Source organism: Taudactylus pleione, unplaced genomic scaffold (genome assembly GCF_031769625.1).
Source record: "Taudactylus pleione unplaced genomic scaffold, aTauple2 ptg000373l, whole genome shotgun sequence".
Classification (NCBI taxonomy): domain Eukaryota; kingdom Metazoa; phylum Chordata; class Amphibia; order Anura; family Myobatrachidae; genus Taudactylus; species Taudactylus pleione.
In genome coordinates, this window is record NW_028284774.1 from 2,917,757 (window position 1) to 3,206,114 (window position 288,358).

Here is a 288,358-nt window from a genome sequence, read left to right on the forward strand (position 1 = left end):
CTACGAGTGGCTCTGGCATGGGAGAGCAAATTTTTACAAACCATGAGCCCGATGCAAACGTGAACCCAAATCGGGGGTATGTGCTGTCTTTGGTAATGCCCCGCACCTTGATTTGCACTTGCACTAGTGCCTCTTCATATTCACTAAAGTGTTTTGGTTTACAGTGGAGCAGATATATGCCCTGGTTTATGGGTGAAGTTGTGTGGACTGGAGGTGTCCCTTGCTAAGGAAAAATTAGGTGCATCAGTGGGCATAGTTGTGATGAGCCATGCAAAAATTACATTTTATTTTTCTAAGCCAAATACCTAAAATGGCTTAAAAAAGTGGAGGGAGATAATTTTTAGGGGCGGTGTTCAGGTTTCTGTACTTTTATCGGGATGTATTTTCATTTTCCACTTGTAGCTTATAGGTGCACTTTGCCAATGTAACAAAAATGTTAACCAGAAAAAAAGAGTGCCTCGTTTATTAAAGCTGGTTCTAATATCCCTTCACTCATGATTAATGTAATAATAATAATAAATGGTGCTAAACTGAGCAGTATATAGGGAGAAAAATGGAAACGTTTTATTTCATGATAGACGTGGCTCTAAAGTGGTAGAAGGTTGGACCTTAGTGTAGGTTTTACACTTCTACACAGATCGCTCCTCAGATTTTTCCACCACACTGGCACCTTGACACGTGCTGAGCACATCTAGGTGTGCGGTATAAAAGCGAAGTGATATGCAATGCACAACCAACATGGTCCGTAACGGAGGTGTACATTGTTTTGTTGCTGTACTGGAATACTCACTTAACAAAATGGCAGTTTGGTCTTGAGTTCTAAAAGATGGTATATAGCAAGTTCAATCATACTGTGAATACTGTTGTAAAGCTAGGAAATCAGCTAAATGCCATGACACCTATACACAGAACAAAGGGTGTATATACAGAGGTGTCCACATACTGTACATCCATCCTCCGTTCGATACAAGTCACAATACACATAACACGTGAGCACCGTGCGACTCGGTAGGGCAGAGCGTCTTTTTCTGCTTGCATGTCCTATTCACAAAGCGATGCGAATAGGACATGCAAGCAGCTTCTGCTGATTAAAATGATATGCAGCATGCCTATATTCTGTGTGTGACAGCGGGTACATCTGCATGCAAAATGCTACGTTACAGTGTCAGCGGCTGTGACACTGTAACGTAGCATTTTGCATGCAGATATAACGGCAATCACACACAGGATATAGGCATGCTGCATACAATTTAATCAGCAGAAGCTCCTTGTTCATCCAATTCACATCATTTTGCGAATATGATGCACTGTAAGGGAACGAGTTGCACAAAAAGATGCTCAGCGCTGCCATGTTGCCCACGGCATGGCGCAACTAGAAGGGCTGTTTAACGCGCAAGGAGACTAGATGTGAGTTGGTTGGGTTTCTCTTTGTTAGGTACATTTAAGGAGAGATACACAGTAAATGCCAATAAACAAAAAGTGACTTTTCATATATATATATATTTTAGATAAAATATGCATGGCTTTTAGTCTGTAAATATATAAATTTGTAGTTATATATATATATATTATAATTAAAGTAAATTGCTGATAGTACAAATACTTTTCTCAAAAATATACATTTTAAAGTGTTTACAAATGTTGGTTGTCCAGCCCATGCCTGAACTATTAGCTTTGGATATTTACTAAGAGTCCAACAAATGAGATGGAAAGTGTTTATGGGGAAAAGGGATTTACATTGGGTGACATTAGAATTCACAGTCATTGAAATGATAACACACACACACAAATCTTATAGTACATTTGTCATAAAACATTTAAATATATATTCTCTCTATATAATGTAGTAAAATATAGCTATAGGATGATACTCTTGTCTTCTTTTAAACACATTTAAGATTTTTTTTGTCGGTTTTTTTTTTCTTTGTACATAGATGTTTTTAAAATACATTCAGGTTAAGGTTTGGCAAAAGCGCTTGATTGTCCAATACACAGGTAGCTTATAAGAAATGGTTTTGCTGCCTCTTTAGGTGGCAACAAGGTTTTTTTTTCCTTTTTTATTTCACCATTTGAGAATAATAAATCTTTACAGCAGTTGTTTTTTCTACAATGACCAAATATGAATTAAAGGACATTATGGGGTTTATTTTTTATCAAACAGTGATTTATCAAAGTCAGGGATATGGCTGGTGTAACTTAAAAGCAGCAATTTTATTAAAGGCAAAACCTGGCATATTTTGTCTACAATAAAATTTCAGCTTTGAAATCCTCCGGCAAAGATCACCATAAATCTGCTATTTTGAAACATGTAGCTTGATACATAACCCCATAAGTCATAGTAACAACCACAAAGGATGAAATCTGTCTTGTACTCTAATTCCTGAACACCCCAAGGTTTCTTGAAGAAACACTTGTCAGTCTCTGCAGCAATTCCGCACTGTCAGTGTCTCTATTGTTGCTATGTTGTAAAGCAAGCTTATACAAAATGTGGTTCTCTTTTACAAGGTCTAGCAAGCTGCCAAAGCAGGAGATGGGAAAAGGATGCTGGGAGTTATAGTTACCTACAGTACCTTGCTATATAGTCATATCCTTGCTGTATAACAAAGTCATGGATCTATTGAAATGGAAAAACTTTATGCAACAAAAAAGTTTGATTCAAAGTATCTTTCTATTCCTTCCAGTCCATTCCTGATCACCTACTTGCATTACAAGACAGCCTGAGGATTTCCCACTGCTGAGGAGCTACAGGTCAAAGCATGACTGGCAGTCCCTGCAGAGAGTTGCAGTTTCACTACAGTGGAGTATCTTCGGAGTTCCCTCTCCCTCCAGATATAATATACAGTGGCAGTATTCCTTGTATATGGTGCAGCATAATGCTATACTTGAAGTCATGCTATTGGCACTGATCATTTTCAAAATAAATTTTTAGCAAAATATGTTGAGAGCCAGTAAACAATTAAAACTATGTATATATTACATTTATGTGTGGCAGTGTAATGCACTCGTATTCCTATCGGGAACATTAAAAGTCTTAGGGCCTGATTCAGAGCCACTCGTAAGCGGCCGCTCGTTCGCTCTGAGCGATGTTTTCTCACATCTGCGCATGGGTCGTAATGCGCATGCGCAACCAGTTAGTGCGGTCGGAAATCGTGTGTTCGCAAAATAGCGAGTGCCTGCTAATTTGAGTGACAGGATGAGGCGTTTGTGGGTGGTAACAGGGGAAGGTGCTTGAAAACGGGGAGTGGAGATCCGAACGCAGGCGTGCCAAACGGTCAAAACGGGCGTGTAATGGGTGTGCATACTTAACAAAGCAGCGTCATCGACCACGTCACTTGGTTGTCTCTTAGCCTGAACTGTTCGCATGATTGCGGTAGGAAAATCCAACCACAAGCACTACGAGCAGTTCAGACGCCTTTCGATGTACTCGATTAATCTAATAAATAGCAGAGATGACGTATGATGCGAACGGCCAGGGGGCGTCTTTACAAAATAGCGAGCGCATATTTCGTTCGCTCGCTCAGACATAGAGGCATCAACAGACCGCAAAGAGCGAGCGCTCTATTAAAATGCCTAACCCTAACCTCCCCCCCAAGTGCCTAACCCCCCTGTAAGTGCCTAAACCTAAAACCCCCTTCCCCGCAGCCTAAACCTAAGTCTCCCGAGGGGGTGTCTAACCCTAACCTCCCCCCAGGGGTGCCTAACCCTAACCCCCCCTTTCCCTAGCCTAACCCTAGCCATAACCCTCCCTGGCGGGATACCTAACCCTAAGTCCCTCCCGGGAGCCTCCAATCTAAAGCGGTTCGCCGCGCCCAGCGATCCCGCTTACCTTCGATTGGTATGCCGGGTGTCGGGCTCCCGGCGTAAGTAAATTGACAGGCGTCGGGATCTCGACACCTGTCATTAGACCCCTGCCGGGATTAGACAGTCGGGAAGCTGGCGGTCGGCATTTTGACCGTTGGCTTCCTGACTGCATGCCATCTGGAGGAAGTGGTCTTTTAGCCATGTTATTTAGCAAATACAATCTGAAGTAAATAATAGCTAAACTCATTATACCTTATTATGTTACCATTGATAGGATGCCAAGGTAAATCATTGGCTCTATTTACTGATGCTAACATTGTACATTGTACATGCTAAGTTTATTATATGTTGGGTAGCACATATAATGCTGAACAGTGACAAGCATTTCTGCTCCTTTAGGCGATACTGCACTAGCTCTGCCCTTGTTTTAACCAATATAGACCTGTATTCAGTTTGAGGGAAAAGTCCAGACTTTTCGCCTACTGGACTTTTCGCCTCCTTCGCCTGTTTTCCAGGCGGAAAAGTATCGCACGCGTGCTTGCTATTCCCCGTATTCAATTCCAAAGTAGTCGAAATCAGGAACAGGCGAAACTTGGATCGTCGAAAAAATACGGGAATTTTTGGGAAATAATTGTAGGACCCCCCTAAAGATGTCCAGACCTAGGGGATCACTATGGGTACCCCCGTTTTTGCCTGCAGAAGAAAGTCGGCTTTTTAAATAGATGCGGCAGGTGGTTATTTTTCCCGACATTGAAGAAGTGATGCAGAAGAGCACTTAGGTTATTTTTTCGTTTTAAAAGTCGTCCCATCAAATTTGGGGTACATGAAAATGGGGGTAAGCATATTTTTAAGTCCCTAAAGGTAATTTTAAAATTTTTTCAAAAATACAGCAGCCGCTACTCTGCGCAATGTAAAAAACACCTGGGGACCCCATCAGAATTAATTTAGTTAAGTTGGTATTTTGTTTCCCTATTTTTTTTTTCAGCCCAAAATTTTGAAATATTTTTTTGGGGTGTCCTGTTTTTTTTTTTTTTTTGCACATTTCGTTTTATTTTTTTTAAGGCAACACCCCTAAACCCCACACCTGCACTTTTTTTCACCTGCTATAGGTAATTGAAAAATTATCCCTGTTTTTTTAAAATGACCCTTCACCCCATTTACGGAAAAAAGCGGGAATTTTTGGGAAATATGCCTGGGAACCCCCTAAAGATGTCCAGACATGGGGGATCACTATGGGTACCCCTATTTTTGCCTGCTGAAGGAAGTTGGGGTTTGTATCAGCCGCAGTAGGTGTTTTTTCCCGACACTGAAGAAGTGATGCAGAAGAGCACGTTGTTTTTTTTTTTCGTTTTTAAAAATGGTCCCATCAAATTTGGGGTACATGAAAATGGGTGCAAGCATATTTTTAAGTCCCTAAAATGATTTTTTTAAATTCTGCAAAAATGCACCTGCCACTGTCACCCGCATTGAAGATAACACTTGACGCATACTTCCGACCCCCTCTGGAATCTATTTAACTATTTTAGAAGTGGTTTTTCTTATTTTTTTTTATCACCTCATATTGTAAAAAAAAATTTGGGGGTGTCCCGATTTTTAAATTTTTTGACACAGATCATTTTAAGGGGTCATACCCAAGGGTGCAGGCTAATTTTTTTAAGCCTGCACCCCTAAACCCCAATTCAGCATTTTTTTTCGCCAGCTAAAGGCAGGCGAATATTTATCCCCGTTTTTATACATTAACTTTTCGCCCCGGCAAAAAGTCAATGTAATTGAATACTGGGATAAGGAAAATAGGCGAAAATGACATCATTGGCTATAAAATTTTCGCCGATTCCGACATTTCGCCTCAAATTGAATACGCGCCTTAGTATATTTCTGGTTCTACAATAGGACATTATGTTGAAATGGAGCCATCTCTATATCTAAGTATAGAAAAGTACAACTGAAAAAAAATAAACCTTCTGTTTACTCTCACCAGCTGCTGAGGTCTCCTATAGAGCAGGTCACATGACTGGTATTTCCCTATCTCAGGTAATACACTTATACACCTTTTCTAGCAAAAACACGGCTCCAGCTAAGGACACTGAGCACGAAGTGAATACGGATCGGAGTTGGGTTTTACCCCTTTTACACTGGTGGCTGGACCCATGATATTTCCCAAGTCCAGCTGTTCACACCAGTCCCAGGTCTTCAATGATTGTGGTCTTCCGGCATTACAGTGGACACTTGGAGATGATGTCATCTCCAAGTGCTACTGAAGCCAGCCAATCCGCTGGTATGAGGCGTGACCCGGGTCATGCCGTTTACAACAAACCATTAACCGGGTCATTCCCGTGTTCAACCGTACTTCCGCGTAGGATTAGTTTTGTCACTTGACATAGGTTATTTGTTTTGGGACCCTTTTCCATTGACCCGGCAATAACCCTGGATTATTGCGGCAGTGGAAAAGGGGTATTAGTGTTGTATCATGACAGAGCTTGATGAATCTCCCCACTATGAATGATGCTTGTTCTGTTAATTTCTTGAAAAGTCAAAAACAGACCCTATAAATGTTTCAATCAAAAAGAAAGGTCTCACTATTTCACAGAGGACTTGGTGATCAGGTTGGAAACACGGTAGATGAAAAAGATACTTTGAAGTAGAAAATAAAGTGGATACATAATAACCTGCCTACATGCCAAGAGGACCAGGGGCACACAGTATGGAAAGGCCATACGTCTCTTGTGTACATGTCAGTAAACCAGAAGTGGATAATGAAGACTGTAGGGAATACTACATAGCTCAGCAAGTCAACTATATCCCGGTTAAATGTGGCATCCACATCTTGCTCCAAACTGGAGATACACAACCTTCTAAAATCCAGCTGTTAGAAAACAACATGATGCCCATCCTGCCAGCCAGCAAAAGCTGTTATTCATCAGCGAGAACACTGAAGATGTCCCATCATTTCTCCAGACATTCCAAAGTCATATGACCAGTCTGCACATGGAGACTGAATAATATAATATAATATCCCATACCAGAATTGTCTCACCTAACCTATTCTTTCAGTGGATATTTTATTCTTTATCCATAGTAGAGTCTAATGTTTGTTTACATTTCCTTCTAGATTTATAGACTGTTTTTCAGACAATCACTTATTGCATATATGATCACTTATAATCAACTACCCTTTTTTGTATGTCAACCACAGTTACCGAGTAAGCAGATTATGGTCTAGTTAGTGGGGAAAATAAGTATTGTGAACTTAGCATACAATTTGCAAAAAAAGTTAATTGACATATACCACTTGGTTTCATAAAAAGTATGAAAACAGTGTTATTTATTGGGATTATTATTTCACTAGCGTTCCAGGATATTTAATATTTACATACATTCAACTGCATCCTTCCTACAGGCAGGTTTAATACCTATGATCATTTAACGTCTGTTTATTGCAAATGCGGACTGCTTGAAATTGCTCTGCAACTTACTACAATCACCCTAAAACAATAAAAGACAAAAAGTGCCCAAAATCAAATAGTAACAAAAAAAAAAACTATAAAAAAACAAACAAAAACCAAAAGACGAAAGCAACAACAGCAACAACAACAAAACAGACATAAACTCTTCTCTCTATTGACTGTTCTCTACAATATAAGAGACAATTGGACAGCATTCCTCAACAACAGACACTTGGAGTGTATTTCCAAGTGCAGCAGGCACACTTGTTGGACAAAGTCACATCTTTGCAGTCCTGTCTTTATGCTGGGATTAAGACGCAACGTGTTGTTTATATTAAAAGTAATATAGAAGTTGAGAGGCAGGGTGATATTGGTCTGTGGCACAGAGAAGGATGATCAAACTCTATACAACACTACTAAACACAAAACACACTGCAGCTGCACATCGCATTTCAGAACAGCAAACACTAACATTCAACACACAGCTGCTTTATAGTGGCTAAATATTTTACACTGCATTAGAGCGCTCACGGTACCTCAATCAATGTTAAAATATACATACAGTGCATGTATACATAAAGTTTTTTTTGTTTGTATAGACAAAACCGTGGCACCTTAATACAGGTTAAATGGGATATAAGCAGCATTTCAAAACTGGCACACATTTCACATTGACAGCCAAGGAAACTCATGTTGCAGGATTGCACACTGCATAATTAGTAGTATTACCACTTCTTTTTGGCATGACGTTCTCTGGGCTGACCCAAAGACTGCATTCATCCAGTAAAAAAAATAAAAAAAAGAGGCAGATTTAACACTGAGATCCCTTTTTCCTTTCAGAAAGAACTCGTATGATTCCTTCCAACCTTGGAGCGTTTATGTCAACAGTGACTTTGAACCTCTGCCCCTGGAGCTGATCTTCAGTCTTCCTGTGCTGTTTCTTGGGTTAGGCATTGCTGTTGCTAGAACAGGGGGTGCTTTGTGTACTGCCAATGCTGTGAGCTGCGCTGTTGTTTTCTGAGGCCGGTGGGGATGTGGGGACCTGCTGTCTTCCTGCTGTATCACCTGAAATGTGAAAATAAAAATTTAGTCTGATTAGTCTTCGCCTGCTGTTTTCCAGATGAATAAATCCAGGATGAATCCAACAACAGCCCATTTAGAACAAGCTGAGGAAAGCAAACCGCTGGGCATGTAACAGTTCCATTAAATATGTGCGAAGGAAGAAATCTAACAAGCAAGTTCCTTATTCCCGTCTGTATGTGTAGTTAAATATTTGGCTGGGTTAGGATTTATCAAATATTTGCTATATTTTCTCTTCGCCTAGCAAAAACTCACACCTGGTCTCCACCGCCTTTCTTCTCAGTAAGAGAGAACATGAAGAGTCATTAATACAAAAGAAACAACTGTTTATCAACAGTCACAATCTGTGGCTCCCCGAATGTTACTCATCTGCAACTACCAGATGAGTAGTGTGCACAGCACACACCTTGAGCTATATTTACTAAACAGCTGAATTTAAAACGGCAATAGCAACAATTGCTAACTTGTTTTGCATTTAATGTTATTGCTGTTTTAAATCCAGCAGTCAAAAATGTCATGAATTAGCAGCTTTCAAAAATTGCTGTTTACTAAGTATACCTCATTGTGGGACCTATTCATCATAACTAAACTTTCTCTGGAGGTAATTAGGTTTACAACTCGCATGGAGTTCTACCTAATTACTGGAGGAATTCATCATTCCTCCTCTCCATAACTATCTATTCCGAAAAGCTGTCATTTTTGCGATGACAGCTTTTCAGGAAATAGATAGTTATCCCTCTCTACACTAACTTATCGCATCTGTAGGCAGTGCTGAGCATGCGCTGTTACATCTGTAAAACCAGCGCATGCGCAGCACTGCCTACAGATGGGGTAAGTTTAAGTCCCCCCGTCAGCTCACCGCCCCCGTGTCCAGCACTTACCTGCCCGCGCAACAGCCTCTGTCTCCATCTGCTATGCTGTCATGTGGTCTCCCAACAGCACACAGTACTGTTTAGAAAAAAAAAAATATATATTTTTTCTAAACTTTATTGTGTTCTACTGGGAGAACACATGACAGCATAGCAGACGGAGACAGAGGAGAGACCAGAGCGCCGGAGGGAAACGCCAGGGGACCTGTCCAGCTGGAAGCAGCTAAGTATTACCTACTATACACCACCTCAGAGTGATGAATAGTAACTCCATCAAATTCCAAAAATACATAATTTTCGGAATTTGATGAATACCATAATTTCCATATCCCCATACTAATGTATGGGGAGTATGGAAATTAATGCAGGGGGACTTAGCAAGGAGATATCAGTGATATCTCCTGTGTTACGTCTCTTCATGAATACTAAAATAATGTTATTTAAGGAAAATGTCCTTAAAAACGTTATTTTAGTGTTGATGAATAGGTCCCTGTGTTTCACTGTGGGCCTGCTTCAGAGGTGGACATAGTGTCAATGTTTGCGCAGATTAGTAATTATTTGCTTCTGCGCAGGCTTAGTGCAGCGCTAATAGCCTCGCCATCGGCGCTTTGGTCAGAGAATGCCGGTTCTCGCGACTAAATACCCAAGTTAAGTCGCGAGAACCAGCATTCTCCGACTTAACATCTTGCTGAATTGAATAGCTCCAGGAGCTCCCTCCCGGGGCTATTTAGTATTTGAATTTTAATTGAATTGTGGCTAATATGTGATGTCTTTGTTTCATTTATAACTATGTGCTACATTTAGTTAAAATGTTATCAATTTATAAATGTTGAATGACAATAATAATAATATAATTATATTAAAAAGTGGATGAACTGTCTGGCAGGCAGTTTTAATCACTACTACAGTATGCCAGAATAATCCAAATTTGCTGTTGAGTGTTTTTTATACAAACAATCGAGGAATAGTACAGAATTTTTCTTTATACAACTTGGACATGAAATTACAAATATTCATTCTGGAATATTGCCCATTGAATGACTGATATACTGTAATGTATATTTGATGTATTGTATATAAGACTGTTGATATGTTGTCTTTTTGTTTTTTATGTTTACACTTTTATGTTGTATTGAATAGTTTGCTATCACTTATTTAAATAATTAAACATTATTTAACTGTGCAATTTTGGCTGCAAAAATAACATGGGACAATGGGGTCTATTTACTAAGCAGTGTTAGGAGACAGAGTGAAAAGTGATAAGGTGCCAGCCAATCAGCTCCCAACTGTCATCTCACAGGCTGTGCTTGAAAAATGGCAGTTAGGAGCTGATTGGCTGGCACCTTATCACTTTTCACTCTGTCTCCTAACACTGCTTAGTAAACAGAGCCCAGAGTTTCTTGATAATTTAGCCACAAGGGGTAATGGCCTATTGAGGTTTAGGCCTTGGTTGTAATATTATCTTGGTAGGTAAAGCAATATTTCATTAACCATTCATTAACAAATTTGACTCATATAGTAACAAAGCCCTTTACTGAACTTTAGTGAACCTTAAAAAGTTAATAAACAAATAGAATACAATCTGACTACTTTTAAATGGGGTAAATTTTACCTTTAAAATAACCATTACAGTAGAGAGGACAAACCCCCCATTACTGTGCAGCTAACTGGAACACTAGAAACAGAAAACCCCAAAACCACACTTTCTAAGGGAGTATACAGTGTTAGATAGACACATATGCTCCCCATTAAGAACTGTATGTACTTGCATTTAGAATTCCAAGTAAAACATAGGATGTTGTAAATGTCTTAAACTCCTTTAACAGATAAATGTAGCTACAATGTTTTCCCCTATATCATTTTAGAAACACTCCAGTTTTCTGTGACATACTGTATGAGTTCACATTTTAGTCCTATAAAGTGACAGTGCTATGATAAGAGGCCTCGTCTGCTGGTGGTTATGAGAGTTTCTTGAAGTGCTGGAAGACATTTGGATAACTAATAACAATAGGAGTCCTTCTCCGTTAGACATGTCAGTGGAGGAATGACCGACGGAACATTGCTCAAGGATTAACTACATAGGAGGACATTATAAACAGCTAAATGCAGGAACTTGTGCAAGTTTCATTCCCCTTTTTAAAGCCCCTGAAGCATCTGCGCCAAGAAAACAGAATGTAGAACTGTCTGAGTCTTCTGCGGGGAGGTATTATTACAGCATTGCTGTTATCCATTATACAAACCAGAATATAACACTAAACCTGCTGTATACGCTGTTTTTTTTTTTTTTTAGCAAAATATCATTATATAGTAATAATATTGTATATAACAGTAAATGCATTTTTACCAACTTAGGGGCATATTCAATTAGGTGCGAAAAGTCCCGGACTTTTTGCATGCCGGACTTTTCGCCAACATTGCTGGTTTTCAGTGCGAAAAAGTTTTGCACTCGTCCCCGTTTATCCCCGAAAATGGGACCTGGCGGAACTGTAACATGCGAAAAGTACTGTCAGATTTGGGGAAATCTGCCTCACACCACCCAAAAGAGGCACTGACATTGGGGATCACTATAGATACCCCCGAATAGCCCTGCTGAAGGTATTTGGGGTGCTTAAATGATCTCAATAGCTGCTATTTAGTGCCTTTGCATAAGTGGTGAAGAATAGCGTTTTGCAGCTTTTGCAGCTTTTTTTGGTGATATTAAGTAGTCCCAGCAAATTTGGGGTACATGAAAATGGGTGCTAGCATATGTTAAAGTTGCTAAAGTGTAGTTTTAAAAAACGTTAAAAATCCACCTGCCGCAACCACCTGCAAACTTAAAAACACCTGGGGCATAATTGGGGGGTCCCCATGATTTTGCTAGGTTTTAAGATTTTCCCCCAGCTTTGGACTTTTTCGCCCCCAAAATGAAAGTACTTTTTTGGGGTGATTGAACGTATTTTTTAAACTTTTTTTTGACAGTTTACCTTTGAGGGACTGTCCCAAGGCTGCAGGTGTGTTTTCCGAGGTTTGCACCCCAAAACCCCAATTCTGCACTTTTTTTCAACACCTATTCATAGGCGAAACTTTTTTGCAGGTTCCATTACATTGAGTTTCCGCACCGGCGAAAAGTCTCCGGAATTGAATACAGAGGAAGGTTTTCGCATGGCGAAATGAAGTCACTCACGATACTTTATCGCAGAAAACCGCTTTTCGCACCTAATTGAATACGGCCCTTAGAGGGAAACTCAATTCAGTGCAGTGTTTGGCTTTGCACACACGGCTAATTTTCCTGCACACCACTATATTGGAGGTGAAGTGCTTTCGCCCGAACATACTTGAGTCCCCCTTTGTCTGATTATGAAAACAATGACGGTAAATAAAGCTGCAGTAACATATAGAATAACACACTAATTACAGTATCCTTAATCAACAATGGGCAATTGTTGCAGTAAGCAATGCCCATTGCACGGACAGTTGCATAAAAGTTACTGCTTAGTAATCACGTCATGCTAATCTGGACATTAAGGGGTAAATTTACTAATGTGAGAGTTTTTAAATGTTACGTAGAATCAGATTGGTGGTTATGGGCAACATCTCCAACTTCTAAAAACTCTCACTTTAGTAAATATGCCCAATATACCACTTTTATAACAAAGTTCCGGGGGCAGGAACAGGGTTCCAATCCAGACTAGACCCGGAATTTACCCCTTTAGACTGGGGCTCCGACCCAGGACATTCCCGAGTCGGCGCCATTCACACTGGAGCCGGGTCTGCAGTGACCTGGCTCTTCTGCCATTGCAGTGGACGCTTGGAGATTATGTCATCTTCAAGCGCCACTGAAGCCGGCCAATCGGACGCACGCAGCTCGATCCGGGCCATTGTGACCCAGATAGTCCCGTTTATACTGCAAGGTGGCACAGGAACGACCCGTGGCCAACCCTGCAAAGTGCCGGAGTTGGATCCCCAGGTGATGCGCATCAACCCAGGATTTTTAGTCGGTGTAAAAGGGGTATTAGTGGCAATGTGCTAACTGGGTCTCTAAATAGTATTTTATATAACATATTAAATTAATATTAGCAGATAAGGCCGCTGAACTGCAATATTGAATGTTAAACCCTCTCCCACCCAGCTAGCTGAACAGCACCAGTCAAATGTATGGGATTCCTGCCATTCAGAAGAACACTGGTCTAAAGTGACCTGTTGGAAGTAGATGAGAATAAGGGTTGAAAAAGTCTGAATCAGAAGGACTTATCAGTGATCTGCTTGCACAAAGAATGTCAATGGAAATAAACCTGTATTATTCCTACAACCAAGCAGTCAGATGCAGTACATCCTATAACCTTATTTTGTTAATTTATTTTGTTTTTAAAAATAGTACTTTCTACAAATACACGGTCAATACCATATAGAACTTTCTACAAATACTCGATCAATACCATATAGAACTTTCTACAAATACACGGTCAATACCATATAGAACTTTCTACAAATACTCGATCAATACCATATAGAACTTTCTACAAATACAGGGTTGATACCATATAGAATTTTCTACAAATACAGGGTCGATACCATATAGAACTTTCTACAAATACACGGTCAATACCATATAGAACTTTCTACAAATACACGGTCAATACCATATAGAACTTTCTACAAATACTCGATCAATACCATATAGAACTTTCTACAAATACAGGGTTGATACCATATAGAATTTTCTACAAATACAGGGTCGATACCATATAGAACTTTCTACAAATACAGGGTCGATACCATATAGAACTTTCTACAAATACAGGGTTGATACCATGTAGAACTTTCTACAAATACAGGGTCGATACCATATAGAACTTTCTACAAATACAGGGTCGATACCATATAGAACTTTCTACAAATACAGGGTTGATACCATGTAGAACTTTGCTTGCTTTTACAGACCTTAGCGAGTCTCTCTATCCTAGCATAAACCCCTACCACTGTCTCTGCTTTTGTAATTGTGTTAGTGGATTTTCTATGTATTTTTTGTAGTATTTAAGTAATTTTGTTACCATTATATAGTGCTGCAGACTCTTTGCATGGCACCCTATAAATAATAGTTAACAGTAATAATTATAATAAAATGCTTATGCCACTTCCCAGTAACATTTCACAAGCTGGGTGCTTCAGCAATAAGGACTCTAACCAGTACTTATGATGGCAGATAAGTAAGACTTTGTAGTCTGTCATTTTACCATTGTAACTTTTACTTGATAAGAAAAGGCAAGTGTTAGCTCTTACTTGCTCCACATGCCCCAGTCTGTGGGTGTTGCAATAATCTCCACCAGTAGGTGGCGCATGAGACTCTCCAGGCTTTATGCAGGTTTCTGGCAGACAATATACACAAGTCTTCCCAAAGTATCAGTTATATGGGGGTTCTTGTCCAAATGATTACTTTTATATTTAAAATAGTTGTACTGTACACTCCGATACATCTGCTTATTTGCATATTCTGCTTTAAGCATCTTTTTTAATTGTGATGTTAAAGGGGAAATGTAAAGATATTACAGATGCAGCAAAACAGTACATAAGTATTCTGCTGAATACTGAACTGAGGGCCGGATTCATAGGTGGGCAGTAAGGCAGAAGCAGCTGCGACAAAGTTGCAGCCACTACTGAGTCTTTATGTTGTGCCGCAGCCGATGGGCATCCTATTGAGGGGCACACTGGCTGCAGCGCAAGTCGGATCGGACATTGGTTGCATCATCAAACATTGGAACAACCCTATGGATGCTCAGAATGTCCATTGGTATATGGCCACCAGTGCCAGTCACTGACCCTGACACACCTGCCACCGTTTGCCACCCTCCCAGTTATGGATCTCCATGCAATTCCCATATGCGTCCATTTGGACGCATACACGAAGGAAAAACATCAGGCACTTGCACCCAATGTTTCTCCTTCGCCAAGTATGAATCAGCCCCTGAATGTGAGCCCTAATTTGCATAGTAAAAATAAACAAGAGAAATGTGAATAATCAACTTGTATCCTAATTTGTAGCACTGGAAAACTTTTTGTACTGTGCACTAAAATCACTGGGCTATAAGTATTTAGGTGGCTGGATCCTAGGGATTTTGCCGAATGTAAATCTTACTAAAAACTCTTAGGTCAAATGCAAACTTTTAACAAACTATTATATCCTCCTTCAAGATGAGCGTGTCCCTTATACGGTCAGTAAACAAGCTGGATGCTGCACTCTGTACTTTATTAATCAACACTTTGGCACATAGTGGATGTTCCTCCCCGTACAGGAAGTCTGAAAGTTTGTTTTTCTACCATTCTGCCAAATTCAGCTTGTTGCCATGTCTGTTTATTTTAATTGACTTTTATAAAAGTTTCTGGGTAATGTCAGACTTCTGGAAAATGTCAATTATTAGGTACTGGCACATTGCGCCAATATGCCCAATAAAGATAATATTTAATTTACAGATTTAGAAGCCCCCTGGACCAAAGCTTAGACATTTGACAAGTTTAGCAGTTTAATATGTGTATGACTTTAATCTAACTTTACATAAAAACTGCTCTCACTGAGCAACATAACATGGGTGGTAGAAAATAATAAAGGCAGACAATTCTAAATGGTTGTAAGAACCACAAGGCAAGTCGTCATCAACGGCCATCAAATTACATTTTTGGCTTCTAATTGTTTAAAAAGTCATTAAAGAAGTATGTTCCAATAGTTTGTTTTATTATATGTAAAACAGACATTTTACTGTATCAGGACTGTCAGTCCTCAGTAACATGGGCTGTCAAAAAACATAAACACAAACTTTTATCCATCAGTTATAAGAAAAAAAAAACGTTGTAAAAATGAGATGCCGCCTAATACTATAGTCATACACATAGAAGGATCACACTAGTAATTGTGAAATAGCTTATAATTGTGACCTATAACTGGGATATCTTGTCTAGATGAAGTTATAATTTGTAGATATAGATTACATTTTTAGTACAACATAGTAATTTGTCAGTAATAAACTGCTGCTTTCAAAAAAACTTAATAGTGTTGGCTGTCTGATGCAGCAGCCAAAGATACACTTTATTGTAATGTGATTATGTAACCTAAAAACATTGTAAGTAAATAGCTGTGGGCGACACGCCCTCACACCGAAGTGCCCTTCCAAGATGTGTTGTATGGCAATTTATGCATTAATATACTCCACCTTTTAGTCTATGTAACTAGTGTATAATACCAGCTGAGATAGATCCAGAACACCAGAGTTGTGAGCTAGAATAGCTACAATACTAGGCTGTAATATACATTTGCAGTAACACTACTAGAGACATTAACGTGTTCATGATTTTGTAAACATTCATGTAATAAGCCAGCAATGTTCTATTACACATATACATAGTATTTTAATTTTGATGTATTTTATAAATGTAATTTTTTTCCCTAAAAGCTGTGTCAGCTACAACTAGTAATGTGTAGTAAACCTCAATGCCATAAATCACTTGTTAGCATAATAACATAGAAGAAGCTAACAAAGTTATCTGGTTAGTCACAAGAAATGTTGCATTAACATTTGTATATCAGTGCTTAATAACGCACATCTGGACATGAACAGTGGTAACCTAAAATGCACATTTTCCAACTGGGAATTCTGATGTACTTCTTGTAATTTGCCCCAACTCCTCCACATAACATCTTGTTTCTACATTAGACTCCCTTCCTAGGAGAACGCCCCTCGTAGTGGTCAATGAATGACAGAAAGCACAATGTACGGGTCAATGTTTGCCTTAGGCCTTTCAAATACTGATCACAACATACTTTTTGCCTATTTTTGAACTTTGTAAACCACACTCCCTGTGATATGAATCATAATCACTTTATTTTTTTCTTCATTAAAATACTACATGATCTTCTAATCTATATCACATCTAATGTTTGCTCAATGCCTTTGGTGCATGTTCTCAACAGGTTTTCTCTAATTATATTCACAGATGGCTGAGTTTGTGACTTACAATTTCCTCCAGAAATGATCAATTTGTAGGTAACAATAACATGCATTACCCCTTAGGTACTGTGTTTCATCACTTCCTTTCAGAAAGAAATACTACTGTACACTGATGTCCCAAATATGGAAAAATGCCTAAAATATCTCTAACAAGCAGCTATGTGGCCCCCCTAACTCATATTCATAAATGGAAACACAGGTAAGGGTTATATTTTCTCTTTAGACATTTTTTTAAATGTCAAAACTTAGAAGTAGTCTATCATCTACTAAATGTGTTTAAATCTCTGTATGGCTGATATGGACAAACTTTAAATAGCAGGAATGTTATACTGTACTCTAAATACATAATAATCTGCAATATAACTATTTATTTTTCATGGTTTTGTGATGAAAATGATTCATTCCATGTCACACAACCGATGCACTGTAGAGGCTCCTGTAGGCTTGGCTTGGCAGTCGCTGGAGACTCAGTGTAAAAGTTAATGATCAGTCTGTGTTTCCGGTACTTGGGGTGGACACCATAAATCATTTGTATGTTTATTAAAAATAATATTAATGCATGTGGTTGATCATTTGTCAATTATACTTACAATTCAGTAGCTCCTAATTATCTTTTTACAATAATCTTAAAATGTTATGTCAAGGCATGTGTAAACCTGGCAAACATTTTGCGGTCTGAAGACTTTGCTGAGTACAGTAAATATGATGCATGCTCTTTGCTTGGCTATTGATTGCCACCAAATCTGTCTCTGCCCTCTTCTCCTTATTGTGTCCATCCATACCTCCTATAGGTGGTATCTTCATATAAACAGAGTCTCTCCCCTTTCTCTTCTCTTCAGAATTATTTGATATACTCACTTTAATTATGCATCTATGTGACTGTATAGACTTGTGTATTAGTCAACACTTATGTTTCTTGCTGTCACTTTTATCCCCTTGTATGGTGCCGCAGAACCCTTGTGGTGCTTATAAATAAAATATATTGACAATAATAAGAATATATTGGCCGACAGTCGTCACAGTGCTGTCCTGCATCCTACGTGGGAAGCAAAAACAGACACTGAGAACATTTGCACACTAAAACTTACTGTGCTTTTATATCTGAGCAAACATGACATTCTACTGCTTGCCGATTTGAAAATATCCATTGGCAATGCAAAGCAAATTAGGTAATTTGTTTTGGCTATCTGATGGACCTTAAGCTACTTGGACACAGTCCACATGTTGATCTTTCTCTTAGGGGATATCATCCAATTCATTTGCACTTCAGACACTATGAAATACTTTATATTTACACTCAGGGTCATAGTTAGTGTCTGGATAACAAAGATGAAATAAACTATGGAAACGTCCTATGCTCCTTTCTCGAAGTCTTGCGGACATTATCTCTTTTAACATTGGTAGGGAGCCCATTAACGACACTGCTCATCGGCCTGGCTGGAAGTCTGGTCACTTGGCCAAGCTTTGAAGATACAGAGGTACAGATGTAATCCACGTCATTGCAATGTGTCTGTGAGGGGTTGAAGATTGTGTTGATTCATCTGTATGTAAGATGACCTTACTAAGTGTATTAGGTACTTCAGCAAAGCTTTGCGTAGGAGTCCAAAATAATTAGTACTGGTAGAACTTGTTCCTAGGTTAAGAACAGATAATTGGCTCATTTGGCAATAGAGTAGTCAAACATGTTATGCCTTTTGCTTTTTACGGATATGGCCTCAAGTCTAGCTCAGCCATTGATTGGTTGGCGATGAAAGGCAAGAACAGTACTAGCTCAGCCACTGATTGGTTGGAGGTGAAAGGCTAGAACAGTACTAGCTCAGCCACTGATTGGTTGGCAGGGAAAGGCAAAAACAGTACTAGCTCAGCCACTGATTGGTTGGCGGTGAAAGGCAAGAACAGTACTAGCTCAGCCACTGAGTGGTTGGAGGTGAAAGGCAAGAACAGCAATTTGTTACTTTTAAGACTGCTAAGTCCAGGCCAGATGCAGAGCTGTATGCTACTAGCATCGCTGCTGTGTCCTTGGACGTAGCTGCAATGTTACAGAAAAATAGGCTAATGCCGCAGAAGGAATCTTGTGCAAATAGACACCTCCTGATAGCGTCTGTGATCCACTGCTGCATCGGATCACTCTGCATGAACATCGGTCATCTCAATAACCTTCAGGTTACTCAGGATGGCCGGTGTTTTTGTACAGCTAAAGTCAGTGAAGCTGTGTGCAAGGAGGAAGTCACTTGGTTCTGCAAGCCCAGAAAGTTGGACTGACACCCCCCCCCACACACACTCCCCACAGCATATCACTCAGGCTGTGGCATCCGGGCACTGTGAGCGAGCTTGCAAGAGGAGATCTGCACATTCGCAGTACAGATCCTACACATACGCAGATCTTCTAACATCGGAGTTGTACATAAACTATTGCATAAAACTGTAAATCAGCCCCTCCATTTGTAAATACTGTAACACAGTATGTGTATGGAAGGTTGATAATTGTCTACTGACAACATATTACATAAAAGGAGAGAGTCTCTATATCTTCCTTTTAAAGATATTTCTAATACACACTAGAAAATAAATGCACTATGGGCCTGATTCAGAGCTGGACGGTAATGCATACGAAATTGCATACTCTCAGGGATCGCAGGAACCACAATATGCTAATGCAGCAGATTTTGTATTGAGACGCCCAACGGAGTCATTGTAGCTGCCCGCAACTGCGTACACAAACGCAGCATTGTACGCAGATCTTTAAAACATCAACAGCTGGAGTGAGTCAATGGTCACTCAGAATAGCCGTGGTAACTGAGACACTGGAGGTTCGTTCTCTGCGATCGCACGCACTGGCTAGTACACACCCAGGAAACTCCCACGACACGCCTGCGTATTGGCCGTAACTCCCCGTAACCACCCACATAACGGTCTCTTCCTGTCAATCAATTGCGAATGAATCCTCACAGTGAGAGTGATCGCAATTCATTTGCAGCACGTGCGCAATGCGTCTGGGTCACATGTGAAGGCCAACGATAATTGCTCAACTGCGTGAGTAGTGTTCAGCTCTGAATAAGGCCTATATATTCACAGTGTATGTTTCTATACCAGAACAAATGGATAAATAGGAAAAAAAATACTACACTTCTAGGTAATATTATTCTTGGGTGGATAACGTGTATGATTGGGCAGGTCTGAGACTGCAGTCTTTATCCCTGAGTGGGATTATATCTAGTAAGTGAGTCAGAGTACAGCATCTCTGCATGAACAAAGAACCACCACCCATTAGAGAGTTCCAACACCATCCACTGCTGATTCATTTTCCATCTGCTAATTATAATCTTTAGTTCCAAAATACTAATGAATATAAAATAGCATCATCTTACTAATATAATTTTTTTAACTTATCTACAGATAACATTCATATGTGATTACGTAGTAAACATGATATAACCAGAATCTGAAAGCTCCTCAGCAGCAGGGGTGCGCAGACCCTCGTGACTTGTAATCTATTTTTTGTAAAGCTTGGGAATGATGATCTACTGTAACAAATTATTTACTGGGTCAATACCTCCATACTAGGAAACTCCTGGTGTATTTGATTGGAGGACATAGATCCTGGTGCCCTTGCACCCCACCAATCAAAATCTCCTGCACATTCTACTTACATTGTCTTACCCAACAAATAGTTAAACATCACCAGATATATATTGCAGGGAAATACCATATTGTCTAAGGATAAATAATTATCAGCAGCCATATAATGGAAATATTTCCCATTGTTTATCACGTAATGCAGAGGAATATCCTCACCAAATTGCTAACTGCATATTGCAGGTATATCTCCAACTGACTTGCTGCACAGAAAGACTATACCATTACTGCCAGCTACAGGTAGCGCAGAGCCACTCCAACTGCCAGTGATCTGCTGCACAGAGACACCACCTAAGCCAACTGTAGCACCTATTGTGCAGAGACCCCAACTAAGTCTGCTTATTGCATAAAGACCCCACCTCAACACCTGTTGCACTGAGATCCAAAATACAGTCTTGCAACTTATCTTGCAATCTACCCCCGCACTCTCTTTTTGCTCTAATTTTCGGGGACTATTCAAGATTGAACGAGCGCTCCTTGGTCCTAACTCCAGGAGCATTGTGAAGGCACTATGTGGCCATTGCCCAGATCACACAGGTCTGTAAGGGGATGATGGAAAGATGAGAACAAGTCCATTTTGGTACTTATCTGCCATGTTTTCGCACTGTGCACGCTCTTGGAGCCAAGCCAACGCAACATACAGTCGTACCCAACTTAGTGACATCTCCACTCGCAGCTGAAAGGCCATCACTGGGGGTTATGGGGCGCTCACATGAAGGGAAACAGTGAGGGTGGAGTTATGCATTGATGTAAATATGTCTGTTTTTAGGATGATATTTAAACCAAGCGCACGGAGAGGGGAGGTTCGGACACAGAGATACATACATCACTGCAGAATATACACATTGAGTCCTGTGTATGCAATGAGTGAGCAATTACAGCCAACTTCATTTGACTGTGCATCAGCCCCTAAATGTGCTGGGTACACCAACTGATGGAGAAAGACGGAACGTGATCATTGTGCCATATGTAATCCAAGCATTTCATAATTTACTGTAACAGAAATGTTCTGCAAATGTTGTGAGCTGCATTCTGACCATCAACAGATGCCCACCCAAAGCCTAACCGGGTGAATTAGGAAGTGTCCATTGCCAAAGGATCCTACCCTGGGAGGAATAACCAGATGTGCACATAAACACGCAAGTCTAGCAATGTGTTGGCACAAATGTAGAAAATTACAACAGGCAATTATAAAGTGAAACATTTGGACTGCTTCAAAATTAATAAGTAATTCTACACTCAGTAATAAATCATGTGGCTTGCATCATTACAAACGATACCATGGGAGCTATTACAAAAGTCTTAAGGGCACAAAACGAATGCGTCCAAAAAAGCCACATCTCATGGAAGGCATAAAAACAAGCTTACATGTCCTCGCTGTATAAGTCGCTGGTCCTTCAGAACGCTGAAGACTGTTTTGCATCATTGTTTTCACAATTTGTTTCTGGACACCGGTCAATCATTTCAATATGGAAAATGTTAACTAAAAGTCTGTGTTTTAAAAAAACATAATCACATCTTGTTTACGTTCCTACGTCTTCAACCAGCATTGGTATTGTTGCTTAGGAGCGTGTGAGCTCAATGAATGGGGCAGCTAACCGAGACAATCTGGCAGAACTCTGATTTTCCCCATCCAGACACGAGTAGGGACGAGGAGCATATTGATTAAAACATATTTCAAATAAGAGTTTATGTCCTAATGCCTTAATGGTAGAGGACTGACTGCAATGAAATATGCCCAAATTCCATCATAGCTAAATGTACTTTAAAAGTTAATTTGTTTTCTTATTACTCAATGATTTGTTTTAACCCCTTCACTGGGCTTAGGCAATCTATAGCTCTACAGGTGTTTGACTGCTATATCTAGCATGTAACCTCAAGGCTTAAAAATTAACAAAGTATTGTAATGCAACTCTAGTTCTGTTATGGATAAATTATGTGCACTAGTTATAGGGACAATGCTACTCAGACCATAAAGGCACACTAACATTTCAGGTTTTGAGGATATCCATGCTCGCGCAGAAATGGTTAAATGAGAATGACTGAAGTACTAATTAAATCAGCTATGCTAAAACATGGATATACTTGGAACTTGGATATGTCTTAAGGACCGAGTTTGGGAAGCCCTGATCTAGAAGACTGAAGAAATCAAACTTTTGTTTTACTACAGTCTGCATGAAATATGATATGGCATTTTCAACAAATGCACATAAATATAAATTTAAAGATTTTGGGGTCTATATAGGAACAAATGCAAATGTGCCTCTATTTACAATGCTGGGTATTTTTGCCCTATACCTTAGGCTTAAGGTGCCTACACACTTGGCGATTTTTTATACGATTTTCCCGATTCCGACGAATTGTGACGACAAATTGTGTAAAATATGGCCAAATCGTGTGTTTCCACTCACGATCACAATGCCAATGCGCGTACCCGCTGGTCGTACATAACATCTTCAGATCTGCCGTGCTGTAGGGCAGATATGCCAATCAGGGACACAATGCACTGTAATAGTTAGGAGGCACGATAGATCATTTGTCACATTGGACAGTTTTTAACAGCAAATCGTGCCCACGACTGCCGGGGAGCTGCTGGGAGAGTTCAAGGGGAAATCGGACACATCGTCGGATCGTGAGCACATCGCCAAGTGTGTAGGCACCTTTAGACTCTTGACCGCAGCTTCTCAACAAGAATTTGCAAACCACATGTATTTCAGCTGGAGAACGTACAAAGGTGCGAGGAGCTTGTGTATTAAAGAGAACAGCACCGGATTGGATGGCTAATCTAACAAGCATTCTGCCTCTTTTCACGAGTTCTGTAGACAGTGACATCTGCATAACAGGAAACTATGGTGCAAGTCCGTCATTATGGGCCGTATTCAATTAGGTGCGAAAAGTATCACCGGTGACGTCATTTCGCCCGGCAAAATCTTATCCCCGTATTCAATTCCAGAGACCTTTCGCCGGAGTGGAAAGTCAATGCATTGGAATAGGCGAAAAAGACTTGCCTATGAAAGCTGTCGAAAAAAAGTGCAGAACTGGGGTTTTGGGGTACAAACTTGCGGGAACCACCCTGCACCCTTAGGACAGGTCCCCAAAGGTAAACTGTGTAAAAAAAAAGTTGTAAAAATCTTAAGAACACCCCAAAAAATTACTTTGAAAAAGGGGGGCGAAAAAATACAAAGTTGGGGGACAAACTTAAAAACTAGCGAAATAGACTTCAGGGGGGCCCCCAAGTATGCCCCAGGTGTTTTTAAGTTTGCAGGTTGTTGCGACAGGTGGATTTTTAAAGATTTTTAAAAGTTCACTTTAGTAACTATAAAATATGCTAGCACCCATTTTCATGTACCCCAAATTTGCTGGGACTACTTATTTTCATCAAAAAAACCTGCAAAATGCTATTCTTCACCACTTGTGCTAATTAGCAGCTATTGAGAGCATTTAAGTACCCAAAATACCTTCAGCAGGCCTATTCGGGGGTAACTATAGTGATCCCCAATGTCAGTGCATCTTTTGGGGGTGTCAGGCAGATTTCCCCAAATCTGACAGCACTTTTCACCAGGCCTGAATTCGCCGGGTCCCGTTTTTGCCGTTTCTAATTGAATACGGGGATAAGCGGGGACGAGAGCGATACTTTCCCGCATGGAAAACCAGCGATGTCGGCAAAAAGTCCTAATTGAATATACCCCTATATCTTGGTTATAGTGGAGTTGCCAAGAGAGGGATCCCAGCCACACGGTCACAAAGGGTAAAGACAGCTTTGGGGTACAGATGTATGTACTGTATGTATGGGATGCAGTCAGAGGTCGACATTCACAATGTTGACAATAATTATGCCAACAGTCATGAAGTCGACAGTGTTGAAGTGCCGACAGGCAACATGGTGACATCCTCAACATTTTTAAATGTTCATAATGTCGACATCTGAATTATCATCATGTGAAATCCTGACATTCCAAGAATGCTGGCATTAGGGTTAGGCTGCGGGACGAGAGGGCTATGATTAGATATTACTGAGAGATTAGGGTTAGACTGCAGTGGGGTTAGGGTTAGGCACTAGGGTTAGAGGTAGGGATTAGGGTTAGGCTGCAGGATGAGAGGGCTAGGGTTAGACATTACAGAGAGATTAGGGTTAGACTGCGGTGGGGTTAGGCACTAGGGTTAGAGGTAGGTATTAGGGTTAGGCTGTGGGACGAGAGGGCTATGGTTAGACATTACTATAAAGATTAGGGTTAGATTGCGCTGGGGTTAGGCACTAGGGTTAGATGTAGCGATTAGGGTTAGGCTGCAGGATGAGAGGGCTAGGTTTAGACATTACTGAGAGATTAGGATTAGACTGCGGTGGGGTTAGGCAGTAAGGTTAAAGGTACGGATTAGGGTTAGGCTGCGGGAGGAGAGGGCTAGGGTTAGACATTACTGAGAGAGTAGAGTTAGACTGCGGTGGGGTTAGGCACCAGGGTTAGAGGTAGGGATTAGGGTTAGGCTGCGGGAGGAGAGGGCTAGGGTTAGACATTACTGAGAGAGTAGGCTTAGACTGCGGTGGGGTTAGGCACTAGGGTTAGAAGTAGGGATTAGGGTTAGGCTGCGGGACGAGAGGGCTAGGGTTAGACATTACTGAGAGATTAGGGTTAGACTGCGCTGGGGTTAGGCACTAGGGTTAGAGGTAGGGATTAGGGTTAGGCTGTGGGACGAGAGGGCTAGGGTTAGACATTATTCAGAGATTAGGGTTAGATTGTGGTGGGGTTAGGCACTGGGGTTAGAGGTAGGGATTAGAGTTAGGCTGTGGGATGAGAGGGCTAGGGTTAGACATTACTGAGAGGGTAGGGTTAGACTGCGGTGGGGTTAGGCACCAGGGTTAGAGGTAGGGATTAGGGTTAGGCTGCAGGAGGAGAGGGCTAGGGTTAGACATTACTGAGAGAGTAGGGTTAGACTGCGGTGGGGTTAGGTACTATGGTTAGAAGTAGGGATTAGGGTTAGGCTGCGGGACAAGAGGGCTAGGGTTAGACATTACTGAGAGATTAGGGTTAGACTGCAGTGGGGTTAGGCACTAGGGTTAGAGGTAGGGATTAGGGTTAGGCTGTGGGACGAGAGGGCTAGGGTTAGACATTATTCAGAGATTAGGGATAGATTGTGGTGGGGTTAGGCACTGGGGTTAGAGGTAGGGATTAGAGTTAGGCTGCGGGATGAGAGGGCTAGGGTTAGACATTACTGAGAGATTAGGGTTAGACTGCGATGGGTTAGGGTTAGGCACTAGCATTAGAGGTAAGGATTAGGGTTAGGCGAAGACTACCTACCGGAATCACCGCTCCATCAGAGGTCTACACCAGAACTGCTCCACACGTGACTGCCAGAACCCAGAAGACACCACTGAAGACGCAGCTGCTGCCGGTAGCGGTAAATCACCGCTAGACCACCATGGATGGCTTGTCGACATTCAATCATGTTGACATTTCAGCAGTGTCCACTTAATGAATGTCAACAAAGTTAATGTCAACATGCTAAGTATGTTGACCTTCCGACCATGATGAAATTTTTATGTTGACATGTTGACATTATATACCACACCAGTATCTTTGTATGCCTTGATAGCCACCTGGGATGCAGTTGCGCTATGGAAACATTTAATAAGTATTATTCTCCTTTATGAAAAAGACTGTGGGCGGTAGCCAATTAGCAGCGCTAAAGTAACGCTGCTAACTGATCGCGGCAGGGCTATCCTATTAGCCCCGAAGTGCCGCCAGACACCAGCACGTATCGTTGATATTTTTTGGGACCTGATGTGTCCCCAAAAATAATCCACGATAAGTGCCAATTTTTCAGCCCAAAAAAGGTGAAAACACATAGCTGTGAGCTTTTCGCGGATCCTATATGTTTTCGTGAGATATATCCTATTATTTCATTCTAAATAATAGGACAGGGTAAAACAAACATCAGCGAAAAACGAGGATAATCTGCAAAAAATCCCTGTTTATCGATGATCGCACAGATCCATTAATGTCGATACCGACCTGTATTTTATTCTTACTAGGCAGAATGATACATACATATTTTACTGGAAGGAAATATGAAGTACAAGACATAAGCATCAAAGAGTTAAGACTAAAAAGGAAACATTTTCTTAGAAAATCTGGTGATTTCCTCTCAGAAACAGATGGCTACAACTTATCAAAAACATATTTTGTATTGACCATATGTTCATATCGTAACAACTGATCTGCATGGATTAAACTGTGTGTTTGTATTTCTGGTTGGTTCAACAAAATATCACTTGGCAACTTGCTGCTAACATTTTAGCCCATAATGTAATATACATTCTTAATTTTTCTACATTGCTCTCCAGTACCCACAATAAATACATGTTAGTCACAAGAATGGACATTCACTGTGTTCATTACTTCTCACATCCTAATGCATTCCTATAAAGGGGGAAACGTGAGCGTGCACAGCCTCACTAAAGGCCTGATTCAGCAGCGTACACAATGGCGATTACACGCGCAGATTTTTTGCTATCGCAAATACGTTAAAGCCATGCGCAGTGATTGCATTGCGATTACGGACGCACAGAAGAACTCATTGCAAAGTGAGTGATAGGCTGTCAGCGTTTGGAGGTGGTAACTGGGGGTGGTCGGAAGAACGCAGGCGTGTCTGTCTGTTTCAACGCCGTTTCATGGGCGTGCATAGATTAGCCACTGCGACTGCATACGCAGCATGAGAGCTGTCTGCATGCGGGGAAACTTGCAGTATTTGCAACTGGTCAAAATTGTTGTAAATGCGTGACTGACCGATGTGCATCGATGGTACCGATGTTTACGCAGAAGAGCGACATTGGATGGATATGAGAGAGCAGCAGTGGGCGTCTTTATGCCGGCTGCGCTTTGTCACATTCACATTCATCCACTGCTGAATCAGGCCCTAAAACCCTATCACTTTGCAAACGTTTCAGTCATTTCTCCAAGCACAGATGTGATTCCATTTTAGATGGTGGCAGAGGTGACGCAAAAGTTAATTTCAGTTGAGAAGATTTCCAGGTCTTGTTCTTTGGCTTTATTTTATCCCTGTCTTCTCAATAATCCCTACAGTGACACTGACACTCTCTATGAACTTGTACTTTGACAAGACTTGTATCCCTGATAGAGATCAAACCATTCTCTATGTAAGCACAATTTATGTTGGCAGAGTGCAGCTCTCAGGCCGTTGGGTTCTATTCTGACCAGAGCTCTGTTTGTATGTTTCCCCGTGTTTACATGAATGTGCTCTGATTTCCTCCTACAGTATACTGCAAAAAACAGACTGGTAGGTTCACGTTACTCTGTGTGGTCGAGAATTGAGACTGGAAGCTCCCCAGGGGCAGAGACTGATGCAAATGATTAATCATTCTCTATAATGAGCTGTGTTAAAATGTTGGTGGTATATAAATAAAGGTTAATTATTTATTTATATAAGATAAATTGTTTCTCTATCAGTAGTGAATTTATTATTAAGTAAGCAAGTAAGCTTGCGGCAAAGGCTCCTGGGTTGCACAGCTTTAAATGTCAAACTTTTGTTGACCTTGTAAAGAAAACTTGGGAATAAGAAAAATCAGCGACTGCAACTGCGGAAAGGTAAATGTTAAATTAATTGACCGTATTGAGCTTTACCTGTGTTGATCTGTACAGAATATTGGCCCTCATTCAGAGCCGCTCGTTAGCGGCAGTACGCTCGTTCCGAGCGATGTTTGCACATCTGCGCATGCGTACGGTTTTTAGTACGCATGCGCGAACCAGTCAGTGCGGCCAAAAATCGTTTGTACGCTATATAGCGAGTGCCTGCTATTTTGAGTGACAGAATGAGGCGTATGTGGGTGGTAACAGGGGAAGGTGCTTGAAAATGGTGAGTGGAGATCCGAACGCAGGCGTGCTTAAAGGTCAAAACGGGCGTATTATGGGAGTGCATAATTAATACAGCAGCGTCATTGACCACGTCACTGGGTTATTTTATAGCCAGAACTGCTCGCAAATTTGTGGTAGCAAACACCAACCACAAGAATAGCGAGCAGTTCATACGCTGGTCGATGTACTCGATTAATCTAATAAATAGCGGACATGACGTATGGTGCGAGCGGCCAGGGGGCGTTTTTAACAAATAAACGAGCGTATGTTTTGCTCGCTCGTTCAGACTTAGAGGTGTGAACAGACTGCAATTTGCGAACGGATCATTTGAATAGCCACCCCTTGTTTTTGAACGAACGACCGCAAATAGCGAACGGCTCTGAATGAGGGCCCTTGTCACCATATCCTGATCCATGACAGTACACTCAATATCACATAAGGGCTGATTCTGAGTTGGGAGAGCAGCATAAAGGAGTAACTGTGCACCTGGGTAAAACCATGCTGCACTGCAGGTGGGGCAGATTTAAAATGTGCAGTGTAAACATAAAGCTGACCAGCATTTCTGGGCTACATGTAAAATCAGCCAGTATATACCCTGCAAGCAAAAACAAGAAATGTATTTGCACCCCTTGTACTGCAACACGGTTTGTTCCAGATACAGTTACTTGCTTTTTTTGCTTTGCTCCCATGTCAGAATCAACCCCACAATGTGCTTTGTTAAAGAATTCAGGGGCTAAATCAGTAGCGTGCAATGCTGAACGCAGATTCCCGATTATCCAGAATCTGCGCATGTGCAGGACCCATTCCGTGCCTTTGCAGAATGGGTCCTCTGTGATCACACACAGCCCCTGCTATGCTTCTGTCCGATTGACAGGCTGAGGCATTTAAGGGGCAGTGCAGGGACAGCCGGTGTTCCCAGAAACAGGGGGCGCGTCTGCCCCATTTTTCAGGAGTGGAAAGGCCAGGAAGGGGCTGAAGCCGGCCAGCCTGAGTAAGCTGAGGCTTATCAGCTGACCAACACTGTCCACCATCGCGGCCAATGGTTGCAATGGTTATCCTAGGCTGCCACCTCAGTCACAGTGCTGGGATCACAAATGCAGCAGGGGGTGTCAGACACCTCCTGCTGAATTTGCATATTTGCAAGGACAGAATTGCAAAGCTGCTTTTGGGCAGCGTTGCAATTCTGTCCTGTGCCGAATCACCCCCTTAGACTATTGGATGGATAGGGCCTATTGTTCCAAATGTTTAAGCCAATATGCTCAAATGTTGTAAATCTAGCTCTGTGTTATACCAAACATCATTCCAACACAGTCCCTTGTTCCTCTTGTCTTCCACTTGTTATACCACCCTCCAAATTTAGTTTTCCTGGTGTATCATATGTGAAAGCATTTGACACAAAAGCTGGCAGCATTGCCAACCGCCAATGACCAATCTACACTTATGTAATCTCTTTCAGCTTCCAAGTTCCCTTTTCCTGAAGAATTTGTGAAAATCCAGCTTACATTCTACATTACATTGTACATTCTAGAATTTCCAACTTGCAGTGATATCATAAACCACAAATATACGGTTTTGCTATTGTTTCTTGTGTGGGGCTCAGAGTGGTTTGAGGGAAAACAAAATTTGCTATGGTTATTTGCCAATGCTGTAATATTGTTTGATAGAGTCATACTATGCTAATTTTCATGATGTGGTAAAGAGGCTTAAGGACAATAGTGTAATAATACACACAGCACTCAGATGGAGCCTATTACTTTCTTAAATTACATCAGAGACCCTGTCAGCTCAAAGGATGAGGTCCCAACGGAGGTTACTTACAACTAAGGTATGGGGGCCAAGTGGACAGAAGGTTAAAAATGTTGATTAAAAACTGGAATAGTTCTTTACATCAACTTTTATCCATCAGCAATAAAAAATAGTGCATACTTTAGTACATCACGATTTAGAGATTGTGTACATTTCAGAATATTTCATGTGGAAACTCGAATCCCCTTTTATGCTGTTTCACTACTGGAGAAATAGGGGCAGATGAAGAATTGAACGCAAGTCAGTTTTGTGGACATACATTGTGTGCTTTCAGTGCTTCATTAAGAACAGGGCAGGTGGGGCGGTTGCCCAGGGCCCACATACATAGTTGTGAACAGGGCAGGTGGGGCGGTTGCCCAGGGCCCACATACATACATCACCAGTGTGGGTGCACATTTGTGTTGCTGGGAGTAATTACACATTATACTTTTTAATAACACCACAATTATATCATTTTGACAATTTTATTCCACAAGTTAGTTGCCCTGGGACCCACACAAGCCTTAATTGTCCTGTGTGACGAATTTGCACTGCGCATGCTCCCGAGTCTATGCAGAGCTGAACGCAACTTAGTAGCATCTTCTCTTACGACTGAAGGGGCGTAAATGAGTGGTAAAGGGGGATTTGCACGTAGAGGCAGAAATGCAGGCTATGCAGCGGTGTGACCACCCATAAATATACCTGTTTTCAGACGGATCTATTGCACCAAGTATGAGAGTAGTTCACTAAGTAAGGTAACAAGACCTCTCACGTGTGTAATGTTCTCTATTTCATTTTAATTTCCTGCCAGACCAGAGCAGGTAAACCACTGCTTCCCCTCACAGCCATTAGACTGAGCCTCATATCAGTCATACTGTCCCAACATCAGTTGTAAGAAGGCGGGGCTGGCGGGAACATTGAGGTGCATAGTGTGATCAGATTTCTGCGTCTAAAGGGCGATCTGCAGCTGGAATTCATCGCCCACTTGTGGAGGTGTACGGTGATAACGTTATGTCACGGAAACAGGTTTGGGGCACTGCCTATGATAACGGCAGGACAGACATTAAGGATGAGCAGCGATCCGGCTGGCCAAGCACGTCCACCACAGATGACAATTTGTACCGCACTGTGGTCTGATTCAGAGCCGGACGCTATTTGCGGACGGTCGTTCCAAAAAAGGGGCCGGCTATTTAAATTAAGCGCTCGCTCTTTGCGGTTTGTTGACGCCTCTATGTCTGAGCGAGCGAGCGAACGAAAAATGCGATTGCTATTTTGAAAAGACGCCCCTTTGCCGTCCGCAACACACGTCATCTCCGGTATTTATTAGATTAATCGGGTACATCGAAAGGCATCTGAACTGCTCGCTGTGCTTGTGGTAGGTTTTTCCTACCGCAATCACTGCGAGCAGTTCAGGCTAAAAGACAACCAAGTAACGTGGTCGATGACGCTCCTTTACTAATTATGCACTCCCATTAAACGCCCTTTTGACCGTTTGGCACGCCTGCGTTCGGATCTCCACTCCCCCGTTTTCAAGCACCTTCCCCAGTTACCACCCACAAACGGTACATTCTGTCAATCAAATTAGCAGCCCCTCGCTGTTTTGCGAGCACACGATTTCCGACCGCAATGACTGCGCATTACGACCCATACGCATGCGCAGTTGCGTGAACATCGCTCAGAGTGAACGAGCGGCCGCATACGAATGGCTCTGAATCAGGCCTTGTGCTCATATATGGCTGGTGCAAGTGTGCACTAACATTGGCGACATTTCAAACCAAGCGTATGGCTAGGGGAGGTCTGCCCGCAGAGATTCGTACAATTCCACCTACGCACAAATATACACATTTTCTGTGCACAAAATACAGGACTGTATATTTAATAATGGAAATAAGAAACTGTTTAAGTAGACCTTAAAAGTAGCGCTCCTTGCAGAGAAAGCAATGTGAAAGCTCCAAGTCATATTAATTCAGTTACGGATATGATTGGCTGCTTACACTCTCCCGGACCTAAGGTCATCCATAATAGCAGGGGTGGCCAAACTTGATTCTCAGGGACCCGTAACAGATCATGTTTTCCATATTTCCTGGGAGAATTGTGTACATGTGCAGCAACGGAAATGTGCAGAATGTAAGTAAGCAGTGCTGTGTGTGCTATTAGCATATTGCAGTACACCGACCATTAGCTAGGGGGCTCAGTTGGTACATAAAGAGATGTGAGATTTCTGATCAGACATCATTATTCTTTATCTGCAATACCTGAACATGGTATAAAAAGCAATGCAGTATCTATATGGCATCTACCATCAGTAACAAATAAAAATAAAGCAGACATGTAAATGTGGTATGAGTAAATATCACAGGTCTGTGGTATAATGCCACATTATGGACAGAGAAGGGTGACGTTTCTATAGGTTTCGGTCTGTACTTTACATGGGTAACTAATGTATTACTCTAAGGCAAGGGTGGACAATAAGTGGCCCTTCAGCTGTTGTTGAACTACAAATCCCAGCATATCTTGCAACAGTTTTAGCATGGCCAAATAGCAAAACTGTGGCAAGGCATGCTGGCATGTGTAGTTCTACAACAGCTGGGGGGGGCGCTTATTGCCCACCAATACTCTAACGGGTACTCCTAATGCTGAGAGTCTTCCAACTACTACTAGGGGCTGGTAAGTCTCATTAGATACAAGTGTAAATAATAAGAATATGTAAGTTTAGCAAATAATGGGGTCTATTTAACAAAAAAGTGTCAATAGAAGAGATTTACTATCGCTGAATATGGCAGCAATGGAAAATCTTCTATTGATGCTATTTCTCATTAAGGGGCATATTTATTAAACTAGATTTGCAGCCAACCCCTTGAAAGCTGACATCTTTGGGGGGTGTGCTGCACTGTGCATGTAGCGTGGCTATTTATTATAAGGGTACTGCATCGTTCCAAAAAGCAGTCCTCACAGCTGTCTATGTGAACTGTGAAAATTGCAAATTCACCAAGATTGATTGATTCACAGTATTGACCCAGCAGTGGCAAGTATAGAATTACCTCTGCACTGCTCTAGAAGGCCTGGCGCGGGCTTCTTCCAGTGCAGAGTCTTCAATAATTAAAGACAAAAGAAAAATGTTAAAGGTAAATAAATAAATGTAACATAAGTTTAAATGGAAAAGAAATGTTTTTTTTTATTCCCAATTTTTTTATTTTAATAAAATAAAAATGTTTTTCCTCTTTCAACCTCCTGAGATATCAATTCCTTTTTAAATAGACTATAGTTTGATAAATAGGGAGAACTCGTATCTCTGGTGGAAACAACAGCAGTCTACGGAAGACTCTCCTGCTCTGCAAGTACACTATCTTATGGGGTTGGGTATGAAATACCGGCGACTGAAGAGCCGCCGGTCCAAATCCCAAACTCTGGAAGCTCGACTCTTCAGAATCCCGATGCCGGCTGGTTAGTAGGCTAACCCTCCCCTCTCCCCCCCCTAACCCTCCCCTGGTGGAGCCTAACCCTAAAACTCCCAGGGTGATGCCTAACCCTAACCTCCCCCCAGTGGTGCCTAACCTAAACCCCCTTCCCCAACCCTCCCTGGGGGTGCCTAACCCTAAGTCCCCTTAGGGGGTGCCGAAACCTAATCCCTCCCGGCTAACACTTACCTGCCTCCGGTGTCTTACGTTCGGGATGCTAGCTGGCAGGATTCCGACGCCAGTATCCTGATCAAAAGGGGGATAGCGGCGTCTGCATTTTGCCCGGCAGCGGAATATCGACGGCCAGCATCTCGTCCGCCAGGATATACACTACATCCCATTTTATGTTATTAGACTTTCTACCCCCATAAAATTGAATTGTCCTGTGACTGCATGGATGACACAAAGTAAACAACAACAACAACAATAGAAACAACAACTGTGTTTTGTAGCACTCCTTGCATGTTGAAATGTCATTATTTTAACCAAATATTTGAAAATCCACTTAAATGCTTTAAAAGACGTACACTCCCTTATTAAAGTGCATTGTTTCCATCTTACATTAATCAATCATTGGAAGTGTAGCAACATAATAATAGGTTCCAGTTTATGCTTTATAGAATGTGAGCTTGAAAACCTTTTTTCTCCAGTTTGGGGAGACAAAGTATTTGTGGTGTAAAATATCGCAGCTGTTCTATGAGGGATGAATCCCAAAACCACAGGGTGGGGAAGGCTTCATTTGTTGAAATATGAAATATATAAGGGACATGTTTTAAATAAATGTGTTTGCTCTGGTTGTCATTGTGCCTGTGCACTTTTCCTGGCTGTAAGAATTGCTAACTGATCAAGAACAATTTCTAGGCAGAAGGTAGCACTATAGATCACTCACATATTCCCACTGTGGTTTTTAGATTATTCTAGGTCAGGATTTATATCTAAAATACTGTATTTGCAATTGACTAGAAAAGAACAATTTAAAGAAACAAAAGAAAATATTGACAACAACATTTATGGAGGTTAGGGAAAACAAAGAATAAGTTGTACTATTTGTTAAATACAGCAGTCTCCAAGGCTTATTTTTTAGCTCACACCATCCAGAATGAAGTATGGTACCCAGTGATATTTATAACAATGAAATTAGACTTTATATTCATGCATCCCAGGGAAAATAATATTTACGTAATGAAAATTAGATTTTATATTTAATTTAATCAATTATAGACTAATATGGAATGTGTAGTTTACAGAACAAAACTTTACATGTCTTTATCAAGTATATAAGTATAGCCTTGAAAACAATAAAACATTTAAGGTACATCGAAGTCTCTATTTTGCAACCGTAAAAATTAATCAGTTGCTAAATCTACCGTAACAACTTCAATCATCAATAACACCAGCAGCTGCTCCAACCTGTATCTCCTGGGGGGTCTGCTCGCTGGTCTGCTCTCTGCCCATCTGTGCAGTGGTGCCGGCTTGTGCACATGCGGGGGATCACAATCCCGCACATGTGCACAAATTGACAAGCAGCCCAGGCTTCTAGGAACTGCATCGACTGCAGCACCTAGAAGCTGGATAGGGCTGCAAGCGCTCTCTCTACTAATTGCAGTCTGGACTGGCAGTCCCAGGGGGAGGAAACACCTGTGATTAGCAAGGAGCGCGTCCAATGGGAAGTCACTGCCTCAACTAGGCAATCCCTGTTGGTGGTGGATTTTACTGGGGGCCTGCAGTCCTGCAGCCCCTAGGTACAATCCGCCACTTTCACAATAGCCCATGCCTCCATCTACCTAGCTGCTGTCCTAGCACCCACTCAGGAAAAGTGTCCATTACAGCTGTAGCGGGTTTCTCAATGATTTTACTAGTTCTGCAGTGTGGGGAATTGTGCATATTGTGGTGGACTATTCTCAAAAATTGCATTTGCATATAGCAACGTACAATAGGCTTTAAGTTTAAGGGTCTATTTACTAAGCAGTGTTAGGAGACAGGGTGAAAAGTGATAAGGTGCCAGCCCATCAGCTCCTAACTGCCATCTCACAGGCTGTGTTTGAAAAATGACAGTTGGGAGCTGATTGGCTGGCACCTTATCACTTTTCACTCTGTCTCCTAACATTGCTTAGTAAATAAAATGAATGACCATGTTTGCTTTATGTCAGTTTTAATAAATGGTGCACTTCATTTACCTGCACTTAATAATTTAGATAATCTTCCCCAATATTAATGTAACCGTGTTACTGAGATACTTCTACCCTGAGTTACCTTATATTTAAAGTGATTTTCTTAAGTGGAATATAGAGACTTGGCATATATGAATCCCACTCACCTCTGAACACCATACACATGTCCCGTTATTAAATGTTTTATACTAGAACAGCTAATCACATAAACACAAAAACAAATAATGAAAAATATATGGCGTTAAGACATACCTGTGTGAGAATAGATGTACCACAATGCTGCTGTTAACAGTGCACCAATTATGAAGGCTGCAAATGCAATTCCGACCACCGTCGGTGTGTCCAGGCCATAGAAAACCGCTAGATTAACAAAAATTCAGCTCAGTTATTCCGTCACTGACATATAATCTGTACATTTCCGAAATGTCATTTTGGCACCACATCAACAAGTTTGGGGAAAAAAAAGTCTTTCATACATCTAAAGTTCACATTTAGGGTAATAAATCAGTTTCTATACCAGCATGGGTCTGTGTTTTTTTCCTTTGGAGATCAACAGATCTGGGGTAGAAATGACCTTCCACATAACTGTGAGAAATCAGGCCCTTCGGAACATGTCTAAATTCACCAGTGTGAAAAATGGATTTTCGCAGAAGCACTTAACTGCAATGGCCTTTAAATGCTGCACTGACAGTATTACTAAGATTTAAGGAAATATCACTTATTCCTACATGTGTACTGCCATTTCAGCCAACTTTATTTTGTAACCTATGAAACCTTTTTGGCCTTGTTCCCATTTGTAGGTGGAGAGCGGAACCGCTTGTGAAATAAGTGATGTCAGGCAAAGGACACAGAATCACAGAAATAGATTCTATTGTTCTCAATATTTGGCAATGCTGTATAGGTTTGAAATTAATTCCAGACAAAAAAAATATACTTCCTTTAGTTGAAAAAGTCACAGAGACACCCTCTATTGATATCCAAGTGTGCTTCTATTTTCTTTCATATCCTTGAGGCAATCATTCTTTTTATTTTATTTATTTATATACTTTTTATTATTGGCATATGGATAACTTTTAATCTAATAATAAAGTGAGAGTCAAAGGAACAATATTAATATCAGCCGTTTGTGTGAAAAATAAGAACAATAAGATCAATGCTGAGACAAAAACACCAGGTTTTAAAGCAGTGGTGGCAAATTAAATTTGTATTTGTATGAATTGAGTGTAAAGTGGATGCATCATTTACACATGGATGTGGCGGCCATTTTGTGGAAGAACCAATGTGTATGAGAAATTGAGACTACAGTACATTAGTTCTCTAGAACTAGTTACTTCCCAGTTACATGAGGCATCAAAGTGTCTCACAGTGCCTTTAAGCAATCTGTGAATGACTAGTTGTCGTTGAGTATGCTTTGCTAGCAACCAACGGGGATTATTGACCCCCCCCCCCCCCCCCCGATATATGACCAAACATAATTTACACTCAGGCAAAAATTGAGAAATCATATATTGTGTCAGATTCACCATAATGTACAATTATTAGCCAATACATGCTGACATTCAGTTTGATCTTTTTTTAAAACACAGATAATGTTTTTGCATTCTGTATGGGATATTGGCAGATGACACCATCTTGGATCCATGTGCAGGCCCAATCCACACGTAGGTATGAGTTTCAATCAAAATTACCATCCCTTGCGCATGTATGATGGGGATTGTATAAAAAGAGAGAATCATTGAAAGAAAGGACGTGAAAACCATCTTAAAATTACCACAGAGAAGATGTGGCAAACTGTTTATATTGTTTCATGGCCATGGTTAATTATATTTTAGACATGCATGCACATTATACTAACGAAAACTAGAGATTCATTGTTATTGATTTTTTGGAGCAATTTTGTTTTTAAGCTAGAGTGCTACTGTGGGACTTTATTGTGGAGACTTATTCCAGAACTGTGTTCTGATTGAATGTGGAGAGCTGTGCAGATAACTTGCTGCTATACCGCTGTTGGAATCAGCTGGGGAACTTTGGGCCTGATTCAGAGCTGCTCGTAAGCGGCCGCTCGTTCGTTCCGAGCGATGTTTGCACAACTGCGCATGCGTACGGATTGTAATACGCATGCGCGAACCAGTCAGTGCGGCCGAAAATCGTTTGTTCGCTAAATAGCGAATGCCTGCTATTTTGAGTGACAGGAGGAGGCGTATGTGGGTGGTAACAGGGGAAGGTGCTTGAAAACGGGGAGTGGAGATCAGAACGCAGGCGTGCTTAAAGGTCAAAACGGGCGTTTTATGGGTGTGCATAATTAATACAGCAGCGTCATTAACCACGTCACTGGGTTATTTTATAGTCAGAACTGCTCGCAAGATTGCGGTAGGAAAAACCAACCACAAGAATAGCGAGCAGTTCATACGCTGGTCGATGTACTCGATTAATCTAATAAATAGCGGACATGACGTAGGATGCGAGTGGCCAGGGGGCGTAGCTTTCCAAAAAACGACCGCATGTTTGGTTCGCTCGTTCAGACCTAGAGGCGTGAACAGACCGCAAAGAGCGAACGGTTCATTTGAATAGCCACCCCTTTTTTCTGAACGAGCGAGCGCAAATAGCGTCCGGCTCTGAATCAGGCCCTTTGTGCTGTTGGAATATAAGCTGCTGCATAACAACCTAATGCTTTATAATTTGGATCCAATTAAATACAAACAGCTGTACAATAGCACTGTCAAAATCAGCTGTGGAACTCTATGTTGTCGGAACATAAGCTGCTACATAATAACTTGCTGTAAAAACACAAATCACTGTGAAACAAGGTTGCAAATTGCAATTTTTGTTACTAAGGCCCGTATTCAATTACAAACGAAAAGCCGTTTTCACGTGTTTTTTTGCGATAATTTTTTTTACACCGTATTCAATTCCATTCCATTTTTGTCTATGTGGAAAGTCAAGGCACTGAAATAGGTGATACTTTTCCTCCACAGAATAGCAGGTGAAAAAAAGTGTAAAATCTATATTTAGGGGTGCAGATGTTGGGAAAACACTCAGAACCCTTGGTACACCCCCACAAAGGACAAGTCACCCAAAAAAAGAATGAAAAAATTCAGGATTCCCCAAACAAACTCCTTTAAAAAATGGGGACGAAAATGACACATGTGGGGGACAACTTCAAAAACTAGCGAAATAAGCTTCTAAGAAGGGGAAAAGTGTTTTTGTGATGCAGGTGCTTGTATGACGGAGGCATTTCACTATTCAAAAACTTCACATTAGAGACATTAAAATATGCTAGTACCCATTTTCATGCACCCCAAATTTGATGGCTCTACTTATTTTCACCCAAAAAAACTGCTTAATGCCATTCTTCACCACTTTTGCAAGGACGCTAATAACAAGGATTTTAAACAATTTCAGTACCCCAAATAGTTTTATTAGGGCTATTGGAACACTTCTCCATTGATCCTCAATGTTAGTGCATCTTTTTTTGTGGGTGTAAGGCTGTTTTGTTTTCCCCAAGGCTGACAGTACTTTCCGCCTGTTCTGCATTCGCTGCTTGCCGTTTTCGCCAGTTTGGAATTGAATACGGTGGAAAGCGGGACGCGCACGATAAGTTTCTGCGTCCAAAACACACGATGTCGGCGAAAAGTCCGGCAGACGAAACTTTTCGTGGGTGTGAAACTAATTAGATAATAGGGCCCTATGTCTTACTAATAAGATTAAAACACAGCTGATAGTACTAACTGTTAGTGATATAACTTAGGAGACTGATATTAATTAATTAATTAATGTTTAGACTTGTACTAATTAATGTTTATGTATGCTTGTCTGAAATCATTTCGGCTTAATAGTTTCTAATATTTAACCAGTATTACCCTTTTATTAAGAATATAAATCAATAAATTATTTTTATATATATAAGAACTGTTTGCTAACGCTTTCTATTCTTTTTCTAAAAAGAGCTGTGCCTACCATTGATGCTATATAAGGCAAGTCCATAATCTGTCGCACCCTAAGGAAATTAGCTCTAAAGGTAAACTTGGATTTATTTATTAGAATTCTAAATTAATGCTTATAGTTTGTTAGAGTTCTGTCATTTCTTTTGTATAACTTAACTTGTTATGTAACTTTCACTAACATTTACTGCATTATTTGAACAAAAAGAATATTACAGTAAGATGACATTTCTAAAAACTGAATATGACAAATATAAGCAAATATATTAACAATATCACTTACGTTGGGGTACACTTGGACTGTTCAGATTTTTTGAGTTATCTGTTTCAAAAGAAAAAATCCAGATGAAATTATAACAAAATGTATAAATAAAAATTAAATTATTATGACATATATGCAACAATACAAACAGCCTAGTGAGAATTTTAATACTGTCTGCAAAAAATGAAAGAAAAAAAATTGAATATCATATCCAGCATCTATAACTAGCTGCCAGATATTTGACATTGATATATGTGAAATTAGGCAGGGTACAAAAATGATTGGTCAGGACTCTCTGGATAAAATGGTGCACTGTCTATGAATAGTGTCTAATAACAGTGATATCCACTGTGAACGAGAAATATTGACTGAAGTAAATATAAGACCTGCGCATAGGAAATTCACATAAACAGAAGTGTCTCATAAATATAGAAATTTAATAAACAGAATAAAAGTTATCAAATAAATAACATACAATCTAAAATAAAATGATATAGACATCTCAAGAAGTTATAAAATAAATAAAAAAAGAAAAAATACCAGCAGTCTGCTAAACCAGGGATATCCTGAAAGTCACGTGAACGTGACGAAACGCGTTAAGAGCTCCACCACCTGATTACTACACATACTGGAGGACGGAACTATCCTTTCATCTCTTGCCCGATCCCGTTAACTGCACTACAGCCGCCGGTGGAGGTATTGCCCAGCACAGTCTCCGAGGACGCTCGGACAGACTTGCTTCACATCTGTGCTCACATTAACGGGCTCTCCCTTCCCGCTAAAACAAGCGCTGGATTGCTAAATTCCATGAGCGGGACTCCGGAGACAGACGGAGGGGATAAAAACTGTGAGTCTCTAATTACTTGTTTTAAAAAGTCTGCCTATTAACATTGGAGCCTTAGATCTTTACAGAGGAATTATACACCTATTGCCATTTGCTGCTAATAGAGAGACTTTCTTACTCATACCCACAGTTTTAATCCATGTATACCTCAGTCAAGATACATTGGAATATATTTATATCAATGCCGCTGATGGGGGCCATGACACCCTGCTTATTTTTTGACTCATGAGCACTTGAACTTTTTTTTTTTTTTTTCAGGATATTCCTGCTTTAGCAGACTGCTGGTATTTTTAATTTTTTTATTTATTTTTATTTTTTCATACCTTCTTGAGATGTTCATATAATTTTATTTTAGATTGTATGTTATTTATTTGATAACTTTTCTTTTTTCTGTTTATTAAATGAATATATTTATGAGACACTTCTGTTTATGTGAATTTCCTGCGCAGGTCTTATATTTTCTTCTGTTGCTTTCAATTGCCTTGCAGTGAATGGGAATTCTCTTTATTATATTTATTTCTTTTCTACATATTGGTACCTCCTATAGTAATTCGCAAGCGCCCTGTTAATTACAGTATTTGTGTTTTTTAAGAAATATTGACTGCATACTTTTTATAAAATGTTTACATTTTGCTACAATTAAATTGACTTCTATTTGTCCATTATGTGAAGATCTTACTCTTCCACACGTTACAATTTAGAAAACAAACTCAGTTTCCACTAAAGATAGTAAACACAAAACTCTATAACATAACTGAACAAAACATAAGGCCTGCACCAGATGTAAAAATGTACAACCTCCTGTTGTATGGGGTTTGTACATTTTTAATTTCGGGGACAGATATAGGGGGAAAACTTGTCAAAAATCAGTTTTAGGGGTATATTTACTAAAATACAGGGTTTTAAATGTGGACATGTTGCCCATAGCAACCAATCAGATTCTACTTAACATTTATCTAGAATCTTTTAGAAGTTAAAAGCTAGAATCTGGTTGCTATGGGCAACATCTCCACTTCTAAAAATCCACACTTTAGTAAATATACCCCTTAGAGGCTGATTCTGAACTTAGCATCTGGAACAAACCATGTTGCAATACAAGGAGTACAAATACTGTGCATTTATTTTGTTTGCATGCAGGGTAAATACTGGCTGCTTTTGCATGTAGCCCACAATATTGGACAGTTTTATTTGTACACTGCAATTTAGATTTCAGTTTGGATATGTCACTCTCACATCTAATCTCTCTGCACATTTTACATCTGCCCTACCTGCAGTGCAACATGATTTTACCAAATTGCTTGGACCTTTTTGCATTGTTGCCCTTCGGGGCCTATTCAGTGAGCTATTTTTTCATAACATTATGTGGAAACTGCAGTTTCTGCATAACTTTATGAATTGTTGCTATGTACTAATAGAACAATGCAGGAAATTTCACAGAAATCTCCATCCGAGTGCTAATTAGCTCTGCAGATCAGAGTCAATGGGGACTACGATCTCAGTGCTATGTACCAAACTCCAAAAAAAAGCAAGGTTTTTCGGAGTTTGGCCTTGTTAGTTTACACCATCTTCAGATGGTGTAAATTGCTTTAAGCCTATGGAGGCTTACAAGCAGGAGAGAGATCTTCCGACCTCTCTCCAGCAGCCACTGGCTAGTGGCTGAAGCTGACATAGTGCGTATGTACAGTGCCAGATTCCCCCGGAGGAGTCTTTCACAACGGCGATTATTAATACATTGGCCCCTTAATCTTTTTAGAGCCACAGACCCTCCAGTATTGCCCCTTCCACCAGATACTCAATGCATCACTCCTGGACTACCAACTTAGGGCCGTATTCAATTAGAAGCGAAAAGTCGTTATCCGCGGAAAAGTATCGCCGATCTTGGCTTTTCACGTGGTCGGAACTTATCTCCAAATTCAATTCCAGGCAGTTTTCGCCTACACGGAAAGTCAATGCAGTGTAATAGGTGAAAAAGATTCGCCTAAGAATAGCAGGAGAAAAGAAGTGCAACATTTTTTATTTTGAGGTGCAAATGTGGGGAAACCACTCAGAACCCTTGGGACAGACCCACAAAGGATAACTGCGTCAAGAAATCCAGGGAAAAAACTTAAGAACCCCCCCAAAAAATGACTTTCATTTTGGGGGTGAAAAAGTAAAAAGTGGGGGGACAAGCATAAAAACTAGCAAAATAGACTTATTAGGGGTCTGCAAGGATGGGTCAGGTGTTTTTAGGATTGCAGGTGCATGCAACAAGTGCGTTTTTCACGTTTTTCTAAAATTCACTTTAGAGACATTAAAATATGCTAGCACCCATTTTCATGTACCCCAAATATGACCAGACAACTTTTTTTCACCAATAAATACTGCTTAATGCCATTATTCGCCACTTTTACAATAAGCGCCGCTAATAACAAGGATTTAAAACAACTTTAGTACCCCAAATACTTTTATTCGGGCTACTGGAACACTTCTACATTGATCCTCCATGTTAGTGCATCTTTTTGGGGGGTTCAGACTGATTTCCCCTATTCTGACATTAATTTTCACCTGCTTTACATTCGTCGCTTGCCGTTTTCACCTGGCTAGTAATTGAACAGGGTTATAAGCGGGTACACGCACACGATAATTTTACGCGACCAAAACATGCGATGTAGGCGAAAACTCGGGTAGGCAGCCCTTAGTTTATGACTGCATACACCTGTATTGAAACACAGTTCTCATCAATTAACTAGTTCAACACAGATGCCTTCAATCATACAGATGTGTCCTTACACATTTTTGCTACAGTCGTGCCAAAAAGTCCATCTCGACGTTCCAGGTCCCATGAGACTGCTAGCGTTGGGTATATTTTTTGTGTCTTTTTTTGCCGAAAATGCGTTTAAGTCGCAATTCGATGCAACTAGGATGCACCAGCAGACTGTGCTGATTAATTTGATATGCAAGACTTGTACTAAGACCCAGAATCTGTACATGTACTGCTACATTGTAGCTGCCGCAGCTATTTTCATTCCAAGTACCGTTGTGCTTCATATACAGATTCAGGTGCACACAGATATACAAGTGTCACATATCACATTAATCAGCACAGTCTGCTTAGACGCATCTTCAGCAAAAAAAAGACACTCTACGCTAGCAGAGTAGCACGGGATCTGGCGCTCACTCAAGCTAGGTATGTCATGCTACATGGTGTATTGAGACTAGGGGGTCTATTTACTAAGCAGTGTTAGGAGACAGAATGAAGAGTGATAAGAAAGTAATAAGGTGCCAGCCAATCAGCTCCCAACTGTCATCTCACAGGCTGTGTTTGAAAATTGACAGTTGGGAGCTGATTGGCTGGCACCTTATCACTTTCTTATCACTTTTCACTCTGTCTCCTAACACTGCTTAGTAAATAGACCCCTGTATGTATGAGGACACATCTGTAAATGAAGGGGTAAGTCCAGGAGAAGAGCATTTTGCACCTGATGGAAGGGGTCATGTTGGATGGTCTGGAACCACAATAAATATATAAAACTATTTTCCCTTCAAAGACATGGGGAAGAATGAATTACACGCACGCAGCAAAGATAAACACAATTATGGTAGCCTGACTTTTGACTAGGGATGTGCAGGCTCGGATAGGTTCGAGTTTGCACGTGGAGTTCGGATTTTTCCCTCCAAAAAAACGGAACTCAGAACGAGGCAAAACGTCATCTTACATGGACGAACATCATCATTCCTGGTCTTTTGTCCAGGAATGATGATGTTCGTCCATGTAAGATGACGTTTTGCCTCGTTCTGAGTTCCGTTTTTTTGGAGGGAAAAATCCGAACTCCACGTGCAAACTCGAACCTATCCGAGCCTGCACATCCCTACTTTTGACCATACCTCCATAGGCTCCAAGCAGAAATCAGCTTAAGAGACACATCCCCCAACCCGTTTGAAGCTGTACCCACACTGTGCGAGTTATTGAACCAGCCCATGTTTTCTAAACCTTTGTCAACCCAGATTACATGTTGTATTAGACTCATTACTAAATGTTAAATTAATTTATGTCTTTGTTTTATCATTATATTTATAGTAATTTTTCCAGAACACATTAACAGAAACCTGAAGTGTCCAACTTTCATGTTGGGAAACAAGAGAGTCTTATCCATAAAGAAATGCTGGAGTCTGGATATCATAATATTCCTATCTTATACTGTTACATTCTTTCCTGTCCATTGTTATCACTAAATGTCACTGTGATCAGTAACACCACTAATCTCATCCCACTAGTGGAGAGATACATGTGTGCGCCATTGTAGACTGTACATATTTTTCCGGGAGATATAATGCCCAGTGACATTTTGTATATCTAGAAAGTACTATTTTATTATTGCAGCTAGAGCACATCATATTTTAAAATAATATGTGCTGCAGTATAACTGTAATATGCACTCTACAAATCATATAGATGAGCTCTTTATCTCTTTTGTTTCTGTGTCCTGTCAATGTTGTTTTGTGGGTCTGGATAAAGTTTTCTTTTTTGAATTGCACAGTACTGAGTGATGATCATGTAGCCATGGTAACTCAATGTTAGTCAAAACAATTAAATTTCGTATGAGCAGTTTGCTGCAAATTGGGAGCAATTAAAGTGGTTGCTATAAATCTCTCTGTTCCCTGTAGCAAACCTTTTTTGGCACTGTGAATTGGTATATAAAATACCGCAACCAAATCTTATAACTAAACTATAGATATCTCTTTTTGCAGATCATTGATTACCACTGTATACAGCAAGTAAACTACACTGCCCTTGCAGACTGTTCTATGCAAAAATCATTTACATCCCCATTTAAGGATATCTTTGGTACTGAAATGTTTACATCAAGCTAAATCCTATGGACCAAATATTTTAAGCATGTTATACCATCCTATAACGTCTGCACAGACCGCTGCTGTATACATTTGCCTTCAGCACCTCGCTCGGGTGAGAAAACTATTGTATCCAGTAAAAATCTATTTTATTAAGAAAAAGGTTTATGAGGAAATAAATATATATTTTACACAAAGTGTTTCACATAAAAGTGCTGCGTTACCTGGAGGTTTCTCTAACGTGATCACTGCCAATGGCCTTGTGACTGTCTTCTTGTTCTGCATCATAGAAAGTATCATGCTGGTGGTGAGGGAAGTGCAGGCTTCATCAAGCTCAATGCACTGTAACAAAGAAATGCAAGGTCAGGAAGGGATTCAGTGTACAGTTCAGTATCATAAAAACCGTCAACAACTGTCATCCTGACCTGGAACAGCATGCAGGGAAGGAACAGGTTGTAGTGTTTTAAAACAGACAGGAAAAAAAACAGATTAAATGCACAGGTCACCTTATCAGACCTTAAAAAAAGAAGTCTTAACCTGTAAATAGGCAACCTGTGGCTCGTCTGCTTTTGTTGAACTACAAGTCCCATCATGTGAACTGCGTATGTAAGTGCATGTGTATTCTCTAATTATTTAGTCCAATTGTGGGATTGCTACTTACAACCACTTTCTAAACAAAGAGATTGATTCTGAGATGTACTCATACCCGATTGTTTGCGCACAACTCCGATGTTTGAAGATCTGTACTGCGCATGTGCAGATCTCTTTGTGCGAGCTCGCTTGCAGTGCCAGGAAGCGACAGCCTGATTGCACGGCTGCAGCTGCTAGGGGGCGGAGCGTGGGTGGCCTCAGGCAGCGTCCATGAAAACGGGGATGTGTCAGCCCCGTTTTCTGGGCATGCTGAATCCAGTGGCTGCATCCTTGTACTCAGCTTCACTGGCTTCAGCTGCGTGAAAACACTAGCCATCGATGTCCTCGCAGAGTGATCCGATGCTGAGTCCTTGGATGCAGCAGCGGATCACAGAAGCCGACAGGAGGCGTGTATTAATACAAGATGCCTCCTGCGGCATTAGCATATTTTAGCACAGCAGCTGCGTCCAAAGATGCAACTTATGTGCTAATAACCCAGGCCCAAAGTCCCTTTTGGTTATTTTTGTACGGTCATCACACTATGTACTGGAACGCCAAATTAATTGTTATTTAAGTATGGAGTATTCCTACACTTCATTGTTCACTTATTAAAAAAAAGCATGTACTCAGTAAATGTAAGGACCAATCACAAACCTCTTGGTCCTCATTTTCACAACCCCCTGGTTTTCATCAGGGACAGATGGGAAACAGTGAAGTCTAAAACAGGCTGCATATTGCAGCTCCAGTGGCTCCAAATAGGCTTGAAAGTAGTAACGTGCAGTGAGGTCAATGGCTGGGGAGGCACACATGGAGATGGTTCTGAGTGCTGGGAGCCTGTTTCACCCCTTACTCACTTTAACTCTCCCCTCACTACACTAAGCTTCAGTGTCCATTGATTCTAGTAACCTGCATCACTTTGTCTTCTTTTGCTGCTGCTGACTTGAGGTCTGATCTCTAAACACTGCAGTGCACTTCCTAGTCACATGACACATCCAAGGTGTTCATCAGTGCTCAATGCACATCCCCATACTCAGAAGCATGCCTCTAATAGCTCTCTTTCTGTGCGGCTTACTTCCCCTGGTGTGGCCCTGCCCCCAGCTCTGCAAGCAGTGTTTGACTATAAAGAAGCGAGGCTGAGCTGTTCCTGCCTCATCTCTCTTCTTCCTGCAGTCCCAGAGAGCTCCACAAAGCTGGCGAGTGTCAGGGTCGTACTTATAATAGGTGCACACCCTCTTGTGGGTCCAGTGGGGCCCACACTGCACCCATACTTTTTAATACTTACCTCTCCAACGGCTGGAGCAGTGCTACATGAAACACCTGGAAAATGGCCATGCGCAGTAGGTAAACCCCCGGGAAAATGGTGCAGCAGCCAGTAGACTCCAGACACTGACTAGTGCCCAGAGTCAACTGCTGCTGACAGTGCGCTGACAGCCGCCAGGGAGAGAGGAGGGTGTCCTGGACGGGGAATGCACATAGGCCCCATCCTCTCTTAAAACGCCCCTGGTGCGTGTTAACCATAAAAATGATTACAATAAACAAAGAAATTGTTTATAAGTTATAAATATCTTCTTTGTATTAATCTAATCATTTTTACATCAAATCTCAGGAGTATGACAGGGAAAGCTCTGCCTCCCCTGCCTACCCTGACTGCATGGTCCTACTTGAAAGGGCACAGTGGTAAAATATTTTCTTACAGATGCTTCCTCATACACCTATCCTTTTTACGCCATATGGTGCGAGATGTACGACGCAACTGAGATGCTCTGCCGTGGGTAGCGATTTCCGTGCTTTTTAAATGTTGCATCTTCATTTGAAAATAGTGTATCAAGTAGCTAATAGTGTACTAAGGGCCTGATTCAGACCCGCTCGCGAGCCACGGAGCGGACGAGAAATCACTCGCTCCGGGCCGCGCTACAAGACGGGGCAGCTGTCGATGTTATTCGACAGCTTGCCCCATTTTGTAGGCGGGTCAGGGGAGTGGCTGCACAAATGGAGACGTTTGTGGGCGGCCCTACTGACATCACGTGATGTCAGTAGTTAACTTCCTGCTCTATTAGAGAGCAGGATGTTCACCGGGTGTTTGTGATGGACGAGACCCTACCACAAGGGTCTCGTCGCAAGCCTGATGGTTGCGATAATCGCGACCATCGCCAGGCTGCCTGCTAAAGCTGTGGGTGGTCACCCACAGCTTAGCAAGCGGCCTGGAAGCCGGGGTTAAAAAAAAAACGGCCCGCCCTGATTCAGAGCGATCGCTCGCAAATAGCGAGCGGCTCTGAATCAGTTCTTAGAATTTCTTTTGTTGCAAAGGAATTTGTATAAAGTAGCACATTAAGGGGCATATTGTCGCGCTGGATGGTATTCAATTAGCGGGGATTCCACGCGCGGGTGTCCCTGAGACCCCGCGCGCGAGTCCCCGCTGTTTGACTTTACCTCGCACCTCATGTAGGTGCGAGGTAAAATCAGCGTGAGGCCGCCCTATTCGGCCTCGCGTGAGAGGTTATTACACACTGATTCCGCAGTTCTCGCAGAATAAGTGTGTTCTCGCGCGAGAGTCCCGGTCTAATGACGCGGGGAAACAGCTATTTAATTGAATACCTAAACCCCGCGTCGCGGGACTTTAGCCTGTCAATTAGCCACGGGTGAAAACCCGCGGCTAATTGAATATGTCCCTAAGACGCATATTTTAAGAAAAAAGTCACATGGTCTGTGATGCACCAACCAGAGCTATTTGGTGCGATTTCGATATAGGTGTATATGCACACATCTGTAGGTGGTACTGTGACTTTAAGCCATATAATAGGAGGACCACTATAATCTAGATGCAGGACATGCATTAATTTTATGTTATTTGGGTTAATTTGTATATTGTGCATGCAAAGGTACACGCTTTATATCCATAAGGTATAATGTTACCATTCACAACAGTTGGTGATACTAGATTCTATGGAAAGGGTCTCACTAAACACAGTTTAGCTGTTGAAAAATGATACAACAAAGTTATAAACTCCTACTATCGTAGGTACACACTTAACGACGTGTGTACCCAGCGATGTGGCACATGACCCGGCTGGCGACAGCCCGACATATCGAGTGGTCCATACACACTGGGCGATCCGGTGCTCGACCGCTCAACATGCCACTCCCCCCGCGCATAGTGCTGCATAGGATCGTCAGCCGTATCACCTGATCTTACCGCATGTACGAAAGATCAGTTGAAGAGGCTGACGACCCCATGGGGAGGCGCTCTACACGATGTAGTACATACACACTACGCATTTTTAACGATTTGTTGTTCCGATGTGACAGAATCAACCAAATTGTTAAAAATATTGTGTAGTGTGTAGGGGCCTTAAGCCTAGAATATTAAATCTTGATTGAGTGCGTGGGTCCAATAATACATTTGGCCTGCAGTAGATACTGAACTTGCTGACTCTTGAAATAGACTGGAAAGAAATTAAGCAACATTTGCAAAATAAACATGTTGAAGGGTAGTGAACGTCCATGATAGAAGCCAGTCACGTCTTGCGTTCTAGAATCCAGGTCCCTGGAGTCCGGGCATGCTGTGAAATATAATCCCCTCTTGTGTTCCTCGTTACACAAATGAGGCAAAACACACTTCTTCACACAAGTAACCTGACACAAATAACTGTCAATGTACCTACTTGACTCTAGTAGCATGTAAAAGCACTTAAGATAAGTCAATTCAGACTATGGGGGCGATCTGTATTTCCCTCATGAAACACAAACTCATTTTCCTGCTGATCACTATATTGTAGTAAGGAAAATAAAATCAGCGCTAAGTCAAGTTCCTTTCCGTGCCAGTAATTATCCATTATAAAGTACTTTGGGAAAGAGCAAATATGTACTTATCACAATGCACATGTAATCTGCTGCTCAGCTATTATGCACAACTTTTACACATGATAAGGGGCAGTCTCTCTGGGATGAGGGGTGTGTGTGCAAATTTAGCATCTTCTCACTGTATCATCCCTGAGTGCGCTCAGTCAGGTATCTTGGTGAAGATGTGTACAGCCATGGCCAAAAGTTTTGAGAATAATACAAGTATTGGTTTTCACAAAGTTTGCTGCTTCAGTGTTTTTAGACCATTTTGTCAGATGTTACTATGGTATACTGACGTAACATTACAAGCACTTCATAAGTGTCAAAGACTTTTATTGACAATTACATTAAGTTTATGCAAATATTTGCAGTGTTGACCTTTCTTTTTCAAGACCTCTGCAATTCGCCCTGACATGCTGTGAATCAACTTCTGGGCCACATAATGACTGATGGCCGCCCATTCTTGCCTAATCAATGCTTGGAGTTTGTCAGAATTTGTGGGTTTTTGTTTGTCCACCCGCCTCTGGAGGATTGACCACAAGTTCTCAATTGGATTAAGGTCTGGGGAGTTTCCTGGCCATGTACCCAAAATTTTGATGTTTTATTCCTGTGCCACTTAGTTATCACTTTTGCCTTATGGCAAGGTGCTCCATCATGCTGGAAAAGGCATTGTTCATCACCAAACTGTTCTTGGAGAAGTTGCCTTTGGAGGATGTTTTGGTACCATTCTTTATTCATGGCTGTGTTCTTAGGAAAAATTGTGAGTGAGCCCAATCCCTTGGCTGAGAAACAACCCCACACATGTATGGTCTCAGGATGCTTTACTGATACGAATCACAGCTGATGTGCATCAATACTTTGGGTCCACATCATTGAAAATGTGCGGTCATTCATTTGAACTCCTGAGTTGGACACAAACACTTTCAAAATGGTATCCTGCAATAATCACAACACAACTATACTATGGAATGGTAACTGCATTGTTCAACTGGCACCAGTTCACTTAAAGGTGGATAAAACCCTTTAAATATGCAAGAATACAAAGTATCACTAAGATTATAGTTGAGCGGTTAAATTCTCGGCGCCGTGGGTGAATGTGCCCATTGCCCAGAATTACGGTAGAGCAACACTGCAGATTTTCATGCACACCTCGCTGATCCGTGAAGGAAAATCTGCGATGTTTGCAGCCACAAGCTTCCGGGAAAAAGGTTCAAATGCTGGAAACTTGTGGCCATTGTGAACAGTGGAATTGCTACCTAATAATACAACTGCTCATTATATAGTAGAGTACATGCAGTCTTACGTGTCCCACACAAAACTGAGGTAAGCAGAATGTCACAGCACTCAGAATTTACTATCTGGCACTTAAAAGAAATGATCCTGTCTGACCTTTGCACTGCTAAATCCTGGATGGCGCTTTGTTTTCCATTCATTAGAAGGAGGTTCATGTATGGACATGAATTAATCTCTACAGTTATGCAAAGTCAGGGCAAATAACTTAACAAAAATAATGTCAGATAAAGGTGAAGGCAACTGATTTGATGCTCCCTTTCATTCATCAAAGTCACACACCAAACTAATAAGAAATACTGTAGAAGTTTAATTGGTTGCTATGATTTTGTTTTCACAAGATATGTATGGCTAATGGCTCCGCTACATGTGGAAACTTATTTTGCCAACAATTCTGCATTATGTGTATTTTTATTTGTTGGTTATATACTACATATTCCTGTCTTGTTAGTTTTGGGTGTGGTAGACATGCAGAATGTCGACACCAGAATGTCAACGCCGACACTTTGTGACAACCAATATGTCGAGCTTTAAGTGCTGCGCTCCCAAAAACGAGTTTATCTTTGAGTTTGACTGCTGGGTTTCGGAGATCATTATACTGGCATATTTTCTCATACTTATTGGTATTTGACCCATTGGGCTCGATTCAATTCAATGCGAATTGAATAGTGCCGGGAATGAGCTCCCGAAACTATTCAATTCAGCGCACTGCTGAGCCCGACTAAGGATTTCTTCTCGCGTCCCTCCTGGGATGCGAGCAGAAATCCGACAAAAGTACAGGCGCAATGCTGTTTTCTGCCCTTAGCGCGGCGGAAACAGCATCGCGACTAAACACCCTGTTTAAGGCGCGAGGGGCGGGAGAACGGGCATTCCCCGACCTAACAGCACGCAGAATTGAATAACTCCAGGAGCTCATTCAAGGCGCTATTCAATTCGCGTTAACTTGAATCGAGCCTATTATGTCTCCATAAGAAGAATGGCTGTTCATTATACAATGACCCTCATGTCGCTAAAGAAAAATGAAGACGGAGATAAAACAGCCGGAGCTCACCTTAGGCAGGTTCTCCAGTCCTTCCTCCTTATTTGTGCACAGAGTCAACTCGCAGTGCAGGAAAAGTAACGACGTGTTAAACATGGACTTAAACATGAAGCTGAACCTCTTTTTCTCCGTCTGTTCCTGCAGTTCATTCATTCTTTTCACGTTGTAAAATCTGACAGATTCATCTTTCGGACAGATGTTCTCTATGATTGTGTACTGGGTTAGGATATCGGGATTGGACGAATGAGAAACGAAACAGGTTTGGATGGCAAAGCTTAATTCCTTCACTGCCTTGGTTAGAGAGACCTGCAAATACAAAGATGGAATTATTCGTATACGGATTTTTATACACTGACAGTTGTAAAGATGTGTGAAACATAATCTGCAACGTTATTCGCACCTTATTCATATGCATGCTTGTGAAAACCTTTAATGAAACTATATTATTATACACATCACTAACACATGTTTAAAGGTATTCAAAGTATTAAGCTCTCCTGTAATATAACACATTACCTCCACATAGACCTGCCCATTTTCAGCCACGGAGAAGAGGTTCTGAGAAAGGGTATTGAACAGATCTGTTTTATGCAGTTCCATGTTAAACGTGACATTGTCTATTGTGGCATAGGGATGAAGGCCATAGGCGGGCACAGCATCTTGTGGCACTGTGCAGTTAAACTAAGGAGACAATGAAAAAATACAGTATTTATGACAGGGAATATAACCAAAGAAGGTGGTAAATAGTAAACAACAGTCCAACCACTAAATATTATTATATTATTATAACACCCCCCAAAGCTGTGAGTGCGGTTTATTGAAGGGATAATATCAGCATAAGCACAATACAGAATCGTCTAGGGGTAGGAGTTGTCCATACCTTATTCCCAGGGGAACACTATTGTCAAGATGGAAAATCTTAAAGAGTTATTTGAAATAGGTATTTCCCACCCCCAACATCAGGAAACCACCTATGTAACTCTTTAGTGAGAAAGATGCCCATTGTGTCCTATGCCCTGTAAAGATGCCCATTGTATCCTACGCCTTGTAAAGATGCCCATTGTGTCCTACGCTCATCTCCTGGTCAGCTGCGTTCTCCTGTAATAGTGGTCACTGATCCTCCATTGGCAATTTGAAAAAAAAAACATTTTTAAATTCAGTGGCAGTTGAGTCCCATATTATCTTATCTGTATTTAGTAAGAACAGGGTAGCGAGCTGCTGAGAAGTACATCTATGCCAAGGGGCGCACCTAATTATAGCATTCTCTGCCATGTATGGAAAGTCACTAATATGGCACGTAAGTGGACTGAATACTGGTCTTATTCATTAAGATGCCAAATTAGGTACATGCCATTGGCTAGGCAGCAATGCTCCCAATCCTGGCACCAGCTGCTGGAAATTGTAAGTTGCGGATATTACCTAGGGCTATCAAAATCCGCCACCTGCAGGGACTGCCTGGCAGTGTGGCAGTGACTTCCCATTGGAAACACTCCCTGCTAATCCCGGCTGGACAGGCATTCCATGGGTGAGGTGCTTTCTCCCCCTGGGATGCCAGTCTGAACTGCAATTAGCAGAGAGAGCGCTTCTAATGGGAAGCCATTCCCCTGCTATAACGGTAGCTCTATCTGGTTTCTAGGGGCTGCAGCCGATGCAGTCTCTAGAAGCCCGAATGTTGATTTGTGCGCACATGTGGGATTGTGATCCCACGTATGCGCACATTTCAGACCGGCAGAACCCCTGGGACTTATGGGTAGGAGCCGCCGCTAGCAGGAGCATGTGGAGGTTAGGTGCTGGGTCACTAGTGGTAGGACTACTATTAACTAAAAGGGGCTGTGCAAAACTTGAAGAGCCCTCTTCAGCTATCTGCTGAGCTGTACTGACAGCACTATTGTTAGTACAGCTGAATCTGCAGTTCCTTACAGGTAATGTGTGAATAATGGGGATACAGCCAATAATACAGGCTTTTCTGAATGTTTTCGTTACATCAATGTGGTAGAAATGCAAGCTGAACCTTCTAGAGCTGACGACTGGACTTGGACTGATGTTCTAGACAAGTGACTTGAAATAAATATTATTAGTCACATTAACTTTTGTATTGTCACTGATCTGTCCATACATATATACATTCAGCGTACATAAGAATAGTATTTTCCACTTGCTCCATGTCTATGCATTCCTAGCTCCGGTGACAAATTGCGGTACTGATGTATTGAAAAAAAACATTGAATTTCAGAACACAAGCTGCATCCAAACTGCAAATCGCATATCATAGTATATTGTTGCAAATGGCGTTCATTTAATCTGGTATCTGGCGGTATGTGGAACACAGCACAGCACTGAAAACAACTATTTTTATTTTCTCTATTTAGTTGCACAAACTTAAAGAATGTATGTACTATTATGAGCAATGTATAATCCATTTACTCCTCCACTTTTTAAAACAAATCTGTTTTATTAGGTTTTTTTACACAATATAAAACAAATAAGGCCGGATTCAGAGAAGTAAGCTAATGCTACCACAGATGCAAATTTGAACGCAGCTACTATGCAAAGATATGCAAATGTCACAGTCGCCGGGAGACGCCCACCCGCAGCTGTGCAAATCCAAAGCATCTGCATAAAAAGTCGCAGCATCAGTCGCACATCATTCAATTGTCGCAGTCCTCAATACAGTAAGTCTATGGTCCAGCAGAATGGACATGGGAAGTGAGACATCTTTCCTGCGTGCGGGGTCGCAGGTGCAGGCAGTGACAAGGCCCAAAAACAGTCGCAGCACGTCTGCCTTTTTGCCGCCACTCCCTATTACCTGCCAGCCTGCCAATCACATTGCGAGTAAAAAGTTGCAGCGAGCGACTACAATAATGTAGCTTGAGATGTGATTCGAGGGGAATGTGATTCCCATTTTTGTTGATATTGGTCTAGGCCAGGGGTTCGAGGACTCGGTCTCGGTGGACATAGTCCACGTTTTCCAGGTCACCCAGCAGAAGCACAGGTGTATTCATTACTCACTGACACATTTCAAAAGTTACACTGGTTGAGCTAATTATTTCACTTGCGATCTGTGAGGAGACCGGGAAAATATGCACTGTTTGGGGTCCTGAGGACCGAGTTTGAGAACCTGTGGTCTAGACTATGATGCCCTTTTCCTTGTGTACGACATTTATGATTACTCATGTCTCACTTATTTTAATTGTATTTATTTTGTTTTGTATTTTCATGTTTCAGTAAAGAAAACAATTGTTTAAAAAAAATAATGAAGCTTAGACGCATGAGTTTCCGATAATCGTTCATCTGCGAAAACATCGGCATAGTGTACTTCTCTGAATCAGGCCAATAATACACTCAGCAGGTATAACAGAGACACATTGGGCTCTAAGGTACGAGACCCATCCTCATCACTTTTTAATAGTATTTTGATAACTTATGTTGACAAATGTATCAGGAAAATGTCCAACTGCAAAATGACTATTAGGGGTATATTTACTAAAGTGAGAGTTTTTAAAAGTGGAGATGCCCATAGCAACCAATCAGATTCTAGCTATTATCTTCTAGAAGCTGCTAGTTAAATGTTAAGTAGAATCTGATTGGTTGCTAAGGGCAACATCTCCACTTCTAAAAACTCTCACTTTAGTAAATATACCTCTTATTATCTATTTTTTTAGGGTTATATTTGCAGATGTGATTTTGAAGCGAATAAAAAAGTTAGAATTTTCCCATATTCTGCAAGTAATGACAAACCACAGTGAAGAGCAAGAGAGTGCTGCCGCCAACATGTCACTAAGATTGCCACCGCACTTTTGGAAAAATACCACTGTATCAATTTAAATGTGTTTGGGGAGCAAGGCTTTGGTGCCATATGGACTAGTTAAAGTGAACAGAGGGGCAACATTTGAAATGAGCAGAGGGACACACTTTCAGATAACAAACACACTCTTGCATATGTACCTAGATTATATGGTCATTAACGCATACTTGCCAACTCTCCCTCATTGTCAGGGAGACTCCCTGAAATAGTAGCAATCTCCCTGTCTCCCTGAAGAGCCTAGCAATCTCCCTCATTTCATCCATACCCCCATTATGACGCTGTTATATTAAAAAAACAGAGATATATACATTCAAATGGGATCATTAGTGTCAATTCCTTGCATTGGTTATTATAAGGCACAATGATCCCTATGAATTTCTGAAAAGTATTAGTGTTTTCATCAACAAACAGATCTTACTAACTGCTTTTGGGCTGGTTACATTTGGATGTAAGTCAGGTTTAGGACACGCCTCTCAGATTTATCAGTACACGCCCACTGTAACACGCGCTCATAGGTGATGCTTTCACAATCTCCCTGAAATGCTTCTTCAAAAGTAGGCAAGTATGCATTAACGTATAACCACTATATACAGCCATGCACCAAAAAATTAACATAAACCATACACAAAGCCACAAACACCACACACCACTACAGCTTCTAGTTAGCACCTGGAAGTTTAAATGATAGCAGTAGCCACACACTTACAACGTAAGCTATTAAAGAAGCATTTAAATGATCTACATATTAAATCCAAAGGAAGGACATCAGTGAAGGAAAATACGGATTTAAATAAGAAGAGGGATTTAAAAGAGGGACAGTTTAAAGGTTTGAATTTCATACAGCACTTCATCTCCATGTCCTGAAATGAACATACCACCACAATTTCAGGCCGGTTCAAGTAGGGAAGACCTATTTCAGTTTCATCTGCGTCTCCTGGAAAACCACTATCTCCAGATTCCAAATCCTCGTAATCGCTAGGCCAGCCACTTCCCTCAGTGGGTGGTGATAGCTGTATAACAATCTGTAATATCACAGAAAAAGCTGTCAGTGTGACTGCTTTTTATACAAATAAAACCAAACAGAAAGTCTTTCTGACTAACCGGCTGCAGTTAAACACAACTGACTGCTTTTCCTCGTTCTTGTTTTAGATTGGGGAACCCCGCAAACAAAATAAAGTTCTTTAAAGGACCAATGGATAAAACCCAGGTCATTAGAAAAGCAGATTGTTTGTGAGCTTGTGGAAACGATGAATTCAGCACGGGAAAAGGAACATGTGGGTTTTTTATACCTACACAGATTGAACCCTGGGGAGGAAGCTGTCCTCTCGTGTGAACAATGATCATGTCAAGAGGAGGATTTAGGTTTTATCTGAGACTTAAATAGAGAGATTTCTAGAGATTTGTTTTGTAGAGCAATGCATAGCCAGACCAGCCATTTTTATAACATGGCCTGGATCAAGTTAATTATATGAAGTCACAGCTTATGTGGAAAATTATAGAAAGAAATAGTAAATATACCATTAAACTGCATTGAGTGCTCAAAGAATGTTTGCAGAAATATGTATTTATGGAGCTCAATGACCTGACTATAAAGCAGGTTTTACACCACAATACTGCAATGTTCGTTCCTGAAAGCTGCTATAGGTCTCAGGCAGCCTCATGGCATTGTAGAAAACATCTCTGCTAGACTTTGAACTAATGAGTGCCAATGGCGGTGTGTCCCACTGAGGTACTTTCAAATGCTGAGGGAATGCTCACAAAACTCCCTATTCCCAAAATACCATGTTATCTCTGTATGCATGGTCAGTTGCTGGAAAGTGGGGTCAGAGCCGTAACTAGACTTTTTGGTGCCCTGTGCCAGAGAGAGCATTGGCACCACCTCCATTTTTTAAATAGGGACATCAGTCAGTGCACCTGAAAAAGGGCCATGGCCTCATGGGGAAGGACCAGGGAAGAGATAGGGGAGGCCAGGAGCTGCTGGGGATAAAAGAAGAGGAAACTACAAGTGAGAATGATAATAAACAGGAAAATTGATAGGTACAAACAGCGCCCCCTGCCCTGCGGTGCCCTGTGCCACGGCACAGGTCGCACTACCCTAGTTACGGCCCTGAGTGGGGTGGTCTTTGGATATGAGGCACCACATCTGGAAGCACCTCAGTGTGATACAGTTTGGAGACCATTAGGCTGTGAGGGTATGAAAACTCTTCTGACACATAAATATATATAGACTTGCGCCACATACATATTTTAGGATTTAGTTGAATGATATATCATTTTACAAAATATGCTGCCAATTAACAAACTGAATTGAAATCCTCATGTCACTATAATAAATCAGATTTGGATTCAGTTGGCCAAATCCTAGGCATGCACTTAAAACCAAAACCCTTTGGATTTAGCTGAATCCCAAATAGAATGCTGAATTTGGCGCATTCCATCTTAAAAGTACCAGTCTATGTAAGTCCCAAATAGAGTGCTGAATTTGGCGCATTCCAACTAAATAGTACCAGTTTATGCAAGTCCCAAAATAGAATGCTGAATTTGTCGCATTACAACTTAAAATTGCCAGTCTATGCAGGCCCCAAATAGAATGCCGAATATGAAGCAATCTAACTTAAAAGTACCAGTTTATGCAAGTCATAAATAGAATGCTGAATTTGACGCATTCCAATTTAAAATTACCAGTCTATGTTAGTCCCAAATAGAATGCTGAATTTGGGGCAATCTAACTTAAAAGTACCAGTTTATGTTAGTCCCAAATACAATGCTGAATTTGAGGCAATCTAACTTAAAAGTACCAGTCTATGCAACTCCTTAATTCAGTGTTACAAAGGTAAATGTAGAGACTTGGAAACACTGCAGCATTTTTTTTCTGCAGGACCCTTGTATAACAGGCGCTCTACTGATCAGCTGCCATGTGACTTTCTGTCTCCCTACTGGAGGACATGTGTGCTGGCTGGATAATGTAAATAAAAAAACATATTTCGGCACATTTATTAATATAGCACTGTCATATCCAAATTTGCTTAAGATGCTAACATGTGACTGCTCAGCATGGGGCTTCAATGAGTTTTAGCTGCTATAGTCAGTGGCGTAACTAGGGGGGTCGAGCAGGACACACGCCCTGAGCGCTTAACTAACATACCGCTGCCGTTGCTAGGTAGTAGACTCGTACTACCCAGCGGCGGTGTGTTGGTGTGTTTGTTTTAGTATCCGATGAGAGTCAGATAGACTCTCATTGGCTGCAGCACCCACGGCCGCAGCAGGGCTGTAGCTCGCTCATGAGCTACGCCTTCCGGCTCCAGCAGCGGGTGATGGATAATGCCGAGTATGAGGACAGAGGAGCGGATGGCAGAGGGTGCAGGAGCGGGGATTCAGTAAGTGTTGTGGTTTTTTTGTGTGTGTGTCTATATATGTAAGGGGCACTGCATAGGGGGCACCACTACTGGAGGCACTGCAAAGGGGGGACCACTAGTGGGGGCACTGTATAGGGGGGGCCACTATAAAGGTGCACTTATGGGGACACTGTATAAGGATGCACTACTGGGGGCACTGCTGAGGGCACTGTATAAAGGGCACTGCATTAGGGGCACTACTAGGGGCACAGTATAAGGGGCACTGTATAGGGGGGACCACTACTGGGGGCACTGTATAAGGGTGCACTACTACAGGTGGCACTGTAAAATGGGCACTACTTGGGGCACTGTATGCACTACTGGGGGCACTGTATAAGGGTGCACTGCTACAAGTGGAACTGTATATGTGGCACTACTACAGGTGGCACTGTATAAAGGACACTGCTACTGGGGACATTGCCTAAGGGGCACTACTAAAGTGGGCATTGTAAGAGGGGCACTACTACTGGGGGCATTAAGATGCATATGGAATGGAAAGGAATGTTCCCAGAGTGATGAGAAACGGTGGTGTGTCATGTTGACATGCCACCATGTTCAGTGGCTATGCCCCTTGTGGCATTTGGCTATGCCCACTTTTACGATGCACGCGCACATACTTGGGGTGGGGGCGCCATTTTTTAACTAGCACTGGGCATCAAATACCCTAGTTACGCCACTGGTTATACTTTAGGATGCAATGTCTGCTTTGTGGCCCCTATTGCCTAGCAATGAAGTTAAACTGAAATCAATAAAGTAGACATAAAACTAGTACATCCATGGCCAAAAGTTTTGAGAATGACACAAGTATTGGTTTTCACAAAGTCTGAGGCTTCAGTTTTTATGATGGCAATTTGCATTTACTCCAGAATGTCATGAAGAGTGATCAGATGAATTGCAACAACATTTCCACTGCATTTCAGCTCTGCCACAAAAGGACCAGCTGACATCATGTCAGTGATTTTCTAATTAACACAGGTGAGAGTGTTGACGAGGACAGGGCTAGAGATCAATCTGTCATGCTGTTTGAGTAAGAATAACAGACTGGAAGCTTTAAAAGGATGATAGAGCTTTAAATCATTGTTCTTCCTCTGTTAACCATGGTTACTTGCAAGGAGACACGTGCAGTCATCATTGCTTTGCACAAAAGGGCTTCACAGGCAAGGATATTGCCGCTAGTAAGATTGCACCTAAATCAATCATTTATCAGATCATCAAGAACTTCAAGGAGAAAGGTTCAATAGTTGTGAAGAAGGCTTTAGGGCGCACAAGAACGTCCAGCAATCGCCAGGACCATCTCCTAAAGTTGATTCAGCTGCAGGATCAGGGCACCACCAGTGCAGAGCTTGCTCAGGAATGGCAACAGGCAGGTGAGAGTGCATCTTCACGCACAGTGAGGTGAAGACTTTTGGAGGATGGCCTGGTGTCAAGAAGGTCAGCAAAGAAGCCACTTCTCTCCAGGAAAAACATCAGGGACAGACTGATATTCTACAAAAGGTACAGGGATTGAACTGCTAAGAAGTGTGGTAAAGTTATTTTCTCTGATGAATCCCCTTTCAGATTGTTTGGGGCATCTGGAAAAATGCTTGTCCGGAGAAGGAAAGGTGAGCGCTACCATCAGTCCTGTGTCATGCTAACAGTAAAGCATCCTGAGACCATTCATGTGTGGGGTTGCTTCTCAGATAAAGGAGTGGGATCACTCACAATTCTTCCTAAGAACACAGCCACGAATAATGAATGGTACCAAAACAACCTCCAAGAGCGACTTTTCATTCTCAAAACTTTTGGCCATGGCTGTATATATATATATATATATATATATGATTTATTTTTATTTTTTTTTGGATAAAAATATTATGTATATTATATATCACTTCAAGAAGTATACAGAATAGTATACACTACATGCCTGATTTGTTCGATGTAATTTACCCTTTCAAGCATATACTATGGTGCAGTGTGGTTGGTTTATTTTTATTTTATACGGAAGGAGGTCTTTTGTAAAGCAATATCTGACTATGAGGCAAGGAAGGGGGGTTGACGTGAGAAAACATAAGATCACAAAATAGCAGTGCAGTTTTTAAAAGGCTGTAAAATCAATCTTAAATTGTTTTTCAGTAAAAGATAAGAAAAAACTGCTTTGATGGTTAAAAAATAAAATTAAAAATAGTTGACTGAAAAAATGCAAGATACAAGGAATCCTGAGATTCCCTGCATATTACAAGTTGAATCTCAAGTATGGAAGATAATTAAGTCTGCCAGGCACCATTCTGTACAACAGCACCTAAGGCAACCTTAAAATACAACTATCATTATGCACAATTTTGGATGATGCTTTTGCTTCACAAAATGCCTGAAATAGCGCTAACAGCTAGTTTAACTACTTACAGTATTGTAGTAAATAATGCTTAAGTCATCAATGCTGTGCTGTGTTCCACATTCCGTCAGTGAAGACTCTAAGATAAAATGAGTGGCATTTTCTCTTGCTCTGCAAACTGGATCGAGTAGAGAAAGCTCTGTCCCTACGTATTCATTGGCCTTAAAAAGGATGCAACAAGTAAACAGCTACAATCACAGATATAGGATACACCATTATATATTATAGGCGTGCACTTCTACAGCTACAAGGATAGAAAATAGCAAAATACTACTATAAAATACATAAAATAAGGAGGCAGTTAGATGAAGAGCGCTCAGTAGATTACAGTGAGAGAGTTTTCAATGTATTCCTGGTTTCCGACATTTTGACTTCCGGAGTCCCTGAGAGTGATTCTGTTGCTATAAAATAAACATAATAACCATTCAAACAGGCGCAACAACCTTTCACTCTCCAATGCTTCCCCTTTACAAAAAAAATTCGTTATTTTGATTATTTAGGATTTTCATTTGTCTGCTTCATCTTATTTAGCGTTGTGTGTGAATGAAAGAAATGAGGATGGTTCAGTAGACATAATCTAGAAAAACAAGATGGCTTCTGTAGCTTTGGAGGGAGGACTTAGCTTTCTAGGGGTGACTGAAAATTGACTTGCAATTTAAAACAGCCAAATAAATAAACCATTATCTAAATGGACAAATGTACCTAAACACACATAAAAACACAAGTGAACATGCTCAATTCTTACCAAAATATATGTTTTAAAACTTCTGAGCTATGACTTGACTAATGTATCCTGCAACTGCAATCAACTATATAAGAAATGCCTACATTAGATACTGTATGTTTTCTAAAGGATACAATCAAAAGCAATGGATGTTCATTCAGCACCATTTTCAAGATTCTGTTGTGCCTCAGCTATTGCTACTTTCCTTCACAGGGGCGTCTTTCTAATGGGTGCAAGGTGTGCGATGCACACAGGATCCTGGGTCTAGGGGGGCCTGCACCGCAAACCCATAGTTACTTACCTTTCCGCTGATTCCAATGTCCTGTTCTGCAGCGCCGGACCTGTGCTGCAGAGCAACAAAAAATCACAGGGAAAATGGCGCCAGCCATTTTCCCTGTGACTCTGGCATGCGCAGAAGAGATGTCCCTGGGAAAAAGGCGTGAGTGCTATTTTCCCAGAGACCCGTGCATGCGCAGTAGATTCTGACATGTAGCCAGAATGTACTGTGCTAACAGAGAGGAGGGGCCCAAACTAGAGATGAGCGGTTCGGATTCTGTGGAATCCGAACCGCTCCGAACATTGGGGATCCGAGTCCACCCGAACCCTGTTCGGGTGCTCCCCGCCTGGCTTTGGATCCCCGTTCGGGGTCGAAAGGCGGCCGCCTGATGTCGGATTCTCACTAGAGAATCCGACATCAGGGCTCCTATTGTGTAGGGCAGAGCGCTGTGATAGCGCTCTGCCCTACACAGATACAAACACACAGCCGCCAGCGGCAGCTGTGTGTTTGTTACAGCAGCCAATGAGAGTCACACAGACTCTCATTGGCTGCTGCACGGAGGGAGCCGGCTGGAGCTCACACATGAGCTCCGTCTTCCGGCTCCCCCCTCAGCGTGTGACAGCAGAGCGGACGGCGCGGGAGCGGGGATACAGGTAAGTTTTTTTTGTTGTTTTTTTTTTACTTGTGCAAGGGCCTGGGGCGTCTGCTACTGGGGGTCCATACTACTGGGGGGGCCTGCTACTGGGGGGGGCTATACTACTGGGGGGGTCTGCTACTGGGGGTGGCTATACTACTGGGGGGGGTCTGCTACTAGGGGGGGTCTGCTAATGGGGGTCCATACTACTGAGGGGCTATACTACTGGGGGGGCTTACTACTGGGGGGTGGTCTGCTACTGGGGGGATCTGCTACTGGGGGGGCCATACTACTGAGGGGCCATACTACTGGGGGGGCCATACTGGGGGGGGCATACTACTGGGGGGGCTTACTACTACTGGGGGGGGCATACTACTGGGGGGGGCTTACTACTACAGGGGGGGCCATACTACAGGGGGGGCTAATACTGGGGCAGCCTACTACTGGGAGGGGCCTGCTACTGGGGCAGCCTACTACTGGGGGGGGGGCATACTACTGGGGGGGCATACTACTGGGGGGGCCATACTACTGGGGGGCATACTACTGGGGGGGCATACTACTGGGTGGCATGCTAATGGGGGGCATACTACTGGGGGGGCCTGCTAATGGGGGGCATACTACTGGGTGGCATGCTAATGTGGGGCATACTACTGGGGGGGCCTGCTAATGGGGGGCATACTACTGGGGGGCATTCTACTGGGGGCACTGCATAGGGGACCCTACTACTAAGGGGACTGCATAGGGGGCACCACTGCTGGGGGCATTGTGTAAGGGACACCGCTACTGTGGGCATTGTGTAAAAGGGGCACTACTGTGGGCATTGTGTAAAAGGGGCACTACTGCGGGCATTGTGTAAAAGGGGCACTACTGTGTGTCGTAACATAAATAAGAGACTACTTTATGGTGTAATGTGAATCAGGCCCTATGTGCGGTGTAATGTGAATAAGATTGTGCACTGTGACTCCTTGGGCCGTAGCCCACTATGTAAACAAGTACTGTGACTCTGCTGGCCGTACCCACTGGGTGGGTGCACTACTTTTCATTTCTGCCACTGCTGTGTGGCAATGTGTCATAGATGTGCTTTATACTGTGGTGTCGTTGTGCCGCTGCTTTGTCGCTTAGTAACCAGTCAGCTCACTGCAACCTTTGGCCAATAATGTTGAAAACAATATTATAAGCTGTGATATGGTCTAAATTGACTGGAAATTAATGTTATTGAGCTTAATAATACTCTAGGAAGAAAAAAAAGACCAATTTATGTGATTTTAGCTTTTTTTGTCAATTTTTGTAAAAAAATCCAAATCCAAATCCAAAGCCAGTCACCGCAGTTTGGCAAATCCAAATCCAAAGCCGGACAACGAATTAGAACCAAATCCAAATCCGGCAAAAGTGGTCCGGCGCACATCCCTAGCCCAAACCAAGGCTGCATACGGGCCCCCTCCTCTCTTAAAACGCCCCCGCTCCTTCACTAGATGATCAAACAAGTGAGCTGATTTTTATGAAACCAACCATGAATATGGTGAGACCTGCCACAAAGTCCACAAGTCTCCATGACTCCTAGTCTGCATGAATGTAATACATATTCTCCAGGATATCACTACTACTTCCCATCCTCCTCAGCGCCGAAGTCAGACAACCAGAAGGAAAGTAACCCGACTCAGAGGTGGACGCTAATGCAGCCGTGATTGTGACTTTATGTTAATGCCGCAGCCAATAGGCTTTCTATTTAGATGCCCACTAATGCTTCGCTGTGTGTAAAAAGACGCACCATCGGACAGTGGCACAAAATGTCTGACTGACATAGCCGCCAAAATCAGTGCAACTGTGGAAAAGGATGTAGTTTCTGACTGCAACATGCCCACATCTGGCTATCCACCCCGTTACCCACTGAAATTGTCTCTCTCTGCGTCCAAATGCATTCTGCGTCACCTTGCTGTAACCATCGGGACACGTGCACCGTGCGTCTCAGACCCATGCGCAGGCTTAAAACATTGTTCGCTTACGTCCGACATGTACACTGCGCCCACCAATGAATCAGACCCCTAGTGTCGTCTCTTTACTAAATTGTTTATAATGGTGAGAAGCACATGCTTATATCACACACTTACACAAAACCAAATCACAAAATGGAACGCACCTCCAAACTGTCCTTTTCTATAGCTGCCACCATCTTGTTCTCGTCACACTTCACAGACAAGGCCACATTAATATTTCCCTGCACTTCCTCAGGCTTATCCTTGCTGTTGTCTGGCAGTATCATAGGTATAATGTCTTCTGGTATGTGTCCCAACTCTCCCCTTCCTCCATTAATAGGTATCATCACATTTGGGTTACCAATGCGAAGCAATTCAAGCAGCTCGGTGGGAGGAGTAAATGTCTCTTCATCGTTCATCTCTACTTGACACAGAGGAAATGGTTTAAAAATGGTCCACAACAAAAACAATCATTTGCACGATGTTTAATTTTCTAACAAATTCCTAACATTTGTGATGTGATAGTCGATATTCGCGCAGATATTTGGCTAATGGAATGATAGGGATCGTTTATTTTATTTATTCAAAATGTGTCAGCTTTTAGTCTTTAGGCAGATCATACAATGAGTCTTCACAAAGTCTATTAGGGCCTTATTCAGAATATGTGTCTTTTCGCAAGCAGATCTTTTTTCAGTCATACAAAATATGTGCGTCTGCATATGTCTAGGGAGCCGTGACCAGGGCTGACATGGACGTACAGACCCGCACCTAGGGGTACAGTATATTTACTAAGGGTCGATTTTGGTAAATTTTGGAGGATTTTTGGTTATTTTGTATTGTAGGGTCTTAATCATACATTTACTAACATGATTTTTTTTTTAATTTTAAGCAGTCAAAAATCATCTGTTAGTAAATGTGTGATTTAGGGGTGTATTTACTGAAAGTCGATTTGGGTAAATTTTTGGTCGATTTTGTGTTTCAGGGTCTAAACCACACATTCACTTATAGATGATTTTTTTTGACATTGTTTAAAAAAATATGTAAAACATCATCTGTTAGCAAATGTGTGATTTAGACCATGAAACACAAAATATACCCCCTAGAGCAGTGGTTCCCAAACTGTGTGCCGTGGGCCCCTGGGGTGCCTCAGGTTGGTGGTCCAGCACCAAATCAAATTATTTATGGGTCAATGCAATGTAAATATGTGGACAAACAGCAGCACAAACCTGTCCATCACCACATACCTGAGCCTAAGGATAACAGGATAACAGGTAAGCAAAATTTACATCACTTTACTACTTTACTACATTTTCTTCAGAGTTTCTCAATAACAAACTTTTGGCTTAGGGGTGCCGTGAAAACAATTCTGTTACTCTAGGGCACCGTGATTCAGAGAAGTTTAGGAACCACTGCCCTAGAGTGTATTTACAAAAAGCATCATATTGAAAAGACCTCCATATATACACACACAGTAAAATTTCTGCACCCGTGTTTGTTAAGTTACTATATACTGCAGTGCACACTCGTTTTGCAGAAATAAAGAATGCTTCACACTCAGATTGGGTAGTGGAATTCTGCACATATATTTTTAAGTGTTGCAATTTAAAAACATACTGTTTCTCCTCTATGGGAGAAGACCAGAGAGGAGATGCAGCTGACCACTTCATGAATGGGCTCTTCCCGTTGCAGGAAAAGGCAGTGAATCACATGTCCATGAGGAAGGGTGGGGCTAAAATGATGAGATTTGCCTCATTTGCCCATATGGAAGCCCGGCCCCTTCCATATGGATTCCTGTTACTTCTCCCCATCCTGCCCACTTCACTAGAGAAATCAGGATTCTCCCGCACCTCCCGTCAGAGTAGTTAAGTAAGTTTAAAAAGTTAAAATTCCCTATTTGCATCTGCTACAATTCGTATTTCATATGCTCCAAACCACTCAATGGTAAAAATACTGTCCTCGGAAAATTAAGATATCTTAAGCCGCACATTCACTAGGCGACTAGGGAAAGACAGTACGATTACAACATCCTAAGGTGTCCCGTCATTCCCCATCCCCTGCAGTGCCTACACAGAACGATTACTCATTCAGTGTGGGCACCCTCCCTCATCCCCAAACATGGGATCTGTCATTATCGGCAGATTGACCAGGATGTTCGGGTGATGATTGATGTCGGAAACGGCCAGCGGGAGCGCGCATCGCTGGTCGTTTCCGACATTATAGTGCACGATTAATGAGCGATTGCACGATTACGATGTCGTAATCGTTCACTCGCTCATTAATATCGCCTAGTGGATGGGCGCCAATAGAGTACTGTTAAAAGCTAGTTAATGACTTTTGTGATATATGGAGGATAGTTATGTGAAATATGCGAATCCGATGCGGAACGGAATGATGTATCATGCGATTCGCATTGTGTGTATGCCAAATCACGCATGCAGCAGATGGGGCCATGCAGCATGGAACAAAATATACAGCATTGTGTAGTGGGTACGGCAGGCGCGATATATCGCTCCATTGCGTTGTGCCATAGCTGGGTACACACATCATATAATGTGTACCCAGCTTTAGTGAAAATTCCAAATCTAAATCTTTGTATATAGTTTGGTATTAGCTTGAGTTTATATATAAAAGAGCAGGATAATTACATTTCTGTGTACAGAAGTCTCAGATTTATGCTGTTTGTTGCCACAGCGTCACAAGCAGAAACGTACAGATGTTCCAGTTCATATTAGATTACAACAAAATAATAAATACAATTTACATGTGCAAATATTGAATCTTTTCTCCTTACCTATGTCATCAAGTTTAATGTGGAACTTGTTTGCCACTGGTACGTATGTGTAAGATGTCACTATGTACTTCTGAACAGAGGCCCACTTCATTAAGTTCTCCTGCGTTGAGGGAATGTTTGCGTTCACTAATTTATCCATGACCAGGAATTGTTCAGTCCCTTCTCCAAAGCTAACGCTGTTTGGTGTCTGTGGAAAGAAGACCAAACACAAATTCTTACAGGAATACGAACACTTACGGAATAAAATATTACAGTGAGCCTAAAATTCTGTCCTCAGCAGCACAGATTGATTGAGAATGTGAGCAAGTGTATCAACATAATACTAGCTAGTAGCTATACAACAGTATTGTAATATAGAAATCGCTGCATCACTTTACATCAGTGGCATAACATCAATTGTCGGCCCACTGCTCTACATTCTATAATGGAATCTGTATCAGACTAAGGGGGTATGTATCAAGCCTTGAAGGGAGATAAAGTGAAGAGAGATCATCAGTGCTAGGCTTCTCTGCGCCCAGCGCTATCCTGTGCTGCACTGTTGCCTCCCTTCCCTCCTCCTCTCCCATCCCGAGCGTATACCAATAACACCAGTGGGTGGGTGGAGGGCAGGATTTTCCAGAGCCAGCTGGTGGTGATGGTGAGTGCCTCTGCTCAGGTGGGGCGCAGGGTTGCGCCCTTCAGGCTATGGTGCTCCAGGCAACGGCCCTGCTAGCCCATGCCTTCAGCCGCCACTGGGTCTATTTTAAAAGCAAAGTAAAATGCGGCACAAAATATATATTTTGAAGTGGTGGGACAGCTCTTACAGTAAAGGGCTGTCTCGGCGAGGACATTTCAAACATCTTTTACATTTGCATTTGAATGAATTTGAATGCTCTGCACATTTATTAAATAGACCCCAAAGGACCATCCAATCAGCGTGTAACTGTCATTATCCAGGCTGTGAATTGAACAATGACAGTACTCTCTTCATAGGCTATAATTTACATACTGCTGCAGAACACTTTTTAAATGACAGTTATGACCAAAGTGGGAGGGGCTTGTTTGTTGAGTACATATAACAATAGACACATATACGAATCAAAAGAGTACAAATAGGATCTTGCTTTACGAAAAACAAATCTTTAAAAAGCTAGTTATACTAATGAAGTGGGACCAACATATCACCAGGTGCTCAGGGTCCCTATAAGAAATATCGGGCCACACTGGGAACTTCTGGCGCCATCTGCATGAACCCCCACACACTGTGGGCCTCATTTACAAACGAGTTTTAACACCAAAACGAGTGATAAATTTCACTGTGTATGATAAATGGTGCTCCTGCCAATCAGCTCCCAACTGTCAACTAATTGCTGATTGGCTGGAGCACCATTTATCACACAGTGAAATGTATCACTTGTTTTGGTGATAAAACTCGTTAGTAAATGGGGGCCTGTATCTGCTCCTGCTGGTGCCACATTTTCACTTCAGAAGTTGCACAGTTAGAGGTGCAATGATACACTGTTAGAGATGTAAACTTGGAGCATGGGTACATGCTCCAATTTAGTCCAGCATCGTTATGTATTTATTTTAATTTTGAATGTAATACCCACCAATTTATCTTTACATACTGGAGTTTAGAACTTAGAGTAGGCAAATACAAATATTATGCACATTTTGCAGATGGATGAAATGGGGAACATCTTGGACGTTCTTCATGTGTATAATAGTGAGTGGATGCCCTTCGGGGCCCCACAGTGCTAATCAGAGAATATCATGCTGAGAAGAAATAAGATATTAGAATCCGTTGCTGGACAAGCTTTTAGATCACTAATGGAAAGGCATTTTCTCTTCTTTATTCCCACAATCAGTGACCTCAAACTATCCTGAAATCTCACAACATGAAACGTAGTTATAAAGTTCCTACTTTCCTTGAATAACAGACAGGGATTAGATATAAACAACGTGATATGGTGCCCTGCTCTGTACGCAAATAAAATATGCTTTCGTAACTCAACTACTAACATCTGTGAAAATATTTATGACCCTTTCTTCTGTTTCGGATTAGAGAACCGAGGAGAGACTTGAATTTCACGTTGGCTGAAGCCAGATTATGTAAAACTGGATGATCAGCTACGGTAACTATCCAATAAACTTATTGCAACCACTCTATCTTTAGTCCCAACCAAAATGCATCTTGGCCTCAAGAGCTGTTTCAGTTTCATGGCTGCTGATTTTTCTTAATGTAAATTGAAGTATTTTCATGCTGGTATGGAAAGAATTTCCATGTGCATCTTATTTCTCCAAAATATAATAGGGCATGTCTATTTCAAATTATCATTCTCTTTAAAAGTAAAATTATACACATAGTAGGGATACTTTCTGAAATAAATGATGGTGCTGAGATCCTTGTCTCAAGAGAATATTTTACTCAAAAGTTATTATCTAGTACAATTGTTTGGGCTAATTCTCAGTACCGGCAGCACACCTGGGTACTTTTTGTGGAACAAAGATGGCCCCCATGCCTCACGATGTCTGCTGCTGTTTCAGTGACCTGTGTGTAAATTCCTATTACTTCAGAGATAATACTTTTCTGACATAGAACAGTGTCGATGTTGAGATTTCAAATATGACCAGATGTTTCTGCTTTGTATTAAGCTTTGAAAACCTACATACATGCAGGGCCATTGCTAAAATGAACATACGGCAACAAAACTAGGACCACCACTGTGTACCGGGCTAGATATACTGAAGGAGACACTGGGCCTGATTCAGACCCGGTCGCTAAGCTGCGAACGCGCGCTATGGGCGATTATCGCACATCTGCGCATGCGTCAAAGTACGAATGCGCGAACCAGTCACTGGAATCGTGCACTCATAGTACACAGACTGGATGCTACTTTGAGTGACAGATAGCGCCGTTTGTGGGTGGTGACAGGGGAAGGTGCTTGTGAACGGGGCAGTGGATGTGCAAACACAGGCGTGTCTGAGCGTCAGAACGGAGTTAATGGGTGTGCATAATTAGCAAAGTAGCGCCATTGAACACTTCACTTGGTTGTATTTTAGCCTGAACTGACAGCAGTGCTTGCGGTGGGGTAGAGGCTACCTCAAGTGCTACGTGCAGCTTCGATGGGTCTCGATGTTCCCGATTAATCACACACTTCCTTGAAATGACATGTGCTAAGAGAGAAAGGTGGGTGGCTTTAAACTCCTGCGTACACTCACTGCCGTCGCCCTCTAAGACATAGAGGGAGTCCTTAAGCCAGACAGTGCGATCGCGGGATTTGCATATCTGGCCCTTTTGGCAGCGAAAGAGCGCAGCTTAGCGACCGGGTCTGAATCAGGCCCACTATTCTAGGCACATCCTGTGGGGATGTAAATAATCATAAGAGCCAATGGACATACAGAAGGCTATAGCAATGGGAGATGGATGGGTCTAGGGGGAAATTACTATAATTTACTATTTAAAAGTGCAATATTTTATATCTTTGTGGAAAGTGTTTTTACTATTACAAATATTGTAGAGCATTAGATAAATATGTAGTTGGACCAACAGTCATAAGACTCTTAGGGGTGTATTTACTAAAATGTGTTAGGAGATAACGTGAACGGTGATAAGGTACCAGCCAATCAGCTCCTAACTGCCATGTCACAGTCTGTGTTTGAAATATGACAGTTAGAAGCTGATTGGCTGGTACCTTATCACCATTCACTTTATCTCCTAACAGAGCTTAGTAAATAGACCCCTTAACCTAGTATGGTCTATGTAGAACATATTCTGTTCACAGGAAGTCCGCTTGTTCACTAAGTTGTGTTTGGAGCTGAGAAAGTCTAGTGGGCTCTGCCAATCCGAATGTATATATTACTGCTCCACACCTAAATTTAGACTCTTGTACTGCACTCAGAGGAAAGGGACTGATGATTAACCACTTTCCTGCCAGAACAAACTAAGAAATATGTGTAATATTTATCTACTGTATATATAACTTTATAGTATAAATAGATACAGAAAGAGAGATATGGGGTGAAAAAGTCTGGGGACACAACAAACTGAATGGTTTAGGGCAAAGAATATGAGATAGAGAGTGCTATACATATTTATTATCCTGTAACTACAAAATGTAAGTGATAAACATTACAAATATGTACCTGAACAGTACAGTAATATGATAATTGCCGTTAGCTAAGGATGCAACCATTACTGGCAGGTGAGGCTGCAGTGCAGTCCAAAATTCAAATAGGGGAGTCACACCAACTGCCACCCCAAACATTGCCAGCCGGGACTCACTGGCAGTTGGTGTCGCTCCCCTATTTGAAATTTGGATTGCGCTGCAGCCCCACCACTGGAGCCGCCACTAGATGCAACCTCCACAGTTGTAGGGGGTGCCTCTGCTACAGGGCTCACCGCTGACCCGTGCCCCTCTCTTCCCTGCCAATGTCCCAAGTGTACATGTAAGTTGTTTCACCATTGCTCGGTACAAAGGGCACTTCCAAAATCTTTCTATGGGACTCACAAATGTCTAGTTATGTCCCAGCCATTAGCCAATAAATAACCAAAAAGTAATTTGCGTAACTTAGGTGATTGCAAAATTTACAACAAAAAATAAATAAAATACTGGAAGACAAGTAACAGGATTATAAAATATTGTACTTTTTATTACCTACAGTACTATGAAAAATAACATATGGCAATAAATGATATAGCATCTAAGCGTTAGCAGCACGGTATCCTCATCACAGTAAGAATCATCGATCGGATAAGGGTATCACCATAAATATTTGCACGTGGTGTTCCTCACACTTTTTAAAACAAAAAAAATTCCAGTGTAAAATACTATCAAATAAATGATGTCACACCAATTGGTGGAGCACATTCCTAGAATGACAAGAAATCAAACACCAGATGCAATTTACGCCAACTGTGACTGTCATCTCCTGTGGCACTGCAAGCCCTAGTGCCCTCTCTTTGCCAGGACATGCTGTATCCTCTACAACAGTGTTATAAGCCGCATTGTACACTGACATTTCTCATAGAAACATATAGGCCTGTTCTTCCTGTGCATGAATGGGTGAGAATTCTTCCAAAAGAAAGTCTAGTAAAAAAATGACAATTTAGTTATCTTGAAAAAAAATGAAAAGCACATGTTCCAAATAAGAACATTTGGCAGGCTACAGCTACCCATAATATGAGGATTTCCCTTCTCTAGTTATAGCACGCTGTGCGCTTGATACCTGCCGGATAGCCAAAGCCAGCAGTCAGCGCTGAAAGGGTTAATCGCGGACGGCAAGAAGATTTTGCTTTTTAAATATTTATAGCAAAAGCTAATCAAGTACCAGCGAGGTCGAGGAGACCCAGATGTAAGTGAAGGAAAAGCTCAAGTGGAAACATTTAGGGTCAAGCCTGGTTCACACTGCATTGGGACAGCCCCTAAGTACAGTACAGTACAAGAGCAAATCTCCACGGTTCACACTGACCAAAATAACATGAAGCCACATTAGGAATAAATACTGCTGTCCACTGGGAACAGGAGAGATCTGTCCCTGATGCATGTTTCAACTAAATTGCTAAGCAACTTCTGATTGGTTGAAATTGCCCAATGCCATTTTATTTCAAGGGAATGTGCCATAATTCTGCCATACTACATAGTTTCATGTGAACTGCATTGAAATGAAAAGCAGCACATATACTGAGCAATTCCTACTAATGTATAAAATATTTTTGCATGCCTCCCAAATGTGCACATGGTGGGGGTATGGTCACAGGTAAAAGGGGCACTACCAGTACTACCAACACGCAGGACTCCCTGTCCCGTCTCCTACTATGCAGAGCAGCAGCAAACAAAACATATCTACCAACCTTCCAGCCCAATAGGGACAAAGCTGTCCCGATCAGAGACAGTGGACCTCATTCAGAGTCGGTCGTTGCGGCCGCTCGGTCGTATGCAGCCGATGTTCGCTAAACTGCGCATGCGTAAAATTCGCAATGCGCGTGCGCAAACTAGCTGTTACGATTGGAATTATCTCTCTCCTTGAACTTGGCCAGGTCGTTAGTTTGAGTGACAGGATGAGGCGTTTGTGGGTGGTAACAGGGGAAGGTGCTTGTGAACGGGGGAGTGGAGATCCGAACGCAGGCGTGCCTGACTATGCAAACGGCGTTTTATGGGAGTGCATAATTAACAAAGTAGCGTCATGGCACATGTGACATGGGAGGTTTTTACACTGACATGATCGTAGAGCTTAAGAGAGGGTATGGTCAACCTTAAGCTCTACGACCAGCTCCGATGGTTCCCGATGGTCTCGATTAATCCTTATATGCCCGGAGATGACGTGTAATGCGAACGAGAAGGGGGCGTATTTTTAGTCTTACGGCCGCATCCTCCCCTTGGTTGTCCAGCTAATGATCTCATCTTAACGACGCAACTTGCGAGTGCATCATTTGCATATCCGGCCCCTTTTCCCTTACGACCGTGTGGCCGCAACAACAGACTCTGAATGAGTTCCAGAATCTTTACCCCTCAATTTTGTTGAAAAAGATGCAAAAAAGATGCCTGGCGCTAGCAAGGTCTCACGGGATCTGGCGTCTCACTCACGCCAGGTAAGTTGCGCTGCGTGGTGTACTGATGCTAGATGTATGAGGACACATCTGTAGTCTGTTTTCTTTTATTTCCCCTGTAGCTTTGGAGAAAGAATTTAATAGCAAATACAAAAAGGGGCGGGATGTACTAAGGGCAAAAATGTGGTAAACCCCCCGTAAATGGCGATTTTGGGGTTTTTATCGCATTCCCCATATGTACAAAGCTCCAGAATGCATCGTCCCGATTGGTAACGCTATCTTCAGGGGGCGATACCCTATAGAAGCCTATGGGCTTCTTAACGGGATGCTCTTCCTTGGGAGGGATCGAATCCTTCCCATCACCCCTGCAGCCTCCTGCGCATACGCAGAAGGACGGCAGAGGGACTTCTGGGTGCTAAACCTGGAAGTCCCTCTGACCGGAGCCATTATCGGGAGTGCTGTCCTTTGCGATATTCTAGGTATGTACCGCTGTAATGAACTGCGGTATGTACCTGAAGACAGGCGGATGTTACCGCATGGCGCATGCGATGCTTAGTACATTCCACCCAAAATGTAATTTATGAATGTGCTAAGCACTTCCATGCCATTTGTGTCTACATTTGTGTGACATCACCTGATATACCGGGTAGCACTCTGATCTGGGAGACATGATGGTGCTGTCTGTATTGATGCAGAAATGTGATGCGAGGGCTGAGCAGATGCAGTGTATTCTTACACAGTGGGCCCTGGGCGCATTATGCACCTAGTTATGTACCAAAAATTATTTATTTTGCAGGTCAAGATTATTTAAATGAGATGTGAAGAAGGTGTAATAAGTGAGGCATTAGCCAATGGTCACACATGAATTTACTTCCCCCAAAGGACTTGAATTTTGTCTTTAGCTCCATTCAGATGTAGTTACCTGGAATAATACACATTTCAACCAATGACTTCCATGCAAACAAGTGACACATTGGGCCTGATACGGAGATGGACACAGAAGCACATGCAGCAGCCTCTATTGGCAGCCGCCCATCTGCAACGTAATGTGTACATCCGTGCGGCCGAATGTGCAAATACTGTTAGCGTCTGCACATGCAGTAATACCGATTGGTGAGTCCTTAGACGCCACCAGCAGTCGCACTATCAGAACTTGCACCAGCCCTATGGCAGCTGCAGTTTCTTCATCCAAGTATGGCCGCCTTTGTGAGCAGATGAACATCTATGTGCACATCCACTTTCACCATCACGCCCTGGACACCCCATAAGATGACCCATCTCTGTGCATGCGCTGACACCTCCCTGTCACCGCCCAGGAAAGCCCACTACATTTCCAATACACTTCTACCAGCAAGCGCCTGAAATTGCACATGCGACTCTGTATGGAGCCAATCAGACACGTGCGCGGTGCGACATTAGGCGCATGAGAAGTAGCAAAAAATCGCTCAACTAAGTCCAACATCGGCAGTGCATACACCCCTGAATTATTAGTAATAAAAATAGTCCAGATGCCCCCCTATGAATTAATTTAGGATATATCGTAAATGTGGTTAAGACATAAGACATTTAAGACATACGGTACATTATCAGTATTTATTGTGTATGGACAGAATTAATATAGTCTATCTGTATATTGTACTCAGAGCTACCAATTGGAAACAGGTAGTAGAAGTGACCACAATAGAGTGCCTGTAGTACCAGTGACAGCCTGTAGGAGAATAGATCTTGAAGCGTTGCATAGTGCTGAGGGCAGGACTTAGATGAAACTCCAGTGCATAATGGGACACCTGCTGGATTAAGTGCGCAGTGCAGCACAGCACAGATGATTAATGCTAGAGATGAATGCAGGATGCACTTGTATACAGGTAGCTGGATAAGTGCTTGATATGGTATGTACTGCTGGTGCAAGTTACTGGATACTGATGCCGATGAACTCTGTGAGTGCAGATCACTGCAGACAGAATCAGATGCAGATGCTGATGTGACACCGCCGGTCCCGGTGATGGGGGCTAAGACCATGATGCAAGATGCTCTGCACCTAAAGGAGAAGCTGTATAATCCCCCATGTTCGGAGCACTGTAACCAGGGCTGATGCAGGGTGACTCCAGCAAATGTCCTGCTCACATCATCGGCATCAGATGTTATTATTCCAGATTTAAATACCCTTTCAGAGTGTGCAGGATCTCCAGGTCGATATTCCGTCTGTCATTTGTTCCATCTGCAGCATTTGCTCCCGTATCTGTTACTTGCACAGACGAGCCAGCTTGCAGGGAACTCTGTTTCTGGTTGGTGGGATGTAGTCTTGCCAGTTGGGAATGATGAGAAGTGAGTAAAGCGTTATTGCCTCTAATTCAGTGACAGGAATAGATGGGAGCACCCTGGCACTTCACTTCACTTCATCAGCAACATGAATGAATGATCCATCTTGGCTGAGAATTTTGGTGAGAATGCCAACTGGACACTTTTCCTCTTCCAGCCCCCTATACTGCAGCAGATACTTGAATGCTTCAACTTTCTTGTATCGAACAGCCAATTGTAAAGGTGTTCCTTCTGTCCAGCTGGGTGACCCAAATACTTTTTTAAAGGGTCTGTAGGCAAAGTCATTCATGTACTGTTTGGTCTTCTTCAGCACCATCTTCACAAATTCAGGGTCATCATTCCCCTCAAAAATCCAGTACGATGTTGCATTCACGCATATATCTATGAAGGGGATGAAGTCCTATTACCGCCAGCGGTCGAAATCCCGTCCCGCAGCCAGGATACTGGCACCGGAATCCCGACATCAGTTGAGATGTCGACACCGGAATCCCAACAGCCGGCATCCCGACAGTCGGCATTCCGAACATAAGTATAGTGAGTTGGGTTAACTTGTATCCATGGGGGGAGGTTAGGTTTAGGCACCATGGGGGTATAAGGGCTAGACTGCGCCAGGGGGCAGGTTAGGGTTAGGCTGCAGGCAGGGGGGGCTAGGTTTAGGCACCACTGGGTGGAGTTAGGATAAGGCACTAAGGGGGGAGGGTTAGGTTTAGGCACTAATGGGGAGGAAGGGGGTTAGAGTGCGGGGGGGCAGAGGGTTAGGATGCAAGAAGGGAGGGTGAGGGTTAAGGGTGAAGGGTAGACGGTTAGTATACTTACTCTGGATTCTCAGCATCGGAATACTGCTGTTGGTCTTTTGACAGCCGGCATCCCGACTGCCGGTTTCCCATGCCCCACCCTTATGAAGTCCTCCTTTAGACGCTGGAAAGGGCCGAATTCTGGTCTCCAAAATGAAATCAGGTCGGTGAGGAGGACATCCAGCTCCTCTGGTGTGATGTTGAGGAGGTGTTTCTCCAGAAATTTGTTGATCCTCCGCTTAAAGTGTGGTTCAGCGAAAGGTTTCACAAACTTTGTCTCCATAAGATGCACAAAGAGATTTTGATTAGTAAAACAACAAAACGTTTGTTTCGGAAAACAGAAAAACACCAGAGCTGCGAATGCTACCATGGCGAATTTGCCTTAAAATTTAGCAAAATTTAATTTTTCAGGTTTTTTTTTTCTTTTTTAAGAAGCAGAATAAGTGACAAGATGAATATATTTTAGAGACTTTCTATATTCTATGTAACTAGATTGTTATTATTTTATTAAGGTCTACTGTATATCTCACTTAGGGAACAATTTAACAAAGGCCTACTAAAAATCCTACTGCCAACAGTTATAAAGGATTGTCGCCAGCGTTAACGTTGCTGTTACCGTCAGTAACGTCAGATTCTTTGAATAGGGAAGTATTGTGCAGATAAAAGTTGAAAGGTTATGTTTAGACTTTTTGTATTTTATCTTTCTTTTTAGTGCAAAATATATAGTTTAGCAAAGGAAAATAAGCAGAACTCATATTTTCAGAAACAGGACCTTCATAGAAAGAACATCAGAAAATGCAGATACCCTGGATTATATATTAAACTCTGTGAAACATCTGGAAAAAACATCATCAGTGAATCCACTGAAAAACAAAGACATCTTCGTATATAATAAAAAGACTTTAATATTAAAATAAAAACAATAACATCAAGACAATAGGGAATGGTTGGGGGGGGGGTTGGAATGGCGAAAGAAAGGAAAGGCAAAAAGAACAAGAGAAGATAGTGTGGATATCCCCCTAGTTTCTGAATTAATTTGGGATATATAGTAAATGAGGCTGAGACATAAGACATAAGTGATCAGTGTTCATAAGAAAACTTTAAATTAGTGAAGGAGGTTCCTATTGTGGTAACAGGATGGACTTTGTAGTGACTTTATGGTATGCACACTTACAGTTCAACGCACAATCCCACCACACTAGACACAGACTGAATTTCCAAATGCAGATCCCAAGGCCAGGAAGGCTGGGTACACTTGTATATTTTGATCTTGTCTACTATCTATGTAGCTTTATGTGAGGATTACATACTTTACATTGCACCAAACACAAATTATTTAAGATCAAATCAATTAGCGGTCACGATAAGAATTAAAGAACTAGGATTTATAAACTAAATTTAGTAGTCTATAAATAAAGTAAACTAGAGATACACCAGCACTCCAGATAAGTTCAGTCCTGCAAGGTGTTAGAATGTATGTTATTGTAAGTGAAATGTTAGCAATCTGTCAACAAGTATAGGAAGCAAGCTCTTTTCATTGTGGTCAGGGTCACAGTATATAACTGTTTCCATTTTATTGTTTAATGTGTCGGGAAATTCCTGACCTCTAGGCTAATAATCCCCAGGATTTATCAGTCATACAAAAGACAGGTAACTATAGCCCTAAAATTATGCTTACAAGTGGTATTACGCAATACGCCTTCTGACCAAATCAATCATTTAATCATTTAGTCTGTGTTATAGCAGACACAAACGTTATGCCCTTCACCAGGTCAGGAGGTACAGATAGGGGGGAAAAAAACACAGAAAAGAATAATATAAATCAAATAATGAAAAAGGAGAATGAAAAAATTGCCATAGTGTATTTGTCACGTATGTTGTAAGTATTTAGCTTTTACCATTTATGGTTACAAGAATTACTATTTGCGTGTTTCTTGCCAAAACCCTGAATACATTTATATAAGCTGTAATCTATCAACTGACAACTGGAATAAAGTGAATCTATAAAGTACAAAAAATTGACCTAAAGAACAATCTAGGGAGACTATTAAGAACAAATATAATATAATTATGGTACAAAAAGCAATATTGCTAAACTTCAGCCTCCAAATATGATGTTATTTAAAAAAACACAAAGCAAAAAAAAACAAAACAAATAAACATACAATTAAAATGTTGTGTATTTGTCTAGTTATAATTAATACAATTATATTTACATGTACAGTATATGTATTTTTTTTTCACTTTAAAGTACAACCAATTACTACAACTAGTACTCCTGTACTCACTTGAAGTTGATACATGTATATATAAGATAAATACTGTACTCTTAGTACGGTACATCTGTATCAGCATTAGAGATATTAGTTAACATACCAGAACTTCCAATTTGCCTGCGATGTTGTGACTCCTAATAACCCAGTTGACGGCTTCTGTACACTTAAGAATAAGTACAAGACTTTTGACAAGTTCGATATCTGGATGCCGTGGACTGATGTCAATGATAATGTCAACCTGGTATGAACTAGATATGGAAAATAATGACAGAATGAGAGCTGATTGGTTATAACCATTACAGGTCAACATATTCTACACAAGCAGCTGCTCAACCAATTAAACATTAAAGTTTTCTCCAAATAAAATAAAATCATGTACCAACCAAACTGGTCTAATAAGTTTTCCATTGCTTTATTGTAATTTACCCTTGTAACACAACCTTAACCATTTTTCTTCCAAAAACCGCTCCGAAATAGTTGATATTTTTATTAGCAAATTATGTTAATAGCTATTTAAACTTAATTCAATAAGGATTTTTTTTAACAAAAATTTAAAATCATGTTGAAATAGCTATTAATTACATAATGTGATAATAAAAAAATAAAATAAAATTTTTGGGAACGTTTGTGAAAAAAAAAAAAACTTTATAGTTTTAAAAAAACCTGCTAGCTGGGGTGGACGGAACGAGGAACAGGTATGTGTGTGTATGTATATATTTTGTGTGTATACATCATTTATCTATATATATATATATATATATATACACAACTGTATATACACAATGCCCGATCACTGTGGCCAGCAGTGATTGGGAACATGGAGGGAGAGGCGGAGCTGCTAAAGCTGCTGTCTGCTTCTAGTGCAGACACAGCAGCAGCAGAGTAGCCGGCACAAAAGGAAGGGGAGGGAGGTCCCGGGGGCAGGAAGCAGCGCAGCTGATACTAGGAGGTGCGGCTGCTGCTGTCACTCAAGTGCGCGCTGGGATGTAGGTGTCGCTGGCTGGAAATAGCGCAGTAGTCGCGGTGACTGCTAGTAGCCGTGACTAATGCTTCCTTTGAACCCACGCCGATAGGGAATGAAGCCAGCTTCCTGATCACTGCTAACCACATTAGCAGCTGATGCTTCAGTGGAAGTCACGGCTGCATTTGCAGCCCCGCTGGGAGGAGGGTACCGCTGGGTCCCGATCACTGTGGCCAGCAGTGATCGGGACACAAAGGAGGGGGAGCCGCGACTGCGGGAAGATTAGTTTCTTGCGTCCTCCTAGTGGGCGTTTCTGACTGGTTGCATCAGATGCGACCATGTCTGGGAAAGCCCAGCCTGGAGTGGTCGCATCTGCTGCAGCCATGCCAGGCAAGTGGTTAAGATAACTTATAAACTAAGAATAAACACACAGACACCAGTGCATTGGATTAAGGTCACAGCTTTATTAATTGGATGACCAGATTTTAATTCTTAAAGGGTGGTAAAGAATACGCTACCAAACCCAGTTCTAGCCAATTAAATCCATTAAAATGGGGGCGACTAATACTCTCCCCCCTGTATATAGGTGTAACCTGCACTGCGACGGACTCACCACCCTTTACTATGGCACAGTACGGATGCTCCTGGAAGGAAACGCCCATTGCATGGGTGGGGCACACCAGCCGTCCTTCAAAAGGGCAAGTGCCCCACAAGGACCATTTCACCACGTGCTCTGATAGCACATAAAAAAAACCACTGAATCTGCCTAGCAAACAGGTTACTAACCTTAACAATCACAAAAAATGAGGACTCTTAAATAGCCTCATGCTTAAACAGCTCTCGGCTAATCCAAACCTTGTACATTGGCTGGTAAAAGAATGAGATATCCTTGATTTAAAAAAAATAACCTCACTCTGTTTTAATAACGCTGATGTTGATTATTGAACTTTTTCTGTTCTGTGTTGCATAATTTAGTGGAGCTATAATAATTTCCAACGGGCTGTATCATCTCAGTGGACACGCGTCCCAATGGCTCCCACTGCTAGGGAGATGGGTCAGACCTAGGAGAAGAGAAACGGATGCTGCGAACGAAGTAAATAGTAGGGTGAGGTTGTGCGTGTATAGGGGGTGCCGGAAAGGGGCGTGTGTTGGGCAAAGGTCAGAGCTGGGGGTAGGTGAGGTCAGGAGGAGCAGATGCAGCACTGCATGATCCAATATACTAGTTAAAGAAATGTTTGGAGTGTGAGTGAAAATGTATCACTATGCTATAGACCACATAGAGATGTTGCCTTTGATTTTTGTGAAGCACACAGTAGCACTGCAATGGTAATATTGGTACAGATGGAGGCGACTTTGGTTGCCGTTATGAGATGTACCATGCAGCAAATTTAATGGAAGAGGCATCAGACATCGGAGCTAGTTGATGAGTTAATTGAGCTGAATCCTTTATTGAAGAACGTTCCACATGTATGATTGTTGATGTAGTACTTGCTTTGGGGAAATAAGTTCTTCATTATAATACATCCAATTCAGCACTACAGGAAGTTAGAAGTTCTGGCGCTTAGAACTGTCATTACACAAAAATAGCCAAGTTTCAATCCATGGTAACTTTTAAAAAAATATTGAAGGAATTTCATTCAAAGCACAGAAAACCAGAACGGTTATAATACTAGAGCCTAAAAATATACAGGGTGTATCATGCGCCAAAACAGCCAGCTGCCTGGTACCTCAGATTTCACTTCCAATGGCAATTAGATTTTGGCACTGTGATATGTCCTGGAAATTAAAAGCATATGTCTCATATGAGCATATATCTCATATGAGCATATATCTCAACGCCACCAAGGCTAAGATATATAGTTGTAGAAAAATTATTATTTTTTGTAATGTGATTTTAGTACATCTGATCTAAAACAAAATGTACAATGATTGGAATTGCAGTTATGTTGTGGGCTGAAGTAAAATTCATGAGATGGTACTTCGTGCCTCATGCCCTAGTAATGTCACTAGTGCATAGAGATTTGGTATGTTTAATATTAGTTCAGCCGGCAAAATGGTTGTCATGTGTGTATTATTATTATTAGCGCCACCAATTTACTCAGTGCTGTACAGATAATGTATGTCATTCATATCAGGCCCACTCCATTGGAGATTACAGTTTAAGGTCTTACAGCTATTATGCTAATACAGCAGGAGGTGTCTAAGGAAAAAAGACGCCTCCTGCCGGCATCGCAGATCTGGGATTATCGGTCGCGATGGTCACAGCCATTGGCCATCCGAGTAAGCCTAAGCTTACTCAGACTGGCCACCGGAACTTCTCTGCAGGGGCCAGGAGATCTGCTGCGGCTTGGGGGCATTGTGAGCGATCTCGCAGACACTGATCGCACACATGTACAGTAACAGACCCTGCGCATGCGCCAATCAGTAACCATCAAAAATGTACGCAAACCTTTCTGAAGTGTGGGAGGAATCTGGAGCACTTGGATAAAGTCCATACAAACATGGAGAGAACGTGCAAACTCCACACAGCTAAACCTTGAGTTGAACTCATGACCTGAGTGCTGTGAGGCTGTAATGTTAACCACTACCCACCCGTGTTGCCCACAACAACAAAAAACAATTACACTTAATGATTCAGTCTTGTATGTAAAAAGGCAAGTTGTACATAAAAATACATTTCAGCCATCGTATTTTACCTGGAACTTGGAGAACCAAGCTCAATGATGTAAACATCTCTCTCTTCTCTGGCCTCTAGAATACAGCCCATAGCAGGCTGAGGGTGCACATAGCGAGCAAGATAATTCAAAGACAGAAACGTCTTTGCTATTCGGCATGTTGCAGGAAACATTTTGTCTGTGAAGAAAAAAAATTTTTTTATTAAAAATAAAAACACAAACTTTTCAGTTAATTTTAGTTTGTTCCTTAGTAACTGTCCTATGAGGAACACAAAAATGCTGAGAAGCGATATTCGATATTTTTCTCATGGGTCCAATACATACTGTACAAATACAAATTAATCTGATTTGTTTTAGAACTTCTGGCTAATGAAGTTGCAGTTACTGAACCGCTGCTAAGTAACTGGTTTTCCCCAACCTCCAAAGTATTGCTGCTGGCCTAGGGATGATTTGGGACACAATTAAGCCCCATCCCCCAAAAAATTTCACATAAGTGAATGAGTAATAATAATATTTTTGCATTCAGTAGGATGAATCTTGGGGCCCTGTAACATCACAAAACCAAATCGTATGCCGTGTCCAGCTACAAAGTACACAACACATATATTTTAGGCTCATGAACAGCATTATCCTTTGCAATGTACAATTGTGGCATTAACTACTTACAGTAGCTTGCTTTATGTCAACATTATCTGGGTAATCTGATTAAAATGTTGCTGCAATAAAACAGCATTAAAATGTTTTAACTTCATTTGGTGTAAATACTATAAATATTATAATAATAACACACAATGGGTAATTTACAAAGAGCAAATGCCATTTTTAGGGTAACACTGATTTATTACGGTGACTGTATAAAATAGGAGTAGTGTGTGTTTGAAGGAGTTACAACATCAGCCTATAGCACTGCAGCTGGTCCATAAACAAGCAAGGCAGGCTGGTTGGAGGTTGGCTAAATCCAACATGTGTGGAAACCAAACTAGTTGTGAACAACTGTTTTTGGCCTTTTTTTAGTGTATTCACATTAACGGCAGATAACTATTTGCTACCATACACTCAGCGATTATTGTTCCAACCTGCCGTTTAGCCGGCAAGTTAGAACGACAATTGCTCAGTCCATGACTAACTTTAGATTAGTGGGTAGATTTACTAAGGGGCGGTTTATCAAAGACGCTGATCATCAGTGCGTCTGGTTTAGCATTAATTTCAAGTGGGGCGGTTTAAAATGATCGGTCAAAGCCGCCAATGGTCAGATGCTTTTGATGTACCTCCCCTTAGTAAATCGATCCCTGGGAAGAGCGTCAAGGAGACGTCCACATACTGAACATGTCACACTGAGACCCAGATTGTGCTGGTCGGTTGCCTAGATTAGTGATAACATTATTACTACTAGCTGGCTAATGCAGTTAAGAGAGTAGATTGATCCAGCGACAGACACCTACTGCATCCTGGAACACTTTGTTGTCAAAGCAGGACCACTTATATATTCCGTTAATGAAAGGTAATCAAGCACAAACAATGCTAAAAAATTCTGCTGTGATATGACCCAAAGAAATTCTGTATAACTCTGTAAAACATCCAGGAATACTACATACAATTCCTCCCTCACCTCTTTAATTAGGTAAACTACAAAACAGGACAACACCTACAATAGAAAACATAACATACCTTCACCCACTTTAATGTGAATATATTTGGTCATTTTGACTTCTGTGAAAGAAGTGACAGCTCCATACTTATTCATGGCCCATTGTAACAGGTCCTCATTACCAGAAGGGAGCATTTCTTCTGACTGTGATGATGGGGGGCTCTCCTCGTACTGAACGGAAGATCCTTGGGATACCTAATAGGACGATAAATCATGTGACTTTTACATCATCACCTTAAGCAAATTACACCTACATGTAAAACCTATTCCCAAGACTGACATCAAATTACTCCTAAAACTGGATATTAAGCACTGTTGACTGATTTTTTTTAACTTGGTACATCAAGCTAATAACCTTTTAGATACGATAATGCAATAAGAATTACCAACATATCATTTGCTCATAATATTTTTATTATTTTATTCTCTCCTGAATGTGGAATTTTGCACAAGTGAAAGGTAGATAGGATAACGTCCCCGTTCTCTATAGCTTTCACCAGAGAAATGTAAAGGCAATTACAAAAGTAACTACACTTATCATCATTTAATTATTTGAAACGCAGCAACAGGATTGTACATAAGGAAGACAGCTCAACTTCTAACTACTATAATAAGAATGTTTATAAATTAACACATACGCTTTACATATTAATATAAATATATTGCATATTTTAAATTGCTATTAAGCATGTTACAATTACCTGCATGTCATTTTTGTATGATTATGATTATATAACTTTTTAGCAAATACTTATGCATTAATGTTTTAGGGGCTGATTCATAGTTGGATGCTGCAGCGATATCTGATGCATTAGAGCAATGTTTTCTTGTCTGCTCATGTGTCTGAGTTACAACGCACATACATCATAAGTTTGTTTGTACAGAGTTGCAGTACAGATTTAAACGCATGGTAGAAGTGTATTGGAATTGTATTGGTGTTACTGGGCGGTGACTGGGAGGCAACAGGGGATTGGCTAAAAAGAAGACAGAGAGGTTGTGGCTTATGGGAGCATTGGAGGCAGGCTTGCCTACCCTCCCAATTTGGTCAGGAGCCTCCCGAATATCGGGTGCCGCTTCTGACCCCCCCGGAAAGGCAGGCAAGCTTCCCGGCTGTCGCCTGCCCCCCCAGACCACTAATAGAAACCCCCGCAGCAGAGGAGGTGAGGGGCGTGAATGACGCAATTTGCGCTGAATCGCGTCATCGTGGCCCCGCCCCCTGCTTCACAATGCCCTTAATTTCGACATTGTGAAGAGGAAGCGGGGCCACGATGACGCGATCGTGTGGTCACGCCCCAATGAGGGGTCATTGCCTGGCCACAGCCCCCGCTGTACGCGGGCATTCAGCTCCCGCCCAGAAGGAGGGAGCTGAATGTCGGCAAGTATGATTGGAGGCATGTTGAGAGAAGCAGATGATTTATTGCGAGCACGTCGGCAAGTGAGCACCCCGATATGTCTGTGAATGACGTAGTTCATAAAAATATGCATCTACTCTGCAGTACAGCAGATGGGCGATATATCTGCAGACATATAGGAGCATCTGGTTGTGTGTACACTGGCTGTAGGGACCACCGGTGACTGACAGCTCAACTGGGTGGACAAATTCAAATGCCCAACAAGTTGTGATGTCAGGGAACACACATCGAGCGGCTGATCGATAACTCTATATAGCTTACCTTAATCAGCCACTGTGTCGGCGGATCCGTCGGCACAGTGTGTACCCAGCTTCAGGTTCATATATGTATTATAGTCATGGACTTTTTTGAGGTTGGACTATGCCAGACTAATCTTATCACCTATCAACACTTGTTGTGGAGGCTGATCTAGTTTAACATCACTTCCATTGAGAGGAATGAAGTGTAGCTTGTAATGCAATCCAACGAAAACATGTTACGTTTAAAAAGTTAATCACAAATGAGTTTCAACAAAAATAATCAAGCAATAGACACAGTTCCCATAATCAAGAACAGGGGAAGGGGGGATTGCGCATAACTAAAACCGATTCGCTGATTAAAATATGAAGAGACACTGTTGCTAGTATACACAAACCCTTGCCCTGGCCTGCAGAGCAGTGTGATTTATAGGCTTATCAAGAAAAGGAGATTTTATATATTTATACTCACATTCCTTCATTTCATGGCATGTATGTTTTACTGATAAGGGCTTATGTAAGATTTATGTTGACGTCATAAACTTGTTGATAACAATTTAAAGCACAAACTAATGATGCATATAGTACATTTATGTAGACTTGGGCTGAATTGGTTAAGAAGAAGCTATCGTTCCAGCCCAGTCAAATTACCTTTACTATGTGCTACCTAATGGCATGACATCATTGTCAAAATTGAGTACGTGAAATCTGAACCAAGGAACATTTCACTGTGTGACCATCAGCTTTTAATTTAGGTGTTGGAAAAAGAACTGGCTAGTTTGCTTCCAACACCTGGTGCTTTCTAGCCTTGTTATATTACTACAGGGAATTGCAGCTAAGTGTTATCAGCGATATCACGCAGAATCAATCTGAAGCTGTAAACATTTGGAACAGATTGAAGACATGAATCAGATACGTAATTCTGACCTACCGTAGCACCAATTATGAAATGTTGCAGTAAAACAATGAGTTACGTGTAGTGTTTGGAGAGATTATAATCAATGATGCCAAAATCCACGGCTGCCCTTTTTGTTTGGAGCTGGAAAAATGTAATTTCTAAAACTACCACTTACAGCAGTACCCATACTTAGGTATAGATGTGTCCACATACATCTTGACTCCTTGTAAGTTTAACAGCCTTCTAGTTGGGCTATGCCGTAGCGCCGAGCATCTTTTTGTTCAAGTTTCCCCCTTAAAATTGATATTCTTCGCAAAGCGACGTGAATAGGATGCACAGACAGCTTCTGCTGATTAAAATGATATGTGGCATGCCTATATTCTGTGTGATACTGCGGGTGTATCTGCATGCGAAATGCTACGTTACAGTGTCACAGCCGCTGACACTGTGACGTAGCATTTCACATGGAGATATAACCGCAGAATATACAGTGCCATGCAAAAAAATTCACCCCCCTTGACTTTTTACCTTTTATGTTACATTTCATCCTGTAATTAATTTTTTTTTTTTTATATGAATTTTATGTGATGTATCTGCACAAAATAGTCTAGTTTGGTGAAGTGAAATGAGAAAAAAATATATAAAAAAGAATCTTTATAATTTAAATTTTGAAAATTGGCATGTGCATATGTAATCACCCCATTTGCTCTGAAGCCCTTCAAAAGTTCTGGTGCAACCAATTACCTTCAGAAGTCACATAATTAGCGAAATGAAGTCCACCTGTGTGAAATCTAAGTGTCACATGATCTGTCAGTAAAAACACACCTTTTCGGAAAAGCCCCAGAGGCTGCAACACCACTAAGCAAGAGGCGTCACACCATGAAGACCAAGGAGCTCTCCAAACAAGTCATAAAAAATGTCCAAATCTTTGATGATCCCCCAGAGCACCATCAAATCCATCATCATCAAATGGAAAGAACATGGTACCACAACAAACCTGCCAAGAGAGGCCCACCAAATCTCACAGACCGGGCAAGGAGGGCATTAATCAGAGAGGAAGCACAGAGACCAAAGGTAACAATGAAGAAGCTGCAGAGTTTCACAGCAGAGACTGGTGTATCTGTGCATGTGACCACAATAAGCCGTACACTCCATACAGCTGGGCTTTATGGAAGAGTGGCCAGGAAAAAGCCATTGCTTAATGATAAAAATAAGAAGAGACGATTTGAGTTTGCCAAAAGGCATGTGGGCGACTTCCCAAATGTATGGAGGAAGGTGCTTTGGTCAGATGAGACTAAAATTGAACTTTTCGGCCACCAAGGAAAACGCTATGTCTGGTGCAAACTCAACACATTCCATCACCCCAAGAACACCATCCCCACAGTGAAACATTGGTGGTGGCAGCATCATGCTGTGGGAATGTTTTTCAGCAGCAGGGACTGGGAAACTGATTTGAGTCGAGGGAAAGATGGATGGTGCTAAATACAGGGATATTCTTGAGCAAAACCTGTTTCAGTCTGCCTGTGATTTGAGACTGGGACGGAGGTTCACCTTCCAGCAGGACAATGACGCGAAGCATACTGCTAAAGAAGCACTTGAGTGGTTAAATGGGGAAATATTTAAATGTGTTGGAATGGCCTAGTCAAAGCCCAGATCTCAATCCAATTGAGAATCTGTGGTCAGACTTGAAGATTGCTGTTCACAAGCGGAAACCATCCAACATGAAGGAGCAGGAGCAGTTTTGCCTTGAGGAATGAGCAAGATGTGGCAAGCTCATAGAGACTTATCCAAAGCGACTTGCAGCTGTAATTGCCGCAAAAAGGTGGCTCAACAAAGTACTGGCGTTAGGGGGGTGAATACTTCTGCACGCTGAAGTTTTCTGTTATGTTGTCCAAAATGTTGTTTGATTCACAATATAAAAAAAACACAACTTCACAGTTGTAGGTATGTTCTGTGAATGAAATGATGCACACCTTCACACAATTATTATTATTATTATTATTATTAGCATTTATTTATATGGCGCCACAAGTGTTCCGCAGCGCCTTACAAAGTACAAAAACAAATTGTATACAAGTGACTTACAGAACAATACAATACAGGACATGGATAATATATATTGCTACATTAGTGACCATATCACCCAGATAAGCAACAGAGCATAAGCAACCAAGTGTTAGGTGCCCTAGTGGTGAGAAAGAAGTAAATGACACTATAGTAAGGAGAAGCACAAGAGGGTAGATGGCCCTGCTCGTGAGAGCTTACATTCACAATTCATTTTAATTCCAGGTTGTGAGGCAACAAAACATGAAAAATGCAAAGGGGGTGAATACTTTTGCAAGGCACTGCAGGCATGCCGCATATCATTTAAAGGAAAAGGTCGCACAAAAAGACGCTCGGTGATACGAGTCACACGACGCACACACATTGCGACTCATAGCACATGGAGGATAGATGTATATATGGACACATCTGTAAATAGAATACCTAGGAGTATAGGTATTCCTGAGTAATAATTGCACATAATACCAAGGTTACTATAACTACAGGAGCACAGATACAGTAAATTAATGACATGTAATACCATGAGAGGAGTAACTGCAGATATAGAAATACCTCTCTACAGTAAGTACAAGTTATAAAATGGGACCGGTGTCTAAAGGAGTTTACACCTGAAACATTATAGGGAGTGTAATGATTTGGGCAATGTTCTGCTGGGAAACCATGGGTCTGATTATTGATATGGACACTGAAATACCACTTGGTGCTTCTTTACTGCGGCTCTGTACAAACAAAGGGGGTCATTCAGACCCACTCGCGAGCGGCAGTACGCTCGCAAGTGGGTCGATGTTCCCCACTGCACATGCGCACGACGGAGGGAGCCCCGTCGTGCGCATGCGCGAGACCCGGCGAGCGACGGGCTTTCCATCGCTCGGGGTCTCGCACCAAAGGGGGCGTGCTGTCGATGTTGATTGACAGCACGCCCCCTTTGGTGGGCGTGCCTGCCAGACGGAGGCGTTCCCATGGGAACGCCTACCGTCTGAAGCCGGCCCCACTGACATCACTAGTGATGTCAGTGGGAGTGATTTTGGCTCTGATAGAGCCAAAATCACTCCTGGGCTTGCGGCTGGGAAACCTGACCGCAGGGTTTCCCTCGCAAGTCCGATGGTCGCGATGGTCAAGACCATCACTACCATCTTTTTGCACGCTCGTATATGCTGTGGGTGGTGACCCACAGCTATACGAGCGTCCAGGAGGACGCTCCATTTTAATGGAGGAGGGCCCTGATTCAGAGCGAGCGCTCTGGTCAGAGCGTCCGGCTCTGAATCAGGGCCAAAATCAAGACACGTGCAGACGAAAAACATTGTACAACTGCGTCCGATATCGATGCTGCGTCTGAGTCAGAATCATTCCCTCTATGCTATAATACAAGCTACTCCAACTGCATGTGTGAAAAACAATCAAACTAGTGAACCAGAGACAAGTGGATTTGAAAACTGTGCTGGCAGATTTTCTAAACCTTTATTAAACTATCATAAAAAAAGGTGATTAATAAAAAGTTACTTTGCATTTACAGTAATATTTTACTTGGAGTGTGATGGCTGAAGGCTACCATGATAAAACCATACTTACCGACTGTCCTTATTTAGGCAGCTCAGTCCTGATATTGGGCAACTGTCCCTATGCCCCCTGGCTGTGGATCAGTCTTTTATTTTTTTTACAATGTTTTGGTTTTCTGATAATGTTTTTTATGGCTTCCAGATTTTATGCCCATATACAACTGCTTCATAAAACAGTCACTTAAATCCAGAGCTTAATTTGTGGATAAAAAAAGTGGAACTCAAAAACTTAAATGGCATATGCTGAGAGAACATACAAAATGATCTTTATATATTAAAGGTTACAGAGCCAAAATTAGTACTGTAAGTGCTTTCCTGTGTGTTCCAGCACAAGTTAAACCCTGTTTTTCATACTATAGAATGCACAACGCTGGCTCCTAACAGGCATCGGAAACACAGTAATAAAGAGGGTACATGTTGTTTCCCCCAATGCACATTACAGATGTGTGCCATTATAAACAACCCAGTGAAACCAGTTAAACAAATGTCAGCAGAGGCCGAGCCAAGCTGTACGTCTGCCATCCCAAGACCATTCTGTTTAGATCTGCTTACGGGTTGTATTATATTTTTACCAGACTTATATTTCTAATGTGAAAACTTGGCTTCAGTACTGGTAATTTAAAAGTAAAGATCTCTGCCTCATCTGTCAATTCTATAAGCTTTATTACAGCGGCTTAAGGTGCTGGCTTGATCCCAAAGTCTTTTATTATTACTGGACACAAGTCAACGGCCTGGCTCACAAATGAAATACAAAAAAATCTATTTTGTGTTTTCACACCTGACATTAAGGAATAATTATATTACATCACGAGCATATAAGAAAGTGACTTAAGTACAATGCAAATAAAGTCTAAGTTTACACATAATAAGCAAGTTCCCAAGTTTAATTTAAATATCTGCAACCAAAGGACAGTGCAAGATATACAACAGAGGGGGTGATTCAGCTTAGGACGGAATTGCAAAACTGCACGCAGACAGCTTTGCAATTCTGTACTTGCTAATATGCAAATGCAGCAGGAGGTGTATGACACCATTGCTGCATTTGTGATCCCAGCACTGCGACCGAGGTTTCAGGCTGAGATCACTGTCACGACCATCTCAGCTTACTCAGGCTGGTCAGCTTGCAGGGCCAGGAAACTGCGTCCGTGGATGTAGCCCCTGGCCTTGCCACTCCCGGAAAATGGGACAGACATGCCCCATTTCCTGGAACACTTGTCGACCCCACCCCCGCACTTCCCCTTAAATGCCTCCGCCTGTCATTCAGGCAGAGACATAGAATGTGCTGCGTGCTATCATCCAAGACCCGTTCTGCATATTCGCACGCACAGATTCCCGATAACCGTGAATCTGCGTTCAGCATTGCACATACGTGCAATGCTGAATCAGCCCCAGAGAACGGATTAGTGCTACAAGATAGGAATAGCAGGCACCATACAGGTTAACTGTTTAGTTTAATAAACCATCAACACTTGCAGATGGTGCAATGGTTAGCATTACTGCCTCACAGCACTGAGGTTGTGGGTTGGATTTCCACTTTGGCCCTAACTATGTGGAATTTATATATTCTCCCTATGCTTGCTGGGAGGATATATACTGGTAGGTTGCTTGGCTCACAACAAAAATTAACCCTAGTGTGTAAGTAAATGCATGTACATGAGACTTATGAATTTGTGTTTTTCTTATGAATTTCCTGACTTCAGAGAGAGCATTGAACCCTCTTGGATCTAATCCACTTACTTAGTGAAGTGGTTGGGGCCATGATCACACGATCTGCAATAAATCACGGCAACTTGGGCCTCCCCTCTGGGCAGGACCATCTTATATACGCACACTGGGCAATTTCAGAGGGCCCCACGATTCTAGGGGCATTTGAGCAGGCGCAGACAGGGCCAAGGGAATCTACATGGTGTGCGGACGATCGCTCCGTGCATAGGGCATCCAACAGATCGGCAGGCAGACAAAGATGCTCCCCAGCTGCTCTGATTCTGAATTACACACAATCAAAGCAGTCAAGCAGCATTCTCTAACTACCTCCCAGCCTGCTGCCAAAGAGCCAGACTAAGGGTGGCACCCCCCCCTTGGCCCTCCTCTCTCAAGGGCCATCCCATAATTTAAACACAGCTGCAGTGCAGAGCAGGAACTGCACTGCGAGCAGTAGAATAGCAGAGGGAAGTTTAGTCCGTAATCCTCGCTTTACATCAGGTATTTTATATTTAAACATTGATTTTGGTGAAAGTACCAATAAATCTAAAGGTTTATTTTATTGACCGCTTACATTTTTATTCCCGTGAATGGATGGGTAGGGGTACCAGTGTATTGCTTTGCCCAGGGCCTAAAATGCTGTTAAGATGGCTCTGCCTCTGGGACCTCCCAGAGGATTGTTCCCAAAGGTCTGCAATTATGTCTTAAACCAGGAACAGTTGGGAAGTATGGGCCTTATTTATCAACAAGTTTTATCATTCACAATGAGTGATAAAACTCATTGTGTATGATAAATAGTGCTCCAGCCAATCAGCTTCCAACTGTTATCTGTTTGAGAAATTACAGTTGGGAGCTGATTGGCTGGAGCACAATTTATCATATGCAACAAGTTTTATCACTCATTGTGCATGATAAAACTCGTTGATGAATGAGGCCCTATGTGTTGTATGATGTGAAAAGGTTAGTATTCTGAAGTTTTGGGCTAGTATGTAGACATTTTTTTTTTATTACATTTTTAAACTTTAACTTTAGAAATTAGAAATTAACTTCTCTTTGAAATAGGGGTCTTTTGTCATTCTAGAACACTAGGGGGATGAGACAAATGCTCTTTGGCCCTCTCTAACCCACAGTCCACCATTACTAGAAAGTGTAATGCCACTGTCCCCTGGAGGTGAGGCCTCCAGTAACAGTGGGTACAGAGCTACTGCCTCATATTTTGGCCGATGCTATCTCCCTAAATAGGTAGAGACAGTAATGCTGCTTTATGGCTGGACACAATTTTTTTTTATATTTTGTTTTGCAGCAGAAACTGTCATTGGTTGTCAGGACAGCTGTGCTTACACAGGAAATCATTTATTAGTTTTAGCTTCCCACTGACTTGATGAAATAGTTGACAGCTTTCAGTGATTGCTACTACAGTACTCACTTTTTTAACTATTTATAACTCAATGAGAATCATAGCACTTAGCTTATTTAAAAACAATTGAAAAGTTCCCACAAACACTAGATAGATAGATAGATAGATAGATAGATAGATAGATAGATAGATAGATAGATAGATAGATAGATAGATAGATAGATATATTTATGCTGCATTGCAAATATGAGATGCAGCCACTATTGAAGAAGAATTACCAATTGCGCCCATCACTCTACATACCAATTCTTTGCTATCGGGAGGTGGCTCTACAAACTAGCTATGCGCCTAGCTTTGTGTAGAGTTGCACAAACTCTGAGGAGACGCACTGTTTTCACTCCCTGAGGAATTTACTACAGCAACAAAATGCAATGGCCATATTGAGGCCCACATTTAATAGCCTGAGATTTACGGTCTATAGTTTTAAGGCAAAACTCTCTCTATATTCGACCACTCGCGGCTCCCGTGCACATACAGTCTGAGGCACTCAGCCATCAGCGCAGCACACACTCGGGGGCATGCAAACAGCTTGTCTTATTTCTAAATGATCTATTCATTTGTTTTTGAATATATATATTAGTTATAAATTGTGTAAAATATTTGTAGATCCTTGTGAATTTAATTGAATCTGCATAAACCTCTATCTTAACACAGATGACACACTGATTCTTACATGGGCCGCTTCCCATGTCCCCACTCTTTAGCTGGTTTGATAAATCTCCCTCCCAGAAAGGCCGAATCACATCCCACCTTCTAACTGCGAGTAACATCGGTTACAAAACATTGTACATGACATACTGTAAATCATATCAGAATTATCCGCATGCGCTATATAAGTGTTAATATAATGTATGTACTGATTAAGAACTGATGCATGTCAAATGGTTTTTATCTTAGAGGTACCCCTGTAATAACATCAAGACCATTATATTCATCCGATCCCTTCCTCCAAACTTCAGCAATAACCTTTGTGATACCCCACTGGGTAGTTCGGACTTATACACTGGTATTTGCACAAAAGACTGTCAAACACTATCATCAGCTGTACCAAGGATTGGAAAGACTTTTTGACTTTTCGACTTAAGCGAGGACTAATAGTCCCTCAGCTATACCACAACAGAAATCCAGAGGGCCAACATGGTCACAAAGAATACATCTCCCCCCTTATGGCCATATCCAATTAGCCCCAAACACTGTTCGGGCGCTAATTGATCCCCGCGATCGGCGAAAAACGTGGATTTTTGCCGATATTTTTTTTCTCCCTATCCTATTACTTCTGGCGAATCACCTGTTAACACATAGGAGCCACGATAAGCTCGATAAGCTCGTGGCCCTATGTGTTCTCGCCTTTTTTTGGCCGAAAAAAACGGCACTTTTCGTGGATTATATTTCGGGACACATCAGGTCCCGAAACCTCCCCCTCCCGATAAGTGCCGTTGTCAGGCCGACTAAGGGGCTAATTGGATAGCCCCAAGCTAGCTAAATAGCCGCGATAATTTACCACGGCTAATTGGATATGGCCCTTTGTCTCATTCATGGCTTAAATTAATCATGAGTGAGGAGACATCGTGATGGCTTCATTCCATATGGCACTATTGTGTACTGTTTTTTTTATATACAATGAGCAAAGTGTCGGCAATTGTACTGATGCCAAACAGGGAAAGCTTAGGATGAGATCTGATCTCTGCCAGCTCAGTGTTGGTGCAAAGATCAAGTCCTTTTGCGTACACCCTTATAAACATCAAGGAGCACCCTTAAAAAATGTACCCGCTCCACCCTTTATCTCAGTTTAGTAATCTTGTACAACAAAATGCAAACAGCATTCAGTATGTAGCCTACAGCCGGAAGTAAATTGTACATATAATGGAAACATTTTCCAGTTGTCAGGAGTGAATGATACAGGTTGGAAAAATGGCAATTCAGCACAGTCCCACATGTGTTATTCATTGCAATAGCTACTAGTTGTCAAGATAACGTTACCATATGTGCTGCCACTGTCCAACCTCATTTTATCCTAATGTGTGACATGTGAAGAAAGTATCAATATAAAAATGTATCACAGTGGAAAGGATGAGGGAGAAAAGTCTGGCTAACAAATCCAATTTTAGGTCATGAAGCTGAAACAAAATGATCCGGTGATCTCCTGTATGGCCATTTACCATATTATTGGTAACCGCAGCACTTGTTAAATGATAGGCTACAACACCTAGGATTACAAACAACTGTCCTTGCCCCCTGTGGGGTTGGGTACGGGATGCCAGCACTCGGGATCCCGGCGGTCAAAATCCTGACGCCGGCACCCGACAGTATTAGGATACTGACACCAGTCAGTAGGTATCTTAACCCTTCCCCTACTCCTCCCTCCCCACACCCTGATCCTAACCTACCCCTAGTGCCTAACGCTAACCCTTCCCGCATAGTGCCTAACCCTAACACTCTCTGCCTAGTGCCTAACCCTAACACTTCCTGCCTAGTGCCTAACCCTAACACTCCCTGCCTAGTGCCTAACCCTAACCCTTCCTGCCTAGTGCCTAACCCTAACACTCCCTGCCTAGTGCCTAACCCTAACCCTTCTCGCATAGTGCCTAACCCTAACACTCTCTGCCTAGTGCCTAACCCTAACACTCCATGCCTAGTGCCTAACCCTAACCCTTCCCGCATAGTGCCTAACCCTAACACTCTCTGCCTAGTGCCTAACCCTAACCCTTCCCGCATAGTGCCTAACCCTAACACTCTCTGCCTAGTGCCTAACCCTAACCCTTCCCGCATAGTGCCTAACCCTAACACTCTCTGCCTAGTGCCTAACCCTAACACTCCCTGCCTAGTGCCTAACCCTAACCCTTCCCCTACTCCTCCCTCCCCACACCCTGATCCTAACCTACCCCTAGTGCCTAACCCTAACACTCTCTGCCTAGTGCCTAACCCTAACCCTTCCTGCATAGTGCCTAACCCTAACACTCTCTGCCTAGTGCCTAACCCTAACCCTTCCCGCATAGTGCCTAACCCTAACACTCTCTGCCTAGTGCCTAACCCTAACACTCCCTGCCTAGTGCCTAACCCTAACCCTTCCCGCATAGTGCCTAACCCTAACACTCCCTGCCTAGTGCCTAACCCTTCCTGCCTAGTGCCTAACCCTAACACTCCCTGCCTAGTGCCTAACCCTTCCTGCCTAGTGCCTAACCCTAACACTCCCTGCCTAGTGCCTAACCCTAACCCTTCCCGCATAGTGCCTAACCCTAACACTCCCTGCCTAGTGCCTAAACCTAACCCTTCCTGCCTAGTGAACTTTTAATTGGGGTTGAGCAGAGGTAACAATGGGAGTGATTTGTGTACAGTCACATCACAGAGTAGAGTAGCATGTCATCCCCTCCTCAGATAAATAAGGTTCATCGAATTACTCCCCACACAGTTTATTAAGCAGTTCATCCATTACAGTTCTGTCCCTCCATGATTTTCTGGCTGTTGAAGGGGGTTAAAAAGAAAAGAATCTCCCTCATTCCCTGCTGTTCAAAATGTGCACTAGTTTAACCTTGTATTATATTCCATGATAATCTCTGTGCATATTCTTCAAGCGATATAAACATTACACGGACAATATAAAGCAAATCTACACCTACACCTTCTATAAAGTAGAAGCCAACACAAACACTACTTGTCCTTGACTGACATGCTGAACTAGGCAGCTGAAGGGGGTGTAAAAAAAACTACATAAAGTCAACTCCCTTTGAAATGTGAAGTGGTTCTGTCACTACTGAGTACTTAATAGACTTTTTCATTGAATCGCGAGGAATATATTCTGATATTCGGTGTTCTGTAAATATATTTTAAAGCCCACTCTCTCTTCCTTTTTTACTTGTATCTGGGGAATTGCTCATAGAATGTAGGCAGTATCTACACTTGTAAACCTACATTACAGCAATGGTGGACATATGCGGTATACCCTATTAAGAAAGCAGGAAGTAGTAATAGGGCCGCTTCCTGTACTTAAGCCCAGAGAGGAGATACACTGACAGCTTCGGGGGGCATGGCCGGTTTCTCCACGTAATTAGGCCCCACCCCATCAGAGGCGGGACTAGATGGCACAATTTGCATATTTTTAGCCCCACCCCTCCACACAGACCCGCAAATTTCCCATATAATCTCATTCTGCCCACTTCACTAGGAAGTGGTCCGGAAGTGGGAGATCCGCCTACTCTTCTAGGGGTGCGGATGCCTTTGCAAGCTACATGCAAGCCTCTGCAGAAGTGTAAATGCCCCAACAATTGAGCATCCTAACACTTTAGACCACTACTCTCATTACATGAAACATTTCTAATTTTTCCTGCTAAAATACTGCCCAGTTAGACTTACTCATGGCTTAGATTAAGCAGGGGGGTGAGGGGACATCATGACAAACTGAATTTAGGGTGTGTGGGACTTTATGACGCGTTTTGGCAACTGCAGCGCAACAATGTAATTTGCATCATCATTCTAGGTTATAGCCACAGATATATTTCCTGCTCATCTTCAGTGAGATTGCCAGACTATATATGAGTCTTAGTAGCCAGTATTAGTAGTAGAGATCATTGACCTGTAGAAACGCACTTGACCTGAATTTAATTTAAGACCTCTGGATGTGTAACATCACAGGTTCATCAAGAAATAAACTGAACCAGGATTCCAAGAGTCAGCACAAATATAAACTGAGCAAGCCCCTATGGTTTCTAGCTAAAGCCACAACAGAAATATGAGCTGCAAAAACATCAGTCTCACTTGTAAAAATAATATTAATTGTTTCAGCTCCTTAGTACATCTATTAATTTTACCTCTTTGTATCAATTCAAACTAATGATTATAAACTGCTTAGTTCCTGTTTTATAAGCAATTTGCACCTCTACGTCTTGCAGTCACTTTCAGCACATTCAATTTCCACCCAGCTCGCAGTGTGGAAACATTAATAGTTGCAGTTCCTATGAGTTTAAACACTGGCAGAGCATTTCCTATTACGCCTCACTCCTCTCCTAGCGGAGCTGGAGGCACACATCTGGATCTATTTAAAATACGATTCTGGAAATATATCCTCCTGATTTCCCGTTAAACGCTAAGCACAGGAAAACAAATGGCACTTGTTTTTCAGACAGTTTTGACAGCAATCCAAAAAGCAGACCAAGCCATTGCCTGACTAGAAGTCATTGGTATCGAATAACCATTTTCCAGCGTATGCGTTACAGCAGAATGGCTGCAGACGTTACTGGGCAAAACTGGCTTCGTGCACAGCAGCAGAGTAAATAATGACACAATCTTTTCTTATTCAACAGTTAAAAAAAGAACAATCAATTAATCATGTGATTAAACGGAACAATTCTGGCAGGCAGTCTAAATATTTTAACACTGTGATTGTGGGGTTGTGACTGAAATATTAAGTATAGCATTTTTTTACTGTTAAAAGTTTGACAAAACACCATCAGTTCCAGGGTTACTAAACCCAATTTCATTATAGATGAATGTTTCTTGTGTTTTGTATAAATGTACCTGTTATTTCAGATAGAGGAGGAAGAACATGTGAGTTGTATCAATATTTATTATATTGCAGCCAAACTGCGAGGAACTAGTGACATCACTGAGGCATGTGTGAGGAACTAGAGATGTCACTGAGGCATGTGTGAGGAACTAGTGACATCACTGAGGTATGTGTGAGGAACTAGAGATGTCACTGAGGCATGTGTGAGGAACTAGTGATGTCACTGAGGTACGTGTGAGGAACTAGTGACATCACTGAGGCATATGTGAGGAACTAGAGATGTCACTGAGGCATGTGTGAGGAACTAGTGATGTCACTGAGGCATGTGTGAGGAACTAGTGACATCACTGAGGCACGTGTGAGGAACTAGTGATGTCACTGAGGCATGTGTGAGGAACTAGAGATGTCACTGAGGCATGTGTGAGGAACTAGTGATGTCACTGAGGTACGTGTGAGGAACTAGTGACATCAATAGGGCAAGTGTGAGGAACTAGTGATGTCACTGAGGCATGTGTGAGGAACTAGTGACGTGACTGAGGTACGTGTGAGGAACTAGTGACATCACTGAGGCACGTGTGAGGAACTAGTGATGTCACTGAGGCATGTGTGAGGAACTAGTGACGTCACTGAGGTACGTGTGAGGAACTAGTGACATCACTGAGGCACGTGTGAGGAACTATTGATGTCACTGAGGCATGTGTGAGAAACTAGTGACATCACTGAGGCACGTGTGAAGAACTAGTGACATCACTGAGGCACGTGTGAGGAAATAGTGACATCACTGAGGCACGTGTCAGTGATTCATTGTGGAGTGATAGATTTCTATCACAGATCTCAGTGACGTGACTCATGGATGTCACTAGTTCTTAATGGATTTATAGGCTAATGAATAGTGGTTAAGTCCACCACAGTTCTGTCTTTACTATGCGAGGCATCAGAGCTAATATTTATTTTTGGGTCCCAGCCTCTGCCTCTGGGAGTAAGTTTATGTCCAAGATGTAAACACAGACATAGATCAATGCTTGTTGGTACAAACAAAACAATTACTCGGTAGAGCAGTAACTTTTAGGGAAATATTACATAGTGGATGTACGGATGGGTCCTCCTATACCTAGCCTCAATACACCATGCGGAGCAAGACGCCTGGTGTGAGCTGGCAGGTCCCGTGCGACTATGCTTGCGCCAAACTTCTTTCTCGGACGAAAATTTGTGTTAGTTGCAATCAGATGCAACAAACAGCTTCACAAGATGCACTAATTATTTTGATATGTGACACTTGTGTATCTGCGTGTGTCAAAATGCTTGGCGCAAGTAGAGTAGCACGGAACCTGGTACACCAAGAAAGGCTCTTTGGTGCAACTGCATGAATAGTGTATGAGGACACATCTGTAAATGTGGTGTTGTTATTGTGGAAATGGAGAACAATGGTATGTTACGGTAATTGCCTTACCTTCATGGTAAGAAGTAGGGTTCTTTTCTATGTCAGGAACTGGTGGAGCTCAGTTGCCTGAGAGGGATGTCGTTTATATCCCGGCTGTCGGAATGGCAGGTGCCGGAATCCCGACACCAGTCAGAATCCCGGTGCCAGAATCCCGACGGTATTAGGGTTAGGCACTAGGGGAGGGTTAGGGTTACGCTGCTTGGGGGGGAAATGTTAGGTTTAGACTGCGGTGGTGAGGGTTAGATTTAGGGTTAGTCTACTTACCGACAGGTGTCAGTATTCTTACCCTGTCGGGATTCCGGTGTCAGGATTGTGACCGCCGGGATCCTGAATGCAGGCATCCCGTACACAACTCGTCTGAGATACATAACTGCTATGCCTGTGACCAGTCATTTTACGTATGATTTACCTATTGCATTTAATCTCTAGACTGCAAAGTTATATTATACCATCGCTTGTAACTGAACCACAGTAAGGGGGGGGGGGGGTAACCAACCTAAACGACCGGCAATTGTGATGATATTCAGGGCGATTTGCCATCACCCTGGACATCGCATGATTGCCGGTACACACTTATAATTTATTGAACGACGGAGGGATCACTTGTTCCATCCTTCATTAATATGTACAGCCTCACATGCTGTATTGTGCGATTGGCCATGCAGCACGGCGAATCACAAGATATCACATGCGACCATGGGAGTGCACCAATCGGACATACACACTGCACAATATACCCGATTTGTCGTTCTGATTTGGCCGAATCGGGCCGATATTGTTCAGGTGCGTACCCAGCCTAAGCATTTTGCACATTGTAGCACAGCTGCTGCGCACAAAGACACAGCGGCTGTGCTACAGCGTCCGTCTCTGAATCAGGCCCATAGTGGCACAGGGTGTGATGTTAGCACTGGGGTCAGCAGGGACGGACTGGGGCTGTATATCAGCCCTGGCAGTCCGTCATGCACTCGCGTGTGAAGGGAGCATGGTTAATGCAAGAGGGCGTGCCGCGAGTCACGGGGGCTGGCCTCGCGGCACACCCCCGTCTCTTCCCGGCCCAGCACAACCACCGCCGGCCCATACACCCCTTCCGTCTCTGTGATATCATAATGAGTCCGGAGCCGTTGGGTGGAGGGCGAGGGACTCTTCCTTCCCCCCTTCTCGAGCTGGTCCTTAGGCCATCAGCCCTTCTGGCATATGCCAGAAGTGCCCGATGGCCAATCCGGCCCTGGAGGTCAGGAAGGAGCGTGTCTGTAGGTGAGTGTGGTAAGTGTGGTGCTTTTCAGCATTACAGGGAGGAGCGTGTTTGTAGGTGAGTGGGGTAAGTGTGGTGCTTTTCAGCATTACAGGGAGAAGCGTGTCTGTAGGTGAGTGGAGTAAGTGTGATGATGGTCAGCATTATAGGGAGGAGCGTGTCTGTAGGTGAGAGGGGTAAGTGTGGTGCTGGTCAGCATTACAGGGAGGAGCGTGTCTTTAGGTGAGTGGGGTAAGCGTGGTGCTGGTCAGCATTACAGGGAGGAGATGGTCTGTAGGTGAGTGGGGTAAGTGTGGTGCTGGTCAGCATTACAGGGAGGAGCGTGTCTGTAGGTGAGTGGGTAAGTGTGGTGCTGGTCAGCATTACAGGGAGGAGCGTGTCTGTAGGTGAGTGAGTAAGTGTGGTGCTGGTTAGCATTACAGGGAGGAGCGTGTCTTTAGGTGAGTGGGGTAAGCGTGGTGCTGGTCAGCATTACAGGGAGGAGTGCAGCACAGAGAACGGGTGCAGCCAGTCACTCACCTGAGACAGGACACAAAAGACAGCTGTTTGGGGGACTTCCAGAGCAGGGTCCCAGCAATATTGGGTATACTTAATTACTGGGGTAGTAGTCATTTTAAAATATATTTAGGCGGAGTCCACTTTCCTCAATTAGTAAACCATAAAATAACTAATCAGAAAAAGATAACTAGAAGGTTAACCCGTCATTATCACCAGTGCACGCTTGCACCAGGACTATACTTAAAATAAAAGATGAATGTGAAAACAGGCATATTTATACTTCCAACAACTATGTATAGCCTATAATCGCATTGACATGCCCTGGGTGGACATGAGAACACCTCATTACAGCCTTGTTGCACTCTCCTTCAATCACTAGTGAAGATGCGACTAAATTGTGCATGGCTCTGCGTAGCTAGTAGTTGTGTACAGTTAGTTCCAGAGCATATACAAAGCGAAAATACGCAAGTTACTGTACGCGCCGCAAACAGACTTTATTCCACACACTGGCCCCGTAATATGGAAAGCAGAAAATCAGATGTTGAATAAAATAAATGAGAGTTCCTGCTGCTAATGCTGCAGGCATACAACTGGAGATAAATAAACAGCTGTCTGGTATTTCTTTTCTTTTGTTACATGATTGTGTATTTATTTACAGCACTAGGTATTGTTTTATCATTAGCCAAAAAGAGCTCATTTAGTCTAATTTGCATGTTTTTTAAATCGATTACAATAGATACACTTTGAGATCTGTTATGGCAAAGTACACAAAATACTTCTGTGAGCCAAATAAATGGAAATAGTAATTATCTTCATCTGTGGAGGAGGAAAACACAGTATTTGTTGTAATGGTTGATATAGCAGGATATTATATAATGGAATAAAGCATTCGGTATGATTCACCGCCGGCGGTTCAAATCCCGGCAGCGGCAGCCCGACAGAGGAGGAAATCCCGATCGTCCTAAAGATAAGTAAAAACTAACCTAATTTTACCCCCTAACCCTCCTTTAAGGTGCCTAACCATAACCCCCCCCCCCCGTGCCTAACCCTAACCTCCCCCCGGGGGTGCCTAACTCTAACCCCCCTTCCCCTAGCCTGACCCTAACCTCCAGGGGGGGTGCCTAATCCTAAATCCCCCCCGGGAGCCCTAAACCTAACCCTACCACCCCCGCAGCCGGCATCCCTTCGATCGGGATGCCAGACGCCGGTCTCCCGGCGTCAGTAAAATGACAGGCGTCTAGATTTAGTCGCCTGTCATTTAACCCTCACCGGGATTAAGTAGCCTGGAAGCCGGCGGTCGGCATTGCGTCCGCCGGCTTCCTAAACGTATACCGGAATAAAGTAGATATCCAGTATGCATAAAAATAAACTGTTGCTTAATTTTGGGTGCATTTCTGGTTATATGTTTGTAATGGCAAAGACTGTAATTGTTCAGGAAAACCCGAAATATCAGAACAAACTCATTGTGGAACGAGGGATTAATAGTAATTACTGTACATAATGAACTGTTAGTGAAATTGTAGAATGAAGCAGAGTGCATAATGTAGACCATTGGTTCTCATCCTCAACCCTCAAGTTTTCCCAACAGGTTTGTTTTGAGGATTTGAGTCTGTGGATGTGCAGATGCGATAATTACTGACCCAGCAACATAGCAACATAGAGTTTCTCACCTGTGCATGATTAAGGAAATCCTCAAAACATGACTTGTTGGTGGTACTTGAGGACTGGAGTTGAGAACCATTGAAACAGGGCGGCTTGAGGGCCTGTCAAGCTTAGAGCGCCATGCGGTGTCCTTGTAGCCTGGTCTAGGCAGTACTGGGCTCTTCCAGGCAGTTAATACGCAGCCTGGGCTGGGTGTGACCCTACAGACGGCGACACAGTGGCCTGATGTCATAGGTCACATCACCGCACATTGTACCCACCCGTGCACAGTGAGTTGTTGCTGAGGAGCTGAGCCTGTGGATGGTGATGAGGGCTGAGGACAGTGATGAGGGCTGAGGACTGCTGAGTGGCTGCAGACAGTGATGAGGGCTGAGGTGATGAGGGGCTCAGGACTTTGCTGAAGGGCTGCGTACAGGGCTGAGGACTGTGCTGAGGTGATGAGGGGCTGAGAACTGTGCTGAGGGGCTGAGAACTGTGCTGAGAGGCTGAGGACAGCCCGGTGGGGGTCAATGTGTGTGTTTTTTTTTGCCTGTCGGGGACAATGTATGTATTATTTTTCCTGTTGGTGACAATGTGAATGTTTTTTTTTCCCTTTGGGGGCTTGACTCCTAGGTATTTCTTTTGTTCTCTTCTGTGGAATAATTTGTTTAATTAAAATACAGGAAATATACATTTTAGTTAATAAAAGTATTAATTATGGATATAGTTAGATCAGAGGGGAGGGGGAGCGCACCAAAATTTATCACACAGGGTGCTAGAAGACCCAAAATCCAAAAGACTATCTGCCTCTAGATTGCTCTCATTCTAATAGACTATGGCAAGCAGTAACCAATTGGCAAGCTTCTGGTCTCAAAATATAATATACTATGCCTTAATGCACAAAATATCGACAACCAAAAGGTCTATATTGACAGAATGGCAACTGGGTTATAAGGCTGACGTAGAAACAGTCAAAATGTTGACAATGGAAAAAAGTTGAGTCAAAATATCGACAGGGTCAAAAGGTCGACAGTCAAATATAGACACAGTTAAACGTTTGTCAAATCATAATATTAACAACCAAAATGTTGATAATTATAATATCGACAGTCATAATAAATACGAGACTGATACTATTGTTGGTATGCTAATATCAACAGTCTCATTGTATTTAGCATACCGACAGTAGTATCAGTCTGATTGCACCAACAACAGTATCAGTCTCATTGTCATTAAAATACCAACACTTTAAATAAGTTTGGAAGCTTTCAGGAACATGAAATCCATGTTTATTTTATTGTATTAAAATAAAATAACAAATGTACCATAGCATTTTACATTTAGGATAAAGCCTATACTATTTACTGCCTATTACATTTTGGTAGTATATATATATTTTTTTTATTGCGACCACAAAAATTTCCATATAGCAACTTTCATTATTAACGGACATGTGTTTAAGGGGTATGTTTACTAAAAGTGCAGGTTTATAGAAGTGGAGATGTTACTCATAGCAACCAATCAGATTCCAGCTGTTATCTTCTAGAACAGGGGTAGGGAACCACCGGCCCGCAGGCCATATACGGCCCACAAGGTGTAATCATCCGGCCTGGCCGGCTGTCAGCGGCAGCAGCAGAATCAGCATAGTGTAGCGGCTGTCAGTGGCGGCAGGTAGCGCAGCGGGGGAGAGGGGATGTCAGGATTGTCATCGGTGGCAGGTAGCGCAGCGGGGGAGAGGGGATGTCAGGATTGTCATCGGCGGCTGGAAGCCGATGACAGCCCTGACACACCCCTTCCCCCCGCTGCGCTATCAGCGGCTGCGGGTAGCACAGCGGGGGGAGGGTGTGTGTGTCAGGGCTGTCATCGGCTAGCAGCAGTGGGAGGTAGCGCACCAGTGGGGGGTGTCAGGGCTATCATCGGGCGGATTAGTGCAGATAGGGGCTCTCTCCCTGTCAGCGGCGGCAGGTAGCACAAGGGGGGATCAGGGTGTCAGGGCTGTCATTGAGTGGCATGCAGGGCTCTCTCCCCATCAGCGGCGACAGGCAGGCAGAGCACAAGGGGGGGGGGAGTCAGTGCTGTCATCAGGCTGGTTAGGACTGAGAGGACCCCAGGGCCGCCTTATCAATCTGCCTGTCACACATCCATAGGGACTGCCCCTCCAGACTCTGCTGGCAACATACCAAAGAGAAGTAGTTACTTACAGCCATCGCATTAAGGGTGAGTTAATAACGTTTTTAATCAAATATAGGCAAATTTTAAGTTCATAATTTTATATGGCCCCCGAATGATTTTCTAAAAATCAAAATGGCCCTTGGCAGAAAAAAGGTTCCCCACCCGTGTTCTAGAAGGTACTAGATAAATAAGTAGAATCTGATTGGTTACTATGAGAAACATCTCCACTTCTAAAAACTCGCACATTAGTAAATAAACCCCATAGAATGGCATTGATAGACATATATCAATGCCAAGTTAATATCAAGTTAGTATTACAGTTAGAAGGTGCCAGTCACAATACATTTTTATCAGCTGTTTAGCCTGCATTCAAAATATAGGCATGCCGACTTTTTGAACATATCAAAATATAGACAATGAAAATGTTGACAATAATATAAGCATGTCTATATTTTGCATGTCAACATTTTTATCAAATGAAAACATCGACAATCAAAATGTCGACAATGACTATATAGGTCAATGCACATCGTTTATAATTTGCTTATCATTTTTTTTAGCTCTACCATGAAGGGAATTAGTGCCTGTGGCAATTACGGCAGTGTTAAATAATAAATGGGCCGGCACATAACGGGCGGGCAGTTTGTGGGTATACATAAACAAATTAGAGGGCAAGGAGGACACAATTATGCCATGAGGTCAAGAGGGTCCACACTTTATAGATGGAAACGGAGGACTTCCTCAGGATAGTCATAATATATTCTGGTTAATGGATGCACCACACCCTGTTGCAGAGTAAAGTAATGGTGAGGGGAGTGTATTTTTCCTTAAAGAATGAATTTGACATGCAGTGGTACTCATGATATAGGGGCATAATCGTAGGTGTGTTTAGGGCAATTTGAGATAGGGAGAGGCAGAAGTATGTACAGCAGTTCAGATCATGTGGGACCTGTAAAATGAGGATCTAGCAGGCTAGGATAAATTCATCTTTCCAAAATTGTTGAAGATTGGGCAACTCTATCAGACATGCAAAATAAACAGTAACTGATCACAATTCTTCCAACAAACTTCTGAGGTCAGGGAAGAAAAAAAGTATGGAGACCTAGTACCAGTGACAAAAACACTAGGGAAGATGTCAAGGGGAGATATACATGCCCCAGGTTCTTAGCTTCTGTATATTAAACAGTTAGCTAATTAGCAACCTTTTTTGCAAGACCATCCGTGAGAGGCTGATAAAAGGTGGGTCAGTTTCTCTAGTCTGACTCACACTGCGTGGGGTGCAGGTTGAGGAGTGTAGAGAGAGAAACCATTGCTTGTGATTGTAAGTGCTGTGCTAAATGCTGTTAGACACTAGATCCTTTTCAATTTGAGAGAGGGAATTGTATGTTAGAGCCAAACAGTGTAGGATTTATTTTTATATTTTATATTGTGCTCTCAAATAAAACTAGCTGCGGATATTAGTAATAAGGCCCTAGACTGGTGTGCTACTAATTGGCCTCTGTGTACAAGAAACTGCAATTTACCACAGGAGACGGCAACCCTAACCTGATCTTGCTACATAGAGTAAGCAGGTTACAAGCATTTTCTTTAATAGAGACATTGATAGATGATTTAACACCTTCAATTATGTCAGTTCATTCCTTATGATGAAACTATTCTCAGATTCCCATTAGTTTGGAATGAATCCCTCTCAGTACCAGCGATGGGGTGTAACGCATCGTGTAGAGCAGATATGAGGCCATGGGAGGAGTGGCCAGAGAGACAAAATCGCTCAATCTCAGAAACAGGTCTGCAATGAAAACATGCCTCCTGTAAATGAAAAACGGTATAATCTGCAGATACTGGTGTGGCTGCTCCCTCCCTAACCAAGGAAGTTCCATCAGAGTTCAGAAGTAATAAACCAATTTAAGGTCAGATTGTATTATCTCCAACTTGTTGAGTAAACAAACAAAACCAAAGGACAACAACTTTCCCTTATATGCGATAGCCCCAGTAAAAAACGAAAAATGGGGTCAATCCAATTGTTTGCGAAAGGTGCCAGTCACCGTTGCCATGGTGCTAAAACGCCGGCAAGGGCACCGCATCTCACCCCCCTCGCAGCACGCTCCGAGCCCGAATTCGCACAACTTTGCTCTGAGCCCTATGGCGCTGCGAGCAATTTTGTGCGAGTTTGGGTTGCCATCAAGTGCGGCTGTTGTCGCGGTAACGTGGACCTGCGAGATCATCGCAAACAAATGGATTGACCCCAAAGCCTATTTTACAATAATTTTACTTTATTTTAGTAATTGTGGCACTCTCTCCATATTTAATGTACTTTCTGCAGAAAAAAGGTGGATTAACAGTACAAAAATGCCATTGATATGTATTCCTAAATGTATTACTTTGAATGTATTAACAATAATATCTACAACAGGGAGAATGATCTTACTTATAATCAGGCGCAACACAAGTGCAAGTTTTTGCAATGCCACAAAACGGCAGGACGGGGGCGCTGTGAACCCCTCAGCCAGTAGCATAGCCAGTGGCGTGTGCTGGGCTGCTGTGATGTAAGAGGTGGAGGGGGGGCCGCGCCTGGACCAGGCACCCGCGGGGCCCTCCAGCACGCCAGGGTCCGGGTAATTTTTACCCGCTGCCCCCCCTCTCAGCGCCTCTGCTTATAATTATGGAAAGAGATTGATGATCATCAGTAAAGGGTCATCTGTTTACTGGATTTGATATCCCGCAAGACCAAAAATGTATGACATGTCACCTGTACAATGATGGATGAAGTCTGGAAACTCTTTGTGTGCCAGCTGATACCTATCCCATCTGTGAATTGTTTGTTAATGCTTCTTGTTTTATCCTAAAGAGTTAGGACATGAATACATCTGTAAGCAATAATCTACTATATTCAAAAACTCTGTCTGCAGTGTGTCTTTAAAACGTAACGTTATTTTCCATATTATATGAATACTTGGAATAGAATGAATAATAATATTATTATCACTCCTACTATACGTTTGTAGCATAGACATTTTTACAAAGAACTTAAAACTATAATCTACAAGTTAATTTTGCTAAATAGGAGACAAGCGCCTGATTTAGAGATGGACAGTATTACACAGCCGCAAGGAAGAGGGTACCGTCCAACTCAAATGTAAATGCAGCAGGAGGTATCTGTATTTAATAGACACCTCCTGCATGGTCCGTAGACACTGCCTCACATCACCATCACAACCATTGGTCGCTATGATTGCACCTTTGGCTACGTAAGCTTAGACTTACTCAGCTTGCCCGGTTCCTGACATCTTGTCAGGCCAGGAAATAAGCCCCTATTTCTGGGAAAGCTGGCCAGGAACAATGCTTCTCCGACCCCCAAACGCCGCAGCAATCAGGCTGTCGCATGGAGACACTGCGAGCGATCTTGCAGATGGAGGGCAGTACAAGCACAATACACATCGTGCACATGAGCAGATCTCCCACCATCGGAGATGTACGCTAAACATCGGGTTAGCATACAGTCAGGTACATAAATATTGGGACATTGACAGACTTTTCATATTTTGGCCTCTATTCACCACCACAATGGCTTTGAAATTAAACAAACAAGATGTGCTTTAACTGCAGACTTTCAGATTTATTTTGAGGGTAATTACATCCAAATCAGGTGAACGGTGTAGGAATTACAACGGTTTCTATATGTGCCTCCCATTTTTTAAGCGGCCAAAAGTAATGGGACTATCAACTCAAAAGCTATTTCATGGACAGGTGTGGGCTATTCCCTCGTTATTTCATTATCAATTAAGCAGGTAAAAGGTCTGGAGTTGATTCTAGGTGTGACATTTGCATTTGGAATCAGTTGCTGTCGACTCAATATAAGATCCAAAGAGCTGTCACTATCAGTGAAGCAAGCTATCATTAGGCTGAAAAATCAAAACAAACCCATCAGAGAGATAGCAAAAACATTAGGTGTGGCCAAATCAACTGTTTGGAACATTCTTAAAAAGAAAGAATGCACCGGAGAGCTCAGCAACACCAAAAGACCCGAAAGACCACGGAAAACAACTGTGGTGGGTGACAGAAGAATTATTTCCCTGGTGAAGCAAAACCCCTTCACAACAGTTGGCCAAGTCAAGAACACTCTCCAGGAGGTAGGTGTATATGTGTCAAAGTCAACAATCAAGAGAAGACTTCACAAGAGTGAACATAGAGGGTTCACCACAAGATGTAAACCATTGGTGAGCCTCAAAAACAGGAAGACCAGATTAGAGTTTGCCAAACAACATATAAAAAAGCCATTACAGTTCTGGAACAACATCCTATGGACAGATGAGACAAAGATCAACTTGTACCAGAGTGATGGGAAGAGAAGAGTATGGAGAAGGAAAGGAACTGCTCATGATCCAAAACATACCACCTCATCAGTGAAGCATGGTGGTGGTAGTGCCATGGCGTGGGCATGTATGGCTGCCAATGGAACTGGTTCCCTTGTATTTATTGATGATGTGACTGCTGACAAAAGCAGCAGAATGAATTCTGAAGTGTTTCGGGCAATATTATATGCTCCTATTCAGTCAAATGCTTCAGAACTCATTGGACGGCTCTTCGCAGTGCAGATGGACAATGACCCGAAGCATACTGTAAAAGCAACCAAAGAGTTTTTTAAGGCTAAAAAGTGGAATGTTATGCAATGGCCAAGTCAATCCCCTGACCTGAATCCGATTGAGCATGCATTTCACTTGATGAAGACAAAACTGAAGGGAAAATGCCCCAAGAACAAGCAGGAACTGAAGACATTTGCAGTAGAGGCCTGGCAGAGCATCACCAGGGATGAAACCCAGCATCTGGTGATGTCTATGCGTTCCAGACTTCAGGCTGTAATTGCCTGCAAAGGATTTGCAACAAAGTATTAAAAAGTGAAAGTTAGATTTAGGATTGTTTACTTTGTCCCATTACTTTTGGCCCCTTAAAAAGTGGGAGGCACATATAGAAACCGTTGTAATTGCTACACTGTTCACTTGATTTGGATGTAATTACCCTCAAATTAAATCTGAAAGTCTGCAGTTAAAGCACATCTTGTTTGTTTCAATTCAAAGCAATTGTGGTGGTGAATAGAGGCCAACATATGGAAATTCTGTCAATGTCCCAATATTTATGCACCTGACTGTACATCTCTGAATCAGGCCCAAAATGACTTAATCAATGTCAAAAAGAGCCAATTCTGGGGTTTGAACCTTGGGGGTTTATATCTGACTAGAACTGTATATATAAATGGTTTAGGGTACAATTTCAAGAACAATCAGCAATTTGCTACCAAACACCAGAAAACACGAAAAAAGGTCGTTCAGGAAAGTTATGGCTGATTGTCATTTGCTCCCATACATTACCGGATTTTCATTCCAACTAGCCAACGAGTTGGATGGTTTGAGGAAAGTTGGTCTGGCGTATGGTCAGCTTTAGGGCTGTAAAACTGCAGTTTCATATTTCTTTATTAATGCCTCAAATTGTGCGCCTCTTATGACTACAACATTCATTCAACATTTTTGGTTGCAAATATTTTAAGAACAACATATTATAAGACCACCTTTGGCAGCTGTACCACCTTTTGGTTTATCTGAGCCACTTAATTCCACATCATGTGGACAGCTGTTAGCATGGGCATAACTACCATAGGTGTAGCTGCTATGGGGCCCAGACCTTAGGGGGGCCATCTTCCTAGTCATATTTACATGTGTTATATACATTTTTCACCATTGGATGGTACATAGGGGCCCTTACAAACTTTTGCTATTGGGCCTTCAAATACCTAGTTACGCCTCTGGCTGTTAAAGCCTAGGGATGGTTGCATTTAGATCAGCTCTGTGCCCTACCAACAACACAATCATGTTTTTAGAAACATGAACCAATTAAAAATGTGTGAAGGCTGTGAAATCACTAGGTGGTACAGAGTCATCACACCAAGGACAGAGTTCCCATTTCAACTGTTGCCATCTCTGTTCCTAGTTACTTTGGTGATCTAAAGCCTGCTTGGTGACAGCAGCTCCTGACAAAACTTCTGCAAACATGGGGAACAAGTGTCCTGATTCTGTATCTAGCAGTTAGTCTCATGATGCTTTATCCAACAATTAGCAGGATGCAAAGAAAAATGGCAAGAACTCAGCTACTTCAAGCAGATGGATTAGCACAATCATGTCCGTGCAGCACAAATGCAACAGCCTTTTCCAGATGAGGAAGTAGGTCCAAGTGATAGTGTTAATTCTAGGGTGGGCAGGGCCGCTCTCACTGAAGTGCATGACGAGTGCACCGAAAAACGAGGCGGGGTCACTAGAAAAGGGTCCTTGAGATGTGCCCCCTTTTCATCACTGTAGGGGGTGTGCCCAGCACTCACTATTCACTCACATGTAATTGTTTTACTGGAACTTTCACCCCGCGGGTGCGGACGGCTGTTCCAGCAGGGTGCCGCCATAAGGGCAGGACGCATTTCAGCAATTTCGAATCGTGCAGGGCGCTGCGCCCTGCTGAGACAGCCTAGCGGAAATACTACAGGTGAGATATACGGTGAAGGTCAATCACAATTTACAGCAGCTGTCTGTCTTGACATTTCTACTGTGACTGGTTTAACTTTGCACACTTCCCTTTTACCTCATTCCAACAGTACCACACCATGGTAGCTGCACAGGTGACTTAGGGCCTGATTCAGAGGTGGACGCAAATCCCGTTGCCTTTTGCGGATTTGTACTCAGCGGAACTGAGAATATATGCTGCAGCCGCTGGGATTTGTACAGAGACGCCCATTGGCTGCGTCTCTGATCTGCTGCTTGCGTACAAAGACTCACCTTTGGTCGCACCATCGATCCGCTGGTTGCCCAGAATGTCCGTCGAAACTAAGATGCCAGAACCAGTAACACTGCGTACAAGGACGCAGTTGTTGGCTGTGACCCCCCCCAAAAAAGTTGCAACGCAACAGCGTTTGACTCGCCACCCCGCTACCTCCCAAAAATGCTCACTATCTGTCAATCGGGAACATGCATGGTCATCCATAATGGATACATATTTGCCAATGTGGATGATATGTTGGCCCGATCCGGAAGATCGGGCGACATATCGTCTAATGTATACCCACCTAAAGGGGGAGATGTATTAAGTCTTCTAAGGAGTGTAGAAGTTTCCCATAGCAACTAATCAACTTATGCTCATCATTTTATAGAATGTACTTGATAAATGCTACCTGAAAGGTGATTGGTTGCTATGGGCACCTTCTATACTCTTTAAAAGGCTTAAAGAATCTTCCCCATTTTTAATTAACCATCTAGGCTCAAGCATTGATATCCTTAAAGCCTGGACTAAAAGGGGCTTTGAGGGCTGAAAAAAAACCAAACAGTCTTCGATTATTAATTCATTTGGACAGGATCACGATCCCCTCAATGTACAGTGCTGCACAGTATGTTGAAACGTAATAAATAAATAATAACAATAATAACAATAATAAAAATAATGAAATGTAATATCTGCTCTGATCAAAATTGAATGCTCACTAGACACAATAAAAAACCTTCTAAGTGAATGCAGCTGTAAAAGTCTTACAAATAACATCCGTGGTTGACTTTTTAATGGAACTCAAGCTGCAGAAACAATGTGTACTGCTTATTTTGAGCTTGTGCGTGTCTTGCAGATCTGGATCTGCATATGGCCTGCAGACACCATAATGCATACCAAAGAATCAACCTTATTAACTCATATTATAAACCCAAGCCACAATGTGCAGACCAGCCAGGAATGGCTCACTTCCATACACTACAGTATATTCCAATTCACTTGGGAGCGCGGGTGGAGTGCAATGTCTCGCCTGAAGAATCCTATTCTTTTATAATACCACAAGAATCTACAAATAGATTTATTAAAAAACATTCAGTTCCTTAAGTCCAATCTTTTACTTTGAGTTTTCTTTACTCTATGGCTGAGTTATTTGTGATCCGGTCCTACATTGAACTGTGATTGGCTGTCAGAGTTCAGTGCAGTTCTGGACAGCACAATCAGCCAATGTGGACAACTGTGAGCTGATCCACCCAGTCCTAATGTACTTCTTATCCATTTGTCACGCTCTTGATCAAACTACCACTATTCACTGATAAACTGTACTCGAAAAAACAGAGGTTCCCAAACGCGGTCCTTATGGCACCCCAACAGTTCAGTTTGTAAAGATATCCATGGTTGAGCAAAGATGGTTAAATCAAACTGAATGAGGTACTAATTAAGTCACCTGTGGTGAAGATAGGATATCCTTAAAACCAGGACAGTTAGGTTTCCCTGAGGACTGAGTTTGGGAACCTCTAAGATAAACTGTCTTAGACCCTTGTATCATACTTGCCCACTCTCCTTAAACGGTTGGGAGCCTCCCGAAAATCGTGTGGCGCCCACAGCCCCTCTGAAAAGCAGACAAGGTTTGCGTCATCATGACCCCGCCCCCACTTCACAATACCGGTAATCTCGGCATTGTGTAGTGGCGGTGGGGCCAAATTGATGCGATTGCGTGGTCATGCCCCCCCCCCGCTCCACTTCTAATGCCGGGTAATATCCCTAGCCACACCTCTATGCTGTGAACCCCCCCGCCATGCCAACCTGGCTGCCCCCTCCCAGAAGCAAGCCGTTCTCAATGCAAAAGCTGCAGGTGCAAACCATCGATAGTTCACCATAGATTGTTATTGTAGCATCGATGGAAACCCATCCCCTAGAACACATAGAGAGACACTACAAGACAAGTCTGAACTTGAAAGTTGCATGGTTAGTGCAAGAAGGTTTCATGCGCCGTACTTAATATTTTTTTACACCTGTTCCTAAAGACTTCCTATACTGAAATTTATACCAAAGAGAGATTGGATTTGAAAGTGTATAACATAATTTATGTACCAAAAATTAAACATACACGTTTTTAGATATTCAAGGTCAAATGTCACATCAAGTGACCTTGAAATGTAAAAGTCAATATTTAAATATAAAACTATTTTGTATTAAAACTATGGTCCCTCAGCTTCAAAACAAGACCAAGATGAAAGTTATACCACAATTAGAAGCAAAGTTGTGATTCATATTAGTTGACCTTACAAGCATACATTTTTAATTGTCATGGTTGCTACCCTGTTTCATGAACACCATGTATCACTGAGGGCTAAAATTTGACATATGAAAGTTACTTTATGCTGTCTATACAAATTTCACACAAATCGGGTTGGGTTGGAAGCTGTGATGATTTGGCATGGAATGACCCTACCAATGGTAACTCAATTACAATGTTTTATATCTCAAAGCACTTCAACAGAGATATTAATGGAACTAAGATTCTAGCAAAATACAGACTAATCATTAGCCAACACTGCTAACACTACTAGATATCGCCTTTGCTGGAGATATGTTTCTCCTAATTACACAGTTTCTATACAAGTCCATTATTCTATTGCACTGCTCTGTTCCATGGATGGCACATATATTGGGGCTGATTCTGAGTGGCACAGATCTTTTTTCCCAGATGCAATCACCAGGTTCTTGAATACAGCTCATGCGCAAATGCGTATTTATGCATTTTTGCATATGTCCATCCTATTCTCACAATAGCGGACAGCATTCACAGTATCTCCCTTGGTGAGGAAATCAGCAAGAAGCACACAATTGTGGTCCCAAAACATGGTCACCATAACATTCTTAGCTGATGGAATTGTTTTGAATTTCTTTGATGTTGGGGTCAATGCGTGTTTCGATGTCATGGATGCTTGCTTCATCCCCGGTGTCACATGATTCACCACATGTCATCGCCTGTAACAATACGCTGCAGGAACTGGACTACCTCCTCATTATACCGCATCAAGTGCATGAGAGACAATCCCATCCTATTGGTATTGTGAACTTCAGTGCGTTGCTCCGGTACCCAGGGGTAACACTTTCTCCTGTACCCCAGTTGCTCATGAATGATGTTGTGCACAGTACCCACTGAGATGTTCAGTTAGTCAGTAATATCACTAACTTGAATGCGTATGTCCCCCTAAATCAGACCTTCAATGTGCACATTGTCATCTGTGGTGGATATGCTTGGCCGGCCGGATCGCTGCTTATCTCGAACTTCTGTCCTGCAGTTATCAAAGGCACCAAACCCAAACCTGTTTCAGTGACATGACGTTATCACCATACACCTCGACAAGTTGTCGATGAATTTCAGCTGCTGATGTGCCCTTTAGATGCAGAAATCTGTTCACACTACGCACCTCAATTTTTGACCATGTTTACGCCAGCCCCGCCATCTTACAACTGACGTTAGGACAGTATGACTTATATGAGGCATAGTCTAATGCAGGGATTCCCAACCACGGTCCTCAAGGCACACTAACAGTCCAGGTTTTAAGGATAACCATACTTGAGCACAGGTGTCTTAATTAGTACCTCAGTTATTTTGATTTAACCATCTGTGCTCAACCATGGATATCACTAACACCAGGACTGTTAGTGTGCCTTGAGGACCAAGGTTGGGAATCACTGGTCTAATGGCCGTGAGGGGAAGCAGTGGCCTACCTGCTCTGGCCTGGCGGGAAATTAGAATGACATAAAGAACATTACACATGTGAGAGGTCTTGTTACCTTACTTATGGAACCACCTTTGTACATTTAATTATTATTATACAGTATAGAGGGTCTTATTTATTTGATTTTTTATGTTAAGAGCATAGCATCAGTGTTATGGAGACCTTAACGGCATAAAGAATCTGTTAGAGTCTCCTTAAACATAAAAGACATTTCAAAATGCCCATAAGCACTGCAAAGGTTGGCCACACCCTCACCACAGACACATCACGCTGTGTCGGCACGTTATCCCGTGAGACCCTAACATTGTTTCCCTGGTGGCAGAGCTGAATTGAGGTTTTGGGGGGCTCGGGGCACGTAAGACTGGGGTGCCTAAAAAATCCAACATTTGGGACAGAGGGATCAAGTCATAAGTGGTCACACATCACACCCCATTGCACTTTATGCTGTAGGCATACACATATCTTCCCCAGCCTCACAAGCACAGCAGGTGAGAGTTTTCCCTCCCTCCATTTCCTCCAGCCCACAAGTGGGACAGTACACAAAAAAACAGGACTGTCCCAGCAAAATCGTGATGGTTGGGGGGAGAACACAAAAAGAACACAAAGTGCAAGATGACTCATTATATACAGTACTGTAATACATAGCACTGAGAAGAAGCATCAGTCTTCAGCCTGGGCATACCACTGCCATACAAGTTCCTAGCCAATGTATAAATGTGTGTGTGCATATATTATTTATACACACAAATACACACGATTATAAAGTGCTCTGTAAATGTCTATAAATCACCAATGCAAATGTCTATCTTTTTTTTTAAACATTTAGTGGAGCTGGGCAACAAGGGGTTACCAGACAATTATAATAATACCGCACCCCCAGCTTACCTTTGGCTAGCTATAATAACTGCATTAATCTGAAGAGAACTTTTTGGAGACTATATTACGCAGATGTTGATTGGGAGATATGTGAAGTTTGCAGTTGCATTATAATGTCACATGACAGAAATGTGACATGTTTATGAGCTGTTCTAACAAAACCTGCATTTTTCTCAGTCACTATACTAGTTACAATGTTACATTTGTACTGACAGGTTTATGAGCAGGATGCATATTACTCTGATCAATACACTGGTGCATGTAACCCTGCTGTCATCACCAGTCAGTTAAGATGGATATTTAATGAAAAACTTCACTCAACTGACAACTTATACTTCATGAAAATAGCCTTTACCTTGAACTTTTAATTAATAAACCTTTCGTTTCTGAAAGATCAAGACCTTGCTTCTTAATCCTATGTTCTGTAATGACATGCTACTCCTGCTGCCTCGCAGGCTGAAGTCACCAAATCACCCCTGTGATAAATCGACTTTTATATTTTCATTTAATAACAGTTTAAGCCAAAGATAAAGGTTCAATCTCATCGAAAAACTCCTTTGTGCTTCACCTGCTACTTTGTAAATATTTAAAACAAATTCCTGTGCTGTTAAAGTTGCCGGTGTTTCTGGTATAGATTGAATGGTGTTTTGCTGCCTCTGCCGTGCGAATAAGAAGAAAATGTTAATAAAAAGTCGCTATGCTACAACGCTCAGCGCGGCTCACTCGTGACAATCGTCTTCCGCTGCATGACGTATTGAGGCTAGGGGGTAAATTTACTAAAGTGAGAGTTTTTAGAAGTGAGTTTTAAAAGTGGTGTTGCCCCAATCAACCAATCAAATTCTAACTATTATTTTCAAGAAGGTGCTAGTTAAATATTAAGTAGAATCTGATTGGTTGCTATGGGCAACATCACTTTTAAAACTCACTTCTAAAAACTCTCACTTTAGTAAATTTACCCCTAGGTGTATGAGGACAATCTGTAGGAGTATTTATTTAATCTAAACATTTCTGGTTACTGGTAAGAATACATTTTCCTTTAAGGTTTTCGATTCAAGCTGCTATTTATGATATACAGCTTGCTTAAGGTCAGGCAATTACCAGATTACTATGGCAACCACAGTCACATAACATACTGCATGATGTGTTGAATAGAGAGGCTATGGAACTTCCATAGCATAAACTCTCCCACCTTTCTTTTGCCATCACATGACCACTGAGGAGCCTGGTGACTGACTGTCTCAGTCTAAAATATCAGCTTGCACTCTCCTCACTGTTGTGCTATATAAATCTCCACAACAGACTGCTTTTGCAAAGTGTACACAGCGTTATAGGACAGTCACCTTGGAAAATGACTCAATGTCATGAAAATGAGGAATAAAACTCAATCTTAAAATAAAAATCTAAATGCACCTTTAATATAAAATGATATTTAATACAATTCATGTTTAGTAGCAGTAACCAGTATATTTAAAATTATGCCCCCTGCTGGAATCAGAATTGCCAATTTGTAATACAACACAATACAATACAGGTAATACCCATATGCTGTTACTGGTGGGAACTTGGGGCTCTTGAGTCATCTAATCTGCCATGTGCATTGATAGAACTGAGATTTGCATAGATTAAAGATAGTAGAATGTGAAGTAGGTATGTTAGGATGATTTAATTACACAATACCGAGCATTACATATTTGGAGAATTTAACAATATATCATCCTTACTGTAAAAAAATGACTATGCAGCAACAGAGTGTAAATATATCTATTTTCTCTTTTTCTCAATTTTAAGCAAATGATTTGACTTTAGTGTATGTTTCTGTATACTCTGCTAATTTCTGCAATTTATGTGAATATGGCGGAAATTTATGATAAACTAAATACACGCATTACAGCCGTACGCCATAATTTACATACAATGTAAATATGCTGGGTACACACTGACAGATATATTGGCCGATCAATTGTTCGGCCAATATATCTGCTGCACGTCGGCCAGTGTGTACCCACGATATGTCTGTGAACGGCGTAGTTCACAGACATATCGCATTGGCTGCGCTGCACAGCCGATGGACAGATATATCTGCAGACCGCCCGTACACACACAGCGGCAGCTGCAGGTAAGGGGATGGGCCACCCCGGCTGCTGGGACACGCCCCCAACCAGCCCCCGGCAGCCGCCGGGACCGCTGCAGCAGTATGCAGATGATGGTTGTTCAGTGTGTATGAACGACTATCATCTGCAGATGCAGTATATGTGCAGATCACTCGATCTGCAGATATATCGGTTAGGTGTGTACCCATTGTCAATGACACTGGTGGGAATGTGTTGGATAAATGAGAATATAACACTGTCACCACAGGGAATGGTGCTACAATAATAAAACGATGATGGCATTGTAACCGATATACAATAACAACAACCCTCTGTTATGGTTACATTTAAACATAAAGAAAATGATTAGAAACAGAGATCACAGTTTCCTGTAAAAGACCACCGCCCTTTCTATTGTCTGACACCCAGATGACTAATATGAAAGGATCACAAAAAGTATACGTTGCAGTCTACAACACTTATGTCTTTTAATTGATACAATTAACATGCCTTCTTCTATCACATCAAGACTATGTCCAAGGCTAAATGAGAGGGCTGGTCCATCGCTCGGTGCTTGCAGTACTGTTTTAGTTTACATAGGCCTATGTTCTGTAATGATGACAGGACAAAATAGCTTGATATATTTATTCCATATGCAGCTGCATACCATAACGGCTAATTTCGCAACCGTTCATATACTCACAGTGTAAAATCTTCTAACGCCTGCTGCTAGCCTGTTAGTCTTCAGCTCCCACGTCACAGGCTGTGGGGAGTTTAAGATGAACACCAGAGGTTTGTGATGAACAGAGATTGTTGAGATTGGGGTCAAATGTAACGTGACCTGTAAATAAACAAAACTAGATTAAGACACGTATTTCTAGACCTGTAAAAAACTCAGCATACTGGTACTGCTGCTCTTGCAAAAAAAAACAAAAAAAAACCTAAATAAATATATGTCATATACAGTACGAGCAACAATAACAAAACGTAGGTAGGGCACAGTGTACCCAAAGAAACTAAAAGTGTGGCGCTATGGATTGCTATTTGTCTTATTGCACTGACTAGAAACACATGGGCAAATTATGTTACCGTATATTCATCCATAGGAACCCAGCAGATAGATCTTATAAACTGTGTCACCACCAGTGTATCAGGCAAATAAAGCAGATATAGAACAGGGAGCGTTGAGCACATTTACAAACATTGAGCTTACAGTACATGCTACTAAAACAGAATGTGATTTACAAATGTTTGCACTTTGTAGACCTGCGTTAATACACTGTGGAAAGTACTGCATAGATAATTTATTTGAGACAATTGGTACAAAGCTTTTCGTGAAGGGAGAAAATGTACCATATATAAAAACACAGACTACCATTCTTGTACATGAAGTAGTTCTGCAACTACCCAGTTACTGGAGAAATGTACTAAAATACTTTGGGGGGTATCAAATTAGCCCCGATAACCCATTTTTCTCAGAAAAGTTTTCACCGGTGGTTATCAGCCTATCCTACTAGCCGCGGTTTTAGCATATACGAAAAGTGGGATAGGGATTATTGCAGATTTCTTTTCACCACCTCTGAGCAGGTGATAAGCTGGGCAAAACCCATATTTTTGGCTAAAATGTCGAGATTTTGTGCAGAACCACTAAGACTAATTAGGCAAAAAATTTTTTTTTAATTAGCTTAAATTGTCCAAAAATCATGTTTGGGGTGAAAAAAGTCAAAAGTGTTGGAAAATGGGTGTAAAGGGGTGCTGTATGGATGTGGCAAGTGTTTTTAAACATAACAGGAGCAAAGTGAGAGGTGTATTTTTTATATTTTAAAAAATTCCCTATAATGACACAAAAATATATTTACATCCATTTTAATGTACCGCTAATTTAACTGCAGTATTTTTATTGACCAAAAAATATTGCTTTCTATAATTTTTTCAGTTAGAGAAAAATGCATATACAGATGTGTCCTCATATATATAGCCTTCTTGCGCATTAAACAGCCTCTTCTAATCGCACCATGCTGTGGCGTGACTCAGTAGCGCCGAGCGTCGTTTTGTCCGACTTTTTTACCTTCCAGTGCGTCTTATTCCCACAGTGATGCGAATAGCTAACACAAGCAGCTTCTTTTGATTAAAATGATATGCAGCATGCCAATGTACTGTGTGCGTCTGCGGGTGTATCTGCATGCTAAACACTACGTTACAGTGTTACAGCCTCTGACACTGTAACGGAACATTTCACATGCAGATAAACCCGCAGATGCACATAGAACATAGGCATGCTGCATATCATTTAAGAACCCCAAACTATTGGATTATCACCACTAACACACTACTATACCATTACCCTACCTTAGTTTACCTTTTTTGGGGGTGCAGGCTAATTTCCCCATTTTCACCTGTACTTATCGCCTGTCATCCATGCAAGAATTATTGTGCAAATTAGTTATCTCCTGATTTGTAATAGGATAGCACGATGAACGAGAGCGCGCAAATCATGCGATAAGGGGCAAATTCGGGCGAATGGTCCAAAATGTTTTCTCTGGAGAAAACATATCGTTATCGTGGCTAGTTGGATACCCTCCTCAGTTAGTAACTCATCTAACTTGGCAACCAGGTATGACAGGGTCAGTATAAGTTAGATTTGTAAAAGCAAATATCTGGTAAGTTGCTATACTTTTGCTTATTAGTATAACAGTAAGAGCGGGAAATCTATCAATGGGAAATTTTGATAAAATATCCTATTTTTAGTGATTTACGTAGCATTTTTCAAGTCCCTTAACATACTAGCTCTAAAGTATATTGTGTACAACAGGAGGAATATATTAAGGGACGATTTTCATACCTTTCTATTTCCCATGTAATAACCCTACTCAGTTTTTGAGAAGCTTACCATGCCTGGGAGCAGTACAGAAGATGTTACTGTAACAACACGAACAGTAGACTTCATGAAACAATGGCTCCACGGTACATGCCAAGAGGGGGCAGCAGATGGCGCACAAGAAAAGAAAGCTGCGCTACATTGGGTCTTCCCATGTGGTCCTTGCCAATGATGATGTAATGTTGCATGGTGAGTGATGTGTGATCTTAGGCCCTGATTCAGAGCCGGACGCTCTGACAAAGCGCTTGCTCTGAATCAGGGCCGTCCTTTTCTTTTTTTAGAGCGGTCTCCTGGCCGCTCGCATAGCTGTGGGTGACCACCCACAGCTATAGCGAGCGGCCAAAAAGATGGTCGCGATGGTCTTGTGGTAGGGTCTCGTTGCCGCAAGCCCTGGAGTGCTTTCGGCTCTATCAGAGCCGAAGGCACTCCCACTGAACATCACCTGTGATGTCAGTGGGGCCGGCCCCAGACGGTAGGCGTTTCCATAGGAAACGTGCTGTCAAAGGGGGCGTGCTGTCACTCACCATCGACAGCACGCCCCCTTTGGTAAGAGACCCATAGCGACGGCTTGGCCGTCGCTATCCGGGTCTCGCGCATGCGCACGACGGAGCCGGGTCCATCGTGCGCGTGCGCACTGGGCCAACATCGACCTGCTTGCGAGCGCCCAGCGCTCGCGAGCGGGTCTGAATCAGGCCCTTACTGTATTTAGATGACACAATACATGTGTATAAAGCAATATTATTAATACATCAAATAAAATTCTAGGTAGTCCTAGCAGAAACTATTCAGTGTTTCCTTCCACACATCCTTCTACACTGGCCACAGATGAATACGTAGTACGGCATGAAATCCCTACCAGTTAGCAGAATTCTTATATAAATGTACCAAAAATATTTCCACAGGGGAATGCTACAATTCATGAGAATGTTATACATCTCAAATGGAGACTATAACTAAATAAATAAATACATTAAATTTGATATTATAATAATAAAGCATCTACCCCTACCACTGCAGAATTATATGTGCATTACTGATCCTTATAGATTTAAGCATCATTTTCATATAGCATCCTACAACAGTACAATAGCAAACGATAAACATTCACTCCCTTAATTTATTAACAGTCATTTATATACCGCACACATATTATGCAGCGCTTTACAAAGTATATTTTATCATTCATACCAGGCCCTTTTCCCATTGGTGCTTACACTCTATATTCCCCGCACTAATTTTTAGTTAATATATATTATCAGTGACGTCCATTTTGTCCTTGTCATCCCAGACTGAGGAGGGTGGTCATAATCTGTACAGAGAGATAGAGGGAACCAGAGGCTTACGGATTGCTTTCGGGCAAATCATCTACTTGGATCATATATTGTAACTTAACAAATTCTGAATGCAGTATTTTGGGTACCTCTTTTAGCAGCCACACTGACCTCTCTCATTCTAAATACAAGACAAGGCCATGACAATTGGCTACAACCTCTTTAACTAGTGCGCAATCATGCCTGGCACCTCATTAGCAATTTAACTACTAAGCTGTGAAGTTGTTAATGCATAATTTTCAAAGCACTAAATTCTTTCCTTTCAACAAAACCACATGCTGGGATAATGGCAGGTTACAATGTCAAGACCAGTGAATATGGCCATTGTGCATAGATTGAGACACTAGCTTCCGCCCAACACACACACTTACAACTGTACTGTAATGTAACCAAACCATCCCGACCAGTACAGGGCCAATTATACTATAGTACAGTACACTGCAAACCACTGTCTGGAGGAAATACTGTATATCTGTCATATTCACAGCCACAAAATAATTAGCTCCAGCTATCAAGTGTAAATGTCAAGATTAAATACTGTAGAATATTGCATGTTTAAAACATGCACAAAGGGATCTTTTTTAACCTATAAGGGGAGATTCATCAAGCTAGGTTGTGCCTTGTGCGGCTTTATAATGCTGGTAGAACCTGTGGCGCTATGTTTTGCTATTCAATTAGAAATCTGCGTTAACACTGGTTTTAATGGAAGACGTTGCGGCTTTCAGTTCGCCCCTCCAGACTCGGTGAAAAGTAGGAAAAAGTCCTAATTTTACTGTAGAAATATCACTACCTAGTGCAGTGCCTCTGGTCCACCACTCCCAAAGAATAAAAATTAATTTAGAGACATTTAAATAGCAAAATATGGTTATTAAAGATATGTCATTTTTCATCGCCCATTGACCCAACAGGAGCAGCAACAGTCTCCTCTAACTGTGCGGGGGTGAGCGATCACACTGAACGTACCCCCTCCTTTGCTCCCTGGCTGAGGGGCTTATGGCACACTCTGGCCCTGATTCATAGCCGGACGCTCTGACAGAGCGCTCGCTCTGAATCAGGGCCGGGCTATTTTTTTTTTATAACGGCCTCCTGGCCGCTCACATAGCTGTGGGTGACCACCCACAGCTATAGCGAGCGGCCAGGAAGACCATCGCGACCATCGGGCTTGCGACGACACCCTTGTGGTAGGGTCTCGTTGCCGCAAGCCCCAGAGAGATTTCGGCTCTAACAGAGCCGAAATCTCTCCGACTGACATCACTCGTGATGTAAGTGGGGCTGCCCCCAAACGGAGGCATTCACATGTGAACGCCTCCGTTTGGGCAGCCACTCCCCCGGCTCGCCCCCTTTGTTGCGAGACCTGGAGCGACGGAGTACCCGTCACTATCCGGGTCTCGCGCATGTGCACGACGGAGCCGGTTCCGTCGTGCGCATGCGCACTGGCCCACCATCGACCCGGTTGCGAGTGCACAGCGCTTGCGACCGGGTCTGAATCAGGCCCTCTGTTCAGTGGCTACAAAACTTTTTTCCCTATTTTTTTCAAAGGTAGGCATGGCCATGCCTCCAGCAATTAGGCCAAGCCATCGAAAAGTATCAAGGGCTATCCCAGCTCTCTACAGGCCTGTCTCTCCCCACCATTTTCCCAAACATACCGCCAAACTGATACTCCACATTGCGTGTGCAGCAATATATCAACCCAATTGGAAGCTACCTAATACCCCCTTCAAACAAGATCTGGTTTATGTCCTGAATGGAATATATCACTGACAATGACAAATTCCATGAAGTTTGGATCCCATAGTCCACTCACTATGGAGTATCATTGCCTGGTTCCTACTAACTGGTCACAGACCTCCCCTTTCCTTTTTCTTGCCTTTCCCCCTCCCCTAAACCCCTTCCTCCGTCGCACTCTTTCCCTGGCTCTAAATCCCCTTCCCCCTTCTCTTCCCTGCCTCCTACTTCTTAATTCTCACTCCCCACCTGCTCCCAACCAGTTACACATTACACATGATCATTTAGTAACTACTCTCTGGTAACGTAACCTAAAGGTGCGTATCCACTAGGTGATTAAAATGAGCGATTGAACGATTATGATATAGTTTTCATTCAAGCGCTCATTAATCGTTCATAAATCGTGCATTAAAATATTGAAAACGACCAGCGATGCGCGCTCCCGCTTGTCGTTTTCTACATCATATCATTGTCTGAACATGCAGGCCAACCTGCCGATAACGACATATCGTTCAGTGTGGGCACATTATCCACTGCACAGGATGGAGAACGATTGCACGATTACAATGTTGTAATCGTACAGTCGTTCCACTCTCGTCTAGTTGATAAGCACCTTTACCCACATTGTTTCTCCTTCTTATTTTAAAAATAAAGAGATTCCAAAGACATGTCAAAGTTCATGTAATTTTCTCTAAATAGCAGAAAAATGGGTTATGTATTTGAGGAATTGTATATATGGAAAATGGATTTTTGAACTTTCAAATGGCAGTTGCAAGTGTTTTTTTCCCATCTGTACATAAATATTTGAGCACCACAATAGAGACATTTAAATGCACCTCAAAACATTATAACCACTTTTAGTTTCTAAAATACAATTGCTGGCTTTCATTTTTCATTCATGTAAATATCAACAATTTGGCACCTTTTAAACGCCCCCAATACTAATTATGACCTATAACAGCCTTCAACATTGTCCTGTTATCTTATTTACAATTCAGAATGATTTCCCCTCTTTTTCATACACTTTACCTACTGTAGCGTGCAGTCTGCAGAATAACGCTCGGCGTCCGCATGACACTCACGACTTGTTTCTTCTATGTGAAATGAGCGAGCTGTTGTGATTTTTTGTTGCAGAAATATCTTCAAATATGTGCAGAAGATTCAAGCAGGATTTCACAGTTCCAAACTCGTGGCTAACTGAATTTGACGTAAAAAATGGACAATGTACAGGTTACCCTTGAATGTTGTAAAGCTTAAAGGAAATAAACTGCATAAATAAACGCAGTTCTGCAATTTTATCCATTGTATGGATTTATCCCAATGTGGTCTTCAAAGGGCTGCTGCATTAAATCGAATTACCTTACTGTCAGAAGGGTTCAGTATGATCTGTTGACAGTAATGCTGTTGACTGTTCAAATGTCGACAGGGTAATGTTGACTCAGGAATGCCGACATGGTAGTAATGTTAGTAAAGACATTTTCACAGTGTCTACATTAAAACTTTACACATGATGGGAAATCATAATATGTAAAGCTATTGTGCTGGCATGGCTCAAATGCCGTAACAATAAGAGTATTAGCATATTGGCATTCTCTAGTAGACATTTGGCTGTCGACACACTGTCGACTAACTAACTCCTTATCAGAATTTCTAATTACATATTGTGCTGTAGGACATGCATTAAAGGGCTAAATTACAATGCCTACATGCAGTGGGGGAAGTAGAGAGCGGTGGGTCCAGCTGCAAGAATATGCTTTGGGCCCCCCAATGCAGTGCCCCCAGTAGTGGTCCCCCTATACAAGGCCCCCGGTAGTGCCTCTTATACAGTGCCCTCAGTAGTGTCCCTTATACAGTGCCCCCAGTAGTGCCCCATATACAGTGCCCCCAGTAGTGATCCCCCCTATGCAGTGCTCCCAGTAGTGCCCCTTACACAGTGACTCCAGTACAGTAGTGCCCCATATACAGTGCCCCCAGTAGTGGTCCCCATATACAGTACCCCCAGTAGTAGTGCCCCTTATACAGTGCCCCCAGTAGTGGTCCCCATATACAGTACCCCCAGTAGTAGTGCCCCTTATATAGTGCCCCCAGTAGTGGTCCCCCTATGCAGTGCCCCCAGTAGTGCCCCTTATACAGTGCCCTCAGTAGTGCCCCTTATACAGTGCTTTCAGTAGTGGTCCCCCTATGCAGTGCCCCCAGTAGTGCCCCTTATACATGCCCTCAGTAGTGCCCCTTATATAGTGCCCCCAGTAGTGGTCCCCCTATACAGTGCCCCCAGTAGTGGTTCCCCCTATGCAGTGCTCCCAGTAGTGCCCCTTACACAGTGCCCCCAGAACAGTAGTGCCCCATACATAGTGCCCCCAGTAGTGGTCCCCTTATACAGTGCCCCCAGTAGTGGTCCCCCCTATGCAGTGCTCCCAGTAGTGCCCCTTATACAGTGCCCCCCAGTACAGTAGTGCCCCATATACAGGGCCCCCAGTAGTGCCCCTTGTACAGTTCCCCCAGTAGTGCCCCATATACAGTGCCCCCAGTAGTGGTCCCCCTATGCAGTGCCCCCAGAGTGCCCCTTATACAGTGCCCCCAGCAGTGCTCCATATACAGTGCCCCCTGTAGTGGTCCCCCTATGCAGTGCCCACCAGTAGTGCCCTTTATACAGTGTATCCAGTAGTGGCGTATCCTACATAAATAAGACAAACACACATACACAAACAACCCAAAAACACACTTACCGGAGGGAGCCGGCTGGAGCTCACTTATGAGCTCTGCCTTCCAGCTCCCTCCGTGGACGCAGCAGCCAATGAGAGTCTGTCTGACTCTCACTGGCTGCTATAGCAAACACACAGCCGCCACTGGCGTCGGTGTGTATGTTACTGAGTAGTGCGGAATGCTCTCACTGCGGTCAGCACTACACTTAAATACTGTGGGGCCCGGGGGACAATGGCGGCGGGTGCAGCAGCGCTGTTGGATGCAGGCGGCTATGGGCCCTTGCACCACAGCGGGCCCCAGTGCAAGGCACCTGCTGCACCACCGTTAGTTCCGCCACTACCTACATGCTGCTCGCACTTTTATCTACATTTGAAGAGGGCTGGCCACACCCATGAGCAAATACAGGGGGGTCTCTAGTTGCCCGGAATTCTCCCCTCTCCTGCTTCCTGGCCAGTGGCTCAGATCATGACCACAATAGCAGTAGTATATAATAGAATATTACTAGAGCTGCGGCCAAAACATGCACTGTAAGGGACAGTAGGAAGCTGCAGCACATAACTAGTGGCAGCAGTCAATTCACAGTCGCTGACACTGTAACGTAACATTTTGCATGCAGATACACCCGCAGTTGCAATCAGAATATAGACAAGCTGCATATAATTTAAATCAGCAGATTTAATCTGCAAATACTATGCATTTTAAGGGAAAAAAGTTGCACTAAAAGACATATCTGTAGCTTATTAAGTGCTAATTATGCCTATTTCATGGCATAATTAGTCACTCTAAAATTCAAGATTAGGAAGCTCCTCTCTAGAAATCCTGCATTTGCCTGATACCCACAGATAGACACAGATGTGTATAGGGCTGAATCAACAGTTATGAGAATGCTGCCTATCAATTCAGTAGGAACAGTGTGGTCATGTCTTAGTGATGTCACTGATTCCTAGTGAATTGACAGGCTGAAAACTGATGACCTCACAAAAATGCACGTCTACTTTAAGGGGGAATTCAATTAGCTGTAATTATCTCGCATGGCATCAGAACTCGCCCCCCTCGCCGCTTAGACTCGCACCACATTTGCACATGTTTACCTTATGGGGCTGCAAACATAAAATCTGTGAGTCTGGAGGTACCGTAAGTGCTGCGTACAGCCACACTTGCTCTACTTGAATTCCCCCCCTAATGTGTATATTATTGGGAAAAGATATCACTTACCCCTAAAAACAACCAAGCATACACCTACAGTACATAATCCTAAAAATCAATGACAGGCCTCTACCAGATACCTAAAATATAAAAAGGTTTATGACAGCTGCAAAGCTTTTTCCGCTGTCCCTTGAGATAGTTCATGGCACGGACTGCTGGATATCTCCATAGTAACCATACTTGGGAAAACAATTGATGGACTCTTGCCCCATTACTAAAGTCATTTTTAGTAAGTAAAAAATCCAGGGCACAATTTAAGAACAAAATAATGATGGTTTATACTGCGGGTTTCCAGGCACACACACATTCACTGGATGTTGTGTTATGAAATGCTATAGCCTGGTGCCATACATCCTCAAGGTTACTTTAGAGCAGAGGGGAAAGGATGGAAATACGTTCAGGCAGTTCTCTGAAATGAATATGCTGCAATAAATGGACTTGACGTAAAAGCTACCCAGTACTATATTCAGGGATCTAACATACGTGTAGACACCTGAGCTGATTATAAAAACATCTCCATACTGGGTTTGAAAGCTTTTGGCTTTTGGCATGTCTTGTCATCTAAACCTTTTCAACCCAAAGTACTTACAGATGTGCCCACATACACCTATCCTCAAATCACGCCACGTACTTTGCGACTTAGACATGCCATGCAACCTGTACTTAAAATATGCCTCTTAGGGGTTTATTTACTAAGCCTTGGATGGAGATAAAGTGAACGGAGATAAAGTACCAACCAATCAGCTCCTAAATGCCATGTCATTTAAAAAATGGCTGCTACAAGCTGGTTGGTTGGTACTTTATCTATGTCCACTTTATCTCCATCCAAGGCTTAGTAAATAGACCACTTAACCTGCTACTTTATACCAATTCTTCTGTAACAAAAATACTAATCCTAAGTACTTTGTACACTATTAGCAAATGAAGACTAAAAAAGTACTCAAGCATGGAATCGCTATCCGCGTCGGAGCGTCTAAGTCGTGCCAGGCATCTCTCGGAATATAGCGCATAAAGAATAGGTGTATGCGGACACATCTGTAGCTTCATGCTTTGATTTCCGAGATATTTATCAACAGACTCTACAATCATTTATGTCATTGTTTTAGAAGCATATACAAATGAACAAATGTCCCAAAAGACCATTATTTTGTATTGTCCCATAGATCTCAGTTACATCCAGTTGATGCCTACTTCAGTTTAAAAATCAGAGTTAACACCTATAATAAATAAGAAATTGCATCATTCTGTCATTTTACTAAGGAATGGAACGTACCAAATAGTTTCAGCCCTGACTACTGCTGCATCCCAGTGCACCTGTTACCTATACTCTGTGGTCCTAATTTATATTATTCAGGTGTGCTTATATAGTATATTATTTTCCATTAATAGAGTATAATGGAGATATTTAGTAAAGAGCAGTTTTATTAAGGTATGTTGTTTCAGCTATCTGGCCAACTATAGGAAAAACCAGATAAGTATTTACTAGCGATTTAGTAATTATATGGGGAAAAAAATATTTATTAAGCAGCCAACATTAATTTATTATTTTACTATGAACCTAAAATAAACTTTTTTTGTATTATTATAGTCCAGCAATGAGAACAGCACTCTCAAAAAAACTCCAATGATTCCAGCTGGGGTGCAACGTCTCAAGACCAACTTAGGGGAAGATGCCTAAATATAATGGGTAACACATATTAATTCAACATAGGAGCATCATTTATAGTGACATCTCACGCGCAGGAATGCTCATTGGCACAAGCTCATGCAGGCACTCGGTTTTTCTAGCATTTTGGGCAAAACCGCAGATAAGTTCAGGAGTTTGCAAACTGCCACACATCCGATGCAGTTTGATTTTATCAAAGTTTGGAGGGAGATAACATGGAGAGAGATAAAGTACCAACCAATCAGCTGCTAACTGTTATTTTTCAAACACAAGCCTGTAAAGTGACAGTTAGAAATTGATTGGTTAGAACTTTATCTCTGTCTACAAGCTTTGATAATCTTCCCCCTGTCATTTAGGCCCTGAAAATCAAATGTGATGTGTAGGGTGTGCAAAATACACACAGAATTACTGCTTAGCAAATCTCTACCTATATGGTTTTCCTTTGCAAACAAATGATACTTCTATAAAGATCAGTGCTGTATTCTTCACTGTGGCTGTCCTGGAGGAGAATACATACCAGTTAAATATACTTACACTGATGAGACTGGCATTTGCCGCGTGGAGGTGCTTATACACATCCTCATATTAATGCAGACCAGTGTAAAAACACAGTATGAAATAGGAGAACACTACCCAGATTGAGGCAGCTGTTCACAGCACTTCTAGGAAAACCAAAAATCTCTCTATAGGGAATACATGAAAATACAGCAGACATGAAATGTTGCTGAAAGAAATCTTTTCTTCGAGGACCACTATATAAACTTGGCATCCGCACTAAAATACAGACCAGACAATATGTTTGGAGTAACGAAAAGACACAGAGAATAGAATAAACATAGAGTTTAAGGGGTCACTCGCAACCCCAAAATATGCTGTACATGCTCATGTATGTGAATACCACAAAGTACCATAAACATGACAATATTACTGAGATAAAATGACTAAGCCATTATTGCTTTTTAAAATTGCTCTTTGGAGCAAAATTCTAGATTATTTTACTTATTAAAATGATTTATTTTCTGAACAATTATTTATTACAGGTTGAGTTCCCCATATCCGAAATGCTCGGGACCAGTAGCATTTCAAACTTTGGATTATTTTGGTTTTGTGAACACCTGGGGGATGGGTCCGGTGGGTGTCATGGGAGGCCTGCAGGGGGGGTACGGCGGGTGTCGCACCACTGTACGGCGGGTGCTGCGGGGTGGGGAGGCAGGTGTCGCAAGGGGGTCCAGCAGGTGCCGCGGGGGGAGTCGGGCTCTGGCGGGTGCTGCCCCCCCACAGGTGTCATGGGGCATCCGGTGTGTGCTGTTTAGGGTGTGTGCTGCACACCGGACCCCCCGTCCGGCGTGTTGCCCATGCCGCTAGACATTGGCCATTGATAGTAGTGACGTCATGGCTGCCACAAAATATTCAGTGTTTTTGGAAAATTTTGGTTTTTAGAATATATACGAATATGGGAGACTCAACCTGTATTTATGTAGCACAAGCATACTCCATAGATTAATAAATCAAATAAAAAAAATGATGGCTGGATATATGTTTCCTCTGTATTACCATCATTGTTATTATTGTTTATGTAAATAGCGCCACCAGTTATGCAGCACTTTACACAGAATATCTGTCATTCATATTTAGTCCCTACCAGTGGCGTAACTAGGGCAGGGCGAGCGGGGTGCGTGCCCTGGGCGCCGTTGGACCCGGTACCGGCCCGCCCGCCCTAGTTAGCCAGTGTAGCGCCGACCGCAATTAGTGCGGTCAGCGCTACACATTTACACAGGACCGGCGCTAGGCTTCAAGCGCCGGTCCTGTGCTTCACACCTGAGCCCGTTCCCGCCCCCTGAGCGCTTGCCCAATAGCGCTAGGAGGCGGGCTCAGGCTGTGCATAACACACGCATCGCCGCCAGCGCTGGCGGCGATGCGTGTGTTAAACAGCAGCCAATGAGAGTCAGATAGACTCTCATTGACTGCTGCAGCACCGACTGCAAGAGCCGGACTTCCGTCCGGCTCCTGCAGTGGGTAATGGGACTGACGTCATGATGTCTGCCCCATAATGCTGAGCGCGACAGCCCGGGCGGGAGCGGCGTCGCGAGCAGGACCAGAGATTCAGGTAAGTATATATATATTTTTTAACCTATCTGCACAACGGGGGAGGGGGGTGGCTACTACTGGGGGGACCTCTTCTGGGGGAGGGGTGGCTACTACTGGGGGCGCCATTGGGAGGACCTCTACTGGGGGGGGGCTACTCTACTGGGGACTACTACTTGGGGGGGAACTACCACTGGGGGCATTATAAAAGGGGCCTACTACTAGAGGCACTGCACTCGGGGGACCACTACTTGGGGCAATAATAGGAAGGGCCACTACAGGGGGCACTGGATAGGGGGGATCACTACAGGGTGCCTGCATAAGGGGACCACTACTGGGAAAACTGCATGGGGGGGGACTACTGCTGGGGGCACTATATAAAGGGCACTGCATGGGGGGGGACTACTACTGGGGGCACCATATAAAGGGCACTGCATAAGGGGATACCGCTACTGGGCGCACTGCATTGTGGGGACTGCTACTGGGGGCACTGCATAAGGGGGAACACTACGTGGGGCACTGCATTTGGGGAGGCCACTACTGGGGGTACTGAGTAAGGGGAACTAATTGGGGGCTGTATAAGGGGGACCACTACTGGGGATACTGTATAAGGGGCACTACTATGGGCCTGCATAAGAGGGACCACAACTGCATACTGGCGGTACTGTATAAGGGGTACTACTGGGGTTAAGGTGCATATGGATAGGAATGTTCAGCGTGAAAATAAAGGGGTGTGTCATGTTGACACGCCCCATTTTTAAGTGACCACGCCCATCTTTTCCCCGAAGGCGCGCGTACATCTCGGGTTGTTGGGGTGGGCTCCCTTTTCAAATTTGCCCTGGGCTCCAAATACCCTAGTTACGCCACTGGTCCCTACCCCATTGGAGATTAGAGTCGTCATACAGAATACATTTTAAAATGTGCCTTTTTTTTTTTTTTTACCATGTTTTACTTGAAAACATAATAAAAATGTACCTTTGGATGGAATAAATACAATTAAAAACCAAAGCCCAAATATAATAGACTGCAATTTGCAGAACTGGATTTTCGCATTAAATCTAGTGGGTAAATCCCCAAACTGTGCTGGTGCCTGCAAGTTGCATGCTACTATATTATATGTGCTCCCAAATCTCACTTATCTGCATTGTGGGCTTGTGTTTGGGGCATCATCTTATCAAGGTTCTTCCCTTGTGAATTTCCTATTTATTTGATATTGAACAGTGTAAACCGTCAACCATCAGTCAATATGAATCTGAATATTTATACGGAAATGTTTATCGGATTGTGGAGCCACAGGACGGAATAATAGGATACTAGCTTTTAAAAGCTGGTATCCTATTATTACGTCCTGTGGCTCCACAATCCGATAAAACATTTTCCGTATGGACGCACTTTAAATATGCACATTTCTGTAAATAACATACTAATATAGACTTGTTTTATGTACTTCACCACAGGTGGCTCCAGCTTGTTTCTCTTTTTTATTAACAAGTTGCTAATGCACTAAGGCAAGCTTGATGAGGCGCTGCGGAAACCCTTGTGGCGCCATATAAATAAAGGATAATAATAATGGGTTGCCCAGTATCCTATGGTCCCATCCCGTTTTTCCACCATCAGATAAGCATTTTGCAATATTATGTACATAAATCCATACTGCGTGAACTAAATATCTACTATTACTATTTAAATACTTCACACTATGATCTCCTATTTCTTATAATGTCACACTAGATTATGTAACATTGTGGTTGTAGATAATAGGCCAATTAATAAATATTAAATTTTTTTGTTAATTTCCTTGTCTTTTAAAAATTTTACAAGACACTAGGGGGTAAATTTCAAATTGATCTAAATCGATGTTGAGTTTCTGGGGCTAACTTACATATTTACTAACAGACAATTTTTGATTTAAGTGTTAGTAAATGTGTGATTTAGCCCCAGAAACACAACAAGGATTTAGATCGATTTGAAATCTATTAAAATTTATTGAAATCGACCTCTAGTAAATTTACCCCTAGGATTTAATATTTAAATAAAATGAAATTTTCAATATGGAAGTTCACACTAATTATTTATCCAGTCTACCAATACTACTGTGTGTTAGGATTCCCTATTGTCTGCATATTTCCACAAATAGGACAAAAATAGCCATTACAAATAGTTTAGATTTTATATTTTTATCTAAGGTGATCTCCAAAAGTTTACGATCAAAGGCAGCATGAACCGATGTGTGTAGAGTTTACGCGTTTATAAATTGCTCAGTGTTTCCCTTCGGTGACACCATAACCCTCTCTCATTAGGACTGCTGATTAAAGGACTTCCTGCTTGTGTTTTGGTTTAGCAGGAAGGAATATTCACTTGGAATTGTTGTTTAGGGTATGAGAACCGATTCAGAGTTCCTTTGTTTTTGGAGATCTCCAGGATGCAGGTTTATCAGATGAACTCTCCATGTTTCCAGACCAGCACTGACCCTTTGTTGGGTTACTAATCACAATTTCAATACACTATTGCATGTACACAAAACCCTACTGTCAAAGTATCTTAGCACTACAGGAAACCTCAGACATACTTGGTGAGGATTAAGGATCTGATTATATTTTGACACTGTGCCAAGGTTTATTATTCTACAGATTTTGAAGATTATTTTATGATGAAACTTTAAAATAAAGTTAACACTCTAATTTTGCTATTCAACAGTAACGAGTCTGTTCGTTAAATCAGCTGGAAAAGAAAACTTAGAATATGATAATCTGCTCCACAGGTGGTGTCAAAAAAATCTTGTGTCAAGTTCAACACGGCTCTACTCGAATCAGCTGGACCTCTTCAATCAGACATAAGACCCTTATTAATCAGCTTTTAGTTATTTATAATAGGTTACATGCAACAACAGCACAACAGGGCCATTCTATGATACAGTGCCAGTCCCTTTTAAAAGCACTCGCTAGGGGTTAAGCCATTCATGCAAACAGTGGTAAGCTTAGCTTACCGCTGTTTGTGACTTCACTGCTTATACTATCTATATATGGTATTAGCAGTATGGTCCCCAATACTGGCAATGGGACCTAGCGAAGCCTTCCAGGCTTTGCTGTGTCCCTACTGGTTGCACTATGTAAATGTGCACATGCCCGTCATGCATGTACATTAGTCAGCAACCGTCACCCGAAATTTAAGCTGCCAAAAAGGTTCATTCGAGTTAAATATTGGTAACATATTTGCTTGTGTCACTGTGATACTAAACAAAATATATTGCTGGAAATTAGTAAAAGGGGGGAATTCAATTAGCCCAGCTAATTTTTCGGGGGTGAAATTCGGGACTTTTCCCCTTTTTTAGCTTTGGGATATTCAATTAGAGCCTTTTTTTGACATAGAATCCGTGATAAGTTCACGGACCTATGTGTTTTCGCTGGCAGCTTCCCGAAAACAGGCTAATTATCGGGGGTGGTTTTCGGAGCCTACTGAGGTCCCCCCCCAAAATCCCCTATAAGTGCTGCTGGCGGCCCCGCTTCAGGGCTAATTAGATCAATTAGTGTGCAGTAATTTACAGCGGCTAACTGAATTCTCTCCTAAATCTTAAATGGAGTCCTAAGTGTGTATCATCAGAGTCAGGGGTTATAAATACACTTATCAATCATAAAAAACACCTGCTTAATATTGTATAGGTTCCATTTGTCCCATCAAAACAGCTCTTGACCCGTCGAAGCTTGACCCGTCCACAAGACCTCTGAAGGTGTCCTGTGGTATCAGGCACCAAGATATTAGCAGCTGCTCCTTTAAATCCTGTAAGTTCGGCCTCCAAGGCACATGTTTTTCCAGCACATCCCACAAATGCTCGATTGGACTGAGACTTGGGGACTTTGGAGGCCAACTCAACACCTTGAACTCTTTGTCATGTTCCTTAAACCATTCTTGAACATTTTTTACAGTGTGATAGAGGCAGGGGAGGCCTATCATACTCCCTGTCATGCTCCATAGTTTTTATATAAAAACTGTGTTTTTATACATGTGTGCCTCCCCAGCCATTGTCCTCTCCACACGTCACTGGTGCACAGGGACATTGTCATGCTGAGAAAGGAAAAGGGCTATCCCAAACTGTTAACAAAAAGTTGGAAGCACACAATTTTCTGCAATGTCACTATATGATGTAATATTAAGATTTCCCTTCACTGAAACTAACGGGTTCAGGTCAAACCATGAAAAATTCCCATACATTTATTCCTCCTCTACAAAACTTTATAGCATTCTCCTGGTATCCGCCAATACCCAGATTCGCCCAGCAGGCTGCCAGATGGTGATACATGATGTGTTGCGCCAGAGAATACATTTCCATTGCTCAGAGTCCAACGGTGGTGTCCTTTACACCAGCCAGTGTTTGGCACTGTGCATGGTGATCTGAGGCTTGAGTGCGGCTGCACAGCCATGGAAACCCAATTCCTGAAGCTCCCGATGAACAGTTCCTGTGCTGATGTTGCTTCCAGAGACAGTTTGAAACTCTGTAGTGAGGACAGATGATTTTTACACACTACAATCTTCAGCATTCACCTGTCCTGTTCTTTGAGCTTGTGTGGCCTATCTTGGCGGCTCAGCTGTTCCTGCTCCTAGATGTTTCCACTTCATAATAACAGCACTTACAGATGATTGGGGCAGCTCATGCAGGGCAGACATTTGATGAACTGAGTTGTCGGAAAGGTGGTTTCCTATGACAGTGCAAGTCACTGAGGTTTTCAGTAAGAAACATTATACTGCTAATGTCTGACTACTGTATAAAGGTTGCATGGCTGGATGCTTGAAGTTATGCACCTGTTACTAATGGGAATAGCTGAAATGGCCAAACATACTAATTAGAAGGGGTGGGACATGCCTTTAGGCCATGCAGTGTATAAGATGTGGATTACTCGTTATTCCTTTGCAGTTCACGGGACTGATTCTGAGTCACACACAACGTGGCTGTAGTTGTGGGCAACCACAGAAGTCACATTTTTTCCTTATGCTAATGTGAGAAACTCGCATCTGCGCATGCACCGTTTACAAATAGAGATCCGTCCAATCAGAATCAGCCCCAATGGCTTTTGGAGTATAGTACAAACTTAAATATAACTTATACCACTGGCATAAAACATAGCTTCTTTACGTTTCTTGTAGTCAGCTGAGAGACTTGTATTTCTGTGTGCGCCTGAGTCTGAATCTGTATACAGAGTGTTACCATGCAGCGTCCGCAGCTTTTCCCTTGTGCTTCGTATGCAGATTCTGTCACACACGGATATACAGTACAAGTGTTGAATATCAAATTAATTACTAAGACAAATTTTGGGGCGTAAAAGATGTAACAAAAGTTTTGCCGCAAGCCAAGTCACATGGTAATGCATGGCGTAATGAGGCTAGGTTATGAGGACACATCTTTAGGTGCAGAATCTTCATTAGAGTATGGCATTCAATGTAAGTGACTAAGGGGTCTATTTACTAAGCAGTGTTAGGAGACAGAGTGAAAAGTGATAAGGTACCAGCCAATCAGCTACCAACTGTCATTTTTCAAACACAGCATATGAGATGACAGTTGGGAGCTGATTGGCTGGCACCTTATCACTTTTCACTCTGTCTCTTAGCACTGCTTAGTAAATAGACCCCTAAGCATCTTGAGTTTTCAACCAGTTATGTGACCTGCCCCAGCAACGCTCTCATAACATGCCCATAATACAGTGCATCCCTCTGCCTCTGAGTAGCCACCTCCCAGTCACTGCCCAGGAACGTCCATTACATTTCAGATAACATGAATCTAAATTAGTACTGCGACTCTGTGCACTCGCACCGTGGGACGCAGGGCCCGTTCCGCGCATGTGCAGAAAAGGGACTGCGGTCCCGTACCCAGACTAGCAGCAGACTGTCAGTTATTTACAGTCTGCTGCCATTTGTGGGTGGGTAGAGGACGGCGACAGCCTCTGTTTCCCAAAACGGAGGCATGTCACTGCCGTTGGTGGGGAGGGAAGAGGCCAAGATCACAGTCATCTGCGGTGGCCGGCTAGCGTGACCCCATGGGTCACTGAGCTGGCCAATGGTCACACAGATAATCCGATGCTGCATTGTACAAGGCAGCTGGAAACAGTACTGCATACAGGAGGTGTGATGGATTCTGCTGCATTACCATTACAGAGCTATCGCAGCTGCTACCAGGTTAGCAGCTTCGATAGTTCTTGCGACCAAAGCTGAATCAGCCCCTTGCGCAGTTAAAAAACATTGGCCATTTGCGTGACTATCAAAATTGCGTCCGACTCAGATTCAGGCCCACGGTCTTTGTAAAGCAACTCTTATACAGATTTGTGATCGGCAGGGTATGCTTTTCTCATTAGATAGACTAGTGCCTTAGGCGTAATGGAATATCAAAATGAATAGATAAAAAAGTAATGCAAAAATGTGTGATTCAAAAATATGTCACATTAAAATTTAGTTGCAACGCATGTAATTAGATTAATAGTTTAATTTCAATAAGCATCTGCCTCACAGTAATATATAATCTTGCTAGACTGCTACAACAACCCTCGAGGACTTTCAAGTTATTTAATAACCCATGCAAATCATCTGTAAATGCATGACATGGAGAGCTCCCTTTAACAAAATATAGATGGAACACAGTATCTGGAAACTCAAGTGAACCCTGAAATCTCAAGTGTCTGCTTCAAAGTTATGATATTGCTTTTTATGAGGCAGCTGTTCTAGTTAGTCCCTTTAAGTCTGCATTTTCTGCCAATATCTTTTTATTATTCAGTTACAAAAACACTCAATTCTTATCAGCTTTGTGTTTATAATATTTCCAGTTGTATATGCTGTAAGTTTACAGTTGTATTTCTCTGTTCAGGAAATTACATCTTAAAAAAACAAAATACATAAAAAAAAAAAAAAATTGAAAGGAAGATATGATATCAACAATAAATGACTGATAGAACCAATGAATTAAGGATTTAGGGCCTGATTCACAGTTGTACACTATTGCATTCACAATGTATTTGCAAAAATATGCTAACAGACTCCTTGCCTGAACTAGTGTGCGACGGACTGTGCAAATGTTGCTACACCCACTTTCCCTATCTGCGCTGTGTGCAGCACCTCCGAGGGATGAGAACACACAACCATCTACGCAACATCAGACTCAGATTGACTCCTCGAGTAATGGTGGGTACACACTATACAGATATATCTGCAGATGATGGTCGTTCATACACACTGAACGCCCATCATCTGTGTCTGGTCGCAGGTTCCGGCAGCTGGGGGGCGTGTCCCACCCCTCTCCCCGCGGCTGCCGTTTTGTGTGTATGGGCAGTCTGCAGACATATCTGTCCATCGGTTGTTCAGCACAGCCAATGTGATATGTCGGTGAACGACGATGTTCACCGACATATCGCGGGTACACACTGGGCGACGGGCAGCAGATATATTGGTCGATTAATTGATTGCCCAATATATCTGTCAGTGTGTACCCAGCTTAAGTCCTGTGCAGCGCAGATTCTGGGACAACTGCTTCTCTGAAGCTGGCCTCTGAGACTGCAGTTGGGAATGCAGCTGCGACACACCACTGGTACTCCCATCAACAAGCCAATTGACCGGCCTCTTTTTGCAAACACTTTCGGCCATATCCCCGACTCCACCCAGGAATGCCCATGGATCGCAGTGGTCAGCTCAGGACATTGCGATCACGGAGATATTGCGAATGCAGTGTATAATTACAGATCGTGCGTGCGCAGTGAGACTTTCCTCGGCATTTTGCACAGTAGCAAAAAATCACTCAAATGCGTCTACATTGTCATAGTGATTTAGGGGGAGAGTTAATAAAGTTTGGAGAGAGATAAAATTGGAGGTAAATAGCACCAACCAATCAGCTACTAACTGTCATTTTTTCAAACACAGGGGTCTATTTACTAAGCAGTGTTAGGAGACAGAGTGAAAAGTGATAAGGTGCCAGCCAATCAGTTCCAAACTGTCATCTCACAGGCTGTGTTTGAAAAATGACAGTTAGGAGCTGATTGGCTGGCACCTTATCACTTTTCACTCTGTCTCCTAACACTGCTTAGTAAATAGACCCCACAGCCTGTAAAGTGACAGTTAGGAGCTGATTGGTTGGTGCTATTTATCTCCAATTTTATCTCTCTCCAAGCTTTATTAAATCTCCTCCTTAATGCTCAGTCAAGGAACTGTGGGTAAAGACGTGAAAGTAAATTACTCCTTAGATGCCAAGAGGCATTCCTGGCTTACTCACCAATCCAGTTTGTCTATCTCATTATGCTAAAATCTTAGTTACTCTAACAAATTGGATCTATGATCTTCATTTTTATACAGCGGTGCATTTGAAACCACAATTTTCCTGCATCAGTTTGACAGCAGACTCACATTACTACTCTTGGCTGCTGGATCAGCTCAATCTTTCCACTATTAAAAGTTCTGTGGCTTCAAGCCTTGTTTATCTCTATTCCCCTCCTCACAGTCATGGCACTGCCCCGTGACAAGGAGAATCAAAGTGGACAGGTCACTGCCAGCCACATGACCAGCACCCTAATCTCCTAACATACTCTGTGCTGTGGTGAGCACGCTGATTATGTGATGGGATGCAGGTTGTTCTACCCTGACTATGTCAGATGGCTGCTTGTAAACTGTCCATGGATGAAATTCTAGCAGCAACGTTTACTGTTACATAGACACATATGCTACCTTTCATATACTATAGCTACATTTTTATTCATTATAAACAAATCTGAAGTAACACAGTACAAACTTTACTATACTTGGCGAACGGTGATACCTCTGTAAGATGTTATCAATAAAAATATCAGTGGGCTCATGTCTGGAGTGTGTTATCAGCAATATGTATTCATATACGGGTTTTCCTTGCTGAGCTATAAAACACATTTTCCTAGCTGCCATATAAAAAAAAAAAAAGAATACGTACAGTCCCTAAAAATGATGCGTGTACAGAGAATTATACAGGAAGAGTTGGAAAACAAATCATTGCAATTCTGTTTCTTTATTAGAAGGTTTCTGAATGCCACAGACAGGACAAGACCCCGCCTGCACATAATTATTTTTCGTTTTCTGGAAGAACATATAAAGGGTTTCAGTTAAGTTCCAACTGGCTAGGACACGCTGTCTGCTAACAGCCCACAACGACCATATAACTCTCCAGATTTCAGGGCTGAATTTCCAAGGTTCATTCTGAGGATGTAGTACCTGTGATCGTGTATTGACCCTGGAGCTAGTGCAACGAAGATCTGACTGGTCTACAATTATGAGGCTGGATTTCTTCCAGAGAGTACAAGCTAGAACCCTACAATTTGGGATAGGCAGGACAAACATCTTCAACTCTTGTCCTAAATAAACTGGACTTCAAATCATTACACTGTTTCTATTACTTATAGCAATAAAGATAAGCATCTGGAGCAATCTAGTACCATGACTAAGATTATTTTCAAATGTTATGTTTCTCACTAGTTGTTCCAATTTAGAAATAACCCAGTACACCTAACAGTACCTAGTTCACGAGCTGCCCGAAGAGTAAAAGCATGTATGACAGACCTTATTAAGGATGTACATGTGCTGAAGATACACAAAGACATGTGTAACTGTTCTCTTGTGTCACGGTCTGCCCTAGGATTAGTTAATGGGATTCTGTAGGTCTCACATGTCAGTAAACCAGCTCTCTACTTAGGTCTTACATTACAAGAAGTCTTACCAGTGGCACTCAATCATGGTTTCACATTAAATCCGCTATGTACTGTAGGTCAATGATTTATAAAACGACTCCTTTATTGTCAAATTTGAAAGCATACATACATCAATGTACATACATCAATGTAAGGCCCAGTGCGGAGGCTGGAGAGGCCGTTATCTAACATGTGAGACTTTATTTGGACATCTCAATCAGTGGTGATGACTGGTCCCAGGACAAAAGAAAGTGGAGACAGGAACAGGTAATTGGTGCTTAATGATATACAGATGTGTCCTCTTGCATCTTTGGCGCTTTCACGGCAAATCGCGCCACGCATGGCGTAAGCGGGTACGCACGCTGCGTTTGCACCCACGACTCCATAGGATTATATGGTGCGAAAGCAGCACGCGGCATGGTATAGCGCACGTGGCTAATCACATGGCACAATGCGTGCGCACGTTTGTAGCGCGATTGGCAAATATGCAAGGGGACACATCTGTATTAGTAAAGTGGTTTATTTCTGATTTGGAAAAAGTGACTAGGAACATACAGTAATTTGTTATCACCTGCTCTGCCTTGTGTTCTCTGCTTTCACATTTTTTTAAATTGTGGCTTACACCGCATGGTGTATAGCAATGGATACACACTGTGGTATGCTAGAGCTTGTATCTCCATAAAAGCTGGAGCCCCACATTTTGCTGAAGCGAGAATGAAAGCAGCTATTGTACAGCTTAATTCTCTCTACAACCCCTATGCATTCAACAGCAGTCTGAAAAAAAATGGGAACTCCACATAGAGAAAGTCTGATGTGCAAAACACAACAAAAAGGGGAATATGGGACATAGGACTTTGTCACAGCTTAATTTATAACCTCAAAAAAGATTGGTATTCCATAGTCCACAGCTATATTACTCAACAGCTCGGACTGTAACACCTCTATGATGAAAGTGCTGCAACAACGCCTTTTTTCAGCTTCACAGAAAATCATCAATTCCAGTAAAAAATACAGCTGTACATCTTCAAGGAAACACAACATTTGCTGTCACTGTTATAGAGAGGCCCCTAACGGGACGTCATTTTCCAAACGTCTTCAAGGCCTGCCATTTTGAGGGTCAAATCCCTATAGAAAGTCCTTCCCGCTAGTGTTTTCCAAATAAGGAGAATCTTGCTAAGTCATTGCTGGTGCCGTGATTAACTTTTCCCAACATTATTGCCATTTGGGAGGCTCTACAGCTGTGAGTGTTGTAGGCAAGGCAAAGGAAAACGCAGAGAAAAAATGAAAGTATGTTTTATGTAATGGCTAATATGCATTTAACTTGGGAAGTGACTTTGCTTTACTAGACTATGACAAATAACTGTTTCACACAAAATCATGAGCACTCTTATAGCCTAAAGGAAGGCAAACTCACTACACATAATGGTAGGAAGGGATGCAAAGCTTTATTAGATCAATATAAAGGGAATGTATAAGGATTATATAAAGCATAAAGCCATGCTTATCTTGTCAACATGATGTTGAAGATGCAGAGTCACTAGAACCACCTAAATAAATATAATACAATGCCCTATGATGATCATATATAATATGATAGAATTGGCGGGGGAATTCAGGGCCTGATTCAGAGCCGGGCTCATTCAGAAAAAGGGGCCGGCTATTTAAATTGAGCGCTCGCTCTTTGCGGTCTGTTCACGCCTCTATGTCTGAGCGAGCGAACGAAACATGCGCTCGCTATTTTGTAAAGACGCCCCCTGGCCGCTCGCATCCTACGTCATCTCCGCTATTTATTTGATTAATCGAGTACATTGAAAGGCGTCTGAACTGCTCGCAGTGCTTGTGGTTGGATTTTCCTACCGCAATCATGCGAACAGTTCAGGCTAAGAAACAACCAAGTGACGTGGTCGATGACGCTGCTTTGTTAATTATGCACACCCTTCAAACGCCCGTTTTGACCATTTGGCACGCCTGCGTTCGGATCTCCACTCCCCGTTTTCAAGCACCTTCCCCTGTTACCACTCATAAACGCCTCATCCTGTCACTCAAATTAGCAGGCACTCGCAATTTTGCGAACACACGTTTTCCGACCGCACTGACTGGTTGGTGCATGTGCATTACGACCCATACGCATGCGCAGATGTGCGAACATCGCTCGGAGCGAACGAGCGGCCGCTTACGAGAGGCTCTGAATCAGGCCCTCAATTAAAAGATCCCCCGGAGGCTGTTCAATTAGCCCCAAAGCCAGCAGTTATCGAGTATCCTATGTGTTTTTGCCCGAAAACAGATAATTTTTTCGAGCGAATAAAACGGGATCTAACTGAATTGCCCGAAGGCAAAATAATGTGGTAAGTCACATTTTATTTGTCCGTAAAATTATCAGGGCTAATTGAAATCAAAGTCATGTTAAAACTAAATACTTATGTTCTTCGATAAAGGGAAAAATAATTGCAAACTTTTTTTATTTGAGAATAGGCAAGGAAGAAAACAGATTCCAGGACTGTCTGTGCATAATAGGAGCTGATCTAACCTGACTTATTAGAAAAATAAAAGAACACGTTGCTTGTTTAAGGTGACCCTCACATCTTTATATTTTGCCTTAAATGGCTTTGATAACAACACCATGGAAAACGTTCAAAATAAGTCATGTGACACAGGAGGTGGTTGCTTAAAATACTAGTGTCAAGAGCTTGAAATTATAGAAACATTAATATATGGGTCAACATGTACATTGTATGAGTCCAACAATGCATGTGGGTCACAGATGAAAGGTACGTTCTAGTGGTTCTCCAAAACTAAAACAATAAAAAAAAGTCTGAAGGAAACCAGACGTAGACTACTAAGCTGTCTTATTTCACACTGTTTCAGTATAATTAAAAACAGATCAAGGAGCTGATTGAGCTCATGATGCAGTTAGAAAACAATTTGCTTCACTGAGTGATAATTTAACAATGAATTTATTCCAGAGGCTCTGGGAAGGACCCTCTGGAGAGCAAGCCACCTAAGTAAGTACGTACTGAGTTTCGTTATAACTACTTCTAGAAGACAAAGCTTCACCATCAATGATGCAACTGTGACACAGTCTATAATATAAATGTTCAGTTTGTTCTATCAATGTGAATTGATCTAAGCATCCTACTGTGGCACAAACAAAAAGTAAGCTTTGACATAATACAGTAGAATGATCATCGGTGGTAGGATAGTCCCATGCTCTACTTCACAGTGTCTAATATGAGGTAAAAAGTTCTCCCAAGTTACAGCTACAGATGTGTCCTCCTAAACACATCAGTTTTGCACCATACTGTATGTGAGACCTCTGGTGCGATTCCCGTGCTTTGCATTTTTCTCAATTTTTCGCCTTACTCCTCATACTAGGCATTTAGGGTTAGTAATTTTGTAGCAAAGGAATTAGCATAAAGTAGCAATACAGCATAACGAAGTATAGCGCAGGTCACTTGTATATCACCTGTCTTCTGCCTTTTTACCCTAGATTGTGTGCTTTTTCCTAATTTGCTTATATTGTACTATGTGTAGTGTGTAAGGTACAGGGCCGAATTTATTTAGCCGCAAAAAAAAAAATGTTGGGTGAAAAGCGGATTGAATTTGCCTAATTTGCCTGTATTGACGCAATGTTTTCTCCATGTGCGTCCCAGCTTTTCGCCCTATTCAATTGTAAAACACACGAAAACGCGGATAGGCGAATGTTTTACAAAGCGAAACTAGTGAAAAAGACATATTTTTGGGGGGAAATCAGTCTGTAACCCATAAAAAGTTTCAGTGACCCTTGGAATCAATATAGAATAGTATTAGTAGCCCTAATGAAGGTATTTAGTGAACTTATTTTATTGCAATGGGCTGTTACAGGCATATTTGCATATGTGTGGAAAAATGATAGAAAGCAATGTTTTTAAAAAAAAATAAATACCGAGGTTAAATTTGGGGTACTAGAAAATGGGTACTAGTGCATTCTGATATCTCTAAAATGAAGAGTTAAAAAATCTTAAAAAATACACCTGCTGCAGCCTCGTGCAATCCAAAAACACCTGTCCCAACCATATATCCCCCCAAGTTACCAGGCTCCCCACTTTATTCCAATTTTCCAACACTTTTTACATTTACACCCCAAAAATGACATGTCTTTTTTGGGGTGAAGTACATTTTTTTTTTTTTGCCTAATTAGTCATTAGGGGGTGTCCAAAGGGTTCTGAACCAAGGGTCTGATTCAGCAAGGAACCTAAAGGAGAGAACGTACGCACTCGGCCGATGTTTCCGCACTGCAAATGCATATGCATCGCAGTGCACGTGCGCGAACTAGCAATTGCGATGGGAAATGCGTTTGTAGAGGCTACGCAGACCCCGAGCACAGTGACTGACAGGAAGTGCAGTTTGTGGGTTATGACGGGGGGTGGTCGGGCGAACGCAGACGTGCCAGTGCGTTGGGACGGCGTTGCAGGGGCGTGCATAAATTATCTATTGCAAATCCCTATGCAGCCTGAGGCCTCATAGCGTGACCTGAAGTTAGCAATTCCTGAGTGAGGTCTGACCTGCCTTAACTGTGCGTATGGGTCCAATGTTACTCGATGTTACCGCTATGTTGCCCAAGTATATACGGATGTGTGTAAGGGGAAGTGGGCGTTCTTATGGCAAGCTGTGAATGCAATGCGATTGCAAACATTTGCATTTTCACTGCTAATATTAGCAACTGCGGTGCGTACGTTCTAGCAGAATAGCGATCCTTGCTGAATCAGGCCCCAAATCCCCACATTTGTACCCCAAAATATGGATTTTACACTTCTTTTCTCCTGCCTTTTGCTGGAGAAACTTATTCACCTGTTTTTGCCTATGGAGTATTCGCTGTTGGACGCAGATTCAGTGGCCTCGGTAGCTGGACATTCTGAGTAACCCTAAGGTTATGGGAGATGTCCGATGGTCCGCCGATGGTGATCTGATGCTGAGTCTCCAGACGCATGAAGCAGATGTGAGAAGGCACAGATCGGCGTCTCAATTCAAAGGACAACACCTGAATCATTTACATACCTTCCCAGATCCGCTGCTACCGAAGAGGCAGCTCGTATCGCTGCTGCGTCCACCTCTGATTCAGGTCCTTATGTCCTGTATATTGTACTAGGTACCTGGGATTGTGTTTTGGGGCCGCTAAATTGCAAAATCTGTGGCGCACTAAACAGGGCTATTTGCTGCGTATTGAGGTGGTGAATGTGGACACACCTGTAAGTATAACATTGCCATACTATTTAACTCTTCAGGTGTTCAATTTATGACATCATTGTGGCACCACCATGTCCCTTTAACATCCAGGTATATATTTTGTTTCCTTCTTTCTTCTACAGCCAAACTCGCACCGCAAATCAGCCGGGGTCACGTGACGGAAGCAACCCAGAAGCAACAGGGATCGAAGAAGAAAAGACTCTGAAGACTAGCCGGCAGGAAAAAGGAGCGGACGTCTGGAGCACAGCAACAGGTGAGTCTCCTTAGAGAGGGGGTGCCCGGTCACAGGTTCAATTGAGCCCTAGCTGGAAAATCCCCTCCCCAGGCACTGACCAGCCCCCTCCGAGTATGGGTCCCAGCGTGCGTCTGGCAACAGATACACCACTGAGCATCCCGTCCGAAGGGAAGACGGTAAGCCAGGAGACCCTCATCACTGTCCTAGTACCCCAGCTCCCCTTTCCCAGGAAGACAACATGGGGGCATCTATCCTACAGGTTTTTTTAAAAAAAAATTCTCTCTCCGTCACTTGGTACAGGAACAACAGCTGATTCCGCCTCTCCTCCTTGCTCCATTTATTAACATTTGTAAGCAGACAAGCGGGACGCCTCAGCCTGTTTTAGACTTTCTCCAGTGCCTCCAACCTGTCAGGCTTCACTGCCTGACACTCCAACACCGCAAACTATTGAGTTTGGTAGTCAAATTACCCACAAGTTTGATACAGGCTCAGAGAGAAATTATTTGAATAACGATTATTGGTATCTTTGATCCACTCGATTTATCAGTATCTAATTAGTATTGCATTTATTTGTATCCACAGCATTTTGTGTATGCCATTTTTTTGTATTTTATGCCAATCAAGCTATAGTAAAGTTGATATTTTTTTATTCAAATACCGTGTACAGAACATCATCACTTTAATCCATCTGGGCATGTGTAAACATTTAGACTCATCTTTGCAATATAAGGACTAGAGCACCTAGAGATGTTATAACAACCACTAACACCAAGGCCACTTGCACAGTAGGCTGAGTGCTACACTTTGCTTATTCAAAATTGTATATATACCCTAAGTATTCTAGTCCTGTGCCAGAAGGACATTTACATGAGATATGATGATGGGTAAAAATGAGTTATGCTGGATAGATTTACCATTCAAAATCGAATCCAATGTAGGACTTTACCGCAAAATGAGTGGCTCTAGCAGTGATTAGATCTGGGCATTCTCTATAAAGATTACAACTCATCTCACCACAGACCAACATCAGGAGTTAGTGGCTGAGGATAACTCATAAAGGTTATTATAATTTAAACTAATATCATTTTATGGAAACCCTCAACTACTCCACTACTCCTTAAGAGACAGAAAACAATTCTTACACTATATAAAATTAACAATAAATGCTGTGATACGCTACTATGTTCAAATATGTTACACTTTAAAGCATCTATTTACGCTTTGTTTAATGGTATGTGAAAATGTGATTTCTGTAACATTTCTTGCTACATGCACATTAGTGCAGGAGGTATTAACAATTGTGTAAACATATTTGTGCTACAACACAGTATCAAATTTCAGCTAGATGTGAACAATCCGGACTAGTCGCAGGCATGCATTATACGTCTGTAGCAAATATTCTGCTTATTTAGCTGCAATGGTGTAATGCAGTGGTTCCCAAACTGTGTGACATTGCACCTTGGGGTGCTGCTATGTACTTGCAGGGGTGCCATGGGTTGATGGTCCACATCCAAATTAAATTATTTATGGTCAACGTGACAGGCAAAACCAGTGCTGGTGGCTGCCAATCATAAAATATGTGGGCAAACAGAAGCACAACCCTTTCTACCACCACATTGGAAGACTGATAAGCACAATTTAATTTCATTTAATCTCAATAACAACATTTTGGTCTAGGGGTGCCATGAAAAAAATGCTGTGCCATGATTCAAGAAAGTTTGGGAACCATTGGTCTAATGAACCTCATGGGTAGATTTGGTTACTACCGACAACCATTAAAAGAATGGATGACAGCTATCGGTAGCACTATTTGAAGTCCAAGGCGCCTATTCACATTACTTTAATGATGTTAGCATTCTGACTTTGGCAGTTAGGATTATTCGCTTTGATTTTTAATGGTGAACACAATGGGTGTTTGCGTTTACTTGATTTTAATTTGATTTTGAAATTGTGTACCTAAATGTATTTTACATGGTAAATGCGACTTTAGCATTAATGATATACTTGTCTACTTTTTACAGACGGGAGGTCCAGGAGTCAAGTGCAGAAGGCTTGGGTACGTCATTTTGTGTGCCACCATGCATCAGGGGACAGGGCCATAATGACGCAAGTTGCGGCAAACCACGAGAACGTGGTTCCGTCCACTTAACTAGGAAAGTGGACAATGAATTCTAATTTATTTTATGTTCACTACAACATTGTGTACAAATAGGGTAATGTAACTAATGTGCACAGTGCACTACTAACACTAATATTTTGCTTCTCCTGGTGTAAGCCAAGACCATACACTGTGCAGTAACCTGGCACATATGCTACATGTAGCCCTAATATAAAATCATAAAATACACCGATATAGCTGACAATCCTAAAAGAGAACATACAGTAGACAAGTCAAACAGTGGCTAATATGCAAAACAACCGGAGGCAGACCAGATTTAGCAGACCGGGAATTTTGTTTCTACAATGTTGGGTTTTATATCAAATGGCACCTTGCAAACATGCAGAATATCCTGTGACCAGAAGTCTATTTTCAGTCTACAAATAGATCAAGGTATTCTGTTGTAAACACATGCGTGTCCAGGCTTTCTAGAGCCAGCAGACATCAGGAAACCACTTATCTGTTTTCAACATGAAGTGAGATTGACTTGTGTCCAAGCAAAAAGGTCATTTAGAGCGTTAACTTTTGCAAGGATCAGAAAGATAATATTCGATCTGTTTTGTTTAAAATGTCTAATCCCAAAAGTACCGTTGTGGTCCTGCGCTGGTTGTTTATCATTTTATTTTTCGTTACTGCCGCCAGTCAATCTCTTGGGCTTCCTGGACAATTTAGCAATCTTTTGCAAAGTATTGTATTACAAGGAAAGGGAAGAGGTTGTGGGGGATGATGGTGCTTAATAAATGCTGCTCTAGAGGAGATAAAGAATACCCTTCTGAGTAAGGTAATTCCAGACACATGAGCATGTTACAGCAAAACTCTATTCTTCTTAATACAAGGCCATTGTGGAGAGGTGTATTGCTGAGCAGGAAGCGGGGGAGAATATTAGCAAGACATATGAATACAAATGCAAACAAATAATTCTTCGTATTAGAAAACAAAAGTCTTATTGATGGTTTTAGGCATTAAACCATTGCTAAAAGCTGGAAGATTTGCGCATTTTACTCCAATTTGCCACTAGTACCTTAGTTTACCAAGTAGTAAATCTGGCCTAGAAGCGGTAAGGGACAGGGATTTAGGGGTCTATTCATTATCTCTTAATTTCTACAAAAGCAGGTGAAAATTTACATTTTCATCTGCTTATGTAGAAATTAAGTTTTCGGGCCGTTCATCAAAAAGGTAATTTAGGAAATATCACAGATATCTCCTGCTTACCTTTCTCTCCTGAAATGGCCCGCTGTCCCCATACACTAATATGGGGACAGGAATTCATCAAGCTCCAAAAAAACAACATTTTTGGAGCTTGACTGCACTAGCATTCGCCATCTTCAGAGGGAGTTTGCTCCGGAAACCCTCTTCTCCCTATGGAAAGGAGTCCTGAGTCGTGAAGAGGGATACTTTCAGATCCCTCCGCCCCTGTCCGGCTCCTTCCACCGGATGCCATAGCTCTTGTGCGCATGTGTGACCTGTAGGTCACGCAAGCGCAGAAAGGAGCAGTGAAAAGTTCCCGGGAGACAGCTAATTTTCGGATCAGCTGTCTCCGAACCGAAGCAATGATGAATTGCTCTGGCACTTGCGTCAAGTAGGAATGTTAATTATCAGGGTCCGCTCGGACCCCGATAAGTAACATAAGGATTGCTAATTTCTACAATTGATCCTGGGTAGGATGTAATACTTAGTAATACTTCCTTTCACAACTATGTAGAATTAAAGGTAATTTAAAAAACTATTCGTTTTTCTAAAGCTCTTACTAAACAAGGGGTTTCTGATCATTAGACAAACTAAAAGAGTTGTCTGAGTCAACAACCTCTGGATGGCAGCAAAAGGTAGAGAATTATATCAAACATTAAAAGAAAAACTGGTTTCCAACAAAGAGCCTCTATGGCCTGCCCATCACAAGAGGCATGCCTCCTTCCCACTGTCAGTGGTCGCCTCCATGACCTAGAAGGCGTGTAGGCATGGGGAGAGTCATACAAAACCATGCAAACAATTGATTTTCTTCTGAAATACCGCTCGGCTAGGCCTCAGTTATGTCTTTAATTATTCATGTAAGTGCGAAGAGATCTGTACCATATTTATTATTGTGGTGGTTTTCTTTTCTTTTTACATTGGGCAAAGTGTGCCTAGGAAAGCGCTTCTTCACCAAAGTACAAATGGCAAGTGTCCCATTAAAAATACCGAATGTGGAGTTGAAATGTCTGCACATCTTTCTGCGTGGCAAAATGCCTCTTAAAGTGCACTATCTCGTTCCCAATATCTCATTGCACTTTGCAAAATTACTGTAGGTGCACTCCCAAAGCTACTTTGTAATTAGAAAGGTACGTGTTCATGTCTCCCAGCTATCCTCATTGACCGATGCAAGCCTCTGCTTGTCACCAAGTGCTGTCATCTTGCTCCATAAACCCATGGTCATTGACAGATATCTAGGCGGGTTCACAAAGTCACATTTTGAATTGCACCTTAGCTATTTTGCACTTCATAAACTACCACCCAACAGTATTCCTTTTTGGACGGCTGACATAATACTGAGATGTATGCACATGTAATTCTTCTAGAGCAAGCTAAATACCCAGACAGGGCACTACAATTACATTTCAAAAATGCTAAATGTACAATAGTAAAGATGCAGTGAACATTTAGATTGCTAATTTCTACAATTGATCCTGGGTGGGATGTACTAAAGTCAAAAATGCAGTAAAACCCCCGAAACAGCTGTTTTCGGGGGTTTTACCACATTTCTCATATGTACCAAACTCCAGATTTTGATACATTCCGGAGTTTGGACCTGGTGGGTAACGCCATCTTTAGATTTTTTTGGTGACGCCCCCTGAGAGGGATCCAATCAGATTCCTCCCAGTTCTCCCCCCGTGGTGCGTACGTCATTCTGCGCATGCGAAAAATGACACCACAAGGACTTCTGGGTCATAAACCTGAAAGTCTGTCTATCGCAAAAGACAGCTCTTACTGGGAGAGCTGTCCTTTGCAATTTTTGAGGTACATACTAGCGATATTATAGCTGGTATGTACCCAATAACTGACGGCATGTACAGCATCGCCCCTGACTAAATCTCTCTCCTCTATGAAGGTTATAAAAGTAGAAAAATTTACTGTTGTACTAAACTGGGACCCAACTTTTTTGTTAGCAGGAGACTTAGACAATTGCATCGACAGTTGAGATTTAAAGTAGGGAAAGAGGAAAATTAGTAGTCAACAGTCTGTGGCAGTCATATACAATACTTTACTGCCCTCCCTCAGCGAATCCTGTTTAACTGAGCAATTATTCTCCACAACCAAAATGCTGCAGTCAGCAAGAGAACCGGAGATAAAATTGCAATCTCCATAAGATATAACTTAACTTTGCTTCGCAAGGGTGAAAGAATTTGAACTTAAATATTTGTTTATAGCAATCATGGCATGCAGCCTAGAGCATTAAATGATAATTTGCAACACATTTAGTTAAATCATATCCCGAACAAGAATGCAGCCCATTTAAAGAGGAACTACACCCAAAACAACATAGAAGTAATAATGTATTAATCTTATGTATTTTTTATTTTTTTTAAAAAAATGTTTCCCAGTTGCTATGATCTATGCAGAATTAATCTGAAATATTTCTAGGACAGACAGGTAAAGTACATTACTTTCATATTACCCTGGGGCCTATAAATGCAATCAGAAGACAACTACACACAAAGACAAACAGCAGTCATCAAGTAATGCGGTTATTGCCAAGAGTGTTTTTGTAAATAAATGACAGCTGTACTATGCAATAGACTCTATTTACTATCATCTCTTTTTTTTCTATAAAACTATGTAAGTGGTATACATTTACTATTACACATAAGCAGTTTTTTTTTTTTTTTTAAGTACTCCTATAACTCTCCCATTTACCTGGCTTCCAGTAGGCATCTTGTCTGTATGTCTCTTTGCCTGCCCTCTGCCCTACTTTTGGCTGTTTGGAAGCTGGCCATGACCTCTATGTCATATTGTCATTATGCCATGTCCTGAGCTATTATTACTGAACATCATGAATAAGACTGACAGGGTGGCTTAGGGAAGGGATAATAGAAAACAGTAATGGCACTGTACGGAATAATGATCTGCCTTCAGACTTAATATCACCTATACAGAAAACCATCCTACAACAAGTATATTATTATATTGCATTCATCTGTATATATTTCCATTGGACAAATAGAAAATAAAAAAGACAGATACGGTTAGAGTGGATCAGCTGTCCTGTCCTGTGTAAGGGATTGTTCTGTAAACACTGCAGGATGTTCTATCAGTAACAGGATCAGCGGCAGGGGTGGTAATGGCACACTAAAACAATAGGCGAAAGTATAATATTGTGCTTCCAGGAAACATTGCTGAGCAGATTATACTGTAAATCATACATACCTCTGTTGTAGCCTGACAGGGTTCCTTCTCCACACATTTCAGATTTATGATATGCACCTCTTGGGGATGACTTATTGTTCCGTTGCTTCCACAGCCAGATAAAATAGCGTAGCTTTCCAGCAAGGCTTGGACAGGGTATGATTCAGTAACAGTTGACAGCAGACATTCAGCTATAGGGATGGGACCTAAAAGATACAGAGAGGAAGCATTAGTTATGCACTATACTTACTGTCCTACAGTCACAGTGATAAAGACCTCTGCCCATTTGAATGAGTCAATTCAAAATTCTTATACTGTAATTTGGCAGCATTGCGCTAGAACTGAAAGTTAATTGGACTGTAGAGTGGAAAAAAGGAAGATCTAGTCCAATTAGCAACCGCTAGCACCACTTCCAGGTAATGTTAGTGTATGCCGTAATGCAGTAATCTGATACACTGCATTTAAAAAGTAGATGTAGTCACACATTGAGATCATACAATAAGTATCTATCTAAAGCGGCCATAATCTGTGTAATTATCAGCTGATCGGGCCGATACTTGCAGAATGTGTGGCCACAATGGAGCCGCAATTATCGCTCTGTCGGGCATAAGAAAACTTTCAGCATGCACAAAAGATTTCATAATTGCTACTCGGATCTGACATTGGATATACTCACTATCGGACCCATAGACTATTTATCTGACAGTGTATGGCAATGAAAGATTATTGGTATTGGATGCTCGGCGCTACCAAGTCACCCAATGGCATGGCGCGACTATAAGGGCTGTTTAACACGCAAGGAGGCTAGATGTATGTGGACACATCTGTATAGAGTACTATTTTAGTTGGACAGACAAGTTGAACCGTTGGTTAGTGAATTGGTTGGTCTAGTGTATGGTTAGCTTAAGACTTTATAGACCTTATAGATGGGTGATAAATGAGTGCGCTGGAATTTGCAAGCCCACTTTCACGGCCCATGCACAGTAATTCCGTCAGTGGTTCTGGACATTAATGACCTATGCACCTGCCTGTGGCAGGTACAGTGTCTCCGCCTGAACATGGCCTCTGTGGAAGCAGTTGTGCGTCTGAGAACAAAGCCCGTTGCAGATACACACCCTCAACACTCACATGACACTCCCAACACTTGTCCGCGTAACAGATTTTTTCCCGCTCACTTCAGACCTCCTCCCAGACACTGCCCAGGAACGCCCATAGTATTGGGTCGCCTTTTCTATTACCAGTGGCTATGTACGGAACAGCGCATCTGTGCATACATTTAGGGTATCACATGCACCATAGGGGTTTTGAGAACAATTTGATGCATGTGCAGCAGCAAATAATCGCTCAAGTATGCGAACATTTACATGCTTCTACTAGTGTTCAAAACTCTAGCGAATACAAGTATTTTGGTAATTGTCCAACAAGCACAGATTTTTTTAGATGGCTATAGAATTAGTATTCATGTTACCATATATGTTAAAGAGTAAAATATATTTACAAGTACTTAAGATAAATGGGTCTCTTGCTGAGATCCATCACTATCGTTTTGTGAATTAGCTCTAAATTACAGTAAAATATGTGGTCAGGACAGGCATATGTGTATGCTTATATGTATAGGGGATACTTAAGGTCCCCCTCTGGTCCTTGATAGATAAATCACATGGTGCTACAGAGGTATTCTGGGAAAATTACAGGAAACGTGAGCAAAGAAAAAAAAATGGAATAAATTATCATTTATTTTTTTTTGGATGTTCTGTACCAGAATGATTAGAACCAATTCAAAACGGCACAAACCATATTTATCTCAGGAAGCGAAATGTTACTACATTTTTTTTTTAAATTAAAAACCTTTCTTGCTGGACTTTTAAAAAAAACAAGAATATTTATCATGCTATGTAAAACAGCAATATTTTAAATCATGTTATTTCCGTCAATTCTCAAATATTTCTTTATCTAAAATTAAAATGTGTTAACGGGTGAAAGATCACGACTGACGTGCGCCAGTGACGCAGCAAATTTACTTAAGGGCTCTCAGTTTATAACACAGGCACAGCTGGCAAGAAACAGAGTAAAAGTGTTATAAAAAAAAAAGGGAGATGTATCTAAAATGTAAAATGAGTAATATATTTCAATGCAGATTGGAGCAGATATTAAAGCCAGCAGGTTAAAATATAATAGACTACCCCCTTCCCCAAGTTTTCTTTTTTCTGTACCCTTCCCCTTCCATATTGTTAATGGAACAAAACTTTAATAAAAACTATTGATGATAAAAATATAAGACTGTAAAAAGAGGTGTCATTGTAATTGTATGCCATTGGGAAATCTAGCCTATAAACTTATGAATTCTAGCTTGTAGTATATTTAATCAGATTTGATTACTAGATATATTTATATTAATGGGTTAATCATTTTTATTATTATTCCTTATTTATATAGCACCAACATATTCCACAGAGCTGTACAATCAGATATAAATTTACATATTTGTCCCACAGCAGAGTTTTTAATCAAATTCCCCTACAATGACCCATAAAGACTGTCATGGGATAGATGCATAGTATCATGTAGAATACCCTCTAGCCCGGTATAGTGCAGCAACTCAACGTGGCGCAAGTGAACGTAAGACCTCTGGAGAGATGTTAGCTCCCTGATATTTGTAGGTGCAGGGTCCTGGGTGCGAATGCACCTCTCCACCCCGTCCCATAAATGCTCGATTGGGTTCATGTTAGATAAACGTGGTGGCCACACCATTCGTCGGAACTTCTCCAGACTGTTCCTCCAACCAATTCTGGACAACGTGGGACTGATAACATGGTGCATTGTCCTGCTGGAATATTTCATTGTTGTGGGGATACATGAAGTCCATGAAGGACTGCAAATTGTCATCAAGCAATACACCATAGCAGTTACATGTTCAGACGGACCCAACACATGCCACGTAAGCACACCCCCCATCATAAGGAACCAACACAAGCCTGCACGGTGCCTTGTTGACAACTGGTGTCCATGACCTCATGAAGTCTGCGCCACACCCAAACCCTACCATCAGCCCAAAACAACTGAAACCATGACTCATTGGACCAAGCCACATGTTGCCAGTCCTCCAAAGTCCAATTAGCGATGTCACAAACCCTGGTGAGGGGCTGTGTCCGGTTTTGTAGTGTTAACAGAAGCACACTGATGGGTCTTCTGCTCCCATATCCCATGGAAGCTAAAGAACGCTGCACTGACATGCTGGATGAGTCTGGTACTTCCTGCATTGAACGTGGATGTGATTTGACCCAGTGTCCCTTGTCTGTTACCATGGACAATTCTGTTCAGACACCGCTGGTTACGATAATTAAGCAACCGTGGTCGGCCACTGCACTATCCATGGTACATGGTAATGCCTTCCATGAGGTATTCCCAGTACACGCGAGACACTGTTCGAACGCCAATAATTCACATCACCTTCAGCAGTCTAGCTGGTGTTCAAACTGACTCACAAGATGTCAGATTACCACTGATACAGGTCTGGGCATTTCCAAGACATCACAGTACGGTGCTGCCACCTACCATTACCTTTACATATGGTTATCCCATGACTTTTGCCACTTCAGAGTACTAACACCAATTTAACTGGGGAAGGAAACCGTAGCATCTGGAAGAAACCTATGGGAATAAGGAAAAAACTTGCAAACCCCACTCCCAATGAACCATGGATTGGAAACAAATCCAAGGATCATGTGCTGTGATGCAACAATTTATTATATCTGCCAATGAAATGCAGACCTCACAACATTTAATGTTGAGAAATTGGGAAGAGAACCACTGCGCCACTGTGCATTAGAGTGGGAATGACTATACATCACCGCGGAGTGACTAGTGCTTCCGACACAGCTCATTACCCTCCCATAAAACATGATTTGCATGCCCAACCTGTTCACTGCTGGTCTGCTATGGGCATACATCCTCAACCATCCAGCCTGATCAGAACTGACCCTTCACATCAGGGGATGTAGTTGGGATACCAACAGCTGGGACACCGGCTCTTGATATCCCGGTGCCGGAATCCCCACTTCCGGCCAGAAGACCGGCCCCGGAATCCCAATAGTAGTGGAGATGCCTATGCCGGAAACCCAACAACCGGCATCCCGATCGTAAGTATAGCGGGAGGAGGTTAGGGTTAGGCTACGGACATGGGGTGCTAGGTTTAGGCACCACTGGAGGGGAGTCAGGCTTAGACACTAAGGGCGGAGGTTCAGGCACCAAGGGGGAGGTGTTAGGTTTAGGCACTAATGGGGAGGGAAAGGGTGCGGGGTAGGGAGGGTTAAAGGGAGAGGGTTAGGACACTTACCTAACCCCTGTCAGGATACCGACCATCAGGATGCCGCTGTCGGTATATTGACAGCTGGCATCTCGACTGCCAGTATTTCATACCCAACCCCACATCAGGACTGTCCAGTACAGTTAGGCAGTATGCCCAAATGGAAATAATGGTTGTCAATTACTGACTCACCAAACTGACGCAGGTATTATGAAAGCATGAGAATCCTAGTGGTCATTGGCTACTGGAATGAAAAGAAAAGACTCCAACATGTTCCATTAATGGAAACATATGTTTGACAAATTTTAAGATAGGGGATGGAAGGTATAATGAAGTTAATCAGAAATAAGGCGACTTTCATCAGTGAAAATTAAACCATTATATCAGGGCCAATTTTGTCAAAAGAGCTACAAATGCCTAGTAATGGTTCCATAGTTAAGTCAATATCATTATAACTAACCAAAATGTTTTTTGTTTTTTTTGCAAAGGCAAACTCTTATTTACATATAATGATACTATTCACACTTATCTAGAAGCTGTAACACAGCCAGTCACTGCTTGTGCAGACTTATCAAAAAGTAAATAAAACAGTATATTTTTAAAGTCTATTTCACATTAGGCAGTGACTTGTTATATTGATAATATACCTATATCAGTCCCAAAATAAACTACAGCTGCACATTTTGACAGAGTTATTTATTAAAATTTTAGCCAGTGTCTTAAACAAAATTATTTTGGGCAAAAACATGTCTGGTTCTGTGATTTACTGTATAACACAACCTTTCACCAGATCTCAGAAAATGAAATGCTATTTCCAATACCGGTGTAATGATGCCAATGTACGGGCATATTTAAACACTCAGTGAGTGGGATATCACATTTGTGGGTAAAATATGCCTCAGATCTATGTATAATTTCATGTTTGGATTGATAAAATCAATCCTATTGGACCAATTAGAGCGTGATTGCCAGAGGATGAGTTTTCGTCACTCTCTATCTTGGGTTGTCCAAACTGATACATGAATGAGCAGATTAGAATACTTCCTGGACTTTTCTTTCTTATGGGAAACTCAGCCACTTACATATACTGTAGATGGCTAGTCGGTGGCAAGGTTGTAACAAACATACTGTAAGAGGAACACACTTGTTTCTTGGCAAGTAGTGTGTTCTAAGAATAGATCAATCGTCTTTTCTTTGGTCATGATAGACATAGCTAGGGCTTCCTAAACTAGCTGACACCAAGATGCGTTGTAATATAAGGCCTTCAAAAGAAATATCATATTGATCTTACACAAGGCTTCTATAATTGTGAAATTAAGAACTTGGACACTGATGTGACTTGAACTTTCCTTAGGGCATATCATCCACCCAATACTGTATTTTGGTTTCATATGAAATCAGTTACAGGAATCTATTTCCAATGTTAAACTGGCTGAATCAGTAGACTGAATTATGAGGAACTAAAGAAATTACTCAAACTGTTTACATGGAAAAATCGGGACTGTTCTGTAATTATATGACAATAAGTAGAAAGTCAGTCAATAAAATAGACTAAAGGTGCCCACACACATAGCGATATTTTACACGATCTCGCCAATTCCGACGAATCGTGACGACAGATTGTGTAAAATATGGCCAAATTGTGAGGAAATCGTGAGTCCTAACTCTCGATCACGATGCGATGCGCGTCCCCGCAGGTCGCACATTGCATCGTCAGATCTGCCGTGCAGTAGGACAGATCTGACAATCTGGGACAAAATGCACTGGGAAAAAAAAAAAAAAGTTAAGAAGCACGATAGATCTTATGCTGTTTACTCCAAATCGTGTGTAGGAGCTGCCGGGGGAGAGTTCAGGGGAAATCGCACACATCGTGGGATCGTGTGCAGATCGGTATGTGTGTGGGCACCTTAATGGATTAATCATTATTAGATTTTGTCCATAAACTATAAAAACATTCTATTGTAGACAACTAATAAAGAATGATGTTTGTTGGGTGAAATACAATCTTCTCTTTTTTTAATTTTGGATTACAAGGAGATTCAAGACCCCGGCACTTGTATCTGATCTAATACTTCAGTGGCACCACTGTCTCTACAAAGCATTCTCCCACCTCTCCAAACACTATAGCGCAAACCATTCTCCCAACGCTCCAAACACTATAGCTTTCCATGGTAAAAAAAAACATCTGTAGCATTAGATATAAAAACACAGCAAATCATCTTATAGAAACACAATAAATCATCTTAAATCAAATCTTAATAAAAACTCAAATAGCACTAATTGGCTAACCCCAGGGCCGGCTCGAGCAAAATTTTTTAGGTAAGCAAATATTATTTTGGCACCCCCACGGGTACCGTCGCATGCGCCAGAGGCACGGTCTGGTGGGAAAGTCACGCCCCCCATTTTTGTCACATACATAGATACACTACACACATTTGGGAGTTAATATATATATATATTATAATTTTTAGCTTTTTAATAACACTAAATTAATTAGTTAGACAAATGATGGATGCCTGCCTATTTTAAGTTCCTAAAACACTTTATATAATGTGCAATCAAGATAGTACAGCTACATTGAAGTGTCCGTTCCCTCAGATGCCCGTTCTGTAGCCATTTTATGATGGAGACCAAAAATATTCACCATGTTAGGTGGCAGTGCAGAATAAATACACCTACAGTATATACTCCACATACATATATTTTATTGTGCTTTTGCACTATATTAAAAATTAGAGACATTTGCGGAGACAAGAATTTCCAGGTACAATTCTTTAGAAATCTGGATTGTCATTTTACAGTTTGACAACTATGAACTAACAAAAAACTATAGAGTATCAACATAAATCATATTTTTAGTTTTTAATTTTATAGTCTCGAAATTGCATCTGAAACTTTTTCTTCCTCTCTTTCTGGGTGATTTCTACATTGCTGTTCCAAAATGCTGATTTTTAGCCCCTATGAATTCACTGTTACGGCTTTGAAGCTTGTATTTTTCTTGTTCTCTGAGTAAACAGCAGGTCAGTGTCAAGTAAACGTATAGTTACCGCATGACTGGGCTTTCTGGTGAGCAGTTTAATCAGCATTGATAGGATATGGAATGACGGCTCGTTTTACTTTTCTACCATATGGAGTGCAGGTTCCAGGTCCATCATTTACATTACCAAATGTGTTAGGTGACATGTTGTTTGACTTTAATCCATCCACTGTTTTATTTTGAAAAGTCCTGAAGGAGACAAAGTGGAACAAAACTACATTTCTGCACTGGTATTAGTTTCATTTATCTAGAAAAAAGGACTATGCACAACATGAAATTGTCCATGCGGACACAAAGGCGTGGTGAATGCACTCAAGGACAGAGGGCCTCAGATACTTCCAAATCAAACAAAGCCTTGGAAACCCACAATGCATTGTTTCTTTAAGGAAAGCTATAGTTCGACACTAAAAGTTGCTCCCATATGAAAAGAAAAAACTTCTATAACTTCCGCCAATATACTATCTTCTATCTTATGTTTAGCAGAACTTCCCTGTCACTCCCTTTGGCTGAAAACGCTGAGAATGCTCTGGTGTAACATCTGTCAGTGTTCCCCATTCAATGTAATCACTAATAAGTAGAGAACATAGTAGTAGAACTATAGTTCCCTGGCTGGAGAACCGTGGTTGTTAAAATCCTATATGTCGCAATCAATTCTTCTATATTAGTGGATAAGTTACTGCTAGTAGGAGGTGGTGGTAGAATATGAAGACTCTTAGGTACTGTAGATAAATGTGTTAAAACAGCTTTAGAATATATATCTGTCTCATGTTTCCGTGATGTCACTACTAGTGAGCAGAGGGCAGTAAGCACCAGGGAAGCATTCTGAGACCAGCTGTGAGTGGCTGCAGTACCCTCATGAACCGGACAGCACTCTTTATAGATTGGTGCCCAGGACAAATACCACTCGCTGATCAACTATCTATAAATCACTGTTATTTATGGGTGATATCTAATTTTACAATTGCTTAGTAACAGATATGGCAGAGCTCAGTTACAACGCAACCTTTAAAAAGACATTTCATGTTTGCAAATTACACTATGCCTCAATATTTTACTCACATATAGATAATTTGTAATCACTATTACTCAGTATGCAGACCCTATACCTTTGCTGTTCTTTCTCTCACACAGGGGTAAGCAAGAAAAAGAGAGAAGGATCTAGATAGCAAGTGAGTGCAGGCAGAGGTGTTACTGCACTGCTCTCCCAATGTCCACCAACAGGCAGGATCACGCTACGGAGAGTAGAGCATTTTCCTCTCAGCTCCAGAGTGCTGGCCGGGCAGGACCACTGGCCCAGGACCCATCACAGACCAAATGAGACAACAGTGAAAGGGGCAGGAAAACGCATCCTAAGTCTTTGGCCTATAAGTGGATGTTTCTGGGTTGTATTTAAATTGCAGCAATAGCTTTGTTTTCTATTTGTAGAGCAATTTGTGTTTTTAATACCGCCAGAGCCTTGATTACTTTTTGCAGAGCAAATATGTGTTTTAGATGTCGCCAATATGACAACAGGGCTCTGGCATCACCCTGCTCTGTAGAGTGTTTTTGTGTGTTTGACCCCTTTGCACTTCATTTCAAAGGACTGGTCAAATAGAAAATATGCCAGTTTTCCATTATCAATTGAATAACAAGAAAACTAGATGTAATTAGTTCTGCAAAGTTTATCAATAGTTAACTAGATGACATCTTGACTCAATGTTTAACAGCAAGCCCAGGTAAATACTTACGTAGGACATACATACTTTACTGTAGGACATACACATCATAAAATGTAATTAACATAGAATGTTGACCTGATTTTCATGTGATAAATCTGAGTGATAGCTAACACATATCAGGCAGAGAAGTAATTTACTGCAAGTACATGTGTTTAGAATTTATAAGAATTCCAAGATTATTTATTTATTACATAAACATTAACAAGATAAATCAATCACAATAGATAATCAAAATGGACCATAACAGAACAAAAAGACTACTAAACGTACTTGCTGCATAACGCGGCACATTCTGTATCAGTAATAATAAACATGATAATGTGGCTTTTGGTTTAATGCCAGACATTTGCTTCCAATAGTGTAAAGATAAATATTCATTAATATAAAATGTAATTCTAGGCATACAAGACAAAACACCAAGAGGGTGTCTATACAGAGTAGTATTTGGATACATTCAGAGATTCATTAAAAAGTAAATAATTATGTGTACACAGTAAAATCTTGAAATTTATTCTTATCTGAAATATCTGATGATCCAAATCTCTTCCGAAAAATGTGCACCCTTTCATTGAATTGAGAAGGATGGAAAAATGACACCTTCAATCCTATGGAAACACCTTGTAACAGATGCACCCAAGAAAAACGGCCAATAGCCACTCATTGTGTAGTATTCAATTTAATGGTTTAATATAGTAACATCTGTATAAAATAGTTACTTAATACACTTTTTAATCTTGCTCTATGAGTACACTAGGCAAGATGGTGTCCACTTCCTGTCTCACCCCACAACAGGGTGCGAGCCACTTGACAGTAGTAGTAGCTCCTAGCAGAAGTCAATCCGCTAATTCACTCTACACGTTTCGTCTATGATGACTTCCTCAGGGATATGTAGTGTATCTAAGAGATGCGACTAAGTAGGAGTATTTGGATGCGCAGATATTTCAGATAATACATTTCAAGAATTTATTGTGTATGCATAATTATTGAATCTCTATTTATCCACATACTACACTACAGATACCCTCTTCATGTTTGTCTTGTATGTGTTTTTTTAGATCCTCTGCTGACAAAGGATCTTCCTTGAGAAGCTGCAAAATTTTTAGAGGTAAAAGACATTTACGTTGGACTTTTAAAGTATTTATTTTAGCTCAGAATAAATTTGTTGGGTTTGAAGCCAAGTCTAGCCATGTTTAAATACAGTATAACTACTATAATTTATGTGATACATAGCTTTTTTATGTTTCATACATAATGTACCTGAACATTGAAGTACACAATTTTTGTTTGTTTTTTCAAAAATGTTCCTTTATTGAGGCTTGGCAAATACAAATCACAAATAAAAGAAGTACATTCAATTTGAGTACAATACACCTCGTATCAAGAACAAGTCTCCAATAAACACTGCTAAAGGAACATTATGTTCCAGAATGTTGTCAGAAAAAAAAATTAGACTGATAAATATGGTGTGAACCCGGATCTATGCCATCTACATCCCTCAATCCATATTTAGGAGAAAAGAGTTCACCAAAGTATACATCGACCATGATCTATGCATCAGAAAGAGGAATCGGGGGTATTGGGAATATGCGCGAGTCTCATACCATAACATGTTCCTAAAACAGTTCCAGATCTGTTCTTTGAGTGGGATAGGGTATCTAAGGAACTCTCCCATGTTTCAAAAAATCTTCCAGTGAACCTCTCCTTTTGTAGTGAATCCTCCAACCACTCCATTCTAAACACATGAGTTTGTCTACAAATAGTGAAAATGGAGGGGGGTGGGATGGGTTGTATCTACAATTGGAGAACATATTTTTGGGTTATAGCTGAGATGGCTATCTACAATTTCCTTACTCCTTGTGTGATACGGGTGCCTTCAGGTAAAATACCAAAAATTGTCCATTCTGGGGGATTGGGGATGAGCAATTCATTAAGTTGACATACCTGAATCCAGAATTTCCATATTACTGGACATGCCCATAGACAATGTGTTAAGTCAGCCTGGGTCGTGAGTGGTCTTCCGTCATCCCTATTAGGTATCTACACTGAGGAGTAAGATTTATTCTGTGAAATATATTTAAAAACAATTCCACATAGGACGCTGCGAGAATTAGTTTAATGGATGTATCAAGTGTTCGTAATAGCCTGTTTGTTGTTAACGATGAATACGCTATTTTTTTTAAGTGTGTTTTACTTGTTTTTCCATTTTCAATAAAAGAAACAACAACAAAAAACTTTTACGTCAGGTATTTAATTTAAGTTCAAACCAGTCTCCATAAAAATCAACTAACAGTATACATTCGAGCCACTGATTTGAGTATAGTTAAAGTGATGCAAACCCATAAGTTATTTTCTACATTGTATGCATTTATTTATTCCGTTGCATCACTATCACTAGGCAACGTTATAGTGTTTTCTAGAGAGTGAGGCAAAAAATAATAGAAATAACCTAACACAGTTATAAAGTATAATAATACTAATGTATAATAATAAGGTAATAATGTATACTCACAAACGCTAGTTCTAGAACAATATAAATGCTAGATACTTGCCTACATCAAGTTATCATTTACATAAACCAGGGATGGGGAACCTCCTGCCCGGGGGCTGTATAAGGCCCTCGGAATCATTTGGTCTGGCCCTCTGAGCTTTTTTCTGATAGCCTCATCTGACTAGCAGGGTGCCTAGAATGGCACACTGCAACTAGAATCCATGCAGCAGTACCGCCTGGAGCGTCCTTAGGTCCTTGGAGCGTCCACAGCTGCCCTTACAGCTCCCCCGAGCATCTTCAGGATGCTCCGGGCATTGCTGTACTCTCCCAGGTAATTGTTGCCCTGCCCCATGTGACATCACAAGGAGGGGTCGTGGCCTGCACCGAGCCGGCGAATAATGTTATATAAATCAAAACGGCCCTCGGCAGAAAGAAGGTTCCCCACCCCTGACATAAACCCATTAAAAAAATCACTTCTATTATGTGCTGTATGATTATTTATTTTCCATGCATCTAGCTAGTGATAACATTGCCGGACTTTATCTACCGTTCATCCGACCAACGACTGGTGGCGGTCTGTTTGGACAGTACGCTTCTTGAAACCATTTACATTTAAAACGGTTTAATCAGCGAAATCACGGCATGTATAGTATGGGCACCTTACAGTCATTATAACTTGCAGCATATGACAGAATGTTAGGGATCACTAATTCATCTACCAGCGTCAATTATAAACTTGTTTTTTGTTGTTTTTTTAAATAGACTTGTAAAATACAAAAAGGGAAAATGACCTAGAGATATATGACTAAGTGACAATGTGGTTAAGTGTGGATGTTAGTTATGCTGATGGATACTTGACAGATACTTGACTAGAGGACAGGGCGCCTTAGGTATATGTGTCACTCAATAATGAGTCTGATTAAACCCATCAGTGCCACAAATTCCATGCACAGATTTAGAAGCAAAACAAAAACCAATGGTCTATATGATTGCAAGCGCCCAGCATCATCGGCTGCAACAATTTAGTGACTATAAACATGGCAAGTTTCTAGTTACAGTATAATGCGCATTTTCTGTCCCCAAAGAAAGGTCTGGTTTCAAACACAAGTGTCCCGTGCCAAACTAACAGCCTTTTGTTTGCTTTATAGCAAGAAGGGATAGAATTACAAGCCAAGGCAATGAGTTTTTAATAATGCTAGTTTGCTTATGCTGCACTTATTTCTGCAGCTAATGGTTTCGAAGAATAAAGCTACAATATACTTCAGTACTGGAATAAAAGCTTAGATTTTCTATAAGAGGTCAGAGTTTTTAGACTATATCATTAATTTCAAATCTGAGCATCAGACTAGAAGGAGTAAATTTACTAAACATCTTTTTAACGCACCTCACAGCAGATCGAAAGCGGTTTTGCGGTCAAATCCACTGAATTCACTAAGAGGCAGTTTGACCTTCGAAAGTAATAGTTATGGATGCTTGGTACTTCAGAGAGGGCTAAACCAATAATAATTTAATCCAAACCGCCACTGAAATGAGGATGCACAAATCAATATGGGGTCTATGTACTAAGCCTTGGAGAGAGATAAAGTGGACGGAGATAAAGTACCAACCAATCAACTAACTGTCATTTTTCAAACACAGGGCGGGATGTACTAAAACCTATATTGCGGTCAAAACTCAGCAAACCCCCTTTTTCAGAGTTTTGACCGCATCTCCATATGCACCAAGCTCCGGAATGCGATACATTCTGGAGCTTGGACCCGGTGGGTAACGCCCCCCGCAACGTGTGCTTCATTCTGTGCAGAATTATGCCAGAGGGACTTCTGGGACATAAACCTGGAAGTCCCTCTAGCGGTAGAGCTGTCCTTTGCGATTTTAAATGCTTTTCTAGGTACATACCAGTGATATTATCGCCGGTATGTACGCGATAAATGGCGGAATGTATGACAGCGCAGTTGCCATGGTTAGTACATCCTTACAACAGCATGTAAAGTGCCACTTAGGAGCTGATTGGTTAGTACCATACTTGCCTACACTCCCGATTTCTCGGGTAGCCCCCACACCCCAGGAAGATTTAATGGGGAATTTGCGGGTACGTAGTGAGGGGACATGGCTAAAGGATGCAAATCCTGCCGTTTAGCCCCACCCCTCCTCACAGACCCGCGAATCGCAGACTTTCCCGGGAGGGGCCTAATTCTTCCTTACTTACTTTACTTATCTGCTCCCCGGGAGATGCCCGGGGAGCAGACACTAGTGACCGCTTAGGGCGGCGGGCTGGCTTACTATGCATTTTCAGGTCATTTAGCTCCGCCCCTCCATACAAAGCCGTGATTCCTGGCATTTATTTCCCCATCCTGCCCACTTCACTAGGACGTGAGTGGGATGCGGGAGATGTGGATTCTCTACTGGGCATGCGGGGGGCTCCCCGACAATTCGGGAGCCTCCCGACACTTAGGGTAGGTAAGTATGGCCTAATTATGTCAACAGTCCAGCAGGGTGCTCCCGGAAAGAATTTAATTAAAGCCGGTAAGTATGGTTAGTACTATATCTCCATCCACTTTATCACTCTTCAAGGCTTAGTGCATAGACAGACATGTGAGTGAGCAATCAATATGTATCAAACAAGGTAGATAAAAATATTATCACTTATCTTATGGGGATAATATTATTTCATTATTCATTATTATGTTAAGGGTGCCAAAATGACTAGTAATTAGCTTAAAACACCAATATTATTACTAAATTAAACTACCAATATTAAATGATTGCTAATAGGGCCAATAAATATGTATTTACGATGGGGGAAGCAATTCATATTTTATGATGTGCGCACCATTTATAGTGACATAAAATGTTGTTTCTCCTGTAATAAATAAAGTCTATTAACAGTCATTTAATATTAGCAACGTAATACAATTAATATTAACATTGGTCCGCGAATCCAATTAATTTGCCCCCTAACATAATCATTAAATAATATTATCCACCTATGATAATTACTAAGGTTTTTATACACCTTATTCAATACATACTCACTGCACACATAAATGTTTTTTGCCTGCTCATATTCTGATTGGCCAGATAGCTTTAAACGCTTGCTCTTTGCAGCTCGACTGTCAAAACCACCTCATTTCTTTTGGTGGTGCCAGCTAATATAATTGGGTGTTTGTATTCTTGACATGTGAAAACAAAGAGATGGTTATATGTAGTGTGGGGTTTTGAAAACTGGTGGTTTGCGGTATTATTGCCTTTAGTAAATCCAGCCATTTTAAAACTGCTAGAAAAAAAGACCAAAAACTTCTGTTTTAACAAACTGTCCTTTATTAAATTTCCCCTGTAGTGTCTATATCTACACCACTGGGTCCTAAATCTATACACATTGAAAGAGTTTTTATCAACTTCATGAATTTGACTATCAATTTACACAGTAATATAGGGAGATGCACTAAGCCTTGGACAGTGGACTGAGATTTAGGGCCTTATTTATCAATGAGTTTTATCATTCACAGCGAGTTTTAAAACTCATTGCGCATGATAATGGTGCTCCAGCCAATCAGCTCCTGTCATCTGTTTGAAAAATGACAGTTGGGAGTTGATTGGCTGGAGCACCATTTATCATATGCAACACGTTTTATCACTCATTGTGAATGATAAAACCTGTTGATAAATGAGGCCCTAAGTACTAACTGATTAACCGATCAGCTTATAACTGTCATGTTACAGACTGCATTTGAAAAATGACAGTTAGGAGCTGATTGGTTGGTACTTTATCACTCTCCACTTTATCACTCTCCAAGGCTTAGTGCATCTCCCCATTAAACGTCCTTAATACAGTTTTCCAGCAAGTATCACAATGGCTTGAATGATTTTATCAGCTTCTACATATATTTAGCAGTGATTATAGAAATAACAGTAGACATATAACCATGGCTGTTTTTGTGGAAAGGCCTTAAATCCAGGTCCTATGGTGCAGGCAGCCCATACTTAATCATACTCCCAAATTCTTACTTATGCATGACTATCAGAATGAAAAAACATCAATAATTTTTCATTAGTGGCGAATACATTTCATTGTTCGTTATACAGATAGGACATACTTGGACGTTGGACCATAGAGTTCTCCTGCTGTGGCAGAAGACACTGTCGCCCCCAGGTGCTACCGTTGTGGGTCGTTTAGTACCACCCATATTCTGCTACCACTATCCATGTCTATGTATGACATTTTCCTATCATATGTCAGAGCTACTCCAGCATTCCCAGTCATTGTAAATTTGGCTAGTGTGTTGTCGCTAATGCAGGCTGGAATCAGCCATTTAGATGGTTGAATCAATACATACCAGACTATAAGCAATTAATGGTTCCTAGGAAACTGATAAGCTACATTCTCTTATCACAGAAAATGTTTGATTTCCTTTGCCTAAGAGGGAGACTATTCAGTGCCAGTTACAAATACAGTATTATTACTATAAACAGTAAATTAGTAATAGCAAATAGTAATTACTATCATGTAAAAATACCTGAGAGTGATTCAGTTCACTGCGATGTGACTAGCTCTGGGATGTTGGTCCTGGAGCTATTCAATTCACTGTGATGTTAAGCTGACTAAAGCATTTCTTCTCGCAAACTCCTGATGGTGCAAGGAGAAATCCAACTAAAGTGCAGGCCGCAAGGCTGTTTGCTGGCTTAGTGTGGCGCTGACAGCCTCGCGGCTGTCACTTTAGTTGGAGAGTGCCGGTTCTCGCGAATAAACACCCTGCTTAAGTAGCGAGAACTTGCATTCTCTGACTTAAGTGCTTCTAGTCGGACTTAACATCGCTGTGAATTGAATAGCTCCAGGACCAACATCCCGGCACTATTCACATCACCCCTCTAAAATGGAGGAGAATTGCCTTGACCAATGATTAATATATTGCACACATATCCCTATACAGTCACATACTCAAGCATTTTCATAGACATCCGTTTGAGTCCATAAAATTTGTTTGTGGCATCTGAAAAGCATTTAACCCAAATACTGCATATAATTCATACCACATAATTGGGGCAGTGCATAGCACTACAGAAGCTCTGACCCTCCCCTGCCCTTCTTCCCTCACCTTAAAGAACTATTCGAATGCCACACACAAGGGAATGAAAGGGCAAGCCCAGTGACAGGGGGTACAAGGAGGATACTTATACTGGGCCCAAGATTGTGGGAGTCCACTTCATGTGCTGCTGCAGTTTCAGCAGGGCACAGGCAGGAAAAGGGAGCCCAACAGCCAGCGTAATAATGTATTTTTTTGTTTTTGCATGTGCAGCACACATTACATCATGACACTGCATCGCTGGATCGCAGAGGAGAGGCGCTGCAAAGAGGAGCAGCAGAGAGGCAAGTGTGGGCTGGAGATGGAGAGACACGGGTCCAGGGTTGGGATTGGACTGGTGCTGAAGACACAGGCTGGGGAAACTCGGGGAGATGTGCTGGGGAGACACAGGATGATGGGGCTGAGAGACAAGGGGGATGCTGCTTATAGACATTAAGGGGGATTATGTAGAGAGACACGGGGGATGAGGGGAGATAAGCCAATGGCAGATCAGCCTGTACCTACCAGGGAGGGAGGGGGGACTCCAAAAACATGAGTGTGCAGGGCCCCAAGGTTTCTGTTGCTGGCCCTGTGAAAGGGCCCTCAATTCGGGACTGTACCACCTAAATAAGGACAACTGGGATATATGCCTGATTTTGTCAACGAGATTAAAAAAAAAGTTGACCATGGAACTCATTACTCTCTAGTTCCAGAACAAGAAAATAAAACAAGGGTTTCATTTAAATAAAGGACAAAAGGGGTGTACTCTGCAGCTCAAACTGCATCTGATTTCATTATTACAATAAACACACTACATAAAGTGCATAATCATTTGGTCGGTGACAATGTGCGCAATTGTTTTGGTAACATGACATCAGTGCTTACAGTCTGTCATCTCCTATCCTTGCAGGCGGCTGCCATAAATCAAGTCTCTGTTTTTCCAGCTCACAGTAACAGAAGAGGCCTCTCAAATGTAATAAACAAAAGATTCCGCAGGAGAGAAGCTGTTATGGCAGAAGGGTGGGGGAAGGCTAAGGTTTTACAGATTCTGGGCGCTGCAATTCATACACATTTCCCCAAGTGATAAATCTTTTATTAAATACAGTCTTAATTCCTGGAGTATAACCAACTCTTCCAAGTATACCTATTTAGTGGGTACGAAACAATTTTGTATATTACATCTAATGATTACCAGCTGTACATTATTTCCTATCTGCCAGTGTGTTATTGCGGCCGATCAGGGTGGAATTTATTACATAGAAATATACTTCTATGGTTAAGGTAGTCCCGGAGTTAGTGAATGAAACAGCAATAGGCAGTAGAATGGTTTAAAGTGATAAATGCATAAATTAAATCATTGTGAATTATATTGATACATAATACTCAATTCAGAGATTGTCTTGAGATCAATCCAAACTAATTGCTTATGCTGGGCATAGATGGCCAGATAAAATACCTGCCAGACTGACAGACATTTTATCTGTCAGCCTGTCAGCCCGCAGATGTCCACAGCATAGACTGTGAGATTACTCACAGTGTATTGGCCCCGACATCTGTGCTCCGCCCCCGGGGGAGGAGACATGTCCCTGTTCCTTCCATGGGAAGGAACACATGAAATGTCTGTCTGTGGGCCGCGGCTGGGCATACACTGCCCGATGCGGCCGACATATTAACTCACAAATATCGCATTGGACGGGCATGCTGGTCGATCCAGCATGCACAACACAGCAATAATTAACCCTCAGTTTGGACACTGGCAAATCATGTCTATGTTTTAGGAAGTACATGGAGTTACTCATACCACTTTTAGACATAAAATCCCGACTTCAACCCGGCTCGGACCCAGGACACCAAGCACAGGTTGAAGCCTGGCTACCCTTTTCACACTAAAACCCCATTTACACCAAAGTCCTGGGACTGACCCAGGATTTGGAACATGTTCCCAACCCGGGTTAGACCTGGGACAGACTCCTTTTACACCGCGGCACCCGGGACAGCACCGTTCACCCCAGAGCCGGGTCTGCAGCGACATGTGTCCTCCGGCGTTGCAGTTGATGCTTGGAGATTATGTCATTTCCAAGTGCCACTGAAGCCAGCTAATCGGCCAACATGTGGCACTATCTGGGTCATCATGACCCGGATCGCATTGTTTACACTACAGGGTGACACGGGAACGATCCGTGGCCAACCCAGCAAGCTACCTGAGTTGGATCCCCTGGTCCCTGGACCTGGCTGGATCCGTTTACACTAACAAAAATCCCAGGTTGATGCGCATTCATGTGCATCAACCAGGGAGTTTCAGGTCAGTGTAAAAGGGGTATTAGGGGGACAACCCAGGTTATTCCCGGGTTGTCACCCTTCACAACTGACCTGGGTCTTGCAGTGACCCGGGTCTTTCGGCATTCAGTGGGCGCTTGGAGATGATCTCATCTCCAGGTGTCACTGTCCCCAGCCAATCAGTTAGTTTTAGGCGTTACCTGGGTCATCAAGACCCAGGTCGCACTTTTCACACTTGAGTCAGGTCGTCGACCCAGGTTGCAAGTCCCAGGACCCTGCTAGTAAGTATCCAGGACTGTCAACCCGAGTTGCACCTTCAGACTTTCATGCACAAAAACCCGGGGTTTAGGCTTATGTCTGAAAGGGCTGTTAATTTAATTTATGACTTTGAAGGTGCACTATCTATAATACTAGAATTATACTCAGAACACTGCTTGTCCAAAGAATGCATTTTAAGACAGTCAGTAGTGTTCATTAATCAGCTTTAATCACCTTTACATAAGTGTAGTTTATTCTGCCTTAGCTCTTTCATGCTGTCTTTTCATACACTAAGAAGATAAGACTGCAGGGAGATGGCCTTTTGTTTATGGTATAGAGTATAATACCCACGCATTTTGAGTGATCATGTGATGGAATTTGGAATCTACATAGATTATAATGGACAGGGGAATGCAGAGATTACGCATAGCAATGCTTCAAAATGTGGCCATCAAAATGCCCATCTGATGTTACCCTAAAAGTAAGCCTTATCTCCTACGTTTTCATTCTGTCTCACTTCTGTAATCTAATACACTCATCTAAACAAATCCTTATCAGCTGGTCTCATGTGAGTTGATCCATGGTTTTAATTCATATCTCCTATCGCTAATAAACTAATTTGCTACAATTTGTTTGGTGTTTTTTTTATTTCAAACAATATATAAACATTGAAGGGCTGATTCTGCATTGGGAGCAAAGCAAAAAGCAAGTAACTTTGTATCTGGTCAACCAAGCTGCAATGCACGAGGTACAAATGCATTCTTTTTTTTTTTTTTGCATGCAGGTTAATTACTGGTTGCTTTTGCATGTAGCCCATAAATGCTGGACAGCTTTATTTATACACTGCAATTAGGTTTGGAGTTTGGACACACTCCTGTCAAATCTAAACCTTGTTGCACATTTAAAAGCTGCCCCACCTGCAGCATGGTTTTACCTAGGTGCAATGTTACTTGCTCTTTAATGCTTTGCTCCCAACTCAGAATCAGCCTCCTAGCCTCTAGTCTAAAGCCTGGTAATCTTCAGCAACGGGACCTGGCATTGGCAAGTGCATACACACTTGGCGATGCCGGCAGCGACGGCGGGGGCCATGCTGCATTCGGCAGCATGGCCCTCGCTAACGATATCCCTCGTCGGTCCTGCATGCAGGATGTCAATGACGACACGCGGGAGCGCACATCGTCAGCGACATACTGGGTTCACACTAGACCATGTGCCCAATATATCGCTATGATTCGCCGGATCGGACGACAAATCGTGTCTGGTGTGTACCCAGCATAACTAGTACTAAGGGATAATGGCTTACTAGTACTAAGGGATAATGGCTTATGGAGACACAACATTGTTGCAACAAAGCAAAACAAGGCAAAAAGAAGAACCTAAAGCCTTATGGAGCATACACACTGGGCCTAATCCAGACCGGCTTGCGAGCGCTGAGCGCTCGCAAGCGGGTCGATGTTGGGCCAGTGCGCATGCGCACGACGGAGGCGGCTCCGTCGTGCGCATGCGCGAGACCCGGATAGCGACGGGCAAGCCGTCGCTCCGGGTCTCGCTACAAAGGGAGCGTGCTGTCGACGGTGAGTGACAGCACGCCCCCTTTGGTGGGGGGGCGTGGCTGGCCAGACGGAGGCGTTCCCATGGGAACGCCTACCGTCTGGGGCCGGCCCCACTGACATCTCAAGTGATGTCAGTAGGAGTGCTCTCGGCTCTGATAGAGCTGACAGCACTCCAGGGCTTGCGGCAGACGAGACCCTACCACAAGGGTCTCGTCGCAAGCCCGATGGTCGCGATGGTCTTGACCATCGCGACCATCTTTTTGGCCGCTCGCTATAGCTGTGGGTGGTCACCCACAGCTATGCGAGCGGCCAGGAAGACGCTCTAAAATTCCGAAGGACAGCCCTGATTCAGAGCGAGAGCTCTGTCAGAGCGTTCGGCTCTGAATCAGGGCCTCTGTCAGATGTGTCAGATGAACGATTGAATGATTTGACCAACGATTTGAACGATTTTGCAAAACGATTTGAACTACGAACGATTTTTGACTGCATTAAACTAAGTGAAATCATCTAAAACTGACTGCAAACAAATCAGATGTCATATATAGTTATCTGACCATCGGGAACGCGCATCGTTCATCATTCAGACATGTCAGATATGTCAGATTTTCCTTCAGATATGAACGATTGAACGATTTTTTAAATTGTTATCGTTCAGATCTGAAGAAAAATCTGACCGTGTGTATGCACCGTTACTCACTTTACATTTTATTACATTATTGAACGCTGTATGCACCAATCGTTTTATTCAATTAAATACAAAGGAGAAGTGTAGATGACCTCCAGAATACAAGGAAACACACTAGAAGCAACTACTGTAGGTGTCAAACTTTTGTTCAATATTAAACAAACACAAGTATTTATTAGGTTTAGCTTTCTGCTAAATTCTATTGCAGTGATAGGGAAGAGAGAGGAGTGAAAGCCTAGACTACTTTTTTCTAAACTGAATTTTGTTTGTTGAATATCTAGCTCACAAGTATGTAGGTTTGAAACAACTAATAAAGTTTAAAGTTAACAAATGAAAAATTCATTGTGTAATTTTTTAGAATATAAACCTCTATACAAAAATGTAGATTTGTCTTTTCAATATACTTTTAAAGTGTAATTTAAATACAGAAAGACAACTTTATATGCTATTAAAGATGCCCTTAGAATGAATGCCATATTGAAAGGAAATGTAGCCTCTTTACTCTGGGGATTTTGTTGAGGAGCTTGAGAACATTGCAGTACTGCACATAATGAGGGAGAAATGTTGCATTTTATTTTATGTGGCTTGTCTTATGTACATGAGGTCTCTTGTCACGGAACTGGGCTGATGGAAACAGATCAGCATGCTCTGTACAGCACCTGAACAACCACAACAATGGACTTCATTCACCTACATGTGTTAATATCTAAGGGCTTGGGTAGATAGGCTGCTCTGAACCCCTCTCCTCTGTTATATCTTGTCACAGTTTGATCATTGATATCTATGAAAGGAAACTAGTGCAGCACAATGCAGAGAGCATGTTCTTCTGCCCATCTGCTCCACCGGGATGGGTATGAAATACCGGCGGCACAGTAGCCGCTGGTTCATATCCCGAGAGTGGCAGCCCGAACAGTCAGAATCCCGACAGTGGCTGTAAGTATTCTATTCCTAACCCTCTCTCCCCCCTTACCCTCCCTTAGTGTTGCCCAACCCTAACCTCCCTGGGGGTGCCTACCCCTAACCTACCCCCGGTGGTGCCAAACCCTAGCCCCCCATTGGCACCCTAAACCTAACCCTCCTAGTGGGGAGCCTAGCCCTAACCTCCCCCCGATGGTGCCTAACCCTAATTCCCCTCCCTGCATCCTGATCCTAACCCTCCCCGGGGGTTGCCTAACCCTATGTTCCCTCGGGGGTAGCTAAACCTGACCCTCCCCCCTGTGGCTAAGACTTACCTGGCTCCGCCGTCTTACGATCGGGATGCCGGCTGTCAGGATTCTGACGCCGGTATCCTGATCCCTCAGGGGGTTGCGGCGTCGGTATTTTGCTGGGTTGAGGGTTCGGGCGTTGGTATATCGACGCCAAGGCATCCCGTCCACCGGCAATATTACTACATCCCGCTTCACCCTCAATTTGCACAGTGCTCAGATGCACTTCATCAGCACTCTTCATAGAGATTAATGATTTTAGGGTTCTAGGTAGACGTGGATTGCCTACCTCTGTCCTACACTATACTAAGAATAGAACCAAGATTCTATTTCGGCAATACCTCTGGCAAGTAATACAAATTCCCATTATGTATAACATGAATAAATGTTTGCAAAACTGAATGAAGACTTTATATTTGGTTATCATTTCTGCACTCCTCAGCTTCTGCATGGACGGCACGTGGTAGATTATGTGCATATGTTCCCCACATGCGGACAAAGCAGAGCAAATGTCCTCAGAGACAAGATGTACACATATCTTTCCACCCAGAGGAAATATAGAGGATTCCTTCCATAAGCATGGCTCATGTTCTATTAGCAGCACCTCCTTAAATCCTGGACAGCTCGCATTAGTCATCTCTAAAGCCCAGGTGTTCACACTGCATAAGACTTGCTAGGATATGATGGTAGCTACAATATTTATTATTTATTATTATTTTAATCTTAATTATTAAGGGTTATTTAAGCTCATTTTGATTATGGGTAATTAGATTTCTATTCTGGTCCAGGTGTAGGCAACCCTTGGCACTGGGGCCACTAGGTGGCACTCGAGAATGTTTTGAGTGGTATTGTGTAGTTGCTCTGCTCCTCCCCTACCCATCACAAAGGACCCTCTAAAAATCAGGAAACCCAACATGGCCTGCATACCTAATGAAACAGTGAACCCTGCCATGGTTAGTACTGTTCGCAGTTTAATAACAGTACAAAATTCCTGAGTGTGTGTGTGTGAGGGGGATGGGGGGTGCAGATTGAAGGGCTCTTTACTAGTTTTTAATACCCATCTGTTACTTCAATACATTTTGTAATGGTGGTGCCACCCAAAGAGAAAAATGTTGCTACCCTTATTCTGGCATTCTAAGTACAGGGTGTTTCACTCGCTATTGGCCCCAAAGTTTTTCTTATAACATTTAAAGTAATTGACGTGTATAATAATTCAAACATACATATATTCAATAAATTGTCTTTGGTGTCACAGTCGGATTATTTTGTAGATCCGGCTCGGGACCCTTGGGTCTGGCCAACGTGTATGAGAGGTAGCTTGATCCAACTCTGGCTCATGAGTATGAACAGGAGGCCTGAACACTTTTGCTACTGCAGGAACCATGGACTTGTGATACTGTATGCAAGGTTGCTAGACTGGAACCGAGGCGATTACCCAGGCCACTGGGCAACCCCCCGCTCTAGTGACCTCAGGAGGCCAACCAGCCCAGGGATATGCTCCAGCGACATGGGTGACCCCGGAACTCAGAATAGCATAGTACCGGTAGATAGGAACTCAGAATTCATTAGAATCAGTCTTATGTATACAGAATACAACTTAGGAAAGTTGCAACCCTGGTACAGCTCTAACGCAAGACCTACAACCAGAGAGGAACTCAGAAACTGAGAGTTAGAATAAGTAATACAGCTACTGAACACAGTGCACAGGCTGTTTACCTCACACTGAACCCTAGCCATGGAACCAGCACCCTTCTCTGAATCAGCCCAAGACAACAACATACAGTGCAGGGAAACCAATACCACTTAGCCGAATAGTATTACTATATACATGGACAACTGATGAGCACAGAGTAGAACAGCATAAAGAACTAACATGCAACGTCCAAGCGGTATGATGGAATGAGATCGCAGGTGAGCACACAGACTCAGTATAGGCAGGTAACAGTTCACAGGTAAATGGAATACTTGCAGATTGGGGTGCGATGGTTTAGCTGACTTGTATGCAGTATGGGAACTGCAGGACAGGCAAGTAGCAGAGCAGAGCGGTGAATGGGTCTCAAGATGGTAGGCAGCATGGATGCGTTTGTTGGAGACACAGAGGCCGGTGGATAGCGATTCTGTGCGCAGCGTGAAAGCTGCGGAGCTAACAGGTACCAGAACACAGCGGCAGATGGAACTTGGGAGGACAGCGTGAATGCTGCGGTGCTGGCAGGTGTTGGGAGACACAGCAACAGATGGATAGCTGGTCTGTGGACAGTGTGGACACTGTGATGCCGGCAGGTGAGCGATAGTCAGCGAAGATGGTAAATAGCTGGAATCAATGAAGTAGCAATGAAGTCACAGAGGACACGAATACAGGAAAGTAAACCAGGAGGTATATTTACTAAAGTTCTTTTGTATTCTGATCGATTTTCCATTTGATTTTGGTTCAATTTCCATTCAATTTTGAAATAGATTTACTAAAGCCATAATCCAATGTCAAATCGAACTGAATATGAAATATAGGCAAAACATCAATGTTTTCCCATACTCGAATAAAGGATCCCTTCATTAACTAACATTCGATTTGCAAATCGAATGTAAAACGAACTCAAAATCGAACTTCAAATCCCCAAATTAATAGAACTGCTTCATGCTTTCGACTTTAGCATGAGCAGTTCTATGTGACACAGATGCATGTATCATAGTGTAAAATGCTTGTTAAGTGTTAATTTAAAAAATAAATAAATCACGTGGCCCCCCCCCTCTAAAAGCACAACCAGCCGCAGACTTTCATAGCCAGTCCTGGTTGTAAAAGTACAGGAGACAAAAGATGTAGGTGTCCCCTGTATTTAGCACAATCAGCACTGGGCTAAGCGAGCCAGTCCTGATTTTGGAAATACAGGGGACAAAATGAGTAGGGGTCCCCTGTATTTGCCATAACCAACACTGGACTCTTTCTAACGAGGGGGGGTCCCCCTCTCCAGGGCACCCCAGGCCTGGGCTGATAGCCCGGGGCTATCCCTGGCATCCCTGGGCAGTGGGTGCTGGGTTGATTGTGTAAAATGTGTGATAAAACATTGTCTTTAACAGTAGAACTACAGGTCCCAGCAAGCCTCCCCCACATGCTGGTACTTGGAGAACCACAAGTACCAGCATGCGGGGCATTAAGGGCCTGCTGGTACCTCTAGTTCACCTGTAAAGAAATGTTAAAATAAAGTCAAGACACACGCACCATGAAAGAGTTAAGGCGGGTATCCACTAATAGATATACAAACGGGAGCACGATTATGACATTCCAGTCGTGCTCTCGTTTGTATATCTAGTGATGTGCCTAGACTGAACGTTCACTCGTTCAGTCCAGGCACATCCCTCCATCCCCGCACATGCTGAACCTGACGAGATCGTCAGGTTGACCAGCATGTACGGGCGATGTTGGGTGCCGGAAGCGACCAGCGGGCACGCACATCGCTGGTCGCTTCCGACCAAAACATGCCCGATGCATGCGCGATTTACAAGCAATTACACGATAACACTGTCGTTATCGTGCAATCGCTTTTTTAAATCGCCTAATGGATATCCCCCTTAAGTTTATTACACACATACACACTCACACATACTCCCCTACAATACCTGGACCGGTCCTCTTCTCCATGTAGGAATCCAGCGTCTTCGGAAAATAAAAAACTAAAAATCCTGACCCACGAACTCGGTAACGTCCTCTAAGGACGGTACCTTCCAAATTACGGCCTTAGCCACGGCATTTCCCTTAGCAGTGGCGGGGCTGAGCATTCATTGGCTAAGAGAGGTGAGCATCCGACAGAGTATATGATAGGAACCTTATTGTGACACAGAATGGAAACAGTGTGGTCTGGGGGCCTCTGCAAATTTTACATAAGTGCTGGAGAATTTAGAATTATATCTCATCAGGGGCGTTTTAAGAGAGGAGGGGGTTCGTGTGCAGACTCAATGCGGGCCCCCTCCTCTCTCGTGCGGTGCCGCGTTGGATGGTGCCAGCGCAGTACTGTGCATGCGCAGAGTCACAGGGAAAATGGCTGCCACCATTTTATCAGTGATTATTGCTGCTCTGCAGTGCCGGCCCGACGCTGCGGAGCAGTACGCTGGTGACTAAGGATGGGTAAGTGCGATCTGTGGCGGAACTATATATTGTATGATGGATCATATAGTGTGTACCAAGCTTTACTCCTAACTGTAAATAAGGTCTTTAGTCATACCTCCCAATCCTCCTGTTTTCAGCAGTACAATCCTGATTAAAGGGCTTTGCCACACCATCACGATCAGGATTTCGTTGTCCAGAACTGCAGTTGGGAGGTATAGGACCTCTGCTCTACGTAGCATGAATGGGTGGCACACTCACGTACTGTACCTGCCACTGGTGTGTGTGTGGCAATAAGGAGTTGATTGCAAGAAGGAACCTTTGTGCACTAGTTACCAAAGGCTTTTGATCCACACTAGGTTTTATCAGAAACTCCGAAAGGAATATATTGTACCAAATTCTATATACGCATAACATTCCCAACAGAACTCACCAGAGTTATCATTCCTACGCTATCAAGGGAATAAACACGTGTGTTATTTTCTTCCCAGTTTATCATTCGGACCTTGGCTGTAATAGGACATATTTTGGATTCATGTCTACAAGCTGCAAAATAATTCTCCAATCATATAGTTAAAGACTATTGTTTACCTAAAAAGGAATGTTCAGGTTCATTGTTTCACTATTTTTGGATGTATTTTAGCTTTTCTTTTCTTTTATCTGCTTCAGAGTCACATGCTAACCATCCAATGAACTATTTCATCACAAAAAATATTTTCTTACAAAAAAAAAAAGACAACACAAAAGATAGTTCAAGCCAGCTTGTCCGCTGAGGGTCAGCAATCAGGAATTGGTAGGTCGAATGGGAGAAGATTTTCAGACAGACTAGGGGAACTGAGGGGAAAATAAAAGTTAAATTCCATAAGTATCTATAAATGTACCTTAGACTAGAACAGACAAAAACAGCATGATCGTCTGAAATCCTATACAACACAAGCAAAGCTTTTCATTTAAAGCATAGAGACAGCAGCTCACACTGCAGGCATTTCATTAGCAGACTGTAATAAACTTCAGCCTAAATGTTATAAATTACAGTAAAGTGCGCTAGCAGCAAGCCATTCCGTCCACATGTGCGGCCCCAGCTGAGGTTACAGGACATTACACTAAGCATCTATAGAAAAACACAAGAATATTGCCACATGGGGCTTATCCTTCTTTCAGGTATTAATAGGTAATAAGGACATTAGTATCATTTGTTTCTGTTCTTTTACAATACGCAGAAAAAGAAAAGACAGCAGATAGTGACACCTGTGTGAGGAGGTGAACGACAATGATCTATAATAAGGATTGCTAAATATTTTAGACCAAAAGGTGAGGCAGCCATTTGGGGGTAAATATTAACTCAGGAGGAAATAGTCACAAGTTCCTTCTCGAACCGGATAGTAAATTTTTGTCTTGTTTTTAAAACAAAACAAAAAAAAATGTTGGAAAGCTGAAAATGCGCCACTAAAAAAAGACGAATTTTGCGTAAGCTACAGCGCAGGGCATATAACGAGAGGCGTCCGTTTCTGTAAGCGTCACATTTGCTTTGCGCTAGTTTTACATCAGGAAACAGTAGTAGGTCTGCCTGGTCTACATCAGTAGACGTGGCTTAACAGTGTTAGCATTAAATGTTACAGTTCCAAATTAAGTGTCATATACAATACACAGCACCTGGACAGTGTTATTGATAAATATGAACTCATTAACACACACACACCATGTAAAATACAATTAAGTACATTCATTGTGTTCCCCTTTAAAAAAAAAAAAATGGAAATGTATATTGGGTGCAGAGTGTGCGGTGCCCCTGAGTCAATGGGGGCTCACAGCGCTGATTCTGTCCCCATAGACTATACTTACAGTACATTTCTGCCAGCGCCAGCGCTACAGAAATTATCTGGCAAATGGTGCTGGTGGCATTAACCCTGATATATGCACATGAGTAATATTGAAATCACCAGGAAAATTACATTGGCACCATTTTCCTGGAACTATACGCATGCAGAGTAGACTCTGGTACAGTGCCAAAGCCACCATGAGAGGGGAGGTGCGCAGTGATGGCAAGCGGGCCCCCTCCTCTCTTAAAACACCACTGCACACTAGCATGCCCCTCCCCCTTTCTGTTTTGCCTCTCTACAGCTGGGTACACACTATACGATACATTGGTCAATCTTGCGATCCGTGATGGATCTCAAGAACCATCCTATAGTGTGTACAGCCAATTAATCTTTGATGCATTGTGTGGTTGCATCTTACCATCTGATATGCTGCACACCAGAAGGGCGATGCACCTACGGTGCAGTTTGCTAACATTAATACTGTAATGATATATTTGTGCCGTCGTACGTCAGATTGTGCAGTATGTACGCGGGCATGATATATCGTTACATCATATCGGTCCGTCACAAGATCGCTGTAATGTTCAGGTGTGTACTCTGCTTAAGCGTAGGGAGTAGTATGTGCACTAGTCACCTTTGGGAAGCATGTGTAAGAATCTTTGTTGTGCATGCCATGTAAAAAAACACAAAATTTGTGCAAAAAAACGTTGCAAATTGTGCTTATACCCTTTTCTACATGAGCTCCATGGGGTTTAACGTTTATACTGTGCATGGAAAAAATGTACTGTGTGGACACACAAGCGGTAGAATTGCAGAGTTTTAAATAAAATAATTTGATCATGCTAAATCTGTATACACAGATATATATATTTTAATATTTTTTAATATTTTTTTTTAAATGAAAAGTACAACTGTGTGAATTTTGAATTCATAAATATCTTTCCTATGATTCTCAGGAGTGTGAAGCCTCAGGAAATATATGGGTGTGTAAGGCATCATCAATGTTTTGACATTTTCACGTTTTCTTTTGCAAATATTTCATTATTGAGTATGTTTTACATTTTGTTTTATTTTCCTTTATTCATGACATCAACAACACATGCAGAATTTTATTCTAAGTAAGATTTAAATGCAAAACTTAACTTGTTCTAAAACCACGAATCACCCCTTAACGGTTGATGCACAGTGAGTACCATGCCAGTTATTATTATTATTATTATTTTTATCGTTTACTTATATGGCGCCACAAGTGTTCCGCAGCGCCTTACAAAGTACATAAACAAATAATTTGACAACGGACTTACAGTAAAAAATAGGACAAGGACATGGATAATATACATTGATACATAAGTGACCATAACACCTAGATATGCAACAGAGCGTAAGCAACCAAGTGTTAGGTGCCCTGATGGGGGGAAAGAAGTAGGTGAAAGTAAAGTAAGGAGAAGCACAAGAGGGTAGAGGCCATGATCGTAAGAGCTTACATTCTAAAGGGGAGGGGCAGACAAACAGGTGTGACACAGATGGGGTAAACGGAAGAAGGAGCATGTTGCAGCAAGTTAGGATGGGAGCTGGAAGGCCAGTTGGCGCAGCATAGCTTGTGTGAAATTGCTATGTGCCCGCCCAGACCGCAGATGCATGCATATGATTATTTGCATGCAGTGGTGTCACTAGGGGGGTGCGGGAGTGACACCATCCAAGGGGGTGACACCAAAATAGCACAGCCCTTGGATAGTGTCACCAAGCAGAGCTGCAGTGGTGATGGTTGATACACGCATTTGCACGTCATCCTCACTGTGCTGGGAGAGGTTGGGGGCTTCCCAGCAGCTCCCAGAGCACTGGGCAAGCCCCCAGTGTTACAAGGACGAGGCGTGACCGCGACAGCACAAATCAGGGTGGCTGGCCTCTCGGGCACAAGGACATGCCCCCTTCAGCGTGCAGAAGAGTTCTGCAGGTGCCGCACTGGGTGTCACCACCCTTTGTTTGCATTATTCTCCGTCCTGCAAGCAGAAGCGGGAGTGAAGGGAAACTTAATATAATTTAAGTAAATGTAACTACTGCAGTTATCAAAAATGTTTTTGAAGAACCATCAGTTGAAGAATAAGCTGAGGCAACCCGACGCATTCATCCAGGGAATATTAGCTAACAAACTTAAAACTAACTTTCTGACTGATTTGACCTTGAAGCAATAAATTCATTGATAGCAGGTTATTTACTTAGGAAGACAGTGGTCAATTTATCCTCCCCCATATACCCGTGACACTCTTCAGTTCTTGTGGGACTATAACTCCCAGCATGACATACAAGTCATCTTGGGAGCAACAGTTTATATGCCAATCTAGTTGATGACATGCTTTCAATTGAAAGCACATTCAGACTGAGACATCTGAGACTCAGAGTCACTGTAACATTCTGTCATCAGTTAAAAATGAGGCTTAACTAGCTCTTAATTAATACAATATGTACAGAATTGTGTGGTATTTACTTTTCTCTAGAGTCTGCCATCCAGGCTCAAGTTTCAAAAGCAAATACAAATAATGGAGGAGCAGTTATTCTACATCTAAAGCTTTAATCACATACAGCTGATATGGCGCTAAGTAGACCTTTAACATATCTGATACTGGAAGAATTTTAAGCATGATCACAGGTCAACAACTTTACTTGAGAATTAAACCATAATTCACATATGTCCTAATGGAGCTATAAACTATGTAGGAGTAAAACCTCTAGCACTGTGTCTCTGTCCTCCCTATATTCACTCCATGTAATAATCTCACCATAATTAGCAGAACCATGGAGATCCCATACCACATATCCTTACAGCTAAGGAGAAAGTCAAGAATGCCTGCTGTCACATGATGCTTGAGCAGTGGCAAAGAAACGTGGTGCTTAAGAGGTGGCTCCAGGCCATCCCCTAATTGTGCCTTATTTCAGGAAAAACTTTTCTATATCTTCAATATGTAATGGGCTGAGACCTCTTTGCAGAAGCAGACAACAATTTTTACTTGAAAAGTTTCAATAACAGTCTTTTGTAGTGTCGTACTGGGGTTGGGGCAAGCGGAACATATGCCCCAAGGTGGGGGAGCCAGTGCCGGGGCAGGTACTAGGAAGCTCCCACCTTTCTGCACCACCATCCCTCCCCCGCACACTGCGCTATACACAGCTGTGCTCAGTCCTGTCTAACTGCTGAAGACGCACACACCACTACTGGGAGACTCACCAGGATGGTATATGTTTTGCATAGCAGAAACTAAAATTTTCTTGGTATTGTATTGCAGCCACTATAATGATCTTCATTATATGATGTACAATACATTATATATTAAATGGCACATTGTCAGAATCCCAAAAGCTCCTAGAGTCTAGGCATCCCCCGGATGCTCTCTTCACATTTCCATTCCACAACATTGTGTGCATGCGTGTGTGTGCATGTGTGCGTGCGTGTGTGTGAGCGCGTGCGCATGTGGAATCCACCACTGCTATCTCCATGTTTTGCCATCCGTTTGCCTTCCCTACTGTGTGTTTTCGGTCCATTTATTTCAGTGGCAACATAAAGATTCAGACAAAATTTTTAAGAACCGTTTTCAAGGTCTTCTTTATTTGCCCTAAGTGCCATTAACCCTCGCTATGCATATGCTCTTTCGAGCCTGATTAAGGAACATATTTGTAGATGTTACTGAGACACTGTCTGGTAAGAAAAAGGTTTAATGCACAGATGATCCTCACATTGCTCTCTATTTGTTGCGTAAGTTCCTCTCTGCGGCTCTCGTGCGCGTCTCTGCGGCTCTCGTGTTCCTCTCTGCGGCTCTCGTGTGCCTCCCAGCGGCTCTCGTGTGCCTCTCAGCGGCTCTCATGTGCCTCATGGGATGTGTTGCTCTACTAATTTGTGCCTTTTCTTCTGCTTTTGTTTAAAGCATACTGGCACTCTTCATCTATTTGCATCAATCTTGTAGCCCATGATTAGCACTTACCTGTTAAACTACACTGATATACTATGTACTGTGTAATGTCATTGTTTACACAACTGTTTGTTGACTTTGACATGCTTATATAAAAAGAACTAAAAGCAGCAGAATGAAGCATGGGAAGATACTTATGAACATTAAGCAATTTAGGAACTGGAACACTTTAGACCACACCCGTCACTTGTCCTGGCAATGCCTAGTCCACTAAGTTGAGGCTTCCAAAGTGTAATGCTGCATACACACGTAAAGATTTTCTGTCCAACCATCCAACTAGTTGATTGGTTGGAATGAAAATCTGGTAAGGTAAGAAAGCAAATGACAATCAGCAATTTGCTCCCAAACACCGGAAAATGGACAAAAACTGTTGTTTGAACAAATTGTTTAGATCAAACATTTAACAAACTTGTCTGACGACCATTTTCATCTGTTTTCTGGCATTTAGGAGCAAATTGCTGATCATCATTTACTCCCATACGTTACCAGATTTTCATTCCAACCAATCAACTAGTTGGATGGTTGGACAGAAAATCTTTACGTGTGTATGTAGCATTATACTTTGGAAGCCTTATGGTGCTTTATGCTTTGCTCCTAAATTGAGAAGCCCGGACTCTTTTTTTGCAATGTGAATTGGGGAATTGAGACTATGTGGACACAGATAAATATCCACTAAACATCTTGAGTAGGTCTCTCATTAGATGTAATGCATGGAACATATAATGAAAGATCTAAAAGCTCTTTAATGAATATGTGAAGGATGAAGATGAAGCCTGAATATTCCAAGAATACAATGATTTCCTATCTAGAAATTACAAAAGACCATTTCAAAGATTTGTAGAGTGGACTACATCTCAGAGCGGAAATGTCTTCGTGTAACGTTGGGAAATCGCCTTTAGCAAGTGTCTTTTGCATTTGTTTCTTCACCAGTTTGTCCATAAAAGCAAGATAGAAAATCACTAGTAAAAAATTGTATAATCACAGCAATTCATGGACAAATGACAAAGGTCAACACTAATCCCCGCAGAAACAGGATGGGCCCAACTGACAGTCAATACTGACGTAATGCAAACATATGAAACTGCTGAAACATGCAATAGTAAAAGCAAGTGTGATAATGGACATTTTGTCTACATAACTACTTTCAGCAACTAAAGCCAAGATATGAAATACTGTGAACAAAACATGAAAACACAGTACCTAATATGGACCTGGGATGTGCAACTGTGCTCATAAAATGTCTTTACAGGGGGGTAGCTAGTAAAACATACACATATGATTTTATAGACAGAGTGCTTTTAAAAATGTAGACTCATTGTTCTCTGTAATTTTCTTTCTTTCGTAAAAAATAAGACTGACATTTATAAAAGCACGCATTACAAGTTTCCATTGCCTTGCTTCAATATCGGATTCTTGTTGTTCAAGGAATTACTACCCTTTGCTCTCCATCTCATACAGGTTATCAATACAGTTGTGTTATGATGTTTCTAAAGGTGCGTATTTGCCGATGGGGTGACGACAGTACGATTACCACATTGTCATCGTAGAGTAATTCCTGTAGTGCCTACACTGAACAATATGTCGTTCAGTGCATGCACCCTCCTTTATCCCCGTACATGCACAACCTGTTCTTATCGGCAGATTGACTGGCATGTTCAGGCCACGATTGATGTCGAAAACGACCAGCGGTATAGCGCACCGCTGTTTTTTTCCCACATTTTCATGCCCGATTCATGCACAATTAATGAGGATTGAATGATAACGATGCCGTTATCAATCAATCGCTCTGTTCAATCGGCAAGTGGATACGCGGTTTAAGACTCTTCAAAGAACTATGAATTTTTTCCTTTTTCTTGGACAATGGGTGTTTTTTTATGCATTTTTTTGGCATTTTATGTAGGAAATGGCTTTGTTACTCTTTGTTTTGCTTGAAATACAGAAACCTTAATCTAATCAGGAAAGTCAAGTGCAGGTGTGCAGTATATCTGTCCCAGAGGGGAATTCCCTCTAGACCAAAAATAAGCTGAAAAATTGTTACACTACCACTCTGGTAGGGGCAAACGCGTAATTTCTAGAGTCGGGGTTTCCAAATGCTTGATTTTAGAGCAAGTGTGGCTAGCTCATGAAGAGATCATAATGAGCACTTAACAAGCTATAGTTTACTATCATACAAAATGCAATGTATGTACTATTTCAGGGATCTACAGGGCCAGCATTTTATCAAAGAGTTTTATCATACGCAACGGTGATAAAACTCGTTACGTATGATAAGTTTGGAGCTGATTGGCTGGAGCACCATTTATCATAAGTAAAGAGTTTTATCACTCATTGTGTATGATAAAACTCGTTGATAAATAGGTCCTTAAGGCAATAGATGCTTCGGTAGGGCCAGCCTACCTGAGCTGGGCATGCGCTGCAGCTTTGATCCGTCCCTTATACAGCACATTGTGGCCCCAGCTGTAATAAAAATCATATTATACTGTATACTACTGTTATCGTGGTCATAATTTGAGCCGCTGGCCAGAGTAATGCATTTGCCTATGCATTCTAGAACTACAGAGTGGAGAATATAGTATCTATTGGCTCTCACCAATCCCTCAAGGAAATCAATAAGTCCTAAGCCAGTCACATACAGGCTGATGTGGTCATACAACATGATCGCTGAACATCTGTATCATTGACCAACTTGGTCACAGCCAGGAAAGCAATACCACAGATTCATAATGCCGGGGGTCCATTCATTTTGGATGAATCGACACAAGCAAATGTCGTCAATGGCAGAAAGGGTTTCACGACCACATGCAGATATGACACCATCACACAACTCAGTACATGGTTAAAAAGTTTTGTGTGCAATGATACAAAACACAGCAATTCCTGGGTGGCGCTACAGAATACATGAAATAAATGCAGCCCCAGTGGCCCCTTATGTTACTATACATGTAACTGAGACCATTTTAGTTATTGTTGTATACAGAGAATATTCCTATAATTCCATTTGGTTGCCATTTCTTTTTACCATATATTATTTGAGTAGTGGCAGACCTGATCTGATCAGTCACAGCACCTCATAGCCCCAGCCCCATCTACCCTATGGTTGTGAAGAGTATATAGATGAGGAAAAGCTGGGGCACAGCAAACGATGGGCTTCTGCCAAAAAATGGCAACAATGAATGGTTGGCTAAGAGACATGGGGCTTTATTCAGAGGCGGCCGTACGGTCTACGACCGCACGGCCCCCTCGATGTTTGTCCAGTGCGCATGCGCACAAGGGAGCCGGCTCCTTCGTGCGCATGCGTGAGACCCGCTACAACCGACAGCGCCGGTCGTAGCGGGTCTCTTTCCAAAGGGGGCGAGCTGTCGATGTTGATTGACAGCTCGCCCCGTTTGGAAGGCGGGCCGGGGGGGGGGGGTGGCAGCCCAAACGGAGGCGTTCCCATGGGAACGCCTGCCGTTTGGGGGAGGCCCCACTGACATCACTCCGGGGCTTACGACAAGTGAGACCCTACCCTAGGGTCTCGTCATAAGCCCCGATGGTCGCGATGGTCTATGACCATCGCGACCATCACCCTAGCGGTCGTTAAGAGCTGTGGGTGTAAACCCACAGCCTAACGACCGAAACAGAGGCGGCCAGTCAGGATGCAAGCGGCCGCCCAGTTTCTGAGCGACCGCTTGCATCCTCCGACCGCCTCTGAATGAGGGCCATGATGTGGTGTAGGGAGGGCGGGTAACTGAGTGGAATATCATAGCAATAGCTTACAATCCACACACTTACATGAAAAAAAAAATACTATATTATCTTTTTATGTATTTATTGGGCGTAGTTGCGTGGAGTGCGGGTTACCAATATATATATTTCTGCGCCATGGCCACTACGGCCCAACTTTTATATAGAAAGTATTGGTACAAGGCGTGTGGCCTTGTCATGGAGGGGATGTACATGGTGCCCACAATATTGAGGGCACAGAGCTAGGCTTCCCATTCTCAGACCCCACCAATTACATTTTTTAATTCATTGCTGTTCTACATGGACTTACTTCCTTAACTCCCATTCCAACCAGGACAAGACGGCGGAACAGAGCTCTAACTTGGGACTATCCCACTGAGACTGCAACGGTTGGGAGGTACACCTTGACCCCCTCACTCCCTATGTGCACCACTGCTTTGTTCAATGCCTGAGGTGCTGGATTTGTGATAATCACAGCAGTCGCCTGGCAACATTACTGTAAATATAGATCTGCTCATGTTGATGAAGTAGCAGATGTTCAGTAAAAGACACATGTTCGTATTACTCACCATGGATTTTATGAAACTATAGACAAGGTTGGTTCATGTCTTAGTGTGACAGGAGAGTACGCAGTGTGATCTGTGTCTGTTTAATTCCAGCTTTGTTTTATTATGCAGACAGATAATTAAATGCACTTTCAAGGCCAACTTTTCTCTCCTCTGGGACAAACTTGCACAACCTTTTTCACCTGTTCCTGGAAAAAAACAACGCTCTGGCATGGCCAGCTGGCTGCGTACATGTGCCTTTGCCTTGTCCTGTCTGTTGTTGCAAAGAACAAGATGCTCAGACATACAGAGCTCACCCCAAGGGTTGCACGTTCAGCCAGCTTGAGGAGAATTGATTCTTTTTGCAATAAGAGATGGAAGTGTGCCACCGTCAGACACCGCAAAAGTGTTGCAATCGTAAGCATGTCATGTAGGAACTTTCACTGAAAGAGTCATTCAGCCAGGTTTCTATAGGCGTCAGCTGAGTAAGGAATTTTGGAATCAACCACGGGATAGGTTTTGACAACGCCACATGGAGACACATCTTGAGGATCTAACACAACAGCTTTATCTACAAATGGTTGAGGGAGGATAGGTGTACAGAGGTTACCATTACCCTGAGGAAAAAGGAAAGAATACACTGCATTTATATGACCTCATGCATTAACCGAGAGCTGATAAGAAAGAAAAAAAAACAGAGATATAGAGTTACCCTTATGGCAATTTATGAGGAATGGAATCTAGGCAAAATGATCATTAACAGGTGACTTACACGTTACATTCGTCAGCTCATGGTGATGCTCTAAGCCTTGCAGTGTGATAAAGTGGAGAAAGATAAAGTACCAACCAATCAGCTCCTATCACTTTACAGGCTGTGTTTGAAAAATGACAGATAGGAGCTGATTGGTTGGTACTTTATCACTCTCCAAGACTTAGTGCATCTCCCCCATTACAGCACCAGCATGTTCACACAGCGGAAGCTGTGGTCATGGCTGGAGAAGACGTTAATATTGGATCATTCAGAAACCTGTAATTTAGGGGTCTATTTATTAAAATGTGACAATAGAAGATCTGTCCATTAAATCTCAGAGGCAGATGTATAATATTCAGCTGCTTCAGTGTTATCGGTAAGGGTTAATTTACTGCTTTGTCGGGCTAGTCTCACTGGATATGCCAACGCATCACCCAATTAACCAATTCATGCATGCGCAATGGAACTGAAAGCCCAGACTTAGGCATTCCGTTTCTTATCTTTAGAAACAAATAATTAAAACAAAAATAAAGAATAATAAAATAATAAAACAATAATAATAATAATAATAAATGTGTAGAAAAGAAACCAAAAATATATTTTATGCATAAATGATAATGATTTAAAAGAAATATTGAACAGAGAGAAAATGTTTTAGTCAAACAAATAAAGTTTGCTCTAAGATTTTCTTCTGTTAACACCATATTGCCAAATCTCACCACTGGCAGTGGCTGGCTTTTTTTGAGAGAAACAGAACTTTTTGCCCTTTCATAAATTAACCTATGTATATACACCGATCAGCTATCAATCCACTGACAAGATAAGTGAATAAAACTGATTGTCTCGTTATAATGGCATCTGTTAAGGGGTGGGATATATTAGGCAGCAAGTGAACACTTAGTTCTTGAAGTTGATGTGTTGGAAGCAGGAAATATGGAAAAGCGTAAGGACCGAGTGACTGTGACAAGGGCCAAATTGTGATGGATAGGCGACTGTGTCAGAGCATCCCCAAAATGGAAGGTCTTGTGCGGTGTTCCTGATACACAGTGGTCAGCACCTACCAAAAGTGGTCCAGGGAAGGACAACCGGGTAAGATTATCTACCTTAGATGGTCGATATTCTTACTACATGTACATCTTTTTCACTAGTGTCATGAAGGGTTCACGATGTGGCACCTGATTTTTCCTAATATGCCCAAAATACACTTAAAATGTAATCGTTATGCAATGCCAGCCGCCAGAAGACAGAAGGCTATACATCCCGACTGGGGCTGGTAAGTACTCTAACCCTCCCCTGCCCCCCCCAACCTCCCACCGTTGGTGCCTAACCCTGACCTCCCTCCCGAAGTGCCTAACCCTAACCCCCCCTTCCCGCACCCTAAACCTAACACTCCCGGGGGTGCCTAAACCTAACACGCCCCCCCCCCCGCTAACCTGTCCCTGCTTACCTTCGTTCGGGATGACGGTTGTCGGGATATCAGCGTCGGGATAAAGATAGGCATCGGTATTTCGACACCTATCATTAATCCCACCTCGGGCTCCCACTGTCAGGATTCTGGCGGCCAGCATTCTGGACGCCGGTAACATAACTACATCCCCCTAAAATATTAGGTAAAATTTATATCATTAATTGTAAAATGACCATAATACATTTTACAAGTGCATTTTACCATTAATTACACATTTTTCTTCAGTGGAAGTGGCTCAGTGGAATGATATCCACCAATCCTGTTAGCTAGAAATGTCTTCATCTTTTCTAGGAAGTCGTAAAGCTGCTGTTATCATCATCATCATCATCATCTAAGTGAAGGCAGCTTGGACGCAATAGTCTACTTAAGTATTAAATAAAGTAGCCTAACTGTGGGCCTGATACAGATTTGGAAATAGAGTAAGAAAGAGCAAGTAACTGTGTGTCTTGGTAAAACCATGCTGCACTGCAGGTGGGGCAGATGTAAAATGTGCAGAGATTTAGATTTGGGAGGGGCGTGTCCAAACTGTAATATAAATTGCAGTGTAAAAAAAAGCTGTCCAGCATTTGTGGGCTACAAGCAAATGCAGCCAGTATTTACCCCACATGCAAAAAAAATATGTATGTGTTTGCACCATGGTTTGTCCAGGTACACAGTTACTTGCTATTTCTTACTCTATTCCCAACTCTGAATAAAACCCTGTTCCCAGTCCTGCCCTCATGTAGGCAACAAATGATACTGCGGTCACTAGGCCACCTGCTCCCTCCAGTACTAACATTCTAAACAGTATTATTAACAGTACTTTTCAGGGGTAATCAAGACACCACTATCATCTGTAAAGATCATATCCTATACAAAATAGATAGCAGGGATTTCTGTTAGTTGTAGTGCAATTCCGCCCCCAAAATCCAAATACCTCCAATATAGCACTACAAGGACTCAAATGCTTGTCTTTACTGGCTTTTTGCAGTGTGCTGGGGGATTTTTTTCTTCTGCCAAAGATCATATCCTTCGGCTTTCTCTTATAATGTGGATATTGTACTCAGCAGGAGGCTGCATGTCAGAACCAGAAAGATAATTATCAGTTGCCAAATAGCAAAAAAAAGATCCCTGAAGCCCTGAACAAAATCCCAAACCTCCAAGGTTATGGAACTTCTTACAAATACAATTGTCAGTGTGTCACTCAGTGATAGCTTTTACCAGTAGGGGGTCAGAGAAATGCTCCCCCCACCCCATCCCAAATATAATAATAAAAATAATAATAAATATGAATGTAAATGTTTCAGACTGGAGCAAACATGTTTATGGTGAAATGTCACCTATGAGATCATCAAGTTGAACTAAAAATTGTGGACGTCTCCAGGCAGCTCCATCCACACGATGGTCACTCACAAATAATCCACATGACATATATCAGGGTAAGGTCACCCGTGTCTTTTGGCTGGTGCTTCTATAACTGCTGGATAGATATAGCCTGATTGATAAAGGTTATACCTGGATGTGACCGTGAATGAGAATGCAAAATTAATAACTATGGAAGGGTTAAAATGATCTTTTTAGATAAGCTTTCCATAATGCTGTACCACGTTGCATTGGTACAGATGTGTGCACATACATGTATCCTCCGTGCACTGCAAGTCGCATTACTCATAACGAGTGTGCACTGGGTGACTCGGCGCCTATTGTCTTTTCCTGTGACTTTTTCCCATAAAATGAGTCCTAGTCGCAAAAGCTATGTGAATAGAATGCACGAGCAGCTTATGATGATTAAAATGATATGCGGCATGCCTATATTCTGTGTGCGACTGCTGCTATATCTGCATGCGAAATGCTACATTAGTGTCAGCCGCATGCCTATATTCTGTGTGTGACTGTGGCGGTAGCTGCATGCGAAATGCTACGTTACAGCGTCAGCGGCTGTGACACTGTAATACAGCATTTCGCATTTCATAGAATATAAGCATGCAGCATATCATTTTAATCAGCATAAGCTGCTTGTGCATCTCATTGACATCACTTTGTGAATAAGATGCATTTTAAGGAGAAAAAAATGCACGAGAAGATGCTCAGCTTTACCGAGTCATGCAACGGCATGGCGCAACTAGAAGAGCTGTTTAACGCACAAGGAGGCTAGATGTATGTGGACACATCTGTAGCTCCAAGTACTCAGATGGCTTACTGATATACAGCCCAGATGCGTCAGTTTGATGCTGTACTACGTTGACTTAGTAACTCCAAGTACTCAGATGGCTTACTGACATACAGCCCAGATGCGGCAGTTTGATGCTGTACTACGTTGACTTAGTAACTCCAAGTACTCAGATGGCTTACTGACATACAGCCCAGATGCGTCAGTTTGATGCTGTACTACGTTGACTTAGTAACTCCAAGTACCCAGATGGCTTACTGACATACAGCCCAGATGCGGCAGTATGATGCTGTACTACGTTGACTTAGTAACTCCAAGTACTCAGATGGCTTACTGATATACAGCCCAGATGCATCAGTTTGATGCTGTACTACGTTGACTTAGTAACTCCAAGTACTCAGATGGCTTACTGACATACAGCCCAGATGCGGCAGTATGATGCTGTACTACGTTGACTTAGTAACTCCAAGTACTCAGATGGCTTACTGACATACAGCCCAGATGCGGCAGTATGATGCTGTACTACGTTGACTTAGTAACTCCAAGTACTCAGATGGCTTACTGACATACAGCCCAGATGCGGCAGTTTGATGCTGTACTACGTTGCCTAGGTAGCTCCAAGTACTCAGATGGCTTACTGACATACAGCCCAGATGCGGCAGTATGATGCTGTACTACGTTGACTTAGTAACTCCAAGTACTCAGATGGCTTACTGACATACAGCCCAGATGCGGCAGTATGATGCTGTACTACGTTGACTTAGTAACTCCAAGTACTCAGATGGCTTACTGACATACAGCCCAGATGCGGCAGTTTGATGCTGTACTACGTTGCCTAGGTGGCTCCAAGTACTCAGATGGCTTACTGACATACAGCCCAGATGCGGCAGTATAATACTGTACTACGTTGCCTAGGTGGCTCCAAGTACTCAGAAGGCTTACTGACATACAGCCCAGATGCAGCAGTATAATGCTATACTACGTTGCCTAGGTGGCTCCAAGTACTCAGATGGCTTACTGACATACAGCCCAGATGCGACAATATAATGCTGTACTATGTTGCCTAGGTGGCTCCAAGTACTCAGATGCTTACTGACATACAGCCCAGATGTGGCAGTATAATGCTGTACTACGTTGCCTAGGTGGCTCCAAGTACTCAGATGGCTTACTGACATACAGCCCAGATGCGACAATATAATGCTGTACTACGTTGCCTAGGTGGCTCCAAGTACTCAGATGGCTTACTGACATACAGCCCAGATGCGGCAGTATAATGCTGTACTACGTTGCCTAGGTGGCTCCAAGTACTCAGAAGGCTTACTGATATACAGCCCAGATGCAGCAGTATAATGCTGTACTACGTTGCCTAGGTGGCTCCAAGTATTCAGATGGCTTACTGACATACAGCCCAGATGCGACAATATAATGCTGTACTACGTTGCCTAGGTGGCTCCAAGTACTCAGATGCTTACTGACATACAGCCCAGATGCGGCAGAAATTGTAAATGATCTGAATCTCCTTCCCAGAACCAGAAAGGGACACATTTTGACAGGGAAACAAAATTTACTCATAACTTACTCATTCTACACTCTTTTTCCAATACACATAAATATTTAACAACGAGGAGGCCAGCATACAAAACAGCTTCATTATAATTCCTTTCTTCTGAATCACCTACGCCAGGCAGCACTCGTGCAACAGCTCCAAGTTCCAGGCTCACTCCAGGCAGATGGAAGACAAATGTGCGGTATGTCAGTAACAATGCTCACTTTATAGTACAATATAATAAACATGAATAAAAGTACTATTTTCTCAGCTTCCACTACAAGATCATCTCACGTGTGAGCTGAAGATCAGTCAATGGTGCTTCATGATAAAGTCTACAAGTGTAATTGATGAAAGGGCAAATCAATGCCATACACATTTTTATGTAGCAGCTCCTGTTTTTACTGGGAAGCATTTATATTCGTGGGTTAAGATGGCAGCATTAGCAGGGTTTAAAAAAAAGTGCAGTGGGAGGAGCTGGGCGGATCTGGGTGTTCAATGCCAATTGCAGAGTAACATACTTGAACAGTGTAACTGCCGACCGACCAACTTGATGATCGCCCTGACAGTCAAGCACAAACAATATCATTCAGACTCACTAAACAACCATCGTTGTTATACTAACAATATGTCTGTTCAGAGGATCGTGACCAATCAATCCTTTCTCTGCACACACTGTCAGATCGTCATGTTACACTCTGCCAAATGTTCCTGCGATTTACACCCTGGGGTCTGCCTATCGCGTGGTCGTTTGGTTCACCGTGCTCAAATGTGGGGTACACACTTCAACGTTTGTGCTCGATCGTCATGTTGGTCAGCAGTTACATCGTTCAAGTGTGTACCCCAAATTAGAGCTTCAACTTCCTTTTGCAGGATGAGGTTGTTTAAAACAGTTTCAAGGGCAGTTTTAATATCAGTGTCCTGTGCTAAGCGATGTTACATAAATAAATAAATAATAATAATAATAATAATAATAATAATAATAATAATAATAATAAATAAAGTAAATATTTTTCTATTTTTTTGTATTTATTATATATCTATTTTTATAAATAGCCTGTCACAGACCATATCAAACTTGACCAATAAAGGCCACAAATTACTACTTTTGTGGAACTCACCCGCGAGTAGGGGGTGATCCCAGGGTCATTTGTGGGGGGAAGAGGTGGGGGGGGCATGTACCACATATTGTAATCACAGCCTGTGGATAGGATACAAAAGGGTTGTCTACTGGACATTCCAGGAGTAGGCAAAAGCATCCCTCCCAACAGATTGCGAGAAGTGTGTAGCTTCAGCAGGCTGACTTGACCACGTTATAGTGGGTACAGCCATCTCCACCGGTGGGTGCTTTTTTTTATTAAAAAGCAATACTGAAAACCTACCAACCAACTGCAAATCGGGAACATTCCCTGAAATTGGGACTGTCCCATGGAATTCGGGAGGGTTGTAAAGAATGAAAATGTATCACAAGTCTGATGCGCAGGTCAAACAGCTGTATAGCATGGGTTCCACTAGTGTATGAATGTCAGCCCACATAATGTATACCTCCACTGCGTGCAAGTGAAAGGTGCTTTATAAAATGGAAAATACATTTATAAGTAAACTTACTGTCCATACATTTCTCTAAAGTCAATTCATGGGTATAACTCGCCCTTTACAGATAAGTTCATTGTTCTGCATATTTGGATCTTATAACCTGAATGGGAGCTGCCAGAGCACTTGCACAGCTAACTGGCTCTAGGCTTCAACGGAAGATCGCCCCCTGGTGGTCAAATTTATCATATTGATTGAATATTGCCTTTGTCAAGTATTTATTGAATAAGCTTCTATTGGTCAGCAAGAAACACTGTAAAATATATACTGTTTTTAAGTAAATATTGTGACATTTATAAAAATTTGGTGTTAAGGATAAAGCTAGTATAACCCACAGAAATCAGCCACTTGTTTTAATTAAAAAAAATATAGAAATATGATGGTTAAAATGTGATTGGTTGCTATGGGATATGGTTATCATAAATGTTCTTTTAGAATAGGGGGTTGGAGAACACCTACAGATATAGTCATATAATGAACACAATACCTTGTGTTGCAAAGGCCGCTCATAAGGATTATTGGCCCACTGACAAATTTTGATCCTGGGCACACCACCTTCAGAGGTGTTATAGCTCAACGTCTAATAACTAAAATAAAGTTTACAACAGTAATTATGGATAAGGCAAACAAGTGCAACAATATAATTATATCGCTGCACAGCATATTAATAAATAAAAAAACAGTGCCAAGATCTGGAAGAGTGTTTGGACAATATGGTCTTAGTGACTAATAAAACTAAAAAATAAAAAAAAAATACTGTATCAAGCCTGTCACTAGCTCAATTCTGATGGTTAACTTCCAGCAAAAGTCACTGCAGTGCACAGACCTCATGATAACACAAAAACACAATGCATCGGCTGTACAGTCTGACACTGAAAGAATTTAGATCTCAGTTTCAGCATCCTGGCACAATGCAGCACAGATTTATTAATTCTGGTTCCTACATAATTAACTTCTTAAAGCAAGCATGGAAAATTATATTAACTATAGTCTAGTAAAAGGGTGCAAACTACACATAGGGCCTGATTCAGAGCCGCTCGTAAGCGGCCGCTCGTTCGCTCCGAGCGATGTTTGCCCAACTGCGCATGTGTACGGATCGTTATACGCATGCGCGAACCAGTCAGTGCGGTCGAAATTCATGTGCTCGCAAAATAGCGAATGCCTGATAATTTGAGTGACAGAAAGAGGCGTATGTGGGTGGTAACAGGGGAAGGTGCTTGAAAACGGGGAGTAGAGATCCGAACGCAGGCGTGCTTAAAGGTCAAAACGGGCGTTTTATGGGTGTGCATAATTAAAACAGCAGCGTCATTGACCACGTCACTGGGTTATTTTATAGTCAGAACTGCTTGCAAAATTGTGGTAGGAAAAACCAATCCCAAGAATAGCGAGCAGTTCATACCCTGGTCGATGTACTCGATTAATCTAATAAATAGCGGACATGACGTAGGATGCGAGCGGCCAGGGGGCGTATTTTTTCAAAAAAACGACTGCAAGTTTGGTTCGCTCGTTCAGACCTAGAGGCGTGAACAGACCGCAAAGAGCGAACGGTTGATTTGAATAGCCACCCCTATTTTCTGGACGAGCGAGCGTTAATTGCGTCTGGCTCTGAATCAGACCCATAGTCCCTTCTTAACTAAATCACCCCCCTTCATATGTTATATAGAGGTTATTTCCCCCAAGAACCCCGTTACCTGAAACTGGGAGCAAGCAAGTACAGATTTGTAATTGACCACTGCTGCAGTATACAAGCAGCACTGTACTCATCCATAGCAATGCAATACACCTCTAATGAGCGGTATGAATAAAGACATTTACGACAGTCCGCCTGTCTGTGTAAAGGCTGTGATGTCTTATGATGTCTGCCACACTGTGTACTCAGAGGTGACCACTGGGCAAAGACAATCAGATTTAAATTTCCATTTCCTGCCACCCACTTTTTCTGTGTCACGTCATAACGCACCCTACCTTTAACAGTGAGGCACATGTACATATGTGTGTTTGCCTGGAGTGAGTGAGCCACCAGGTCCTGTGCAACTCTTCTAGTGTCAGGCGTCTTTTTTTACCGAAAATCGCAATGTGTTGCGACTAGGACGCAGCAGGAGACACTGCTGATTCAATTGATTTGTGATACTTGTATATCTGTGTGTGACTTTGACTGAAAACGCAATTAGGTGTGGATAAAAGCTGTGGCCGCTGCGTCGTAGCACTTTGTATGCTGATTGAGAGATTCAGTCGCACACAAATATACAAGTGTCACATATCACATTAATCATCGCAGTCTCCCGACGCGTCCTAGTGACATCACATTGCGACTTAGATGCATTTTCTTAAAAAAAAAAAAAAATCAAATAAGATGTCTAGCGCTCGCAGAGTCATACAGGACCAGGCGCACCAAGAGGGGCTGTTTGGCGTGACTGCAGCAAAGATACATAAGGAGACTTCTGTAACTAATTTTAATACAGTCTTATTACCATGGTTAAAATTTCAATATTCGCCTTGTTGACATCTGCAAAATGCTGACATGAAAAAATGTGGACATATAACATGTCTATATCGTCAAAATGAAAACAATACAAATGTTACGGTTTAATATTTTAAAAACTTTACTTTATGGCAGTGTCGGCATGTTCCAAGTCAACATGGTGCATGCCGATATGTACTCTATCGACATGCTGGATTCCAGATGATGACTGTTGACTTCATATCAAATCCCCTCTGCCGCTTTATGGCCTCAGCCTATGTGTCTATTCATGAACCTGCACCCAATGACAATTAGGGGTCTATGTACTAAGCAGTGATAAGTGACAGAGTGAAAAGTGATGTCTTGTGATAAGTGCCAGCCAATCAGCTCCCAACTGTAATTTTTCAAACACAGCCTGTGAGATGGCAGTTAGGAGCTGATTGGCTGGCACTTATCACAGACTTATCACTTTTCACTCTGTCACTTATCACTGCTTAGTACATAGACCCCTTGGTCATCAATAAGCAGCAATTAGTTAATGTCCAGCATCCAGAAAATCCCTATCTGTAGAATGGATTTGTAAAATTTAGAACCATTCTAGATTCCAAGTATAATAGAGCCAGGACTCCACATATGCTTTTTCTCCACATGTGAGAAACAGGCCACATTTTCTGCAGTCAACAGCAATGAAATATAGCTATAGCAGTCCACGTGGCAACAGGACATACATGGTCCCCAGTGCAGCATAGGCTGGAGATCCCATCTTCCACGGGTACAGAAAGTCATACTATGGGTCTGTTGCAGAGTTTTGCAGACGATTATTGCGTGCTTTTGGATTGCGCATGCTCCAGAACTGGGCGCATGTAAGTATGGGCGGTGCAGAGTCGTACACAACTCACCCACATTTCCACTTGCAGCTGAAGGGATGTAACTGGGTGGTAACTAGGAACATCAGGCTATGCTACACGTAACTACTCCTGTTTTCAGAGTCAGAGATGGGGCTGATGCAAATGCTGCTGATGATGATGTCTATTGAACTAAGTGGACAGATAAGCACAGCGATGCATGCAACTGTGCACATTGTACACGCAAATACACATTTAGTTCCGTACATGTAACGCGGGAAAAATTACGGCCGACTTGTGTCCAACTCTGCATCAGGCCTCTTCCTTATGCTCATAGGTGTAATTATTATGGGTGCCGGGTGTGTGGTGCACAGGATACCGCACCGTACGCTCTGCACCCATAGTATACTAACCTTGTGCTGGCAATCAGGTCCCTCCTCCTCCGCGGCACCATCTTTCCAGTGGCATCTTTGGGAAGATGGCGGCACGCAGTGAAAGCAAAGACTGTGTCACAGCCCCTCTTGTGTTCATGCACCATCCTCCTGCATTTCACTGGGAAGATGGCGCTGCAGGAGGAGGAGTAGGGACCTGCAGACACAATGTAAGATGTGAGGCTTGGGGAAAGACGGGGCCCTGCTCAGAGGATGGGGCCCGCTGCGCAAGGACCCCTCTGGGGCGTTAATACGCCCCTGCTCATGCTAGAAATTGACCAATGGCAGCGTCACAGTAGAAATTATTTTCTGCCCTATAGACAGCTCCAGCTTAAGGCTGTATTGAAAGGGTTAAAAAAGTGGCATAAAGACCTGTACTTCAGATTTTTTTTCTATGAGGAATGTGAAAACAATGGATGGTAAAGTAATTAACATTGTGTGGATACAGTTTCTCATTATTTTATAGATCTGGGTTTTAAGTGAGACAGAAAATCACCCTCCCTGCTTCCTTAAATAGAGTGGTATGACTGACAGCTCACCTTGCCTAGGGCTGTATTAATGGCCAGGAAAACCAAGCTGTCAATAGCACAGCCTAAAAGGGGACAGGAAATAACTCACTTTGACACTAAAGGTTGTCGTAGGGATATACTTAAATCCTTAAATGCCGATGAGGGTAGAAGCCGTGAAATGCTTTGCAGGCCTTTGAGTTATAAAAAGAAATCTAATGCAAGTCAAACCCTAAGGCAGCTCAAGTACCAAACACTAATACTACCTGCCTAGTAGAACCATGTGCATTCACTGAAGGATTCAGGCCTCCAGGGACGATGCAGCTCTCTCTAGTTGTTCCAAAATGTTTTGTGCCTGGGGAAGAGGGCTTTCTATTACAGCACCTCCTTATATAACACTCAAACACAATAGCAAATAAAAAGACAGCAATGGAGGCGGATTTTGCTAATTATTTTAGTTTAGTTCTACATGAAGGACAACTAGTATACCTGCTTAAAACACAGAGGTAATCATTTTTAAGAGAGAAATGACCAAGGGCTTATTCGCACAAGTATAAAGAAGATGGATTTAGACTAAATCCGTGTTTTAGAACTATGCAGGAAGCATGTTGGAATGTGTTTATGTGCATATTTAAAGCTATAGGCACGTATTTTAAATCTGGAATGGCAAATGCTCAGATCCTAACATTACAATCATGAGTTTTAAAATTCTGCGTTTACCATTACATTGCAACAGATGTGCATAAAACCTAACGTGGGAACGTTAACACGTCATAAGAAATGTGACCGTTTTCCAACATGCATATTTGCTAAATTCTTTAATGCGCATGACAAAGGGATGCATTATTCTATAAAAATAATAATAGAAGTAATAGATACAATGAGGGCACTTACCAAATATAATTCAAAGGAAGGTAATTATTATTACTCACACGTTATATACAACATGGAAGTAATAATACATTAATTCCTGTGGATTATACTTGGTGAATGCCCTCATTTTGGTATGCTGGATCTGTGATCTCTAGTGAAGCACCAGAGTGTACATATATATCTATGATGTGAGTGCAGGCATTTGAATGTGTAATAAAAAAAAAAAAGTGGTGTTTTGTGTGTTTAGAGGAGGAGATTTCCGTTTTGAAGCACAATGGATGAGCTGGATTGCAATACAATAAACCTCACTACTCTACTGCATTTACAGTTTAGGATAGCACAGAGGATTTAAGCGCAATTGACACTCAATCACACATGAAATAAATGGCAGACGATGCATTTTTATTAATATCTTGATGCATTGTCATTAAGAGGCTGCATAAGTAGCAACATTTGCTTTGTGAGATTTGGGACTAGGGACGCCTCTCTTCCCTTCCCCTTGAATACCGTGTAAACCATGGCGAGTGAGTAGTTAACAGAACATACCTCCTAACGACCCACAATCCCACCCAATCGGGACTGTGCTACCTAAATCAGGAAAGTTAGGAGGTATGTGAAGGAACATTTATATTCATAGGGGAAAATTGTTTGTAAATGCAACGATAGACATGCCAGAAATGACTCCCATCCATCCTCACTGATTTTCCATTACACCTTATAGAGGTGCAATCTACAGTATGCACGATTACCAGCCCTTCTGGCCTGAAGTTGCACAGTTCTTTTCTGTTAATGTTATTTGCACAATCAGACCTCTATAGGAGGGTTTCAATGGGGATTCCTAAGTGTCTTAAATAATTTAATATATATATTTTTTTTTTTAAAACAGTACATCACAGCACAGTGCACAATGGCAAAAACATGACAGGACAACACTCCTAATTATATATAATGGGTAGGAAACAGGCTAAGAAGCGGCAAGTTACAACCCCCTAAAGCCGGGTACACATTTAACGACACGGCAATCTTGCCGATGGTCGGGGCGATTACCCAGTACCATGCAAGATTGTCAGGTGCATAGTAGATTTAATGAAAGACGCAACGATTGCTCGTTCCGTACTTCATTAATATGCACTGCACCGCATACGATATCGTCTTTGGCCGTGCAGTGCACCCAATCACACAACGCTGCTGACGATACATGAGACTGTACAATAGTGCATACACACTAGACAATGTGGACGGTTTCTCGTTGCAATTGGTCTAAAATTGTCAAATCGTCCAATTTATCGTCAAGTGTTTACACAGCATTAGTTATGATAATATCTATCTTAAACTTAACAGATCTAAAGCAGACATACTGGTAATCATTAACTATATTATTTATTTAATTTCCAGATAAGTAAATATACACTAACTGGTCACTTTATTAGGTAAGCATGTCAGGGCCGAAACTAGGATATCTGTCACCCGGTGCAAGGCAGTAACTTTGCGCCCCCCTCCCTTCCCGTACCTGGATTTTGTCCTTGCTCCTCCATAAGGCAGTGCACTAGTCAGACGTCCCTGGTATAGTGACTTACATTATTCCACATACCATAATGTCCATTACACATTATGCCACACACTGTAATGTCTATTACCAATGTGCCACTTACATATTTGCCCGACACCATTTTATGCCCCACAGTAATGCTTCTAATTACTTTCAAATTACCTGCTCATTGTCAGGGGTTTTATGCTCATTACCAGGGGTTCCATGCTTGTTGTCGGGGGTTCCATGCTTGTTGTCGGGGGTTTCATGCTCGTTGCCATGGGGTTTATGCTCGTTGCCATGGGGTTTATGCTCGTTGCCAAGGGGTTTCATGCTCATTGCCAGGGGGTTTCATGCTGGTAGCCAGGGGCTTTCATGCTCGTTGCCAGAGGGTTTCATGCTCATAGCCAGGGGGTTTCATGCTCATTGCCAGGGGGTTTCATGCTCATTGCCAGGGGGTTTCATGCTCATTGTCAGGGGGTTTTATGCTCGCTGCCAGGGGTTTCATGCTCGTTGCCAGGAGGTTTATGCTCATTACCAGGGGTTTCATGCTCGTTGCCAGGGGGTTTCATGCTCGTTGCCATGGGGTTTCATGCTCATTGCCATGGGGTTTATGCTCGTTGCCATGGGGTTTCATGCTCATTGCCATGGGGTTTATGCTCGTTGCCATGGGGTTTATGCTCGTTGCCAGGGAGTTTCACTGGAGAAGATGCAGCTTTCTGCATTTTCTCCCGGCAGCGCCAGTGTTCCCGGTACTTCTGGGAACGCTATGTGCATTGCGCTGGCCTAACAGACACTAGTGGTCCACTAGGACCTCTAGCATCTGTCTCCTCCTTGGCGGCGGCCATTTTTAGATGGCCATTTTCAGCAGAGCCCATGCGGACGGCTAGACCGCATGGAATCTGCAGCCCCCAAGTCACCGTGCACTAACAGACTTCGCGGGGTGTGCAGGGGCTGAGTCAGCCCTTTTTCACCCCCTGCATTCCGGCACCCGGTGCACGTGCACCTCTAGTCCCCCCCTAGTTGCGGCCCTGATCATGTACACCTGCTCATTTATGCAAATATGTGGCAGCAAATCAATGCATATAAGCATGCACACATGGTCAAGAGTTTCGGTTGTTGTTGTTCAGAACAAACACCAGAATTTGGAAGAAAAGTTATCTAATACCCCTTTTACACCAGAGCACAAACCTGGGTTATTGCTAGATCTACCCAGGTTGCAGCTCAGTGTAAAAGGGTCCCTGAAAAATAACCCAGGTCAAGTGACCCGGCAATCCAACCAATGTAGCTGCCAGGTTCGGACCCAGGATGGACCTGGGTAATGGTGCAGTGTAAACGGCGCAACCCAGGTTATCCGATCTGTGTCATGCCTAAAATGAGTTGATTGGTGGCTGTGGAGCAGTCACCTCCCACTTTCTATGACATCACAAGTTTAGCAGGGCAGACCCAGGTTCAGTGTGAATGGGGCTGACCTGTGAATAACCCAGGTGTTGTGTAAACGTTGTCTAACCTGGGTTGGAACCATGTCTGAAAATCCAGGTCGGACCCGGGTTTTTGGTGGAAAAGATATATTACTGACTTTGACAGAGTGAATATTGTGCTTTGAGTATCTCAGAAACTACTTATCTCCCAGGATTTTCACACACAACAGTGCCTAGAGTTTACAGATTAAAACATGCAGTGAGTAACAGTTCTGTGGACAACACTGCTGTGTTAATGTGTCAGGTCAGGGATAGCCAGACTAGATTCAGCTGATAGGAAGGAGACAGTAACTTAATGACTTTGCATTACAGCAGTGGTATGCAGAAGAGCATTTCTGAATGCACAGCACATCAAACCTTTAAGTGGATGGGCTACGGCAGCAGAAGTCCGCAATAGGTGACACTTCTGTCAGTTAAGAATGGGAAACTGAGGCTACAGTGGACATAGGGGGTCATTCAGACCCGCTCGTGAGTGGCAGAACGCTCGCATGCGGGTCGATGTTCCCCCACTGCACATGCGCACGACAGAGGCTCTCCATCGCTCCGGGTCTCGCACCAAAGGGGGCGTGCTGTCGATGTTGATTGACAGCACGCCCCCTTTGGTGGGCGTGCCGGGGGCATGCCTGCCAGACGGAGGCGTTCACATGGGAACGCCTACCATCTCAAGCCGGCCCCACTGACATCACTAGTGCTTGCGGCAGCGAGACCCTACCACAGGGTCTCCGTCGCAAGCCCGATGGTCGCGATGGTCAAGACCATCGCGACAATCATCATGGACGCTCGCTATAGCTGTGGGTGGTAACTCACAGCTATGCGAGCGTCCATGAGGACGCTCCAAAAAAAGGTAGGAGGGCCCTGATTCAGAGCGAGCGCTCTGGTCAGATCGTTCAGCTCTGAATCAGGCCCATAGGCTCTCCAAATGCTGATTTCTGCTGTCACATCTACAGTAGATGGTAGGGTCTGAACAGGACAGGAGATTCCCAGCATGAATATGTAACCGATAAATCTGCATCCATTTCGTGATACCATCAAATCAACATGGATTACAGTCTACAGAATATGGATCATAATCTGCAAGGAATAATTCCTGCAATTTAGTGAATTCATGCCAGGAAGAATGTGGGCTATTCTGTGGGCAAAGGGGTGACCTACTCAGTATTAGAAAGGTGTACCTAGTAAAGTGACCTGAGTGTAGGTTACTCTATCAAGTTTGACACATAAAAAATGAAGAAAATCCTCATTATATAAATTTTTTTATTGGATAATTGTATTTTAAAGAAAATCCAATTTTGGGGAATGAATTTGACTCCCCCCACCCAGCAGATCATGTGGAGATACCATGCACAGGACACAGAAGAAACATCTCTAACCACCACCTGCACTCCCATTACCTTCTTAGGCTCACTCACAGCCTGGAGTCTAGATGTAAACTGCAGCAGGTTAATGCAGATTATTGACTCATGCAATTGTATATTTGAGGGATAGCTATTTCTTTTAATGCTCAACAGGGTAATTATCCTGTTTTCCTTAAGATGTACTCAGTCCATGTTGGAGACAGCACTTGCATGCCTCTACTTTTCCATCTTTAGAATAAAGTTGATGAATATAATTAAGGTTCAAAAAATAGGGTAGTACACGGCGCTGAGTCCTGAAACAGTTAATGTGATTCCAAAGTAATATCAGTCCATCAAAAGTCGCACTCCCCAAACGTATAGCGTGGCTGCTCCTACTCCCATATACTGCTGCCCAAGCAGCGTCAAAATCTGTAAAACAAAAAAGGGTGGAGAAAAGAGCGCCTCCTAGTGCATTAAATATGTAAATGATGTAACCATCACCAAAGATAATCACCCTCTGTGTAGATGGGGGTGTACCTTATATAGCGGAATTCACCACTTATTCAACAGCAAGAACAATCACAATGATTCCTTATTTGTCCAACTTCTGGAAACCCTCAGGCTTTTCCCTCCATATAGACCAAAGTGAATCAACACATAGAGAAAAATAGAAAGACCATAGTGTAATTCTATACACACAAATTTATTCAACAGAAAATAAGCATATCAAAATGCCCGTACATAAAGTATAAAAAGTTCAAGCTTATCTGCATAAGAATGTCACTGGTAGAGAATCATACCACACACCACCTCAACGCGTTTCGTCCGTTAAAACGATTTTGGACTTCATCAGGAGGATAATGAAAGGTGCTGTACATGGTCCATATATACCCCAGACTATTAGTCTTAATTATGGGCGTGTGTACCGCCTAAAGCGGTCTCCGTTACATGCATTCTGCCAGCCCGGAAATGGTGAGCGCTTGCGTTCCATTGTGCGGAAGCGGAAATTCCGTCCTCGCACAGGACATCTAGTGTCTCAGAGTGCACTGCTCTAATTATTCCCCGCGAGTGAGGCAAGGACAGCGCTCTGGATACGCTGTATCGGTCACAGTGCCGTCAGCTCCAGGCGCCGCCCGAACCTCACCCTGCCCGTATATCTAAATGGCGGTGGCCATTTTGTTGAGGTCTTTTGCCTCTAGTGTTCAACCAACGGCCATTTTGCCTTAGGCTGACACTAATCACAGCGCTTTGGAAGGTGATACCCCGGTTATCTTAGTACATAGGTTGGAAAATATATATAGGACCACTACAGTTATACATATTATAAATACAATGGATTAAACTAGATCTTAAAATATATTAAATCGTGAACATAAAAAATAACTAAAGATGTACATGCAATTGATTCAATAAAAACAGATATAAACAGCAGTATAAAAATAGGGATAAATTAATATAAGAATGGCAATAGTATTATAAGTAAAAAATCACTCTAAAATTGATACTAGTAAAAATCAGTGAATTTACATTAAAAAGGGTGCAATTTCATAATTATCATTCAAGCCATGTGGGATCAGGGTATTTAATGTGTAAATCCAAAACATCTCTCTCTTGGATAATTTATTCTCTATATCTCCACCGCGTTCTCCAATCTCCACATGTTCTATGGCTTTGAATTTAAAACCTTCTAAATTTGAATCATGCATTGATTTAAAATGCCTGGGGACACTGTGGTTTTCCTGTTTATTCTTAATACTACGAACGTGCTCTTGTATTCTCATTTTTAGTGGTCTTTTTGTTTTTCCCACATATTTTAATTTACAGGGGCACTCTAATACATAGATAACCCATGTTGTTAAGCAGTTCATACGCTCTTTAATCATAAACCTTCTTGAATCATCACAGTTTATACAACCTCTAGAATTAGGGTGAACAAACCTACATATATTGCAATGACCACATTTGAAAAAACCTTTTGGCTGATTTCCCCACATGTTCCTGTTTATGGATTCTTATATTCTCAATTGGCTAGGTGCTAAAATACTCTTGAGATTTCTAGCTTTCTTAAAAACCACGGTGGGTTTATCCGGTAGGATAGTGTTGAGAACTCCATCCATTTTTAAAATCCCCCAATGTTTCATTAGGGTGTTACGGATTTTTTTCTCTTCTCTATTGAAAGGTGTAATAAATAGGACCTCCTTACCCTTTTCACCAGTTTTGTCTTTATACTTCAAAAGGTCCTGTCTATTTACATTTCTGGTTTTATTCATTGATTCCGTTAGGAGATCTTCTGGATAACCCCTATCTTTAAACCTACTGGAATATAATGCCAATTGTTCCTCACATACATCCTGCGCACTGCAATTCCGCTTAACTCTGCAGAACTGCGAGTAAGGTATATTCGTTTTCCATTTTAACACATGTCCACTATCAAAATGCACATATGAGTTAGTGTCAACTGGTTTTACAAAACTCTTTGTATGGATCTCATTTCCAGTGCTCATTAGTGTTAAGTCTAAATATTCTATTTGATGATCATCAAATTTATACGTGAAAGATAAATTGTAATCATTTACACTAATGTAATCCATAAACTCTTTGAATATTAGTTCATTGCCTTTCCATATTATTAAAATGTCATCAATGTATCGTTGGTATAAAACCAAATTATTCCTAAAAGTAGTATTTCCATAGACATACACATTTTCCCAGCTGCCCATGTGTAGATTAGCGAAGCTGGGTGCAAATACAGTCCCCATCGCTGTACCACAGACTTGCAAGTAAAAATCACTGAAAATTTTAAAATAATTATGTTTCAAAATAAAATCCATTAAAATACAAATAAAATCTTTATGTAATAGACTCAGATCCATATCTTCAATGAGAAACTCTTTGCATGATTCAATACCTTTTAAGTGGTCAATCGATGTATAGAGAGATTGAACATCTATAGTCACCCAGTGATAGTCTTCTTCCCATATAAAATTCTCTAATATCTGTAATATGCTCGTAGTGTCTTTAGTGTATGACTTCAACTTCAGTACATATTTGCTTAGAAAGATCTCCACATATTCTGAAATGTGTGCGGTTAGAGAATCTATACCCGCCACTATTGGTCTACCCGGGGGGTTGATCAGTCGTTTATGAATTTTAGGGAGAAAGTAAAATATAGGTATCACCGGGTTATTTTTTATAAGATATTGAAATTCATCTTTGTTGATAATCTCTTTTTTGAAAGCTTCTATTAATACGGCTCTAAGTTCTTCTACAAACCCCAATGTGGGGTCTCCATCGAGTTTCCTATATGAAGAGACATCATTCAATAACCTCTGACCCTCAGTTATATAGTCTATTCTATTCATGATTACTAGGCCGCCACCTTTATCAGCCTGCTTTAATACAATTTCCTCATTTTTTCTCAAGTTTTTTAGGGCATTTTTCTCAAAGTTAGTCAGGTTCTCTTTAATTCTTATGCCCTGGGCAGCTTTATCAGCCTCGCATAAATCTTTTTTCACAAGTTGATAAAACATATCAATTTGACTACTTTTGGATTCTAATGGATAATATTTTGAGGGTAATTTTAGACCTGATTTAGACCCACTTTCATTACTGCTTATGATAGCTTGATCTTTTCTTATAAAATGTCTCTTTAATGTCAGCTTTCTGACAAACTTATTAAGATCAATAAACAATTGAAAGTTATTAGGCTGTGTTGTAGGGGCGAAGGACAGGCCTTTACTTAATAATGATGTCTCTGATTTCGTAAGCTTATGTGAGGAAAGATTGAAGATCCTTTTAATCTTAAGATCTGTCTCTGTGACTAATTCTGTAGGTTTCTCCTTTTTTTGTATTCGCTTAGTGCCCCCCCTTCTTCCCCTTCGTCTACAAGCCTTCTTTTTAATGGTGAGGATCGCTTTATTTTTTCTTGGCAACCCGTTGCACCTATTAATATCTCTCTGGGGTCTGAGGCTAATGGGGATAAAAAATCTGTATCAGTATTAGATCCTAGTCTACTAAGAGTGGAGTAACGATTCTGATGTTCAAATTCAACTCTTTTTGGTGTTACTACCCTATTTCGTAAATACTTAGGTTTGGGCTGTGATCTATTCCATTCTCCCAAATTCCTTGTTCTGGAATTATCCCTCTTGACAGGATACGATCCCTGAATATTGCCATTCCATTTTTTAACTCTCCCATTTAGATAATCCATTTTATCTCTAACTAATTTTTTCTCCTTAGTTTTAATCACTTCTGATTCTATCCTCTCCAGTTTTTTGACCAGGACCACCTCATTTATTTTGTAGTCCTCGCCAGTCTTGAATTTTTCCATATCTGTTTCTTTATTTTTAAGTTCTTTTTCAATTTCTACTAGGTCTTTCTTTTTTTCTTCTATAATTAAATTTATTAGTCTCATTGAACACTCATGGAGTGCACTGTCCCAATCTTTAAGGAACTTCTCATTGTTACTGACAAAACTTGGTTGTTTGTTAATTCTTAGTCCCCTGGGGATCCTATTAACTTTGGTGTATTGCTCTAACCCTGCAATGTCCCACCATGTTCTAATTTCTTTAGCAAGAGTTCTCTCCATGTCCCAAAATAGATCATCCAATGATTTATTTCTAATAGGTTGTTCCATGCTGTTCTCGCTGAATATTCTAGCACAAAGGTCCATCCTTCTGCTATTCCCTGTTCTGGAAAACATGGTGTGTTAGGACTAGCTGCCTAAGTACTCAATGTAGGCAAAGAAATGTTCAAAAAATAGGGTAGTACACGGCGCTGAGTCCTGAAACAGTTAATGTGATTCCAAAGTAATATCAGTCCATCAAAAGTCGCACTCCCCAAACGTATAGGGTGGCTGCTCCTACTCCCATATACTGCTGCCCAAGCAGCGTCAAAATCTGTAAAACAAAAAAGGGTGGAGAAAAGAGCGCCTCCTAGTGCATTAAATATGTAAATGATGTAACCATCACCAAAGATAATCACCCTCTGTGTAGATGGGGGTGTACCTTATATAGTGGAATTCACCACTTAATCAACAGCAAGAACAATCACAATGATTCCTTATTTGTCCAACTTCTGGAAACCCTCAGGCTTTTCCCTCCATATAGACCAAAGTGAATCAACACATAGAGAAAAATAGAAAGACCATAGTGTAATTCTATAAACACAAATTTATTCAACAGAAAATAAGCATATCAAAATGCCCGTACATAAAGTATAAAAAGTTCAAGCTTATCTGCATAAGAATGTCACTGGTAGAGGATCATACCACACACCACCTCAACGCGTTTCGTCCGTTAAAACGATTTTGGACTTCATCAGGAGGATAATGAAAGGTGCTGTACATGGTCCATATATACCCCAGACTATTAGTCTTAATTATGGGCGTGTGTACCGCCTAAAGCGGTCTCCGTTACATGCATGCATGTGGAGATACCATGCACAGGACACAGAAGAAACATCTCTAACCACCACCTGCAATCCCATTACCTTCTTAGGCTCACTCACAGCCTGGAGTCTAGATGTAAACTGCAGCAGGTTAATGCAGATTATTGACTCATGCAATTGTATATTTGAGGGATAGCTATTTCTTTTAATGCTCAACAGGGTAATTATCCTGTTTTCCTTAAGATGTACTCAGTCCATGTTGGAGACAGCACTTGCATGCCTCTACTTTTCCATCTTTAGAATAAAGTTGATGAATATAATTAAGGCTCTGCTTTAAGGGCACACAGCACAATGAGTGAGGTACTTTATACAGTACATCTGAAATGCCTGAGGAAGTGGAAGTATTTGGCAAGTAATTATCTTATCATAAAAATGTAAGAACTAAAATTTTAAACTACATACAATAGGGTTTTTGTAATCCAATTTCGACCCTTAACCTTTTCACTGCCAGCAGGGTCATCCCACAGTGAAAAACAAAGCAAAGAACTGTAAAATTATTTTTTATCTGCAGGGCATATTCATTGAACATCATTTTAAGCAAACAGAGAGCACAATTATGCACAAATTGACGTTCAAAGGTTTAAACACTGCAAAATGCTAATGTGCATGATTAGGGATTGATAATCTGTGCATTGTGTGACATTAACAGATGTGCTTATCATGGGATTCAATATAGAGAGAGAGAGAGAGAGAGAGAGAGAGAGAGTGAGTGTGTGTGTGTGTGTGTGTGTGTGTGTGTGTGTGTGTGTGTGTGTGTGTGTGTGTGTGTGTGTGTGTGTGTGTGTGTGTGTGTGTGTGTGTTAGCCTGGGTGTGTCCACACAATGTAATAAATGTAGACCATCTGGTTCTAACTACAGCCTAAGCAAGATATATTGTTCAAGAAATGTAAATGTATTGCTAGGTCAGCAATGTGCATTGAGGGGTGAAAAGAGGTAAAATGGAAAATTCTCTTTTATTCAGTCACTTTTAAAGGAATTGGAAGTAAGACACGTGCAATAAACAGTAAGTAACAAAACAGCAGAACTAATACACTGTCCAGCAATTTATTTGGAGAGATTCTGTCTGCCATTCCCAATGTTATTCCCTTACACTTTCACAGGTCCTCAGTTCCTTTCTTTCTGCATAAGACATTGTGCTCCTTTGCCCGGTGGGATGCTGGCTGGCTGAAAACTGGCATGGAATGCCAGTCATGGAGGCTCACTCTGCCTGTTTCCTTATGCCACTGCTTAAATATGCTTATTGGGAACATCGTTTGACAGTCAATTAGGGCATTTTAAACCTAACTGACCTCAAAATTCAATATGTATAGATCCAAAGAAGACAGCCAACCCAGATCAGCATCAGATGTCAGTTGGGACAGAAGGTAAGTTAATTTAGGCAATGATGACATCTGACCATGTATGTGATCAGAATCTGACCAGACTACTGCCCACCTGCATGCAGATTTAGGGGACTATTTACTAAGCCTTGGATTGAGATAAAGTGGACGGAGATGAAGTACCAACCAATCAGCTCCTAACTGTCATTTTTCAAACACAGCCTGTGACATGGCAGCTAGGAATTGATTGGCTGGTACTTTCTCCATCCAAGGCTTAGTAAATAGACCCCCTAGAACCTAACTGTCATATCTATCAGAGTTGGTAAGACATGTCTAAACATAAAATGCTTGTGGCTTCATATGAAATACCATTATATACACATTTACAGTTACAGAAACTTATCAGAACTAAAGATAATTTAGAGAGATGACTACGATCTGATAGGGTAGTAGTATATTGTTCTAAGGGCATCAGACATCTTTTGTTTTCTATCTGTGCCAAGGACCAATTTTGTCAAAAAGATCTGATAGTCTTCATTAAGCCCATACAACAGAATCGGGCCCATGCAGTACGGTTGGACAATGACAGCACAGCCATACAGTGGATATCGGTAAACTAAATTTTTAGTCCCTGATGATCCTGATCAGACTTTGTTTGGCCGATTATTTTGGCCCCAAGCACGGAGAGGTCATGGGTTTGGGCAAAACTGTATCTCAATGGCCAACCAGATCCTGCTTATGCAGCATCTCGTGTGGTCACTTTTATTTTATTGCAGAACACAAAATGGCCAGTAATAGATGGGTACTGTACTTCAGGACTGATAAGGGACAAAAAAAGCAGACTTAATTTAAAAAATCCCACATTAGTGTACACGAGATGGGTACGGGATGCTGGTGCTCGAGATCCCATCGGTCAGAATCCCGATGCCATCATACCGACAGGGTTAGGATACCGACACCTGTCAGTAAGTATCCTAACCCTCCCCCTCTCCCTACCCCTAACCCTCCCTCTCAGGTGCCTGAATCTAACCTCTCCTAGTAGTGCCCAAACCTAACCTTCCCCTCCCCGCGCCATAAACATACCCCTTCTCCATTAGTGCCTAACCCTAACCCCTAACACTAACCCTCCCCCTAGTGCCTAAACCTAACCTTCCGCTCCCCGCACCCTAAACCTACCCTTTCTCCATTAGTGCCTAACCCTAACCCTTCCCCTAACCCCGCTACTTACATTTGGGATTCTGTCGGTCGGGATTCTAACAGGTGTCGGGATTCCAGCGCCGGCATTCTGACCACCAGAATCCCCTCGATCGGGATACTGATTGCATCCCAGTGTACACACCCAAATTGCAAAAGCTTGTTTTTGTTTGGCTATTAGTGCCACTCCATACATTATATTGTAGTGTCCCAAGGGTCAAGTGAGAAGCTTGCAATTGGCATGTCTCTTGTTTATTTTGTGCAAAACATAACTAGGAGCAGGCTTACCTATTATTATGATCATCATTTATTCATATAGTGCCACCAGTTATACAATGCTGTACAGATAATAGTTGTCACTCACATCAGTTCCTGTCCCAGTGGAGCTTCCCTAACTAACACAAACACACATTAGATCTTTCAGCCTATGGGGGTTATGTAATAGGTGCTGATTTCACGTAGCTATGTTTTTCTGCGATATTTCGGCTAAATTAAATAAACAATCAGTTATAAGGCTGAACCAGCGTTATAACTAATTGCTTCTCTAAATTTAGACGCAATCTTACAGAAAAACAGACGGCACAGTGAAATTGGCACCTATTACATAACCCTATGTAGCTTAAGGAAGTAATTAAATTAGCGCTAATTGATCCCCCGGGGGCTATTCGATTAGCAACGAAGCTGGCAGTTAACAAGAGTTTTTTTCAGGTAAAAAGAAATCTCAGTTACCTACCCCGTTTTTGAGATCGTGAAAACACATAGGTCCGTGACCTCATCATTAGAGCAAATAAAATGACATCTAATTGAATTTCCCGAAGGCAAAAAAAGTCCAGTTTTATTCGTACGAAAAATTTTAGGGGCTAATTTAATGCCCCCTTATGTATGCCAGAATGTTTATTGGAGTGTTTTGGAGTTGAAACCTATGCAAATATGTAGAGAATATAGAAATTCCACTCAAAAGTCCCTGGTTGGGAATCCAACTTATGACCCCAATACCATAGGAAAGCAACGGTAATCACTGTGCCATGGAAAATGCTTGGGAGACCATCTCAGTATGCATCCAAAAGAATTATCCCTTCTGGAAATGCCAAGGCTGCAAGATTGCCATTCTGGGCCTGGGTACACTGTTACAGCGTTACATTTTGTTCAGCAAAATTGGTGGGAAATAAGAATGCCCTCACCCTTTCTGCCCAAATCTACCCAACCATGCCCACATATGTAGACATTTTCCAACATTGCTTTTGGAGTCCCAGAATTGACAGACCAAGATAAAGACTATTGTGAAGAATGAGGTAACATTTAGTGTAAATTTATGCAACATTTAATATTTACACCTAGAGGTAAATTTACTAAAGTGAGAGTTTTTAAAAGTGGATATGTTGCGGATATGTTGCCCATAGCAACCAAACAGATTCTACAGTAGCTATTATCTTTTAGAATGTGCTAGTTAAATGTTACGTAGAATCTGATTCGTTGCTATGGGCAACATCTCCACTTCTAAAAACTCTCACTTTAGTAAATATACCCCCTAAAGTTTAATTCTTTAGTATGACATACAATATTTACAGTGCTTTCCTCATCTTAACTCTCTGAGGCAAAACACCATCTGGCTGCTATGGGTTAGAGACCACTTCTGTTTTATAAATCATATTACTGCTTTCTAGTTTAGCGGGTGTATCTCTTAGTAAATGAATAAACATTAAGCACTACATATACAACGCAAACAGACTTCACGTTTGTTTTCTCCATTATTATACACAGAATCCTTCACTGATGAGCTTCACACAAACAACAGCGCTGGCTGAACATTATGTGCACCAGTGGAAACGTTTACTATTGAGAAAACTTCGGTCCATAATGAGATCATCTATGATTATTTTTACTTTACAAGCTGATAAATAACGCTGTACTGAGTGCATGAAGCAACCATCATTAAATGCTTTTTCCCGCCAAAAACTAATTAAAATTTGTCTGTACAATTTTAGAAGAGACATAATTTTAATGGCTGCTAAATCTTTCCTTGGGACAATTCCTTTGCTGGAGATTATGTAAGGCAATGTCTGAATTCCACCCACACTGCAGCTGTGGCTTAATCACAACTCGCATGATATATTGACACCTTTTGACTGGCTGATGAAAGTGGGAGGCGTAGAGTTTCTATTACAATGAAGCTGAGAACATATTTACAGAAATATACTTGTGTATGTACCAAAACCCAGTTCTCATTGGGAAAAAAAGAGTCAAATGTTGTATTCTCATCATGTATATGGCATTAGCGCACGTAATGTCTGTCTACGCTGCATGTATTGGATGGATACAGTTTAGTTTGTGAATGTAACCACAATAAGTTTAATCGGAGGAAAAGCAATGAAAACAGCTACATTGCCATGTTTAATACAGAAGTACCATGCTTTACAGATGTGTCCTCATACACCTAGCCTCAAAACGGCATATGGCGGGAGACGCTTGGTGCGAGTGAGTCGCCAGGTCCTGTGCAACTTGGCTTACGCCGTGCTTCTTTTTCGCATCTTTTATGTCCAAAAATGCGACACTTGTATATCCGTGTACATCTGAGTCTGTATACGAAGCACAATGGAACTTGGCGTAAAAAAAGCAGCGGCCTCTGTATCATAGCATTGCGTATACAGATTCAGACTCAGTCGCACACAGATATACAACTGTCACATATCAATTCAATCACTACAGTCACGGGAAGCGGTTTGTCACTTCCAATAGTGACTAAGACGCATTTTTGGGCATAAAAGACGCTTGGTGCAAGCCGAGTCGCAAGGGACCTGGCATACAGTGGGCTGTGTGGCGCAACTGCATCAGTAGTGTATGTGGTCACTCGTACGTGTGAATCACCTGTTTAATGTAAAGGCAGATGTGTCTTCACTCACTTTGCGTTTTTGTGCCCTATGGCACAAGATGCTTGGCGCAACTTACTGTAGATCAGGGGTGGCCAAACTCGGTCCTCGAGATCAACCAACAGTTCACGTTTTCCAGGTCACCCAGCAGGTGCACAGGTGTAAGATCCACAGGTGGAGCTAATTATTTTGAAAGATCCACAGGTGGAGCTAATTATTTCACTTGTGATTCTGTGAGGAGACCTGGAAAACGTGAACTGTTGGTAGCTCTCGAGGACCGAGTTTGGCCACCCCTGCTGTAGATCAATTGCCACGGGCAATTTTTGATTTTCTTTCACATTGCATAGCATATTTTTCACACGCACAACCGCACACCAACAAACTTAAATTTTACTGGGGGACTTAAGCTGGGTACACACTTGTCGATATATCATTAGTTCTATTGACGAACAGTATATCGTGAGTGCATTGGTGGGTGTGTACACCCAATATGTCTGTGAACGACGTTGTTCACAGACATATAAGGTTGGCCCTGTAGCACAGTCGCTGACAATATATCTTGCAGATATATCGGTATGTCTGGCTGTGTACGGGGTGACCCGCCAACCGCCTGTATACTGGCTGCAGGGACCGCCGACGCTGACATCACGACTGGGCCGGCAAATTGCTCCCAAACGGCAGGCTATGGCGTCTGGACACTGAGAACGAGCGAGCGAGCGAAATTGCAGGGGGAGATATGCACATGCACAGTACAGATACTGTGCATTCTGTACACAGATCTTCTAACAACTGAGTTCTACGTAAACCATCGTGTTTGCGTCCAACTCTGAATAAGGCTCTAAATGTAATTTTTTGTACCTTCTGCTAAAGTGCACATTCACCTACACACAGTAGCCAGCCCTTTTCTCCTAGTGAACTGATATGCTGATTTCTCATAAATACCACAACATAGCTTTGTGTAGACAAATGCCCGCATTTGAACATTTTTCTCCATCTACTAATTTTCAATGGGTAAAGACAATTTAAAAAAAGGCTACAAAAATAAATGTTTCAAACCAAAACTAAGCAAAAATAGCAACTGTTCCATATAACATATTTTTGTTGTGTGTACAATATATATATAGAAACCCCATGTTTGAATTGTTACAGTACTCAAATAACATGAAAGTAATTTATACTGATGAGGACACTATGTTAAGTCTATTCGCCTAGAAAATTGTGCTCTTCATTGACTATAGAAGTGTGAGACTACGGAACTTTATGATACCAGAAAAAGTCTGGTTACCAGCTATCACACTTACACTTAAAGTTTACCCTCCAGAGAGGCACATATTTCCGGCTGTTATCCTGTTGTCTCAGGATTTCCTGTATTCTGCATTTTACTACCAAACCTTTCAGCTTCCTATGTACGGAGTGATTTTGACATCCTTGTTTATTTTTTCCTCCTGTGGAAAATGACATTTTCATTTCGGAAGATCCATATAAACTGGGGTTCTAACGTAGAAGTGCAAGCAATCTCGGATAGAAGTACCTAACAGATTAGTAGGCCCTGAGCTTTTTATGGAAACCGACAATAGCGAGAGATCAGTACTATATGGTGGCTAGCGCTGGATGTGGCCCCGTAAAACGCAGAGAGCATAAAGAACCGTAAATGTTTTTAGCAGGATATATTACTCATTAAAGCCAATGACTTGGGACAGGAGCCAGTCGCGGATTAATAGCAACATTCAAGGTGCAATTTATTTTTCCAGTAAACTTAAAGGTAGTAGCTCGGAACATGCCACAGGAAGATGGCGCAAATATTTGTTTAACTCTCGTTCCTCTTTATATGTGCAGGAGGCAACTGGCAGAGAAGACCCCCACTCATCTCCTGCTAGGTCACCTAAAGATACCCAGCTGCTTCCCTTTCCTCACATTCATGTTTATTCACTTAGCACCAGCCCTCACAGTACATCGGATTGCTGTCAATTACAAACACAGACCTTGAGAGGAGGCTTCCAAAAATATGAACGAGATCACATTTATAAGAGAGGCCACTTTGATTTTTGGACTTGTAACTTTACCTGTTTAGATTTCAAAAACGGTATCATAGTGGCTATCTGGCTCTCCAGTGTTTTCGATGGCCAATAAGATAAACCCGAACTAATGTGAATCTGCGCTAATTTGACGAAAAGAACCGAGTAAAAACCAAACCGCTCATCTCTACTAAAAAGTGATGTCTTCTATTAAATATATATGTCTGAGGGCTCCTCCATGCCACTCCCACCCCACCCCTGTGCACTCTGACAATTTACATTTGTCATTATGGTTTTATTTTGTGTTAGTGATGAAGACGTTCTCAAGGCTCACCTGTTATCATACAATAATACATATAAGGTACAATGATCGCAGAGAGACACTGTGAAATATACACACCTTTTAGGGACAAAATGCAAAAGGAAACTATGCCAGCTAAGTGATGTCATATTTAAAAGCTAATGTATAAGTATATTTAAAAAATCTGACACCTTCTTGAAGTCCACAGGAGTCACATGTGCTTTTGCTGTTTATGGAGTCACTTTTGCCTTTAGCTGATTGATCAAGCTTATAATTTTGAAAATGCACTCCTATAATACATTTGGGAACCTCAGTTATATTTAAATTTGCACATAATATTTAAAAAGTATATGTATGTAAAAATGTATATGTTAATAGTTTAATACATGTACATGTCTATAGTCTGTATCTTTAATCGGGCTTTTTTTTTCTGTTTTAACCTCAATCCCAAATTGGACTAGTAGGGCAATGTACAATAAATGCTGGATGTGTACTCATTGATGCTACTATCTTTCTTAGGAGTAGATGTACTAAGCCTTGGATAGAGATAAAGTTGACAGAGATAAAGTACCAACCACTCAGCTCCTAACTAATTTTTCAAACACAGCCTGTAAAGTGACAGTTACGAGCTGATTGGCTGGCACTTTATCTCCATCCACTTTCTCTCTCTCCAAGGCTTAGTACATAGCGTCTGATTCAGCAAGGAACACAGTTGGTAATATGAGCGCAATCGTCCGATTCTTGCGCACTGCGCATGCATATGTATCGCAGTGGACGTGCGCGAACTAGCCATTGCGATCAGGACTGTGATGGCAGCATCTACGCAGACCCATCACAGAGTGATTGACAGGAAGTGCCGTTTGTGGGTGTTAACTGGGGGGTGGTCGGCCGAACGGAGGCGAGCCAGTGCGTTCGGACGCCGTTGCAGGGGAGTGCATAAATTATCCACTGCGATGCCCTACGCGGCCTGAGGCCTGATAGCGTGCGTGGAAGTTAGCAATTTCTGATTAAGGTCAGGGCTTGTGCAAGTGTGCGTGAGGATGTGATGGTACTCGATTGTACCGATGGTTTTACAGTCTTGCTAAGCATTACGGATGTGTGTAAGGTAAAGTGGGCATCATTATGTAGGGTGGCATTGCGATCGCAATGGATTAGCATACTATCGCAGTGAGATTGTGTGCGTAATCGCTTTTGCATTCGCAGTTGTGTTCCTTGCTGAATCATGCCCATAGGCCCTTATGTCTTTAAACAGACTTTCAGCCAATTAAATTAAAATAAATAAATAAATAAATCTTCATAACCTTCAACCAGAAACTATCCATTGATCTACCTGCCGATTTATCACCTTGTTTAATCTTCCTGTCTGACAAGTAAACATTGCTTTACACTCCAATGGATAATTCTTTGATAAAAACCCTTTGATGTGAAGTTCTCAGAGTTCTGGCTGGTGATAGCCTGTGAGGAGGGTGAATTGGTTGGTTAAACAAAATGAAGATTGCAGGCAGCTCATTGTATCCGAGTTATACTAAGCACTGGGTCAATCATTAACTTTTCAGAGACAATACTTTGGAGATTTTGCAGAGTATATTTCAAAATGAAAATGCATTGTAAGATGGTAAGATGGGGTACTTTTTAAATTAGTTATTACTATGATCTATTATTTATATAACGCCACAAGGGTTCTGTAGCACCATTTATAGGAACATACAGAAAAATTACATAGTGATCATACAGGATGGTAACAGACAAGTTCACAACTTTACAAATATACATAAATATAATATGCAGATTATTAAGTAGAGACATCAGAGAGACAGAGGCTCATTCCCGCAAGATCTTACTTTCTAGAAAACCCATAGCGAAGGCACAAATCTCTGATGGAGCATCCTGTTGTCCTATAACCCACCTCCTTCTATAGGATGGAAAGTTCATCAGCGTAATACCGTACGTTTACTAATAGCGTCTCGTGACCTCTATGCAACAGCTGGATAAATATTAACGGCTGTACACAAATAATCAAAGTATGTATCTACGTGTTTCTAGGAATATTCAGAGAGTAAAGCAATATTGATAAATAAACCACTTTTGTTCTTTCTTTTTGCAATGAATGTCCCACAGGCATCACATCGTTTTATTTAACAAACATGACTCTTTCATATTTTATCTGCTGTATTATTAGAATGCAGTTTTCCACCTCGGAACATTTAGAAATCTTCTCCTAGTATTTTATTGAATATATGATTCAAATAAATACAATGTTCTCTCGATGTTCTGCACAGGATGACTGTGATACAACCCGTACTGGGCCACTGTGATGCTGAAGATATATTTGGAGTTCCTATTTAAAGAAATAAAGGGTCAACATGTAAAGGTCTGCAAATAATTTGCAATGGAAAAAAAATATAAATCGTGCTGGGAAAGTATAGAGAAAATCCACCTTTTATAAGGGGACACAGGCTGCAATGTCTTGTGTTAGTGACAATGTGATCTGCAAGGACTGTGCGTACTGTAAGTCACTGCAATGAGATCTATGGAGGCAGAGCAATGTGCTGATGTCTCTCACTACCACAATTCTACAGTGAGGAAATGCACTGTTTGTGTATACGCTGCTAAGGCTGATCTGTCAACACACATCAGGAGTTTTTTTTCATTATCTATATAAGAACGTTGTGTCTGTCTGTTTGTTCCAAGTTGGCGCAAAAACTACTGAGCTGATTTTCATAATGTGTCATCATTTTGTAATGGAAATTCTTAGAAATAACCTGCATTTTGGTTCTTCACAATCCGTCAAGGTAAAGCTGAGCAATAAAAACAAAATTGACATCATGCGCGTGGCTGGTAAGGGGTGGGGGGAGAGGTGCTATGAGCCCATGTTCACTAGAATAGGATATGCTACATAGCAGCCTGTACACAGGGCACACAGTGACATTGGTATGAGTGGTGGGTGAAGGCACTGCTGCCACCAGTCTGTATAGCGCTGCTGATCACATGGGGCATACCAACAACAGGGCCCCTATGCAAAGCAATACAACTAGAACACCTCATATAAAAAAAAAAAAATGTTAGCAGAAGCGATTTCATTGCGGGTGACGCTACGGGCAACAGCGAATCTATTAGTAAAGTAAACTACATGAAAAAAATATATATATCCTCCCCTCTAGTAAACTATATACCAAAGCAAATAGTTTGACCAATGGGTATACTGATGCATTGGAATTTAAACATGGTATTTTATTTTATGGACAAAGCAAGTAATGTCATAATTGCTATCGGTTGATAAATAGATACAAATAAGCAAAAGTAAAATAACGTCCTTGTGAGAAATATGGAAGCAACCTAAAAATATATAAAATATCATGTGAAGTATATTATTTGGTGAAGTCAATGTTGGGATATAGCAGCAGCTACAGGCATAGTATACTTGAGAAGCTGAACTTGAGGGACAGTAGCTGGCGCTGTTTCTTAAGCTGTAACAATGTATTCTCATGTAGAATTGAGGGGTCTATTTACTAAGCCTGTGAGATGACATTTGGGAGCTGATTGGCTGGCACCTTATAACTTTCTTATCACTTTTCACTCTGTCTCCTAACACTGCTTAGTAAATAGACGCCTATGGGCCTGATTCAGACCCACTCGCAAGCGGCTGTCCGCTCGCAAGTGGGTCGATGGTGTGCACTGAGTATGCGCACGACAGAGGGAGCTCCGTCGTGCGCATGCGCCAGATGCGACGAGCGAAGGAAAGTCCTTCGCTCGTTGTGTCTGATCAAAGGGGGCGTGCTGTCGATGTTGATTGACAGCACGCCCCCTTTGGTAGGCGTGCCTCCCTGACGGGGGCGTTCCCGTCAGAAGCCGGCCCACTGACATCACTAGTTTGATATGTAACTCTTGTATATCTGTGTGTGATTGAGTCTGAATCATACTTACCGACTTTATAAAGTTGCTTTCCGGGAGAGGACTCGCTTCTGGCCAGTTTGGATGTAATTAAACCCTGCCCCTTTCCTGGAAAAGTCTGCGATTCGCGGGTCCGCTAGAGGGGGCTAAATTACGCGATTTGCTTGATTTGGCCCCGCACCCTCCTTCGGACCCGCAAATTCCACATTAAATCTCCCCATCCTGCCCACTTCACTAGGAAGTGGGCAGGATGCGGGAGATCTGCCTACGCTTCCTAGGGTGCGGGGGGCTACCCGAAAAAATCGTGAGCCAAGTATGGTCTGAATCTGTACAAAGGAACTTGGTGTAAAAAAAGCCGTCGGCCGCTGTCTGACACCTCTCTAGCTGTGGAACACACTGCCCGCCACAGCTTTGGGTAACCACGGACCAGAGAGGGAACGCTAGGTGCAACAACCTGGACACTCAGCTTCTCATTATAAGTCTGCCACCTACACTCAGCTGGGGCCACAGAGTGCTCTAGCAGAAGAATCCACTCGCCCACCAGGGTGCCTCTGTGAGCCCGATCTCAGTCATATCACCCATTGACCCCATAATGTCCAGCACTATATGGACCTACAGATCAGGGGCCTGAGAGATCACACAAACCGGCACCCCTGCTCCGTCCCAATTCAACCTGTCCCAGTCTGATCATCATTCCTCATACCCTACCCCTCAGTCTTGTTCTGTATGTTAATTATAGTCCTGTCCAGCTAGCCCTGGTCTCTCCCTTAGGGCTCTATTTACTACAATCCGCATATTGAATGCGGATTGTAGTGTGATATTACCAAGTGAATTCGCATTGCGAATTCAGGCAATATCACAGGGATTTACTATAAATCCCTTGCAGGGACAGAGCTTGCGATAAAGCTCTGTCCCTGCGGATCCCATCCGCACTCTAGTCCGGTATTTTCGGAAAAAATACCGCGACTAAGAGCCCGCGCATGCGCCGACCCACCGTCGCTGCTACCCCCCACCGACGCTAAGCCCCGCCCCCCGCGATCGCGGACCCCCGTGACCCCCCCCTGCCTTCATTAGACTTACCTGCATCCTCCTGGCCTCCGGTGGTCTTCTCCGGGCTTCCCGATCAGGTGATCTCCCATACTGCACTGGGGCCCGATCACCTGATGACCAGGCAGCAGTGCACTGTGGGAGACCAGCTGACCGGAGAGGAGCCATCACCGGAGGCCCGATCACCGGTCCCTGGAGTCAGGTAAGTAAAAAAAAAATGTTTCAATTTTTTTTTTCTTTTTTTTACAGTAATCAGCTTGCGGTCTGTTTAGACCACACAGCTGATTACTAGTACCGTCTCCCGCCTCTGCTCTCCACGTTAGAGCAGGGCAGGAGGCCGGTAACCGGGGGAGACCCTGGATAACGCCACGTCCAGGTGGCGTTATTATCACAGGGCTTTCCCCGGTATTTTTTTACAATTTATTTTTAGTAACTCTGGTCGGATCACATTTCCCATTACAGTTATGGGAAATGCGATCTGCTTTACTAAAAATAAGTGATACTTAGGGGTTGGAGTAGAATTTTACTAATTCTACTCCAATTGCCCTGTAATAACTACAGGTGAAACTAAAATAATGTGAAAAGGGTGTGAAAACACCCTTTTTCACTTTATTTTAGTAAAAATAATGTTAATAAATAGAGCCCTTAGTACGGCCATTGACAACAATATGCATGTCCGGTCCTTGTCCACTACACACCCGCTGTTCATTCACTTGACCATCATCTTACATTGTGCCTTTACGGCCATTTACACAGTTATCCATTCAGTTTTAAACACTTCTATTGCCTATAACATTTGCAACCTCAACAGCAACTTAGGGCCGTATTCAATTAGGGGCGATAATATAGCTGGCGATATTATCGAACCGATTGTTTGGCGATATTATCTTGGAGAAAAAAAAATGCAGAATCCCTATTTTTGCCTAAAAATGTGGGGATTTATTTCAGAACCCTTTGGACACCCCCTTAATGATAAATTACCACAATTTTTTTTTGTAAATTGTGTACTGTGTCAAAAAATTACCGCGCACATTTTTGGCGAAAAAAAAAAAACCTTGAAAATGGGTTTAAAGTATTGGGTCTGGTTTTTCGGAGAGCGACAAGTGTTTTAAACATCACACGCGGCCACAGCAGATATTTTTGTTTATGGTTTTAAAAACATGTTATCGCTGCTAATTGAATACGGCCCTTGTTGCAATTGAATTGGCTAAACAAACACATTCTCTCACTTCCATGCCTGTTATTCACCTTCTTTATTACCCAATGGTACATATGCTGGCACAGAATAGTTTTCTCAGGTTAATTGCCCAGTCGTCTTCTTCCTTATAATTACTAGTGTATATCCAATCAGGACGTTGGTTACCACCTATCCTAGCTGCACCCACAACCAGAGATTGCTGTGTTTTTAGCGCATGTGAACGCATACCCCCCTGAGTCGCACAGGACCTTACATGCCGAGAGGGGCTGTTTGGCGCGACTACAGCAATAGTGTGTGAGGACACATCTGTACCTCCCAACATCAGAGGTGGATATCTCGGGACCATATCTAAGAGGGGGCATGGGCTTGCCATTGAGATGGCGTGACCACACCTCCGGCGTGCCTAGTGCTGAAAAGAGCTAGGCTGCCCCGTGTCTGCTGCCGGTCTCCCGCTTGTGACCAACAGTGGCGGGTACTCGCAGCACATGTTCACATCTCTTCTGCTATGCAGAGCAGCCGAGCACGGACATACCTCCCCAACAACCCAGTTATGGGGATAATGTATTCCCGATCATAACAGTGGGACAGAGCCCTCAAATCTGTACTGATCTGCTGAGTTTCGGGACAGTTGGTAGGTATGCAAAAGGGTTCTGTTGCCCATAGCATATTATCTACAAGTGATATGTGTCAATTTATTTATACCCTTATTAAGTGTTCATGTGTGTTTCGGATAAAGTAAAACAGAGTCCTGGTTTTCCAGAAGTCATGTAATTCTCTTATTAAAGCAATTACAGCACAAAACATCATGACTGTACAATGGGTACATAATGTGACCTAATGGGAAGAATTAAAACGATTAGGTAAGAGGATGACGCCAAATGTTTGGCACTGTTTAAAGTGCCAACTACTGCAATCATTCAGTCTGGACAGCAAGCCAGGAAACAAGGATATGCTGATAAAACTATCATGCAGGTGCTATGTCACCTAAAGCATTGTACCCAAGTCTGTATAAATGAGCAGCCTGGAATAGGCTGCAATCTGCCGTCAGATTCTCTGTCTGTCTGAGACAGTTACTACACCTTTGGCCCACGTTCTGGATGACTCACTCCTGCAAATGGGGCCCAGAATGCATGCTGTCTCTTGGGTAATTTCTGTCTCGGTTGAACCTGTCAAATGGAAGAATCACATGTGCTAGATCTGTATGTCTCAGCTGGAATGGTCAATCTACACTAAAAGTAACCAAAACAATGTCTTTATTTAGCTATGTTAAGATTAATCAAAATTACGCAGAAGTCTCTAAATAGTCATTTTTTTTCCAAGAGATAAACTGCAAAGATGAATAATCAGTGCTGGGAAATGCACTATATTACAGGGTGCTAGTGCCAACTGCCTGGAAGAGAGAAAACACACTGGCAAGGGGAGTAAAACTCTTAAACATTCTGCTGACACAGATACACACTGTCTGACACCGTTACAGAGTACAGTGCTCCTCTGATGTATTCAGGAGGAGACATTTATGAAGATGTTCCCTGACGACTGCTAAATACTCATATATTCGGATCATTTCCTATCAGTAGTCCTATGTGTAATTATGTGCGTAGGTGTTAAGAGCACAATCTTTCTGTTCTATTTAACAGATCATATAAAGCCCACTAAATCTCATCTTATTATTCCATTTTTCCACCCATCTTTCACTATTATTATCCTTTATTTATATGGCGCCACAAGGTTTCCGCAGCGCCTTACAAAGTACGGAAACAAATGAGCACACAAGACAACAGTTAATAACAGTACAGACAATGCAGGACAAGTACAATGTTTATAAACAATGCTGCATAACACCTAAATAAGCAGCAGGGTGTCAGTAATCAGTTTTAGGTGCCATTGTAAATGAAAGTAAAAGTAAGGCAAGAAGAAGCCCTGCTCGTGAGAGCTTACATTCTGAGGGGAGGGTCAGACAAACAGGGGTGACACAGATGGGGAGCATAGAGTAGTGGGTTAGGATGAGAACTGGAAAGCATTGAGGAAGAAATGGGTCTTGAGGGCCCATTTGAAGATTAAGAGCCAGGAAGCCAAGTGATGGAGGAATTTTGCAGGAGCAGTGGTGTCAGAGGGGTATAGCCAGGGTTTGGTGATGGCAAGGAGAATCAAGGCATTGCAGATGAAGTGCTCATGAACGGAGACCAGTTTATTATAGACAAAACTGGCTTTCCAGAGGGACAGAGTTAAGAGGCGAGAGGAGAATGAGATTATTAGGTTGATGTAATGTGGAGGTGATATTGATCTAGAGAAGGGGGATAAGGAGTGTGGGGTTATGTGGCTGGCTTCTGAATGAGGAAGGGTGACAGCAGGTGGTGGGTAAGGTGGAGGTTTAGTGTGGTGTGGGGGGGGGAAAGGATAGGTAACTTGGAGAAAAGAGAGGGTGCAGGGTTTAGTGGTGGTGCAGCAGGACCATGGTGGAAGAGAAGTTAATAATACTGGAGTTGTGGGAGATGCAGTGGAGAGACATATGTGATGGAGAGAGACAGAGGTGGGGAAGGAGGGGTAGAACGTAGAGGGGACTATGGATGGAGAAATTAGGTGAAAACTGGTGGTAGAGGAGAAAATAATGTAGCAGCTGAGTGAGGGAGGAGTAGAAGAAAAGAGACATTGTGTAGATGAGGCAGTCGGGGGGGGGGAGTCAGTAGTAGTAATGAATGAGGGAGCAGTACAGGTCAAAGGTCAAAATCATATAAAAGGAAGAACAGTGCTGGAAGATGTAAAGGCACAACTACAATAGTATATTATAACCAAAAAAGGAGTATAGATGTGTTAAAGTAGCAAGACTTGAGAATTAGTATAAAGTATGAATATATAAAAATAAATAAAAGGTATAGGTGTGAAACAATGGTAGATACTACAGTGGTATAAAGATAAATTGACAGTGGTATTGGAATGATTTAAACAATGTAGAGAAGAAACCCAAACATACAAGTATTAAATGTTCAGTGAGCAGGTAGTTGCTTGCAATGCTGAAGCAGGGTGTTGGCAAAAAGTGTGCCCAGGTTATAATGGAAGCTGGTTGCTGAGTAGCAGGGTTTCCAGAAGCTCAGAAGATCCTTTGTTTTTTGTTTTTTAGAGAGACTTCTTTTAAAATGTCGTCCTCCTGTCTTCCTCCTGCTTAACTCCTGACTAACTCTTTAAGTTATGTTGTACATGTAGTCCCACTTTGAAATAAAACCTAGCAGCCTTGTACAAGCCTAAAGCCTTGTGACCTACTGATTATATAGTTAAGCATAACATGTGTAGTCACTGATTACACCCACCCTCAATACCCTCACCCACACCAGATACAAGTCATAAAATTCTAATACAAACAAGCAGAGCCAAAACAGCATCCCATGAAGCTAGGAGATAAGATCTGACTATATAATTAAATTTAAAGTTACTCTGGAGTTTACAGATATTAATTAAAGACAGAATACCTAGCACATCAGAGAATTCCAGACAGCATCGGTTTTTCTATAATAGATGCCTGGTGCAAATATATGATTACCTGCAATGAAAGAATGGAAAATTCCGTCAAATCATCATCCCGACCCCCACGCTGTGCAAACCCATATACCAGGACTCGTCAACTGAGTTGAATGCTTGGTGAATTAGCATGACATGACCGACCTTCCACCAGCTATTAAACCACAAGGGGCGGCTGAATTTGCTGAATTCAGCCACTTATGTATGCCTTCTCCTGGATGGATGGGAGAGAGCAGGACAGGGATGTTCCAACAGAGTCCGAGTGCAGTAAGCACCTGTTTCTGCAATTGTGTACACATGCACCCCGGGACACAGACGCCAATAGGCCTGAAGAAGACCTACTCTACGCGGATATCAGGGGCAGGTGCAATAGTAGCCGATGATGATGACAGTGCCCAGTACTAGCAGAAGCTTATGATTGACTGCTTACAAATCCTGTGCTGGTGCTGATTGGTGACTTCATAGTCATTCAGACATACCGTATATAAGGCTTTTGTAAACCTGTTTTTGCAGCAAAACAAATACACAATACTTTGATTTGTTGCAGGTGTATTAGAGATTTCAGCAGTTTCAAATGTAGTAGTTGGAAATACTTGGAAAAACAAATGGTTAAAAACATATGCACAAAAGGCACATAAGTGTATGTGAAATTTGCATGGCTTAAACCAGGAGCATGTGCAACTATTGCCGGCAGTAATGCATCTTAATATATGTGCTACTTGCTCATGTAAGCAATTGCAGCTCACTGTATTTTAATGAACATAAATTCTGCCTGCAATCTGACGCGCAGTTGAACAAGTCTGTATCAGCCTCTCCCTAATTAGTGTGCAGCTGCAATTACACACTGGGCTCCAACCATAATGTACTGCAGAAATCCATCCTCTCTCCCCGCTATGTATAACATAAGGAGAGAGGGCAACGGTAACTACTTTACTACATGGGGTCGGGAAAAATAAATGACACTTTTGCATTAGTGGTCCTTTAAAAATAATCAGTAGTGCATGTAAAGAAGTATAACATACAAAACAGTGCAGGAATGTACATTCAATACCATCAGCAGATATAAAGCAAGAGAGGGTTCAATACAAAATCAGTTTGGGTATATTAATAGTATAAAAAGTAAAGAGGAACTATAAGGATATTGATCGAAACAGATAATAGTGTGATACACACAAAGATAATATTCTATTTGCACGTCACAAACATATGGCTCTAATTTACATGGATCTGCATATATTAAGCAGATATAAGTTATATAACCACTGCCCAGAGGCTATCAGCAAATGGAGGGCGTGAGGATGTAGCGTAACAGGGCCGCATTGTAATGATTAATATAATTACCATCTATGTATGACATCAGCCCGCTGTCACTAACCTAGTGATTGGAATAAAGAGAATCTACCACTCTCTTCCACATTTCCCTTAATGAATAGAACCCACAGGGCACCATGGCAGGAAATACCTGTTTGGTTCATCTGTCTGCTGATGCCAGTGTCACATTAATTTTTTTCCTATTTTTTTAAATGATTTTTGGTGGTATGTGGATAAGAGGGGAGTAACATGTGCTGGATGTGTTGTTGGACTTCGGTATTATCTTCTGCTATATTAAATATTTTTATCTTATCTCCTCTGCTCCTTCCCTGCTATTTCCATCAGATCACCTCCCTCCTGGCCTGGAGCAGACAAGGCAGAGTTACTGAAATGTTCTTATGAATTGCTGCACTATAGGTGACAGATGCTAGAGGATGTCCAGCAAATTCCTGACATATACGAGAACCACGGCTACATACTGCAAATGTCTTCTGGCAGGGCTATGCTATGACACTTGTGCAAGTGATATTGTGATTTTGTATTGCCCAAAAGTTTCAGTATCTTGAAGTGACTGACAGCTGCAAATGTGCAGTCACATAAATCCCACAACAGACCACACAATGACATCTATCGGGACAGCTAGTTGCAATTGTATTGTCATTAGGGTTGCAGCCATTTTTAGCAAAACCAAAAATGTACAGCTGTATTTACAAACAGACTTATAGAACCATGACAATTACACAAAACATAACATTCTATAGAATATTTTATAGTATATCATGTGTAAAATATTACATTTGTGCTTGGAGATCAGTAATAAGTATAAAACGAACTTAGGACCTGATTCAGCAGCGTACACAATGGCGATTACGGACGCCAATTGAGTGGTTACTTGCCATCGCACATGTGCATAAGTCGCAGTGCACGTACGCAGCCATTGCATTGCAATTATGGACGCACAGAGGAATTCATCGCAAAGCGAGTGACAGGCTGTCAGCGTTTGGGGTGATGACGGGGGGCGGTTGGAAGAACGCAGGCACGTCTATCCGTTTGAATGCCGTTTCATGGGTGTGCATAAATTAGTCACTGCAATTGCAAACGCAGCCTGAGAGCTGTCTGCGTGCGATGAGACTTGCAGTGTTTGCGGCTGGCCAGTCTTGTAAATAATGCGTGACTGACCGATGTGCGCCGATGGTACCGATGTCTATGCAGAAGGGCGACATAGGACGGATATGATAAAGCAGCAGTGGGCGTCTCTATGCTAGCTGAGCTTTGGCAGGCATTATCATATTATTGCAGCTGCATTCTGTGCGAAATTGCAGCTGCGATCACATTAGCATCCGATGCAGAATTAGGCCCCTAATACCCTCACAGACGAAGACCAGGAAGGAACATAATAAAATCAGACAGACTTTCAGGCTATGGGATTAGAGGGCCTGTTCCAGGGCTGCTTCCTCTACATATTACAGCTCTACTGGAGGAAACATGCCCAGGAGGAATCAGTATGATTTACTGTTCTAATCCCGACAGCGGCAGCCCGGCAGGAGTGATGATCCCGATCGTTCTTTCTGGTAAGTACTGCTAACCTAACAACCTACCCTAACCCTAACCCTCCTTTAGGGGTGTCTAACGCTAACCCCCCCCCCCCAAGTGCCTAACCCTAACCTCCCACTATGTGCCTAAACCTAACCCCCCCTTCCCTGCAGCCTGTCCCTAAGTCTCCCGGGGGGGTGCCTAACCCTAACCTCCCCCCGAGGGTGCCTAACCCCAACCCCCCCTTCCCCTAGCCTGACCCTAACCCTCACGGAGCGGTGCCTGACCCTAAGACCCCCCGGGAGCCCCTAACCTACGCGGCTCTCCATGCCATGCACCCGGCTTACCTTCGATCGGTATGCCGGGCATCGGGCTCCTGAAGTAGGTCTAAAGACAGGCATCGGGATTTCAACGACTGTCATTAGTACCTTGCCGGGATTAGACAGTCGGGAAGCCGGCGGTCGGGATTTCGTCCGTCGGCTTCCCGACTGATTCCCGCCCAGGAGGAGCAAGCGGAGCACACTGTAGAATGCAGTCTCCCAAGGGAACGGGTTTCCGAGGAACTCAGATCATTTTGCTCACTACACAATTCACATGGCATTAGGTAGTAAAGCAACATAATAAGGTTAAGGCATCTAGTGCCAGATTTTCCTTCAGTCTAATCAGATTTAACTCACACAACTGTCACTGTCATAAGATCAACCAACAACCACCACAATAATTACCAAATGGCCAATTTGCACAGTCAAACAACCCAGCACAAAACGCATCAAAGGATCTTTTATAGCAGCACATACAGTAATTGAGAAACAGAATCACTTGATTTTCATTACAATCCAATTTTTTCTTCTTTATATAATATAACACATACTAATAGGAAAATCCCATTAAGGACCTGATTCAGACCCGTTTGCTAGCAAGCACCCGCACGCAGTCAGCCGATGTTTGCAATCTGCACATGCGTACGCATTGCTGTGCACGTGCGCAAACCAGTGCGAGTGATCGGGAAGAGTACGCTCGCTGCGCATAGACAGCCCTGAATGAGTGACGGGAGAAGCCGTTTGTGGGTGGTGTCAGGGGCTGGCTACTAGAAACGGGGGAGTGGAGAGGCGAACGCAGGCATTCCCCAAGCGTCTTAACGCCGTTTCAGAGGCGTGCATAATTAACAGGCAGCGTTATAGTACATGTCACTTGGTTGTATTTCTCACTGAAGTGCTCACAGTGCTTGCCGTAGGGTATAGTCAACCACAAGCACTGCGATTGCATCCGATGGTACCCGATTTACAGATGGCTACATACACTTCCTGGGGATGACGTGCGCAAGTGGGCGTCTTAAGACAGGCTGGTGGGCGTCTGCATACACAAAGCGATCGAACACCAAGACATAGTGGGCGTGCTATTGCCTTGCGATCGTCTGCCTTCCCAAATTTGCATACGCATCGAGCAAGTGAACGCATCTAGCGAGCGGGTCTGAATGAGGTCCTAAGCTCAGTGCTCATATATACAGATATGAGCTGAAGACTTTGTATATAGAAATGTGGATGCTATTCCACTTCTGAGGAGCCCATATTATTCATTCTCTTCTAACCCATTGTACACAATGAATTATATACTCATTACATTTCAATATTAAGAGTTTGGCCAAGTTTCCTAATCCCTATGCATTATATATTTTTTACAATAATAGCATTAATTTGCATACAACAACCAGGTCATTATATGAAAATACATTTCCTATTGAAAATTGAACACTGGGTCACACAACTGATTTCCAGGCATAATTTGGGTACCAATGATAAGAGGTAAGACCCTATTGGGGAGATGCACTAAGCCTTGGAGAGAGATAAAGTGAATGGAGATAAAAGTACCAACCAACCAGCTACTAACGGTCATATTTCAAACACAGCCTGTAAACTGACAGTTAGGAGCTGTTTGGTTGGTACTTCATCACTCTCCACGGCTTAGTACATCTCCCTGTATAAACTATATCAGATCAACATATTCCTACAAAATATGTATAGTTAGGTTTCACTGGGGCAATGTTGATCACTACTTGGAAATGCCCAGGAACAGTGAATGTACGATAAGAAAAGAAACAAAACCAGTTACAATTCATACAAAATACAGCATGGTTTTCACCATAGGACCTGCTATTAGGAAAACACTGCTAGACCACTGCTTACTAGTGAATTATGGGGGCTAAAGGTTGACAACAGCTATAGAGTAGCAGGTCACATGCCCCTAATCAAACACACAAACACTTGCATATTGAAATAAAACAACAATATATTATTGCACCACTAACATTGTCTCCATTTGGCTAATGACATCCATTAGACCTGAGGTCAGCAACCAGTGATTTTCAATCTGTTGACATACAGCTATTCAACCGACCAGCACTAAACTCACTCGATAACTGATAAAGCATGCTGGGGGATGTTGTTCAACAACAGTGCAATAGTATATGTAATAGGAAACTTTGACTCCAACTCCAGACTCTCCCCCACAAAAGTTAGAATCATTTGTAGATCAATGTTTAACACAGTTCCTGGGGGAGTAATAACACAAAAGAAATCCATGCATTGGTAATTCACTGAGATAGCGGGCCGAGGTAACGTTCTGTGAGATACTGCTATTAAAAACATTTGCGGATGCGCCTGGTAAACAGTGGAGAATGAGAGAGATGGAGCGAGCGGCTCATTACACTGAACAGAACACTCGCACTTTTTATATGAAACAGGTGAAACACGCACTGTAAGCAAACCGGGTTTATTTAATCGTAAATTACATTAGAACCAAGAAGTAACACTATTTATAGATTAATATCCAGTTTCACTATTAGTTTATTGGGATAAAGTGCTTACAAAGGAAAACACAGCCTGCGTACATCAACACTGAGCTCGTAAGGCAATAATTCAAATAAAAGAGCAGTCCCACGGGGATGTTATTGTGCATTTTGTGTATTGCGGTGTCCTGTAATTAAAATAAGCTAAGCAGGGTGTAATACCTCACTGTTCAGCAGCATTTAACCACTTAATTACCAACAGCACACTCAATGTACTGCTCAAATACAATGCGGGAGATGAACTAAGCCTTGGAGAAAGATAAAGTGGAGAGTGATAAAGTAACAACCAATGAGCTCCAAACTCATTTTTCAAACACAACCTGTAAAGTGAGTTAGGAGCTGATTGGTTGGTACTTTATCACTCTCCACTTTATCACTTTCCAAGGCTGAAGGGGCACATCTACTAGCAGACTGTGAAACAGTCTGTGCTGTGCTTACACTGAACGATCAGTCGTTCAGTGTAGGCACCCTCCCTCATTCCCGAACATGGCCAATCTGTCGTTATCGGCAGATTGACCAGCATGTTCGGGCGATGATAGAGGTAAAAACCGACCAGCGGGAGCGCGCATTGCTGGTCGTTTTTAACATTAAGCTGCCCGATTTGTGCCTGATAAACAAACGACTGAACGATAACGATGTCATTATCATTCAATCGCTCTGTTTAATCGGGTAGTGGATGTGCACCTTTAGTGCATCTCCCCGTTGCAGAACACCTGCAATCAAGGTGCCAACCAAAACAGCGATTGCAAGAAAGACAGGCCAACTGTAGAATGGCAGAAGTTGAAGGACTACAAATTCCAGCACAGCCTTTCAAGAGCACACTGTATTTACTAGTGTGTAACTTAGCAACGTCTGTGATACAGATGTCAAACAGCAAATACCAGAATCTGAAACCTGCGGAACTAGTAGTATTAACTCTATATATATTGGCTGTCAGTGCATGCTGGACGCTAGTTACATTACACATTGGCTTGAAGACATGTTGGACATTACACATCGGCTTGAAGACATGTTGGACGATAGCTACATTACACATCGGCTTGAAGACATGTTGCCTTCCCATTGTTTACACTGTTTATAGAAAAACAATACATGTCCGATGGTCTGGAACGACACACTTCTTACAGGGCTTGCTCAGAGGATGACAAACTACTGTACCTGCAGATGATGAGGGCAAGAAGAGGAGGAGGCAAGAAGCCAAAAACCATTGTCTGACCATGTTGTTCTTGCAGGGTCCCCTGGAGACGTTTCTGCAGTACACTGATAAATTCCCTGACTTGCTGCTTCACTTCACTGTTATCTGTTTCTATACCCGGATCCTTCTACAGCCTGGGAAGGAAAGAGATGACAGCTTAAGCATAGACATCTATAGTTGATATTAAGGAGAGAGAAAAAAAAAACATCCTGCTGACATATCCCACCCCCAATTCCTTGCAGGACAGAGAGGAACACAGCGCTTACATGAGCACAGACTGGATAGCAGAGGAAGTGAGTGACACTGTCATTGGATCGCACTATGCACATTAGGAAACTTTGCAGACTGTAGGATGCATGGAGCTTGCAGTGTACTGTAACCCACAAGTCTTTACAAACACTATAGTGAGACATACGCTTCGGCCAGATGCACAGCAGCTTATGTGAGCTGCAGCCAGATGTTTGGACATGCCCCTAAAGGCAATGCAATCCTTCCTAGAGCCGGGGATCATTGTTACACAAGTTGACACACTTACCCGAAGATCTCAGGGAGACGCTGATGAGCTAGTGCCCGCTGTTAGTTCCCACTGGGCTGAAGTTTCATGCATCTCCGGCACTAGGGCACTCCAAGCTTGGAGAGGAAAAGAAGGGGCGCAGTCTAGTCCTTCCCGGGGGCGCGGCCTGACAGCAGCCAGCTCTGTACTGCACATCCAGTGCTGCTATCTGCACGAGCATTGCTGGAAGTGTAACTGAAAGACTAGGTTCGCCACCTAGTGGTCGTTGCCAGCATTGTACTGTATGTCCTATTATACACACTGTATTTTCTCTGCTCATACTTATAGTGCTATGATCCAAGGCTGCATCATTTGGGTATTCTACGAAAACGTGGAAGAATTATTATTACCAGTTATTTATATAGCGCACACATATTCCGCAACGCTTTATAGAGGAAATATTTAGTCATTTACATTAGTCCCTGCCCCAGTGGAGTTTACAATCTATAGTCCCTACCATATGTACACGCACACACATACACACTAGGGTTAATTTTTGCTAGGAGCCAGTTAACCAACAAGTATATAGGCCCCCATTTATTAATGATCGCATTAGCAATGCGATCAGGGCATATCAGTACCGCCCATGATCCCTCTATTCCCACGGCCGCCAGCGGGAATAGCGAGATCACAGCAGGTGTCAGAGATACCTGCTGCGGTCCCTCCTTGATACATCTGTGGGAAACTTAAGTTGTGTTTTCAGAGATTTTACCTCAAATATTCAATGACAAATGGGCTCCTATAATCTTACATCATATAACAATAAACAATATTTACTTAGGTGTAAAGAAGTCTTTTCAGAATAGTTTTTTGTTTGTTTGTAATGCTTTCTAAAGGAAGCAGACATTTTTATAGTAATTGATTCTCTAGTCTCTTTGGACAAGAAAAAGTCTTTTTTGTTTTCTATAGCGTTGAGAGAGGATTCAGGGACTGGTTCAGACCCGCTCGCTGCCGGAGCCAGCTCGCAGGTCTGATGGGCATTTTTTAATTTTTCCTCCAGCCCGCTCGCAAATCTCTGGGTGACCACCCACAGCTTGTGTGAGCGGCCTGGAGATGGTCGCCATTATTGCGACCATCGAGCTTGCGACAATACCCTGTGGTAGGATCTCGGCTCCCGCAAGCCCGAGTGGAGCAGGAAGTCCACTACTGACATACTAGTGATGCCAGTAGGGCTGCCCACAAATTCCCCGCGTTTGCTCAACCACCCCCCCTACCCGCCTACAAAACGGGGCAAGCTGTCACTCACCATCGACAGCCGCCCCGTCTTGTAGCGAGCCCCGGAGCGACTGAACTTCAGTTGCTCGCTGGGGCTTGCGCATGCGCACACCAGAGGTGGCGCATGCGCAGAGGGCAAACATCGACCCACTTGTGAGCGGGTCTGAAACAGGCCCTCAGTTGGAAAAAACATAAAAAAAGAACCCACTTTTCTTCCTGATTAAAATAAGAGTAACACTAGGTACACACTAGAGATGAGCGCCTGAACTTCGCAATCCGAGCTCGGATCCCAGTCCAGCTCAGATTTCCCTGCCTGACTCGGATCCGAAAACGAGGGAAAACGTCATCCTACCGCTTTTGGATTCTCGCGGGTTCCGGATTCTATAAAGGTCCCGGTGATCTGCGCCATTTTCACTCCGGCTTTAGAGAGGGTGCAAAACAGACGTGCTCTGTTTGTGCCGCTGTTGTTCAAGGGTGTAGTGTTGTCAGGCAGGGGGTCTGTGCTGCTGTTGTTCAAGGGTGCAGTGTTGTTGGGCTGGGGGTCTGTGCTGCTGTTGTTCAAGGGTGCATTGTTGTCGGGCTAGGGGTCTATGCTACTGTTGTTCACGGGTGCAGTGTTGCCGGGCTGGAGATGCAGTACATAAAGGGGGGCTGTGTCGTCCAAGGGTGCTCTGTCAATCCAGGAGTGTGCCACTATTTTTGTTCGGTGACACTGCCGGCCAGACCGCAGTTTGTCATCCACGTATTTGTGACTCTGCAGGTGGTCCGTCCGCACTCCGCTGCTCTGCAGGGGTGCTTTGTTGTCCATAAAGGGGTGCTTGTGTTGTTCATCAAGGGGCTGCTGTCTCGTTCAGGGGTGCTCTTCCCCAGTATTAAAAAAATTAAAGTTAAAAAAAATTATCATTCCACAAAAAAAAAAGATCTGGTTTGATTTTTTTGTGTGTGTGTGTGTGCTACTGTAGCTAGTAGCTACGCTATTATTGTTTGGTGACACTATGGGCCATACCGCAGTTTATCATCCACGTATATGTGACTCTGCAGGTGGTCCGTCCGCACTCCGCTGCTCCACAGGGGTGCTTTGTTGTCCATAAAGGGGTGCTGCGTTGTTCATCAAGGGGCTGCTGCCTTGTCCAGGGGTGCTCTTCCCCAGTGTTAAAAAATTAAACGTTAAATAAACTTATCATTCCACAAAAAAAAGATCTGTTTTGATTCTTTTTGTGTGTGTGTGTGTGTGTGTGTGTGTGTGTGTGTTAGCAACTTAGCTGTGCTGTTATTGTTCGGTGACACAGTTGGCCGGACCACAGTATATCATCCACATATTTGTGACTCTGCAGGTGGTCCATCCGCACTCCACAGGGGTTCTTTGTTTAGCATAAAAGGGTGCTGTGTTGTTCATCTAGGGGCTGCTGCCTCGTCCAGGGGTGCTCTTTCCCAGTGTAAAAAAATATTATTGTTCAGTGACACTGCCGGTCAGACCGCAGTGCAGGTTTGTTGATATGGAAGACGATCAAATTAGAGGAGAGAAGGAACCACATACAAGTGCTGCAGATGCTGCCAGTAGTCATGATGACAATACAAGGCCGTCAACGTCATCTACAAAGGCCGATGCCCAAGGGCTTAAGTCAAGGCATGTAAATTCAAACAAGCAATGTTTTACAGTGTTAAAGAAAAAATAAATAAAAGCTAAGTTAGCTGCAGAGAAACAAAAAATTGGCAATATGCCATTTACAGATATAGCCACTCTCATCATTGCATACGCACGTGCACGCCATAGAAGCGGGCACTCTAGTCGCGCCATCCATGCCGCGATGAGCTCGCATCGCGGGATGGATGAGTGTGGCTACATCTGTACTACACGAAGTGACAAGGAATGGATAAGGCCTTGGCCTTTATTTATGACTGGTGGTTCCACATCTTATGATGATGTAAGCCCTTCTCCCTGTAGAGGTGTAAAAAACAATTAAATCTCTAAGGCACATGAACCAACTGTGTGCTCAGAAAACTCACAGATCCCCGAGGAGAGTCCATTTGTGTCTGCGGTTTCCATGTGTGAGCCTTAACTTTCCAATACTGTACTTGAAGAGGATCCTCCTTCCACCATTTGCGTGCCCTCTGCAAATGTGGGGATGAGCAGCACATGTCAACATGCTGACGTAGAAATCGAGGATGCTGCTATGGAAGTGCACCAGGAGGATGAGGAGGCTATTTCTGTAGTTGGAGCTAATAAGGATGATGAGGATGTCCATCACAGAGTGGCTGTGTTTTAGTGAGCTCCCCTGTGGACCACGGCGCCGGTGGACATAGTGCCCGGGTTAGCGTCCAGTGCCTGGAAAACAGGCTGTTGAGGATGCTGTAAGGTCCGCTAGATAACGGAGCTCAAAGAGACTGGAGCCCCGGAATCTGACCCAGGTAAGGGTCGTTGGACATCGGCAAGAGAGACCTAGCAGTGGGAGTTGCTGTCTCAGCCGAGATGTGAGGTTGGGGCTGAGGATTCCCCGACGAATGCCCTCCTCCCTCTATTGAGAAGGGTAGAAGAACAGCGAGGCCAGTGGCTGTTACCTGTGTGAAAATGCTTGGCGTGGAGACAAGTGTGGTGCACGGGCAGCCTGGAGCAGTTGTAGCCGGAGAAGCAGGCGCTTAGAGTGAGGTTGGAGGAGGTGGCCCGCTAAAGCCAAAGCTTATACTATGGGGAAACGCATATAACAACTAAAGGCCAATCGGGCTGAGATAACCAATACTGCGAGGGGATCAGGATGAGAGTCAATATTGCAAATGCAAGATCGGTGGGGGACTAAAAGAATAACCCCTGAACCAGTTGAATCTATCAGAGTGGTCTTGAGTCTTAAGATCTTAAGTGTGATGCTTCTACAGCCCTCTGTATGGTAACGTATGCCCGGCAGGGCAATTTTGTGGGCCTGTTTGGCGGGGCTGTGCCTAAAAAACGGAGACATTGATGTAAGGAATGTAATTTATATTTGGAAAGCACCGTGGGGACATTGTAAAAATAAACTGCCACATGTAAGGTTGGTGGGAGACAAAGGAAAACCCCTGAATCAGTAGAATCTATTAGGAGGGCTGAGTCTTGATACTTGTAACTTAAAGCGGGATGCTCCCATAGCCCCCTATATGGTTGCGTAGGTCAACCCTATGGTTCTTTTTAGGGAGAATTATGTTTATGGAACAGAGATATTGATGTACAGAACGCAAAGTATATATGGAAAGTATCTACTGGGAACTGTGATAATAAATTGTCAAAAGTGGTGCAGAGAATAAATGCAAGATCCTTCTTTATCTGAATTTGAGGGTATGGTGAGCAAGAAACCAGGACTAGCTGCTATAGAAGGGGCTGGAGAGGAATAGGCAAGAAGGATGTACTCAGTGGATCAGCCATACCCAGATTTATTTAGATAAATGGTGTGACTGAAAATGAGAGCTGTGCAGCCACTTTGGAAAAGAGCACGGACATCTGCAGAGGCTAGTCGGCTATAAAGTCTGCCTGGAAATTAGTAGACAAATATCTACATTTATATCTTTGAGTTCAAGTAGAACAATTGTCTGGAATTTGTCAGGCTGTGAAGGAAACCCCTGTTTTACAATGAATGACTGGCCCAAAGAGGAACAAATATACATTTTTGCTTATATAAGGGGGAATTTGGGGCAGTATATGTATGGTGGTGGGTGACAAAAGAAAAATCTTTGAACCTGCTGAATTTACCCATGGGGCCTGGAAGCTCAATATCTAGGACAAACCCATATCATCTAACCAAATGGTGGGACTAGGAATAAGACGTGGGATGATCTATACAAGTCAAAGTAGGCCTTAATATTTGACAGTGAAGGAAACATCTGTGGGTCGAAGAGATTACATCTTAATGAGGGGTCTAAAGATGGATTAAAATGTACACTACTGGACATATAAAGGGGATGAAAGCAAGGATGGGGACAGCTTGAAGTAAACAGATGATAGATCTCTACCACAAGGGATAACTTTATTTTTATTTATTTTTTATTGACTCATCGAAAGGCCAAGACCTATTGTACCAGAAATCAACACACAACTGATACAATATTGGTGTCCCTGCTTTCTTTTTCACCCTCTTTTTTTTTTATTGTGTTTTGGTCAATGTATGGTTTATGTACACTGTGTAAAGTACAAGATCACTGAACTTGGCAAAATCTGAGAACCCCAGTGTGTATATAGGAGTCTGAGGCAAAGAGAAAGGAATCACACTTAGGGGCTATTTACTAAGCTGTGTTAGGAGATAAAGTGAACAGTGATAAGGTATCAGCCAACCAGCTCCTAACTATCATTTTTCAAACACAGCCTGTGACATGACAGTTAGGAGCTGATTGGTTGGTACCTTATCACTGTTCACTCTATCTCCTAACACAGCTTAGTAAATAGACCCCTTAGATTCTTAGCGGTAAATTTACTAAAGTGAGAGTTTTAGAAGGGAATTTTAGAAGAGATGTTGCCCATAGCAGCAAATCAGATTCTACTTAACATTTAACTAGCACCTTCTAGAAGATAATAGCTAGAATCTGATTGGTTGCTATGGGCAACATCTCTTCTAAAACTCATTTCTAAAAACTCTCACTTTAGTAAATTTACCCCTTATAGTCTAGACATGCAGTGAGAGGTACCAGTGAAGGGTTATTTACCTGTGTTGGATAGTGTTAAATCTTGTATTGACCAGATAATTAAGAATTATAAAAGTATAAGGGAAGTTAAAAATACACTATAATCTGAGGTACAAAAGGAAAACTCCATTTTCTTTTTTTTTTTTCTTCTTTTAAATAAGAGAGCCCGTGGGGCATGGAGAAATATATCTCCAAGATGAGTGGTACAAGGTCATCCCCTATGTTGCAAAACAAATGGAGGGAAGCAGGCTCCAAATGAATGAAGCGGCTGCAACCCTGCTACCCACTATAGATAAAAAACTTGATCCAATTCAGGCTTCCCTAGCTTCAGCCAGAATCGCTGAGAATACTACCAGAATAGGAACCCTTGAACAACGGGTCAGCGACTTGGAGGGTGAGGCCATGATGGCACAAAATACGATAGAAACACACTCTAAACAAAATCAATGGCTTCTTGATAAAATAAATGACCTAGAAAATAGGGATCGCTTAAATAATCTACGCTTCATAGGTATTCCAACAATGGTCTCAGACCAGGCATTATCAAGTTATGTTTCTACTAAAATTGTTGCCGCATTAAATCTCCAAAATGATGTTGTAAATCCTAGAATAGAACGTGCCCATCGTTTGGGACCTGTGAGGGAGGGCCCTAATGATAGACCAAGACCAGAAATAGTAACATTTCTTGACTATTCCACTAAGGATAAAATATGGAGAGCATATCGGAAACAATCTCAAGTTAATATAGAGGCGGTTAATATCTTGATCTTTCAAGATTACTCAGTAATATGTAAGCTGCTAATAGAGAAAGGGAAACGTTTTGCACTATGGTACCCAACTAAATGACGTCTTATGGAGAATGGTCAGACACTGATATTTGATACCCCAGAAGCTGCAAAAGCCCATTTATACTCCGAAAATTTACTGGGAGGTCAAACAAATATCAGTGTAAAACCGAGAGAAGGAGAGATATAAGGTTAGGATATGGGAGTATCCATAGAAGCAAAACAGGGAATTGTACTAGAATGTATGGTCTATGGAAATGGATTTTTTATATAAATCACTTGTTAGTTTTGTGTATGATATTTTCTTTGGTGGTTAGAATTAGGGTTTACTGGTATCAATTTAACAATGTAGTGATGTATACTTTGTTTCATGATAGTAGAAGAAAGGAGAAATGCCTAATTTGGCCAAATCCTGTAATTATATTTTGGATGGGAAAATTTGTAAAATGAAGAGTTGCACAAAGATTAATGAATTAGAATTGTATTTTTATGTTATAAAGGTCACATTTTGCACACCTAAAGTATTTTTGTGGCATAATATCACAGATTGGTTGACAAATGGCTTAGGGCCACAGATAGTAAGACAATGCGAGACCCTTAAACAATGGGGAATATGATATTGAGGGGAAAGGAAGGGTTAAAGGGCGATCTACAAATTGAGGAATTAAGGCAAGTAGGGTATTGGTTAGGATGTTTTGATTTTACACTGACAACTGGGTCTGGGAAAAAAAAGAAAATAAATAATGGTGAAACTGAGAAAGATGCACATAAAACTAATCATTTCTTATTTTTAATTTTTTCTATTTTTGTACAATTTGGGTGTTTGGATAAGTGAAATACGACAGTTAGGGGATAACAGAATAGTACTGTTTCCTATTTTTCCTCTAAAATAAAATCTGTGGCAAATACTGTGAAATTCATTTAATGGAATGTTGGGGGTTTTAATACCACGGTGAAGCATAAAAAAGTTGTAGAACACCTGAAAAGGAATAAAACAGAGGCCCTGATTCAGAGCCGGACGCTCTGACAGAGCGCTCGCTCTGAATCAGGGCCGGGCTTTTTTTTTTTTGGCTCGGCCTCTTGTGACCACCCACAGCTATTGCGAGTGGCCATGATGATGGTCGCAATGGTCAAGACCATTGCGACCATGGGGCTTGCGACGAGACCCTTGTGGTAGGGTCTCGTGGCTGCAAGCCCCAGAGAGATTTCGGCTCTAACAGAGCCGGAATCTCTCCACTGACATCACTCGTGATGTCAGTGGGGCCGCCCCCAAACGCAGGCATTCTCATGGGAACGCCTCCGTTTGGGCAGCCACCCCCCCGGCCCGCCCACCAAAGGGGGCGAGCTGTCACTCAACATCGACAGCTTCCCCTTTGGTGCGAGATGCGGAGCGACGGATTGCCTGTCGCTAGCCAGGTCTCGCGCATGCGCTGTGCACCATCGACCCGGTTGCGAGTGCTCAGCGCTTGCGACCGGGTCAGAATCAGGCCCAGAGATCGCTTTCATACAGGAAACACACTGGGAACAGGGCAGAAATCTTAAGTTAAGAGCCCACTAGATTTGAGACTGTGGCCCTGCATCAGAGGCGCTTGCTATTTGCGAGCGCTAACTCTGAATCAGGGTGGGCCATTTTTTTTTCATTGGCCTCCAGGCCGCTCGCTAAGCTGTGGGTGACCACCCACAGCTTTAGCGGGTGGCCTGGCGATGGTCGCGATTATCGCAACCATCAGGCTTGCGACGAAACCCTTGTGCAAGCCCCAGTGAACTTCCTGCTCTAATAGAGCAGGAAGTTCACTACTGACATCACTGGTGATGTCAGTAGGGCCGCCCACAAATGGCAGGCGTTCCTTCAGGAATGCCTCCATTTGTCCTGCCACTCCCCCTGCATGCCTACAAAACGGGGTGCGCTGTCAATCACAATCGACAACCGCCCCGTCTTGTAGTGAGTCCCGCAGCGAGTGAAAATTCACTCGCTATGGGGCTCGCGAATGTGCAGTGCGCACGCCACGCGTGGGCACTGCCCGGCCATCGACCCGCTTGCGAGCGATATGCGCTCGCGAGCGGGTTTGAATCAGGCCCTGTATCTCTTCTGATTACAGCTCTGATAGACTATTGGAGGCTAAAAAATCCCTCTGAGATATTGTATACTTGTTGATCTGGGGTTCACAAATCATTTTCACAAGGGAGCTGATTGGCTGGCACCTTATTACTTTCTTATCACATTTCACTCTGTCTCCTAACACTGCTTATTAAATAGACCCCTTTATCTCCTAACACAGCTTAGTAAATAGACCCCTATATCATGGTCTTATTTGTATAAAGTCTTAAGTGTAAGAGATTTTGGGGAAAAATTAATAATTTTATCCAATTCTTATACAAATCGCCTTATACATCCCTCCTTATCAATGGTAATAAGAGCAATAGAGTAAAAATGAGCAGAGGTACCCGGCAAGGATGTCCACTCTCTCCACTATTGTTTAATTTAGTGTTGGATCCTATTTTAAGATACTTGCAGAATTGGCCTACCCTGAGGGGAAAAGAGGCTGGATCTAGAGAGATTAAAATAACAGCTTTTGCTGACGATCTGCTGTTGTATATAACTAATCCTAGATCTGCTCTAGAACCATTACTGCAAAAATTAACACATTTCGGTAGAACTTCAGGATTCACGATAAACTTAGATAAATCAGTGGCAATGTATCTAAAGCTAGGCTTTAGAAAACCATCATGGGCAGGAGAGTTACCCATAAAGATGGCCCCAAAGTTTATAACTTACTTGGGGGTAAAGCTTCCGAAGGATATAAGCTCACTATATAGCATCAATGTAACACCAGCTATAAAGGCATGTGAAGAAGAACTTTTAAAATGGAAAAGCCTTCCTATTTGTTTTTTTTTTGGGGGGGGGGCATATTCATCTTATAAAAATGGTTTCCTTTCCGCGCTTACTATATCCGATACAATCACTTCCAGTGTTAATATCTAGAAATTATGTGCAAAAGATCAATAGTTTATTTGGTAGATTTATCTGGGAGGGGAAAAAAGCAAGGATTAGTATACTCAAGTTGCAACAACCTACCTTTAAGGGAGGAATGAACCTACCAAATTTGGAATGGTACCGTCTTTCAGCACAGCTACGTTACATTAAAGACTGGTTATCCGATACAGATAATTATGTCCATTCCTCTTTGGAGGGTTCATTCCTCACAAATATGGGGTTGCCAGCATTCCTGCATGCCGTGGAGGCAGAGGTGGATTTGAAAACTTCTAAAATTCCACTATTAATGATAACCAGGAAAGCGTGGATTCCCTTGAGATATAAAATGAAAATACATCTTCACTTGTCGTTACATCTACCCTTCCTGGGGAATCCTAATTTTCAGCAAGGTGAAGCATCATATCCCTTTAAATAATGGAGGAGGATGGGTTTATCTAGGGTAGGGCAACTAGTGGATATGTGGAATAAAAAGCCAAAGACATATAGGCAAGCAAGAGAGGAACTTGAAGGGACTATTGCCCCTAATTTAGCATTCATTCAAGCCCAACATTACATAAGCACGGTAATTCAATCACTGGGCGAGAGAGATTGGAGTAATAAACTCGATAATCTCCTATTGCAGAATAGTCCAAATCTTGAAGTGAAATCACTTTATTATTCTGTAATAAGGAATCTGGTAGATACCAAGGAGACAGCGACAGGAATTGGTAGATGGAAAGAGAATTTTCTGAGTGTGCCATTGGATACACTATATAGAGCGATGAATAAAGCATCTAAATTACTTCCAATACTGACATATTTGGAAATGTTTCTCAATATTTATCATAGGGCATATCTTTCACCATTGAGACGCAGGAAGATGGGGTTATCAATCTCCCTGTAATTGTGTAAAATGTGGAATGAGACATGCCGATGTTGCCCATTGCTTATTGGACTGCCCGGTTATCAGGCGGTTCTGGAGAAGAATATGAGGTTTTATAAATGTATATGCGGAAAAAGATTTCCAGATAAATGCTGAAAGGGCTATATTTAACATAGTGCCTCAGGGTAGGAAGGATACATTGGGGAGACGAAAAGTACTTCTAGCAATATCCACGGCCGCAAAAAAGACGATATTGTAAACTTGGATCCAAGCAATAAGTCCTCCTATGTCTTTATTTTTAGATAACCTCTTCTATATTTTTCGGATGGATTGGGTAGAGGCATCCCTTCAGAAAGAAAGAAATTCAGAGAAGTTCTTTGAGACTTGGGGTAGATCTATGCAAATATTATCTACACCAAATTAAACCTAAAATCAGAAAATGTTTTGCTGAAATAAGATGGAATGAAGGGGATAGAATATGAATATGGAATAAAAAAGGTTGGAGCTAGCCAATAAAACCCTAATAAACTCTTTTACGGGTCTTGCTATGTTTTAGATAAGATTAGAAAAGTTGTGTAGTTATATTTATGATGTGAAATTATAATTGTGTGATCAAATTACAATATTGTACTAAATGAAGTAATAGAATTTTTTTGTATATGCAAGATACTTAATACAAAAAAAAAAAAAAGATGATGAGGATGTTGATGATGAGGATGTTGATGCAGAGGATGTTTTTTGTGTAAATCAGGCAACAGTTGTTGCCCATGGTATGAAAAAGCCCATTGTCATGCCAGGGCAAAAGACAAAAAAATCCACTTCTCATGTGTGGAATTATTTCTACACAAATCCAGACAACAATTGTCAAGCCATCTGTAACATTTGCAAAGCAAGAGTTAGTAGAGGTAAGGACTGTAATCATCTAGGAACCTCCTCCCTGTTACGTAACTTGCAGCGTATTCATCAAATTCCAAAGTGTTTGCAAAATTCAGAAACTTTGGCTAAAAACGTAAAAATCAGTCTAACGTCACCTAGCTGCTCCCTTCTCTCTGTTAGATCCTGCAATAGTGCCTGCAATCTCCACCACCAACACCTGCATTACCAACATCCTCAATCATGATGGGAAGTAGTCCTACTGCATCCAATTTCATAAGCATGACTGACTCCTCTCCTATCCGTGATTCCTCAGAAGGATCCTTGAGTGCTACCCCTGTTGCTGCTGCTGTGAGTGGATCTTTATCCCAGAAGGGGACCAGGAAAAAGACTACTTTTAGTAGTTTAACAAAACAATTGACTGTCAAACAATCCTTTGCAAGGGGGGACAAGTATGACAGCAATCACCCAGTTGCACAGCGGAGTACTAACACCATAACAGCTATGCTGGTATTAGATGTGCATCCAGTATCCATAATTATGCAGTGGGTTAATTGAGGTCCTGTGTCTCTGCTACTATGTCCCTTCTAGATTCCACTTCTCTAGAACAGCAATTCCCAGTCTTTACAAGGACATTAAAAAAAACCTTCTTAGTGTCTTCCGAAATGCTGTTGTACCCACTGTCCACTTAACCACAGATATGTGGACAAGTGGGAGAGGGCAAACTAAAGATTACATGACTGTGACAGTCATGTAGGTGTATTGCCTCCAATAGTGCAGCAACAGCAGCAGCATCTAACAAACGCCAGCTCATTCAGAGGCAGGCTACTCTATGTATCATAGGTTTCACTAAGAGGCATACCACTGAGAACATGTTAGAAAAACTTAGGGAAATTTTTACAAAATGGCCCCACTTAGACTCTCCTTGGGATTTGTGATTTCTGACAATGCCACCAATATTGTGAGAGCATTACATCTGGGAAATTTGAACGCGTCCCATGTTTTGCTCACACAATTAATTAATTAAATAATTAATTAAGTGGTGCAAACTTTTTTTTAAAAATGACAGGGCATGCAGGAGATGCTCTCGGTGGCCCGAAAAATTTTGGGACATTTTCAACATTCAGCAACTGCATGTCAAAGATTGCAGCACCAGCAAGTACTGTTGAATTTGCCCTGCCATCAGCCGAAGCAAGAGGTAGTAACTAGGTGGAATTCTACCCTCTATATGCTTCAGCAGATGGAGAAGTAGCAAAAGGCCATCCAAGGCTACTCAATGGCCTATGACATAGGGAAAGAAGCGGGAATGCACCTTCAGTCAAGTGCAGTGGAGAATAATTTCAGTGTTGTGCAAGATTCTCAAACCCTTTGAACTTGCCACATGTGAAGTTAGTTCAGACACTACCAGCTTGAGTCAGGTCATTCCCCTAATCAGATTTTTGCAAAAGCAGCTGGAGAAACTGAAGGAGGAGCTGAAACGAAGCGATTCTGCTAAGTATGTCAGACTTGTAGATCAAGCCCTTCATTCGCTTCGCCAGGATCCAAGGGTCATCAATCTCTTGAAATCAGATCACTATATTTTGGTGACCATACTTGATCCAGTCATACATTGTGTCTTTCTTTCAGACAGACACAAATCTGAAGAGATGCAAAAAGATGTTGGTGAAAAAATTATCAGCTCAGGTGGCAAGTGACACGGCAGCATCTCCTCCTTCAGTTTCCGCGGCTGACTGGAAAAAACTAAATTTTCTTAAGAGACCCACTGCTGGTGATGCAGATCAGTCAACAAAACCTAAGGACATCTGGTTGGGTCTGAAAGAACTGCCTACAATTAGTGACATGTCTACCGTGACTTTGTCTGATACGGTCATGATTATTTTAGAGATAGCACCCAAATAGGCATGTCAGACAGTCCGTTTCACTATTGGCAGGAAAAAGAGACAATTTGGAGTCCCTTACACAAACTGGCTTTGCTTTACTTAAGTTGCCCACCCTCCAGTGTGTACTCTGAAAGACTTTTCAGCGCAGCCGGGAACCTTGTCAGCAATCAGTGTAGGGGGTTACTTCCACAAAATGTGGAAAAGATGATGTTCATCAAAATGAATTACAAATTCCATGAGGAAGACCTTTACCAGCAATTAAGTAACAAAAATACAGAGGCACCTATAATGGTGGATTCCAGCAAGGACAAATTAATATTGTGTGAAGAAGAGGATGTACACACTGATGGGGATGATGATGACGATGACGATGATGAAATCTGATCTTACCTATGTTGTAAAGCCAGTTTGTGCATATAGAGATCATTGCCATCAATGTCCACTGAGCATTGGCAGCTTGTTTTGTGGGGGCCCAAACATACCAATCATTTCAGCCACAAGTAGCAGTCCCTGTTGCTGAAGTGATTGGTTTGTTAAACTTTGAATGTCCTGTTTCATATATACAACATAAGGGTGAGTGGGAGGGCCCAAGGACAATTCCATCTTGCACCTCTTTTCTTATGTGCTGTTTGGGGCATTGCTGCCTGACAATTTTAATTTATAGTTTATGAATATCCAGAAATTGTAATGGCCACAGTCAGCATCTCCTGCATGCCCCTTTCATTTTTTTTTAAAAATTCTGAAACACCAAGTTGATGGGGTGGGCAAATATGAGTAGCAGCACGGAGCATTTTCCTGCCAGGATGTGTGCAATAAAGTGTAAATATGTATAATACAAAAGTCAGTTGTGTATATTGGTCACATACATACATATTTACATTGTACATACAGTGCGTAAACCAGGCTGAGGTAACCAGAAGCACGCCACCTGTTGCTGACAAATAACTTCTAGTATGCCCAGCAAAAATCACAGATGGTGGGAGTTCTAGTTCAGCCGGAGAACTATAGGCTGCTTTCCTATGATGTAAACAGGAAGTCTTGGTCCCATTATCCCCAACAACCTCCCTGAGTACAACGTAAACATCTGTTTACAGTATGTTCTAGCAGCACCTCCACAAGCAAGGCCACCTCATTTCTATTATATGTATAAAAATGAAAAAACCTCCTCCAGATCAAAGATGTATTTTAGGAACTGAAGAACTTGATCCTACATTGATCTTCCCTCATAGAGTTTCTTAAGAATCAAAACATTAAAATTAGAAATAAATTAAAAACTAATCAATCCTTCCGTCCTTTCCCTGTACTGAGCCCACAAACGTATTCCAATTCCCTCGGATCTCTGATCTAGTTTTTAATAAATGAAAACATTCTTGGTTGTTAAACTTCCTAGGGGTCATATAGTTTATTAAACTGCCATCCTGTCTACCACTGCAGTGCCACTCTGTGACATGTTGGAAGCTGAACTTCCACATTTGCTCACTGCTGTCACTTAGCTTAGTAAGCCAGCTAGCTGAATGCAACCTTTTGGCCTAAACTACATGAAATCAATATTGTGAGCTGTGAGGTGGTCAAAATTGACAGGAAATGACTGGAAATTAATGTTATTGAGGTTAATAATACTGTAGGAACAAAAACAGGCACAAATTATGTGATTTTAGCTGTGTTTATGATTTTTTTAGAAAAAAATACAGATCCAAAACCAAAACACGCAAGGGCAGTTTTGCCAAAACCAAATCCAGATCCAAAAGACGAAGGAGATACAGATCCAAAACCAAAACACAGGGGTCAGCGCACATGCCTGGTACACACTATGGGCCTGATTCAGACCCGGACGCAAATGGCCGATCGTACGTTCGGCGTACGTGCCGAAATATGTAAATTTAAGCGCTCGCACGTAATTTAGAATGCACCAAAAAATCCACCCCAAAGACTACTGACCCCTCCTCTACCTAACGAGCGAGCCAAATAGCGAGCGTACATCCCCAATGTGGCCTGCAGGGAACGCACGCACAAGTACAAACCGGAAGTGGGCTTGTCAGATTCCAATTACCTGCTCGTTTATTCTGCCTACCTCCCTCAATCGTATCATGGCAATCAATATATCAATGAGCTTAATTGCTCTTCACATGTTTTTTTTTTTTTTTGACATGCAATAAACTTTACTCTTGTCCGTGTTTGTGTTTACCCGCAGAATACGTACGGCTTAAACATTCGCTTTCATTTGTCAAAATACATGTTTGAGACAATTATCCATTTGTTTTCTGTGTTTTTACCCACGCATATTTTACTGGGTTCATTTCTTTATTTAAATTAGCTTACGCATGTCACTGCATCAAGCCTATCATAACTCTCAATAGATTTTTGGCCCTGTCGAACACATGACTCATACACTAACCAATAGAATTGGTCCTGTTAATTACCCAAATACATTAGCCAATCAAAATTATTTTCTGGTCTTTATTAAAACTGTTTTATTAAAAATACACCATTGCCATCATGAGAGCCTCTGCATTCACCAAGTGCGAGCTCCTGGTATTAACAGAGGTGATGGACAGGCGGATCACCAGCCAGCCTCCCCCCCATCACCAATCGTGAAAAGTGTTCCGCATATGCGGAGGTACGTGGACGCCTGCGTTCCTTCGGCTCACGCCGCCAGATCGGCCAGCTGGAGCGCAGGTGGTCCGACCTTCAACGGCGGACGCCCCGCTTGCTGGCATGCTTTCGCATGCAGATAGCGGAAAGTAAGTTTATTTGACTTTGGTTTTCATGTTTATCTTTGTGGCCCTAACTGCGTGTGCATGTTTTCTTGTATAGCCTGTTTATTCTTTGTACTCATATTTGCATGTGCATGTTTTCATGTATGGCCTGTTTATTCTTTGTACTCATATCTGCATGTGCATGTTTTCATGTATGGCCTGTTTATTCTTTGTACTCATATCTGCATGTGCATGTTTTCATGTATGGCCTGTTTATTCTTTGTACTCATATCTGCATGTGCATGTTTTCATGTATGGCCTGTTTATTCTTTGTACTCATATCTGCATGTGCATGTTTTCATGTATGGCCTGTTTATTCTTTGTACTCACATCTGCATGTTTTCATGTATGGCCTGTTTATTCTTTGTACTCATATCTGCATGTGCATGTTTTCATGTATGGCCTGTTTATTCTTTGTACTCATATCTGCATGTGCATGTTTTCATGTATGGCCTGTTTATTCTTTGTACTCATATCTGCATGTGCATGTTTTCATGTATAGCCTGTTTATTCTTTATACTCATATCTGCATGTGCATGTTTTCATTTTTTGGGGTTCAACAATTAGCGTTTAACAAGGTGATGTTCTAAACTAACCTCAATTTGTTTTCCATCATTTAGGGGCAGAGCGAAGACTACGGCGTCATCGCCGTCAAAGACGGCGCTCTCGTCCCCTCTCCCCAACCCCCAGCCAAACATCCTCTCCCCAAAATACCCCAAATTCCCCCTCCTCCCCAGCCTGCCCAGACCCTGTCGCCCATCCCTCTGTGCTACTTCCCCTCCATCCCAATTCCCCCTCCCCTCAAACCACCCCTCTCTTGACCACCCCATCGCCGGAATCGGTCATCACCCCTCCCACCTCCTTGGGAAATTTGGCCACCTCCGAGGAGGACGAGGGAGTTGTTTCGGGGCCAGCCGTCATTCAGAACGGTATGTTTCCCTTTTATCCTTTTTTGTTGTTTAAAATGTGTTGATCTAATCCTGTGTCTGTGCCTTTTCCTTTTTTTGGTTTGCCAAAAGTTTTGTTATATATCTGTTTGTATTTACATTTTACTGCTGATTTCCCCATACACATATCCCACATGGCAAAACAGTTAAACTTGTCTGTCTTATTTTTTTTATTTTTTTTTGTGTGTCCATTTTTGGGGGCTTCTGGGTTTTGTTAAAAATGTGCTTTTAGTCACACTATTGTAATTTTTTGATAACTCTCTTTTGCTTGTGTTTTTTGGGAGATTCTTAAATCATGTAGTAAGCCCCACAATTTTCTAACCCACAGAGGACCAGAGGCGTTTGGCGGACCTAGCCGGGTGCGTACAAGTGATGCGGGGCCACGTGATCGGCCTGCTGGTGGTCCTGGATCGTATGGCAGGGATCCTGCATCCATAATTTCTTTATTTTATAGGCAAATTAGTTTTCATAATTAAAAAGTTAAATTTTGAGTTCAGTCTCATTCCTTGTCTCCAAATCTTAGATTGTTTACACTTACATAAGTAGACTCTTGCAGCAAGTATTTGCAACTAATGTCACTAAGATTGTGTGTTGTTGATTTTTAGAAAACAGGCACATGAAACAGCTAACACTAACAATCGGTTTGGGGCAGTTTTTTTGTTTTCATTTTTTCACTTTGTAAACTTTACATGTTCCAATTTTGGGGGAAACCTGCTTAGACCGAGATTCCAAAGCATACTGATTCTACATAATACCTTTTGGTGTTGGTTTGGACCCAGAAAGCATAGTTATATAATGTGCAAATTGCGACATTACATGATTAACCCTTAAGCAAATTTAACGTGGGTGAACCTGGTTACACTTACTTGTAATGTTCAAGAAAATTTTTGGAATTACAACATCAAAAATTTTATTCACCACATAAATAAAAAACCAAAGTGTTGGCTCACAAACAATACACACAGTGATAACAAAATGTAAAAACCATCAAACACCATAAGAAAAAATTAAAGATAAATCATGAACTGGTTGACGAATGAGCATGCCAACATGATTCCACAAATGTTGCGTTTCAATATTGGGTCCAGAATATATATATCCAATGTGTCCCCATGAAGGTTTGTTTTGGGTAGCAGGAAGTAGTCATCGTTTCAGTCCAAAAGATTATGAAATCAAACAGAAGATGGGAAATAATAAACAAATTAATTAGATGGTCTCCAAAAATCCTTACCACATTGTGTCAAAGAACTTCTTTTGTGCCAATAATTACCTAAAATATCTGGCCACCACATCATCGCGTATGGCTCCCCCACATACTGACCTCCGACCAACCTCGGGGGGGCCATCCTCAGGCAAGGCATCCTCTGGCTGCATTGGGACACCACTCCTTATGGCGATGTTGTGAAATATCCCACACAGGACCACAATTTTCTAAACCATATCCGGCAAATACATGAGCTCGCCACCAGAGCGGTGGAGGCATCTGAATCGGCCTTTTAAAAGGCCGATACAGCGCTCCACCACTTGCCTGGTGGCTGTAAGTGCAGAATTCAAATTACTTTGTGGCCCTGGTGTGGGAGCCAAATAAGGAGTGAGCAGCCAGGGCGTGCAAGGGTAGCCACTGTCTCCTGTGAAAAAGAAGTGACAACATCAGGATCACTGTGTATCAAGCTTAACATTGTTATGTACTAAAGGTCTCCACTTACCCAGAAGCCACGCATCACCAGCTTGTAGGTTGTCTAATTTTTGCCATATCCCTGATTGCCGGATGACGAATGAGTCATGTGCACTCCCGGGTAATTTTGCATTCAGGGACAGGATCTGGAGGGAGGCATCACATACCACCATTACATTCAGTGAGTGATAGTGTTTGCGGTTCCTAAAAATGGCCTCCAACCGTGCTGGAGGCTGAAGTGGTATGTGAGTACCATCCACAACCCCTATGATGTGTGGGAAGCCAGCTATTTGGTAAAAATTGGCCTTGGCCACACTAAGGGCACCCATATCCAAAGGCATTTTAATAAAATGATGGAGGTGCTTGAAAAGGGCCTCCATCACTGCCCTCAGGATCCTGGAAAAGGAGGATTGGGAGATTCCCGAAACTATTCCCACCGTGGTTTGAAAGGATCCTGAGGCACAGAAATGTAACACCGCCATAAATTGCGTAAGTGGTGGTATTGCTGTAGGACTGTCAATTTGCCGCTCAAGATCACTCTCTATTAATGAGAGAGTGTCTATGATGATTTGGGGCGGAAGACGGTAGTGTCTTAACACCTCATCATCGGGCATTCCAAAAAGGGTGACACGTGTTCGATATATCTGGGGCCTTGCACGCCTACGATGCCTACGCCTGGGACGAGATTGAGGTTGGTCGGCTTCCGGGAGCATGGCCACAACAATCCGACCAAGATCAACCTGAAATGGCAAGAATTGAATGTAAGGTTTGTTTGCCCCCCAAAAAAACCAAAAATACTTATCTTTACGATACAATCCAATGATGCTTACATGCCGGGGTATTGTCATGATTTACCAAGCCTAAAATAAGAAAAAAACGAACAATGGAAAAATTTTGGGTGGCCATTTAGGATTCAAAATTGGGTAAAAGACAAAACATAAAAGGGGATAAACACACATTTCTCCAAAGAGCAAAACGACAGTGCGCAGACTACCACAATTTGGGACCCAAAAAACAAACAAGATTGCTAACGGTAAATCTCAACCAATTTAACTACAGAAAAGAAGCAGACAAAAATGCGCTAATTAGTTCGCAATTACAATACAGAAAAGAAGCAGACAAAAATGCGCTAATTAGTTCGCAAATACAATACAGAAAAGAAGCAGACAAAAATGCGCTAATTAGTTTGCAAATACAATACAGAAAAGAAGCAGACAAAAATGCGCTAATTAGTTCGCAATTACAATACAGAAAAGAAGCAGACAAAAATGCGCTAATTAGTTTGCAAATACAATACAGAAAAGAAGCAGACAAAAATGCGCTAATTAGTTCGCAAATACAATACAGAAAAGAAGCAGACAAAAATGCGCTAATTAGTTCGCAATTACAATACAGAAAAGAAGCAGACAAAAATGCGCTAATTAGTTCAGACATTTAGGAAACACAAAACCAAAGGTAAAAACTGTAAGGTGAACAAAAGTTACGAAAAAAATGACATGAACATTTAATAAACAAGTGAAAATCCAAACTTACCAATACAGGATATATAAGTCACCGAAGAAAAAGGTCGTTGGGGCAGAGCCAAAAGAAACCTACCAAAGGATAATTGTTAAAAAATTAGAGAACAAAATTTTAAAAAAAGAAGGATAGCCAAATTGAACAAAAGGAAGACGGCAAAAAACTTACCAAAAAAATACACGACAAATAAAAGAACCACACCAAAAAAAGCGAACGAAAGATAAACTCCAAAAAAACGCACAGAAAAAAACGCCAAACACCGCCAAATACAATTCCCGCCAACAATCCACTCCGACCAACGTAACCTCCAACAACCAACACCCGCCACCTAGACTCGAGACGGCCAAAGCCATAAATAGTGTTTATTTTCCCGCTCAAATTAAGGAGGAATCATAGGAACGCACAATCAATGATGCGGCCGAAAAATAAGGACGCATGTATAAATACGTCACGACCCAAAAAAAACGGTCTGGTGAATTTCTTGTTTTGCTATAAGAAATGGCTACAGACCAGCCAAACAATGGCCAAGAGGCGGCCGGTAAGTTTTTCAGGCATTTCCAAACAAGGATTATTTTGAAACATAATATAGTGAAAGTTTGCACGCTACAATTTCTCAATTTTTTTTAAAATAGGTGTGGAGGATGACATGGAAGAGGCTGCTGGGCCCAGTATTCCGGGCAAAGCAGGGAAAAAGAAAAGGCAGCCACAATTCACAAGAAAGGAGATGGAGGTTTTGGTTCAGAAGTGTGTGGACATCCTGCCACAGGCAGACAGGAATATGGGTGCATGCCAGAAGTGGAGAATGTGGGAGGAGATAGCCAGTGCTGTCAATAGGGTGGGTGATTATGTCCGTCTAGCCCAGGATGTCAAACAACGGTAAGTAAAAACTTGACCCCCCTAAAAAAAAATAAAAAAATAATGCAGGAATAATGGCTACTTTTTCACCCACAGATGGCAAGACTTCAAATATCGCCTGAGACAAAAAATGGCGGACAGGGCTAGGCATGCAAGGGGGACAGGTGGGTGTCCCACCCCTGTGTCATTGGAGTTTAACGATTTGGAAGAGCTGGCACAGGGGTGTGTGCAGGATGTGGAGGTGTTTGGCGTGTCCAACATGGATACGGACATGCCAGACTTTGCGGCTCCTCATGTTGTCCCAGGTAAATGTTGTGATGTAACCAACTCAGAAATGTTATTGTGACAATATGTAGATTGTAATGTTCCTCTTTTCTCTTTTTTCTCACAGAGACACAGGCGGATGAGTCTGCTCCAGAGGGGAGCCTTGGCCGCCGAATTTCTGCTGGCTCTGCAGGGGAGGAACCAGTACATCCGGCTGAGGACCCTGCAGGAGCCAGTCCTGGGCAATCCCCCTCGCAGGCAGTGGCACTCCTCACAGAACTCAATTTTAAATCGGATTCCCATACGGAGATTCTGCAGAGGATGGACGCCAGTCTGCTACGGGTGGCTGAGGCCCTGGAGCAAAATGCGGCGGCCAACGTGACCATTGGTCAGGCCCTGGCTGAAAATACCAGGGCCAACATCCGAATCGCCAATGCCCTGGAGCAGCTCGTTCGTCAGCACATGGTGGAGCAGACCTCCCTTCCTGCCGGAACATCAGGATCCTCCACCTCTGGCATAACAACAGCCATTCCTCCAAATGTGCCTAGCCCTGTGCCTAGTCCAGAGGCCACAACATCTGCCTCTGGACAGGCCAGCCAGAGGACATCCCAGAGCCGGTCTGGCGCCCACCCTACCCCAGCCAAACGGGGAAAGAAACGATGACAGCACTGGCTACTTTGCCCACACACCTTCTGTGCTTGCCCCATATTCCTTTCTGGACAAAACTTCCCTCTCCTTTCTTGTGAATTGTTTTTAATTTTTTTTCGTTTGTGTGCAAAAAATATAATTTAATCCAAAAATATGTGTCCAATATTAGTGGGTAACAAGGACCCCAAAAATGTACATGACAATGCACATGATTTGTTTAAAAATGTGTTTGGCAAATAAAACCTACAAATTGTTCTCAACTGTATTGTGACATTAATTGACAATTGTTTTATAGTTAATTCTAGCCCACAAGGGAAAAACAAAATCTGAGTTTGGGACTTTCAAAAAATCAAGGGTTAAAACAAAATGTTACTTTAAAAAACACTTTGGAATAAATGTTAAAAAAAAAAAAACAATGCAAAAGGTTACAATACACACAAAGATGAATACAATATTGTTACAAAATGCAAAAATACTAACCAAATTGTAAAATACATTACTACCAAAAAACGCTAATTGATTGTGTAATCCTGAAATTAGCAGCCGAGATTTTCAGCTGCGTACGGTTTTGTGCTATTACAAAGTAAAAAAAAAAAACCAAGCTGGTTTTCAATCCAAAGTTCATTGTTTATCTGACAAGCCGTGATAAATCGATGAAACATCGTGGAGGCCCGGGCAAAAGGACAAGGCCATCGCCATTGTGGTCGAGTAATCCAGACCCCAAGCTGTGCGAGCAGTTTGAACGGAAAGAGGATCAGCCAGTGACGTATGAGTTGGTACGAACACATTGGACGTTCGCATGAGCTAATTTATGTACGCCCCAAAAACGCCTCGCCACGCCTGCGTTTTTCCATCTCCACCCCCTTCACCGCCCAAAAACGGCCTGTTCTGTCAAGCACATTTGACATGTCACTTCCTGTTCGCAATTTGCCGAACGAGTGAAAAAAAACTCGCAATCTGCCATTCGCACATGCGCAGTGTTACACCGGCGCATGCGCGGTGTCACAACATCGGAATGCAACGAGCGTACTGCTGTTAACGAGCGGCTCTGAATGAGGGCCTATGTCCTTCAATCAGCCAACGTACGACACATAGCATAGTAATAGTGCATAGTGTACAGAAGGTATGTGTCAGATGATGTATCAAATCAGCCCTGCAGCATAGCAGATGACAATATATCTTGTGGATTTATCAGCACGTCTGGCTGTGTGTACGGGCGACCCGCTGACCACTCGTACACTTGCTGCAGGAACTCGCAGGTGACTGACCTCTCATCTGGGGAGGCAAATTTAAATGCCCGCCCAGTTGTGATGTCAGCGCAGACACATAGAGTGGCACATTGGTAAGTGTGTATTGGGTTATCAATCTGTCACTCGGTCTACAAATCCCTAGATCGGCAGACAAGTCGCCTAGGCCTAAGAAGTGGTGGCAGGGAAAAATGGCGTTATTAATACTAAAGAGCCTGATTCAGAGATAGACGGAATTGCAGAGCCACACACAAACAGCTTTGTAATACCGTCCATCTTTATGCAAATGTCAGACACCTCCTTGCACTTATGAGCACCTTTGCAACATTGGTCGCGATGGATGCTTCTTTGGTCAGGCTGCGGGAGCTGAAGCTTCCCACAGCCTGGCCAGGTGCTGATCACTTAAGAGGTCAGGAATCTGTGTCCGGCGATGCAGAATGCGGCCTCGCCTCTCTTTGAAAAACGGTGACAACATGCCCCCGTTTCCGGGAATGTTGATCAGCCACGTCCCTCAAACACCGCAGCATGTCAATCATGCTGCGGCTTGGGGGGGGGGTCTGGAACCGTAATCGCATGACCCGTTCTGCACATGCGCGGGCACAGACCTCTAACCATCGGAGTTGTGTGTTCATCATCAGAGAAATGTACATCTCTGAATTAGGCTCTATATCAACACTTCTATCATCTATAATCTCTATTCTTTCCTTTTTATATATAGAATTTCTCCATATACACTGAAATTGTGTACGCAATAAATAATATATCATAATATAGTGAAATCAATTTAATGTTTATATAATAACAATTGGTTGTAAAAAAAATATTTTATAGATAGTTGCTGGAGGGGAGCTGATAATCAATATGTTGCATCGTGTTTTCTTTCCTTAGATTAATATCCAGCCATTTACTGTTGGTGCAACCACTCGCCACAGTATACTCAAAGTAATATTTTATAATAGGCAATGGGAAAGCTGAAAGACATATGGAAAGGGGGCCCTAGACTGCACACCCTGAAAATATATATAATGGGAGGGGCTACCTGTGGAGACTATTGTTGCAAACATACAAAAAAGAATTACAGATGCACAACTCCAACATTACTCATTATATACAATAATACATTTTGCAATAGAATTTAGCAAATAATAAAAGAGGTTTTGGCATAATCATGGCCTTGGTTATGGGCCTAGCCACCGCGCCCAGGTAACCTCTGAAAGCCATTTACTGTTGGTGCAACCACTCATCACAATATACTCAAAGTAATATTTTATAATAGACAATGGGAAAGCTGAAGACATGCCAACTAATGTGTGTGTGTAATTCATATTTAGCAGTAAGGAGGTTATAGCTATTATCTATGTTGCGTTAAAAAAAAATATCAAGAACATATCAGGAAAGTATAGACTTTTACTGTTATTGCTGGAACCTATGGGGCAGATTCTAAAGCAGACAAATAGTGGTGTGCCCATAGTAACCAAACAGATCCTGTCTATCATTTTCTAGGATGCAATAGAGAAATGATAGCTATAATCTGATTGGTTGCTATAGGCAACATCACCACTTTTCATTTTTAGAAGCTTTAGTATACAGTGCATCCGGAAAGTATTCACAACGCTTGACTTTCTCCACATTTTGTTATGTTACAGCTTTACTCCAAAATGGAATAGATTAATTTTTGTTCTCAAAATCCTACACACAATACCCCATAATGACAACGTGTAAAAAGTTTTTTTTAGATTTTTGCTAATTTAATAAAAACAAACACTAAAGCTGCATACACACACAACGATTTTGTTACCAATGATTTTATGAACGATTTTCTGTCAGATGATCTGTCAGATTATCTGTCAGATTTTTTAAAGTGTAATGAACGATTTTTTGAACTACAAACGATTTCTGTAACTTCCCTTAATGAAAATTGTTCAATTGGTCAGTCAGAATGAACTACAAACTACAAACTACAAACGGGAATGCGCATGAAAGATAATCGGTCATCGCTACAATTCAGAAACTGAACGATTTTTGCAACAATTGAAGGATAACGACGTTGTTATAGTTAAATTGTTCAAAATATCGTTATGTGTGTATGCACCTTAAGAAATCACATGCACATAAGTATTCACAACCTTTGCTCAATACATTGTTGATGCAGCAATTACAGCCTCAAGTCTTTTTGAATATGATGCCACAAGCTTGGCACACCTATCTTTGGGCAGTCTCTAATGTCACAGACTCTGGGATTTGTATTGAGATGTCCACAGGCGCCATCGCAAATCTAGGCAAGTCCATACTAATAAGCAGTCGCATATACAGATCCATCGATAATCAACCTCCCGAGTGACTCTATGGTCACGCAGATTGGTCGCCTGAACTGAAAATATGGAGCCTTGTTTTGTGCATACGGGATAGTAGACGCAGGCAACATCATGCACTGAAAACGGTCACGGACACCCCCTGTTACCTCCCCCAAATGGCCCTTAACTGTTGATCACTCTGCAAATAAAAAGTGTCTGATTGCGACTACGGTAATGGACTTTTAAGCAAGTGTGGTGCGACTCAGACGCATGCACAATTGGACGATAATCGCTCGACTGTGAAATCATCAGCATAGCGTTCAAGTCTGAACCAGGCCCATAGACCACTATGCACCTAAATGTAGATGTAATCACTATAGATCATCATTACTTCTTACTTTTATATTTTTTTAAAACAAAACTTAGTTATTCAATCATAGGAAGATTATGCTCTCTATTGCCTGTGTTTAGTTGAGTGAATTGATGAAGATATATTAAGTGATACCTACATGATGTGGAGGCAGGGGCAAAACATGACATTGATGAGTGCTTTATCCATGCCAGAAACTGGAGAGAGGCAGGGGAGAGACTGTGGGCTGCCCCAGCAGCTGCAGGAGGGCTGAGTCAGCCCACTGTGTGCCGAGAACGAGGGGCGGGAACGCCCCCAAGGTCAGCACACATAAGGAGCGGAGCAAAGCCCTTTCCATGAAGTCACACCCCCTTCAACACGCGTGGACCTACAGCGCGTAGAAGAGCTCCTGCCAGCGGCACCGGGTGTCACCCAGGTAAGTGACACCTCTGCCTAAATACCCCCTCTAGATGACCCCATTATGCTTGTCTCGGCATAGATTGGGCCATAGAATGACTGGACAGGCCATCTGGCTCTCCTGTCAAATGCCAGAAAGGCCGATGGCCTGATGGTCCGGTCCGGCCATCTGAAGGCATGGCCAAGCAGCTCAATTTTTGTCCCCAGTTCGTCCCTGGGCCATCGCATGCACAATAAAGCCCTGTTTGGGGCTTCACTGCACATTTTGTATATCAGTGAAACCAGGGCCGAAACTAGGATATCTGTCACCCGCTGCAAGGCAGCAATTTTGCGCCCCCTCCCTTCCCGTACCTAAATTTTGTCCTTGCTCCTTCATAAGGCAGTGCACTACTCAGACGTCCCTGGTATAGTGACTTACATTATTCCACACACCATAATGCCCATTACACATTATGCTACACACTGTAATGCCTATTACCAAAGTGCCACTTACATATTTGACCGACACCATTTTATGCCCCACAGTAAGGCTTCATGTTCGCTGCTATGGGGTTTCTGCTCGTTGCCATGGGGTTTCTGCTCGTTGCCAGGGGTTACATTCTCGTTGCCATGGGGTTTCATGCTCATTGGCTGGGGTTTCATGCTCGTTGCTAGGGGGTTTCATGCTCATTGCCAGGGGGTTTCATGCTCGTTGCCAGGGGGTTTCATGCTCGTTGCCAGGGGGTTTCATGCTCGTTGCTGTGGGTTTTATGCTCGTTGCTATGGGTTTCATGGGAGAAGATGCAGCTTTCATCATCTTCTCCCGGCACTTCTGGAAATGCTGTTTGCATTGCGCTGGCCAAACAGACACTAGAGGTCCAATAGTGTCTCTAGCATCTATCTCCTCCTTGGCTGCGGCTATTTTTGGATGGCCGTTTTTAGCAGAGTTCATGTGGACGGCTAGTCCGCATGGAATCTGCTGAAAATGGCCATCCAAAAATGGCCGCCATCAAGGAGGAGACAGACACTAGAGGTCCAGTAAGGATCTCTAGCATCTGTCTCCTCCTTGGCGGCGGCCATTTTTGGATAGCCGTTTTCTGAATCTGCAGCCCCCAAGCCACCGCGAGTCAGCCCTTTTTCACCCCGTGCATTCCGGTACCCGGTGCACGTGCACCTCTAGCCCCCCCTAGTTGCGGCCCTGAGTGAAACCCCTGTGTGGCCGTAGTTCCACAATGACCTCACTGGTACTTCCCTACACATTGTTGAAGCCCGTAGAAGAATTTTTGGAAAGTCTACGGAAAATGTTCTGCGACAAGATGCTCCTACATTTATGCTTATGTATATGGATTTGCATGTCAGTATGGCGGCTTCTGCAAGGGTATAAGCATTTACCCTCTGATGGGAGCTGATGTTCAGGCAAGAGGTGACTTAAGCTATGTATCTATGTAGAAAAAAAGGATTTCAGTGTAGTAATTTTGGGGTACGTTTACTAAACCGTGGTTTGTCAGAGCTGCCAATCTTTGATTGATCGATATAAAACGGCAACAGAAATAAATGCTAAATCAGGCTTCTTTTGCATTTATTACAGTTGCCGTTTTAAATACAGCCTTCAAACCTGCTGGTCATCAGTGGCTTGACAAACCCCTGGTTAGTAAATCTATGTTGTATTTGGGGACGTATTGTCCTTTTCATAGGAAGTCACACCTACACCTACTGTATGTTTCTCCTAAAAATTCTCTGGCTAGTCATATTTACTTAAAACCCAACCTCTTCCCTATCCTGTTAATTGGGCATAATCTGCACCCTCTAGTTGCACTTTTGAGGATTAAGCTCATTTCTAGGCGCACTAGAATTCAGTCGCCTAGCAGCAGTGTCCCTGGAAATGTTAATCAAATGTAGGCAACTATGCAGAATAGATCTTAACAACATTATATGTATGATCTCATTAATTGTGAAAGCTGCAACATTATTAGGAACAAACAAAATAAAATCTGTTTAAGTAATTAACATGATAACTGCAACTTTTTGTACAGTACATTAGCAAGCACCAAAGATATGCCCAATATCATTATTACATGTTTCATTTGTGAATGTTGCTATAAGACTAATGTATATGTTATCTGTAACATAGCAACAGAAACTGATACATACCATATGTGGTAATTCCACTGAGAATATTAGGTCATTAAGTGTCAGTTACAATTTCTTTTAAACAATCAGGGTGGATGTGTATTATGACAACCAGCGCTGGATGAAGACCTCTGTGAGCCCTAGGCAAGATACTGGTTTGGGGACCCCACCTTGATCTGTTCATGCAAAGTATACTGTTTCTAGCCAAACTGGGGCTGTAGGCAAAGCTTAAAAATCACCCCATCAAACTACAGAAACAATAAATAAATTATTACAAAGTACACTAAATTATAAAGAAACTAAACACATCGGGGTCTATTTACTATAACAACAAGCAGTTATAGTTTTTCTCTATCATCAATGCTATCCCTGGTGCAGGAAAGTGGCCGGATCTCTACATACACTCACCCCTGAGCAGCCCGTAAATTTTTAAGTATGTCCACAACACCCCATGGCCAATGCTCTGTTGCTAGGCAACCATATTCACCTTGCTTTCCCTAGCCGACAGGAATGCATCAGGCAAAGGTGCGTACACACAGAGCGATTTAAATGCACGATATGAACGATAGCATACCTCCCAACATGACCCTCTCCAGGAGGGACACAAGGCTCTGGTCCTGGACTTCCCTGGTAAGAGGCGGGGCTGCAGCGCAGTTCAAAATTCAAATAGGGGAGCCACACCAACTGTCATTTCACACGCTGCCGAACATCACCGGCTGGGACTCACTGGCAGTTGGTGTGACTCCCCTATTTGCATTTTGGACTGTACTGCAGCCCCACCTCTTACCTGGGAAGTCCTGGACCAGAGTATTGTGTCCCTCCTGGAGAGGGTTATGTTGGGAGGTATGCGATAACGATATTGATCATATCGTTATTGTTAATATCGTGCACTTTGCGGTGGCCAATGGCCTGCGATGCGCGGGAATGCATGTCCATCGCCCGTGCATGCAGGCCAACCTGGTCGATATCGACCAGGTTACTATAGAGACCCGTGATCATTCATCAAGAGTCGCTATAGTCGTTGGTGAGTTGGTGGTGTGTTGGATGATCGATATCGATCATCCAGCCGACCAGGAGGGTGCAGGACGATCAGACAGTGATGCCTTTCTAGGCTCCGTACTTCTTATTTAACACACCTGATCAACAGCACTTGCAGTCATATGTTGAATACATGATTCTACCCAGGAGCTCATTGGCCAGGACTCACATAAATACATGCAGTGCCATTCTCCATTCACCTTGCTGGTGTAAGTTCATATTTGCCTACTTTTGAACACTAGTTTCAGGGAGATTCTAGTTGGTGGTAGAATGCACCACACGCCATTGTGGGGGGATGTCATGCTCCGTCCTAAAGGACTGTCTAGTTCCACATATATGTGCTTAAATACTTGTTGCAAGATAATTCTACATAACATTAGTAGCAATATATTTGGGGAAATTTTGCAAGTATTGATACTAATATTGCTGCCTGCAATACTGGATTTCTGGTTTTCAATTATTCGCTGTGATATTTCTTTTCTTCTCTCGCAGCACAATATACATGATAAATGTGATGCAAATGCAACTACTTTTGAACCTATATTTTGCCTAAATACCATTGGTTTAGCACATATGATAAGAAATTACAGACTTACTTTAATGATCATCTCTTGGATAAATACGAATTTTAACACATTGTATTGTATTGTCCTTTTTCGTGTTTAACTAAAGATTACTAATAAAACATTCTCACCCTCAGCCACAACTAACACACACTAGCAATAGCAGGAGACGCTGATATGAGAAGACACCGATCGCAGGGGTCAGGCAAGCTGTGTTCCATTCTGCTGGGGGTCCAACAGGGATTTGCTGAGAGTCAACAGCAGAGGCTGATGAGCCTGGACAGCAGTCATAGGGACTACAGCAAATCATTGTCCTTGCCCAGAAATTCCTAGGTGGTCCCCTGGCTGCAGTGAAGAATCTAAAGAATCCAGGTGATTGGCAGGACAGCAGGAGATTACAGATTAAAACGGGGCCCTTCTGGACAGTGGCATCACAAGGGGGGTGCGGGCCACAACCGCGTGTCATCTGTCGAGGGGTGATGCCTAAGTGCCAACTCCTCAGTGACAGGAGCCAGGTGCTGCACTGTAGCATTACATGCAACACTCGGCTCCCGATACAGTGAATGAGCCGGCACTGCACACAGAGTGGTCCCTGGGGGCAGCCCGCATCTCCGGGGGATTCAGAGCACAAGGTCATGCACCCTACCCACGAGGCCACACCCATACCTGCAAGGCCACGCCTTTTTTTACCGGCGCACAGCCATGCGCACTATATCTCTCCCTGCACTGGGTGTCACCATATGAGGGATGCCACCACTGCTTCCCGAGGACATGGTAGGCAACTTTGTGTTAGGTTCTACCTGGTTAATCCTATGCTTGTGTTTTGGAATTCATTAGTGGACCCTCTGTGTATGACCTCTGCTTGTGTTTTGGATTAACCCTTTGACCACCGCCTACCTTTTGAACTCTGCCTGTATTTTTGACCTTTGCTCCAGATTTAGCCTGCCCAGACCTGTGTTTGTCATTTGACCATTCTACAATATATTTTCTTTTTGACTTTGGCCTGTCACTGACTATTCTCATTGTATTTTGTTCTGTCTCGTTGGTCTGTGTTTTTCCATTTGTGCACCATCTCCTGCTACTGTCTGCACTGATGCTGCTAGCAAAGCTATATTACTGGGATCAAGTCCAGGGGTCATCTGAGTACTAGTGAATGCTGTAGTTCTGGGAAAGGAGGCTGCTATTGGTGCAGAATATCACGCACCATAGCTTCTATAGCAGTCTCCATCAGCTATCGTGCAGTACAAACCCTAACCAGTATTCAGAGTTGCATGCATCTATGCTGCTGTACCGGCCTCATCCATTTGATGTAAAAGTAGCCACCATCACTAGCAGCCATACTTGCCTACTTTTGAAAAAGCATTTCGGGGAGATTGTGAAAGCAACACCTATGAGCACGGCGGTAAAGTGGGCGTGTACTGCTACATCTGAGAGGCTTGTCATAATACTGACTTACATCCAAATGTAAACGAGCCCAAAAGCAGAAAGTTAGACCTATTTGCTGATGAAAACACACTGATACTTTCAAGAAAATTAATGTAGCCATAGGGATCATTGTGCCTTATACCCAATGCAGGGAAATGATACTAATGTTCCCATTTGAATGTATATAGCTATGTTTTTCTTTAATATAACAGATACATAATGGGGGCAAGGTGCAATCAGGGAGATTGCTGGACTCTTCAGGGAGATTGCTATTTCAGGGAGTCTCCCAAAAAATCAGGGAGAGTTGGCAAGAATGTTATCAGTCCACATTTGTCCCAAATCAGACAGATCTCTGTGTATGCTCAACTCAGCATAGCGCAATTCCATCCACCTGCCCACAAGACATTTAGCTTACAGGTGAACACTCTGTTACTACCCAGTTACACTCATTCTACTGCATGGGAAGTTACTACTGCCTCATAGTTGTGTACACTCAGTCACAGGGCATGTGCAGTGTTAAATCGCCAGGTCCATCCACAAAAGAGAGCTGTGTGTAACTCTGAACTAGCCCCTCTGTGTTTTATACTAGGGGTTGATTTACTAAAGCTTCAGAAACAGACAAGTGGTGATGTTGCCCATAGTAACCAATCAGATTGTTAGTTATCATTTCTCTATTGCATTCTAGAAAATGATACACAGAATCTGATTGGTTGCTATGAGCAACATCACCACTTTTTTGTTTTGGAAGCGTTAGTAAATAAATACCCTAGCAGTGTGTTTTTTTGTTTTTGTTTTTCAAGTGCTATTATCTCCTGCAGAATAAGTCTGGAATATTCTATATTTCTATCTTTAAAATTTTATAAAAGAGTAGCAACACCATTATTTATTTATGTAGTTATTTATTTTTACTGCTTGTTTATCTGACGCATGTGTGAAGATTACATACCTTGCGGACAATTCAGAAAACATTGTGCTTCTCTTATGTAGAAATAACATTTTTCTTGTTTAACACTGAGGGGTGAATTTACTAAAGTGAGAGTTTTTAGAAGTGAGTTTTAAAAGTGATGTTGCCCATAGCAACCAATCAGATTCTAGCTATTATCTTCCAGAAGGTGCTAGTTATATGTTCAGTAGAATCTGATTGGTTGCTATGGGCAACATCACTTTTAAAACTCACTTCTAAAAACTCTCACTTTAGTAAATTTACCCCTGACAGTTGAGTGCTGCATTAAGGTCGATTTATAGCCTTATTTAATTCACTTCTTCACCTGTGTGTAGTCAGATGCTGTCAATTATAAGGGTTTGATTATCTCTCATTATAATGAAAAAACTGAAAGTTCAGCCAAGGAGTTTTCATTAAGTTAACTAAAATGCATCCTGAATATTAATACATTTGAAATTAAGTTTTTCTTCTTGTTTTTTTTTAAAGCATGTTAGGGGAAATATGAGTACAATTATATACAGTATATACTGTAGCAAATCAGAACTACTGTGGGTGTGGCAGTGAGAATGGTCCAGTAATGTCGGGCAAAGGGAGTATCAAGGGTGGTTCCAGTGGAGTACCTGCACCACAGGGCCGGCTCCTGGCATGTTCCGAAAGTGTGGTCGCACAGGGGTGCCGGGAGTCGGCTGGAAAATGTCCCCGCCCTCCACCCAGCTACGGCTCTGATAATATTATGGGGGAGGGCGCAGTGAGGGGAAAGGGCGGAGGCGGTGCACGGGACGGCGCTGGGTGCTGAGTCACCCAGCACTGGCCCTGCTGCTCCAGACTCCTGCTCTGGCCAGATCAGCCACTCTGACGAAGGACAGAGCACCTGCTGAGCGTGAAACACATAAAGAGATCAGTGCTTCCAGAAAAGGGGCATGGTGTGGACGGTGCAGTGCTTGTTTACCCACTTGATTACCTGGGTGTAGGTTGGTTGTTAGGTCCAGTCCAGGTTTTGCAGTGTGCTGGGGTTCCCAACTAAGCAATCAGCACCACCTGTGAGCCTGGCTTAAGGCTTTGCTGGAAGCAGAGCACAGTGTTCCTGACGATGGCCAAGCTGGCCAGCTGATAGGCTGGGGGTGGTCGTTAGCATTAGGGTGCAAGGACCTGGAAGGTCCACAGATCTTGTGCATGTTGTCTGTAAGCCAGAGTGGCAAACCTGGTACTGTTACTGCTTCATCCTGTATGATGTTTGTGACCTGTGGTAATACCAGACTTGATGCTTGTTGTGCAGTGGCTGCTAAGCTGAAGTGAATAAACAATCCACTGTTTTACCGTACTGCTGGAAGTGACACTGCATAATATGTTGGGTCTAACTTATTATTCTGGCATGGGATGGATTTCACTCTGAATTAAGGGGCTGATTCAGAGATAGACGCTATAGCACAGCCACTGCGTCTTTGTGAAATTATGCTAAAGCTGCAGGAGGAATCTTAAGCAAAGAGACACCCACTGGATACTTTTTTTATCCACTGCTACATCCAAGGAAGCAGCATCAGAACAACTGCGTGACCATCGGACATCTGAGTAACCCTCAGGTTACTCATGATGTCCAGCAAAATTACACTGCCGGGGCAAACATTGGGCATTGGCATGCCCAGAAAACGACACACCCCCAGCAGCATGTCAATCATGATACGGCTTTTGGGACACAGTGAGCAATCTTGCAGAAGGCGATCTGCACATGTACAGGTCTCTAATCCCGCCTACTATGCTGTTGGCTCCGCCTAGAGTTGATTTGGTGCCGCCTACGTGAGGCGACTTCCAGGGATTTTTCCAAGGCCATTTTAATCCCCAGTCCACCCCTGCACACGATCAATTAAATGTTAGTAATCTAGTGAACGCTTTTGAAGGTGTGGCAGAAATAAATGGAAATAGGGAATGCCTTGCCTCCAGAAGGCACACCATATTTTATATTGAAGAATGCTTTATTGTATCGTGTAGCCTATGTACAAGGCAAAAAGTGGAACAGTTGTAAGTTCCCTGAGTGCATGTACCATTGGTACTTAAGGCTGCTCACACGTAGCTCTGGGGAGGGCATTTAGGGGAGGAGAAAACCCTCCAAAATAGATTATTTTAGCCTGGTATACACGCGGCGGTGAAGAACTATTGTCAGGAAAGTCCCGTCTGTCAGAGGACAGCTCCCAAACCCCAGTTTAGATCTCCCTTGGTACTCCTGCCGGTCATTTCTTTTCCATTTGAACGGATTGGAATGGATTTGATTCATCCAATTGAGAAATCAGCTCAGGGTTCCCAATACATACTGGCAATATTAGACTACGCTACTAGATATCCTGTAGCAATACCTCTAAGAAACATTAAATCCAGTACCATTGCTCAAGAGCTGGTAATGCTTTATAACCATGTGGGAATACATAAGGAGGTTCTAATTGACCAAGGAACCCCTTTTATGTCCAAATTATTGAAAGAACTGTGTCGGTTGTTGGGGGTAGAGAGAATAACAACTTCGGTTTATCACCCCCAAACCGATGGTCTGGTAGAGAGATTCAACCAGACTCTCAAACAAGTGATTAGACAGGGTCAATCAAGACAGTCGAGATTGGGATTTACTGTTGCCCTATTTGATGTTTGCAATACGGGAAGTGCCACAGGCTTCTACAGGTTTTAGCCCATTTGAACTCCTGTATGGGAGGCAACATCGGGGAGTGTTAGACCTGTTAAAAGAAGGGTGGGAGCAACAACCTATTCAAGAACCTAAAGTGGTACAGTTTGTGTCACAACTGTACAGCCGGTTAAGACAACTAAGGCCCTCATTCAGAGCCGTACGCTCTGAGCAGAGCGCACGCTCTGAATGAGGGCCGGGCTCCACGAAAATGGAGCGTCCTCCTGGACGCTCGTATAGCTGTGGGTCACCACCCACAGGCTATACGAGCGTGCATTGTGATGGCCGCGATGGTCGTGACCATCGCGACCATCGAAATTGCGAGCCGGAGCCTGCAGTTGAGGTTTTCAACCGCAAACTCCGGAGTGATTTTGGCTCTATCAGAGCCAAAATCACTCCCACTGACATCACTAGTGATGTCAGTGGGCCGGCTTCTGACGGGAGGCGTTCCCGTGGGAACGCCCCCGTCAGGGAGGCAAGCCCCCGGCACGCCCACCAAAGGGGGCGTGCTGTCAATCAACATTGACAACACGCCCCCTTTGATCGGACACAACGAGCGAAGGACTTTCCTTCGCTCGTCGCGTCTGGCGCATGCGCACGACGGAGCTCCCTCCGTCGTGCACATGCTCAGTCCATAACATCGACCCACTTGCGAGCGGACAGCCGCTCGCGAGTGGGTCTGAATCAGGCCTTAAGTCCCTTAGTTAAACAGCATATGGACCAAGCCCAACAGTGACAAAAACGCAACTATGACAAAACTGCCAACTGGGGACAAGGTGTTGGTTCTAGTTCCCACTGCTGAAAGCAAACTGTATGTTCATTGGCAGAGGCCATATGAGGTTATCGAAAAAGTAGGGCCAGTTAATTATAAGGTCCAACAGGAAGAGAGACGAAAGGCTGAACAAATCTACCATATTAACCTGTTGAAACCATGGTGAAAGAGTACTACGCAAACCTCAGGTGTTGCTATTAAAATGCAGAGGTTAAATGCCGACCATAAACAGCAAGTTATACAAATGGTAGGTCAAAATCGAGATGTGTCAGTGTTCTCCCCAGAAATTTTTTCCATCCGGGTGGCATCAGGTAGTAGCCAGGTGGTAGCCTTTGCAATAATAAAAGGTTTTAAACCCTGACCTTATAATGATTTAAACTTGAAATAGCATTTTATATATTAATTCTCCACTTATCTTATTAGAGGCACAGTCGTCTGATTATGAAAAGCTGTCCATAGGATCTGGTCCTTTTTGTACAGCTTGCAGGCTCCCAAAGTGCCGGGTGGTAGGCTGTTTCTTGCCGGGTGGTGCACTCGCAAAAAACAGCCTGGGGAGAACACTGTGTGTTTTCCTCCATTCCATTCAGAACCCTAATCATAAAACATGACATTGTCACCCCACCTGAGGTTATTGTAAATCAAAGGCCTTATCACATCCCTGAAGCCAGACTGGAAGCTGTAAAGTGAGAGGTAGAATAAATGCTCCGGTTGGTAGTAATAGAAGAGTCCAATAGTGAGTGGAACAATCCTATTGTATTAGTTCCTAAACCCTCAGGGGCTTTGAGGTTCTGCAACAATTTTAGAAAGTTGAATAAGGTTTCTAAATTTGACTCTTATCCCATGCCATGAGTCAACGAATTAGTTGAGAATTTTGCCAAAAGCCAATACCGGACAACCTTAGACCTAACGAAGGGTTATTAGCAAATTCACTTAACAGAGTCAGCTAAGGCTAAAACAGCGTTTATAACGCCAGAAGGATTATTCCAAAATCCTTTTGTCTCACATAGGGCCCCTGCGACCTTTCAAAGAGCAATGGATAAGCTGTTAAGACCACATCAAGAGTATGCAGTTGCATACTTGGATGAAATTATGATCGTTAGTCCAGACGGGGAGTCTCAAAAGTAGAAGCCGTGCTTAACTCCTTACAGGTTCATGGGTTTACTGCCAATCCTGAGAAATGTGCCATTAGTATGACAGAGGCTAAGTACTTTGGGTATGTAGTTGGCCATGTGCTGGTAAAGCCTCAGATGAATAAAGAGGAGGTTGTATCTTCATGGCCCAAACCAGAGAGGAAAACGCAGCTGAGAACCTTTTTGGGGTTAGTGGGCTACTATTGTATATATATTCGTGACTTGGCGACCAGAGCAGTCCCACTAACTGACTATTTGAGGAAAAAAAGTCCAGATAAGATAGTCTGGACTGATGCTGCTGAAGCAGCATGGAAAGATTTAAAAGGAGCCTTGGTTTCCGCTCCTGTGCTGCAGACACCAGACTTAAAAGAAAAGTTTATCCTGCAAGTTGATGCCCCCGCAACAGGGTTGGGAGCAGTATTGTCCCAGGAGGTAGAAGGAGAGGAGAGATTAATTCTGTACATGAGACATAAAATGTTGTCACGAGAAAAGAGGTATGCAACAGTAGAACAGGAGTATCTCGCAATTAAGTGGGCCGTCAAATCCCTGTGATACTACCTGTTGGGCAGGGAAATCCTGTTGGAAACAAATCATGCACCTCTTCAATGGATGCATACCAACAAAGAGGTAAATGTTAAGGTGACTTGTTGGTTTCTGGCATTACAACCATTTCAGTTTACAGTACAACATAGGTCTGGAAAACTGCAAGGAAACCCAGAGAGTCCCATGGTGAAGCTAGAGGAGGGGGAGAGTAGGAAAAGGAGAGGAGGTTCACAAGTACAGGCCCAAAGCGGGATGGGCAAACAGGTGAGTTCGCTTGGGAAATTGTCAGCTTCACCAAGGGGGTTGAAGCTTAGGGGGAGGGCATGTGGCAGAGAGGCCACGGTGCCACAAGACAGAGGCAATACTCACCACTTAATTACCTGGGTGTAGGTTGGTTGTCAGGTCCAGTGCAGGTTTTGCAGTGTGCTGGGGTTTCCAACAGGGGCATTTTAAGAGAGGAGGGGGCCCATGTGCAGCCTCCGTTTGGGCCCCCTCCTCTCTGCCTAGGCAACAAGGCTTAATGTAATGGTTCCATGGGAGGACAGGGTGAGGGCTGCTGATCTGTTTATTAGGATCGGCAGTGGGGATGCTATGGGGACTGCCCGCTGAGGAGGAGAATGCTGCTGATGTAAAGAGGATACCCATCTCAGGAAGACCCTGCCTGTTGCCCCAGGATGGGACCCTATCTGTGCCGCAGCTGCTCACCTGCTGTCATAAGCCACCGAGATGACCCACCACTGCCGGGAATAGTTTGCCATGGTCCGGATCCTGGAGAACTGTCAGTGGGAGAGAAGCTGCTGCTGGGAAGGACCAGCCTACTAAACTGCCGCCCAGGACTGTTAGGGGTGCTGGAGAACACTAATGGAAGACCCCATCAGTGGAGAGCTGCTGGGAGGAGTGCCCACGGAACAGAAGACCCCTGGAGATGTGTGCTGCCAGGACTCAAAGGAAGGATCCTTACCCGTAAAAAGTTCCCCTCCGCTGCCACCTTAAGAGATCCCGGTCGAGAGGAAGACCACACACATGAGATGGACTGGACTGCTGGCCAGCCATGGGCAATGAAGGGGACAGCCCCAGAAGAAGAGAGAGGAACACCACCCACTGCCGGGACCACTGAGCCGCTGGATTGTGACAGCGCTGCTGTCATGGACAAGGCAGATTGGCTGCTGCTACAGAGAGACGAGCCTACCCCAGGATGCAGAGCAGCACTTGGAAGACTGCAGAAAGGTGAGCCCATGTGCACCGCACACCCTGCACCCATTATAAATACGCCCCTGGTACCCAACCAAGCAATCAGCACCACCTGTGAGCTGGGCTTAATGCTTTGCTGGAAGCAGAGCACAGTGCTCCTGAAGCAGCGCAAGCTGGCCAGGCGATAGGCTGGGGGCGGTGATTAGCATTAGGGGGCCAGGACCGTAAGGTCTACAGATCTTGTGCATGCAGTCTATAAGTCAGAATGTCATACCTGGTACTGTTATTGCTTCATCCTGTATGATATTTGTGACCTGCAGTAATACCAGACTTGATGCTTGTTGTGCATAATATATATATATATTTCACATTGAGATGTGTTTAATAATTAGTTTTTTTATATCTCTTTGTGGTTGTGTTTATTGACACTTATTTGTTTCCTTGTTTGGTTACCATAACTACAGTACTTCTCAGTTATCACTCTGCTTGTTTTCGGACCATGTGGTGTGCTCTCCATGATGTCAAGTCTCGCAAGGCCCGTGACATCATCATGCAGCACAGGAGCCCCCGGAGAGACGGCTCCATGGAAGGTCTGGTGGAGGGTATTTAAACTGATAAATTTCAAGTTTATGTATGCCCCCTGATGAAAATGTTTTTAAAAACATTGAAACATTGGTATCCTTTTGCTGCTGATTCGATTTTGCATGGAGTGCTTCCAGACACCTGCTTGTATGTCATCCTGACATCCACCTGGATCTCAGTTTGGAGGGCACCTGCATTGCTTCTTATATATGCTGTGAGGAGTGTTGCTTGTATTGTCTCATATACACACCAAACAACCGTCACATTAAAACCAATTGCCTAATATTGTGCAGGTCCACCTCATGCTGCGAAAATAGCTCTGATCCATCAAGGTATGGACTCCACAAAACCTCTGAAAGGTGTCCTGTGATATTTGGCACCAACACGATACTTTAAGGCCCTGATTCAGAGCCGCTCGCTGCCGCTGCCCGCTCGCAGGGATCGTGGGCAATTTTTTTGTTGTTGTTTTTCTTGTTTTCCGGCCGCTTCTGTGGGAGACCACCCACAGCTTGTGCGAGTGGCCAGGAGACCATCACGATAATCGCGACCAAGGCTGGGTGGCCTCCTGCTCTAATAAAGCAGGAGATTCACTAATAACATCAGTAGTGATGTCAGTAAGAACTCCCTACAAACGCCAGGCGTTCCTAAGGGAATGCCTGCGTTTGTCCAGCCACCCCCCCTACCTGCCCACAAAACAGGGCGAGCTGTCACTTACCATCGACAGCAGCCCCGTCTTGTTTGCAAGCCCCGTAGCGACTGAACTTCAGTCGCTTGGCGGGGCTCCCGCATGCCGGATGCGGTGCATGCGCAGTGCATAAACATCAGGCCACTTGCGAGCGCACAGCGCTTGTGAGCGGCTCTGAATCAGGGCCCAAATCCTTTAGGTTGTGAGTTGGGGCCTCAGTGGCTCGAACTTGCATCCCACAGATGCTCAATTGGATTAAGATCTGTGGAATTTGGAGGCCATGTTCCTGTCATGTTCCTCAAACCATCCCTGAACAATTATTCCAATGTGGAAGGGTGCAGTATCCTGCTGAAAGAGGCCACAGCCATCAGGGAATACCATTACCATGAAGGGGTGTACTTGTTCTGCAACAATGTTTAGGTAGGTGGAACATGTTAAAGTAACTTCCACATGAGTGCCAGAACCCAAGGATTCAAGGCAGAATGTTACCCAGAACATACACTGCTTCTGCCGGCTTGTCATCTTCCCTTAGGGCACCCTGGTGCCATCTCTTCCCCAGGTAAACGGGGCACACACACCTGTCCATTCACTTGATGTAAAAGAAAACGTGATTCATCAGACCAGTCCCCCTTCTTCCATTGCTCCATGGTACAGCTCTGACACTCATGTGCCCACTGTAGGATCTTTTAGCAATGAACAGGGGTCCGCATGGGCACTCTGACTGGTCTGCGGTTACGCTACAAGCTTCAATGCACTGTGTGTCCTCACAACTTTCTATCATGGCCAATATTAACTCTTTCAGCAATTTGCGCTACATTAGCTCTTCTATGGGATCAGCCCAGATGGGCTAGCCTTCGCTCCCCACACACATCACTGAACCTTGGGGGCCCATGACTTTGTTGCCGGTTCACCGTTGTTCTTCCTTGGACCACTTTTGGTAGGTACTAACCACTGCATACAGTTTACACCCCACAAGATATGCCATTTGGAGATGCTCTGACACAGTTACATGACAATTTGCCCAAGTCACTGATATGAATTTCAAGAACGGAGGGAGGAATTCAATTAGGTGCTATTACCTTGCCCCGGCACGCGAGGGGGTCGCGTTGCTGTTGCAATGGTGTGTAAACACTGGCATCGGAACTCACCCCCCTCATGGCTTGAACTCGCACCGGACTCGCACATTTCTGCGTACAGTCCAGCAAGTCTGGAGGTTCCATAAGTGAGGCATATGCAAGGTGTGGCTATTAAATAACAAGATAATGCTATAATTTATGTTTAATTATATTAAGTACATTTTAACTCCATTCCCCTTCTATGTACTCCCCTTCTGCATCCACACACTGTTGCATTCTTATTTTCCATTGGTCAAAGCTGTTCTGTAGCTCATTTTCTATCACGTCTCAATAGATCTGTCGTTTTCTTCTCCACCTCAGTAACTGATGCACAACAGGTTCCCTTGAGTACAGATTTGACTTTAGGGAAATGAAAGAAGTCACATGGTGCTAGGTCCTCGCTACCTCATTCATACAAAAAAAATGTATAAGAACAGGGGCATAACTAGGTATATGAAGGCCCCATAGCAAAGGTGTGTAAGTTCCACTATATACCATCCGTAGGTGAAAAATGTTTATAACACAATTAACTTTGATAAGGAAGATGGCCCCCCTCAACTCTGGGCCTCTTAGCAGCTGCACCCATTGCACCTATGGTAGTTATGCCATGCATAAGACTATAAAGGCTGCGCTAATTGGTGAGGGATCACAAACTTAAATGGGTAGAACTACAAAACCTGTAGATGTTTTCAAATATTTAGGAATGTTACCAGCTCATGCACCGTATGTAAAATAATCCATAACAGTATAATAGCCAATAATTTGATTTTATTAATTAAACATTTATCAATAAGCAATGTAATTATTCATTTAATTGCGGTATACAGTTCTAACAAATAATGCTATGGTACCTATTCCAAAGTATATGTGGCAAATGCAGACCCACAGGTTACCCTTGGCAGCTCTCCAAAATGCAGGATATAAACAAATAACTCTAGGGGCATGTCCAGCACACCGGGGGCTGCTGGGCTGTCCCCTGTCACTCACGACCAAGCCAGGGCGCATCTCGCTGCCAAGGACTATGACTTCCTTTGTGGCGCAGCTAATGGCTATGGCAAGCTGGTAGGTGCAGGTATGGCGTACCAGCTTCCAATTCCTTAATGGCATGCTGTACCACCCTACTTTCACTACTGATTACAGTATGTGGCTTTAGAATTGTGAAATTGCAGACAAATTGAACTGGACTGTTGCAGGGACTGACACAGCAAACAGGGCTAATAATTAATAAAGTGGTCAGTGTCAATCAAATGGCATCCAATGTGTGCACTAACCTGCGCCCTGTGGAGCAAATCATGTAATGGCTCCAGTGCTGCGGTGTCTCCATCTACATAACCTCCCGGCATTACTTTAGCCTGCCCAATATTGCCTTGCCCGTGCCCTCCTTCTAGTTCCTGTCTGTGCAACCGTCCGGACTGGCAGTGTAAGACATTGTGCTGGTATCAGCGGTGAGCCGTAGCGTCCACAGCATCAGTAGGAGGCAAGGCGGGAGGGTGGCCCTGGGCCTGTCACTCTTGTGCGGGGGCAAGGACGGCAGCAGCGCACGGTTAGGAGAGAGCCCCTGAGCCAGGCTGTCACTTTTAACTCACGGGAGTTTTAGTATCAGGTGCTGGGCGGTAGGCGCCGGGCGATAGGAGCAGATGGGCCACCAGAGTGTACGGGCCCGGGACTTCAGTCCCGGAAATCCCCCCCTGATGGCAGCCTTGGTAAGTATGGAGGGTGCTCTAGCACTGTGATCAGTGTCTTGGCCAAAAACTAGTTCACAGAGAGAGCTGTGTGGGCTTGTGCATTGTCCTGGTGGAGGATATAACCATTTTCCACAACTCTGGCCTCTTTCTTCTGTTTCTTTCCTGCAAAGTTGCTAGAACATTATTGTAGTAATGCTGATTGATCATTCAGATGCTGAGACAAAAGATCAATTTTACAAGTTTTTTCACATTTTCATTTGTTTTTGATATGCAAGGCCTTCCAGGACGTTCATCATCTTCGACACACACGTGCATGTGACATACAATCTGCCCCATAAGCCTCGGTTAGCATATTCAAAGATTCGGATGGCGTTTTGTTCAATTTAACTAAAAATTTTAAGTTAACACGTTGCTCTATTTTTGAACTAAGCATTATTAAAACACACAGGAAAAACACAACTTCTTCGAAAACTGTGTGACAGCAAAGTATGTGCGCGAGAGGAGAGAAATTTGCTAAACCGTTTTGGGATAGTGCAAGGTTAATATTCCCCCACCCCCTTTTAACTCACGCAGTATGGTTTATTTTGTACAAGTACGGTCTCGTCACGGGTGCGAGATAATTACACCTAATTGAATTCCCCCGAGTATTCACTTGCTGTCCAATATCAGGGCCGCAACTAGGGGGGGGCTGGAGGTGCACGTGCACCGGGTGTGCCACTGCACCCGCCGCCAGTGTCCTCCAGCCCAGCGCCGCAGGGCGGCACCAAGCCGGACGTCCGCTGAGATTTTATTACCAGAGGGAGCCCGGCAACATCCCAGCAGCGCCGCGATAGCTGGAGGCTGGAGTTCTCTCATGAACACCAGCTTCCAGCTCTTCCCATGGGCATTGTGGGAGAGACGTCATGACGTCTCTCCCATAGTTCCGAGGAGCACCCGGGCGGACCAGGCGGTGGCGGACGTCGGAGCGGGGTTTAAGGTAAGTAATATATTTTTTTTCCTGTAAGCGGCACTACAGGGGCATTACCATATGGGCACTACAGAGGCATTACCATATGGTCACTATAGGGGCATTAACATATAGGCACTACTACAGGGGCATTAACATATGGACACTACTACAGGGGTATTACTGTATGGGCACTACTACAGGGGCATTACTATATGGCCACTACTACTGGGGCATTACAATGGGGGCATTACTATATGGGCACTACTACAGGGTCATTACTATGGGGGCACTACTACAGGGGCATTAGCATATGGGCACTACTACAGGGGCATTACCATATGGGCACTACTACAGGGACACTACTACAGGGGCATTACCATATGGGCACTACTACAGGGGTATTACTATATGGGCACTAATACAGGGTCATTACTATGGGTGCATTGCTATATGGGCACTACTACAGGGGTTTTACCTCAGGGAGCATTACTATAGGTGCACTGCTGAAGGGGGCATTACTATAGGGGCACTGCTGCAGGGGGCATTACTATGGGGAATTACCAGGGGGGTCGCCAAATTACTGTCTTGTCCCGGGTGACAAAAATCCTAGTTTCGGCCCTGCCAATATATTCCACCCCTTGACAGGTGCCATTGTAAGGAGATTATCAATGTTTTTCACATCACCTGTCAGTGGGTTTAATGTTACAGCTGATCGGTGTAATTATATTAGAGAGCGAGGGATAGGGAGAAAGTTTGGTTGGTTGCATCTGTATTAATGGTGGTTATTCAGAATTCATTACTAACGTCACTTCCAGTGAAAATAAATGATCATACAGTACCTGATATCATCAGTGTAGTGTATTAAAGTATGACTTTGATGTTAATCAAAGTTCTTTGGCTTGAGATTGTCATGGTCACACATGGATAAAATAAATTAAAAAATTTTAATTACTTACTTACATACTGGTAATCTGTTGCATACGTGGAGAGACATGCAAAAAGTTTGTACCAGATGTTTCAATCATAATAAACAACACATAATGGATTTTCCATTGGAAGTCTGGTATTGTAGTTTGGCATTTTTTACATTCCACAATATTATAAATCTTTCCTGTTATCCACATTTTGGAGTTCCATGTGTGTAAATGGTTTTTACCATCTGAGACTGGCAGTATTGTCTATAATACTAAGCGCTTATCTTTTATATACGGTAACAAGTGAATTTGTGATTGATAGCGTGATATTTCTAAAACACTTTATTGAGTTCTAGCATAGAAGAGACACAGGGATCACTGAGCATGTAATAATATATAGTTGGGAATCAGACTCTTGTCTAACTAAAACAAAATTCAATGCATGTTGAGATAAGTTTCAGAAGACAAATAGTAGAAGGCAGGCTCACCAAGAGCAGCCCCGGGCCCCGGAAAAAAGGGACATGGCCTAATCACAGGAGACGTGGCCACGTCCCCTTAGGTTTAAGAAAAAAAGTTTTGCAGCACTAGGCGCTAGCAAGGGGGTGTCGGTGAGCCCCCTCAGCACGGCCCATAACCAGTGGGGGGTGTGACCACCTTGATCGCTCCCCCCACAGGCATAGGAGACTGCTGTGGCAGCTTCCTCACAGCCGCGAGCAGTCTCCCAGTGCAGCCCAGCACACTGCAGCGTATGCTTGGCTGCTGTGATGTAAGAGGGGGGGGCAGTGCCAGACCCGGGCCCACGCTGGGCCTCTCCAGCAATTAATTAGTACCCACTCCCCCCCCTCTCGGCGCCCCTGGTAGAAGGCAAATGCGTAGCTAGGGCAAATTGAAAAATGCCCCCCCAAAATAAATAAATAAATAAAAACATGATAGAAATCTTATATAGATACATACACTGGTTAATTGCTATAAAGCCAAAATCCACATCAAAAACATTGAAACATCCAGATTCATGTTACATTATATGTACTGTAATATATTGCCCAAATTCACATTATAGCACACAGTGCCCAATATTCACATTCCACACAAAAATGCCCTTCTATTTAAATTTCATCACACAAAAATGCCCCTTATTCACATTATGCCCCACAGTATCAATGCTCCTTACAGACAATATGCCGCACAGTATCAATGCACCTTATAGACAATATGCCCCACAGTATCAATGCTCCTTATAGACAATATGCCCCACAGTATCAATGCTCCTTATAGACAATATGCCCCACAATAGCAGTGCTCCTTATGCACAATATGCCCCACAGTAGTGTCCCCTATAGCTATGCCAACTTATGTGACCTGGACCTAATGCCCAGGGTCACTTATAGGAACATGGGCAAAATACCCACCTATCAGATCCAGAAGGCCCTAAGGCTTGATTACCCCCACGGGCCTAGTGTCTGACAACCTGGTGGTCTCCCTGTACGCTGGGAGAGGCTGCAGCGGGGAGAGTGGTTAGCTTTGTTACTTCCCACCACTGCAGCACTCTCCAACGGTCCTCAACGTTTTTCTTCTGCTGCCTCTTCATCTTTGCATCCAGCCAGGCATTTTCTTGCTTGACCGCGCCGTCTCCTGGCCTCTTTTGCAACCACCAAAGCTCTTCTGGAAACGTCCCGCTTCTTCCACCGCTCAGCGGCGTCAAATTCAAATGGCTGCCGTGCTGCAAGCTTCAATCAGATTGCAGCCCAGTGCCAGGTTTCACCCGTCGCTGCTGCTTCTTGGTTGGTGCTGGGAAGTTGGAACAGACACCTGCTGGCTGCCACTGTCTGCCGCCACTGGGATTTGATATTTGATCCCAGCGCCGGCATGTTTAGTGCCCTGGCCGGCGGCACCCCCCTCTGCCGGACCAGCCACCGCACCAAGGGCACGTGACCTGCTTGCCCCACCTTAGAAACGCCTGTGTTAGAAGGCCCTGTGGCTCTCTGTAGAAGCTGTATTCTGTACTATTATAATTTTTGTACACGCTATATTAAAGATTTATTTGGTAGAGTTGGTTTCTGCCATTTTACATTACTGTCAATATATCATCTGGAAATAAAATGAATGAAAAAAGTATTTGTCATTATCAGTTCTCCTAAAGGGGTTTCCCATCATCAATATGGAAGAATGCTATACTTCCGAGGTAAAATCAACAGTACATGTGACCCTCACCACAGTGCTTCATCAATGCTTCAGTGAAAAAACAATCCAATCAGAAGCTAATCACAAATACATACGAAATATGTTGACATAAGTTATTAATTATCTTTAATGAAAGATAATTTAATCTCAATATAGAAACCACCATAATTACAGACCTACATATACTTAATCCATAGAACATGTATGCAGGGGTGGCTCAAAGGACAGGCTGACAGGGACATCGCCCGGAGTGCCAGCCCCTTGAGGGCACCATATAGCAAGAATAATGAAGAATTTTTTCACATCATGTTGGCAGCTACAGCAGGTCTTATCAGCCACCGGCGCCCGCTATACCCAACCTCACTGTGACCCAGACCCATCTTCCCAGCTTCAGATCATATCTGCTGCCTGTCACTGACATCCGCTGTGATATCAGCACAGGCGCCCGTCCCCAGCCCTCCTCCCCTCCTCTCTCCTCCCTTCTTGCCTTGGGGAAACATGACCAACTAGGACACAGCTGCTGGGCTGAAAATTAAAAGTTTGCATCGTGAGACTATGGTAAGTACTTATGCAAATGTGTATCTGTGTATATGGGTATATGTGTACCTATCAATATAAGTGTATCTGTATATGGATATATGTGTACCCGTGTGTACAGTGTGGGTATATATATATATATATATATATATATAAAACACAATTCCTACAATGCGCTAAAAATAGTAAAATTATACAAAATAATTCAATAAAATTCTATATATTTAATATAGGCTGCTACCCCAAGTTAAGTCCTTTGCCAAGTCAGTAACAAAAAATTCTATGGATTTGGGGGTCTTAAGGTACGCCAACACAATTTGTTTATAATAGTTCAATAACGCTTTAGTTGTCCTGTTAAGTCTTTCAGTGTTCTTTTAGTTGTTGAAGTTGGAGGATAAGGTTCTTCTTATTGTTTCTACAATGATACCCTCACACCAGGGTTCACCCAAAAATGCAATAATCAGTTTCTGCATCCTTGATTCATAATTATTTATTATAAAAAATTAAAAAGGTTAAAAATCTTACACATCACATGCAGAGTGGCCTATATGGGCTAGATGTTAATAATTTGATCTCCCTCCTCTTCAGGTGTATGAGCTCTTTAACAGCAAGTTAGCTAACTTTTGGTCACTTTTGCATTAACACCCAACGCGTTTCATCAAATATCGACTTCTT

General features: G+C 42.5%; 1 protein-coding gene and 1 pseudogene across 3 annotated transcripts; both read right to left on the reverse strand.

Moving 5' to 3' along the window:
* Nucleotides 1-4,821: 4,821 nt before the first annotated feature.
* On the reverse strand, nucleotides 4,822-240,503 carry TGFBR3 (transforming growth factor beta receptor 3). Of its 3 annotated transcripts, none has more exons than XM_088444886.1 (17): nucleotides 240,418-240,503; nucleotides 239,846-240,016; nucleotides 156,528-156,712; nucleotides 121,943-122,080; nucleotides 85,959-86,133; nucleotides 84,312-84,468; nucleotides 80,755-80,902; nucleotides 68,737-68,923; nucleotides 66,110-66,366; nucleotides 62,349-62,498; nucleotides 57,444-57,590; nucleotides 53,280-53,444; nucleotides 52,776-53,069; nucleotides 46,189-46,306; nucleotides 40,312-40,350; nucleotides 36,340-36,447; nucleotides 4,822-8,309 (listed from the first exon to the last, which is right to left on the reverse strand). In XM_088444886.1, the coding sequence occupies exons 2-17, from the start codon at nucleotides 239,904-239,906 to the stop codon at nucleotides 8,191-8,193; spliced, it is 2,448 nt and encodes an 815-aa protein (XP_088301012.1). In that variant the 5' UTR covers nucleotides 239,907-240,016; nucleotides 240,418-240,503; the 3' UTR covers nucleotides 4,822-8,190. The 3 variants fall into 3 exon arrangements, with proteins under 3 accessions (XP_088301012.1, XP_088301015.1, XP_088301014.1); XM_088444888.1 differs by lacking the exon at nucleotides 4,822-8,309 and adding an exon at nucleotides 34,231-34,305; XM_088444889.1 differs by lacking the exons at nucleotides 57,444-57,590; nucleotides 62,349-62,498.
* LOC148508218 (ankyrin repeat and SOCS box protein 17-like) lies at nucleotides 77,508-78,416 on the reverse strand (annotated as a pseudogene).
* Nucleotides 240,504-288,358: the final 47,855 nt, after the last annotated feature.

What these genes read in the sequence shown, in the direction of transcription:
- TGFBR3 (XM_088444886.1), bottom strand. Translation starts at nt 239,906, where the DNA reads ATGGTCAGACAATGGTTTTTGGCTTCTTGCCTCCTCCTCTTCTTGCCC. An exon ending in CTTGGTTCTCCAAGTTCCAG is followed by an intron (nt 80,903 to 84,311) that starts GTAAAATACGAT and finishes TTCCATATCTAG; the next exon opens with TTCATACCAGGTTGACATTA. An exon ending in CACGTTAGAGAAACCTCCAG is followed by an intron (nt 40,351 to 46,188) that starts GTAACGCAGCAC and finishes CTTTTGAAACAG; the next exon opens with ATAACTCAAAAAATCTGAAC.